This window comes from Platalea leucorodia (assembly GCF_965183815.1).
Source record: "Platalea leucorodia genome assembly, chromosome: 5".
In the NCBI taxonomy this organism is placed as follows: Eukaryota; Metazoa; Chordata; class Aves; order Pelecaniformes; family Threskiornithidae; genus Platalea; species Platalea leucorodia.
In genome coordinates, this window is record NC_138827.1 from 91,432,142 (window position 1) to 91,664,570 (window position 232,429).

General features: G+C 44.2%; 6 protein-coding genes across 6 annotated transcripts; 2 read left to right on the forward strand and 4 right to left on the reverse strand.

Annotated features, from left to right (window-relative positions):
* Window positions 1–11,467: 11,467 nt before the first annotated feature.
* Window positions 11,468–46,719, reverse strand: SNX4 (sorting nexin 4). The gene is given in 15 exon segments (XM_082314283.1): window positions 11,468–13,398; window positions 13,726–13,840; window positions 15,277–15,422; window positions 15,851–15,950; window positions 17,224–17,313; window positions 21,459–21,524; window positions 23,035–23,096; window positions 24,644–24,716; window positions 29,301–29,356; window positions 33,245–33,292; window positions 34,381–34,530; window positions 34,607–34,745; window positions 45,288–45,403; window positions 46,448–46,564; window positions 46,566–46,719. Coding segments are annotated over 15 exon segments (1,374 nt in total). The 5' UTR covers window positions 46,614–46,719; the 3' UTR covers window positions 11,468–13,350.
* A 9,828-nt stretch (window positions 46,720–56,547) lies between these two features.
* Window positions 56,548–91,386, forward strand: LOC309590775 (TGF-beta receptor type-2-like; the record flags this gene model as incomplete). Its single annotated transcript, XM_082312225.1, has 7 exons — window positions 56,548–56,628; window positions 76,196–76,346; window positions 80,340–80,542; window positions 84,519–85,327; window positions 85,441–85,582; window positions 86,810–86,937; window positions 91,174–91,386. The coding sequence occupies exons 1-7, from the start codon at window positions 56,577–56,579 to the stop codon at window positions 91,384–91,386; spliced, it is 1,698 nt and encodes a 565-aa protein (XP_082168351.1). The 5' UTR covers window positions 56,548–56,576.
* Window positions 91,387–94,962: 3,576 nt separating this feature from the next.
* On the reverse strand, window positions 94,963–139,035 carry OSBPL11 (oxysterol binding protein like 11). The gene is made up of 13 exons (XM_082313152.1): window positions 138,833–139,035; window positions 122,190–122,258; window positions 120,926–121,101; window positions 120,059–120,138; window positions 118,844–119,026; window positions 113,983–114,184; window positions 109,579–109,724; window positions 107,358–107,498; window positions 104,872–105,370; window positions 103,069–103,255; window positions 99,073–99,255; window positions 98,264–98,417; window positions 94,963–96,872 (listed from the first exon to the last, which is right to left on the reverse strand). The coding sequence occupies exons 1-13, from the start codon at window positions 138,961–138,963 to the stop codon at window positions 96,795–96,797; spliced, it is 2,229 nt and encodes a 742-aa protein (XP_082169278.1). The 5' UTR covers window positions 138,964–139,035; the 3' UTR covers window positions 94,963–96,794.
* An 11,812-nt stretch (window positions 139,036–150,847) lies between these two features.
* Window positions 150,848–165,387, forward strand: LOC309590379 (glycerol-3-phosphate dehydrogenase [NAD(+)], cytoplasmic-like). Its single transcript, XM_082311513.1, has 8 exons — window positions 150,848–150,951; window positions 155,746–155,923; window positions 157,841–157,981; window positions 159,224–159,362; window positions 161,063–161,175; window positions 162,743–162,976; window positions 163,127–163,233; window positions 164,576–165,387. Exons 1-8 carry the CDS (start codon window positions 150,911–150,913, stop codon window positions 164,670–164,672), a joined length of 1,050 nt encoding a protein of 349 aa, XP_082167639.1. The 5' UTR covers window positions 150,848–150,910; the 3' UTR covers window positions 164,673–165,387.
* A 1,586-nt stretch (window positions 165,388–166,973) lies between these two features.
* LMLN (leishmanolysin like peptidase) lies at window positions 166,974–185,751 on the reverse strand (the record flags this gene model as incomplete). Its single annotated transcript, XM_082312059.1, has 17 exons — window positions 166,974–171,000; window positions 172,915–173,125; window positions 173,872–174,002; window positions 174,784–174,943; window positions 175,578–175,710; window positions 176,440–176,550; window positions 177,177–177,253; window positions 178,954–179,061; window positions 180,554–180,671; window positions 181,496–181,590; window positions 181,846–181,951; window positions 182,603–182,781; window positions 183,634–183,751; window positions 184,230–184,312; window positions 185,028–185,058; window positions 185,161–185,258; window positions 185,584–185,751. 17 exons carry the CDS (start codon window positions 185,749–185,751, stop codon window positions 170,906–170,908), a joined length of 2,022 nt encoding a protein of 673 aa, XP_082168185.1. The 3' UTR covers window positions 166,974–170,905.
* Window positions 185,752–187,099: 1,348 nt separating this feature from the next.
* On the reverse strand, window positions 187,100–231,306 carry PARP14 (poly(ADP-ribose) polymerase family member 14). Its single transcript, XM_082311482.1, has 36 exons — window positions 231,093–231,306; window positions 230,874–230,980; window positions 230,761–230,794; window positions 229,778–229,852; window positions 228,806–229,003; window positions 227,477–227,737; window positions 225,265–225,501; window positions 222,141–224,383; window positions 220,536–220,769; window positions 220,033–220,254; window positions 218,915–219,005; window positions 217,798–217,947; window positions 217,214–217,276; window positions 215,994–216,161; window positions 214,908–215,114; window positions 214,215–214,808; window positions 212,922–213,067; window positions 212,195–212,369; window positions 211,684–211,970; window positions 209,396–209,609; window positions 208,194–208,333; window positions 208,069–208,102; window positions 205,597–205,857; window positions 204,748–204,984; window positions 201,363–203,674; window positions 199,007–199,243; window positions 198,524–198,745; window positions 198,003–198,066; window positions 196,898–197,047; window positions 196,152–196,214; window positions 194,586–194,753; window positions 193,105–193,311; window positions 192,408–193,016; window positions 191,690–191,835; window positions 190,191–190,365; window positions 187,100–188,563 (listed from the first exon to the last, which is right to left on the reverse strand). Exons 1-36 carry the CDS (start codon window positions 231,289–231,291, stop codon window positions 188,274–188,276), a joined length of 11,220 nt encoding a protein of 3,739 aa, XP_082167608.1. The 5' UTR covers window positions 231,292–231,306; the 3' UTR covers window positions 187,100–188,273.
* Between the last annotated feature and the right edge of the window lie 1,123 nt (window positions 231,307–232,429).

Sequence of the window (232,429 nt, forward strand, 5' to 3'; positions counted from 1 at the left end):
GCCATGGATGGGAGGGGGAAGGAGAAGCCCCCAGGGCCGTGGGCTGTGCTGGACCACGCTCCCAGGAAAGGAGGCTCCCATGGCAGCAGGCGTATTTTCCCATCAGTGGCACACTTACCCCAGGAATATCTGCTGCTAGAGAGCACTGGTTAAACTGCTGGAGGGTGCTGGGAGGAAGAGGTTACAAGTAGCTGCCATCTGCAGCAAGGCAGTTGCAGAGCAGGACAGTCCACACAGAGAACAAAATTCAAGTGATCTCAGCCCAAAAGAGCCTTACCTGCCATCTCATTAACTGCAAGCTAGTCACATGCTTCTTTGCACAACCTAAAGTAGCATCCCATGGCAGGTTTTTCCCTCCAGATTCACAGCACCGGGCACTAAGCTGGTACTAAATGCAAGTTTAGGGGACCATGGTACAAAGAGGGAACTTGCCTTCGGCTTATTTCCTAAAGCGGCGAGGCTGCAGCGGCCACGGCACCGGGCGGTTCGTCTCTCCATTTCCCCTTCCTCCTCCCATAACTTCTGCAGCCGCCTGGCAGGGACAGGCAGGTGTGCACCTCCCTGGCCCCGAGGGATGCTCCAGTGCATCCCCCACGGACAGGTGCCCAAGGAGCAGCCACCCCAACCTTTGGGGACCGTCCTTACCCTGCGGAGGAGGACTCTCCCCAAGGGGTGGAAAACTTGGAACAAGTCAATTTTGTTCGCAGTGCAGTGGGACACAAGTCTGAGCCCCTCTTAAAATAGTGTTTAAGGATGCCAGCAAGTCCCAGTGCATCTCATACTGGCACCACCTTGCAACCATGAATCACTCAGACGTGATCAAAAGACTGTGGAGGCTGCCAACGTCCCGTCCAGGGGACGGGCAGAGGAGACACAGCCCTGGGTCCACATGGGCGCAACGTGGCTGTGCGGCTCCACGGGCAGCACAGCCCCGATCGGTACCGCTCCTGCCCCTCGGCCTCGCCCCTGAGCACAGAGACCCCCAGGAACCGGGGACAGCCGTCAGTGCAGCCCCTCCAGCGCTTCATTAAGTGCACTGCCGGCAACTGAATCCATCTCTCTCCCTTTCCTGCTTTGTGCTGTAGACACCCAGCGTGGAGGATGGAGGTGGCTAACTAGCACGCCCTCATCTTTCTGCAGCGATTCCCGATTCATCTGCCCCTAACCTGCATCTTGGCAGCCCAGCCTAGCGATACATCACAAATTATTTGCATCGAGCAGACCCACGAGTGCGTGGCTGTCCCTAGATGGGCTCCTTCTGAATATCGGGGTTTGTGGCTGCATCCATGCCACCAGTGGCATGGCCAGGACAGCAGGGACTCACCAGCAGCCTAGCTCCTTTAGCTGCTCTGAAAAACAGCAGAAAGAGTAAGGATGAGGCAAAGAGCACATCCCAAGGAACAGGGAGATAAATTATCAAATAATTGGAGGGGAAAAAAAATACAAAAGCAGAGAAAATGAGGGCTTGACTGTAGCTGATGTTATGCAAGAAGAGGAGGGGAAAAAGCACCTCCCAGTAGGCTGGAAGAAGTTGGCACAGAAGAGGGCTGCAGGAGAGCGGAGCACCTTGACTGCACGCTCTCCGCCCTGGGGTGTTGTGTTTGTTTTTTTCTAAACAGAAGGTACAAGTCCAGGCTCTCCTCCCAAAGTTCCTGTGGGAGATGGTCCCCAGCCAAGCAGGACATCCAAAAAGCCTCTCAGAGCAGCTGGAACAAAGCTTTGCATCTGGAGCCATGTACGACAGAAAAGCTCAAATTTGTCTGCTCCAAATGTTGAGGAAGCTTGGATGGGGGTGGAAGCGTGATGGCCAAGATCTGCCTCTCCTTTGACAGGTTAGCCATAAGCAAAGAAGTTATTTCTCTCATTTTAACTCTCTGGGCCCAGAAATAGCAATGGTTTCTCTCACAGACACTGTCCAGTAGGAAAAACTTGAGCTGACGGATTTCGTTTTCATGATTATGGCAAATACAATATATCAGCTTGCAAGGCCAATAGTGCATGTGTATTAGATGGCTTTTCTTGGGTTTTAGATGACTTTTTATTTTTTTAGATGACTTTTTTGAAGTTTTTGTTGTTGTTGTTTTACATTTCTTTCACAAACCAGTCTGTCTAGCAAGCGTCACTTCCCTGTGAGTGCTGGTGAGTGGCAGAGGTGCCTTCTCCTCCCCTGCGTTCCCCACCGCACCGACTGCAACGGAGCAGCTGCCATTTGCAGATGCTTATCCCATAATAGCAACTGCTGTGCAGCGGGCAAAGGTCTCTGGATTTATTTCAATTCCTAAAATTCACGACAAATAGTCTGATTTTCAGAGAAAAGCTAAGGGCTAGCTAAGAAAGCCAAAGAAGAAGAAACCCAGAAACAACCATTCACCTTGTGAAAAGCACACCTTAAATCTTTCTCCTTTTTTTTTTTTTGGCTTTGTTTAGTCTAGTTTTGGATTTCTCTGCTGAAGCCTGCTAGATCAAAAGGCACTTGTTTGAACAAGGCGCGCAGCGTGGGTTTGCTTTGCGCGCTCCCTCGCCGTGCCACGTGCATCACCACCAAAGCCCCGCCGGCGGCTTGCCCACCGTGGGAGTGGCGCAGGTGCGTGACGGTGGCATCAGTAAGTGTTTGTGCTAAAATGCCGAGATTTGAGAGAATTCACAAATATGCTTGCAAACACCTGGGAGACAAACAAACGACGACGCGGCTGTGAATTACCTGTTTGCAAGGACAGCTGGAGAGCAGCGATTAGCAAACAGCGCTGCGGACACGATGGGGCAGGTAAGCGAGCGCCGACAAGCGCACGAGTAGAGGGAGGTCACATTGCAAAACGGTGTACGGGCTGTCGCTTTATCCTGGTGCCTTCACGCGCACGCACTGACCCCCCTGGCTGCACTCCGCTTGCACAAGACCCTCCGACCCAAGGAGCGACATTGACTTGGAGCCAGGCAAGAAACACGGCCGGCGCTGCCGGTGCCGGGAGCCCGCGAGCCAGCCCCGGGCCAGGCTGGCAGGCAGCGCTGCGATTTGGCTCTGGCAGGAGCAAAGGAGCACAGGTATGGACAAGATTTATTTTTCCTGTTGGAACACATTCATCTGCAGATTAGCAGCTGCTCTGTGCACACAGAGTCTAGATACTGCCAGTTAACTCTTCTCTGCCAGCCTGCAGCCGTCCCGCTAGGCAAAACTCCTATACAGCAACAGCACCCAGCTCTCCAGCCAGCGTCTGGTTCCTCTGGGAGCAGTGTCTTGTGCTTCAAGCACATAAACCCAGGTGCCAGAGGCACACTGACCTGCAAATTATTTTTGTTTTTTTAATTTTTGAGGGAGAGAGAAAGAAACATCTATAAGACAGGGCTTCCCTTTCCTAGAGAACAGCAAAGCTAGTGTTTCTGGACCAAATCCAAGAAGGCTCTGTAAAATTCCCAGTTTCTAATTTTGACAAACAAAAAGAGGCCAAAATCTTCAAAAGCAAACCCACAGCAATCCACTACAGCTTCTGTTCCTTATTTAGGGCAGACTACATCTGAAATCTAATTATCTCTCTGCAACTCCCTGTGCAGTCGAGGCAGACAGAGAGGGATCTCCAGGGAGCAATTCCTTCAGCCTGCCTTAAACACCTACCTGGGGATGGGACCGACTCCCTCTCACACCCAGCACCCAGGGATGCTACACAGAAATGACTCCAGATCCCGTCTTCTGTGACGTGTGAGTCAGGCTGCATCTTTACACTTGGCAGAGAAGCTTGTCCTTCCAAATATTAGCCTTCAAACACTTGGAGGTGCAGGAACATCTTTGGTGTATGTTTGACCTAAGGGACTAGCAGCAATGGTACGATCAGTCAGCAAGAGGAGGCAATTTCAGGGCTTGTGCTTTATTTTCCTTTCTTTCCCCAGACTATGGCAATCTAATAACTGGATTTAGAGTTCCCATACAGCCACGCAACAGGGTTTCTTTGCATTCGTTGGATCCAGAAAACGTCTCTTGTTCAGGAAAAGCTGCTGAGACATAAACAGAATATGACACGCTCTTACGGCCAGTCGGGGAAGCTCACCTCTTGCCTGCTGCAGCGTGCCACATCTCGACCTGCAGCAGGAGAGGTTCCCGAGAAGCGAACGCTGGTCACTGTGCTACAAGCAAATCAGTGGTTTGGAAGGCAAACGTTGACGCAGCACTTGGAGAACGCTCGGACAACCGAGCTGGAGAGGACTTGCCACTCACTCTGTAAGGAAGATGGGAAAAAAGAAAAGTGTCTGCTATGGACATGATTCATATCAAAGCTAAGCAGTTTTTAAACGTGAGACAAAAGGACAAAGTGCTGTTGGCTGGAGACAGAAGAGGAAAGGGCAGAAAGACAAAGGTGAGAGGAGAAGCACTGCTGAACACAGCTGCTCAACCCAACCTGAAAGGCAATCCATGCTTCACAGAGCTCTTCAATCACTGCAAAAAACCCACTTTTTTCCAGATTACAGAAGAACATCCTTCAAGGGACACAGTTTCTGCCTCTCTAGAGCCAATACATAAAGGGTAATTAAGCTTAAATTTCCAGAGACAGCTGGTTGTGGAGCCACCTGTAAAGAGGCAGTGCCATCCATGCCAGTACAACCCAGGAGACGGGGTGTGTTGGTGAAGACTTTAGAGGACTCTGCCCAACACGACGAAGCAGATATCTCAGCAACTTTTCTTGAGACACTTCCCATCCTTATATCAATGGATAGAAAGAACAGAAAGAAAGCAGGGATGCAATCGCGTTGTAATGTGAGAGATGAAGGTTTTGTGGCACATTCTTCCAGCAGGAGGGGAGGCTGTGTACTGTGGATACAGACTGAACAACCTGAAAGGGATTGAACTAGCACAAAGGGAGGATGAAGGGGAGCAGCCGTCGAGCCAGGACATTCAGGACAAAAGCAGTGAAGGAAACTGGCCGGTTGCCTGCACAGCAATGCCCCAGAGCGGGTAACACACAAAATCCACGGTTACAACACATTTGCAGGAACAAACTTGGCACAGCGGTGTTACCGACGCCTGGTGGAAAGATTCACATGCCAAAGCATTCAGCCCAATGGAAGGCAGAAGGTAGGTAGCAAGAGAGGAAGAGAAGGGGCACCCTTGGCAAAGACGGCAGGAACCACTCTTGAACCAACAACTGTATCTGCCCATGCAGGCAGCTCAGTCTGCCCAGGACACCAAAATGTGCCTTCTGTTGCTCAGGGCCAGGGCTCTTGCATCCCACATGTTGCTCCTTGGATGGAAAAAGTAACCCCAACTCAGCTCCCGAGCAGGGCCATCTCCTAACCACAGCAGGTTCACGTGAAAGTCAGTCCTGGAAGCCAAATTTATAAACAAACTCTTCCACCAGCTGAGCCCGTGTTTGCCAAACTCCACCTTACCCAAACCTCCAGAGGCAGAGCTCTGTGGTTTCTTTGCCTGTGCTTATCTCCAACCCTGCTGCTATTAACAGCTCATTTCCCCTCAATATCCTTATCTGCCTACTCAAAGTGGGATCTTCCAACGCAGAGGTTATCAGCTCCCGAAGGCGGGCTCCTACCGCAGCTCACCACCCTCCGCTCACGTCAGACCAGACGAATCCTGCCAGCACCCCCAAAGCAGGAGCCTGCTGCCCCGTGACCCTCCGGGACCATCTCCATTAGACCCAGCTCCCTGCTCCCTACGTGTTTTCTGGGGATCTCCAGTACCGCAGCGCAAAAGCCATCCCACTCTGGTAACGGGGCATAGGGAGGAAGGACAAACTTCACCTGAGTCGAGTCAAAAATTCTCCAGGACCATCTGCTGAGGACCTCCACCGAGGCGTCTGTCCTGCCGCTCACACGTTTGCTGGCAATACGGCCCCTTTCATTTAACTCCAGCAGAGGAGGCTCCATAGTGGACGTCAACATGAGAGAGAAAAAGGAAATGTTTTCAAATTTAAAAGTAATATGAAACCGAGCAACCACTAAATTGCCTTGTAATCGCAATCGTTATATTTGTTGGAAGGAAACAGAAAAAGACCCAGCTAAGCACTATGTATTTAGCATTTTAAAGCTAAAAATAGCAATAACTACATCAGCAGGGAGAAGGAGTTTGAACAGAAAGCGAATGATCACCAGCAATTATTTCTGTATATTTTAAGTAAGCACCCTGAAATTGGAAAAGGCAACACATGTTCAAATCCCTATGCTGGCTTAGAGGGGAAACAGAAACAGGTAAAATATTATGGAGAAGAATGGTATCATGGAGGAATGGTAAAGCCCATCATAAAGAGAAGTTAGAGGTTAGGCAAGATCAATTATCCATAAGGAAGCAAGATGTACTTAGGGAAGATTTAACACTGAGAAGGATTTTAGATTTTGAAGGGAGGATTCCTCACCTCCTCTAACAGTTCGGCTGCCCAGACGAAATGGTGTCTCCTGGTCCACAAACGAACCCCCTCCGCCAGTGAATATTCCTGACACTTTGCATGGTTCAAAGGTTAATTCAGCACTTCAGTTCTGAGATGTCAGAGAGTTTGGCCAAACTACAGCAATAGCATGGAGTTATAATGTAATAACATGTTAAACTACGTAAGGATATGCTTTTCCCTTCATTTAGGAGGATGCTAAAACCAAATCGTACTCTGTGCGCACTCTTCATCAACCACAGCTGTGCCTTAGCTCCATCACGAGGAGATAATTTCTCCTGAGTCACATCCAGGGTGCAGCTTTAGGCATCAGCTTCTTAAATTAATGCCCGTATCTGCAGGTCCATATAGCTTCTTCTCAAGCTTATAGAAGTCCCAACATAAGAGGTCTCTGAACCATGGACGCTGATTTTCAACAAGTCCTGAATTTCAGGAGAAATTCCACAAGGGTGGAAGGCGGCTAATATTTTGCCTGTTTATAAACATATATAGTTAGAGAGATTAGATTAGGCCCATCAGTCTGAAAGTTATCCCTAGGAAAAGAATAGTTGATGTAGAGTTAAAAAAGATTAATGCCAATCAACATGTTCATGGAAAACGGATCTTGTCAAATTAATTCTCATTTTAATAGATTACGGTTTCCTTGATAGAGCAATAGTATTAATGCAGCAATCCACCATACCACAGCTTTCCTCCCTCAGGTTGGGCCGGTCCTGCTCTGAATAAGAAAGTAGAGAGCCAGCCTAGTGTTCCTTAAAATAAATTAAAATCTGGCCAAAGGCTCCAGGACATAACTGGAAACGGGAACTCTTTGGGGTAGCGGGGTCCCGCCGGGATCTCGCATTGGCTCTGTGCTGGTTCGTGTCTTTACCCACAGCCTGGGCGGTAAGGGCATTAGTGAGACCATGGGTGATGGAGATGAAAAGATTAAGGAGCTGCTGGAAGAAGAGGAGGCTGGGCTGCTGAGCAGCAGTGACGAGAGTCACCCGATGGACGCAAGCGAGCAGCAGCTCGGTGCCAGACCCAGCACGGCTCCGTGCAGCCCCAGAGCGACCGGGCTCGGGGAAGAGCCGCTCTGAAAGACAGTGGGAGCACCAGACGTGGCTTGAAATGAGCAGTGATGGCCTCAGGGGCTGATGTGATCCATGGAGGAGAGCAGGGAACGTCACACAGGAGTGGGAACGGTGCTGTGGCTATCGCAATGCCCCCTCCAGTTTGGCAAACGCAGGATGAGAGGGATGTACGGCTCTGCCGCGTGGCCCAGGAGCTCGCTCGCTGCGGCACAAGGTGCCCGTGGCTCTTCCCTGCTGCCCCCTGAGCATCCAGCGTCTGCAGGGACATCAGGGGTGAGCAGGCAGGACCCTACCAACACTTGGCTTGGGAGATAAAGCAGGCAAACGAGACTGGAAATAAAGTCTATGCTTTTAGCCCCTGGAAGAACCATCATGAGATTTGGCCTCTCTCTCACTGGTGAGGTTCAAAGCTGGGATCAGAGAGCACACGCTTCAAAAAAAGCTAATTCAAAGCAGCACTGGGCAAGGGCGACTTTGCCATCTCTTATATGACAGTGCAGCTTACACAAACGATCTCAGGTCATTCCTTCTGACCAGGCAGCCGGCACCACTTCCAAGTAGTTATTTAACAAAATAAAAATACTGCTAGTTCAGAAACCTGTGTTTTAAGTCCAACTCCCAGCAGCACTTGCCCGGTGTGAAAGGCGCCTGAGAAACCTGCACACAAAGCTGCAAATCACAGCGTAATACACAGTATTATTGATAGCAACCTACAACAACACATGAATTCATGATTAAATCCTGCATAGATATCTGTTCTAGTATAACCATCCCTTCATATTTCGGCACTTATTACGCTACGGCTACTGCCATGGCCCTCGCACCTGCGAGCGGCAGGAGGGCAGCGGGTGGCATTTGCCTCCCTCCTGCCGCAGAGTTTTATTCCGACCCCTGCGAGCCCAAGCTGGAGACCCACAAGAGGGCGGTCGGGGTTGCGTTTTCCCTTCGACTACACCATTTTCCACCTTCGCATCCTGGGGAGGCTCACCACAAAGTCGCTTTTCATCTTCTGTGACCACTTACAGCTACTTTCTGAAGAGAATGTAATAGGTGTTATCATATGCCACGATATATACGGATAACAGAAAATGTTTACTGGAGATGAAGCAGCTGTTTATTAATTGTAGTCCCTGGGGTGTTTGCAGTACGTGGGGCAGCCTGTTTTAGAGCTGCATCAGCCAGCAGGCCTGGATCACATGGCTGACAGTGCTGGTGTTTGTAGGATACCGGTGTCCACAAAGTTTATGCTGGGTTTTTGAAGGCGGAAGCTTCTTCTCCTATTTTATTTATTCAGAAAATTCAAAGCGATCATATTAAAATTAGATACAAAATATTAGACAAAATTAAATCTCTCCTTCTGAGCTCAAGAGAAACATTACACCATTATTGGTGTTGAATTCAGCTTTAAGACCTCAGTCACCACCACAAGTCTCATTCAGACCTAGATACTATCATTATACTATCATCAGTATTATACACTTCTGTCTTTGACACCTCTTGAAATCTCCTTATCTCCTGTTTCCACCTCCCTCGCTTTCTTTACCCCTCCAAAACAAGGCCAACGCAGTGCTGCTTCCCCCTTCCCCTGCACAGCCCAGCCCGCAGGTGCAGCAGCTTTCCATCTGTTCTCCTCCCCAGTTCCTCCACCCATCCCATCTCTGCTCTCCCTCCTGCCTGTTCACCTTCTCTTCTCTCCTCCTCACCCTCTTGTGCATCTCTCCTCAAAACCCCATCTCCCCTCGCGTGCCTACAGCTTAACCCCCCCTTGCCTCTCCCAGCACACTGCCATCTCCCCTTACCTCCCAATACTCTGCACGTCCACTGTCTGGAGTTGGTTTCCTCCAAATCCACCCAAGATCCTTTCCAATTGGCTTTGTTTTGTGGTTTAGATACCTTCTATAAACAGTCAAAGCAAAAAGATTTTTTTTTTTGAAAGAAAATACAGCATTGGGAAGGCCAGTCTACATAAGCCACTCAAAAGCAACTAAAAGGCAGTGAAAAAAGGTTTCTCTGCTGCATTTGACCCTACGAAAGTCACAATTGAAAAATCCTTTTTGTAATGCTGTATCATACCAAGAAGCACCAGAAAACGGCAGCGGGAGAGTCGCAACCCTTTGCTTACGCAGGAACTCGAGGCTCTCCAGACCACCGGAGGCAGAAGGTGCTCACCGCGGAGGGGACATACATCAAACCTCCCTGTTCCAGCTGGGGCCCCGAAGCCTCTGCCATTTAACGAGAGACGTTCCCTGGGTACCACGGTGGCCATCCTGCCCTCCCCGGTGGCCACCCGCTAGAGGGAAGCGGCTCACACGAGTTACTCTCCTGAGGTGCCAAGGTCTCTACAGGAGCCGGATCAAAGTGCGCATCCTTCGCAGGACACCCCAGCCCGGAGAAACCCCGGCTCTGCCAGCTCCCCGCAGCAGCAAGGTGACCGCTTGCAAGGCTGGCTGCCTTCGCTGGGCTTACACAAGCGTGCCGGGCTTGGATTTGGCACCGAAGCCTGCGCTCGCATTTTACCACCTCTCACTCCGCTTGCTTAGTTTGCATTATTTCTATGGCAGCCCTGTACGAGGGTTTTCATTACGCAGATCGCACCTCCCCACTGAGCTCCAGGAGCAAATACAAGACAGGCGGACATAAGGAAACATGAATTAGAGCCCTGCCTTGCCATCGCACGGCCAGTGTAGGGGTGCAGGGAATTAAGGCAACTTCCTTCCCTGCAATCCTTTAGAGGACATGAGAAAGCGTTTCTTGTTTCTTCAACCAAAATGCACGAGAGAATTTCGGTGGTAGGGAGAGTCAGAGAGGAACATAAGGTCTCTGCTAGGACGCAGTGCTCGCAGCCCAGCCCGCCGCTCGGGGAGCTGGGCCTTGCTCCGCTGGCTCTGCCCCGCGCCTGGCTGCGGCCCCCGCTTTCCCCGGGCTCACCTGCACGAGGCAAGCGCCTCGGCCTGGACCCGAGCTCCAAGATCTGCTCTGCGCTTGCCAAGGCAGTCCCCGCACACAGCTGCTGGGTTAACTCTGCTTTGGCTGACATGCCAGATACTAAAATAATACAAGATTTAAAAAAAAAAAAAATAAGTTCATAAAAATACTTTCTCTTTCCATTTCAGCTGGCTCCCTTACCCTAGCTACATTTCAGGGGCAGACAACAGTAGCAACTAAAATGTAGTGACAAGTCCAGGTCCCGCTAGTAACGGGGAAGGTCAGGGATAGCACAAACAGCGATAATCCACCCAGCAAAGCCGCCTGGGACAGCAGTGACAGCTCCATCAGCAAATCAGATGATCCATGTAGGTAAACTCTTTCATATACAAGCATTTTGTGGAGATGAAGTTAAAATGGTCTGCCTCCCTGCTGTTGTTCTCAAGGCCTTCCACCAGTTTTTGATGTTTACTGGGTAATCGAAGGAAGCTTGTCAAGGCAAAGTGGATTGAGTTACAGCAGTTAAATCTGCACCATAACTGGAAAAATGCACGCTTCACAAGTGTACATTTGTCATGTGGACTCTATTAACCACACGGAAACAGCCATTAACGAGATGATTTCCCCTTAAAAAGTTAAAAAGCTAAGAGGGGGAGAAACCTTCACTGTTTGCTAAGATCCGCATGCAAAGCTTTTCTGCAAACAGCAGCAGTAAAAGAAATAAAGTTATTGCAAATTATCCTTAACCCGCCTTTCCCCCAATTTCTGTCAGACAACGCAAACCCTTTCCAAATGCATCTTCTCTTACCTAGATGAAGACACACATGAAATTCAGACAGCTAGTTCTGTGTGGGCAAAAACAAAGCAGGGATCAAAGCTGGCTTGTAACAAGCATCTAAGTTTGGCCTTAACACCATGTTCTTCACCTAAAAGGCAAATAAGCTAGTTGGGGGCAATTTACTTAAATTTTAAACCCAAGTTTAGAGGCCATTTGAGAGCTAAGATGGACCAGAACAGATTTCAAGACATTGAAGAGCAGTTGTCAGAATTGGGAAGACAGCATTTTTACAAAAAACAACATAACAAAAATATCAAAGAGCAATTTTATTTAGCTTATTTGGCACAAAACTTACAAGAACAGTTTTGTTCCCTTCTTAGATTTAGTACAACTAGCAAGGAAAAAAAGGCATACTAATACATTTAATAAGCTGTACAGCAAGTGAAATGTGGAAAGAGGCACCAGAAAGATCTACCAAAAATCAAAGTGCATGAAAAATACCTACTCTGCGCGCCTCACGGTATTGTATTAAGGCACCACTCCTTTAGAAGGTTTACTGAATACATCAAGTGTGCAACTTCTTGGTTTGGAATGTAAGAGTCCTTCAGCCTGTATCGGAACTGGATACCGCAGCCTCCGAACGGAACGACACTTCTCCTTGTAAATGTTATATGGAGATGTATGTTTCTGCCCAACATCATCTCTCCGCCAGGAGCGTCACTGTCATACGCTTTGAAAAAAGCCAACATAGGTTATCAGAGTGACCAGCGTTTTACTTCAGAGTTTTAAGCTGTAGTGTACACCGGGCCTACGAATTCTTTACAATGGTTTTATAGAAAAGTAATGCTGCAGAGACAAAGGAACATGGGACATATCAGTAACTACGTCATGGATAATTTATCAAAAGAACTTTTAAGGACTTCTTGGAATATCTCTTAAAAATCAAAATCCGAGTGGTGTTATAATCCAGAGTAATTAAAATACACTTTTCAACAGAATATTACAAAGCTTCCTTTAGGACTAGCAATCAAGTCTGACAAATTCCACAAGACTTCAGGAACTTTAAGTATGTAGAAAAAGCCCAATATTAGACAGTGGTAAGTGTTTTTCATAACTGGAAACATTTAATGCAAGTATCTGTAACTGCAAATCATGTTATACCGGTGTATATATATACACATATACACACACACACACACACACTGAAACATCATTACAAGAGCCAAACAGACACCTTGGTTCATTGTGGATTCTGCACAACTGCTCTTAAGTACTACAGAAGTTGCACCAGGTTTTTTATTTCAGCATCTTCATTACGAACTATTCTTTTAAGAACCAAACCGCTTCAGTTACAAGAAGAGGTACCACAGGCCAGATTCAGACCTAGTGTAAACAGGTTCCAAACAACCAAACAGAAGTTGCATCCGCTTCCTACCAGCTTTGACTTTGGTTTTGCTGCTCAGCTGGATCACCAGTCTCCTTTACTTGCAGGAAGAAGTTTGATAAGAAATCAATGCCCATATCAAAACATAAGTGGGAACAAGTAAATGCAGAATATTGTATCAAACCATTGTACAACACCTCTACTGTAGAGAGTTTCAAACATCTCAGGAGCTTGAGACTGCTTAACCTGAACTCTGGAAAAGCACATTTCTCTATGGACATGCAAAGGCATTTAAATACGAACCCCAGGCGTTACAATATTTCATTTTTTGTCCTCTTATGGTGTAGACCTCAAGAACACAACTGTGTGTCCCATTATAAAACCAAAGCACCCTTGAGCATTACGAAGTCTAAACAGCAATGGCTGAAAAGAAGGGCATCTGGAAGTGATCTACACATTATAGAGCATGGTGTTTCACAAGTCTCAGAACAGTTCAGTTCATACTTTCTGGAATAACTTTCCCTATACCTTTGCCCCAATACAGAGCTGTAGTTTTCAGTAACTCTTTTACCCCTGAATTATTTGCTACCACATATAAAACACGCCACGGAAGTGGCAGTCAGCGCTAAACATTGAATAACATGTCCTTTTTGTCCTTTATTAACAATTACAATCAGCAGAAAGAAAAACTATTCACTCAACTCATTTATTTCATGATTTATATGTAAGTCATGTAGCAACTTAAGATTGGTGTTATACATTTGTGCTTCCGTTCTCTGGCACTTGGAGGAGGAATTCATTTCCAGATAATCACATCTTGCTGAAGCATTCCTTTGCATTTGTCCAAACTTGAATTCCCTTTAAAAAAAAGTTAAAAATCAATAGGTGGAAACACACTTTGTTTGCAAACCTCATCAATAGACTTTCTTCCACAGAAGACTCTACAAAAGAGTCCCACAGAACTTCACACAAGAATAAGGCAGAGACCACACTGGAACCGGACCACACCGCCTAATATATATCAACATTAACATGTGACTGAGTGAGAGTCGGACAGAATATGTGGGAGGTGTTACGCTAGTGACTTCCAACCTTCTGTGACTGCAACATTCTAGTTACTGAAAGTTTGCATCCGATCCCCTGCTGGTACAATATATACACTAGCCTGGCCTTTCACAAACGTACCTTTTTGCACATGCTAATCTGCATAACAGCATAGCTTATAAGCGCCTCCTTCAAATCGTGATTCTTTTGTTCTTTAAACCGTTCGATGTCAGCCCAGGCACTTTTCACAAAGTCTCTGGAATTAAAAGCAATATTTCTGTTAGTAAGTGCTTTACGTGTTCATCCCCAGCTGATCTTCCTTCCGCTGAGCCCTCAGCAGAGAAGCTATGTATGACAAAGCGCTCCATCTTTCAGTCAGTAAACCAAGTTCTGTAGTTCTTGCACATCCCACAGTGTCCTCATTTTACAACTGGCACTACTACCTAATTCTCCATCTTCTTCTTAAGGTTTTTAATCTAGAGAATCAGTTTCACAGGATGTCTTGGGTCGTTTGTTTTGTTTCTGTTTTGTGTTTTGTTTTTGTTTTTGGTTTTGGTTTTTTTTTTTCCTCCTCCCCGAGTAAGCATCACTGCCATAGGACCAGCATAATTCAGAATATACTTTTCTCCTCAGATTCTGTTGAGTTAGCTAAGTATCTCTATGCTAACATTCAGCACACAACATTTCACATTGGAAAGACCAAGATTCTGACTTGACAATTGACAAAGAAATGTGCAAACTCACTTGTCATCAGGATTTGAGACACTCAAGTACAACAAATATTTACAATGCAAATTTGACTTGGACAATTCACTTCAGGAATTAATTTTGTTGGTTTGGTGACGCGTCTTCAGGTCTCCTTAACGAAAAGGGAGGTAAATTTCTGTAATTCATAGCTTTCATTTGTGCTGGACTATACATACGAGGCAAGTATTCACTTGAAAATTGCTTCCAGAGCTACAAAAGCAGATCTCCAGTACTTCTGTCAAAATGATTAAGAAATTGCATTTACAGAGCATCTTGTTGTTTTGAACTATTTATTAACTAGTCTTATCTTTCCAGCTCTAATCCTAACATATTAGGAGATACCACGTTTACCCCTTGTGTTATACAATGAACGTGTTCTGACACGATCACATTACTTTAGGAATGTTAGTTCCTATTTTTCATGTTTGCATTCCTGAAGAAAATTTCATTAGAGCACTGAGAAGCAGTTACTGAAACACAACTCACCAGAACTTCTAATCTCTTTCAAACAGGAGTCAGTTGACCCCCACATGAGAAGAGGAAGAATATGAGCTCAGGACCCATATGCATAAACCAAACTAAATACTATATTTGAAGCAAATCACCTTTTGAGTCTTAGGCTATTCAGCTGCAGACCTACAAGCCCACCTGCTAAACATATTACTAGCTGAACATAAAAGCATGCAAGTCAGCCATTAGAGTGGGCTCAGTAACTGGGAAAGTCATCAGGTTCTACATAAGCCATACACTCAGACCAGAAGCTAACTGCATGTACTGTACTTTATTTCGCAACTTGCAGCTGACAGGAGCTTTTATAGACAGCTCATAAACACCAAGAATATATTAAAAACACTTATAAAATGCAAACACCTTCAAGAGCAACCAGTCAAGGACTTTTGCTAAGACAAGCCCTGTGTTTTCTTTGAAAAAGTCAAGCCCATTTACCTGCCCTCCAGATTTTTAGACTTAAGTTGTTCTTCTCCTTCCTGTATCTGCTCTTCTAGAACCTTTATCTTGGCTTCCCTCTGCTCAGGGGTTTCCTGCCCGAAGAGCTTGCTGGTCATCCCTTTCAGAGAAAATGTTCTCACAGTCTACAAAAAAACAAAGACACTCTAGGTTGGGGATTCTTGAGCACAGCCACAAGTCTTTATGTGATTTTTACCAGCATTTGGGCTTATTCTTGTATCAGTAATATCCACCTTTCAAAAGGCAGAGGAAGCCTTTCAGAATTTTGATCTTTAAGATAGAGTTGTTTGTGTTATTCTGCTCAGGCCGTATTTCCTGCAACCCTTGACTTGCTCAGTATTCAGTAAAAGAAGTTTGGTACAAACAGCTTATGTCACCAAGAACCAAGTTACTTTAAACCTCAGATGCCTACAAGCTCATACGATAGCGCTTTTCATAAGCGGCAGCCAGCATGTTAGTGCCATTTAAATGTCATTCTAAGTAACTTGGCTCAAATAAAAAATAAGAAAAAAAAAAAGAGAGGCATCTTGGAGAAGAAAGTGGAAAGACTCACTCCTGTTGCCAGCTCCTCACACTGCTGTTTCTTAGATGTTAGGTCCTGTGCAGCCATTTCCAAGTCATATTGCATTAGTTCGTGTTTCCTGCAAACTGCCCTGAAAAGTAAGCAATGAAAGATCTGTCACGTAATGCTTTGCTTTGCTACGTTTCCCTCCATTTAAACTTTACAAATGGCATCATGGTTTTTTTTGGCAGGCAGAGCATTCAGTTATTTATCTAGCTCGAATTCAACAGCCTTATCACAGAATGCATAACTCTGCAAATGCTGGAGTTAAGCAAGCTTGGATCAAAGTATAAAGAAAGTTCTCAGTACAGCAGCATTCTGCTCTTCTGCTCCTCTTTTTAGACTCATTCCGAGATGCTGTCAGCAATACGAGCCCTACCACCTACTTAAGGACACCACTGTAAGATAGTTTTATTTAAATTACAGAAAAAACACAACTATGACAAAAGGTACCTGGAGATGGTACCTGTCACAACAGCAATGTATCAATCAAAATTCTCCACATTTTATTTTTTTAAAAAATGAATCAAGAAACTGTGCTCCTAGAGTCATATAGCACCTTTCATCTGGAAAAGAGGAGAGTTTCCTCTGACCACCTGCAGCAAGTCCCAGTCCTGTGTGGGCTGATGATGCTACATCCGTACTCCAAGGCCGGATGCATGCTCATCTCCCAGGAGAAGCTACTTGTGCTCGGGGTTCTCACACAGCAGCCATACACTCGCCAACACAATTCTCTACAGCACTACCAGACCTTTCCAAGAGGTCCAGAGCCAGCCTGTGGAGAGCACGATAGCTTTAGGTGCAATCTTACAGCATAAAGCAATTTGCTTTTGTATCCATGTATGTAAGGGAGGACTGCCCTATAAAGGCTGAGGTAAAAAATTAAAAAAAGAAAAATAAATTCAGTATTTAGCTGCATAACACTGCACAGCAGATGAAAGTTATATAAGGGCACTTTGAAACTTGCCGGAATTTGTAATGGCTGTAGCAGCTCTGTTTGGCCTATCACATCTGAAAGCTGAAGCCTTCAGCACATTGGGGCACTATTATACCAGAAGCTAAGGAAACACTGTAACCAGAGGAATAAACAGCATTACCTTCCACAGTACACCCATTTTAACATTCCTGTTGTTTCACTATTGATCAGCTCAGTTCCAATTTTTATTGCCACTCACATGGCAATCAAATATGAGTAAGCAAAATAAGAGGTGAGAACATGGAGATTCCACAACATGGAAATTTCTACTTTCTCAGGGAACAGAAAATGATACAGAGAACAGAAAATGATACTAATCTAAATTCAACATCAACACAATGTTAGAGGAAAGGACTATACACTTTGAGCTATACACTGTTGCACATACCGTAGTGCTTCTGCATAGAAGAGATATTCTTTCAGCTGATCTGCATAATGTTCCTCTTCTTCTAATATGTCATCAATAGAAGCTGCATATCTGGTGAAAAACAGCCATGGTTAAATATAAAGTTCCTTAATTCAACCTTTAAGGCCTACACACACAGTAACAAGGAAGGACACCTATTTTGACAGAAACACCAGTCACAACGTAAAAGAATGAAAAGCACTTCCAAAAAGGAAGTTCTTCCTTTGTTTTTAAACTCTGAATCAGCAAATATAAACACTCCTGCAAGCCTGTTTCTTTGGTTACTACGACAAGATCTGTCATAAGTTTCCTGCTGAAGATGAGGCAGTTTTTATTACAGGAAAGGAAAACAATTTATTCCTTTTCTTTGGTGGACTGTCAATACACAGCACCAAGGCAAAAAAAGACACGGTGCAGAAGAAATCCTGCAAGGCTTAAAGCACTAAGGCATAGGAACGTGAACATCATGCCTTCTGGAAAGCAAAGAGGCAGTATGTAAAAGGCTGCTTTCATTGCTCGTTATTCAGCCTGCGTACAACAGAACTCACAGCGGTGCTCTGAACACCGCAACATTAAGTCCTTCAGCTCCTTGAAAGTGTGTTGCTTTGTCTGCTATGTAAGTCAGGCATATCAATTCAGAGCAACAAGGAGTTTAAACCTGCCTTTTAGGGAGAAATGTGAAGTACAAGGGCTCGGACCAACTCCACAGCTCTTGCATTGAGTAAGAGTTTTGTCATTTAGGCTGATGTCTCCTAAAAGTGGCAAAAAGCACTTTCTTTTTCTAGTTTATGTTGCTTATTGGGACAGTATTTAATAGGTTCTCACTAACCAAGATGACTGTGCTTGGGCGCATTTGCAGGGACAGGCCTACAGCTAAGAGGTAACTGCACATCCCACCTGGCACAGTGACAGAAATAGGATGCCACTTGAGCCAGCAATGCAGGGTGTGTGCCACTGGAGAAGAACAGAATGAATGAGATCCCATCACAAATGCCTTCATCTATTCTGCCAACTCAGTCTGGATTCTCAAGTATGTGGCAAATCCCTTGCACAGCTGCAGGCTCTCTGAAGCCAGCATGTGTCCATGCTTGTCTACTGACCAGCACAATGCAACCCAAATGTTAATTACAGCACCTCTTGGCTTTAAAGATTTTGCAAAGTCTGAGTTTTCCCCCTTTCTTCCTATGCCTCTCCAGTAACTGGCTCTATGGAAGAAGAGGCAGAGTCTCAAGCTGAAAGGGAACTGGTAATGTGACTTGGGAGAGAACAAGAAATCCCTCCTGCAAGCTCTAAAAGAAACAACGCTATCGCTTAGACACCTGGGAATCTAAGGGAGACACTCCTGCTGAAAGCGATCTTCATCCTCTGGCCTGCTCAGTAGGGCGTGCAAACTAAGGCTCTTCAAAGAGGGAGCGGCTACTTGCAGAATAACTGGAAGAATGTGGAGCCTGAGGAAGAGCTGTAGACATGCCCATCTGTTCAAGTATGAATTTTTCTAAGTTCGCAAGCAAGATGAGTTGTTTTGATGCTCTGCAAAATCAAAGACACAGCACACCTAGGAAAAGCCCTAACAAGGCTATTAGTGATAAATATTAACATGTGAAGTGACCAGCAACAGCAGATCAGTTTAAGTGGAAGGGATAAAAGAGCAGGCAGAACAAGAATTCACATTATGAATCAAAGTAAGGAAGAAGTCCAAACTGTTGAAAAATACACTTGTTCTGAAAAAATCCTGCAGCCACACAGGTCATAAGTGGCTCACCCTCTCTATTTTTAAGTTCTGAAGTGCAATAATTTTAGTATAGTGGTTAGATTTCTCAGGGCAGCAGATGGACCACATTTCAGTTTCAAGTAAGTTCTAAGTTTAGAGCAGTGCTAGAGCTCATTTGTGGCAGAACAACCCTCCAAAAAACCAAAACAAACCCACCCAAAAAACCAAACAAAAACCCACCTTACCTAGACAGGATTTTCATAATGACACTTAAGTTTGATTGGGGGGGGGGGGGGGGGGGGGGGAAGTAAGAGAAGCTATATTTCTGACTGCCTAAGCTGAAGTTTAAATACTGATTTGTCCTAAGCAGGTAGACAAACCAGGGAAAATCTGAAGGAGAAACACTGCAGTAAGTTCTAAAGGTACCTAATATGTTCCCACTCTTCATGGGAATCATCCACTAAACCCCATTTTCAGTTTAGACTGCTTCCACCTGGAATGACAGTCTAGTTGATACAGAGAAAAAGGGTCACTCATTAATAGCATAAAGGATGGAAGTCAAAGGTCTGGCATTTTGTTCTTTCATCTTTTAAACAACAGAATTACAGCCATTCACTTGAGCTTTATCAGCATACTCTGTTGTTTTCTATCACTTTAGTGAGCCTCATCCTATTATACAACACACAGCCAGAGGTGCTTTGGGATGTCTTCTCCAAATATTAAGCAGTTTTAGATCACACCAAACAATAACAACTCAAGAGTTTAAATAAACATCTAGTAAAGACTACAGCATATGGGGTAGATAGAGAATAATTAAATTAGTCTTGAAGTTTAACATCTACATTAGGCAACCTTCTTGAAGTAGCTTTCTGTTGCAATAAACTCCGGTCTACTGTTATGGGAGTGGTAACTGGACGGGTAAGTCATACTTTCAAGAGATCATAGATATGATCCTTACTGGTAGGAGACCACATGGGTCACTGAATGAGTTCCTGAATCTCACAGCTGAGGCTTCTTGCTTGATTGTCACTAAGAGATTATTGTTGTACAAGAGTGCCAGAGCAGAAAAGATGACAGACAATGAAAGCTACCTCAGACTTCATACAGCGATTAAAGTTACCCAGGAACTCACTGCCATTTCTCTGGATCTTTAACCCTGTGTTACAGACAGAAACATTAAACATCTCAGATGTGGGGAGAGGGTTCAGCTTCCTGACTGAGAATGAGACCCACTTCTTTTAGTTGGTTATGCATTTCCAGGCATTCAACATCTTAGTGTGGTATATCTGAACCACTGAAAACCTACTTGTGCCTCCTGAACTCCTCTATATTATACCATGTTTTCATAATCTCTTCGATTTCTGCATACTGCAATAGGTGTTTAACACTGTATTCCACCTCTACTTCAATTATTTTCTTCTGAAAGCAGAATGCATTCTCCATTTCTTTATTCTCACCAGAACGCTCCGCCTAAAAAATATTATAGCTTTTTTTGGGTGCAAACCACCATGTTAGCCAAAACACAGACGTGTGAATAAATTATTCAGAGGCGTTCAAATTCTTAAAGATCTAATAAAACCAGAATTATTCTGAAGAAGCCGAGGGCAGAGCTTGGCATAGCTCTTCAAACCCTTCCACTTGACAAGGCATAACACCAATAACAACCAGGCGTAGTACATACGTAAATCCGCACTGTAAACTAAAATTGATAACTTTACTTCCACGCAAATTACACTTTATCAGTAAAAATATTGTACAAAGAAGAGTCAAACAGCTTCCATCTCTTGCTGGAGTTGTTACTTATCTGTACTGTGCGATTATAGAAGAGGAATCAGAGTGATGAGAAATTATCCTGTTTCACTTACTATATATGACTACCTGAAAGCAGAAAGCATGAGCCTAGAATACCCCTTCTGTGAGCACTCTGAAGTGCTAGACTCTTATTTTGAAGGCTGTGCTTCACGTACTCTGCCAACTGACTCTAAAGATGCAAAGACGGAGGATTCTCTACTTTATTACATCCAGCCAGTATTTGTTTCAAGAATCCACTGGAGTTTTGGTGCTGATTAATTAAATTTCTTAGCTTTCTGTAATTAAGTCCAAATCTGTGTACCATCTACTGCATGGTACAAAACACTGCTATCAAAACCAAACGGATCTCATCAGGTCTGCAGTACATTAAAGTTGTATTCCACCAGTTTCTCGCATAGTAGCTTAAAAGAAAAACTGGAAGAATTCCAAATACTTCTACAATTTCAACATAATAATAAAAAAAGAAACCCCTCTGGTTCTCCTGAGACCTTTTGAGCTACTTAATACAGTACATGGATGCTAAAATTGTGCCTGCATCCAAGTCACAGAAACACTGTATACCTAAAAACAACGCACCCCCAACTTTCTCAGTGCACTACTTGTATGTACTTTGGGGTTGAGGGAAAAGAGAGGAAAGAGGGAGAGTTCTACATCTGGCTTACATCAAACTATCAGATATTCAGTCAGTACTTACACATCCATGTGGTGGCCAGCACTCTGCAACCCATCCCCCATCTCCTTTTCTATCGCGCTCCACTCACTGTAGGAAAAACAAACGAGAAACAACATCACACATGAAGGGTAAGGGAAGTTAATAAGCTGCATCCTGTATATCGTTTCTTTCCAGGTGACACCTGAATGGAAACTGCCTCAAAGTTAGACTTGGCCAAACTGTTTTCTTCCTCTGAGCAGCAACACTGACAATGTGGCAAGGCTATTTACGGCACTCTGTTAAACAATTGTCCCTGCCACCTAAACTCATCCTCACAAATATACTTAGTTTGGGATTGGTTTTGAGCAGAAAGAGTCTCATTTAAATAGCTAAAACTCAATTTAAAAAAAAAAAAAAAATAAGAGGGAACTTTCTAAAACAGAATTTGGTCCAACATGCTCATCAAGAAGAAACTAAGCTTTCCAGACTTGCAACACATCAGATAGAAGCCTCTAATTCCAAAAACCAGAAGGTGGGATTTGACATTTGCAAGCATTTTACTGCTCCTGAAACCATTTGCTGGATGTTGTTTTCTGTTTTCATAGTAGACTGCTGTTTAGTTCTATTCATTAAAAAAAATATATCAACTTACAACTGTCTCATTACTGCCACTACCTATTCACATTAGGGCGATCATTCAGATAAAGAAGGAAACAGAGCTACGATAAAGATAGCAAGAGACTTGTTCTGGACACTCAAGTATGTACACTGCAATTTTAATTGTCTTCTCAGCTTTGTGAAACCTTATGAGATTTCTTACTCACAGGAATTACATCCACAACTCTTTTTACAAGAAAAAAGGAGGGGGTCCCCTTGTATTTCACATAATTTATGTCTAATGCATCTATTCTGTCCTTCACTTTTTCATAAACATTCCACTGTGCTCATGTTGACATTTGTTTGTCTTTGTGTTATTACAGAACTACACCTAATTTCACTTTAAAACCCCCAATGAGAAAGACATCTGCAATCCATTAACCCAGAGAATTAAATTTAGCACTTGAGCAGTGTGTAGAAGCAGGAGGTTTCCCTTAACCAGAAGTTTAGATTCTTTAATTCTCCAGTGAGATGGAAAACTTGAGCATGCAATTCACTCGTATAAATCAAAAAACGATTGGCAAATTCACTTTAAAAAGGTACTAAAATTGGATAGATACAGCAGTTGATTTTTAACCCTTAAAAGGGCCTAAAAGCTTTTCAGAGACAGCTGCATGAAAATAGGCAGTAAATTACTTTCTGAAGAAACAGAATGCCAACGCAACACCAAAAGCCCCAAGGGTCTGGAACACAAACAAGAAGCTAAAGTCTTCCACTTGAGGCTAAGCTCAGCAGATCCAGATTGCTATATCAAATGCAGAAATCTCATTAGCACTGCAATATGAAGTTTTTCAAGCCAGGCATTTAAATGTTTCGGATATACTTTTCAAACATACATAACCATAACATAACATAATACATAAGCATAACAACATAACCAACAAATTCCCTACTCTCTCTCTAGATATATATACACATCTCTCTTTCTATGTACATATTTAAAAAATGGATGAACTCTTACCTGAATACTCTTCCATAGTTGCCATGGACTTTATAGACACCATATAGCCGGTCTGCTACCCTCTAAAACATTATTTAGAGTCAATTTTTGGTCAACATTAAGTGCAATTGCTTTGTGAAAACCCATATACAAACTTCAAGATAAAGCCTTAATGTTTTTATACAGGTAAACAAGATTAGGCCTAAATCTAATCTAAGCCACTACTGAAGGAAAAATCAACAGCATTAAGTCTTTGAAGACTGAAGTCACAGTCAAGGCTGTATTGGAAAGGAACATTTCAAGTATTTCTTTGGAAGCGCCCATGTATAGGATATGCCTATGGAGACCACAAATAATCAAGTTACCTTCAGTTTTTGATAACCAGATGTAAGGCGTAGCCTCCTTTACCCGAATAATGCCAAATTTATACATGCAATTGCTTATTTAACATAAAGGCGGCAGGACAAAAGTCCATCCTGTCACCAAGACCGTAGGGAAAGCTTCAGTAAAATTTAACAAGTGACTAGATTTTTCCATCCAGCTCAGTGAAACAAAGGAAAGGAAATGAGCTATCCATTGCAGAACTCATTGCTCAAGCTAGGTATGTCATTTCAGCTGTTTGGAGAGTCAGTACCTGCTGCAGCCAGCACTACAATGCTGGCAACAACCTCAGAAGAAAAGACCACATGTACACTCTGAAGCGTGAGCTGTAATCCAGATAATGCCCTTGTAACTGTGATGTACCAATGAACAAGACTGAAGTTCGATAAGAGTTACCGTTATCGGTCTGTCGAAGCAGTAAAAAGGAAACATAAGCAAATTGCCCAACGGATCTCACGCGCACACAGCCCTGAGAAAAACGCACTGTCAGTAGAACACCAGTGATTAGTCCTCTTAAGAACCTCAGCTCAACAGGGCAATCAGTTACTGTCCTCTCTGCCGCACAGTTTCCATCAAAAAATCAAATCCCTGTTGAACATACTAAAAAGCAGTATCACGCTCCTTATTATTGGAATTGTAATTTCCTATTTCCTTTTTGTGACATTTAAAAAAAAATAGAATCTTCCATTCTCAACCCATAGAGTATCTTGATGCATGACATAATTGTTCTCATCATTAGAAAGAACATTATTCATTACAGATCAAAGAACAAGCCAAAAAAAGAACAAGTGTGCTGGGAAGCATACACGATTCATACTACAAGCTCTGGAAAACAAAGTATTATACGTCGGACCAGAAAACTGTGTTTTGGGGCCCTTCCCAGCCCAGACATCCAGCAAAAGCAACTTGTCTGCTAAGCAGAGAGAAGCAGACATCTCGATCCTCTTTAAAACACCTCCCTCTGATATGTGACCATCAGGGGAGAGGGCAGATTAGCAACACACATGTTTGCTCCTCCAATGACTGTCAAACTCAACCACCACGTTTGGAACTCTTTTCCCCCTCCCAATCTGTATAAAGTCAGCACACCCTCCCTTGCCATCTCCTGCCCCATGCACCAGAGCCAGACTCTCTCAGGCAAAACTGCCCCTATTCTAGACCACATATACCAGTTCTCTTGACAAAAGAAGAAATACTGCCTTAGAAATAAGTTATACTATTTGTCACGACACACATGGGAAATACTTACAGCTCTGACTCGCAGAAGGTGTGATATGACAGACTGCAGTTCATCGCTATAGTGTTTTAGCTCAGTAAATCTCCTGGGAGCAGGAAACAGATAGTACATCATTAGCCATCATGAAAGCAAGCTTTCACAGAATGCAAGATAGAGCTACAACGCTACAGCCAGCGAGACGGAGCCTGGATTATGTTGAGGTGGAATTAGCTGAAGACTCCTAAAGAAGCGATTGCAGGGTTTAATTTCCCTAAAGCAAACAACCCAACACTTGCATGACTGCTATTTTTTAAATTTTTTTAATGTAAATTATGAAGGTTCAGAACAATTTAAGAGAGAAATTTTTATGAAACGTAAGTAGTTAACTGAAATTACTACATCATTGTGCTGTGTGTGGTTTTTTTTTTTTTAAATGGGATTTATAAAAGCAAGCATGAGTGAATAGGAAAGCTTCAAGTACAAAGCCAAAATCTGCTGACGCATACATACTTCATAATAAAAATGCGTTCACATTTCTGACCCGAGAAAGATACTTGACTTTCAAGCTGCCATCTAGCCAGTTTTGAGTATAACCTCTCGAAGTTCAAGGAAACATTCACAATTATCACAATCCCTCTAAGGCTAAGCTGTACGGTAACTAGTTACGTATGAAACCTCATTGAGACCTGTACCAGGAGCCACGCAAAGCTAAAAGCAATCAAGTCACTACAGCTTCGCAAGGTACCAGTCAGGTAACCCATCGCAAGTGACCATGGGCACACTGCTGGCCTGCCGCTACTGAAGGAAAGAGGCGTTTTATCAGCCAGCCCAGTTAAGCCTTGGCGGTAGTTTAAGTTGATACATTTAGCTCATGCTAATCACGGAGCAGAGGAAACTGCCACAGCTTTGCTAGTGACAGGTAACCAACTAAGGCAGAGCAATAGCCACTTCTGTACACGTACACCCTCCCTATTACACACAAGTCTAACCCATGACCTGCTTTGGTACACAAGAATGTATTTCATCCAGATGGGAAGCCAGAAACAGCTTTACCTAAATTACTAAACAATGATCTGAACATAAGCAAACACACACAGAAGAACACAACCAGAATATAGGAATGGGAGACTAAGATTAGCCTTCCAGGTTGATGTTCAAGCACAAAAACACCTTCACCCCTCCTCCCACCGCACGCACACAGTCAGGCTTTGTATTTCAGAATAGTCTGTACCCAAGAGCTCTTACTGAAATGAGTCAGGTCACTTGTTCTGGGTGACCGAGTATGAAATTCCAGGGTTCTTCATTTAACACCTCCTCTTCCCCTAAAATACTCTCCTCCTTACATTCAGAAAGCAGGAGCTTTATTGCCATTTCTAATACTCGTGATCTCCAAGGAGCATCTTTTATAAGATCATGACACACATAGGGTTAAAGTACATAAAAAGGTTTAAAAGCCAGCAGAGAAACTGTATGGCAAAAATAAATATAGTCATTGATCTGCACAGTGGGGTTTAGAGAGCAATCTTTTCAGTTTACACTTTATAAAATATGCACCAGGGCTGCATGTCGGACAGCTGCAGACACGTACAGTGAAGATATTTGAAATAATTGAACTAAAAACAAAAGATTAAAAAGCATGCCTTCAGCTCAGGAAGACTCCCATTTCCACTCCAGAAATTTATAACAAAAAGTTTTATTTATCCTGATTTTGTGGCAAGAAAGCTTTTAGGAATGCCGTACTCCCTGAAGGCAAGAGTCAGGAACCTAAGAGAACTTTCAGTATCCTGGACTCCAGCAGCAATACATCTTCACCCATGCCAATTCCTCCTCCATTAAAAAATAAAATAATAATAATAATAATAATAATAATAAAAAAATCGCCACTTCAGAACCAAACCATCTTCTTTTTATTGTCTCAGAAAAACATAAATCAAAGTGATGCTATTTTTTGCCCAATCTTCTGTGAAGGCTGAAAATTTTACAAATATAATTTTTCAGGAAAAACTATTTTTAAGAGACTGGTCATGTTGCAGATCAAAGGTTTATCCCTCAAGTATTTGCTGAAGTCCGACTCATTGCTCATGTAAAAATATTACATAATTATAAAGTAATTTCCAAACTGACTTTGGCAAGGCACACACAGGGATGTTTACTTTCCAGTGCATCGTAACAGTAGAAGTGCGAAACAAGACATTGTTTTGGCACTCAGTAACTGAAGCAAGCCTAGCACTTTTCCCTTTGTTTTACTGGTTCTGCAACATTACCAACAGCCTAGATATTTAATTGATCTATTAAGTAGAACTTCAGACACAAAAGAAGAAAAGATCAGGTCACATTTCTGTAGGGGCACCACCAGGCTTCTTCTCAAAAATGTCTTTTGTGGTAATGGCAAAGAAGAAAATTTCATTTACAGTAGACAACATTTCAAAATAAGTTATTTACTTTGTGCGTTTTACTTGGCAGTTCTCCTCCCGACATCAGGGAGGGCAGTAACACTGTCCTGTTTTGTGAAGGAAGATATTACAAGAACAGAACTGTTCACTAAGGAACAAGCCACTTGTCCAACCAACCAGACAAAAAAAAAAAAAAAAAAAAAAAAAAAGAGTTACTTTAAAAAAAAAATCTGCTTTAGGAAAGGATTTAGTGTTTCCTAAAGAAAGCTTTCACCGAGAAAGCTATTGTTTTGATTGAATCACAGAAAGAGAACAAGAGGATGGGTGCCATGAGGCCAAATCAGAGAGATCTGCAGTAGATACAAATTTACCTTTGAGTACCAGAATACCACATTTTTATCACCATATAATTCCATCATTAAAGATATTTATTGCTTCCCACAGGAGGAGATTTAGTTTTCAATCTACATTTGAACTCCTAGAGCAGCATCGTTTCGGCTGTTTAAAGCTCCTGAGGTTGCTCCAAGCTGAAGGGTGCAGCTCCACTGCACCGTGAGGCAATCCGGACTGGGAGCTGCAGCTGTTCTTCACCTGAACCCGTCCTGCTCCAGGAGCCTGAAAGCCTACACTCCACACAGCAGTCAGATCTTTTGTTTCGGCAAGGTGAGCTTGCTGAACCCACCTTACCACCCAGTCACACAAGCACCAAAAGGTAACACAAGGGCAAGACATCAGATTCCAAGCAGCTCAAGCTAAATGTGCTAGGCAGAGCAGGGCACTATTCCTCCTGTTAGGGCCATGCGTGCTATGCTAAAAGGCTCTCCCTGAATAAAAAAAAGAAAAAGTTATGCTCATCAGTTATTTATTAAACAACTTGTTTCCAAAAGTTCAATTTGGAAGCTATGTAGCTGGCAGAATACAACAGAAAGCATGCGCCAGATCTCCTAAGAGCTGTGAAGTCTCTGTTGAGAGACAGATACTCATGGACTGGTTTTGTTACAGGCCCTTCCTCATGTTTTCCTTGTATTAACCCTTTTCCTGCTTTTTAGCAAGCAACTTCTCACAACAGCTTTGCTTTCTAAAACATTGAATTACCTCGAAAGATAAGAGTATATTCCTGATCTCAGCCTGAACCAGTCTTGCCCACCTATGCCTATAGGCAGACTACTGGCAAAGTTTCCCTGCTGTGAAAGCAGGAGAAGCTAACTCCTACTAGCCACAGATGAAGATGAAGGATGAAGCATTCAAACAAGGGGCCAATTTCACTTGTAGCTACTGAGAGAATTGCGGTCTTTTGATCTCATTCGTGAGTGCCATCTTTTATATAAAACCCTAGCTAAAAGCTTCCTTGCTGCCACAGAAGGCTGCAAAAGCAAACAGAATAAAGAAGAAGGGACTGCACCAATTCACAGATAAGTCTATAAAGAAGTTTAGAAAGGTATGTATCCTCTAACGTCCTTAATACAAACCCCATAGATGCTAGGGAAGTACAAAGGGAACAGACAACAGAAAGCAGTCAGGCACACGGGCTCTCCCTAAATAGCATCGCCTATTGCCACTACTGGACAGCAGGTGAACCCCGAAGGGCACTTCACACGCGTCTCCGTTGCTTATAGATGGCAAACGGCAACATCTCCTGACCCTACTGCTGCACGCTAGTGTTTCTAACTATTGCAGAAGTAGAAACTCTCATTCTACCCTCCTCACTTCACCTAGGGTGTAAGGAACCTCCTGCTACACACCCTTACGCTTCTGGCCAGTTTTTTTATCCAGCAGATTGCTCTAGTGCCTGTCCCAGAGCTTCCTGAACTGCAACAGAGCTGAACGGACCCCCGGACTTCCAAAAGCACCTGTGAAAATTGGCAGCTTGAAGAGATCTATGAACTGCAACACCAGCGTGCGTGCATCCAGAATTGTGCACTAGCAGATTTTTGGAAAGACCTACTATCAATCTGTATTCTGTTCACACTTGGAAAGATTTCTTTGCAAACAAATGCTAAGAGGTTCTTTTTCTGGATCTGTTTTTTTTTTTTATTCCTTCCTTTTAATCTAGCTAGAATGAAAGACTCATTTTGCATAAAGCCATGGCATTTTTCTGAATGTTTCCTGCTCCTAGAAACAGGATTTATCAAACCTTTTCACACTACCTCCTTACTGGGCTTCTGTTAAGATTTGAAGTGCAGAAAGATAATTTTTCTTTTCTGAATTTATTCTAAGGAGATAGAATATTCTGTCATCTGAAGCTACAGTTGTAACTGAAAAAGAGAAAGGGAGGGAGGAAGGATGTGGAATCTTACTTGTCTGGGTTTTTCACTCTGAATGTTGCATTAAGAGCTTTTAATCTGGAATCTGCCTGAAAAAAGGGGAAAAAAAGCTTTGTTAATTTAATGCAATTAAATTCCAGTGACAAAAAAAATCTCAGCCTTCTGGCAGCACCATTAGAAAAAAATCCTACCTTCCTGGCATATTTAAGTCTTCAAACATTGAACAAGTTGACACTAGCTGCCCTGCATGTCAGATTTTTTTTATTAAAAAGTCAAAAAACTAAGCTATTTTTGTGAACTAGGATGTAAACACTATCCTCTAAAATTAAGCTGGTATAATCCAAATCCCACAAAAATAGTCCCTTCTAACTCTGTGATTTGTGTAACATTTTAAGATACACAACCCTACATTCTTTTTAGATGAAGCGATTAGGTAACAGAAGACCATACGGACAAACTATTTTATATTTTTCAAACCAAATACAACCAGTGGCAGTGACCTCTATGTACTCTTTATTACTAGGAACAGTTCCCCAGTGAAATCAAAATCTTATATATGGTGTTCTCTTATTTTATGACTGGCTTCACAGAAAATATGTAATTTGTATATCAGAATAGAGCCATTTTAAATGCAATGTTCTTTTCTATAATAGAGCATATATAAAAATCTCTACAGAAGAAAGTTCAATACCTAATTAAAAAGGTGATTGGGTAGTTTACTTTTTGAAATGTTGGTTTACCAATGACTGCAACAGCAGTATGGAATCTCTCTAAGGAAGGTTTTCGGGGTTTTTTTTTCAGTTGAATTGAACATTAAACTACGCAATGGGTATTTACTCTTAATAAGACACCAATACAGATGAGCTACACCAGCCTCAGCAAAGAGGTCCCACATCACCACAACTTTTCCTTTCTATATGGCATTTTACATATAGCTCTCTCAGGGCTCATCTATACTGCATGAAAACTCCAACTCAGGTAAAGTAGCTCGAGTTTATTTTTGATGAAAATATCCCTCTCTTCATTGAAAGAACAATAAATAACATCTTGTGAGGTGTATAGATTTCCTACAGTGTACTCTTTCAGCTAATGGATTGTGCTACAACTGCTGGCACTAAGTTACTTCAGCAGTACTTGTTAGTGCCGGTACATGACACAGGAATATTTTGAGCTATGTTGAATTTGACAGTGAAAGGAACACAGTGTTTTCCAAAACCAAGAACGGTGTCCTTCCTCTAGGGCCCTTTCAGTAACTTCTACAAACGAGACATGCGCAGTTGGAGGTTGTTCCACCTCCCACTGCATTGGTGCACAGCAGAAGACACCCATATTTGAATATCACCGCAAGTTCCTTTCACCTGGAACCACCTGCATATCTGGAGGACACTTAGGACAGCATCCAAATTGAGGGAAAACCAGTTTCTTTCTTTGAACTAGGATGAGAGGTACTGATGGAAATCTTGCTAACTTTAGCTGTCCTTCTTGCAACCACCGAACAACCAATACATAGTCCACAAACCGAAAGGCAAGTGAATGAAACCTGCAAGACTATGACTGATACTGGGAGAAAACAGGTTCATTGTCACTGCTACATGCGTGCTCCTCTAAGAATATCTTGCAAAGGGACAACAAAGGCAGCACGGGGAAGCATGTCCAAGATAGCACAAGGAACACAAAACACTGCAGTAACTCCAAATCCCATCCCAGGCTTTATATTTATTCAGAGTGCTCCACGGGCTTGTATGGCCTTGGGCGTCCATTGCTCTATCCCCAAAAGTCATTACACATGCCAGTTAGATTTCAGGTCATTCAGACACACCTACGTGTACTCCTCACGCGTTCTCTAACAGTACAAACACCACCTAGGTACACTGACGTTAAATCAGAGTCCTTCCCTGTAAGTAGCTATTCCACAAAATACTGTATTTATGTTCAAACAGGAGGCACCAAAGCCATTCGAGTTTGTTGGAACAGCATGCACATTCAACAGGTTTACACTTGAAAAGGATCACTTCCCACGTTACAGTTACAGGGCACGTTTCTGCCTTTTGTTACAGACAAAAGTAGTGCTCTGAAGGAAGAGCTCAGCAAGCACACGAGCACTGCCAGGCAGGAACCAAGATCCTGCCAATGCTCAACCATCTACGTAGGCTTATTTCCTTCTTGCCGTTAACAGCACGGTAACTCCCACACACCACTTTTAAGCGTTGTCACCACACAGAGTTACGCTGTTAGAAAAATGTCTGTCCAGTCTTGAACTTGATTTAAGACTAATATGCACAAGCATTTTAGAGATTAATTCCTCATCAAATGAGATACAGTCGAGGAGTTTTCAGACAGTTAATTCCTACTATGACCCTATAATCATTTAAGTAAACTAAAGAGAGGGCGGTATTTTCTCCTTGCTAAAGGAAGGGTTAAAATCCCAAGTGACAAATCCCTTAAAGAATAAAATTAAGTGTTGGGGGTGGGCGGAAGGAAAGGCATGATTTAATGATACAGTTGGTAGAGTAAACAAAGTCTCCAACATCAACATTCAACTATAACATGCTACACTGCATTAATGCCTAATTTAAAGTTCAGTTAGCCTGTTTCAAACCCTTTGGGACAAAAGACACATCCTACTTTAATGCAGCAGCAGCACGTAAACCAGTGGCCTGATTCTAGTCTAAGACATGTAGCGAATAGAGGTTTGTCCTCCAGTGTAGTGCTAAATAACCTCCAATCTTGAGGGGTTTATACTTCAGATGTTGAATAAAGGAAAGATGCCTTTTCCCAGGCTTTTGCAAAAAGTTATTTTTCTTTCCTATGGAAACAGGAACTGTAAAGGGGAAACTATACACACAATCAAATCTAGAAGGAAAACAGGACTTGGTCATCTCTCATTTAATCTATACTATGGTTTCAGGTAGGCAAATATTCTCAGCATTCTGCTAGGAGTTTTCTTTCATGCACACACCCCGTGTGTACTCCTGAACATGCCCTACCAGTACAAACTTTCTGAACTCCTAGGAGCTGAAATAAAGATGTGTTGACTAGGAAAACACAGCTTGAGAACTTTACATTTTTTGCATCATGAATACTAGCAATATGCAAGCCCTACCATGATGGAAGAGAATTATTGTCAACTTAAGTTATCAACATTAAGCGTTGGTATAAAAGCCCCTTGGACATTGAGGATAAGAGCACCAGTGATTTTCTTTAGCTCTCACTATTCAGAATAATTCTTCATAATCCACCTAGTTTTCAGTTGTGATTTCTTGAGAGTTGATCACGTTACAACGAAACAAAAGCTCAGTATTTGTCCCCATGTAGTAACTTTTCCAGACACAGCCCAGCAATCTATCACCTTCTCACAGATTCTTGTCCTGTACAGACACATGACCTTTGATCATTTATTCCTACAAGTCTTCCACCAGTTTACCCAGCCATGAACTCACTGATGTCAATGGGGACAGTACTATTTCAAGACACATTCCGTTAAAGTTAAGGGGCACCAAATCCATCTCTCTTAGTCCCTTTCAGCAACTTATCCTTGTAGAGAAGTCCTACAATTCAGACCCCTTTGCTTGCCCTTTTTTTATTTTTTTTTTTTTTGACAGCTTACACATCTTACCAGGCTAAATCTGACACCCATCTTTAAAACAATGCTAAACTAAATTGACAACTACAAAAGCACTGCTATGGGCTCAAGTTCATTACTTTTAAAGCCTACAAGGATCATAATTCTACATTACTAGCAGAATTACAAGGTTGAGCATCAAACACAGGAACATATTAACAGGTCTGCTAGAGAACTTAACTGAAGTTTTACTATTACATGCTAAGAACATCACTGTTTTTGCAGTTACATGTACACATAAAGCAATGCCTTTAACTCATTCTAACAGCAAACAGTGTTTCATAAATGGCCTAAAACATGTTTGCTGGAGTATTTCTGTGTCACAGCAGTCATGAGAAACAATTATAGTGATTACCTTTAACTGAAATCCAGTCTCATTCACCATTTCTTTCCATCCACCTTCCTAAAAATACAGGAAAAGGACGTTCAGTTAGAGTGATTTAAGAGCAACGCAGCTTTTGCTAGTCCTTAGACCAGTCCCTACATCAGAAGAGCTTCTCCAGTAAGGCTGGGTTTTGCCTCAGCTACCCTCCCCATGTCTTTTCAAGAATCTGGGTTAAGAATAACATGTCATTATGTTATGCTTACATACTAACCTCCCCCCAAAAAGTCTCTCCTCTTCACTATTCATTTACCTCATTCTATCAACCGGGAGCAGGAACCACAAAGCTTTGTCTAAAGAAGTAGCTCAGTTCTTCAGAAAGAGGGGTACTTATCATCTATTGCCTATTAGGTTATCAGCAGCAGCAAGTACCTTTGCGGCTTGAGGCAGAGAGCATACAGAGAACATGCAGTCACCTCGCTCATGTGTAGTGGTTGGTTGTCCACCGTTCTCAGTTTCCATACACTGGTTCATCTACACACTGTACTGTGCTGCGGTAAACATATCTGCTCAGTCTGCTATTTGGGAATCTCTCATCAAAGCACAGAAAAAAGAAACATCCAACATCTCCTAAAGTTGAAAACTGCAGAAGGCAATGCTTTAGCTGACAACTGGATCACAACTTTTGTGACAACATACTGTACTGGTTTTGGACCACAACACATATGAATGGATCATGATTCAAACTGCAAAGCCAAAGAAACTGTTGATATCCAAAAAGCGAATTGGAAGCCAGTACTGTCTCTGCAGCCAGCAGTATAGCATGCTAACTATTTCAGCTTTAGTCCTAGGGAAGCTTTCCCAACCAACACACATTAAGTTCCCAATATGCTGTTCCAAAGAGGTGGAAATTCTCTCTTAGGAGCCTTAAAACTAGACTGGAAAAAAGTCATAAGGTACATTAGAAGGCCAATTGTACAACTGCTGTGGGGTGTTAAGCTTTTAGATGGACAAGCCTTTTCCACGTTCAAGTTTATTCACATTGTCTATCCTTCTTCTAGACACAAAACAAGCTACAGGTCAGCGGGAGGGAAGGTGAGCAAAAGGACGTTATCTTAAATAAATAATCACTACAGAATGTATTTAGAAAGCACATCACTTTACTATACCTGTGTTAAAAACGAATAGAAGATTTTGTCTTGGCAAAGAACAGCATGTGAAGCCACACGTAACAAGAAGTTTTCCAAACCGATTCTTCTTCTTTCCACAAAATCTGGATCCATATTATCTGCTGATAGCTTATGCCAAACAAAGTCAGCCTGTTTAAACAGAAGAGTGTTAATAGTAAATAAGTAATAAACAACACAAAGCAAGCTGCAGCCTCAGCTTCCTTACCCTTTTTTCTGGCAGAGGCGGAACAACAATATGTGGATAGGTAACAGACAAATAATTCCTCAACAACTCAAATTCACTGTAACGTCGCCACAGGGAGTCCACTGGGGCGCACTGTCCCTCACTCTGGGACTCAACAGCTCTGAAAGATAAAACAGCAAATTTGAGCATTAGTAAGCTATTGCCTTCTCCCTCATACCATCAGTACAATTACAGCAAAGGCCCTAAAAATAGTTACCCAGTAATGATTACTGCATAACTTGCCCATAATCTGAAGTAACATTAATTAATTTCATGTCTACATACTTCATTTTAAAATATTTATAATTTCTGCCTGATAGCACTCAAATTTTTTAAGAACACAGGAAAAGTCCAGGCAGTTTCATCACACCACAAACAAACAGGTAAGTCACAGTCAAGTAAACAGTCGCACAAGTGACTTAGTTCACATCACTACAGAGTTAGACATATTTCTTTTGGAACAATGTTAGGCTCCAAGCCAGCACAATTTCACGAGCAGCTGAAGGACACAGAGTATTACAAGAAGGAATTTACTATTCAATGGGAAAGTCTTCACTTCAGAGGATGAAAATTGTCTTGCCTGCAACAGCTAGAATAGTTAAAAATACAACTTTAAAAATATTAAGACATTTCAAAGGATATTTTTAGAAAAACATAGCAAATTTCAAAGCACTTCCAATTTTTTTTTTTTGTTCAAAGTGACATCTTTTTATATTTAAGGACTAAGGACAATTAGTCTAACAAACTAGCTAAAGATAGGGTAAGCAGGTACAAAATTGATGCATCTGCAAAATTTGTTGAAAACTTAAAGCCAACATCACCTAGCAAGGCCTTAAAGGATTTTATGTTACTATAAAAGGAGAAACCATGGAATATTATAGGATTGAAAAGTAACATAAAAACTTGAAGAAAAAAATTATCCTTCATACAAGACATTTAAAGCAACAGAAATACTTTGCAATATCATAAAATAAGCATCAGGTCAGTAAGACTTCTTGGCAGTTAGCATATGCCAGAATAAACAGAGAGAGAGAGAATTCAGACAAGGCACTTAACAGAAACCAGTGATGTCTATGTCTACCTCAGTTCTTATATTAAGTGACTAATTAGCATACAAAGCACTGGCATAAAGCTACATGAAACAGTATTAACTATGTTATGAGACTACCACAGATTAGTTGAGGTTGGAAGGGACCTCTTCACATTTGTAGTCCAACTCCCTTGCTCAAAGCAGGTTGCTCAAGCCACGGCCAGTTGGGTTTTGAGTATCTCCAAGGACAGAGATACTACAACTACACTGGGCAACCCATTCCTATGTTTGACCACCCTCAGAGTAAAGACGTTTTCTTACATTTAAATGGAATTTCCTATATTTGAGTTTGCGGCCACTGCCTCTTGTCCTCTCTCTGTGCATCACAGAAAGAGTCTGGCTCTATCTTCTTTGCCTCCCCCACCGGGTATTGATACACACTGCTAAGATCCCCTGAGCCGTCTCTTTCAGAAGCTGAACAACCCCATCTCTCTCAGCCTCTCCCTGCACGTCAGACACTCCAAGCCCGTGATCATCTTCACGGCCCTGCACTGGACTTGCTTCAGTATGTCCACATCCTTCTTGCACTGGGGAGCCCAGAACTGAGCACAGTAAGATATGAACTACAAGTACTTACTCATGTGATACTCAGTATAATAGGGTACTACATTATTTCTTCCAGCAGAATTCAGGCTATACTGTTCTTGAATTCTTAAGAACTTTCTGGAGTGAAGTTTTAAAAACACCTACATAGCACACAAATTACTGATTTTTTTTTTTTTTTAAGCTATTCTTAACCTACAAGGTTGGATTTCTAATGACCTTACTAAAAAAATAAACAATCCCACTCCAGAGCATCCCCAATTGTTTGGTACACTTAGAATACAAGAAGCCTTTGTCATCCATTTCTGAGCTCTCATTAGAGAGGAACAGCCTTGCTATATCCTCTTGTTTAAAAAAAATGAACAACAAAACAACAACAAAACACGCATAGTTACATCTTGAGGTTGAAGTAATGTAACACAGAATTATGCAAAAGCAGTTTTTTTAAATGAGTAAGGTAGAGCATTTTCTGTATATCTATCCTTGCCTTGTGGAAAGGACATTTATTCCAGGTGACTGACTTCATAGAAAAAATTCACAAGGAGGAAGAAAAAAGGATGTATTCACAAGCATTCAACACAAACTGCTGCAGATTAAAACCAAGACTGACAAGAAAAAAAGGTGAGCACACTGCTGACAGCCACTAAATCGCACTGCCAATATCCCACAGAATTCTGCCCTCTTAGAGTATTTCAATTCAACGAAGTTGCAACTGCAGCCACAGAGTTTTGAAGAGGGTAAGCTCAGCTCAGCGCTGGGCTGACAGGCTGTGCAGCATTCCTCCCTACACAAACGCTGAACAATTCAAACATTTCAAGAACACTTCAGCTAAAAGCAGGTAACTAGTGATTGTACCACTGCCGAGTTGGGGATAAATTTAAATACACAAAGAATTAAGCTACTATGCCCTGGAAGATCAGTTGTTTAGTTGAAAGCTGAAGGCACAAACCTCACTTTCCTAGCAGAGAAACTCCCAGCAGGGTTTAGTAAACAATCTGGCCATTCAAGACACTCATATAAAAGTACTTCAGAATTAGGGATCCTTTTAATCTCCAGCTTCAGCAGCTATCAACCAGTTGCACTGACTTACAACATGGGTTTCAAGAGCACTACTTCTGCATGGGTTATTATCAACCCCTAAGCAAGACTGCCACCATCAATACATCGTAGGATTATGTGGACTCTGAGAACATACTGCATAAGTAAACATGAACAGGGAGACGAGAAAAACACAGGCCAGGACTGCCCTGAGAACCCAGCCACATCGCAGGACAACCCATCTGTGCTGCAGATATAGATGCTGCTGTGCCAGCAGAAGACAACGGAGACTCACCTAGAGCTAGGCAAACACACTGCACACAGAGTGAAGCAGGCTGTGGCCACCCTTACTCTAAAGGCAGGAAGATTACAGATCCAGATCTTAGATCTGGAACGAGGAGTTCTCCATAATATAATGAATGTTCTATCAGACAAGAATGAGAAGAAGGGAAAAAAAAAAAACCAACTCAAAACTGCAGAATGCATTTGGTCCATTGCTATGAAATGTCTCTGTCACTCCTATGTATAACCATTTCCTGGCCACAGCAAATGCAACCCTGGGCTTGGCACAGGAGTTGTGTTTAACCAGCTCTTCTTTCCAGTTCTGATTTTTCTGTAATAGGAGAGTTTAATTATTCATCTTTTTTTAAAATTTAACTGAAGTTTAAGACTGACTGCATCACCTCGTAACTCGAGGCAGGCTAGGTGTGCACACCCTACTGACAGTTTATGGCAGCCTAACACATTTCAGGCATACAGTAGAGTTACAGAGGCTTAAGAAGTTACCACTAAAGGTAAACTGCAAGAAGAACAGTTCACTTTATTTTTTAAATATCATTCTTATTTTTCTTGTCAATATGAGCCCCTAAGGAAAAGTACTGCTAGCCACAATTATTTTTCATCTCCACTCAACTTATTCTATGGGCTTACACTGCCATGGGCAACCTCAAATATAAAGTTTTCCACCTCCTGAATATGAAGTACTTAGCACTGAGTTCATTTGGCTGTTTCATGTCAACACAGCGTGTACTTAAGCACAGTCTTCTGCCTCTAACCCAATCAATTCCCAATGCAGCGCAAGTCTGATCTTACATTTATCACTTTCTGCGTAACCTATAACACCAATGAGGTCAGCACAGAGGAGAACAAAAAGGAGTTTATCTTTCAAGGAAGTTTCTGGTCCAGACATTCCTACTCCATTTTCCAGTGCACTTCTGTAGAAATACAACTTCACAAGATGTTAGAAAAGAACTATCCCGAACTTGGGCAGTAGGCATTTGTAAGCAGCCTCCATATAGCACTCTCATATCAAATACAATTACAGTAATATGCATTAGCAGTATAAAGTTAGGTAGCTTGTCCTCCATAGCTGATCTGCCTTAACTCATCCTGCTGTGCCTTACCATTCCTCCACACACCCATTTTTGCCAAGTCAGCTTTATCATGTAAAAGTTGATCTGTATTTTTCTTCGAACTCCCAATCCCTGCAGTCAAGAGAGTCACATTATCATTTTACAAGTTTCAATAGTTTTAACACCACAAGTGTGAGAAAAGAACTAAAGAGTAGTGCTCTGCTACAAACTAACAGGAGAAAAAGAATGAAATCAAGAATGTCTTTAGAAATTTAAAAGTGACTTCACAGATTCAAGTCTGTTTGGGGAACTACATTACTTCCATAGTACGGGTTACAGGTTAGAAGTGAATGGACTTACATTTCACATTCCTATCCTACAAATATTGAAGGAAGGTAAATACACCAATAGGATCATCACATATTTTATTAGTGTAGCAGTCTATTTATCATTCATAAGGGTTCAGGTCAACACACCATCAGTAAGCTGTCATTGTAAGAGATCGCAGCCTTCTGATGAGAGAATGTTCCAGTGTAAATTATGCTCTTAATGCTTCATGACTGTTTTGCAGAGTTGATTGTAAACTAGAAGCAGCAAAGACCATGTGGAGCCTTAACTGTGCAAAAAATTTCTCAACATGCCTGCTATATCAGGTTTGTATTTGTCAGAATTAACAAGAAAACATCAGTTATTTTAAAAAAATCCAAACCCACAATAATCGGGGTAGTAACATCCCAGTCCACACACACACACAAATATCAAGCACAAAATTAAATAGGAACCAAAATTTTTAAAAGGTCATCTAGGAGTACAGCACTTCAGCAGGGAAGGACCACAGCTTTATAGAGAAGCCTAGTCCTACGCCAGAACAAACCACGACTACCCAACAAGGGAGACGCAGGCACCCTGTTACTTGAAGTTTTATGCCCACAAGGGGCCTCAAGAACTCAAGGAGGAAGGGAGCAGACTGCCAGACCAGATCATGCCACTCACCACATCTTCCCTGCCCACGCTGAAGAAACCAAGGAAGTTTACTAGATCGAAAGCTTACTGTCCATTTATTCTGACAGAGCAGATCTGTGGATAGCAGGCTAGGCTTCCTAAGCCTAAGTTAATCAAGCTTTACAACCCTTACGAGGGACACACAAGCCTCACATTATACCCTGAAGAGAAAGATTAAATTACTACTGGAAACCTCGAAGGTCAAACCTGCCTGCGCAGTTTGTTCTTTTTTAAATAGACGGCATCTGATACAACCTCCTCAACGCAGTCTGTGTTAAGCAGCCTGATGTTATTTCTCTTCTCAGATCATACTTCCTTCCTTTATTCTAACATGCATTTATTCTCACTGTCTCAGAAGTGTGAATGCTGCCTTTTTTGGTTGTAGCTGTTGCTTTTATCTTTATATAATACAGTTCTTGTTTTGGGTGAAAAGCACTTAATAGACAACAGGTGAAGGGAGCGAATGTGACAGCAAAACAGGCAGACAGACACTTGTCCAGAGAAGTGTCGGGATGTTCTTCTTTGCCCGACGAAGTGCCACTTGCCCAAGTGACTTTTAGAGCCCAGAGGAGGAAGACAACATTTCAGGAAGGCAGCTGTGTAGCGCCCAACAAAGCCGCCGTGCTTTCTAAATTAACCCACTTGAATAAATTTAATACACAATTTGAAATTATTAATACTAGTTTAAGATTCCCTCTTACACCTAGGCTTTGATAAAGCAAAAGCAGCCAGATTCTGCTCAGAATCGCAGAGCGCGGAAGGCAGCAGAGTTAGGTAAAGGAGGGGAGCAGCAAAGTTCTTTGCAAACCTGTGGTGGGAAAGTACTGTACAGCCCTCAATTATGAGCCTGCGTCCACACCACAACCTTTTCAACGAGGTAGTAAGAGTTTGAAACTGCACGGATTGATTTGGGACAGGCAAGCAAGATGAGAGAAATCTTTTTTTTTTTTTTAATCACACCAAAAATTTCTCCACCTGGTTACATATGAGACCATAAAATATCACCAATTACAAGAGCGTTTCTCCCCAGGAACCCCGTTCCAGAAAGGAAGTAGAAATCCACAAAGGTACTCATTACATTTAATACCTTCATTACCATCTAATTTTTTAGACCACATTATGAACTCCACCATTAAATGCAAGTACTGCAGACCAATTTCAATTAAGATTATAATCACTTGTTGACATTCAGTCAAACTTCTCAATTTGTTTTGGTTTTAAGAACACAATATAATACTTGTACAGTCTTCGGGCAAGAAAACCATATGTTTCCCCTCTAAGTACAGTTTTAACAATGCAAGTTATTCATTGAATGAACCAACCTGCCTGAAAAAAAATTAAAAGACAAAATTGAAACCTTCAGCTTTCACGTTCATAACTGATGTTATCATAAGCGATTAGAAGATTGCATTACTCCAAAAGTCACGTTCATTTGCCTTAATTCAAAGTGCCAATGTGAAAACTTTAGTCCATCTAATTAACCTCTTCCCATTTCCCATTTAAAACTAATTATCTTAAATGAGCCATTAAACAATTCTGAATGCAATAAAAAGAGAAATGGTTGCAAAATATTAAATCAGACGAGAAGGAAATACATCGGTTTATTTCCTTGTAAAAGCAATCACCTCTTCAATCGCAGAAGCAGTAACTTTGCTTTCAGCCTTTGACCTTCCAGCATACGAGAAGCGACACTTCCACTCCCCTACGGCGGACAAGGTTCACTCTCCGTGTAGAGGAACACCATTTTAGAGGGCTGGGCAACTGTTTCCATTAGCTATTTAGAAATGATCTCTGTATTTAGGCCTCTCAACAGACACAAGAGCAATCATTACAGACCAACTACATGCTTTGTAAACCACCAAAAGTTACCTGGCAAGCTGTATGACAAAGAGGCAGTTCTCTTGTCAGAAGATTTTCACAGCCAGGCAACTTTTTTTTTTTTTTAACAGTGTCACCTAAACAGTTTGCTGTATTTAACTAAAATATACATCCACTAGGCAGGTTAATGATTCATAGTACCAATTAAGCACAAATCAGCAGCAAAGTTTTCAACTCCTCCATCTTCTTTCATCTCCTGACTCTCCCCTGTTTAAAGCTCATCCTCAATTCAGACTTTCTTCCTTTTTTCCTAATACCTCCTTTGGAGGGAGCAGACAAGTCTTCCTGAGTCTCAATGACCAAAATCTGCATTTTGTTGTTTTATCGGAAGACAGCATACCTCTGCGGGCATTCATTCTGTGCCTCTCCCCCGGAAACGCATGCCTGGGCTCTTCGCCTAGCCCAAGGTGGAATGGGAGGCTTTGGGAAAGGAATGCAAACAAAGCGTAACAAAGGAAAGACTCCTGAAGTCCCATGGTGCGGCACTGCTACCACTGAACTGTGACCTGGCTGCCTACTGATTGCCAAGTTCATTTCTCCCACAGAAACTTTCTTTACAAATCCTTACACTTTGGATGGGCAATCCAAGGTTTTAAGGGAGAAGCAGGTATCACTCATGGCACAATTTAACTAATGGAAGACTTTCAAAATACTGAAAGCAGAAATAAGATTAGTAACTTCCCCAGCCATACTGGGGGGATAACAAGGAAACACAGTGAGCTACCCTGTGAAATTACTTCAAAAGGAAGTAAAGCCTAGCAGGGCTGGAAACCACAGATCCTGCTATTAAGTAGTCAGCTACCAGGCTGCACAAAGCTGTGTTACTGTTTCCTAAAGCCACACTTGAAAAAAAAAAAAAAAAAAACCAAAACCAAAAAAAAACCCCAACCAAACAAAAACACCCCCACCACACTGTCGACATCCTATTGTGTGACCAGGAGGACCAGGCTAGAGTTCTGAAAGTCAGCAGGGATGGAAGCAAAGTTAACTAAATGAGTGTGTCCTACTACTACAGAAGAATTTGTTTACTTTGAAGGAGAACAGGGAAAAAAGGCACCCCTGTATGTACTGTAATTAAAGATCCATCAACTCGGAGCACTTAGAGGTGCTCTCCTTTCTGATTAACTTTCAGCTCTGTCATGGAAAACAAAGGGTACAAGACCAGGAGTCAAATCTGGGTTTTGTACTCTCTCAGTTCTCATAGTTTCATGCAGACTCTGGTATAAGACACAGCTGCCTAAATTTCTGAAAAGCAAGAAAATCTGAATTTAAGCGAGGTCCTGGATATCTGCAATTTCCCTTATAGAAAGCAAGTGATATGCTGAGCACCAACATCTCAGGAAGGAATATTTAGTTACACATCTTAATTATAAGAATTTTTATTTGCCTTAATGCCATTCTCTCACAAAGAGGTGGAAGTGTTCGTCTGTTCTCACAGGGAGAATATAGAAACTAAGTTATTTTTAAATAACTGTAGAGTTTAATGGAAGCTGTGAAACAAACTGACTTCAAGACTAATTGAACGGAAATAGCTCACCACAAAAATCTACTTAGCTAATGCAGAAAGGTGTAAACCAAGAATAAAGGAGATGCTTTCAGGAAGCACAACCCTTGGAATTTGCTGAGGCTCCGCAGCCTACAGCAGCGGAGTTTGTTCTGTCTCAAAGAAAGAGATCTACCTGGAGGTGTAATATCACTTAAAAAAAAACAAAACAAACAAAAACCAAAAACATGCTTTCAAGAGTCACATGAAAGTGTGAGAGTAGTAATAAATCTTTTCATTTTGAAATGAAAATGCATCTCTTGCATTTTGAAAACAGTTTCATCAGCACTAGTGAAACTAACATGTTAAAAGTTTAGGTACTCAGCTCCTGTTCTGTAACAAATATACAGTGGTTGTAATTGCATCCATCTTGTGTCTCTTATTCACCCAGATGCATGCAATTCCTCAATTCAAATTGAAATTAAATACTAGATAGCAGTAACAGCAGAACCCCAGTTCACATAAACGTAATGCAACTATTATTAAGTGGTCTTCCTTTTATATTACTATAAACTGAGTTTTATTCTTCAGCTATAAAATATCCTATTACCCACAGACAAATTGCTGTGAAGCCCACCTACAGCTACAGGCTCAGCAGGAAGCACATTTAATAGCCAGCAATTATATTTATGCAAGAAATTTTGCCTTCTCAGCAAAAGGAATAGAGAACCTATTTTATTAGGGATGTGACAAACCCACATTTTCAATAGTTCTGTGACAAACATGTAATTGGTCTTGGTATCTGCTGACCACAGAATAAAATAAATCTTAATGAAAGAAAGCAATCTGGGCAGCAAAATACAGTTTTGCCAATATGAAGGAACCACTGGGAAAGACCAGCAGGAGCGAGTCTAAAGCACTGTAAGGATGACTGGGAAAGGAGATGCAGTCAGCATGTTCTGGGGCTGCATAAAGATGCCCCCAGAGTACACTTCACATCACAGTTAGACACCAATGATTCCAGTTTTCTTCTCTTTTCCTTCAGAAGTATCATTAAAAGAAAAATAACACTACTTATGTGAGATGTGATCTTTAACATCAATACACTGTAAAAGTATTTTTTTAAACATCTGAGCAACTGCCAAAGAGCTACAATATTTGAAAAATATAACATACATCTATTTTGGATTTTATTCTCAAAGTTTAGCAAAATACAGTAAGTGTACCCCAGTAGGTCCACAGTTAGCGTGACTGGAGTGTCCCTTCATCAGTTAAAAAAGCTAAGAAGCCTTTTAACTAGTAACTAGAAGACTTATGTGATAATATTACAATTTGAACTCTTCAGAGCCTTTGCAAAATACAACTGCTTTGTTTCAGAAGGTTTTATCTGTACAGCAGATCATTCCTGAGGCAAGGCCCAAAGGTTAAAAATGTTAATATAGAGAAGAGAGAGAGAAAACTCCTAATAAAGTCTAATTTTGAAATTCTTGCTTCAGCTGAGTAACATGATCCTGCATAATGGGAGTCATCTGTGACTGTCTGGGAAGTAACTGTAATTTAGAAGAGATTTTAAAGCTTTGTTTGCTACTCAATACTTAAAATTGCAAGTTCTCTTTGTAGTACCAAACGTGTTTACCATACTCGTATTATTAATCTTGCCAACACAAGAAGATTGAAAGCAGTAAGTTCTCCAGTAAAAGTTCATATTAGTATGAAGGAAGGAAACAGTTAATTAACCCTAACCCTTAGAGCATCTACAAGGAGTATGTGGTGATCAAGCAAAACACTTCAAAATTTACTGTTCCACGAATATTTGACCACATGACATAAGTCATGAGACTTCTTTATTTTCTTGTGATCCTAAACAAGCCTAATCATTACTTCAGACCACAAAGCACCACCTCTCTCACATACAAGCTGCACACGCAACCTAATATAAACGTATATACATTTATCCAACCCATGTCTAAGAAATAACCAAGCAGTTGTTGACACCATATTAAAGCAACATCTTCAAAGCACACATTTTTCCACCTAGCTCCAAATGAAGAATTACAGTACACAGTTACACGCCACCAGCATTAATACTGAAATGGAGCTCAGATGCCAAGTTTTCATGGGAAAAGATCCTCCAGAGTCGGCTGATAATCACGTAACAAGTCATAAACAAATTAAATCCTCTCATCAACTGTACCTCAATATTTTTTGGGGGAAGGAGAGAGAACCCATTCAGAATGGCACATCCACGTACTCTGAGAGCGAGCTCTCATCACCCACCTTGTCTCAATGAGGTAAGCAGTGTACGTTTCTTGCATGTTCATGGCATTCCTCCCAGTCCGTTTTTCGGCTTCCGAAACAGTGATTTCCATTTTTTTTGCCAAACAGTCTTCCATCTTTTTATAGGAGGAAAATAAAGATTCATGTAACATTAGCCACGCAAGGCAAAGGCTACTAACCCTGCCTCTCCTTCTCTCACACCACATTTGTTCAAATAAGACAGGTCTCTATAGGATAAAGGCTTTAAGCAGGGCTTTGTTTTATACCCATGTTCTGTAACGCATTTGCAAGTGAAAACAGAAAACCTGCTTTAGGGGAAGAAAGACCAAAGTCAACAAATAGACAACTTTGGATACAAAAAGCCATCATGAGCCAGGAAGATACAGAAAGGAGAAATATTTTTCCTTACAGGTAACAAAGTAACCTTTTCTAAAAACAAACAAACCAAGCCCTGCACTTTCTACCCAAACACTTCCCAACTACCGGTGAATTCCTCCTCCGGGCACCTGGGACACACATAACCACCTCTCCCCTTCCACAGGAAACAGAACGCATTTGGACCGAGGTGTTTTTCTTTTAATCTATCAGAGGAGTTTCGTTATCTTTTACACACTGGCGGGCAGAAGTCAGTCAGGACCACACACCCAGCCTGGAAAGGCAGAGCTGAATTGAGCAGGGAGGGGGGATTTATTTGTGAAATTAAGGGGGAAGGGGAGACGAATTGAGAAGATAATTAATAACAATAATAAATAAAAATAATAATCTGGCCCTAGGGATGAGGGCAGACGGTGCACAAAGCCCTCCGACACCGGTGGGGCTGGAAAGAGAACCCCGCAGCTCAGAGGGCCGGGCTGCACAGCTCTGCCCCGGGCTCTCCCGGGCAGGAGCTCGGCCCCAGGCAGGCAGAGAGAGGGCTCGTCCCACCTGTAGCCCCTTCCCGCCGCGGCGGGCAGCGCTGAGCAACGGCCCGGCCCCGGCCTCCCCGCGCCGGCCCAGCCCCGCACCCCTCCCCGCCCGCCCCGGGCCGGCGGCGCGGCGGCCGGGCAGCAGGCTCAGGAAAGCCCGGTGCTCGGCCCCGGCGGAGTAGGCCGTGCCGAGGCCGGCGGCCCGCGGGGAGGACGCCACGCCGCCCCACCGCCGCCGCCCCCCCGCACCCTCACCGTGGCTACGGGCTGCTCCGGAGACGGGAGGCCGCTGCAGGGCGCGGCGCCGTCCTCCTCCGGGCGGCTATCGCTCGGCTCGGCCTCAGCGCTCTCCATGGGGATAAGGGGCTCGGCCGCCTCCCTCCGCGCAGGCGCTGAGGCCGGCTCCGGCGGGCAAACTCATCGCAGGTCCTAGAGAGAGCGGCCGGGGCGGGGGCGTGTGTCCGCCCGGGGCCGGGGGAGGCGGCCCGCCGAGGGGCTGAGGCGAGGCGGACTGCGCCGGCCCTCGGCCTTCCCCGGCCCTGCGCTGCCGCCCGCCTGGGCCCAGGCTCATCGACTGACCCGGCCGTCCTGCCCGCCTTCCTGCAAACATGGCCCCGCCGGGTGCCCGGCGGTGGGCACCTCTGGGGGAGCACGGCGGGTAAAGACAGCCCTCCTTGTTAGGATGCTCCGCTCGCCCCAAGCCAGGCAGCGTGAGCCTCCTGCCCGGGAGAGGGACAGACCTCCCGCCGTCCCCCGGGCGCTCGTCCTGCCTCATCCACTTGTCAGTGTTTATTTCGAAGATTTATTTTTGTTGTTGTTCCTCTCTCAGCTCTCAGGTCACCGAAGAGTTTCTGATGCACCCATGCTGTGCCTTATCTTCCCTCCATAGCAGGACAACTTGTGGTTTTGCTTTATAGGCTCTCCCTCAGCAGCTATTAACTTTCCCATAGGATGTTTAACATTAGGCAGCTCGGGTGATTATTTTAAAGCCCACCAGCCCGTTATTTCCCTACTCTCACTCCTTCACAGGCAGCGAAGGACTTGGTCGTGCTGTGTTCGCTTTTACTTACCCTCCCATCCGCCCTGCCTTCTCCATCAGCTCCCTCCCGACAGTGGTACGACATCCAGAACGGTGTTCTCCTGCCCGCCACCTCTGCCGGCTGACACCGGCGTGTGTCCCGTCCCGCCACGCTTCCCCAGGAGGTACCTGAGGAGTTAAAATCCCCAGAGCTGGGCTCTATCGTTTATTTAATAAAAGTCCCAGCTGTCTCTTTTCTTCCCATTGAGCAGGAACAAACCCTTCTGTCTTTTTGGAGAGATGTTCATCAAGTCTGCCCCGCAGCTCATACTGAACATCAGTTAATGTATCTCACTACATATATATGTATATATATACACATATATATACACCACCATTATTGCAGCCTCTGGGTTTATTCCCTCATGACCCCGTGGTGCCCACGCAGTCCTTGTGGGGCCAGCAAACGGGACGGAGAGGTTCTTCCTATTTATTCCTCATGCTCCAAACAGCATTTCAGACACTCAGGAGCAGTCCCATCGTTCTCTGGCTTACATGTCACGTCACTCCCTTGAGATTTCCCGGTTTTGGACCAGATTCATGCCCTTTGGTTCAAGCTTTTTTTTCTTTTCCTGCCCTTTTCAAACCCAGGTTAAAGGCCACCTCAAGGGACTGAGAAGTTGATACTATGGGTTTCTTCGCTTTGCTTTTTTCTGCTTTGAATAGGAAACTTTTTTTTTTAGTGTTGACCAGAGCTGAATTTGCATACATTTTTCATCCAAAAATTAATCTTTTTCTTTCAACAACAATTAAAATAAATCTCAAAATCCCCTCTGAAGACCCCATGAATGAATATTTGGCGTCTGGTTTCTATTCTGTTGTCTTCAATGTTTATTCAACTTTTTCCTCAGATTGTTTGAACTGATACCTCAAGCCTTCCTTTCCCACCCCTCCACCACTGTAGCTGGATGGAGTTTCCCAAGCTTTTCCACAAAAGGCTTTCCTAGAACAAAAGTTTTTTTACAAGTATGTGAACTGTGATTTGTCCTCTGAATAGGACTGATTTAAGATTTGTTTTCTAAACCCAAAGTCCAGTTTAGATGTAAAAGCATGATTGCACGTTGTAAGACAAAGTCTGTTTTCCATTAGGATATGGTTTTCTTATGTTTACTCAAGATGTACATTAAGATACATACCTTGTATCAATTACACTTGCATTTGCAGGATGTGCATACTGAATTTTTTCTGATACAGATCAGTGATATAATGGAAATATTTATGCGAAGCTCATACAGGATATCATACTTTGTGTTAAATATTTTTATTATGGAAACAACATTGTCAATAAAGTACCATAATATTTTGCAGGTCTAACATGCAGTCATTTCAAAAACTATTTTCAACTTTGAATTTTCTTGATACTACTAAGAGATGTAGAGAAGACTTAAAACACTATGTATATAAGAGGAGGATAAAGATAGAAGTGCCCAAATCAAGATGACCAAGAGCCTGGGTAGCCCTCACGTACATTATAGCCTGGGGAGCTTTAGAGGAGAGTGTAAAACATACTGACAAACTAGCGTGTAATGAAGAGGTCTTCAGTAAGCAGCAAAGACTCCCACAAAGTGCTCTGCCTGAGCCACGTTTCCCCACCTCAGCCTGCAAAGTGAGCTGACAGTATTTTCTCACAGAAAAATGGTCCCAGCACAGTACTGCTTTCAGGAGTACTTCCAGGACTTGCACTGCTTTGGTCAAAATAGGTGTTAGTGTTTTCCCCCTCACTAGACACAACCGCTAGCGTGGTCAGGCTCTCTTTGAACCCCCTCTTCTCAGGACATCTGATTCCTACAGGTTACTCTAACCAGGACACCCTCCTGCTCTTCGGCATCTTCACTAGGCTGCACGTCTTGTTCTTCAACCATAAGACCATAAGCTCAACTCAACTTTCTAACTACCAGTCCCTTCAGACTCTGAAACTGTCATCAGAGAAGTAGATTTTCTCAAAAACAACCTTTTCCCATCAAAGCACTATTGACTTCCTTACCAGAGAGTTACACATCTTACAGGAGGGAAAGCAATACCCCAAGTTCACCAAACACGGATGCTCTTTTTTGCAAGTTTTTGTATGCCTTCTCTAAGCCGTATGGGTAGAAGCAGACTGCCCCATTGCCCTCCTCTCAGGAGCTCCTGACTCCCTGCACAGTCTCTGGCAAACAGGGACGCCATCTTTTTCTAGGCTGTAAGTCCATTCTTTTTAATCCTACTCTTACTCTGGACAAACTGTTTTTGGTTTGTTTCTTTTTACTGAAGAAGCTAAGTCAAGGTATACACCTTACAACTGGTTCTCTGATGCTTTTTGTAAGGTTATGTGTGTTACCTTTCCTGCTTTGTTCTTTTGACAGCCTCTTTTGTTTTAGCAAATAACTCACCTTAAACAAAAAATATATGCCATATTAATGGGAAATATTTCAGATAATTCCCCCTTTGTCACAACACTAATTTTCGGTAACTTCATGTAGAGTTCCTCATCCCTTCAACTTCTCAGAAGTAGTTAGAATTAAATGATAATACAACCACCACCACCAACCATCGCTTTGCTGCTGAGAACTTAAATGAAAACAGCTAAACCAGTGGCTGTGCCTTGCACCTATCCCCCAACACCCGTGGCCTGTCAATAGCCTCAGGAAGGGCGAGTTAACCGGCCGATATTCCTGCTGACGAGAGGCGCGTAGACAGGCGCCTGTGCAGCGTCTGGCTCTGCTGGTGCTCGCAAGCAGCGAGGTACAGTACGAGTAGATTCATGGAGCAGCACAGCTGGAGCTGAGGACCCACCATCCACACCACACGTATTTTAGGGGATATTTTTTTGGGTGCCTCTAGCCCGCTCCTGGGGACTGACAACCCTTCACACCTTCCAGTTTAGCTGCTGCTAAAAAGAAATCTACTGTGTGCCTGCCATAAGACTGCCTCGCAGTGCAAGCCAAAGCGGGATGGCCGGGAGCTTCCCTTCAAAAGCACATTCCTGATCCGTGGTTCAGGCTCCTGGATCCTATCATGATTTCACTACCAGTAATAAAAATACAAAGTCAGGCTGTCAAACTGCTCATGCCTCCCTCTACAGGCTAATTCCCTCAGACCCAAAGGTGCCTGCTAACCGGAGGCGTCCGGCAGCCCAAGCGATGCCAGCTTGTGCATTTGGTCTTCAAAGGCTGATCCTCACTGAAGGCCCTGGCGTCTGTCTGCACGTAATGTCATTGGTATGACGGCTGGAGCAGAAAGCAGCGCTTGCTGAGGTTCCCTAAGAAAACACAGCAGAGGAGCGAATGTCAAGGAACCGTCAGTAAAATGCATGAGTAGCTGCTTCAGAGTGGAAGAGTGCAGGGGGGGAAATAGGTTCAAAAAGAATAAACGGGAAATCCTCTCCTCACATAAGTCTAGGCTCCTCATAGATATATTTTTATCATCTAAATGGCTGTGTGAATTGGCCATTAAACAGTAGAAAAGCAATGTTTTGTTAATTTTTCAGGGAAAGAAAAACTCATAGAAAGATAAGTGGAGAGTGGCAAAGAGACCTGGGTGTCTTTCAGTCCCACTCCGACTGAAATTGGTAGCAGTGGTTTCCATCCATTTCAGCAATGGCAGAACTGGATCTATGCATACAAACTAGAAAGCCAAAACTAATCCACATTTTTGAAAGAATCTGTACAAACACATCAATACTATGAATGAAAGTTTACTGAAAGTGGCTTCAAATGCAGGAAAAAGAGAACAATGAGAAAAACTCAAAACTTCATCGGGACAAAGCAAGAAGATTCAGGACAGAACTGAACAGGAAAAAAACCCGACTCAATAACATTGTAAATGGTAGAGGTGTGCAAATTAGGCCTTTGCTTAATCTTGATGCAGCTTTGGTCAAGGACCCTGTTGCACGCAGTCTGAGAGAAATTAGAAGTTAGGCCAGTGTTTCTGGACTATGGAAAGACTCCAGTAAAAGTCAGGCATCACTTGGAAAATGCATTTATCCTGCGTGGCTACCAAAATGAGCATTGGCCAAGATGCAGGAACATGGGGAAGTTGGCAGGGCTAAGGAGAAGTGGTTGTGGCAATGCAGACAAGGCTACCTGTGCCCGAAGGAGGTATAGCTGTGTCCCTCAGGATGCATTGCTGGCTTTGATTGCAATCCCCATGCTATCTGATCGTCAAAGGTTACCACACCATCACTGGGACAAGCTGCAGCAAGAGAGTGAAAAATGGCAAAAGTCAAGTCATGGTATCTTCCTTTAGGTGACAGCAGGGAGCACAAACCATAGTACCAAAACAAAGGCTGTGCTTATAAGATGCAGAAGTGATGACGCTAAAATTCTTGGTGTTTAATTAACTGCCAGGACAACCTGGGAGTAGTTCAATACAACCACACAATATGCACACATAAATTAAGAGCATGGATTTGTGCTCACTAATAGAACCTAAGTTTGTGATCCTATCAGGTAGCCGTTCTCCTTAGGCCTGCCTTTTAAAACTTTGAAGTATAAGACAAATCCTCTTCACAACAGAAACACTCATGGACCTTATCTGAAGCCCAGCATCACTGCTGATATCAGCAGATTAAAAGGAACGAACCAGATGCAACAGATATTAGTCCAGTCACATAACATGCCAGCAATCCAGAGGGCCAAGGGAACATCTGATGCAGAAGAGAACGCCACACCTTTTGTTGTAGTCAGTCATTTCAAACCCAATGCCCCTGCTGTGTTCTCTGGGGTCTAGCGGGTGTGGAGGAGGTCCAGGGAAGCTCAGGAGCTTTGGCCCTTGTGTTAGCACTACCCAGGGCATGGCTACATGGTTCCCTTATTCCTCTTCTCTCCCTTCGTGTCCCCTGCCACACAAAGGTGGTCTTTGCCCCTGGGAAGAATAAGACATTTGACTCACCTCCTCTGGCACATGTCTATCGTGATGGTACCCTGCACAAGGGTGGTTAGTTCATATGTTGGGAGCTTCAAATCTATTGATTGATTGCAGAGCCTTGTCTCTCACAGTGGAAACCCAGGCTGTTTGAAACCTTCTTCTAAATATACGCTATATTGTTTCAGGTGGCCAAAGTTTTATTTTACTTCTCTAGCAAATATCTTCCAGCTCCTAAATGAGAACTTTGGGAAAACTGCTCCCACAATGCAACTTAAAACTCACCCTGCAGAGACCTTACGTTCCTCAGCCTAAATCCAGCCTTCAGTGCGTCTTGAGTTATGAGGTTGTCCAGACCACTAATAGAGGAGCAGGGGAATTTACACCAAAAGGCATAAACAAGCCAACAATAAAAATAACCATTTATCTCTTCTTCCTCCCCAGTGTCTTACTCCAAAGGTCACTGTGTTCTCTTGTGGAAGCAAAGCTCTATAATGTGAGTTTAGACACTTGAGGCTAAATCCCAGAGTTCTTACTCACTTTTCCCTGAGTAACTTTGATGGATTTTTAGTTTGCATTTTTTTCTTGGATAAGGTCTAAGAATTAAGCAGGGGCTCCAGAACAGAGCTGTTGGTCAGAGAAAAGCCCAGGTCAGTGGGGCACATGCTGCATGGCTCCCTGCTCAGCCCAGGGTGACACGCCACAGCGTTAGGAAAGAAACAAGCTCCCAGCCTCACATTCTTCCTATTTTGCAGATGAGGTTTGCTTACAATAGTCTCAGCTCAGTGGACCAGAAATGCAGGTTACGGGAGGGTACACAGAATCACAGAACCACGGAATGGTTTGGGTTCGAAGGGACCTTCAAGATCATCTGGTTCCACCCTCCCTGCCATGGGCAGGAACACCTTCCACTAGACCAGGTTGCTCAAAGCCCCATCCAGCCTGGCCTTGAACGCTTCCAGGCATCCACAGCTTCTCTGGGCAACCTGTTCCAGTGCCTCACCTCCCTCATAGTGAAGAATTTCTTCTTTATATCAAATCTAAATCTACCCTCTTCCAGTTTAAAGCCATTACCCCTTGTCCTATCACTATGCTCCCTTGTAAAGAGTCCCTCACCAGTTTTCTTCTAGGCCCCCTTCAGGTACTGGAAGGCTGCTATAAGGTCTCCCTGGAGCCTTCTCTTCTCCAGGCTGAACAACCCCAACTCTCCCAGCCTGTCTTCATAGGAGAGGTGCTCCAGCCCTCTGATCATCCTCGTGGCCCTCCTCTGGACCCGCTCCAACAGGTCCATGTCATCCTTCTGTTGCAGGCCCCAGAGCTGAAGGCAGTGCTCCAGGTGGGGTCTCATGAGAGCGGAGTAGAGGGGCAGAATCACCTCCCTTGACCTGCTGGCCACGCTTCTTTTGATGCAGCCCAGGATATGGTTGGCTTTCTGGGCTGCAAGTGCACATTGCCGGGTCATGTTGGGCTTCACATCAACCAACACCCCCAAGTCCTTCTCCTCAGGGCTGCTCTCAGTCCATTCTCCGCCCAGCCTGTATTTGTACTTGGGATTGCCCCAACTCATGTGCCGGAACTTTGCACTTGGCCTTGTTGAACTTCATGAACTTCACGGGCCCACCCTTCCAGCCTGTCAAGGTCCCTCTGGATGGCATCCCTTCCGTCCAGCATGTCGATCGCACCACACAGCTTGGTGTCGTGAGCAAACTTGCTGAGGGTGCACTCAATCCCACTGTCCATGTCGCCGACAAAGATGTTAAACATCTCGATCTGTGCAATCTTAGATGCAGCAAGGGCTGAACAGACAGGTTCCCTCTGTGCAGAAAGCAGCCTGCAGAGCCCAGCGGCCAATTTGTGAAAGCAAACCCTCACCCATGTCACCACGACACCATGGTTTATGAAGCAGCAGGTCTAACACCATCTAGAAATAAGTACAGCTGTTTAGGAAGAGCAGGACAAACATCGCTCCCCAAGCTTCCCCTTGCAGAGCTTCCTGTAGAAACCCAACTACCTTGTAAAGATGCCATCGCATGGGACAGCTACTGCCTCTCCTCTCATTTCAGTGAGCTCTGGCCCCAGATCTCTCCCTAAGATTATTCTGCAGACAGGATGAAGCATTTTACAGGGTTCGGTTTGTCCCAGAAGTTGTTTGGGATTGCCTGGGTTTTTGGAAAACTCAGCTCCCGCGGCTCGGGGTCCCTGGCTGCAGGGAACCTGTGCAGGCTTCCTGCTGCCTTCCCAGGTTCTACTGCTAAAAAAATAATATCCCTTGCTTCCCTTGCACTTCCAAATCATACAGCGTGTTTTGTCAATGTCCACCATTGTTTAAAGCCCCTCCGGGCTCCTGCTGGGGACATTATTTCTCTCCGAGTTTCATAGGCAGCAGGGGATTCTTCCTGATTTTAAAGAGGGCTCCCATGGATCGTGAATAATCTGTGGCGTTCCTAACACAAGCCTTATCCAGCTGTCTTGTATCACGCAGAAGGGCTCACGTCTGAAAATCCAGCCAGCAGTCTGAGCGATCTGCGGGCATTTTGAAATGCTCTGAATCAGAAAAAGGAGAGTTGGCAGGTCACCCAAAGAAACCACTGTGCACACAGCAGTTTCGATACGCTTATCAGAAAATAATGTCTTTCTGAAAGTTCGCTAAACATTTGCTTGTCATTAGCCATCAAAGGCCATACCTCAGCTGTTGTAACTCAGGCCAGCCCATCTCTTCCAAATTATTACTACATAGCACACAGAAAGATGCCCGGTTTGATGTAAAGATGGCCAAGCGAGGGAGAGCAATGTTGCACCTTGCCTAGGACTCAAGCTGATGTCCTCCAGCGCTGGGAGCAAGAGGCAGCTCTCCTGGTCAGGCAAATGTTTCTAGACTCCTTCTTCCAGACAGATGTTCTCTGTGTACCCCAGGCGGTATCTTTCCTTAGGGCATCCACATAGCTTTCTGCTCTGTTATCCCAGGGACATACGACCATTTCTCTGTGGAGGACAGGCTAAGCTGGCTTGCATCTGGGCACCCTGAAGCAAGTGGGAGCAGACCAAGCAACTCTCTGCAGAGGCTTGCTGGTGTAGCCATGGCATAGGAGAGATGCTTTGTATTCATCAGCTGTGTCTGTACCTCATCTAACACCTCCCCTTTTTCCTTTTTGAATACAGAAGAATACCATTATTTAACTCCCTAACAGAATAATTTCTATAAATAGTTTACAAAACAAGCGGGTGCAGTTTATCAGAAAGATTAATACAAAGAAAGGGTCTTCAAGTCCAACGGAGCAAGATGCTCACCGGTAATGATCACACGTACACACAAGCATATACAGATACACCGCGTATCCACCGCATACTGATTAATGAAGTAAAAGATGAGCAGTAAAATGGGTAAATAAAAAGCTGGAGACTCAAAGAATTAGAATGCTGCGTATGCATTAAAAAGTGATTGATATATTTATTAATAACTATAAAAAATTAGCCTCATCTTAGGGCAGGCATTTTGGCTGCAAAAAAACTTAATAACGACATCTCTTTCTCTGCCACCGTCGCTTACATTGATCATTATTTTAACACATTCTGAAGGACTGGGGTAGATCATAGGGCAAGAGTTTGAGGATTTTACTCCTCCTTTTGCCACTGATTGATTGCGTTAACAACCAAGGCAAGTCAGATCTCTGCTACGTTTCACAGTTTCCCTTTTGTAAGTGGGGATAATATTTCTTACAAGTTTTTGTAAAGCAGTTTGAGATCTTGGGGAGAAAGCTGCTATTTAAATGCTCTATATTATTATTTTAGGCCCTGATTCAGGAAAACATATATGTTTAAAACCTGCTGCTTTAATGGGTCGAAAGCGCCTACTTTAGGCTAAGCTGATATTGATGTGGTCTTTCTGAAAAAGCTGCCCTAAACCTTCCAATTATGCCTATTAAAAATATAGCCCATTGAAACTTACTTAAAAGATAGATAGAGTTAATTTCTAAAAGGGGGGAAAAAAGTAGCAAATTAATGGTAGCTCAGCATATCGAAGCATTACCTTCCGTGTTTTATTCAGATGAGAGAGGCATGCAGGGTTACCCATGCCTTTTTGATTAGATGCATGCAGTAGACATTAGGTCGCCTCCAAAGATCCTTGGGCCGTACGGAGCCGGGAGCAGCTCCGCGTTGTCATCGGAAAAAAAAAAAATCAAACTCTCTTTCTCGGAGCCAGGCTTCTCCCCCCTCCCATATTTGTATATATTGCGAGAGGAGAGTCAGGCTTAGTTTGTTCATAAACTGCAGTTCCTGGGCGGACCCCACACACAGCTGGGCTTTAGCGGCTGGATCCGCCTTCCCGGCAAGCCTAGCTGGGAGCCTCGCAAACTCGGGGCTCCAGGCTTGACAGCAGAAACGCAGGAGACTGGCTGCACCGAGGGAAGATGAATTGGTCAACGCCGTGAAGCCGGGCTTCTGGTCGCTGGCGGGATCCAGAAAATGGGTTACTGGAGGAGACCGGGTCTGCTTTCCCTACTGCTGCTCTCCTTCTGTGAGTAGAAAAATGTTTCTGGTTAGACAACGTTAAGCAACATACTCCGAGAGGTCGTTTATTTTTCCTTCCTCCAGCAAAATAGCTTATCTTTGATTTCTCCCCTGACAGCAATTAGCCGGAGGATTGGAAATAGCTGAGAATTTAGTAGAATACGCCGCTACGACTGCATCAGCTGTGCATTTCTCTTACGACGAAGGGCGAGCGTTTGCCTTGGTGGAAAGCGCTGCGTGCTCGCTTGGAGCAGCTCGCAGATGTCAGTGTTTACAGTGCAAAAATATATATAGGTCAGCATTACTTGTTGGAAGTTTTTATTTTATTGAGGGAGATTAAAAGCAACTGAAGTGCACCGCTGAACGATCTGGCTTCGACAGTGTCCAGATGTGGTGAAGTTTGCAGCTTAGAACTTTTATCTGCCCCGGTTTATGCGCAGAATTAATCGAACTATTAAAGAAGGAAAGAAATGGGGAGAGGGGGGAGGAGAAGTGTCTTTGCAACAACATCTGGTTATTCGGCAAACCTTTCCAGCACTTACGTAAAGATTTCTTTGTAATAAGTGCCCTGTTTAGGTTTTGATAGCACTTCTTCAATACTGTAGATAAAACCCTCCAGCAGCACTTGAAAATGTACCCAGCCATGGTTTAACTTCTCTTGTTTATATCTTGATGATTGTTTCATAACAGGGAATAGATTTGTATATAAATGAGTGTTATGTACGCATCTCCTAAGTACGTGTGTGTGTCTTTCTGTATATACAGTGCCTATGTATGTGTATACACACATGTATCCCTATATAGTATATATTTATATATTTGCACAGACAATGGCACTTTTTGCAGTGAACTCTTTTACAAACACAGACCTGTTCCCCTCGCTATAGAAATTTCGATGCAACTAAAATTGCTTTTTGCTGAAAGCGATGAAGTAGGAGGATTATTATTCCAGTATTTTTGCATCCAAATGAAATAGCTGGGGGCAGGGATCTGTATCTGCATTCACTTTACATGGTTCCCCCTATCTACAGGAATAGGGAATGAAAGAATATGATCAGTCGGTAATTTGTGAGTAGGCAAATACAACCCTTGGTGCAACTGTTGAAGCAAAGCGACCCAGATGGGGGGATTTAGGACATAAGGTCTAGTTGATTTTTCAAAAAGTTGCGGAGATATATAGTATTCATTATTGTAGATAATACCCTAAAGTGTGGTTTGAAATGTAGGATGCTATACCGACAACATCCTGCTAAATTAATCCCATTTGGAGCAGAACTGAAGGAATTACTACAAGGTATTATTTAAAGCACAGTCTTGGGTTGTTTTTGGTAAGAAAGAAGACCACTAATTATCCTTCAGAAATACCTAATTTTGGAGTTATTTAACTTATGGTTTCCTTTTTCTGAAAGGCAGGGGTTTAATCTGAAAGAAGCCAAACCAAAACATATCATGATTACTAAGTTCATCTGAAAGGTTACGTGAGTGATATGATGACAAAATTTGCCTCTGTATGGGGAAAAAAAAAATAAGCCAAGGCTTGCTCTCTGTGATTCAGCTCAACAATGATATACATTTTCTGGGGCTATATTCACTTCCCTTGTGTATCATGTTGAGACCGACCATACAGCCATTCTGAGACAGTAAAAGTACCCCAGGAGCCCGCTTTGCATTGACATTAAGAGAGAAGGGAACAGCAAGCACCCCAAAATAACAGAAAACACACGTTCAGTTATTCTTCAAGCAACAAGTCCCACCTCTCATCCAGCCTCTCTTTAAAGAGTGACAGCACTGGCTTGATGATAGCAGCAAAGTCACTCCTCTCAGCACAGAGATTTAAGACTTGCCATAGAGAACATGGCCCGGATTGCATCTCGGGTATCCCAGAATAACTCACTTGAGGCCAGCTGAGCGTCTTTAGGGATTTTGCTGCTCTCCCTAAGAGTTTACACCAGGGCAGCAGAGACCCCAGTTTGTGCTCCACGCTGCCCGTCTCTATCCCTTTAATCACCAGCATGGCTGAGCGGTCATCAGACAGCACATCTGACCGCTTTCATCCATGCGCAATGGAAAAAAGGACTGTAGTCTGACAGACCGCTGAAATTTCAGCTACTGGATTTCCCTAATTCTCCCTGGCCAGCCCTAGCAAGGCATCAAAATATCGACCCTTAAACTTCTCCCCAGTGGCAGCGGCTGCTGGAGGGCAGCATTTTCACATGGCTTTCTCAGCAGAAGGTGCAGACAGGAGCTGTAGTTGCACCACTGCTAACGCAAACCCTCGCGCAGGGGAGTGGGGAATCCTTCCAGAGCAGAGAGCTGGCACGGTTCTGGATACCTAGCCCAGGACAAAAAAATACAAGGACCATTCAGGATTGGAAAACCTGTCTTCCAGTGCAGGGGCTGAAGGCTTTCAGTGTCTTTAGTTTGGTCAGGAGAGAGCTGGGAGGTGAGCTAGTCATCATCTATAACCAGGTCCCGCAGAGATGCTTTCTGGCAGAGGGCTTCCTCTTCTATGGGACAGAGGAAAAACAAGATTTACACACTGGAAGCTGAAACTGGGCGCTTTTGTGTTAGAGCACAACACAGTAAAGTTGTTCCAGCAGGTAATTACTCAGGCTCAGAAGGTGGTGGATTTTAGTTGTTCAAAAGCCTTCAATGACTGGAAGACTATCTGCTTGGTAGGCTATTACCGAGAAGTTACGGACACAATATAGGGATTACTGTATTGTGCACATGGAAACACTACAGCCTTAAAGTTAGTAATTAGGAGTTTTCCTGCCCTCTTCTGCGTCAGAATTGGGAAAGTTTCCCTCGTGCTGTGTCTGTCAGGAATAGGGCTCGGGTCAGGCCATGCAAGCATGGGGCTGAGCAAAATCTCTTCTCACAGAGAGGGAAGAAAAGCACCACAGCTCTCTGAGCTCTTGAGACAACCTCAGGAACGTGAGCTAAGTGTCACTGGTTTGACAACAGCTCTCGGGGCATGAGGAGCCCCAGGAGCCCAGCAGAGTGTCTCTGGGCATCCAGCCTCCAAAAGAGGACATGAAACTCAAAATCTGCCAGGGCACATAGCACTTACCAAGGGAGAGCTGTACCCCATGGGAACTGCTGAAGCTCTAAAGAAAGAGAAAGAGGATTGGTGAAATGAGGGAAGGTTGCAGGTCTGCTGCCCCAAGTCCAGAGCTCCCAGCCTCTGGGGTCTGGGTCTGCTTCCCAGATTCGGTCTCCCATTAAAATGCTGCCCCGCTAAAATACCCTGATATTTTTTGCTGTGAGTCTCCTGGGCTCACTTTGCCACGGTCCCTCAAGGCACTGTGACGGCTCTGCAGAGTGCGCATTCGAGGGGGTATCTCTTGGTAGATGGTGGCTCTCTGAAGCCACATGCTCTTTCCTGCTTGCACAAACCCTGTTCCCCCAGTGAGCCTCTTCAGCTAAACATATAGAGCGTATATAATTCATAAATCATGACAGGGAGCTCCGGGGCTGTCAGAAAAACATCTCTGGCTTTTGATCTGCTCAAGAAATCTCTGACCTATCCCAGGCTCCTCAGGCAGCTCGTTCAAGAAGTCAGCCTCTTATTTCTAAGGTCACCAGAGCTAAAACCAGGGATCGTACCGCCACCAACACACCAGCCCGCTCCTCGGGCAGGGGAGCTATCGGGATTGCACCCCAAGACCAACACACATGCAATTCAGGAACACGGGGTGAAACCTGAGCTGGTGAGAGGACGAGGGAAGGAAGAGGACAAAGGAAGCGTCACCCTCCGTTTCACAGGCAAACACATCCATTTGCAGAAAGGGGCTTTGCAGGCCCAAGGCTGAGCCCGAGCAGTGGAGCAGACCCCTTCTCCCAGGCTACACAGCTCATGGAGGTGGGTGCTGCCCGCCCCAGGACACAGGGCTGCAGGGTTGGTTATGACAATCCTCAAGTAGCACCATATTTTGCTTTGATGTTATTTTAAGATGGCCAAAACACCAAGGAAGAAATTATCAACCTCAAAACAAACCAAGAGGCCGCAAGGGCCCCACGTTGGCTGGGTGCAGGTAGCTGGGTTGGGAGCAGGTGCAGCATCCCACTGCCTGAAGGAGAAACTTCTGCATCCTACCATGAGGCTAAATAAGAACAACGTTGCAACAGATTCTCCCGTTAGGAAATAAAAGAGGAAAGCACAAGAAAAACCCTGACAATGAAAAACCGGAGTCCTCTGGAGTGTGGCGAGTGGCATGAGACTCAGCCAGGCAAGTGATGGATTATTTTGAATTCACCTTTACACTTCTCCAAACCTGATACTACAGTTTCAGCCCTTGGTGTAAGAGTAACTGAAGGCTAGGAAAGCTGGCAGTGTACAGCTATGTCAGATTTATGAAAGCGAGCATTTCGTCTCCCCTTGCATCCCCAGCTTTGCTCAGACTGGAGACAGGCTGGCCATCATTAAAGCTGCTCCAATCTGTATTTTAGTGGGGAGCTTTGTGGAGGAAAGTCCTTTTTGAAATATAATTCCATGGAACTTGAAATAAAGACACACCATTTTTGAGAAAAACAAACAAACAAACAAAAAACCCAAACCAAAAAACAAGCTGGTTTTTACTGGTGTTTTACTAGTATTATCACTATTTAATGAGGGTCACAAAGACATTTTTGTGTACTAGTAGTAAAAAAGTTCAGCCAGCTGCAATCATGATACTTGTTACTCCCATTAGAGATGGAGTCCTGAACAGATGTATCCCACATATTCACTGAATACGCAGAAAGCAAACATTGGCATTAAAAAGAGGTGACTGGGGGCTTTTATTCTGAGAAAGTATTCAACTCTACTGCCTGTCCTCCACAGCTTTATACTGTTCCATGTTTTGCTCCGTTGAGTTTATTTCCTCAGGACATTATTTTCCTCTCCCTTTAGTGATAACTCTTTGCAATAACATTTGCTTTCAGCCGGGTTCCACAGTGTTGCAACTTGCCATAAACTAATGAACTCTCCCATAGATTGTCATGTTTTCAAGGAAGCGCAACATCTGATCTTTTTATTAAAAAAAACCAGTCCCACCAAGGAGACAAAATCAGCAGCTCCCACACACTTTGCTCTTTTCACATCCAGTGTTTAGCGCTGCGTGCCAAGTGAAAGCCTCGTGCTGGAAGGGGCCTCCATGTAAAGGGGAGATAACACCGCTGATGGCTGCCTGCCTTATCAAACCTGTGGATTACAGCTACATTATCTCCGTTCTGGACCCCAACTGCGGGATAACGTTGCCTTAGGGACCTTCAGGGGGAAATGAAGGGGTGGCTGAAAGCTGTCTTGGCCCTGCTCGCATGCACATCCCCAAATTCAGAGATGACCATTGTGACCCTGCCTCCGGAAAGGATCTGTAAGGTCCATCAGAGTCGTATTTCTTGTTTGTCAGTTGGTTCATCTTTTTGTTATAGCCCATGTAGGGCTAAAACTCTCCTGCCAGCTGCTGGTAGCTGTCAAGCTTTTAGGAGAAGTGGGAGACCCTGCTTATCGTGCAACCCCCTTTGCAGCCCATGCTCCCACCAATTACGCCGTTTCAGGACTTACCCTTTCATGGAGCTGTTCCTCTGCAGTGTTTTGCTTCCCATTGATAAGCCAGGAACACGCCTGACAGACAGCAGCTGATTTATACTACAGCAAATGCATTTCGGCGTTGGGGCAATTGATGTGTCCAGCTGTACACCGCAGCCTGCCAGTCTGCACTGGACAGAGGGCTATCACCCACGTGGATTCTAGCAGCTCCGAGGATATACCTCGACCCAAGTGTTACCCTTGACTAGACAGGATTAGTTGCAGCTGGACTCAAGATTAAAATAAAAATAAAATAATAATAATGATAATGATAATAATAATAAATTTTCAACATTTCCGCTGTGCAATTTGCAGCTATCAGCAGGAACAAGCTGTAATGGGGACCTGATGTGTGGCTCCACTGGCGGCAGCTGCTGGACGCCACTTTGCAGTGTCCCGCACTCCAGTTCAACCCGCGCCTTGGCCATGACTCTGGAAGTGATTGAAGCAGCTTCATACTGGACACCTGGGCCTCTGGCAAGACCTCTCACCTTGCCATGCTGTCGATGGAGATGTTCCCTTTAGCGCCATGTTGTTTACTCTCCACCAGGTCCAAAACTTCAGCTCTTCTGGGTAAGCAGAGGTCCAAAGAAAGCCATCCCCAGCAGCTTCCACCCTGGCTCCAGAGTCAGTGCTGATGAGACCTGAAGGTGTCTGAAGGAAACGCCTGCCCGCTTTCACTCAGCCTGCAAAGAGCTGTTGTCCTCCCCTTGCAACGTATGATGGCAAGTCATAGAATCATAGAATTGTTTAGGTTGGAAAAGACCTTTAACATCATCAAGTCCAACCGTTAACCATGCCTGGGAGCTGGAGAGTCCATGCCTCCAGGACTATCACACCCTAATGCATGCTCTGCGTGCAAAGCAATGCTGATGAGCTTGTGCCAGCAAGCATGGCAGTCAGCAAACAGGGCTGGCTTATTGCCCTGGTCCAGGCAGGGCTAGGCCCTGAAGCAGTCACCTGAAGTGACACCGACTGATGTGATCCGATCATTGATAAGGCATCTCCTTGCCCTAATATCTGAGCATTTCCTAGTCTTTTCAGTTCCCCCAACACCCCTGTGAGGATATTCTCTCTGGGAACAACACATTTTTCTTATATCTTTGTTTCTGGGAGACTCAGAGACATCTGCTGAAGTTCCGGGCCTGCTGGTTGTTACACCACTAAGAGGGGCCTTTTCCTTAGATCAACAATGCAAAACCCTGAGGTTTTGATAGGGACCCCTTCTCACTTCAGCCATCCCAAAACAGCTTGACTGTGTCTTGCATTGCCTTGGCGCACCGCGCACCCCATCAGAAAAATGATACTGCCAATGTGAATTCATACCGTGCCTGGCACTGGAAAACCAGAGAAGAATTTCTTCTGTTTTCCTGCAAAATCAGGAACTCAGACCCCTTCCCGGGAACGCTTCTTGGGAGTGCCATGACTACAAGTCCTTCTCAGGTCTTTACAACTATTACAGGTATAGATATTTCTTTAAGAAGATCCATTGCTGTTTTCAGGTCGATCATTTAATAAAATGCCACCCGTGCAGAATGAATGCCCATGTCCCCTGAGAAGTGTTTGACAGAGCAGGTCACCAGCCAACGCAGCTGGGACACGATGAGGAACATCTGTCTGATGTTGCTTGATAAAACTTCCTGCCTGGGAGACTCTGAACACCAGCATCCACCGTGGAAGAAACTGAATCAGCTGCTGTCTTGCTGTGTAAAGCATTTTTTCCATGCTAGATCTATCCCAAAATTAGCCCCAACCAGTCCACGATAGCAAACAAGACCCCTCTTCTTACAATAGGAAGTGACACACAGAGCCATAAGCAACGAGCAGTTGAATGAATCATCTGTCTTCAAATAGACCCAGGGTACAAGAATCCACAGAAATAAGACCAATGGATCCCCTGGGAGCTCAGTTCCTGCCATGTCTTTAATATGTCAAAAGGCATTCGGTGGTGGTAGAAAATGGTCGCAGACATTCCCACCAGAGGCACAGGGTATTTGCTTGGGGGTTAGATCTCCCCGGCACACGTTTACTCTCATTTTGTATATTTGCTCTGTGCTCACCTGTTTGTAAAAGAGCATCACAAGCATCACAAGCTTTTTTTTCACCCTCGCCAGGGCTATTACCTGTGCAACAGGCTGTGTCTTGGGAGGCAGCTCTTGGGCAGAAGTACTGCTCAGCAATGTTCAGGCCATGGCATGTTTCAGGAGGTATCCTGGGGCAGGACGCTGAGTTGAAAAGGCAGTGCGCCACTGCAAAACGATGAGATCTCAGAGCCGGAGATGGTGAATGAAGAACATTTCCCTCTTTGGCCATTCCTCCATGCTGGAGGAGCGGCTTCACCCCCTGCAGCTTGTCCCCTCCAGCCGCCAAGGCTCCCTGGAGCTGTGCTGCAGCTCTGCCGAGGGGCTGGGACTTGTGGGAACCCTCTCCTTCTCCTGCAAGAGAGGTCTCTGGAGAGGCATCGCGCAGACGCGCAAGCTCCCGTGACTTTCATGTGCGGAGAAAAAGCACTTCAGTCCTGCCAACAGGACTCTTGGTCCCATTCCTGCAAAAATTCCTTTCCAAAAACCTGCTCCCTCTGCCCTCCTGCCATAGCTCTCCTCTGCTTTAGAAAAATGGAAAATATTCAAGTTGAATTCAACCTTATTGGGCAGTGCTTTTTGGTAGGTTACAAGACAAGCTCCTTAAAATATATTTTTTTAAGAGATCAAGGAAGAAATGAAAGAGAAGAACACACCATCTATTTACACACTAAATGTGGGACGCTTTAAGAAAAGCGAGAAAGTTTTTAGCGCCTGTAATCCAGGCTAGCCTCAAGTTCAAGTTCCCTCTGACAGCACAAATTACTTAATTACTGTTAGATCCGGTCTAAATGAGGGCAAAACTCGACTCTATGTAATAATTTTAACAGACATAAAGAACAGACAGTGCTGGAACAACTTGATGACAGCACATTGATGGAGAATTAACAGAGCATCTCTGTCCCGGCAGCTCATCGCACAGCCCCTTGCAAGCCTTGCTTCTCTTCGGGAATCAAAATCATACAAATGCAAAAAAATACAAACTAGTCAATCATGAAAAGTCCACCCAAGATATGAAGAGCAGCTCTAGTCTAACGTCTCTTTGTGGGCTCATCAAAGTCCTTCTAGCAGATGGTAAATCGAACATGTGCCAGGAATTTCAAACACTCCTCAGGAAGTTCATCTAAATCATCAGTAAACCATTTGCACTTAAAACAGAGCGAACCCTGTTGCCCAAATGTGACCCAGATAATGTTTCTGACATGTTTACCTCTTTGGACGATATCTTTAAATTTTACTTCCATCTATTCACAGAGATCCAGGATTCCTGCAGAGCCTGAAAAATACACACAAAACTGAATTCCAGAGTATAATATGATGATAATAGTAAAAAAAAAACTGCTGTGCAGTAATTTTACTTGGATTGCAGTAGTCAAGACATAGCAACGTCTGCAACCGACTTGCAGCTCACTTGCTTTTGCTGTTATGTTGATTGGTGCTACTTTTTCTATGTGGAGAGAAGGACTCATCTCTGCTGGGTCTTCCTGAAAATGAGATGCAGAAGCTGCAGTTAAATAAACCAGGTATAGGATACACTGTTGATGGCTCTGGAGAAACAAGACCAGCAAAAACGATGGCAACAGCATTATGGAGTCAGTTGACTCTTACCTTCTGCCGTTCAGCTCCCAGACTTGCAAGTGCTGTTAAATCCTCAGCAATTTCTGCAACGACTTGCGACAAGATGAGCTCAAACCACCCGTGCGTGGCCAGGCTGTGACTCCTTCTCCCAAGCTATGTGGGAGGTGGGAAAAAGGGACTCATTTTTAAGACCAAGATTTAGTCAAAACCGGCTCACTGCAAAGCGCTCTTCAAAGGGCTGAAATGTCAAAGCCCCCTGAAAACATGGCGTGCAAATCCCCACTCATCAGAAGGCACTTTCTACGGGGGACATGCTAGCGTAGCCCTCTGCAAATCCCACCAGCAGCCTACGCACACCACGCCATGGCATACACTAATGCATGGCTGTACCCTGCAAAGCCCCAGATAAGCAGAGGTGCCAGCAGAGCTGCTAAAATTGCTTATGAACATTGTCCTCAGCAGTTTTCTCCCTCCTCAGACCTTTAATAAATTGCTGAGCTTTCCACCTGCCGGGAGAAACAGCATGTTCCCCTCACGCGCCGTCTGGGCTGGTGGGATTTGCTGTGGCGGTGGGGCCGCGATGGTGCTGATGGAGGTCACCGCACGGGACTGGGTGTATATATGTTTTTTCCTTGGGCTGACCCCCAGCTGTGGGGGGGTTCCCCTCCCAGACCCCAAACACTTTGTTCAGGCTTCACTGCCGGCTTCGCTTGCTCTCTCAGGGCTTTTCCAATGCCACGTGCGAGTGGGAAGGCCAGCAAAAGATACGAAAGAGAAAGGAATAGGGGTGATAGGTGCAATAAAAGGGACTTGTTGCCAGCTGAGATCGTGTTGCACCTTCAGACACAGGACGGGGAGCCTTCGTTTGCATCGTAGCTCCTCGCGTTTGACTTTCATAGCCCAGTACTTAACCAGCAGCTGCCAAATGCTTAATGGGATAAGTACAGTTATTACTGGGCAACCTTACAACTGCTTTTGTCTGCCAGGGCAGTTTTTGCCTGGCATGGTAGCGGCTCTGGAGGTACCGGCCATAATTACACAGCAACCCACAACAGCCAGCACGCACTTGGCACTTAGGGAGTGAAAAAACCCTGTGTTAAGCTGCTGTCCTGTGCGGCTTGAGGGACTCCTGCGCTAACCCTCAACCCTGCCTCGGGCCACCTTTTCAATGAGGGCTGTGGGGCATCAAGTGCTCCTGCAGACCTCGTCTCTACTCATCTCCTGAAGGGATAAGCGAGCCTCCAGAATGGTGGACAAACCCCTAACTTGTGGGTTCCCTCCTGGTCTTAGGATGACTTTGCTCACCTAGTGAGTCGGCACAAGGCCGGGTGCAGTGGTGACACCCACATGGAGCTGTGAACTCGCCCACCAGCCTTCAGGCCTGTCCCGTCCTGCCCCTTCACAGCCCATCGTCTTCCCCTGGGATCATGGCTTGGTGCCACCTTGATGTTCAGATTGCAGCCCAGTGGCAAACACTGTTACACGATCCATCAGCCCAGCCAGGCCTAATTCAGCAATTCAGCTTCACGTAGACTTAGCTCCTCGCCCGGGTGAAGCAGGTGCGTGGGTGCCTTAGGGGCTTACTGCAAAATAATGCAAATAACACGTAACCAGGCATCCCCCAGCCACCGACTTTACCGATGTTTCAGTGAAGGTTAAGTGTATTGGTGAAATGGATTCAGAAATACACACAACATTTTCAGACATTGCTGAATGTTTCAAAGACACTGAGAAAACCAAACAAAATGGTACAAAGCCACTAGGTCTGTGTTTTATCTAGTCAGTGTTCCCCCACCCTCAGCTCAATGTCTCAGGGTGCAAACTGGTGTTAATGGGAAGGACGTTGTCTGTAACACCAGAAAGAAGAATGCTCCTGAAAGAGCTTGAGTTCAGAGTCTAATGGGGATATAGTTTTTGCCTCACCTGGTACTTACAGTCCTTCCAAAGCTGCGCAAGGGCAGAGCATCCTCCCCCTCACATTGGGTCCTGCTGGGCTTCGGGACCTCCGGGCTGCAGGGCTGGCTTGCTTTGTTTTTTCAATCTTTAATGCCAAACTTTCTTTGGCAAGAAATTTTCACATTTGAAGGAATTCTCCAGCTAAAAGAGAAACAATATGCCAGCATAATATGTTTCAAGGAGCAGCAGAAATTCGCAAAGATACTTAAAAATAATTAAGTAAAATAAACTTTACCTTAATCATTTCATGCAGAGAGTAAAGAGAGAGGACTTGCTTATAACGCTCAGTCATGTACAACATGCAATTTTGCCGTAACTCTTTTCTAATGGATTGCATGAGAGCCTGGATGCAAAGTAGCTGCCTGGAGATGGGGAAGATCCTCCAGGAATTGCTTTGCATGTGGAAATGAATTTCAGTTCAGCCACTTCAGAACATTTTTTTTGTTTACTTTCCACTGACATGAAATCAGCCGCGATTGCGTTGCATGCGGGATTGGTTAGCTGGTTACATAATGCTTAATAAATCCAAGAGAAATAATATAAAACACATCACCCAGTCTGAGAAAAGTAACAGTATCGCAGCCGGTGTCACTAACCCGCCCGGGCCAGGCATTGGCGAAGCATCTGAACCGATGCTGGGGGGATGCAGGGCTGTGCGGCTGCGTGATAGATGCGATTAGGAAAAATACTTGTGGCATGTTTATAAGCCTTGAAGATAGACAGATTGCCCGGGCAGACCATGTGTAATGGTAAGGGTATATCGAAAAGCGGAGCTCACACTCTCCGCGGGGAGGGCAGCTCACCCCGTCCCGCAGGGCAAGGCAGGCACGTGCTCGCGCACCCAGCTCCAGCTGTATCTGCTGCTCGTGTAAGGTATTACTTCACCCTATTAATTTTCCTCTGGGTACTTTGTAAAATCATAATGGCCCTGTAAACAGAAAGAGCAAGATTTGGTGATTAAGTTATTTACTGCAGATTGTTTCTGCAGTGGTGGTGTGGAGGGGAGAGGACGTTGCGCTGAGATGTCAGCGCTGGTGGTCCCTGGGGAGCGAGAAGGAAGGGAGACGACCCAGGACGGGGCTGCCAGGCTAAACACAGAACAGTGGTGCTGAATTGCACCCAAAAAAAGCGGGGTGCAGGAAGAGTGCAGGTACCTCCGGCTCTGCAGTGCCAGCACCCCAGCTCTCCCAGGAAAGCTGTCCAACCCATGGCTGCATCGCCCCAAGCACCCTCCACTGCTTTGCACGGACCAGCTCTTCTCCTCCTTTCCCACATTTCCCTGCTTGCTCTGCTTCCCCGCTTTGCTTCTAGTCCCAGGGGAGACCTGCTGCTGCCTTTGCCCACGCTGTGGTTAAATACCAACAGAGAAAAAGCTGGGGACGAAGGGGTTAATTACTACAGGCTCAGCGCAAGCCAAGTCTGTAAGTGACTCCCTATTGCTATTTCGAAAAGAGGCTGCCTGGAAAGGGAAAGGAAAGAAAAAAAAAAGAGAGGTTTACTTTACAACCATCATTATTTCATCTGCAGAGTTTATACAATGGAAAATAAAAGCCAGGGTACGCGAAGTCAAATCATTTCTGTTTCATTAATGGTATGGAAATCGTTTTGTTTTTATAGGGGAAAAACAAATGTGAACTTGATGTGTGTGCGCGCGCGCACATGCAACTCCCTTCATTGCAAAGGGCAGAGCAGTGAAATCCAGAAATAAAAAATGACTCAGAGGCCGTAGGATCTATGAGTCAGTTGAGCTGTTGTTGTTTTTAAACACAAGCAAAAGCACAATATGGCAGATAATTGCCCGTGCAGCCCTCCCGTCGCAGGCGTCCCCGCCAGCCCAGCCATCCTGCGGCAGCACGCCTGCTCCCTGCCAGCCCGCGCCGGCCACGGGCACCAGCAGGACCCTGCACCAGCACCCAGACCGGACAAACAAGGGCCCGGAGGGATGGAGCGCGGATTGTCCCAGCAAGAAGCAGCTTTTGGGGACAGAAAGTGAAATCTGGGGCAGGAAACTTGAGATCTCCTGGAAGGGAAGCATCTTGCTGCGGGTGGAGGAGAAGGGTCCCTGGTGTTGCCTAATTTCAGTGCCTTGGGCATGAGCAAGATGGGATGTCGCGGTGGATGGAGGAGATAAGCAGCTCCAAGGGCAGACAGAGGAGCGTGGGGTCAGGGGCGCTCCCCCTGTCCTTGCCCACAGGCACGGACATCAACTGACCGAAATCAAGGAGAAACCGCTCCGGCCAAATCCTCCCCAGCGAGCACCGGCCATCCCGCTTGCCCAGCCAGCTGTTTTGGGGCACGACCCTGGGGTACCTCTGTACGAAATGTCCCAACGCCCCAAAAACAGAGTCAGTGCGCCAACACGTAGACAACTTGCGAAAGGTACCCAAGAAATACCGGAGATTACCAAAGCAGAAGGACGGACAATATTCTGCAGAGCTCGTCTCTCCCTGGGGTGAAGTTAGATCATGATGTAATTTAAGCATCTGAAAGAGATTGGAGAAGTCTGTTGGTACGATCCATACCCAATTTACTTTGTAATGGGACTAAGCAGTATTTGCTAAACACTTAATTTAAAGGGATATTTTCACAAAGGAAAAATAAGTGGTGGAATAAGTCAGTTACCAGCCTGTTTGAAGAAGGTCCAAGCAAACCAGAAATGTATACTGCATGTCTTTCTGGCACCAGGAAACACTGATGTCTAACGCAATCAAAATCAGTCCCTTTTTATTCACCAGGAAACTTTACTGGCTCATTCCTTGCTCCATACTGTACTCTGCCAAGTACAGTATTTATTATGCAGGACGATGTGGGACTACATACCTGCGGGCAGAGCCTGGTCCTCTGAACCGAATGCAGCATGAGCGCTGCTGGGTTTCCTGCGGGAGCAGGGGGCTTGTGCCTCCCAGGGACACAAAATAGGATAATAAGTTTTTTCAGCTCCATTTGGTCTGCCCTACCTCTTCTACGAAGATGAAGATACAGTGTTTGTAAAACACATGGATGGAGAACAGCAGCCCGATAGTAAAAAGCTCTTTGGTTCAGCAGTGGAAAGTAGCACCAGATCCCATCACTGGAGAACAGAACTGAGGTGAAGGAAGCCGAGCTGCATCTGAAATAAAACTACAACAGCTTGAGGTCTAGTCCTGGGGAGATCCTGCAGCACCGCGGGATGCCGCAGCAAGACTGGGCACTTCCCGACAGATCAAATCTAGCTCAGGCCGGAGCTGACTGCGGGAAATCTGGGACCTCTGTAACACAGGTCACGCTGGACAGTTGCAATGGGGACTTCTGACCCTGCATGGGATCTCCTGGAACTCAGGGACATAAGAATTACCCTGACGTAGCCCACCCATGGCACTGATGGTTGCTTCGTGGAGGAGGCAGCTCAGGAGTAACCTGCCAATGGAGAACACCAAGGTCCTAGTGTTCTCACAGAGAATCATGGAATGGTTTGTGTTGGAGGAGACCTTACAGACCATCTGGTTCCAACCCCCCTACCATGGGCAGGGACACCTTCCACTAGACCAGGTTGCTCAAAGCCCCATCCAGCCTGGCCTTGAACACTTCCAGGGATGGGGCATCCACAACTTCTCTGGGCAACCTGTTCCAGTGCCTCACCACCCTCATAGCAAAGAAATGTCTTCATAGTGAAGACATGGGTCAGCAAGACAGCAGAGCCCATCAGCCCTGCTGTTGTTTTAACCTTAAAAACAAGTACTGTATATAATAGGAAAGGAATTTGTTTGTTCTCATAATAATTTTATGAGAGGCTCTGTTATTGTGCAGTCATGTCATTAGCCGTGGATGAAAGCCCAAGGCAAAGCCTAATCCCGAACTCGGTGGTGGACGAAGGACTCGCCGCTGAGCCCGGGCTCACCCAGGTGGGAAAGTGGGTCTCGGCGCAGGTTGGGTTTCCATCAGGGCACCTACCCCGGGATTTCCAGGAGCGATGTGGCTGCAGGGTTGAGATACAGGTGCTCCCAAATCCTACATTTAAGCGTGCTGCTGGTTAGAGAAAGCCGCACAGCACGGCAGCTAATCTCCCAGTCCTTAGTCTCTCCGAGTGCAAAGCCTGAGGATTATAGGTTGACTGACCTGCATGGAAAAGATGATGCAGAGAGCTCCCAGAGCTGCTGCAGTAACGGCAAGCTGGGAAGCCCTCTGCAATTGCTGAGTTAGCATCAGCTCCACCCCGAGGTGCTTAAAGATACACAGAAAAGAGGGGGTAGACCTCACTGTAAAGCATTTATGACCTCAAAATTATCCGGTTTTGTCCTTCAAAAATAAAAGCAATTTAAGGGCGAATTGCCCTTAAATTGTGGAAGGTCCCCTTCCACCTTGGGAGGGAGAGAGCTGGAGGGGTGCAAGTGCCTTAGCATCTCACACCAAGCGCTTTTCCTTGAGCCCATCTGGTGTTTAGTTGTCGCAAGACAGCACGCCAGGGAGAATATTTGAGAACTAAAACTGTTCTTTCTGCCCCGCAGCGAAAATACATTGCATGCAGATGCCATTGCTTTGGCTACAAAGCGCCTTCTCCTTCCCTGTAACAAATGCACCGTGCCCCCACCTCTGTGCACCCCAGGCTTGCTCCTTAGTGATTCACCCTCCTTGGGGACCGCAGTGAGCAGAAAGCTGGAGTCAAAGTTAGGTGGTGGATGACCTACCTGCTATCTGGGGCTGCACTGGTAGAAATGAGCTAATTAGAGCCCTATTTATCCTGCTGGGTTCTTACAGCTGCAGTCACCGTTGGCAGCTGAGCACCTGGCAAGTGAGCAAAAAGCTCATCTGTTGGGAGCTGAGTGCTTCCGCGGCTGCAGTGACAGAACTGGTACGAAATTCTCTTGGAGAGCTGTTTTAGATGACTCTTTTATGGGAGAAGAGGGTGGGTTATTGACTACGGTGGTGTTGCTTCAATGGGCCTTGCAGGTGGCCAAGCAGGGAGCGTGGATGCCCTGTGGGCAACGAGAGGCTGGAGGGCTGCCCCAACACACATGAATAAATATCCTGATGTCCTTGGGTGGTGGTATCACTCCTGCTGCTCTTGCAGGAGACACTCAGGCACTTTTGGTGTAGTTTTTTACTTTATTCCTCTACTTGAAAATCAGCTCGTATTCTCTCAGTAACCTCTCTGGGGTCCCAGTTATAGATACTAGAAGACCTGATCCTGTTCTTGTGCACAAGAGAACAAGCCTTCCTATTGATAGGAAGCCAAGCTCACTGTGAGCCCACCTATCGGTGACTTCAAACCATCTTTCCAACTGTCATTCCACAATAACTTTGACTAACTGTACTATTTATTGGCTCACATCACATCCTTATGGCTTCAATTTATTTTTGGAAAACTCAACCCACATTTAATTAGTTTATAGTTTGTTCCAAGTTTTGCTTATCCAGCTTTTTTTTTGGTCTTTTTTTTTTTTTTTTTTTTTGAAGTTTGTATTTTGATGTTTAGCATTTGCCTTGGCAACATCTGGAACCCCTTTATGGAAGTGTATTGTTACTTTTACTGCTTGTGCAGCTTTATTAAATCATCCGAGTATTAATATTGAAAGTGTTCATCTGGGTCTAATCAGGGCCAAGATGAGTGATGTGGCAGTTAAATTGTACCTACGAGCTAATGGTTCAAGGACACAAAGTCCTGAATAAACTTGCAGTGGGCTTTGTGCTCTTCTTTTTAGCTTCCTAGGAGAAGAAGGAGGGGGAAAAAAAGAGATATTCCTGCTCTGACCTTTCTTGCAGAGCAGATAACAGAATCGCAGCCTGAGCTAGTTTAGAACAATTTGTCTCCAAAGAATTTTGTCCGGTTACTGCTATATTTCTGGATCTCGTTTCCATATTTAACTCTTTCATCTGCCCTGGCTTCTCCACTCCGCAGTGCAAACGACTGCCAAGTCAAGATCCCCACCATGCGCGCCGGTACAAAACTGCCAGGGCTGACGTTTTGCTTTGAGACCTCAAGCAAACCCGTGATATAAATAAGTAAATAACATGCTCGGTGGGTATAAATACATAAATAACAAACCCCACCGCTCTTCTGCATCAGCAACATCTACAAGCTGAATTTGTCCATTTGCTTCTCCTCCGCAGGGCCCCCAAATATCCCTGGGATGAATGATGGTGCTGAGCCCGCGGTCCTGCACGAGCATGCTGTGAGCACAGCACGAGTCAGGGCATGGAGGGGTTGAGCTGAGGGGGTGAAAGCACAAATATGGGATTGACACCACCAGAGCACAGCCCTGGGTGTGGTGGGGCTGGGTTTTGGGGGGAGAAACCAATTTACCTTCAATTCTCTGTTCCCACGTAATAACGCCAATGGAGTTTGTAGAACATGGTGGCTGTCACTGTAGATCAAGAGCCCCACAGAAATGCTTTTTTCTCATCCACCCCCAAAACTCTTGTCCTCAAGAGGAGTTTTGTCCAGGATCCTGTGAGTCCTGCCCCAGCAGAGCAAGGCGGGGAGGTGAGGGTGGCTCGCACTGGCTGCAAGTGCTTCAAATCCCAGCTGAAGTCACGATTTTGGTAGCTAACCCTTGGATGGGTGCGGGGCGTTGGGTCTGTTGAGGTCACCCACAAAATCCCTGGGTGCCTCAGCAGGGCCAGAGCAGCCCCATGGATGGGGGGATGCTGAGCGAGAGGTTGTGGGCAGCATCCTCACCCGCTCCACTGCCGGCTTCCCTGCTGCCTCGCTCGACACCATCCCTGCTGAGCCGCGTTTTAAGCCTCGCATGGGTCATTTAAAGAAAAATTTCCTCCTTCCAGCCTTCAGATGCAACAGGTTTCTCTTCTGCAGCCAGGTTTCCTCTCCACTGTTAACCTTGGCCCTACGTACGAGGCCACGGGAGCTTGTAAATGGTTTATTTCTGTGTGGGAGCTTTCCAGCAGCTCTTTTACAGCCATCTCATGGAGGGGGGGTCTGGGCCGGCGAGGAAAGTGGAGCAGGCATGCAAGATGCTGTCGGAGCCGGCTGCGCACCCCAGATTTGGGAAGCAGAGTAGTTAAAAATCCCTTTTTGCTGTTGGGACAGTATATGCGTTAAAAAGGAAAGGGACCATAGGCTCAGCTGTTGGCTATGGGCAGGTTGCAGATGTGGCCACCAAGAATGCAAGAGGTCCTGCAGGTTGCCCGCAGACCCAGGGTGCCCGCAGGTATGCTCCTGTATCAGCAGGGCCTTGCTTGCAGGGGCTGAGGCTTTCCAAGCCACAGCTGGGGATTTTGCAGTTTATTTCTTGTTCGAACTAAGGGCTGGTGATGGCAAACCCCTGCGATGGCTGTGGCAGCACAGTGAGCCACGACCGCCCTTTTCGTAGGGGCTGGGAGCACCCAGTGCTGCCGGGCAGCTCGGGGAAGCGGCAGCTGGAGAACCATGGATGACCCAAACCTTCAAAAAATTAGCTGCTGTAGTTCAGGTTCCTACCTGTGCACTCTTGAGCGTATTATTTAAGTAAAAATTTATAAATACCTATTTGTACATAAGCCACTTAGTGTCTTTTTTTAAAATAAAATAAAAAAAGACGTTTAGCAGCCTTAAAACAGGAAGTTTAAATTTAGCTGGGATTTATCCCTTAACTGAGCATAGTTCATTCACCCTTTGTATAAAAATAGAGATAATTTTATGCCTGTGAGATACACGCAGAGCAGCTCCACATGGGCACCAGTTATTCCTGCCGCTGCGGCCGGATCCGACGCTCCAGGGGCAGGAGAGCATCTCATGCTGGGCCGGGGCAGAGCGGGCAGCGGAGCCAGGGAAGGAGCAGCAGAGCTCGGGAAGTCTCAACCCATCGTTTATTGCCAAAAACACAGATGCTCAGAGAGCCGGTGGCAAACACATTCCCCAGCTTGGGCTTGTTGAACAGGCAGAGGGAGGATGAGGAGGCAGCAGGAGAGGAGGGAGCTGCCCCAGCCTGGCCCTGCATCCCTCCCCAGCACCTCTCTCCCTCCAGGGAGGGGAATAAATAAAGTCTTCAGGCACACAGACCTGGAGATCTCCCTTTTCAAACACTGCGTGCACTCAGGGTGAGGGGAGACACTGCTTTGAGCCCAAGTTGTAGAGGAAGAAGTAAACTTCCCCTTGACGATAAACGGTATGGGAAATGCGGAGGGAAAACGCAGTTCTTTGCGGCTTCCCAGCCTCTGCAAAGCTCTTGTCTGGCTGGACCTGCCTCCATACTGCCGGCATCGCTCCCTGTCCTCTAGGCTTTGGCATGATCTGAAGCACATTTGACCAAGCAATGGAGGAAAATGAAAGCTATAAACAAATGCATGTAGAAATAGGGACAGTTCAGGCTCCTTCTCCACTGGTTGTGTGAATCGCTGAAATCAGTGGTGATTTTTCCCCGCTCCGGGCAAGCATGGCCACGCTCACCCTCCACCCCCTCTCTGCCCCACAGCCTGCAGTGCCGGCGCCCGCCGCAGCCTGAAGACCAACCTGTGCAAGTGGTGCGACTCCACGCTGCCGGCCTGCGAGGAGAAGGTGTGCTACAGCAACTGCAACCTCAACTCCTACTGCGAGGACCCCTACGAGATCTGCGTGGCCATATGGTAAGCGGCAATCCCCTTGTCAAGGGGGGACGCAAGGGAAAAAGGGGTTCGTGGGGTGGCAGCTCATGGGAACGCACATGTATCTACCCCTGCACTTGAATTATTATCCATTAAAATAATTCAGGACTTTCTCTTCCTCTCCTTTTGACTCCATTATAATCAAAATTACAATTCACAGTAAAAAATTATTTGGTCTGCCCTATAATTAGTACCAGTTTATTTTCTAAATAAAGCATTTAAGTGCCCGACACAAAGTGTGGCAAGTTTTTGCTGGGGGACCTCTAAACCCCGCTAAACCCCTGAATTTAGCTTTACAGGCTGAACCCACTGGGCAACACCAGCAGCCCTGAGCCCAAACCCATGATGTCCTCCTGCATCAGGCTGGTGAAACCCTGGTTCACGTGCAGGGGCGCAGCCGACGTCTGTCCCCATCCGGCACATGGATGTCTGACCTGGTACTGAACTGGGGTTTAACCCACCGGGTTTAACCCACCTCCTTCTCATCCCCTGGGGAAAAGCCCTTTTCTGCTTCTCCTGGAGATGCCTGGAAGGGAACCGTAATCTTGCACTTCAGGCCAAGCATATGCCGCATCATTTGCCCGGAAGAGTGCCTCCCCCAGCTTTTTTGGTCCCCATGAGCAAAACTAAAAAAAAACATCCATTTGGGGTCTGCCCAGAGTGATTTTCTCCTCTTTCCCTTTTAATTTGGCTGCCAAAGTGAAAGCCAGCCAAGCACTTATCACTAGGCTTTATCTCAACCTGCTAATTAGCGTGAATGCTGTACGCATTTCAGTAGGAGTTTGCCTCAACATAATTGTTGCATTATGGACTTAAAAAAAGCAAAACACAAAACCAACAAGAAACCCAAACAAACAAACAAAATCAACCCCCTGCCTCAAATTCCCCTACATGCACATGGAGAAGCTGCCTTAAATCCTGGGTAGGCAATCCAGCATCTCGCTGGGTTTTCCCAATGGCAGCCTGCATGTCATAGGAAAAAGCAAGACCCCTGCAGCATAAATCCCCATACCAGGAAAGCAATCCCACAGCATGGGATGGGGCTGCACCTCGCACCATGTGTCGGATGGGGTGAGGCAGCTGCGGGGTCACAAATAACCTGCCAGCCCCGCAGCCTCCTCCCAGCATCTCTCCACCCCAACTAAGACCCATCCTGAGACTGAGATCCTTGCAGGCAGGGCTCACCTCCAAGCCAGCCTCGGTGGCCGTTGCTTGCTTGCAAAGGCGTATTTGGATCATCTGAACTCGTCCTGCGTGGGTATCACAGTCACAGCAGCAGCTTTGGCCCCATGCTCATGAGCAATGTGCTCACGTCCTCCGGCGTGCCCAGCCTGGGTGGCCCACGGAGGAGGAATCGCGCCCTCCTGGGACTCTTCTGCTGGAAGCTCCTCTGACAAGCTACCTGGGAACACCAAGAAAACAGAGGGAGCACTGAGGCCGGGGGACTTTCCATGCCCTGTGCCAGGAAGAAGATAACAAATTTGGGTTCTTCCCCCCACTTTTATTTCTGACTTCCCAGCAGACTCTGAAGGCATCGTGAAACGTCTCCATACCTTCACCCTCCCGCTTTGCACCGCTAGGTCGGGACGCAGAGACTGTCCCTGCAAAAGTTGTTAATGGTTGTAATTTCCTTCAACATGCCCAGGAGTGGCTGCAATGCTCGCCAGCCCCCGCCGCTCGTCCTTGCCCTGGGGCTGCCCTGCAAACCCAACCGGTGCTGGGTTGTCCTGCCTCCTCTGGGGAAGGCTCCAGAAACAAGGGTCGAACCCTCGTGCTCTGCTTTTAGCTCTTAATTAGCTCTTAATGACCCACTGGCTCTAGAAGGGCAGGCACTGACCCTCCCCAGAGGAGAAGGGCCACATCCCAGGTTGCATTTCCCCAGTAGTGCTGGCAGGGCAGGAGCTGTCTGGCCCCAAGCTGCCCAGCATGTCTTGCGAGCCGTGCCAGCAGCCTGTGTTAGCTCCACTTCAGCTCTCCAAGGGCAAGAGGGTCCATCCCAACACCAACAGCTGCCTTCTAATCCCATCTCCAGCTCTTTTCATCTGCCACCAACTGCCCCACAAAAGGACAAACCCAGTTCATGCTTGCCCATTCCTAAATCCACCTGGACACCCCAGTTTCTGAGGATCTCCACTGTTTGGTCTCCAAATCTCTTCCCTCACCCAACCTGGCAAGCAGGAGGTGGAGATGAAGGCATGGGTCCAACAAGGACAACTCCACCGTGCACCAAAAGAAGGGAGCTCCCACGTGCCGGGATGCCACTGTGCTGGACCCTCTTCCCAAGCTCCCTCGTGCTGAGCCAACGCTGCTTGGATCCGCTGGGAGAGCTGGAGTTTTCCGGAAAAAACAGCACCCTGTGCTTGAGGAGTCGCACAACAACCAGAACCAAACCTATCCTGTTGCTCTACGTGTGACACATTTCCACGGCTTTAACAGGAGCCTGATCTGGGTGCTGCTGAACAAAAAACGTGGCACATGAGAAGGACCTAACCCGGCTACTGAGCACTGGTGTTAAAAAAGGCTCTAAGGACATCGGCACTATGGAGCTAGAGCTGGTACTACGAGCCACGTTTCAGTGAGTAACTGGAGTTTCATGAATGAGCCCTTTTGGTAATAGGCCTCGAAATATTTCACCCATTCTCTCTGCACTTGCTGAACACTTGTGCGCAGCTAAACACAACAGGGGCACTGGGATATTTTGCATCTTCACTCCAGAAAGAGGAAAAATCTCTTGGGAAGTCTTCATCCCTGCAGCTCCTGTCTCTCAGCTGGCGGTAGGGACGTCTCGGTCTCCCCTGGCTGATGTTATGACCATCTCTGACACAGCAGTTGTTACATGGAGATGAAGAAATATGCAGTGATTTAAAAAAGAGAAAAAAAAAAAACCAAAACAGGTCTGTCCTTTCTTTTTGAAACAAAGAACAAATCCTGTAGAAATGCCAAGAAATTACGCTTTTACCTCCCTCTTAATTATCTAAATGGAAATAAGGAAGAGCTAAGGCTTATTTGCCATCGCATCCCTGGCTGTGCCGAGCCCCAGTGCTCCTCTGCCCCAGACCCAGTGAGGTCCAGGACTTCATGAGGCGACACAGCAGGCTTTATTCGTAGTTGCTCGGTGTCTGAAGCCATGGTATAAATGCAGACACAGCCCCATGGTCCAGGAGTCGCATCACCTTCACGTTATAATTTGGCAGCTCCAAAGGTCAAGCCATTACTAGAAATAGCCCCGACCAGCGACTGAAGGGCTCTGCTCCTGCAGGTCACCGGAGGCAGGAGCAAATGGTTCTGCAAGGGCAGGGCGCAACAACCAGCAATTAGCCCAGAGAGCGCCCGGGGATGAGATGGCGCTTACGGGCTCCACCTGCACGCATGGGCCGAGAGGAGCAGGAGGGAAGCGCGAGCCAAGCGGTGAGCGGGCGTTTCGGCCCCCACGTCCCCCGCCTCTCTCCTGCACAGGTGAAATTTGGGCAGCAGAGACCCCAGCCCTCCTGAGACAGAGATGTTATGACTTGTATTGCAGCAGAGGCGACATACGAGGTGGGACCCTCCTTTTGGAGGGTTTCCTTAGGACATACAGCCCCGTAACCCGCTGACCTAGCAGCTGGTATTGGTAAAGGAGGGATTTTGCTCCAAATTCCATGCACGGCGCTCAGCCTTAGGGTTGGCACTACCTGATCCAAGGAGTGATTATGAACTCGTGAATTATCTACTGGAAACAAGCGGAGTCTCTGGCTCACATCCTACTATTGGCACGTGGTAAACATTTCTCTTTTTACCATTTGGAAGAAATAAAGGGCTTTAACAAAGCCCCTGCAAAGCACGTATAATAAGAATTATACCAGAGCCACTGCAAACAAGTAATTCACTACATGGCTTAAAACAAATGATCTGAAAAACAAGTTAAAGATGACACGCAAGTGACACGAAGGCTGAGCCGCTAGACTAACGCTTTGTCGGTTCATTTGGCACGTGCAGGAGACAGGACAACGAGAGCATCAGGATCAGCACGCTCTGCCACAACCCCCACCGCCCCATCGAAAACCTCATGGTCCCCAACTACAACACCTCGCGCTGCATCATGACCCACCAGCCCAGCGAGGACGGGATCATCTACATCTGCGGCTGCGTGGACGAGCAGGAGTGCAATGATAAACTTATCTTTGAAAATCACACCAATGGTGAGTACTTTTGTTGATGTTATTTATGGGGGGAGAAGCACCCAACGCTAACGACAAATAACTTGTATTTCCAATAAGGTAGGAGATGCAATGCCAGAAGGAGCTCTTTCAGCATCTTAGAATCATAGAAACATTAAGGTTGGAAAGGACCTCCGAGATCACCGAATCCAGCCGTTAACCTAACTGCCAGGTCCACCTCTAAACCATGTCCCTAAGCACCACATCCACACGTTCTTTGAATACTTCCAGGGACCGTGATTGCACCACTTCCCTGGGCAGCCTGTTCCAATGCCTGACTACCCTTTTGGGGAAGAAGTTTTTCCTAATATCCAGCCTAAACTTCCCCTGGTGCAGCTTGAGGCCGTTTCTTCTCATCTTATCCCTTGTTATTTGGGAGAAGAGATCGACCCCCACCTCACTACAACCTCCTTTCAGGCAGTTATAGAGAGCAATAAGGTCTCCCCCCAGCCTCCTCGTCTCCAGGCTAAACAACCCCAGCTCCCTCAGCCACTCCCCATAAGACTTGTGCTCCAGACCCTTCACCAGCTTCGTTGCCCTTCTCTGGCCACGCTCCAGCACCTCCCTGTCCTTCTTGGAGTGAGGGGCCCAAAACGGAACACAGGACTCGAGGTGCGGCCTCACCAGTGCCGAGTCCAGGGGCACTATCACCTCCCTGGTCCTGCTGGCCACACTATTCCTGATACAAGCCAGGATGCCATGGGCCTTCTTGGCCACCTGAGCACACTGCTGGCTCACGTTCAGGCGGCTGTTGACCAACACCCCCAGGTCCTTTTCCACCAGGCAGCTCTCCAGCCACTCCTCCCCAAGCCTGTAGCGTTGCATGGGGTTGTTGTGACCCAAGTGCAGGACCCGGCACTGAGCCTTGTTGAACCTCACACAGTTGGCCCCGGCCCAATGATCCAGCCTGTCCAGGTCCCTCTGTAGGGCCTTCCTACCCTCCAGCAGATCGACACTTCCACCCAACTTGGTGTCTGTCTTCTTTGACCTCGCTATATAAAAGAAAGGTAAAATTTGTACCCCATTACTGAGCCCAGTATTTTGTCTGTGGCTAAACCATCCCTCCCAGAAATGCCTCCAGCCTTGGTCTGGAAACATCAGGCGATGGAAAATCCACTGTACCTCTCGGTAGGCTGTGCCCTTCAGTGCGGGGCGAATCAACCGGGGAACCCAGAAGCTGACGTAACCCAGCGTGAGTCAATGCTCTGAAAGCTTTAAATAAATCGCGCCGGAGCAAATCCTGCCCCGGCACACCCACGGGAACCGCTGGCGTCCGCCATGGCTGCAACCCAAAAAGGTGGCGGTGCCGGGGCACGGGGCTCGGCACGCAGCGGTGCCTCCCCTGCCGCTCCCCTGGGGATTTCTGCAGCAGCCTTTCCCCCGGGCCGGGACGGCCGGAGCCGCCCCGGTGCTGGACACATACGTGAGCGCGGCTTGGCATGCCTGTAGGTGCTTCTGCAGATGGCTGGAGATCCAGCAGGAGCTGTAAATCCACAGGAGGGAAAACCAAGAGGCAGCTCGTTTTTGTACCTCGGGAGGGTCGTATACTTTGGAAACGCTTCCAGCTAGATGCCGAGCCTTTGGGGGCTTGTCCAAACCTCCCTAACTCCAAATGGATCAGGTTTATCCAAGTGCCCATCAAGAATCTGACCTGTAACAAAAGCAAAGTGAAACCTCTCTGATTTTCCATAATTACAGAGCAACAAAACGCTGGAAATGAGCCTAAGCATAACCTGCAAGTCAGTGGTATAGCTTCTCCCGCAACGCAATGAAAAAAAGAAAAAAATCTCATAAAATGCAAATTCGCACAGCAAACAAGCCACTTTTAATGAAGGCAAATGATGCTAAATTTGTCAGTTCTTTGCTGCTTCTTGAGCCAAACATAACAGGTACACACGCTTCTAGGGAGAGATCTCTAAAAAATCCCAAAGCCGATGCTGGGATATATAATTTCACCCAAAAATGACAACTGGCTCATTGGAAATGCCACCCCCACCGAAGGCTTCCACAAACAGCCTCCTCCTGCCAGCCAGCACGGAAAGTGCCGAAACTCGGAGCGAGAGCAGTGCGGGCCTTAAACACTTACCTCCTCTTTGGTTTGGTTTGTAGGACCAGCTCGGCAAGCCCCAGAGTCAGAGACCCCATTGTTTACATCCTTTTCTTCTGCTTTAAGGGGTCATTTGCATTGTGAATATTACCTTATGGCCATCTTCAAGGGTATAGACAACTGCTGAGCAGAGAAATATCTAATACAGATGAGCACTTCTCCCGTGGCTGAAGCAGGCAGATTTTTTTTCCCACTTCTTGATTTCTGAAGCCCTGTTTTTGGGTCTGGGCTGCCATGTGGCACTGCCCTCGCACCGGGGCTGCAGGGGACCCCATCAGAGCTCAGAGACCCCCCTAATGAACACGCAGAGGCGTCATTTCCTAAAGCCGTGCAAGCAGGAGCCCGGTGGACACCTTGGGAAGATGGTGGGTAGGGTTGAGCACGCAGAGTCCTCTCCACCCCTGCGCCGGCTGAGCCTGGCCCTCAAGGTCCATCTCCCCTCAGCAGGGATGGAAGGACCCACGCAGCGATGCTCAACAAGGCGTGGGTTTACAGACGCGCGGTTATCGCCAGAGCAGCTCCATTTGCTCTCCGTGGACGGGGTCTAAGCCATGCTGCAACCCCTCCGTAGCAAAGGGCTTGCATCAGGAAGGGGCATCCTCGCGAAGGAATTTGCTGAAGTTGTGTTAACCTCCCCTTTTCAGGACTCGTGCACGCAACTCCCTTAAAAACATCTCCTCTTTCTTCCGAGTTTCAAAGATGGGTTCTTAAGCATCGGGTAAATCCATTAAAGCAGTAGGTGATATCCAGGCCTAACGCTTTCCAAAATAAACATATTCCTGAGTTAGTTATTGATTTATATCAGTTTAGGTTGATCTTGTGGTTTGAACCTGATGCCTATTTTAGAAACGCTTTCACAGCCCTGCAGAAATTAGCTGCAGCACATTTTTTTGAAATTTGCCAAGGAAAATAGCTAAACGCTCTGTTTTTCCAGAACCTGAATTATGATCTGCACACACTGAGGTCAAGCAGCGAGAGTTTTGCTTATGGAATGATTCTTATCCCTCTTCCCCTGGGTTATTATACTTGGCAGAAAAACCTCTGAGTAAGATTTTACTTGAATATCTCTACTGAAGTCAGCATGTTTATTCCAGGAATCGCGAACATCAAAGCATCAGACAATTATATGTTGTGCGAGGGTTAGGGCTTTTGCGTGCTCCCCCCCCCCCCCGATGATCTGAAGGCTGACAGGGGTTTAAAAGAAATAAAACAAAAGCAGCCATGCCTGCTCAGTTGACAGGGGTCGGTGTTGTAACGTGGCGAGGAAGGAGATGCCAACGCTGGCAGACAGCACTGAAACGATGTTCCTTCACGCTAATTATTGTGCAAAGCATGCCGGTGCTCCCCCGGGCCCGGTGGCCCGGCATGCTGCCCACCCCTCCTGCCTCTCCGTGCGCTGCTGGGGTCCGGCAAAGCCCCAGCCCCAAGACTCCTCAGAGACTTGCTCTGTTCGAGCCTTGCCTCAGCTTTATCACCGGTATTTCCACCCCGGCTCCCCTCGCCGTGAGTGCAACAGGCGCTTGGGAGCCGCCGAAGGGCAGCCGAGCCGTTTTGGTGGCAGCGGCAGGGTCTCACACGCCGCACCGCCCGGCACAATTAACACAGGCCGGCCTCCTGCACCCTCACTTGATAAATGGAGCTAAATTTGAGACCTAAACCGAGCAGCTCCCTGCATAACTGCCTACATCTGGGTTCTTTGCCGGGATGGGGTTTGCGTGGAGCGTGCATTGCGGCCCCGCACAGGGCTGCGCTTCATTAACAGCTTCACATATTTTCCTCCTTCACGTGATGAAAACGAGCTGTTGCAGACCCACGGCGGCAGCGCCCTCGCCTTTGCTTTCCTCCCCGCAGGCTACTCCATGCTGCAGAGCAAAGAGGTCATCCCGGTGGCCGCCATCAGCCTCCTGCCCCCGCTGCTGGTAGCGGTGATGATCACGGTGATATTTTACCTCTGCCGCACGCAGAAGCGGCGCAAAAGGGCCAAGGCGTGGGGCGGGAAGACGGGGCAGCCCCCGGCGCTGCCAGAGCCAGGGAGGTCCGCCGAGCGGGAGGAGAAGTTGTCCGTGCTGATGGACGAGAGCCCGGCCGGTACCAGCCCCACCTGCGCCAGCAGCCGCCCCGCCGAGCTGCTCCCCATCGAGCTGGACGAGATGGTGGGCAAAGGGCAGTTCGCAGAGGTGTGGAGGGCCAAGCTGAGCCACAGCCGCTCGGGGCAGTACGAGACGGTGGCCGTGAAGATCTTCCCCTGCGAGGAGTACTCCTCCTGGAAGAACGAGAGCCAGATCTTCACCGACGCCAGCCTCAAGCACGACAGCGTCCTGCGGTTCCTCACCGCCGAGGACCGGGGTGCGGGGCCCCGCCGGGAGTACTGGCTCATCACCGCCTACCACAGCCGCGGCAACCTCAAGGACTACCTCTCCCGCCACATCCTGAGCTGGATGGACCTGCAGAAGATGGCGGGCTCCCTGGTGAGCGGCGTGGCCCACCTCCACAGCGACTACACCGCCTGCGGCAGGCCAAAAATCCCCATCGCCCACCGGGACATCAAAAGCACCAACGTCCTAGTGAAGAACGAGCAGGAGTGCGTGCTCTGTGACTTCGGCATTGCCATACGCCTCGACCCTTCCCTGACGGCGGATGACTTTGCCAACAGCGGGCAGGCAAGTATGACCCGCCGGCTATCCCCGCAGGGGACCCTTCACAAGCCACCCCTGGTCCCCCGTGGCCAAAGTCCTCGCCCACCCCTGCTAACACCTCTCTCCTCTGCGTGCAGGTGGGCACCGCCAGGTACATGGCCCCAGAGGTCCTGGAGTCCAGGGTGAACCTGGAAGACCTGGAGTCTTTCAAGCAGATGGATGTCTACTCCATGGCCCTCGTTTTGTGGGAAATGGCCTCCAGATGTGAAGTGGTAGGAGGTAGGAGCACCACACGGGGGTTGCCACACACCTTTTTGCTCCCTTCCTCCCCGTACGGGACTGTGGCTCACTCCCACATCCCCGCCAGTGGCGTGGGACCTGATTTGGGGTGGCTCAGGTCTCTGTAGGACTGCTGAGAGCTGGCGGCAGATTGTCCCCCATGGCTGCCTGCCCTGTGTGCTGCGGCTCGAGGGGGCTGGCTCAGTGGCTGAGGAGCAGGACGGGACCCCAGGGGGTCATCTGGTCCAGCCCCCGCTCACAGCCGGCCAGCCGCCACGTCACATCCGAGTCAGTGCCGGCAATGCAAAACAAACCAAGCAGGAAGAGCCAAAGCTGCCTCCCCCTCCCCGGCCACAAGCACTTTTTTTTCCAGACAACACCAGAGAGTTTATGTTGCAACGGGGACTCGCAAACTCCAGCCTCCGACAGAGCCACGTCCCCCCTCACTTCCCAGAGCCACATCCTGGCATCCGAAATGGCGCGTAGCAAAACATTTAATTAACTGCCCTGCTGTTAGCCCCTGCCTGCTCCCCTCTCTTCCCTTTTTAGCTCTCTCCGGTTCCTTCCCTGTCCCACCTACTTGCAATACAAGCCCATGGAGCTGCAAGAAGCTCCAACCTCAGCAAGAAAGCTGCCCTGACCACTCGGCGGCAGTCGAGCCTTGCCTGGCTCAGATGCCCCGTGCATCCTTTGCTCCCAAGCCAGCGTCCCAGGCCATCCTTCCCCACTCATATTTCACCTGCGTTTGTGTCTGGGCAGGAACTGGCAGAAACCAGGATGGCCTCTCACCTCTGCAGCAGGGAATTTCTTCTTGGCCTCCCACAACGTGGGGTTGCTCTTCTGGAAGGGCCATTTCTCCTCTATCCCGATCCCTGCCCACAGCAGGAATCCGGGTGCTGGTGGCATAGTTGCCTCTCCCATCTTTCACCAGCACAACACATTTTACCTGCTCAAAATATGGCTCACCCAAAGACAGACCAAGTCCTTTGTAGTGCATCTCTTGGGTTCAGGAAGGTGGTCAGATGGTTCCTCGGTCCTGTCTCTGAAAACAGCCTCTGCATGAAAACCCAGCACTATGTTTCTGTGTTCAACTTCTAAATTGTTTCCAGATCCGTTTGTTTTTGCAGACTGATAAAACCAAATTTGTTCTCGTCCGGTGGACCATGCCAAGGCAAAGCAGCGAATGCATGAAAAACATCCTGTAATGCTGCTGTTGCTTCCTTGCAGAGGTAAAGAATTATGAGCTGCCTTTTGGGTCAAAAGTCCAGGAGCAGCCCTGCGTGGATACCATGAGGGACATCGTGCTGCATGGCAGAGGACGCCCCGAGATCCCGAGCAGCTGGCTGGTACATCAGGTAAGCTGGGAGTCGCTGACTGAGAAAAGAGCCACCCACATTGTCCCACCTCACTAACCTACTGAACAACTATTAAAGCTGTAATCAAAGCAAAAGCGGGCAGAACTCCTGGGCCCTACGTGCAGCTCCTCCTTGGCTGGCTGAGCCCACATAAGCCCCCCTAGACCCATTTCCTTGGGGTATAAAAGCCACCAGCCAGGGGTACAGCAAAATTTATTGATCAATAGCCGTGGCTGGGAAGCATTATGAATGCCAAGTGATGGTATCGGTTATCCTGCAGATAGCAGCAAAATGGAGTTTTAGTGCAAGCTATTCTCATGAAACAGTAAGTTATTTGAGTCTACCCCATTTCTCCCATAACCACCACACCCAGAAACCTCTAGCTCAGGAAACACAGAGTCCCTCGCACACAGCCATCTCACAGCAGGGACAGAGGGGAGGAAGGTGCATCCAGCCTCCTGCCCACATGGTTGTGGAGCTTTCAAGCTCAAAATTACCTCTAACATGAGAGGCCAGGACTTGGCATGTAAGAAGGACTTCTGCAAGGAAAGCCAAAACGGGAAGCATCTCCCTCGAGTGAAACAATTGGGGAACACGCGTGAAACGGAGAGCGGGGAACCTGCTAGGCTCAAGTCTTGCCAGTGGAAAGTCTTTCACCAGCCTTCAGCTCAGAGGGTGTGAAAGCACAGCGTTTTCAGCACAGAAAGCATAGCCCAGCACTCTAGAATAGAAATGCTTCAGCAATGATGAGATGGGCTCCGTTGAAACCATCCCCAAGCACACCCAGACCAACCAGCTCCAGAACCACAGCTACCTCCTGGCCCTGACATGGTCCTCTCTCCTCCAGGTCCAGCACTTTCCTCCATGCACTGAGGACACAAGGGGTAACAGGCATGCTGACCGAGATTTTCAAATCTTGCCTGACTTTGGTACTTCTTAAATTTCACGTGTCTTGTGGAAAAACACCCTCTGCTGATCAACAATTCAGGTCATCTGAAAAGCAAGCTGAAACACTGAGCCCGCTGGCTGACAGAGCCTTGCAGTGTTCAGTGCATCATTTTGCAGTATCCACCCATAAAACACACTGCTACTGCTTCCACTCTGCCTGGATGGCATATAAAGCCAGGCTTTTCAAGAGGAAAGATATAATTTCACGATCCTAGAAGGCCGTGTGTTCCCTACAATATCTCCTCTCAAAACCATGTTTGCCCAAAGACACAACCGACCTGACCGACCAAAGCTGCAAACAGCATCAAATGAATCTGTGGTTTCTGTGGGACCATCAGCGAGTTTATCAGTCGTTGAGTCCACTTCTGAAGTTCACCCAGCCTTTTTCCTTGACGAAGGCAAACACTGGAACTTCAATCAGCACTGCCACATATTTGAAGCCTTTGAGTATTCATCACAGACATTCACCTCCCAGGGTCTCTGATAAACTTTGAAACCACAGGAAAAATAGAGAGGCTCAGGCTGTCAAAAATCACACTCTGATAGAGCTTGACCATAACTGTGCTGTTTGCTGAGCTGAAGAAGGGCTGACTGCAATCACCTCCGAGAAATAATGTTGCTGTAGTTGGGCTGGTCTAGCACGTAAACAGAGCAAAGCTTATAGGTAGCAACTTTTATTAGACCACCTGATATCCACTGGGGAAGAGGAACAGAAAAGCCACGTTGTGTTCCTGAAAGTTTGCCTCCGACTAATCTTAGCTGATCTAATAAACATCTCCTTACAAGCCTGGCTTTACACGATTTTCCGGGCATTTTCCAAGCGGCCTCCCCAGGATGCAGAATAGGGCAGCACCATCTGCTGGGAAGCAGCAGAAAGCCACCGGTTTGTGCCGCTCCTGGGGTCAAGGGCTTCCTGCGGGAAGCGTTGGGTGACACCAAGGAAGGGTGACAAATTCCTCACCTGAACGGGAAGCACCCATAGATGTTCCCACCGACGACAATAACTTTCATGCGGAGCTCCAAATGCTACTTCCACGTTTCAACCATCAGGCTCACTCTCAGTCAAGCGAGGACCTACATTGTTGGCCACGGTTTAAGATTTTCAGCAGAAATAAGCATTAATTTCCCTGACAGAGCTGACTCACCCAGCGTGCTGCCCATCAGCAGCTCCAGGGCAACTGTTTGCAAGGCTGCACAAGAAAACCCACTGAAGCAATGTATCCCCAAAGTTTCCCAGATAACTTACAAACACCTTAAGCCCATGCTTCTACCTCGCTTCACACCCCACCACATTTAAAAAAAAAAAAAAAAAAGTAGTTACTTATAGAATCATAGAATTGTTAAAGCTGGAAAAGACCCTTAAGATCATCGAGTCCAACCGTTAACCCAGCACTGCCAACTCCACCACTAAACCATGTCCTCAAGCACCACGTCTACCCTTCTTTTAAATACCTCCAGGGATGGAGACTCAACCACTTCCCTGGGCAGCCTGTGCCACTGCCTGACTGCCCTTTTGGTGAAGAAGTTTTTCCTAATATCCAACCTAAACCTCCCCTGGCGCAGCTTGAGGCCGTTTCCTCTCATCCTATCGCTTGTTACTTGGCAGAAGAGACCGACCCCCACCTCGCTACAGCCTCCTTTCAGGCAGTTATAGGGAGCGATAAGGTCTCCCCTCAGCCTCCTCTTCTCCAGGCTGAACAGCCCCAGCTCCCTCAGCCGCTCCCCATAAGACTTGTGCTCCAGACCCTTCACCAGGCTCGTTGCCCTTCTCTGGACACGCTCCAGCGATTATTTATCAAATATAAAACCCAAACTAAGTCCATTTTGTGAGCGTAACAAGATGTTCCAGTTGTACCATTCAAAAGAGCATCATCGCTACTTACAAGGCAAACTGCAAATAAATGTCATGATTTCAGGGCAAAATAAGCACAGAAAATCTGATGACTAAACCATATGACGGGGCCATGTTCTGTTTGAGAAAAGGCTTATTTTAAAAGCTTCAGCTAAGCTAGCTCATTTTTGCATGTTAATCAATTATCTCAAATCCTTTCAACTAAGCTAATAAATGAGTGATGTAAGAGGTACGGAAACACACCATCTGTCAGTTTTGCTGCACAATCCTGTTCTCTAATCTGTGTCCATTATGGAAGATCTAGTACGATGAACCTTAGCGGAGAGCAGCGAGTTCAGAGAAAGGTGCAGAAGGAGAGCTGACACTGACGGTACATCTCTGTAGGACTTGCATTTTCCTCTTGTGTTGGTCCATATAAAAGATTTTTGGGTTCTCTTAATTGCAAATTAAGAAATACACAAAAACCACTGAAAAAGATGAAGCTTTATTTAGAATAATGATTTTTGCCACTGTGTTGCAACCTTGGTTGACAGCAATGCAAAAAGTAATAGTACATGATAGGAATTATATAGGCAAAGGAAAGTTCAACGTAGCTTCTGGTGCTAGCTGTGTTACTAGCTTAAAAGTGGGAAAAATACCAGCTGAATATTGCCATTTTGTTGCTAAGCCCAAAATATTGGGACTTTTTTCGGAGCACTACGCAACTGGAAAAAAAAAATATATTACTGGGAGACATAACCATTGTAACTGAGAGGAACTGAACGTGCTCTGGAGCACGCTGAGACGTACCCAATCCCACCTAAACCAAGGCGCTATTTTGTGGTGAGAAAACAAAGTTCAGCTGCACGCTGCAATGACGATTTGGCAGGGTGCGCCCCTTCAGAAAGCTGCGAGAACAAGACGTCATATTTCAGAAGTTTCACTCCGAACTTGCCTTTCAACCCCCCCACCCCTCCGTCCAGGCCTAACAGCCAGGGCACAGGCGCGAAACCCAGAGACGCGGGCTCAGCTGCCAGCCACGCAGCCAGCCTGCGGGTCACCAGCTGCACCTCTCCTGCCCCTCCCAAATTTAGGATGCTCCGATCTGAACGGGCAAGGCTGAGACAGGAGATGGAGGGCCTAACTCCCTTGGGCCCCTATTTAAGTCTCACAGTCAATGCAAACCAATTTCCAGGGAGGATTTCCAGGGAGCGTGGAAAATGGGACCAGATCCCAGGTGAGCTGAGGCTGCTGCTCTAACACAAGCGGTGCCAGCAATGGTGCAGGCATTGGCATTTGCCACGACTTACCAAGGCTGGTTCCTCCTGTGCTTGGCCAAAAAAAGCGTTTCTGCAGGAAGCTGTGAAAAATATGGTAAAACACTGATTGCTTTAGATCAGCTTCTAGCTCCTCGTCCTCCTGCCTTCAGATCCTAACTTCAGCCCTTCTCACTGCAGGGAATGCGTTTTCTGTGCGACACCATCACGGAGTGCTGGGACCACGACCCCGAGGCTCGCCTCACCGCCCACTGCGTGGCCGAGCGCTTCAACCTGATGGCACAGATGGATTGCGACGACATCCTCAACAACAACACGGACAACGAGGCCAGCAAAACAGCTTCTCCAGGCGGGGAGTGCCAGGACAGTGATGGGAGCAGAAATATGCAGTGACAGAGCAGGCAAAATGTCTCATCACGAGAAACGAGAGGATAAGTGGGAAGCATTTAGCTCACGGGAAAAAAAAAACAAACAACTCACTTCGTTTTTTGAAATGGAACTAAGATCTATGCATAACTTATTTATAAGATCTGTTTCCTCCCACAGATACAGTGAACTGTGGAATCAATACTTTGGTTAAAGTGCAACATTATATATGAACTGATTTTGTACTTACTTTAAATGTATAATGATGCAAAGCATTCCTTTTATTATTTTTTAAAATAATAATGTTTAATCTTTTATTAATAACCACCTGAATTCCATGTCTATCTTTTGAAGTCCTTCTATATTGCCATCACAAGTTTATCTTCTAACTGCTTATTCTGCAGAGATCAAGACAATTTTCATTTTTTAATGGCCTCCACACACACACACAAAAAAAATCTGTTGTAGCAGCAGAAAAAAAAAAAAAAAATCTTGAGATGTAACACGCCCTCAGTGGCAGAAATGCTGGCAGCCAAGAAAATTATTCACTGATCAGACAGTCCTTAGTACAGTGTAAAGACACCCGATAATCCAGTTTGCAAAAGGCTGATTGGCTGCAACTCCAACACCCCGTTTTTCACCGGGGAATTCCTGAGGGTACGTGATAGTTCAGGTAGGTGCGTGAAGTTTCTTCTATAGAAAAAAAAAAAGCTGCCAATACAGACACTGCTGTTTCACTCTACAAGTCTCCATAGAGGGTATCTAGACAAGTCTTTCCCCGTATCGGTCCAGTTTCCAAGCACCTCTCGCCAACAGATTTGTGCCACGCTAACACCGGCAACACAAACTTGTGTTGGCTAATTCTTCTTGCGACTCTTTCACACCCCTGTGCTGTGTTACTCAGCCTGAAGAAACATGATCAGATAAAACCAGGACCTTTACTCCTGTAACCACCAGACCAAGCCGGGCTGGCTCCGTAGTGGAAAGGCAATTAAGGAAAGGTAAGTCATACCTCGCTCTGAACCCTGGCACCGTGCAAATCCTAATCCCTCCACCCTTGGGAGCAACAGGTAATAAAAACCTCAGCTGCTACCAAGAAGCCCTGCAAGCCCATACCTGACACTCACCTACACAGAGGTATATCTTTCAGGAGAGCATCCGAGAGGAATACTTTGCTTGCCGGCACACAGCCACATGGATCAACCCCTACAAGAGAGGGGAAGGGAGAAAACCATACAACAGCCACGAGCTTTCTACAGCCAAGGCTCCCCGATGTGGAGCAGGGAAGCAGATCTGCAGGGCTGTTTCGGTTTTCTGAAATGCGCAGCTATGACAGCACCAGCCCATACAAAAAGCTTTTCTTCTCTCGCTATTGTTTCCAGCTCTCTGGACCATTTCCACAGCTAAAAGTTAAAAGCCTAGAACAAAATTGTCTCTAATCCCTTCAAAGAAGGTTGGAAGGGGAGTGAATTAGGTTGCATCAAATCTAAATAATAAAAACTCAACTTCAGCTACCATGTATAAGTCTCCATCTGCAACTGTGACCATACCTTTCATTTTAGGGACATGGTTTAGTGGTGGACTTGGCAGTGTTCGGTTTACAGTTGGACTCGGTGATCTTGAAGGTCTTTTCCAACCTCAATGATTCTATGATTCTCACCAATTCCCCATCTGGCTGCTATCTCCTGTCATCTTATGATTTTTTTTCAAGCTAGCCCCCTTCTCTTGAAGCATATCCTCCCCAGGTCACCATAAACACACCCTTTCCACCCACCTGACCTCAGTCTCATTTCTTTAATATATTAACCACTGCTCTACTGTATGTAGGCCCAAGAGAAACAGAGCATGGGGCAGCTTTTCTGACACAGAGATAAGAAACTACGGGAACACAGCGAACTGCCCCCAGGCTGTCCAATCTTTCCTTCCCATAATATTCAGTGCAGAATTTTCCCTACCCAGTTTTGCACCGAGTTGTTTGGATATAACACTGATGAATATGTTTACTACTTCTTCCAAGTTCAGTTCAAGAGGCTTTAAAAGACACTCTGACCTGTTCTTCCACAGATGACTGGGACCGAGGGGGATCAGCCTGTGCAAACCAGACGTTGAAGGCTGCATCTCTGATTCTGATGGCTGAAATCCAAATTCTCCTGGGGAGACAGAGACTTAATCCTAGGCTTGACAGTTTCTGTTGTAAATATGCTGAAAAACTTCTCAATCTGTTGCCCTCTCCATGCCTAAAATCTTGAACGCTCCGATTTACATACTGCATTTTTTTCCATGAAAACCAAGTCCAGAACCAAGCTTTCAGGATTATACGCCTGAACGCCTGCGTTAAACAGGGGTGACTTGTCACACTCTGTTTTCCATGAGCAGCAGGGTACGCAGCACCTCAGAAGAGAGCCACTTATTTAAGCTCCAACATCTGTTTATAACTCAGGGAGCCTAAAACCACTGAGATCAATAAGAACATCGCTCTTAACTTCAGTGAAGCCCAATCAAGCCAAAAAGACAGAAGGGAACATAAGCCAAAATCCTACATTTTGCCATGCCCCCCGTTGAACGCACTGTGGTTCTAGCAAGTACCTACATAGGAAGCAGCAGTGAGCCCTTCCCTTCGCTCCAGAAGGTACAAGATGAAATCAACAGCAGTTACGCAAGAGAATCAAATCTGGTCAGAGTTAAAAATATATCCATTAGTAGGGTGCTTGCAGCTCGCAGAAGAATCACATAAATGTCTTACAATTTAAGCTGGATATTCAGTGGCTAGATTTTTTTTTAAACTGTTTTCAGCTATGTCCTTTGTTTCTTGAAGTAACTAGAAATTTGCATCGTAACTAAATCCACATCAGGAAGCGATTCCAGTTCTTCTGGTCATCGGAGCAAAGGAAGGCTTTACCTTTTTTTTTTTTTTCCTAGCAGCACCCCCATGTTAAAAGAAATCGTTTCATGTATTTTAAAAAACTACTTCTTCAGCATGGGGTCTATTTTTACACAGCAAAATTAGTAACGGCTTTCTTAGTGTGAAACCACAAGCATACCAGATGAGGGTGGAAAAGAAATAACTTGACTAATAATATTATATAAGGAACACAAATGGGTTTATGGTCAACATGGGAGCTTTTCAGCCTGTTTTACAGCCATCACCTTGACAAATTCCCAAATCAAAATTTTAAGCAGAGCTCAGTGACTGAGTCATAAGTCTATATTTTATGAAGCACAAGTTTGATCCCTGGAGCATGCTCAACTGATAAAGATTTGTTTTCTACTCTGATCACTGCAATATTAAAAGCCAGACCTTGCACCACAGCCCTTGCTGTTTGTTTAAAGCAAATCTGCCATGTGGCACAGATAACACAGCTATGAAACATCTACAGTGTTGTCAATTTATTTTCTGTCCCTCTACCACCCCCAGTTTGGTGCAGGTACCGATGAACTAGGGAAGTTCACGTGTTGCCACCATGATTCCTACCCCCAAATCCTGCAATTGGCCACGGAGCACACCCCAAACGTGCCGCAAACCCAGAAACAAGGAGGAACTAATCCCACTGTTTTCATTTTTATTTTTATTCCTGGTTAAACATGAAAATGCCCAATGGATATCCAAAACTAACACAACAGGATGGCTGTATAGGATATAGACAGCAGGCCCTAAAACATTCTTCTGCTGGGGAATATAGTTACTACTCAAGTGCACAGTGCCAAAACATCCCACTTCAAGGGCCAAGGAAAGCCCAGACAGACAGATCTCCAGCATAAAAGATAATAACAACCTACTCTTCCTGGTCACCTCATCTCTAGGAAAGCAGACAGAACAAATGAATCATTTTGTAGTTTTATTATCCCCACCCCCACTTCTCACAAACGGACTATGACTCGCATTGAGATCTCAGTGCATTTCACAGCAAAAAAATGTACAAGAGGATCAAAATAGTTGTGCATAAACCCAACTCTTTTTTTTTTTTTTTTTTTTGCACAATTTACAGTTTGTGTTGAAAGTTAACATGGTTATTTAAACCTTCTGATGCATTCTTACACTTGTACCTTCTCCATGGAAAACATCTTACCAGATCACACAGTTGTGAGTTCTCATGATGCTGGATCAGGTGCAGCCATTGCCATGGCTGGGAAGTGGCAGATAATGTTATGTACACTGATTGGAAGACTACATCAGAAGAAAAAACAGATTAAGGCACCACTGTTGGAAAAATTAAGGTAGCTTGTAGTTACAACAATAACGAAAGCCATAATAAGTACTATTCTTAATTGCCAGCAATTCTTAGACTTCAATAAAATAGTTATTAAAAAAAAAACAAACAAACAAACAAAGGATGTTTGTACCTGAATACAGTTTCCTGATATCTGATTGTGTTTCAAATCAATACCCAGTCCTCAGCATAATCAGCTTTTTTTTTTTTTTATGGTAAGATGAAAAACCAGGACCTACAGTCCATGTATTCACAGGTCACATTTCACGGCTTTGTTCTGAATAACACCACAGGAGAAAAAACCAAAACAATCCAAAGGACAGTTTGTAACACTGATACTTCACCTCTGAGATGATTAGATGGGCAGAGAAATTTAAATACAAAATTGTACGTTTTCTGTTCATTTTGAAAGCCTTAGTCCTCGGGAAGGGAAGGTGGAGGAGAAAAAAAGGCCAAACCTCATTACATTATAACATGAGAAAAATCAAAGTCACTCAAAGAGATTTAATAAAATTAGAAGTTGAAAAGTGTTCAAATTACTTTTCCAATTCAAGTCAATTATTTCAAGTATATTAAAACGTTTCAGAGGAAAAATTTCTCCATGGTTACAATTCTAATTGCTTTTATAAATCCATAAAAAAGAAAGGTAGTCTCTACATATATCCCATATTCCTCCGATGCATGCACGCGTTCTCTCTGAAGAAAAAAGTCGTCACGATCCAATTGTTTCTTAACACTGATTTCAGGCACATCTTCCAAACACCCCTCCAGTTTTCCCCAAAAAGGTTAATCACTGGGCATAAAAGCAGCAGTTTTTTGTTGCTGTCATCTACATGGGTACTGCAGGTTTCAGTTATTAAAGAGCTTGATGCAGATTCTGAAAAAAGTTCCCATGTCACTCCAAAATCCAACAGTTCCTTCTTCTCTTAGGCAGCTTTTGCAATCAGATCTACTTAGAAGAGTCTTACACAATTCAGATAAAATCTCTTGGATCATACAAAAACAAGTTGGTTGAATGTACCTGGCAAGTTTGTCTCTACAACTTTGATGGGTTTTTTTAAGCTTTTTTTTTTTAATAGCTTTAAAGTGCCCTAGTATATTTATTCCTTTATGCTCATTTAAACTTTCACAACTACATAAAAAGGGGACACTCAGTGTGATTACTGTGTTTTGAGAGACAGAGGAAAAGGAGAGGAAAATTGGAAAACTCATCTTAAAGCAGCTTTTCTAGTTAGTGTCCGTTTGCTGAGTTTGTGCAGCAGAGACTGTTTTCCAGAGGGGGTTATGATAAACCCAGCCATCTCCCTGCAATTTAGAGAGAAAACATGGTTATAATAAAGACACTGCCCCGTGAGAATTCAGACAACTATTAGACTGATATCTGTGAAAGCCAGAGGGACATAGCTTGTACCTTTAACTCCCACAGATTAAGACACAGAGACCAGCGCTGCAGGCTTCTGAGACTACTTCAGAACATGCACGGACTCTTGCTGAGCCAAAGCACTCCCTGGGACTCGACTGCACTTGTAATTAACCCAGATGGAAAGCCACTCTTCTCAACTCCATGATCCAGATTACTTTAAAAAGCCAAATAAGAAGCCAGCAGAGAGGCAGCTATCCAGGATTATCAGCTCTAACACAGCCCAACTGCTTACCTGGCAACGAAGTAGCTCAGGATTACGTTTAAACATTTTCTGAGTAGATCTGTCTCTCAGATTAGCAAGAGAATTTCACCTCTTCTAAATCTAGATACTAACAATACAAATATCTAAATCTGAGCTAATCATACTAAAATAGCTGTAGAGAACAAAAAACTTCGTTGTATCTAACAGATAGTCCTGAACTTTAACACACAAAACCGGAAAAAGAACCCAAGAAAAAAACCTTTTCAGCCTGTGTTTTAAACCCTTCCTAGACCACAGATATGGGAAGAAGAAGAAGGGGGAGTTACATTACTGCAGTTTAACAGATAAAGCTTTCACTACAAGGAAAATCTAAACTACTACAGCATAAATTTTAGTTGAGTCCTCCCCTCTTGCATGGGGCTTAGCAAAGCTCTCTACACAAGCAGGGTCTCATCATCTGGATCACAATGAAAGCCTATTTCAAAGTTATCATACCAGCAGCCCCCAGGCGTCCTGGGCAGTCTGCAGTTCACCTTGTTAAAAGTCTTACTATATTATTATTACTACCATTACTGAAATACAGGTTAAGCCATTGAATAAATAAGCTCCATCCAAAACATAACATACAAGAACACAAAAAGATCCAAGCTGAGAATGAACTCATGTTCCTTCTTGCTACCAGTAATATCTTGGGTTCACATGCACACAACATAAGCAAGATTAGTACTACTGATTTTTTTCTTTGGGTATTTACTGTTACAGCCTACTTACACATGTACATGTAAAGCTGTTTTCCATGTGCCACGAGGAAGTGCGTGGTAAAAGAAACCAAACCACAAACCAAGCATTTTGTTGCAAGGGAATCGCAAAACCAAAGCGTCTGGGAAGCAAAGGGTAAAGTCATACCTTTACATGTTTGGGAGTGCTTATGTCACCTTACTCCTATGGATCCTGTGGAGCTAAACTGTAAGATCTAAGGCCAAATACTCTATTCTGACAGGACACAGACCCGTATGTGCACCTGCTTTCATTGCACTGCCTTCATCAACAGCTAACTGCCTGGGAACCTACTTCTTTAAGGAAGTATTTAGTACACCAAGGTGTTTCTGTTTCAGCACGAAGCCTCTCTTCATTCCTCTGTCTTTCTTCAAGGGCTCGCTTGTGCTCCGTAGCCTTATCGATGTCTCCATCCCGCAGAGACTCCGTTACATGCTGCCACAGCCTCCTACAAAACAAATTGTCAACTTCAGTTCTCAAAAGTTTTCTCAGCCTGCCACCTGGAACTACGGGATCACTGCAGGCAGCTCTTTCCGAACAGTACTCCCACCACTTTTGCATGACAAACCAACGCCGATCGGAGCACAGTGGTGCAGCACAGGTGGAAGAGCTCATGGCAGAGTCTTATAGCTACGCTAGCACTTAGGAGCAGATAGGAACGGCTCTGAGGTTTTGCCTGTGCCAATCTAACGTCTGTTCGTACACCCTTTAAACTTGCTATGGAAGTGTTATTCAACAAGCAGTTTCTTGCTAGGACCTCCCTTGTCAGGGGCTGCCCCGCTGGGTAGCTGATGGATAGAAACAAAACAAATAAGGAGGCTCTGCCTAGCAAGCACTTTATGAACTCAGAAGAAAACTGTCCATGAATAAAAGAGACAAGACAAACAACCATGTGCCTGCACTTGTTTTTTTCACTTTTTATTATGCACTTGTTTTTTGTTTTTTGTTTTTTGTTTTTTTTTTTTTTTTTTTTTTTTTTTAAATTTAGATCACTGCTGCTAAGCACTATCTGCAAATACTATCTACATTTGCAGATTTTCCTAAGGCATTCACCAGACTGCTTAGGACAAAAAGGGTCAGACAACAGTAAACACATACTCTACCTAGATTCAAACGGTCCTTGTTTCTCAAGGGGCCGGACTCGTTTTCTTGTCACAGACAGCTTTGTCAAGTCCACATATTTCGTCTCCCCGTTGCTGTAGGTGAACTCAAGCATGCTGTTCCACTCTCCTTGCACTCTGCACACCACTGTGTTCGTTGTGTTCTGCTTCACTTCGCCCGTGACTCTAGGAAAGCAATTTTTATTTTTAAAAGGCCATGGGTGAAGACACCTGAGGACTATTCCTTGCAGAATCACTCAACTTCCCTCGGAAGGAGTTTGCGAACTTGTCACAGTGTCTTGAAAAGTGTTAGTTACTTGAATTGTATTTGCATATTGAAGCTCAAAGAGCAAAGTGACTTTCACTCGTTGCTCTAGTTCTCTTCACGTTACCCGGGAAACTCCAGTTTTGGCTGCAGCTTAAAACTTGTTTCAAACCTTTTAATGGAATTGAAAATGAAAAAGAAACTAACACAGGATGGTTCACATGTAATAAGCAGTTGATCATTTCCACTTGAAACACCACATCAGATGCGTAGTTCAGACTGCAAAAATAAAAATTAAACTTTCTACCAAGAATGTATCTCACTACCTGCTGGCCCTTTATGTCGCATCTTTACATCTCAATGTTCTCCATATGTAGGTGGTCTCATTTTTATGTTGCTCACATAAGCAGCAGACACACAAAGGCAGAAAGCAAGGTAGGAAACCAGGAATCAGGAGAACTGCTCCTCTTTCCTGTCTCTTCCACAGAAACCTCTGCCAATAACAAGATATTAAAAATGTCTTTCTAATATGCACTATTTCATTCAAAGTGTTGCACAGATGCTCAAGTATCACCATAATTGCACACACTGATGCATATTTTTCTTCTCAACAGCAAGACCTGTCCAAAGACCTCCTGACACTCACTTCATCTTGAATCAAGGAGCGGAAGCTTACTGAGCACAGCTAGGCAAACAAGTTACCACCCTCAAACAGAAGTTTTCTCCCAGAAAGAAGAAACATTCTCACTTGTAAGGTGCTGCAGAATTCACAAAGGACACTACCTCCAGCTCTAATTAAACTGCAATTACCTGTACAATCGCTCTGTACAACACACCACTCTCCGGTTCCCCTTCCCGCGCCTCACCAGCACTCACACAAAGCACGCGTTACATCTCCTTTCACGCTTACGTTGTGTGCGGCTAATAATAGCACGCCGCTGGTTTGCTGTTACTTCCTTTGAACAACTGCATACAGAGGAGCAGAAAGCAGCTCTTCCATGCTCCCACCTGGCCCACGCTGGCTGCGTGGTGCCACGCTCAGAGGGAGAAGGGAGCGCAGGACACGTAGATGCCACGTCCCCTCTTCCACATGCACCGGGCACTTCCAGCTGCATCTACCTGTCCCCCCCAAGCCCTGCATCAAAACAGAAAAATTAATTTCTCGGGCAAGGAAATTAGTATCACAGGCCAGACCTTCCAGCACAGAGATACTGGATGCCAGTCAGATCACACCTGCGGGAATCCCCAGGGCCAGCGGGGAAAGCTTGCAGCCGGCTCTGAGCAGGAGGCAGCAGCCAGGGCTTCTGCCACATCTTGCACAGGCAGGAGGAGCCACATCACAGTCCAGCAGCTCAAACCTAATTTAACTTTATAAGAAAGACCTTCCAAAAAAACCAGACTGATAAGTATGTGCTGCTCAGGCACAGTTTTCTATTACAAAAAATTCAAGATTCGTTCAAGAAAACAGGCCAAAGTTGGAGCAGTATGAACAATAAGAACACATTTACATTAAACTATTAAGCTTTTTTTCTGTGGAAGTTAGCAAGCTCTAATGGTTTCTGAAAACAACTGAAAGAGTCGGCAACAAGCAAGCAGCCTTATTTTATGCTGCTTTTTCATCCTGTGCCTTCCACATCTCACCAAAGCTATGACACGTGGTGGAGTCCCTGTCCTCCTCCCAAGGGATCTCTGAACAGACTGAATCCACAGGACGCCAGAGACCAGCCTGTTCAGACTTTGCAGTTACATCTTCGCAAGCTTAAGAGCTTAATTTTTCCAAGCACTGTGTGGTTACAATACAATACTGACAATCCAGTATTTTAATATCAATCACAAAATTACTGTCTCTGCTCAGCTTCAAGTAAAGTTATATCGCTCACTACTAAGGTGCAGCACCAAGCTGCTACATTAAATTCTCATTGCAACCTGTATTTCTTCAGGTTGCATTGCTCTGTGACACACAACCATTCCCAGCATTGCAGATTGTAATATCTGCCTGAACTAATATTAGTGATAAAAATCTGCTAGCATTTATTCATAAGCTCGGCATGATTGATATATGTCTAGCTGTTCGTTATCATCATCCTCCATTTCATCAGGCTAAAGAGGTACAGGACCAAGGAGCCAATACGCAGCTGAGGTCTAACAACAAGGGTCACTTTACAAAAAAAAAATCTATAACGTTGCCATAGAAACTCACTTGCGCTCTGCGTAACCATGACAACACTGCTTCTTCCTCATCAAGAGACTCTTTTGGCAACGTCCAATCATCACCATGTCAAATTTTCAATAGTTACAGTACCTTGAGCAGATAACGTCTTTAAAAAGCCTCTACATCTGTGACTAATTTCAGAGAGAGAAATAACAAAACCGTTTCCAAAATTAAGTCACTGAAGTAAAATTGCATCCTATCGCTTATTTTTTATGGCACAACAGGAGCTATTGCAAGGTGGAAGACAGACTGTAAGCAATGGAAGCAAAAATCCCGAACGATGCAGCGCTTTAAAATTCTGTCAAGTGAAACGGAGCTACATGTAAGCTTCAGTTCTCGAGATGCCACTGGGACAGAGGAGCTATGGTTGCAAGTTAAATTCAAAGCACGTATAGGAATTTATGGGCAAAGCGCTTCAAGATGGAGGTTTTGATGGGGGTTTTTTTTGTTTTCCTTTAAAAAATAAATATGGCCTTACCCTACTGTTTCAGGAAGAGTGATTTAGAGAAGACTGCTGATTTTTTGCAACCTGCAAGAGCAACCCATGTTTAAAAAGTTCTGATGTTCTAGGCTGTTACATATTTCATTATTCTCTCTCACACATTTAATCTAAGAAAGGTTTAAACAAGCACGGTCCTGTAAATGGCTGAGAGCAAAATGCTTTGGAATCAGATAATTCTTTGCGCGACTACTACTTAATTTTCTCCTTCCTTAATTAATTGCCTCTATATTAGCACAAGGCTAATCTGCAGCAGTCTTACTACACAATCTCTAAAAACATCAATGTTAATGAGTTCTAAAAGCTTTTGCGCCAAGCGTGCAGACGCTTCCTAGAATCTGCTTGGAAGTAACCCCAAGCAAACTTTCCCTGGATCTTCTTTTTTCTGTTGATTTTTAACCATGCATACACATGAAGAATTACCACTACAACAATTACCATTTTTGTCTTAAAAAAAAAAAAGAGAAAAATATTTTTACCTAGAGATTTTCTAGGTGCTTAAACCTGATAGTCTTATGTTTCTTATACAGAAATCCTAAGACCAATGAGTAACAGAAGACTATTTACTAATGTTCCCTACAGCACAACTACAATGCATGTTGCAAACAACACTCAACCCTTTAAGACAGCGAGATCAACCTCATTTCAAGCAAGGAGCCAACCAAAAAACCAAGAAAAACTAACCAACTTCTCTCAATAGTAAGAGAATCTGTGGCAGCCAGGAATAAAAGCCAGGAGCTCCGTTTTCCCGGTGGTTTGAACACAGAATCAGACAAACACGGAATTTCCTCACTGTCTTTAAAGTCAACCTGATTTTTCCTTGAGGATCACATGAGATGCAGTTGTCTAGCTAGGATACTATTTAAGAGCACAGTAATACCTTCAAGTCTTTATGAACAGGAAAAACTATGTTTTCTCACACTATCAAATGAGTATTGTTCAGCACACAAAACAGGGGAGTTACCCAGCTACTGCAGTTCTAGAGTGTGGATTACATGGAAAAATAGAAAAAAGCATTCTCACCGATGCAATTTGCCACCGTAGAAGGGCTTGGTGTGAAAGTTAATACTGGCAGAATACCCAGTCTTCGCACAGTTAATGTTGACTTTTCCTCCCAGTTCTACCCAGGGAACAGTTAAAATTGACCGAGCGTATGCACAGGGCAGAGAGAACGTGTATTCTTCCCCATGTTCCAAGAGACTTAAGAGACCTGTGTGAAGAAATACAAGAATCCCTAAATCAACACCACTTTAGAAAAGACTAAACAAGTTATTGAAACAGATAGTCAATACTACATCTGACTACTTTTCCTCATAGCCCCTCACACACACAAAAAAAAACACCCCCCAAAAAAACAACCATGAAATCGAAATTTATTACAGATTCTAGATACAAACATTTTCCTGAAATTACTAACCTGAGTAACATGCATTTATGTTTCTTTTGGGAAAAGACATTAATCCTAATAATATTGCTCCATAAAGTACGACACCGTGCTGTGCAACATACTTTTCAGTAGTATGTAAAAGGGCTGGTCGCTCTCTTATTGATGGTTCTGGAGCATGGCAACACAAGACTTATGCAAGGGAAATAACGAATGAATACCCTGAACTGGAGATCCTGAGGAAGACTAATACTCCTGTCCTGTTTTCCCTCCCTATAATGCATCCTACCCTATCTGAAGGCAGGTAGCAGAGACAATCCTCCCTACTGCACCTCTCTGCCAAGATAAACCCAACTCTCTCCTGACAGCAGCTTTTGCAATAAATGTCAAGAATCTCATAAAACCCAAGAATTTGCTTTGGCTTTTAAGATGTGTGAGTTTGTTTTATTCCTATTAAAAAAACCCCAACCAACCAAACACAAGATCCACCTCTTGCCGTTACACGAACATAGCATGACAACTGATTGCTGCCTACATTGACCCGTGCCTCTCTGGCCTGTTACCGCTCTGCATCTGACTTAACTTTTCAGAATTTCTCATGTTTTTCCTACTTATGACATGAGTTGAGAAATGCCCTTGAGGAGATATTAACTTCAGAAATTACCTGGTTCAGCCAAAGCATTGAGATGTGCCTTCCACATCCCCTGCCATGCTCATTCCCCTGTCACGTAGGCAGCTGACATGCAAGTGCCTGGAATCCCCAGTTACTGGGCAATACACACAGGGGACACAGCATGGGAGGTGCTGTCGCATCTCTTGCGGTAAATACTAGTGCTAACGGGAAATTACAGTTTAAGGGCAGTTACCCTTCTCTGTCCCTAAAGGATCCAATTTCTGTAGTTAAAATTAAAACCTGCATAGTAAGATACATAAGTGCAATATATGCAAATTGAACACTTCTATTTAACAAATGTCTGGTGCAAAGTAGTTTGTCCAATGCTTGTAAACTGATATTTATGAATGTTTCCAATTACAGTAACTGCCCTCTGGTTTAAAAGTCAAAATTTTATTTCCAAATATAATCCTGATTTTTGGCAAAGCATAAACCTATGAAAACTCGCTGTTTATAACGAGGACTTGTAATATCTTCTGTATTTTGTAATACAGTACAAAACGGTAAAGTAAGAAATCACTGAACATTACACATTAAGGTTTACAGATCACAGAGATTAGAGGAAAAACAAAAGTATGTAAAAAAAATCTGAAAACCCAAAATAGCAGCTGACAACTATGCAAGCTAATTTTTTTGAAAAGTCTTTGAAAGAAAACTACTGAGCAGTATTCATCTGTATTTCTGCCAGAGGCGTACAACATCAAATTTCCTCTCAAACTAATATTTTAACAACTTTCTAAAATGAATAAAGGACAGAAGTTACACTTACCCTCACCAACCATTGTCACTCCTATTGACATTCCTAAGAATTTACTTTTTGTCCAGACATGGGCATTGACACACATCTTTCTCTCTACACATTCAGCGTAAAACCCTGAGACAGGAGGATGGTGGGACACTTGCTCGGCTACAAATTTTACTGTATAGTAGTCCAGCTCTGTTTGACCTTCCAGATCTTTAGACAAAGTTACTTGCTCTGAGGGGGAGTGAGCAGAGAAGTTACTGCCAGCATCGGTGGCTACGTTGCTCTTCGGCATCCTCCAGGAGCAGTGAAACGTTTCCCCAATGATTGGATTGTATGGTTTCTTTGCAATAGCTCCTTTGCGACCTTCATGAAATGAAGTGAGATAATACTCAACAAAGCGAATCATCCTCTCCTCAGGGGTGGTGCCATTTGTGATTGCAATGAAGAGATCTGGGTGGGACATGAAGTCCGCATACATCTCCAACAACGATCGCTTCTCTAAAATAAAAGTGGGAAGAACCACCTGAAATAAAAGAAAACCCAGAAAGCTCTAGTAAGTAAAACAAAGAGACAGGCATTTTTATAAGGGAAGTTTTCAGGTGGAAGATTCTGTCCTGTTTTGGACACCACACCTTCAGACTGAACTTTCTTGTCCCTCTTCTAAGATGTGAGCAAAATACAGAGATCAGAGGTCCCAGAAAAGCAATTTGCACGGATAGAAAAAAGCCCAGTTACTCTTATTAGGACTAAAGAGGTTGAAAGGGACTGAGCATCCCTCAAAAACTATAAAAGAGCTGCAAAGAGATAACGTGTTCCACATGTCTGTGGAGGAGAAAACAAGCAGGAAGGAGTTCAAACTATAGCAAGGAAGGTTCAGAGCAGAGGTTAGGAAAGGTTTTGTCTAACAGAGAGAAAAGCAGGCAAGCTATGCCAGTGCTTGACAGCCTGCAGCGTCTCTCTCACCACAGTGATTAGGACAAGCATCCATGAGAAATAACATAGTACAGGTTGATCCTGTACCTCTGAGCAAAGGACCTTATACTTTCCCAGTTACGTTCACCACTATAAAAAACAGCAGTCCTGTCCTTTGCTGGGCCAAGAGCAATACTGTAGAGTAAGAGGCTGCAGCTATCATCAGCCTTTTCCTTCCCTGTAGGGGCAGCTAACCTCATGTAACTAATTCTGTTGTAAAGAGCAACACAGCGTGTGTCAACCAAGAGATCAAGACAGTCCATTTAAATCAGCTGCATTCAAAGAGGTAGAGCACAGACATAAGACTCTTAACAGATATACAAGTTAAGCTGAATACACTTGCCATGTTGTTGCAACACTAACCTGGAATATTAACGTTGCTTTTCACTTCAGTACCCTGATATTTAAGTTAAATGTGATTCTAACAACTTCATTACTTGTTCTGAAGTCAGGCTTGTCACATTTCAATGTTTTAGCTGCTCTGAACTACAGACAGTTCTACACACACAGCCAAAAATCACTACTGGGAGACAGAGCTGGCAATTTGTTCCAACTAAGAGAAACAGATAGACCAAATCCAATCTTCAATATAAGTAAAATAATTACTTAATGAATTCCTGATTAAGCAGCAGGGGTTTAAGTTTGGCCCACAGGCAGCAGGGCCTGTTCATACCACCTTTTTTTTCGCTTGAATTGTGACATGTAAGCTCCACAATACAAGTGTTTCTAGTGGCCAAGTAGCTAGTGCTCAAAAAAGACAGCTTGAAAAAAAAAAAATTATAATCTATAACTCCATGAAAAACAGTGTTTTCCTCATTCCATGGCACTGTAAAATTGATTTTTTCTTTAAAAGTGTCTAGCACTTATGGTAAGAAGTCTTCGCAGGAGTGAACGGAACATAAGCTGGTAGCAGCCCAGTTTCCCCAGAGCTGCTGCCCAAGTTGTCTAGTAGCAACTGAGCATTAATTTTTCAAAGCTGCTTGCTTTTGAGATCTGCACTGAAGTGTCAAACCCACTTCTCTCCAGTATAACTTTGTTCCTGCTTACTATAACTGTGAGCAAACACAGAAATGAGAATAGGACAGAGAGGCGTAAATAGACATCTAAGGGGATAATGGGGAACCAGAACAAAAAACTTTTTTTCAGAAGCAGCATGAATACAGCTGTAGGGTTATGCAAGTTGTGTGTAAAAGCATTATCAAGTGAGAAAAGAGATTATGGAAGGACAGCAGAAAGACAAAAATATGACAAGGCTGTAGAAAACAGCATGGAAAGAGTAAGGTGCAAACACAGAAAAGCCAACAAAACCACAGTAGAAAACACAAAGAAAATGTAATAGAAAAGATATGGCCAGTTGCATTAAAGAAAACCCACTCCCTCGGTATGTTTCACTTAAAACCTGCGACAGCAGGTCTTGGGACCTGAAGTTGCTACAGGCTGCAATTTCATATTAAACTCAATATTGTTCAATACGGGAGTTGAGTTTAAAATGGCACTTCACTTTTACTGCAGCCAGTCTTCACACTTCAATTACTTACTCTTGTTAAGTCCATGCCAAGTTTCAGCTGAGACAAGAGATGCAAGATAACACTGCGCTGTTCTTCTACCGCTCCTAGATCATCTTCTTTGTCGTCACAGATATCCTCCAGCTCCTCATCTGGATTTATTTCTTCAGGTTCCTGGGTTAAGAGCCATAAACATCAGCTCAAAGATGGCCAGGCAATATCCAAAAAGGACTTTATGTTGTATTTAACTGTCCACATATGAAAAAAAGACTGAACAAACCCCTGCAGAGAGCTACACAACGGAATCTACCCCCAAGATAAACAACAATTGAAGAATTTAAAGGGATGTTAAGATAACTCAGTGCAGATTTCATCTAGAGGATTCAGGCTAAGATTTCTCACCATCTCTCACACAGGTCAGGGGAGAAAAAAAAAAAAAGCTTAAAAGCAAATATGACCTATTTTCCTGTAAGTTTTGTGAGCTAACAGAATGGCAACCATCTAACGCATATACAAAAACAGTGAAGCAAATGCTAGCAGAAATTCCAACCACCTCAGTAACACCCCTCCACCTCCACACTACTTCAGGCTTCCCAGCGTTGCCATCATTACTCCAAAGGCTGTAGCAAATGGTAGTCACTTGCTTACCGTCATGCTGGATGACAAGCAATTAACATATCTACAGGCTAGTCTTCACAAGCACTGTCAATGTTCCTGCTAGTGCCCATACATAACAGTAAAGGAAAAAGGAACTTGGAGTAGTTTTATAAAAACGACAACAAAAAAAAAAAAAAAAAAAGCCACACACACACACACTACACACGCTGGTTGCCCCTTAGTATAACTAAAGCACCCAGGCAGACTAGCAGGAATTATATTAACACCGTTTTAACAAACACCACCCCGCAATCACCATTTTAACAACCACCACCCCGCAAGCAGAAAGTCAAACGCTTCAGGCGGAAGGGACGGTGGTATTCCTAGGGCTCGGAGCAGCATCCTCCAGGGGCAAACAGCTGGAGGGAGGCAGATGCAGAGGGCAGAGGCACTGAATGCCACAGGAGGGCAGCAATATGCGCCTGCCTAAGCAAAGCCCCTTGTCCTGGACCAGCTGCCCTAGCTCAAGACAAGTTTGTGAACACTCAACCGCCAAACACAGGGGGCCAAGCCCTCACACAGAGCTCAAACCCTGATGAAAACTGCAGTACCACACAGGTGACTCCTTTCCAAGGATGCTATGCTGTTCTGCTGTCATAAATAAGGGAGCTGAAAAAATCTAAGGGGCGTGATAAGACTAGTCATATCCCAAATACAGATAGTGATATACATTAGCACTTGAACTGTAACTCGCTTAATTCCTTCCTTCTTCTAATAATTAAGCAATTTATTTGAAAGCTTCTGGTTTCTTTCATTTTTTTTTCTTTTTTTAACTTAGAAACTGAGCAACTACTCAGATCCATTTAAAAAAAAAAATCTATAAACTGTAGCAACTGAAAAAAATCTTTTCCATTTCAATTTTGCTGTAAGATAGCACAGTGCTGTTGCAGAGACATACAACAGCACATTATCTTTTCACAATGATACAGTCTCATCCAAACAAATGTGTGAAACCAACTAGTATAAAAAGAATGTAATTATGATTTTCCAGCTTAGTTAGGAAAACATGTTCTTTATCATAATCCCTGCTGGTTTTTTACTTTAGTATTTCGCACTTTGAATCAATTTTGACAGTTATAATGATACAGATTGCAGCTGCATTTCAAATACATTAAGCCATCCTGAAGTCAAGTGATGAGAGTTGCTCAGATTAAGAAAAACGGACACAGCAAGAGCTAGAAAAGAAAGACGGGGAGATTTAATAGCTGGAGACCGGCAATTTTATGTCTCATCTACTTAGGCAGCACTTCTTGGGCCCATTTTGCAAGTGTCATGAATTCCAGTTAGGTTTTTTGCACTTCAATTTCCAGACGTTTTAGATCAAAATTCAAGGGAATACTGCAACAACACTTTGCATTACCGTCCCAGTTGGTTCCCTCCACTTGACAGCTACTTACAGAAAGCATCAAAAATTTATTGAAAAAGCAAGGTAGAAAGTTTCATTTACTGCAAGTGCACTCACTCATTCTCCAACACAGCTAACCAAAAAGTGTGAGAAGAATTGTCATGAAATCATTTTCACCTAATACAATTGAAACATTTACAGATATTCCTCAAAATAATTCCCCACAGAAATGGGATGTTCACATTACCTTACCCTTGTTAGCTGGCAGGGCTCTGCAATGGACTGCTCTTCTCTGACAGATGCTGGCTTGTTTATCTCTGCTGGGAAATTCTGAGCCGCTCCATTTTTGAAGTGGTTTGCCAGAGAGATCTTCGGTTCCAACCAACTGATCGTCGTTCCTGAAGCAAAAGAAAGTTTGCGCTGAAACTTGCTCATCCTCTGGAAGGTCAGTGAATAGCAGTTTTTACAAAAGAGCTATTTTTTAAGGAATAAGCTGAAAGCAGCCAATTCCTCCTGCAGCCAATCTCTTCAGCAGCCACTAAACAAAGGTGGTGCAATGAGACACCACCTTCAGTGATCATTAGCACAAACACTGCGATTGGCGAGCTGTAATACATGCAACTTGGACTGGAGAAACTAGTTGGTGTCATGAAAGGCGTAATCAGACACTACAGGAAGAAACCAGTATCGCAGGAATGTTAAGTAACCCTTACAATTTTCTTTAACCTGTACCAAAAAAAAAAAAAAAAAAAGCCCACCACTTATCAGCTTCTCAAACCCAGGTAAAGCAGAAAAAGTTTTGTTGCCAGTGTTTTCTGTGGAGAGGGTACTTGTCTTTTCTCCACTGCAAAGGCGGCAAACACACACTGCTGAATAAATAATAATTGCTCAAAGAAAAAAAACGCTGCAGGGCTTGGAAAGCTATTACCCACTCAATGATTCCAGCATCTCTAGTTACTCCAAGCTAATTTATCAGAACGGATCGGGTTCCTCATTAATAATACAAATGTTCCATTCTTTTTCAAAGGCTAGTAAATGTACAGGTGACGCCAATCAGTTTTTACTGAAGAATACACAAACTGACAAACCATCTTGGCTGGGTTGCAAACACAGAAATTATTAGGGAGTGAATTTCTACCACCACACAGTGGTTTCCTACACCGAGGCGGCTCTTGTCTCTTCCTATATGATACACAATCCTTTATTTCCAGACATCTGTCACCTGGAACTAGGTCACATCCTCAGCCGCAACAGGCAGAGTAAGCTTAATTCAGATAAACAGCAGCATTTCCACCGGGAAAATACTGGGGCAGGAAAAAAGTCCAGCCTTACTAATGGGACCAGACAATTTTTTCCCCAGCAAGATACTTTATTTTCATCAAGTCTATTACTCATTAATCCATCACATAGCGAGAAATGAGAATCCCTCAGCAGTTTAAGCTATTTAAACAGAAGTTTCAAAGAAGTCAAAAAATAAGACGCTCAGAATGTCACTGTCACGCTTACCTTTTTGAAAAGGTCTTACTCATCTTTAAAACCTCTTCAGGAACAGTACCTGCTTTCTGAGCTGTAACTTTCAACACAATAATCTCTAACTGCATGTTCTAGGCTGCTTTTAATCCACACTCACTGCCTCTATATTAGCTTGAATTTAACAAGTAGTCTCCCTCTTATACTTCCTATCAGCTACTTCTAAAACAACCTTATTTATTATTAAATTCTGTTTAATTTTTGCTGTTAAATTCTAGGAGGTTTTTTAAAGTGATTTGAGCTACCGGTTGTGCTTTAACAGTCGTGAGTGGACAGGCTACCACATCAATACTTCTCTTCAGCTGGAAGATCATATCCAAATCTGCTCTCAACTATTTCAGGTAGCACAAACTATTCTCTTTACTTGTGATCTCCTCCTCCCCTAAAAGTCTTCACCCATTTTTTTTAAACAGTTACCAGCACTTCCCCTCCGCTACAACACAGACCTCTCAGTCTATAGTCTTCACTTTCAACATTTTTCCTCCAGAGTTGCAAATTGTTGTTGCAGTTCACCTTTACGATAATGAAATACTTTTTTTTTTTTAATTCCGTACATTATTTCACCACTTTTAGCTTTTCCTAAATTCAAGTCAATAGCTACAACTTTCCTGTTCATCTTTAAGTCTGTGATTTATAGTATACCTTGATGCAGTTGGGGCAGTATTTTCACTCTTCTGGGTTTTTTTTCTTTAAACAATTTATAGCAAACTGGCACTCTTACATAATTTCTAATCCTTGTTTTTTAAACCTGACAAGCACTTGCTCAACACATTCTTTGCAGTCAAGTGCCACTTTACCAGGCCTGAAAATACTTTTTTCCACTTCATGTTTAAATTTATGTTCTGTTAGACAAGTCTCCTCTTCATCATCACTTCTTGTGGCATCTCACTCGTACCTAGCTGAAGTATGCTGACCTGCCTTTGTGATCCTAAGAAGATTAAATAGTCCTTGTATATATTTTATTAGATAGAACAGCCTGCGTTCAAGATTTTTTTCCCCGAATCTTTTTCTATTTTCCTACACATAAATATAGAAGCATCTCCTGTAGCATTTGAATTAAGCCACAACCCTTTTCCTTTCTATATCAACTTCTGAAGCCTACCAAAAAGACTCCACCAGTTGAACCATAAGAGTAAGTATCCCTCCTGAGCGTGGGGGAGAAATCTAAGCTAAATAGACTTAAAAGAATTCTTCACAATCCTCGAAAGGAACAAATGTATTACGATGTCTCTAGAAAGGCCATGCCGGTGGCAGAGGGAAAGGCTGCAGAAAGGCGCACGCATTCTTTTAATGGTCTGTTTTTAACTTGGGCCCCAGTAACGCATCATCCAATCTGCTGCTCCTCCCCTCTCCATCCTTCTTTCGATGATATCACCAGAAATCTTCAATATTTGGACATCTCCAAGCAATATTTTTAGATTTGGCCGTTAACAGGCAGATACCAACTGAATAGCAGCCAGATGAATTGAGCTTATTCCCCATATAGTTTAAAAAAAAAAAAAAAAAAAAAAAAGGCAAAAACACTCATCAAAAAACCCCCAGTCTTCTTCATAAGTTATTACAGTGGTGGTCATTGGACCCTACTTATTTCCCCAGGTACAGTAATGGGTCAAAAAAAACCTCATCTCAGCAGCAAAAGTGCCAAAACAAAAAGATTTCTGATGCGCACCTCCCCCAGTTAGGCATCAACAGTTAAAAAAATTCACAGGGAGTAGGAAGAGTTCTTTCAGTGTGAGTAACTTTGGAGTTCAGACAAAGGTTTGGAGAGGTGCCATGCAGTTTTTCATTTTAGAAAGAAATTTTTAACTGAAATACAGCAAAACAGTTAATTCATCCTATTCACATATTCTCTTTTAATGCCTGTGGTGATTTAAAAATCACAAACTATTTTTATATAGTTTTAATACAACACCTTTTTTTATCTTAGAAGCTGCACTGCAGCTCCAAAATAATATGCACTGGCAAAGCAAGTACCACAAATATGATAGGAACATGGGGAAGATAAGGTAAGAGACAACTTATGAGTGTACTTGGTTACATACTCACCATACCTACCATATCTGTTGTATAAGAGAAGCATTTGAGAATCCTCAAAAGCTTTTTGCTCACAAAAAGCCACTAAGTAAATACATGAAAAAAAATTAAAATAAGATGCAAAAGAATTTACAAACGGGAAAGCACACATTCAGTGCCATACGCTGCACACAGATTACGTGGAACGATTCTGGTAAGCACCTACTTGCATCACAGCAACCAATTGTGCAGACATAGCGACATGTTTGTCTGCTGTCTGTCAATGTACGTTATTCCACACCCAGTAGCATTGGGGTTTGGGGTTTTTTTGTTTGTTGGGGGGGGTTGGTTGTTTATGAAAAGAAAGTTATGTTTGTTTGTTTACCTTTAACTTTGCATTTGCTTACAAGTCTGTTCTGGCCTCAGAATGGAACACAACACTTAGCCCACGTTTTAGTCTAAGATGTTAACTCAGAATAAAATACTGATATATAAACAGTATTAATAACCACCTGTGCAAACGTAAAGCTTTGTATTTTAATGCTTAACTAGAAATGAAAGCTACACACATGTAAGTGCTTATAATAGGTAATTAGGGTGTAAAAAAAGCATGACATTTGACAGAGCTGTACTGGACTCCACATATCCTAGAATCTGCAATCCCATAAAAGTCCCCTTCCACTGTTACTGTTCCTGAGCAGCCAGGTATACCCCAAAGGCAGCCTTCTTGTTGTGGTGCCTCATGTACTTTATTCTGCTGCGAGATGCTCCTGACAATTAAATGTTACATTTATACAGCTGCTGCCAGAGACTTCTTGATAAGACTAGAGAAAACAATAAAAATAAAATTAAAAAAACCTCAATATGCATGGCAGTTCTACCAAACACCAGCAAGTCAGACTCTAGAAAAACTCACAAGAAACCAAGCAGACAGCAGTTTTCTCTACTGTCCTGGTTTTGGGTGCTGCGGCTGCGTGGTGCTCAGTTGCCTACTTGGGTTAAACCACAACACTACCCATGTGAAACTGGATTTACTGCAACAAGTATTTTTGCAAGAAAGAAAGGATTCATATTTGTTACGGGGTTCTGCTCTTTTTGAGCATCTATACCCACCTGCTGGTAAGGAACCCTTTTGTTGCGAAGCATGTTGTAACTGGAGAATATGGAAACAGTCATTTAAGCAGTTCATGGTTGCCATGGAAGTTGCTTTCAGCATTAATAGGTCTTGATCCAAGGATGTAAGGTGACCGGAGACAGGAAGGCATTCTATGCTCCTGATCAAGTCTCTCTGCTGGCCCTCAGCCTGAGACATCATCTGTCAAACAAAACAGTCATTTATCAGGTAAGGGAAGTGTGTTGCGTGGTACGGGTTTAGCTGTGCACACAGAGGATCCCAAATGATTTTATGACCATAATAAAACTAAAAGGTAATAGATTATGTACAGATTACGTACAGTTAACTGTACTTTTTTTCCTTGATGCAACTACTGAAGAGTCACTGCATGCATGATGAAATTCCCACAGCAATACATGGCACCTTATTAACGAGCAAAACAACAAAGTGACTTCAAAAAAAAAGCAAAGAGGAATTTGAACATGATACTTGCTATAGTAAATATCAAACGCTTTCACACTTGGTTGATAGGGACAGCAGGGAAAACACCCCACACACTCTGTGTGAGGCGTAATTAAGCTCTGTGCTCTGCACAGCCTGGAAGAGGATCTATGAGGTACTATCTGTGGGTATCAAGATCTTTTCACTTCCTACAAGAAGAATCATAGAATGATAGAATCATCAAGGTTGGAAAAGACCCTTAAGATCATCAAGTCCAACCATTAACCCAGCACTGCCAACTCCACCACTAAACCATGTCCCTAAGCACCACATCCACACGTCTTTTAAATACCTCCAGGGATGGAGACTCAACCACTGCCCTGGGCAGCCTGTGCCAGTGCCTGACTGCCCTTTGGGGGAAGAAGTTTTTCCTAATATCCAACCTAAACCTCCCCTGGCGCAGCTTGAGGCCGTTTCCTCTCATCCTATCCCTTGTTACTTGCCAGAAGAGACCGACCCCCACCTCGCTACAGCCTCCTTTCAGGCAGCTGTAGAGAGCGATAAGGTCTCCCCTCAGCCTCCTCTTCTCCAGGCTAAACAACCCCAGCTCCCTCAGCCGCTCCCCATAAGACTTGTGCTCCAGACCCTTCACCAGCTTCGTTGCCCTTCTCTGGCCACGCTCCAGCACCTCCCTGTCCTTCTTGGAGTGAGGGGCCCAAAACTGAAGAGATCCAGCACCTTAAAGGAAACAACCTGCATCGCTCAGTTTGGCTCAAACCATACAGGATTCTCATTTATTGTCCGCCCTGCCACCATGCTTAGGATCACTATCTCACCTTGTGGCAGGGGAGAATAAGCAGCAGGATTTTCCCCTTCATTCTGTGTTCAAACTACAGCTTTCCTGGTGGCGTTGTCCCCCTTCTCCCCCAAGCTCCCTTCCGCCGCCCTTCTGACACAGAGCACCCCTACCTCACAGAACCTGCAACAGCACGTTCGCCCGCAAGAGGTACAGCGGCAAAGCACACCAGCCATCAAGCAGCACGCTGTGGTCTTCCAAAAACCCACGTACTTTCCTCCTTGTACTCACAGAAGCAAAATATTGTCTGATTGTGAACCACAGGGATGAAGGCGAACTTCTACACATGCTAGTCCCTTTTCTGGGGAGGCATAACAAAAGGCATCAATGTAACTGGATAGCGCTGCTCTGCGATCATTACGTGTTCTGGCAGTTAAGTTAAACGTAAGAACAGATGGATTTAGCAGAGCAGAAGAAGAATTTCTTTAAAGAATCTGAGATGCATTCATGCGTTTAACTGCTATGGCACTCCTTAGATTTTTAATTCACCAATCCTAGCAGTATCTTACTGATTTTTTTTTTTTTTTTAAAGCACCTTTGCCTGCAAACACTTCCAGGAACTGCTTTTAAGGTTTTATGCAATAAATACTTAAGCAATATGTATTCATCCAAGTTCACGGTATGTGGTATTTGGAACATTTTAGGGCTTGGCTACATAGCATGATATGGTGTGAATTTACAGAGCATTGGCTCTTTGCAAGTGGAGTTAACTGTGCACAGTCAACCTTAGCATGTCCCAAGAGTGACAGGGCAGAAAGTTAGCAAAACACTTAGTTATATAGCCTTGCCCGTGCAAACACATCAGTTGCTATCAGAACATGTGTCTTATTTTCTTTCAGTCATGAACGTGATATAAGCCTTTGTGTGCAAGTTTTTTTCCAATACTTTGAAAAACTCTGCTGGATTAAAAAAAAGACCTAGATAATTAGTTGACAAATCACCACAACCCTTCTGGTGATCTTCACTCTCATTAATTTACTATGTGGTAGCACCCAAGCACCTTGTTCCAGGATCAGGCCAGACAACAACAAGTCACGTTATACTGAGCACTGAAGTTCAAATAGACACATCTCCCCTTTCAAAGAACACACTTTGAACAGTCCTAAGTTTTTTCTGCTTACATACTCAGATCTCTTAAAAAAAAAAAAAATAGTACCAGGGGAGGAAAAAGCACTGTGATTAAAAACTCAAAATCTATCAGAAGTACGCAGGCTATAGTTCTCACTTTGCAAACACACAGGCACCTGCACTTAGTGCAAGAGTCAGCATTAAGATCCTCTTAGATCTCCTGTTTTGCAAGGTATCCAAGTCAGCAGCGTGACATGTATTCGGCCAAGAACAAGGGGAAGTAGAAGGGAAAGGGACTGACAGAAGAACCAGCTACAGTGCCATTCACAGGAAAATTCAAAAAGATCACCATGCAGCAGATCTTTTGAAAGAGAAGCTGTTCTTCCCACAGCTTCTCAAACTGAATTTACAACTATTCAAGCTGTATTATGCTCAAGTGTAACAGGCATGCACCTGCCCTTTAAGTATTTTAAATATATATAAAAAGAAAAACAAACACACAAAACCGTAGACATTGTATCTAACAAGCATTTTAGCTTCAAAAAGGTAAGCAAACTAACTTTGACATTCAGAAAAGCTACCATTACTGAGGATTCTTCATTTGAACAGGTCAAAAATTTTTAAGTTGATAAATAATCATCCCCTGTTACCAAACTCAACAACCAAAAGAGAACATGAATTGTTCTCTGTGCTCTTTGCAATGCTAAGAAAAACTGTTCCACTTCATTTCCCACAAAGTGAGAATCCCAATGAGAGGATGCAAGCCACTGCTTCAGTGCTCCAGCTCACATGCTCTCTGCTTTCCTCCCTCAAATTTTGAAGGCCACATTGCCATTTGAAAAGTCAAAAAGTTAAAAAGCCATTTCTGAAACATTACCTCACATAAACAGGATAGCTTCTCAAACATCAAAATACAACAACAGATAAAAGAAAGAAAAACTGCTAAGAGACCTGTAAGCATGAATTCTGTAAATATTAATGCCATGTTCTGTACTGTTGCTGTTGTCATGCAATAGGTAGGAAAGTGCAAATACCATTTAAGTATACCATATGCTGTAATTGTTGTACCACACTAGTAAGAAGTTTATCACAAGTAAGTGGTAATCTGATTAATCAAACTGAAAGGCAACTACCTGTATAGCCTCAGTTTAAAAATTTATTTGGAAGAAAAACTTCCCTTTCAGATGATAAAGCAGATGAACCAGCGCATAAAAAACAGAGGCCACAGGATGCCAGCTGAAGTTTTCCTGGGTACCTGACAGGGCTTCACATGTCTTTGCATTAGCACTATAGGAGACTTTACTGTTTATTAGAGGATATAAACAGGATGGCAGCAGTTACCCTTTTGCAAGACATCCGCAAGAACAGTCTGCTGTGGACAGAGAGATTCACAGATTCTAAGGTCTAAAGAGGCAGTCACCTCGTCTAGCTTAGTGAATAATTATGCCACAGCACTTGACTTAAATCAAGGAACAATGACGATGGCAGCATACCATACCAGGGAAAGTATTTTCAATACCCATTTACAGCTTCCCACCAATGAACTTACCACAATGCTCAGCCACATATTTTGAGGTTAATGACGCTCACAATACAGAGCACTCTTCTGTCCCACTTTGTCCAAGTTCAATTTCTAACTATGCATGCTTTCTAGATCCTTATTTGCTAAATTAAAAAGCCCTCCACTAGAAACTTATCTTTGCCAAGAAATGTATCACACTACGCTAATTACACTGCTAACATTAAAATATTCCTTAATAATATCAACACTACTACTAAGTAACACAGGTTTGTAATTCAGCAACAAATTTTGTTTTAATATTAGCTTTAGATTTGCACGATCTACCCTGTAAATATTGACAAGTTAAATCAATCAGTAGTCAGTGCATTCCGACAGTCAAGATGGAAAGGTAATTACTTCTGTTTTTTTCCAAAACACTATACCTGAACATGTAGTGAAAAAAGCATACTTCTGAATTGCTCATTTTATTTTACTCTTTTCAATCACATCCATCCCCAGACAATTCGTACACATGAATTAGCATACCAGAAAGCAGTATTAGTATTCTTAAACATCAATCATGGCCAATTCTCCTTAGTCCTAGGAGATACGAGTACAGCTTAGTCGATTCTTCTATAGCTTGACACGGGAAGAAAACAGTGTATGATATAATAGTATCATAGTATGGGATGTTATACGTCCTTTAGGATATTCCCTTGTCACCTGTAGGGCTAGGACTTGCACGGATGAGAACATGTAAAATTCTACGTTGAGCATCAGGATGTTATTGCAGAGTACAAAAGTCACAGAATATACACCACATACTTCTACAATTAGCCAAGGCAAGTTACTTATCCTCAAGCAGCTATGCAATAATAGCTTCGGACATGGTATTAACAATATATCCAACTAAGAATAGCAGATTTCTTCACAATCCTACAAATAATAGGACAACTCTTTCAACAGATTATAAGATAATTTAAGGCATACAAACCTCTCTAACATCTACAAGGTGATCTGGCTGCATAATAGGAACTCTTTTTCCAGTTGGCAATCTGTGATGTCCAACATTGAAAAAGGAAACTGCATTTTGACTGGGTCTTCTTTGCACACCAGGAGAGTTGGCACTTCCTTGGGATGCAAGAGAGAAGCTGCGAGATTTCAGAGGAGGGTTGTTCTAGTGAATAAATAAGCATATTGAGAAACATTTACAATTAATTCTTAATAACCTGGAAATATTCTGATTTGAAAGATACAGCAGAACAGTTTAATCCTTGATTTTTTAATAGAGCAAGGACAGATGACAAAGCCCTAATAATGCATTAGTAGCAACTGCTAAATAAATATTTTGCACTATCTGCTGACAGTTGCCCTGTTTTATAGTCTAACTATGAGCAATCTGTGAAATGAGCTGATCAATATGCATCATTTCTCTCACTTCACAATTAGTCCTTGATCTGCAACAGTACTAGAAACTGACTCCTCACAGATCCTGCAAGGATAGACCTCACATTTAAGAGAATGGGATTTCTTTTAGAACTATTCATTGAACTTCCCTCTTACAACAAAGCCAGCTACAATATGTTGATCTTATCTTAAAAGCAAGGTTTTATTCAGGTAACAGCATAGGTGTTATGGTAATCAGGAGGTTCTATAAAGTACACTATATTTGCAATCACCACACGGTTAGCAAATGGAAGCAACAACCCTCAGATATAGTGTTGAGGACTTGCTTCTCAAACATGGGAATTCATCCTAAATTATTTGTGGGCTTTGAGTGGTTTTTTTTTTAAAAAAAAAAAAAAAAAAAGTTTAATTTAAAGGAAAGCTCCCAAAATGGAAGGGCTTCAATAACACTGAAGACCTGTTTCCTTATCCATTAAAAAAAAAATGCAAAACCACTGGAAAATACTGGGCTAATACTCTGATCTTTCAGCTCTGCCTCCTGTTCAAACATCAGCTCACCAATACCTGCTCAGGGAGGAGCATTCAGCTCTTCAGAGGCAAACTGACTTCACTTTGTGTCATTCCTAAGGCATATTTCTATTACAAGTCAGCTATTACTCAGAAAATTATTTCTTGATGTGTCAAGCCCAACCACAGGCCCCTTTGTAGTATTTGTCTTCGATAACAGGACAGTTGTATTTGGAACTACTACTACCACCAGCCTACATTATTTTTGCCCACAAAAATGTCAGTCATACGATACCTTTCCAATAGCTTCCGTGTGATGCTGCGTGCATATCTGTAGCCTGCTAACCCAGTGTTGCCGTTCTTTCGCATCAGTAGCTAATAAAAGCAAACCAAAATGATTATGTATATGAAGACATTTTGAAGTATCAGCAAAAGGCTGCTTAATTCTTTAAAACAGACAGAAGACCTTAACAGTACAAAGTATTTTTTTCCTAAAGCTTGCTCAGCTGACCAGTAATTAGCAATAACATTACATAAAGTTCAACATAAATGGCATGTGCTTTTTTTTTTGTTTTGTTTTGTAACACAGAAATAACTGCAACAAACAATAACTCCCCTCATACGCATTTTAATCTAACAACATGACACATTTTTGTGGAATTAGAGTAAGGTACCCTGAATTAAATAACGACAGTAAGTCTTCAACGGAAGAAATACTATATTAGCCCAGATTTCCATAGCCTGCAAAATCAGAGAATGGGCTTCCATAACCATCACAAGAAGGCTAACGTATTGAACATTAGGAATAATGTAGTTCTGTGCAAGCATGAACACAGTACTGTTACCTGCAATGATTTAGGAAAAAAATAAATCAGTGCAGTTTAAGGACACTATACGTGAAGGTTAAACCCCATTCTACACATCTTAAGTTCATGGTCTTCTGAAAGTCATCAAACCCAAAGAGTAGGAACCGTCCTTCTTTATGGATGGTTCCATAACTGAAGAGCAGGATGAAAGTTTCACATGTAACTCTCATTGCAGCAGTCTGCTGAACAAGTTCTCTCGCTTTGGCCACACAGTCAAGCCCAGCAGAGCAGCCACAGGTGAGGGCCAGGAGTGTCCTCTAGTGGAAGAAACCCCTGCCCAAGAACCTAGGTCCTACCTCTTAGTTTATACTGTTCCCCGCTGGCAGCATTGACTGTAAAGGTGTGAGAGTCTTCATCACTGGGTGAAATTACAGCTCCAGCTAGCTGCAGGGTACCCCTGGGCTTTAGATGTCTTGACTGCTCATTCACAAAGTACTCCAGCAGGCCAGCATCATTGTTTAAAACAAAAAATCTGCAACGATAACAAAGCAAATACACCAAATAAAACCAGCTCATTCTTTTCCTTTTTTTAGGGGGTGGGGAGGCTGGGGGGTAGGGGTGGTATTACTGGGAGAAGTCAAGACTTTCATTACAAGTTGGCACAGATGGTGTTGGGACTTAAAAGACCTGAGTCAGTACAACCCTAAACATATGAATTACGTCCCAAGAAGACTGCACAAAAATTAAGTTCTCACCATTTTTTTCTCAGAGACCAGGGATTGCACAACAGAATAGCGTGCCCACAGAAGAGTGCTATTGCAAGATTTTGGGAATCAAAAGAATATCCTGAATCTCTAAGGTTTAATAAATCCTTAAACTACATAAATTAAGGGTAAAACAGCCCCAGATACAAAACAGTGAAACTGAAGCAATTCCAGGTTTAAAAAAGATTAAAGTGGACATTATGCTTCAACTATTCAATTGAGTTTAACGATAAGTGTATTGACACAAGTCACTGCAAGCCAGCGGTAGCACAGGAATTTGGCCACTGCGGTATGCTAAGGCCTTGTCTCTCCAACAATAATTTGGTTGCACTGTGCTGCTCTAGGAACAGCATCAAGCAGGAAGCCTGACCACAGAGTTTCACTTGTCAAAGAAAAGCAAGTTTTTCCAGGGGAGACAGACATCCTGGGGAACTAAAGGGAAAAGCTTGCTTGAGTTTGAATTTCAGTAAAGGAGTCTTAATTTTTAAAAAAAAAACAATGGCATGATTTGGCACAAAGCTGAAGACTCAGCAGAAAAAACAAAGACAATATTTTTAAAGGAAAAGAAGAAAAAAATTAATGCTGTACATGCTTTTTTACACATACAAGCATAGTTATAAGCCACCAAATGAGTTAACTGCTTCATACTTCCTATGCATTTTTTTCTTATTCATGCCTTAATACAAATGTTATTCATCTACACGTTAGCTTAATCTATATTGAGAAAAGCATAAGACTCCTCCATAAAGTTTGCCTAATAGAAAAAGGGAAATCCAAGTAGTATTAAAAAAACCTGAAACATTCATTTAGATGCTGCAAAGACCAACATTACTAAAAAGCACCATAAAAGACTTACCGATATTGCCAGCCAGTGACGAGATTAGTATATTTCATTAAGTAGCCACAAATATTTTCCATGTGATCACTATTAAAAAAACAAACAACAAGAGAGAAAAGCAATCAGACAATACCAAACAAATTTTAGATCTTCCCAGCTTTTGATCATCATTATCTATTCTCAGAAAACAAATTTTTACCTTCATTTTTAGAATGGCACTACCATTTTAATAAAACTACCAACACTTAACAGATTTTCCAGCCTCGTTTCTAAAATAACTTCATAAGACAGTTTAACCAGGTTTACTAAACTCCAAATAATTTCAAGGCATAATTAGTTTCACCGATACTTGAGTTTTATTCAGCAGACACTTCTGGACACATTTGTACTAGTTTCAGGTAACTAAAGACTTAGTACCCATGCTTCTGTTTCCTGCTCCCTCTTCTAAGCAAGCTTTGTATTTTTGGACTCCTGAACAAAATTAACTTTCACTAGCTTATTAGCAGAAACTTGATCATGGTGACTAACTAAAAACAGTCCCTAGGTACTCCTGCACCAATGTAGTTTTATTCGTCTTTAATGTCCAGAGCCCTTCCCGACTACACGAACAATCACGCTCATGAATAGATGTTCTACAGAACACAACATGCGGCTGCAGGTCACATCAAGATATTCTGAAATGTAAAGCAAGAGCCGAAACCTCTCCTCCTCCAGCCTGGCAGGAAAATCAGGTAGTTTCTCTTTTGAAGCCTCAACTTGCAACATCCACCAAAAATGAAAACCCATCAAGAGCATTCGGCATAGAGGCTTAATATCACTGCAGGCAAAATACATTGCCACTTCTGAAAATCAGTTGTCCTAAATAAGGCTTACAAGTCTTATGGCTATGAACTAATAATCTGTAAACCACAGTTTGAAAGACTTATTTTATACTGTACATTCCTGTAATTCCAGAAATGCCACCTCAATGCCCTCACCCCTTACAGCAGGACACAATCTTACATTGAAGAACACACTCTTGATAGACAATTCAGGTCCAGCATGAGAATCATTCCTATTATTCCAACGAAGAATTGAAACAATGACCCAAGTATCAGATACTGACTACTTGCTTTTTAAAAGAAGCTTATATTTAAGCCATCTTATTTAGACTTTAAATTAAAATTTCTGTAGCTTGTAGTATGTTGAAGATTAAATGAAAATTTTTTAGAGTCTGTTGGAGCAGCAACCTGTCTTGGTCATTAAGAGGCTGAAGTACCCCCATATCAGCAAAAGTGGAAACGAGAGGAAAAACGGGACTACTAGAGCCAAGGGATCACCTTCATGGTTGGATTTTGGTTGCAAACATAGTCAAACCAAGTATTGGGGTAAATTTAAAATAATAGCTGAAGCTGCTGTCTACGCTTCATTAATAAACAGTGTCAGTATCATCAGATTAGTTAGATACCTGACAATTCAATAAATATAACATAAATAAGTTTCATCCTAAAGGAAGTTAGTTAGGATGCCACTAATGAAGATATCCTCAGAGTAAATCACTGCCATGTGAATCACTGCCATTCAGTAATACTATCCAAAGAAGAGATGCAGGAATGTACATTTTTTAAGAAAAAACAAGTTGCTGATTTTTAATGTTACATTTAAAAACAAAAATATGTGTTCTAGCTATTACTGCAGTAATATCCTGCAATGGAGAGCAGCCAGCAGGACTATCTAGGAATTCAATTTCTAATAGCTCATTAAGTGGTACTACAGATAAAAATATAACCAAGGAGAGCAGAGGGTATTCAGGCTGTCATACATTTTAAATGTACAAAAATGCTAAAGGAGACATAACCAAGCTCATCCTCTGCAGACGCCTCTCATTTGGTATTATTGGCATACAAGGGAAGTACAGTTTAGACTTGCTCACTGTCTTAATTTAGCTGAAAATTATGAGATTGCATAGTAATAAAAATGTATGAGCTTGGTTTTTAATCATCTGAAAAATGTCCCTAGTCACAGCTAATTGTTTTTCAGTTTTAGGGAATGCAAGCTTCACCCTTGCTTTTCAGTTAGACATCACACAGAGCCCTGCACGCTCAGGCTAGAGCTGCTGTATTCTCCCATTAACTAACGTGCCTAAATCACAGGTATGTTTAACAGAACCCAAGAAAAATGAGAAAACTAACTTCAGACTGCAATGAATACAGCAGGACTATTATGTACGGCCTTGGAAGTCCATTCATCTGACAAGGGGAAATTAAACAGTCTTTGATTAAAATCATTTGACAACTTTTTTTGAGTGTGACAGATGAAAGCGCCGATTTTGACAGTCTTTAGAAAAAGGAAAAAGTCACTGTAGAAGGGAATGCAGCCCTTTCAGTGAGGTACTTCCACATCGATGAGCACTTGACTACATTTTGCCTTCATCTTCATGTTCCTCTCCGCTTGGATTTTCACTTTGACTAGACCCAAACTTCTCCAAATGCCTCCTCTTCAATAATTCCTACCTCTAGCCTCAGCAGTCCCAAAAGTTGATGGTTTAACTGAAAAATTTTGAAAACGGCCCCCCCAAGAAGTCTGAGAAGGTGACTGAGGACAAGCAAGCCAGTCCCCTCCAGCACTGCGGACGCTGCCGGTCTGGAAGGAGCATGCTGGAGCAAACGCATGTGAGCGCAAGCGCGTGATGTTAAACACGCTGACCAGCTGTGTTTCGGAACCCCTAACTTTACAAACAGGGGGTCTCCAAACCCCATCTCTCACATAAGAGAGCTATAGCTCAACGCACAAGGTGAAGTTCAGAAGTACATTTAGCAGCTATCTCCCATTCACAAGCAAAAAGACCTCATCCGCCCGCACAAGATCACGGAAACGTAGTAAGCACCGATGGCCAAACCTCAGCACAGCAGAGCCCAACAAGCAGCGGCGGTGGCTGGTGCGGATCCCAAGACAGAAAACAGTCCGCTGCGGGGGGGGATTCCTTACGGACTAACCTCTGCAGCAGGGGAGGAATATAACATGCCGACTGCCAGGGATGAGAGACCGAGCTGCGGCTTGTTTTTTGGTAGATCGGAGAACATTAGAGGAGCCAAAGTCCAAAGAGACGGAGCATGAACAGAGGTCCCTGCTAAATGAGCTGCCTCTTGGACAATATTGATTATTTTCCTTCTTAATTGTGCTCACGCATCTGCACTAGAACTGCACAAACCCAAAAGACTATATTTAGTTTTCACCCCGCCGAAGGCTGGGCAAACTTTTAGCACCCATGCAAGTAAAGGATTAGCCTGCCTGAAGGGTATGCAAAGCTTGGCTGATATTTAAAACATTTCCCTTCACAGTATAAGGGCCTAGAGGCAAACAAACACGCAAATAAAGGAGTAAAAGCACAGACCTTACAGGCACTAATCATATTCTCCCAGCACAAATTCCCACACCATGTGGGCCAGGGAATTTTCAACATTTGAACTAAGGCTTATCTTTAAGTAAGTAACAATTTTATACACTTTAAAGGGGGGGGGGGGGGGGGGGGGGGAAGAGAGAGAGATTTAAATCCAGTCTGCAAATCGCAATTCACAAAAGGTAGGTCTTATAACATACACAAACCCGTTACAGAACTATAGTTAACCTCCTAATCTTCTTCTGGGTAAGCACCAGTACTTTCCTATGAATAGAGAAAAACATTCTCAGTATTATTTATGAACAATAAGGCCATGGAATTGTAACTACAGCATTTCTTAAATGATTTTAAGATTAGTGCCTTCACACACTTCAGTAAGAGTTAAACTAAAATATTGGTTGTTGCTAAAGCAGTGTTGTAAGGCAGTTAACATTGTAAAAAACCCACAAAACCCCAGTAATATTTCACTAGTATGGATTTAACAGCAAAGCTCTTCAGAGTGCTACAGAAAGCTTTTGAGATGGTAGACTTTGAGAACAGGAGGTTGAGGTTCAGGCACTGGCTCTGCTCACAGATAATGTAAAATGTGAGTAAGATCTTCCTTAAGGCCCTTACCAGCATTGTTTCTAATGAAACAACAGTAAAACCTGTTTCAAAGTCACCTGTGCACTTCAGAAACCTCTGCAATTCCCCACATTGGGGTTTTTGACTTCTAGAAAACAGATTTCAGAAGTAAATTTGACACAAAGCACTGAGCAACTTATCTCAACATTGACAGTGAGGCCTGGCTGCACTGGGATCCTTCCCAACTTTAAGAATACCTTTGCATTCACGCTGCTGCCTACGTGCATGTACATGTACCTATACATACGTGTATCTTTTCATAGCCAAGATGCTGTTGTTGCTATTCAAAATGCTCACGGCAGTCTCAGATTGTCAAAGGAACAGCAACAACTCAGCAATGAGTCAACAACCCCTAAAGCCCGTATTTCTGTAGAAATTCACATGTCCTTCTGTGAAAGAATGACAAAAAAATGTTTAAGTGTAGCAACAGACCTGTCACAGCCTTAAAGATGTAAAAAAATTTAATTTTAACTTTTGCTGGACTACTTTAAGTGAGGATACCGTGCAAATCACAATCCAGGAAAAAATTACGCAGGAACTTGTGCTACAACATCTGAATTCCAGCCCAGCACATTTACCACCCCCCAAAATCTGGGTTTTTTTCCCAAAGGCTGAACACCACTGAACTTGGCTGCCCATTTATCACACTTTTGTAGTTTATAAATATCGTGAGATAGACTGAAACTGTCCCTGTAAGCAAATGACTGAAGTCTATGAAAAATTACAAATCAGTTCATATTCCTTCCAGAAAACTATCCCTCCCCAACTTCAAAGATGTTTACCACAAGCCAGATTTCTACGTATCTAAGTGTTACTAAAATACAACAGGAATAAAACAGTCATAAAGGATTATTGTTAGTTTATTTAGCCTTTTCTGGTTCTATTTGTCCTTTTCTAGTATGTCACTTAAGTTGCAGCAGCTGTCAGTGCCTTGTGGGCTGGTCTCCTGTCCTGGGGGAGGAATTAGTGATAGTCAGGCCAAATTCCCCCTGTATCCTGTTTACGTGCAGCACCCGACTCTTGCACGCAGATGCTGAGGAACAGCAGTCCCAGAATGACGTCTTTCAGGAGCTTCAGCCAAGACACCCAGGTTCACACCTGAGAAGCGCTGGGCCAACACTTTCTCCAAGAAGAAACACTGATGCAGAAGGCCTCCCCACTCTTTTTTCATACCCCTCACACCGCAGGTCTCCCCGAAAGCCCCACACAAACAAATCACCCCTAGCAGTGGCACAATATTACACTCATCCGGAAAGCGATTACAGAAAACTTCCAAGACTGCCCTTCTGATGAATTTAATTTTACTGGGACCCAGACAGCACTGCGTGGGATACTTTGAGCAGCCAGGTCTCTGAAGACCCAACAGCTGTTTGAAGAGCAAACGCAGCGGCCAAAGGCTTCCCCACGGACTTGCGTAAGGCCTGGCTTCAAGCGGTAGCTGAGTATGTGTGGATTTGCTTCCAGCAGGAAGGACGACGAGGAGCCCGGAGCCCGTGCAGATGTCGGGGAGGGCTCCTGAAGGGGGATCCAGCCTCCATAGCTGCCACCACCACCGTTACGACATCGCCTTCGGGCCCTGGCCAAGGGAAGAGGCTCCTTTCTACTGAGCTCACAGCAAGATGCAAAAACGTGGTGAAAGAGCCTGTCTTCAGATTAAAAACTAGCAAAGCATAAAGGAAAGAAATAAATCAGTATCGTAACAGTGCAAACCAATGAGTGATTTTGACTACGCAGTTTGAAAAAAGCAGCAACCATTTTCACTGAACTTGTTCATCTCTATCCGCCCACAGGCTCGCTGTCTGTAATAGCTTGCTTTTTCACCACTGACCACTGCAAAGTGCTTATCTACAACGCACTGATTCCCCTTTTTGTTACATCGAGGGGAAGGGCAGGGGAGAAGAGAAAGGAAAAAAAAAAAAAAAAACACCTATGTCAGCAACAGAAACTTTGGGCTTATCTTCTGCAACTAGAAAGATCACTTGCTCCCAAGAAACCACCACCATGTTAAGCACGCTCCAGTCCCACGGCTTGTTGGTGCAAGCGTGGATTCCCCAGTACACCCAGCAAGCGTGGAGAAGCTTCCGTGTTGCTTACGGAGTACCTACCTCAATAAATTAGCTCTGCTTCTCCAAACGGCTTTTGGAAGAAAGAAAAAGCTAACCTTGCTGTGCGATTCACCAGCAGTGCCCTACAGTCAACTGTAAAGAGGCAGCAAAGCTCCTGCTCTCCAGCTCACGTGTTTGACTATGCAATTGTAAGTTTAGAACCAACAAGTGCAAGGAAAAAAGGTCCAAAAATATGACAAGAACACTGACAGTAGACCCTGGGGACGCTTCAGAATACCACTTGGCCGCAAGCGTGCTAGCAACACACACATCCTCATCAGACATTAAAACTGCTCTTAATGTGTACTCCGTTAAACCCTTGAGAGCACAGACATGCACTGGAAGAGGAGTGCAGGCTTGCCACGAAGGAAGGGTGCGGCGGCACCGAAATGAGCTGTCAGCTGTCCGTGAGCCTGGCATGATGCAGCCCAGGGGTCCTGTCCCGGGGGCGAGGGGCTCTCCCACCGCCCAGCCTCCCCAGCCCCCTGCAATCAACACGGCAGCTGGGTTGGCACCTAAAGTTTCTATTCATACAAGTTCTCAAGGGGAATGATAAATCAACCTTACAGGGTGTTTTTAAAACCATCCTAATTAAACTTGCGTTCCATTCTCCTCTTTTGTGCATTAATGCCACAGGTCAATTATACAAAAATGAAACTGCATTGTAACGCTTTTGCAGGATAGCAACAGAAAAAAAGGAAAGAGATAATATTTAATTAATAAGTAGCAAAACACTCCTCTCACTGGACCACTGTAAAGCTGATTATTTAACTACTTTATCATTTAGAGAGTTCTTTAGCTCTCAAAATACATCTGCCTGGAAGAAAACTGCAGCGAGTTTCAGCTAAGCAATTTCTCTTGCACGTACATGAACACCTCAAGTCAGCAAGAACTCCACTCACGTACAATTTATTTGTGGATTTGCGTCAGCGTAGCACAACTGAAGCTGGACCCCAGAGTCAGTAGCCAACGCTGCAGGTTTTTCTGCAATGATAACTACTACTCGAGCTATCCCTGGAAAAATAACTGTAGATTTAGCCAACAACATGTTAGAGCTGGAGCATACAAATATTAGGCACCTCAAACAGTCTGAACTCCACTTGATACCTCTGGAGGACGATTGCTGCCTGCAGCTTTGCCACCATTTATGTTACCAGTTTACATTAGTACACCATAATGCACGTTTTCACATATTATTGTTACCAAAACCCAGAACTTTCCCTTGAAGTCTAGTTTCAGAAAGCTCAAACAGTCGAATTAAAGCTACTCTGCTCAGCAAACAGTACTGGCATAACATAAGCAAGGCAAAGACGCTGATGGATGAGCATCTTTGCAATTTTGGACTATCTGCTACCTACACCACCTCAGAAAGCAGCAGACCTGGGTAAGTACTATTCACAGAAGCTGGTGGAGCAAACCTCTGCATTGCTTAGTTACTCTAAGCACAGTCCGACATGGTTTAGCTTACTACACATTCCATCCCACGGCATTTTGGTCTGCTTCTAGTCTAGTAGCTCTTATCCTATCAGCAATATAAAGGTATGTCCTTCCAGTTTTAAGATGTATTTGTGATTATGACTTTAAAAAGATTATATTGACAATTACACATGGCCATCCCAGACTTTGCAGCAGTAAAACACTGGCTGTTAAAATGGAAGGTAAATACACTGATCAGCTACTCCAGAGAAGCCTCTTGCCTTCTTAATTATTTTTGAGACATTTCAGATTAAACACAGAGGATAACAGTTATTACCACATTCCAGCCAAGCAAGAACACACTTAATTGACCATGTTATCTAAATATTCAGAAAGACCATAAGCATGGAGTACAACACAAGCAAAAAACTGTGTGGACCACCAGACTCAAGAAGCAATGGCCAATAGTTTGAAGTCTAACTAGCAAACAGTTACAAGTGGTGCACTTTAGGGGTCAATGTCGCTAAATGCCTCTCTCTGCAACCCCTCAGGTGAGACCAAAGCTAGGGGATGCAGTAGGGTGGGCTGCCTTTCCAGGGGATCGTGACTGTCCGGAGGAAGAGGTTGAACAAGACCACCCGAACTTCGACAAAAGCAATGCAAAGCCTTGCGCCTGGGGTGGACTAACCCATGGTTCGCTGCAAGCTAAGTATGCTGTGCCAGACAAGAAAAGGCTGAGGGACCTGGGTCTGTTCAGCCCACTTCAGAAGCATGGAAGGCTTCATGGGCATCTCACCGCTGTCTCCCCTACATATGGAGATAGACTCTTTTCAGAGATGCACAGCAGAAGGGCAAGCAGCAGTGATCTCAAGTTGCAGCAAAAAAAAATTCCTTGTTTGACACAAGGAAAAATTCTTCACAATGAGGGGGGCTAAGCCCTGGGCCAGGAGCCCAGAGAGGCTGTGGCACCTCCAATCTTGGAGATGCCCAAAAGTCAACCAGCGGCCCTGAACGACCTCTACTAACTTCAAAGCTGGCCCTGCTTTGAGCAGGAGGCTGGACTAGAGATTTCCCAGAAGTCCCTCCCAACCCAAATTATTCTATAATTCTTGGATATAGAGAAATTAAACAAAAATATTCCTACATTAAAATTGAGGCATAAGGTGCTCAGAAGGTTTAAATTCTAATTAAGAAAGCACATGTGTTAACTTAACCACCTATGATTATGACATTATATAAAAAGAGCAGGACTACTTTCTTGTTCAGTGCTTTAAGTGCACAGTGATTCCCAGACAAGGAACTATTCAAAACTGATTCTCTTCATTGTGCAATGAGCATCAGGTATTATTCATTTGGCACTCATGCCCTAATAAAGAGTTTCCTTATGGTTTTCTTCTCTTGTGCTTGTCATTGACATTTATGAAGGAGTCGTGTACCGAACAATAAAAGGACGAGGACGTTACCATCCCATTTTACATAGAGGGAACTGAGGCGCAATGAATTTTCAGCCTCTCTAACTTTGAGATGGTTGTGGCCCAATTTTTATTTTATTTTATTCATATGTTCAAATCACAGCTTCTGCTGATTTCAGCTGCAGCTGTGACCCTGCAAAAGTTTTGCAAAATCAGAGCCAACTGTTCCAAACTAGGCCTCTGAGAAAAAGAGGAACACACAGTGAGTGATTACAGGGGAAAACCAGTTTAAACAGTATGACTATTACCACAGAGGAAGCTGGAGCCAGGGTCAGAAACCAGCTCCTTAATATAGCATCCTGCAGTTCTGCCCAGCAGATCTCATGCTTTCTGTTACATCTCCACTGCAATGAATGAAACCAGTTTCCCAGCGCAAACTGGGCTCTTCAAGAAACTGATCTGTCAGTGCCTAAACATCAATCAAGATTTTAAAGATTTCCAGTCTCATTGAAAACTCAGGAATTTACACCTGGAAAGAAAAAGAAAAAAATGCATACCCGTAACAAAAAGCCTTCCCCCCGAGACTGACATTCCTGCTCCCAAGCAGGCTGTCAAATATAAGAATGTCAGCTTAACACACACAAAGAAACAGCATTTCTCCTCCCCCACTTCAGCCTGCCCTCCCCTCCCATTTCAGCATTAGACACACAGTACAGAAAATCTGAAATGGTACAAGCCTTGCATGCACCCTAAAAAGAAAATTGCCTGGCAGCATCGCCAGCAGGCAGTGATCCCCTACCAGAAGAATTCATCAGCACTGGCAGGTGATCAGAGTGCATGTCAAGGCAACGTCCGTGAGTAAACAGGGATCCTTGCACATATACCTTAATTTTCATGGTATGACGAGTACAGCACAAGAACCTACCTAGGATAACCCAACAGCGGCAGCTGGCACTTTCTGCTTCTGCATTAGGCAATGTGATTAGGTCAGCCCCACGCAGTTTGTTTTTCATCTTCTCTCTCGGGAGAGAATGTGTGTGGCAGAGCAGGATGTTAATGTTGTAGGCAACGTTAATTAACCTGCTGCTACCTAATTACATTAGAAAAGGTGAAGTTGAAAAATACCCTTTGCACTTAGTGAAGGATATACATTTGTAATGGCCATTAACTCCCGCAGAAATCTATTCCATGAAAAGTACAAATTATTTGTTATTTAGAACCTATTGAAAAGTTTGTGCTTCTCCAGTTTCGCTTCATTTGAACTCTCAATGAATATCCCGGTATTAACACACGTATCCTGCGATGCCAGAACCAACTCCCACATTTGTCACCGCTGCCCCAGCGAGTTTTGCAGCCTGCCCGTTCAACACATGGATGCTCCGGGAAGCAAGAGAGGGACGGTGCTCTTGATAGCCGCTCATGGAGGAGCCACAGGGCTGGAGAAGGGAACGCAGACCTTGCTGACCTGGTTCGGGAACTGGATTCAGGTTCCATACTAGAACATCAGCCATCACGAAGCTCCTGTTTAAATTACCCAAACCTGTTTCCCCAACTCTACCCACTTACTACCCCACACAGAGATTTACTTCTCAATTTACAGCGCATCTGAGCTTCCACCCGCTTCCAACCCCATTCTTCCAGGTCATAAATACATGTGTGAACATGAATGGCTCACCTGCCCTTTGAGAAGTGCTTGGGGCTTCAGTAACTAGTAAAATCAGCTTGATAAAAGATGACCTTAACATTTTAATAACACAGAAGGGACCCTGAGGTGGATATAACCAGCTGACCATTTTAAATACGGGCTTCTTGTCTATTCTGATGAGCAAATTATGTGAAGTGCAGCATTCCTAAATTAGTGTAATGAATACGGCATACTCTTTAAGCAAAGACTCAAATGCGAATAAAGAAATTCAGGCACCAGGTTTTTCAGCCATTTCCCTCCAGCATATCAAAGAAATGTGACAGCCATCCTCATCTGATTTTTAATAGTAAAAAGGAATACAACACACAAAATTGCAAAAATAAATTCTGAATTTGACAGCAACCACTTGAGAAACTCTTCAGCATGCAGTCCATCACACCTCAGAAGGCCAGCAACAAGTCAGAGAGCGAGCAGCTAGGGCTTTCTGAAGGCGAGGTATCTCCACAGATCGCCAGAAAGAGAAGCAAGGAAGATCAGGGCTCACTTTGACACAAGCTTGACATCAGAGCCGCCAGCCAACCCGAAAGCTGCCAGCAGAAGCATAAGAGCAGGGGCAGCGGAAACCTCATCCCATTGGCGGCCGGTGCCTCGATGTCACAATGCCGGCAGGTTCTGACGACAGCCAGCGGGAAACCAAGGGAGTGGGGTGGGCTGTAAGGGCAGGGGGAAGTCGAAGCAGGAGCAGCCCTCGCCAGACCTCCCAGGTAACACCACAAAATTACAGCCTCTCTCTCCCTCTGCGACTGTGCACAACAAGGAAGGGGTTTACAGTTATCGATTACAGCCAAGATACAGCAATTCCACGTAGGATCCCAAAGAATTTTGCTCTAAGCAGTGCAGAAAGAAAACCCAGAACAAGGGAGATGAGTAATAAAAAGGAAGTACCAGGAGTACCAGCATTAGAGAGAACTGTCCTAGGATGACACTAACATTTACATGAAGGTTTGGGAGGTTTCTTTTCTTCTGCTTATCAAGTGACAGGGACTTTAACTTAAATTCTGGCCTGCTCTCAGGAGTCCAGAGTTAATTAGGTCAGCTAACACACTCCATTGCAGCCTAAGCAAGAATTCGATGCTTACATTAATACTATGATGAGAAATGTTACGTTCAGAGACAAGAACAATGGAGAGGTTTGCAGCATGAAGCGTTGTTGAACACTGTGCTGCTGTTAGCTCCTGTTATCTGTTTCTACCAAGCTGGTTTCAGCTTTAAAGGCCAAAGAGATGAAATTTATCCTCCCGAGATCAAACGTTCTTGGAACGCGACTAGAAATGCATAGAAACTAGAAAAATTCTATATGTTTCTTGCAACTAAGACTGACATCAACGCCACCCTCAATAAAAAGGATTGTTATAAACATCCACTCAAGAAGATTGTATCAGTTTTGAGACATTTCCCTTTATATTACTACTAATTAGATCCTTTTTGCAAGATAGGATCAATAAAAATCATAAACACTTCACAGTCTAGCTCAGTCCTACATGTTTTGCTTCTACGTGTTTGAAATGCCAAGGATTGTCAGTCACCCTCCAGGTTACCTGGGATCAAACTCAGAAATAAGAATTTCCTTTAAAACATATTTCCTATGGGATCACTTTATGAAGAAGAGTTCATGATCATCTTGAAATGAAGAATTAAAATATATTCATGTGTTTCAGCTACCAGTTCTTCTGTTATGTTACCACATGCCGACCTGCTCAAACACAGAAGACTGAATTAAGGTCAGTAACTGTTTACTCCCTTTTTTTTTAGTATTTATGAAAAGTGCTTGCACAGTGTCAACTGCAAAGTAACCAAAGCCCTTAAAAGACTGGCAACCATTTCACTTGCCTTAAATTTGTTATCCTTTTGCATTTGATACCAAAAAATGTACAATGTTACTCTTTTTGCCAAAACCCTCTCTCTGCTGTTAGTTTGCATTTCTGTTCGCTCACTCAGCCTCTCTTAATCCAGCGCAAAGCCACACAGAGTAATTCTGCAAGAGAATCTCCCTTAAGTTGATAACCTAATGACAAGCAGAAGCCACCCAGCATGAGGAACCCTCTTACCTGCCATTGTCAACCCTAGCAAAAAAAAAAAAAAAAAAAAAATTAAAAAGAAATATTAGTCTAGCAAGTTGACTCTTTTCCTTAGAACCTACTTTCATCCAAACGTTTTTCTATACTAATTCACAACTGTGAACAACCCTGCAGCACTTTAGTTAGCTATTCCTGAAAGTTTACTTAACTTGCTTCCTTAAAAAAAGAGCAAAAGACACATAATCTGTAGCATTTAATAAATATATATGGCTAAATCCATAGTGAGCAGATGCTAAAACCATTTCAGAAATAAGGAACAAAGGCAGCTATCTACAAAAATACACACAGAACTGAAAAGCAAGCAGGTTTTGAAATATAACTTGCAAGCTTGAAAACTAGCAATCATTTGGGAAATTTATGAACATTTTACATGTATTTCTACCGGCAGGGGAAGAAATGCTGGGAATCCTTTTAATAGCAGCTGAATTACGTATTTGAGAGCAGAACCACTCAAAAAACGTATAAGGATGGCACATTAGCATGTCTCCAACTGGGAAAGACAATCTTCTTTCTCTAGTCAACCCCAGTGCTTTGAACCTTTAATTTTGTAGATAAATGAGAACCAGTAACTTCAAGTCACTTCTCTCAAAATTATCCGCAAGCCCCTCAAGCCAAGCTGAAAGGGCTTGTTACACTTCTCTGGCACATATTCTGACCAGCTCTCTATCTAGCTTATAGACAGAGATTCTGGTTTCCAGTGGTGAAATTTTTATGTCATGACAACAATTCACATGTCACAGACGTACCTGCCAAAGCTGTCTCCTTTCTCTCACTGCTTTGAAACTACTCTGTTCGTTTAACCTAGAGCAAGGCAAAACCCAAATGAACATGATCAAGAGCAAAAGCAGAATTACTGAATGCAAATAATTGTTTAGATGGGCAACGCTTCACTTACTTCCTAGCTTGGTTACTGCTGAAAATAAAGCAGCTGTTTAGAAAACGTTATAATCTTAAATTATTTTATCAAGTAATCTTAATAATTTGAAGTTATTCAGAAGACTCATCTCATTGTAACTGTTCTCTAAATGAAAACAGGAATGGAGTTCAGCATGCAGCACAGCCTCTCAGGCTCTCTTTATCTATCTACTTAATTGCAAGTTAACATTCACACTACTTCTGACCCCAGTTCGGAAAATGCAGCCAAGAGTTGGTTGCTTTCAGATGCACTCTGACCCTGATCATATATTCATAAGTAAACGAGATCATTTCCTGTCAGATGTCTAGAAGAGCAGTTTCTCAAGAATTCTTAACTTCTATTAAGTCAAAAAAAAATATCTTCCTGCCCTCCGAAGAAACTGAGCCCTTACAGATTTCAAAGGAGGCATTGCTGCCTAAACTCATCATACCCAGGCTACAAGCAGAAAGTCTGCAAAGAGATTCAGCTGTATCGCCACATCATCTGAAGTGTCTGGCAGCCACTGGTTGTCTCTTCTTCTCCACTGTGATAAATGTTTGGTCCAACTCTATCAGAGCTGTTTAAAAATCTCCCTATTATTCCCCTACAAAAATATAAAGTTAGACCTTCTGCTTCATTTTTTATTTTCTAGACATGCATTTTACCCCAAGGATGTGCGACTTTCCACCTCTTTGAGAGATTCAGTTTTCATTACTTCAGGTTCCAGCAGCACTGGAGATATATTTTTTTTCCCATAGTCATAATTCCCCATTTGGAGCATTAAAGTATCAAGTACCTTTTGTCCCGTTTGTCTGACAACTATGCTACAGCTGTTTTGACAAGATGCTTCACCAAATACAGAGCTACGCTTCTGCACCAGATGCAGTCTATGCTGAGTGAGTACTTCAGGGCCCCACTTCTCCCAAGCTGCGTGACCAAGCATTGCTCACACTCCATGCTGTAAAAGTTAAAGATCAAACTTCCACTAGAAGCTCCCAGCAAATCTGTTTCTAAACCTCACATTTTAGACACTGATTTATTATTAGAGGGGCTTTTCTTTTGTCAAATGCATTTTAGAATAAAAGCAATCCACAAAGTGAAAACTATGCTACAGCATCCCGTCCAGGAGAACTTCCTAGGGAGGCAGGGGGAGAAAGGTGATATTTTGTGAGTAATTAGATATAGAGACAAACGTAGGAGTAAATAATTGATTCTCAACAGAGAGCAGAGATTAACAGTGGGGTACCTCAAGTGTTCACAATAATACAATTAGTACATTAAACTTGTCCCAACGATCTTGAAAGAAAAAAAAAAAAAAAGAATAGTTTACACTGGAGTATTAGAGCAAATTAAACCAGATATTGATAGCTGCAAGGAATAACATGGACAGGTCCCACTTACAGCTGTCAAGCCACCAAACCAGCTGTCACTCAGACAGCCAGTTCAACTTTTGCCCTACAAGCCACAGCACTGAAAGAAGAAACACCACACTTGGACGGATAATTTTAAAAAGTGGAATTTCACTGCATAGCACTGACCTGTGACCACCATCTCAAACGTACTATAGCAAAAAGGGGTTCATGCAAATCAAGTATCTTGTCCCTTCCACCACCTCCAATTCTATCTAAAAATACAAAATACTTCCATTTTGATTGCATAAACTAACTCCTGTGTTTCACGTGTGAAACACGTGGACAGTAAGTGCTTGGTCACAGTAATAGCAATTTTCATAAGAAAATTCATAGTTATACTTGAATCCAGAGTCTTAAAAAAAGTTTAGAAGCAACTGGAAACAACAGATAAGACAACCAATAACTGAATCTGACAAGAAGCTTTCCCTCTTCAGCAGCCTGAAATATTGGCCTCGAAACCACCACTTTTCTTTCTGGCACTAGTCATCAGAAAAGTAAATTACTCGTGACCCAGATTCTCAGCGATGACCGAGCTGTTCGCTCCCTATTAAAACGGCCAGGCACTGGGTGCCTGCACAGCCTGGGCCTGGGTGCTCGTTTGTCGAAGCCATCTGATGGCCCTCCATCCCGCGCAGCGCGCACAGATGTACCGCGCTCCGGTTTTGCTGTCTCCACACGTTGGAAACAGAAAGCCAGTCCATCTGGGCTGGCAGATGACGGCTTTGGAGAGTCTCCATTTGAAGGAGAAGTGTTCAAACTTCATATAACAGCAGTATTTTCAACAGCAACATGGCAGAACTCCAGTCAAGGATGAGAGACCTAAAAGCAGAGATTCGGAAGTCTTTCAAGCGATGCCTTAAGAGAGCCCGCCACCAGTGTGTGAGTGGAAACTCTCTCAACCAGAAAGCATATCAGAAAAAAGTACATGAAAACCCCCAAACCCCTCAAACACACGGGCAGGTCATTCAAAGGAAGGATTTTAGTTTTAATCCATTTCAAACTAACGCTGTGTGCTCAGCTTCTCCCACTTTCTCCGCTCTCTTCTGCTGTATTTGCTGTACCTGAGTAATCACCCTGGTTTCTGCTAAGCGCAGCCGTTCTTAAAATAAGTCGGATGAGACAGAAACTCCGTGCATACTCAGAGTTTTGCTATCAGCAACAAATACAAAGCATCAATAAAAAAAAAAAAAAAAAAAAAAAAAGACTGCCCTTAAGTTCTTAAAGAAGACACACCGAGCTGAAACTTGGCACAAAGTTCAGCTTTTTGGAAAGGCTGTAAAGCGACGGAGCGTCTCCAGCAACTTTTAAACCGGTCTCCACGTTCTGCGAGGGATAAAACCCAGACCTAAGAGGAGGGAGCCCAGGCGCAGCCCCCGGCAGCGCCCGCCGCCCGGCCGCGGGCTTTGTGCGAACGCACCGGCACACGGCAACCGGAGCCGACGGACAGCCAGCCCCGGCGCCGACCGGAGAGCGGGCGGCCGGCTTCAGCCCGGGGCCGGAGGAGGTGTCCGTCCGTCCGTCCGTCCGTCCCCCGCTCAGGGCGGGCAGGGCGCGGGCAGCCCCCTGAGGGGATCCCGGGCGCCTCCAGCGCCCCACGCCGGGCCCCGCCGCCGCCCCTCGCCGCGCCGCGCCCACCTGTACTGCCAGCCCTTGGCGCCGCGGCCGCCGCTGCTCTTGCCGCCGCTCTGTCCCGCCGCCGGCGGCTGCTCCGGCTTGCCCTCGCCCTCCGGTCCCTTCATGGCCGCCGCGGGGTCCGCGCACTGCATGGCGCCGCCGTTCCTCGCCCCCTCGGGGGAGCCCCCGGCCCAAGGCGGGCCGCCCGCCGGGGAGGGAGCCCGCCCCAGCGGCCCGCCGGCCCCCCCCCCGCTCAGGCCGCGCCGGGGCCCGGCCGCGCCCGCCCCATGCGGGCTGCGATGGCGGCGGCTGCCGGCACCCCCCGCGCCCCGCTCGGCTGGGCTGGGCTGGGCTCCCCGCACGGCCGCGGCGGGCTGGGGAAACCCGCCCTCCCGCTCCCTCACCCCGCGGCCCGGCCCGGCCGCCCCTTCCGGGTCAGCGCCGCCGCCATCTTTAGCGCGGGCAGCAGTGCCCACGCTAGGCCGCTCCCCGCTACTGCCGCGCTTAAAGCAATCGCAAACCTTTGCAGTAATTTTAAACTCACGGCTGCAAGCATTCTCCCCCCCCCAGAAAAAGAGGAATAAGAAGAGTGAGGGATCCAAGCTGTGTAGTGTACAGGTTGTTATGAGCAGGGACGTGAAAGCCCTTGGCTGGATCTCGCTGACTGTTGTCACAGAGACCCGCAAGGCAGGGCCGAACTTCACCAAGCAAAGCCACGGCACGTCTGGCCTCGAGAGGAAATACATTTTTCCTTCTCTTTTTCCTCCAATTACTGCATATGGGCAACAGCTAAGCAGGTTTTTTCCCTTCACAGAATGACAGCAGAGCTAACTGGGAGAGATTGGCTTGGTTGTCCGTAGTCTTTCAGGCCAGCCACGGCTTTTGGACAGACAAAACTGTAACTGCGTTATTTCTTAGACTCAGTGGCAGAGGATCCTTATTCTGGCTTTAATCGAGCAGCACATGGAGAAGAGGAGGGCAGAATCAGACACGGCCGTGGTTAGCGAGGTTGCAGTTCTGCTCCGCATCCCATCTTATCCAAACTCTCTCCTCCTCTCTCCAGCTCTTTTATTATACGCCCATAATATTGTGAGCAACCATTATACGAAAGATGCTAAAAATGCCCTATGTGGGAATCTACGTAGAAGCAAAAACATCAAGGAGAACATATTTGAGACAAATAGTTTATTTACCCAGAGCATCCCCCCCGCTAGCAGCTTTGCCCCCCAGGAAGGCTGCCCTGGCTTTCCCATCTCGTACCAGCACACTCCCACTTTCCCAGTGACATTCAAAACATCTTTGCCTTTGGCCATCAAATGAGGATAGGATGTTATGAGCATCATGTCTTTAAAATGTACTTAGAAGCTTTAATCTGGCTCTGAATTAGCCATCCCTCCTTGCCAAGTGCACACACATGTCATCTTAGCTAACAGATCCCAGGTGAGAACTGCCTGTTGCACCTACACTGATAATCTCTCTTCCAGAGACATAATATATTACCACTGCACAGGCATAAAATCCCCCAATTCAGGATTTTTAGAATGATGCTTGTCACTGCAGGGAAAATAGGGCTTTTTCAGTTGCATTTTTCTCCTGTGGAACCACAAGAGAACAGATGAGCAGAGCCAAGGTTGTTCACTGAAGAAAATTTTGGCCAGAACTGCACTCCTCTTGCCCTCCAAACACGTTAGTTCCTCCTCTGCCTATCACTTGACATTTTAATTGAAAATATAATATAATTGCATTGTGTTGTAAGGCATGCCAACATCACTGAAATTTTCCTGGGAAAATTTGAAGGAAAAGCAGCTCGGGCAAGAATCCCGCTTCTGTGTTTTATTTCCCTTCTGCTTGAGGACAACCGGTCCCAAGAGAGACATAGCTTCACCAATGCTAGACCTTTCGTAACCATCACAGATGGGCGGAAGGACATTCCCCCACCTAGGACTTCTCCAATACCCGAGACAAGACAGCGGTCCTTACTGCATGTTTCTGCAGCCCCTCAGCATCTGGTCCCTGAGCACAAGCCGGTAAATTCAGATTTGCTGCCCCCATGCATTTGATTTTTTCTCTTAAAGAGAGGTGTTGCACTCGCAGTACCAGAGGCTGTCGTAAGGTGGCATTGGGAAAATGCTTAACAGCATAGAAAAGCTAACAGAACATACCACATTTGCTAAGGACTTACAGTTCAAGCTGCCTTTTATCTTTACTTTATAGTTTCTACTAATTATAACTTGTGTTCAAGTTCACTGCTCTCAGTCTCCTTCCCCAGTTATAATTTAGTTGCTCAAAACGACCGAAATGCCACCCTGGCCCTTGCAAGCGAGCACTGAAGTCCCACAGCAGGGCCCTGCCTGCAGCCTGCCTGAGCCTTGCCACTTGCTGCGATTCCTGGGTCCGCAGGAAGAACTCAGGAAAAGCTGCAGATCAGGAGCAGGAAAGCGTGAACAGGATAACATACGTTTATTGACATTTGTCAGATCAAATCCTTGCAGGCCCGATTATGGCTACAAACTGAAGTGGACCATATTTTATTATAACTGATGTCAAAGCAAATTTGCCAAATTAGCCATAATTTATACTTCTGTTAATTTTAGAAAATTTTCAAGGATCCGATCAAAACCATGTAACGCTCTTGCTGATTTCTTCCGAAGCTTATAGTCTGGCTATACATGCTCAGCATTTCTTCAGATCAGTAGCATTTCTTCAGAGCAGCAAGATCTATCCATGTTCAAAGAGTAAATCTCTAAAATCCAGCAAATTTTTCATCACCTGTGTGCTTAAAAAAATTGGGGTTTTTTAATAGAAATTATGATACAAATTTTCTACCACTGCCTTGTCGGTTGGACAGGTTTTTCTTCCTGACCTAAGAAGTATCTTTGGATGAAACCAAGTTTAACACAGTTTTAAACCTGTGTCCTCCTCTGGTAGCTGGTCCACAGAAGATAAGCAATTTCTGCTCCGCTCTGCTAAGGGAACTACATCCTCTACAGGCATGCGGAGGAATGACATTAATCCTGGGAAAGAAGAGACAGATGTGCAGCCTGCCGTTATTGCACAAGGAGTGCGATTTTTCATCAGCATTGCTGAACTGGGGGAGCTGCTGGCTCATGAGAAAATCACCAGCAAAATAACGTTGCTAATAGTGCTTCACATCTGCATTTTTTAATTGTACAATCAACAGTTCTTGGGGTTAGATTCTTTCTCAAGGCAACTGATACTTGAGTTTATTAATAGTCTGGGAAACATTTTATGTTTTGTGGGCTCTTCTTGATAATTAACATGAAAGAACTTCCTCTTCTTACTAAGAATAAAAGATACCTGCCTACTAAAACTGTAGATGCCATGACACAAGAACAAGAAAGGAAATTTGGTTAAAAGAGCAGCCTTTCTCCTTCAACATACAAAGCACACAGCTGTTTTCTCCTGACCAGAAAATGGCCAGTAAGGTCAGGTAAATGTACTACAAATTATTTCAGCCTCCAGAGTGTCTTACACTGTAGGGATCATTTGAAAGAATGTCTTGATTTTGGAGCTTTCCAGATATCACTGAGTTACTAGGTCTGTGGCTTTGCTGTAACTTAACATGCATACGAAACACGGTTCTGTTTGACATGCAGCATCTCTGGTGCTTGCCTTTAGCAGTTACTCATCATTCCTTCTGTAGTCTTAATGAGTCAAAACCTTTTTTCGTTTGGGCTTTTCAGTCACTGTCAGTCGTCTCCTAATTTTCTTGCTCTTCTTTATCAGTCCCTATGCATCATATTCTGCTGTAACACAGGTCCAGCTGAAGGCACCAGACTCACAGACGGCAGCAGCTCGTATTGCCTACAAAGTTCCCCTCCCCGTCCACAGCCCATTCGCATCCTTCACAGTCACATTTGGCACCATTTCCAGTTGCATTCAGTGTGACTTTGCATTGAGTCATGCTCTGGGCTCCAGCATTACGTCACCCCAACATGATCCAGATGTGGAAATGTAAATTGGGGCAGCAGCGAAGGCTCGGGCTGGCTGGAAGCCAGGAGCGTAATCCCAGTAGCTTTCCCCCTGTGAGGCACCCTCTGAGGAAAGGACTGTGCTCTGGGAGCTCGGTGAAGAACAGGACTGAAGGACCTTGTGTCTGCCTCCGGAGCAGCGTTGTTCGAGTTGCTGCCTGTGCACAGCTATTTTTCTTTAATGCTTCTGTGTGGAGAGAGGCTCGCCACACCCTGGAGCTGTCGTCCTCATCACGCAGCCATGGGGCTGCAAAAGTAGCAGAAGTGACGCTGCTCTGCGGTCATTGCACGAGAGCGAAGACCACAGCAGCTCCATCCCTCTCCACACCGGCATATTGCGGTCAGCACGCTCACATTGCCTTATATCTTTTACACCTCGACAGCCTACAGTTCTGCACACCACCCAGCCCCAGGTTAAAGTGCTTACACCCGGTCTTGGCAGGGACTTCCAAGTCCCTGCACAGACTAAGGCTTGTCCTAGAGAGGCAGCTCACCAGCAGCAGCAGCAAATAACCCGTGTTATGACCAGAGTTTGAGACATTTCCGTAGCCGCAGCACTGATGAGCACTTTGTCTCAATCCCTTTGCCTCAATCCCTTTGCCTGCCCTTGCGCAGCTGCCCAGCACGCACGGTTTTAATCTGGCAGCCTGCTGGAGCTGCTGCTGACATCTGGATGTGCGTCCTGGGTCTCCCCGAGCGCCAACCCTCTGCTTGCTGGAGTCACGCGGGGACGCCTCCCTGCCCTTTTCTCTCCAACTCAGCAGGCAGAGAGCTCAGGGTATTGCCTCACCGCCCACGGCGGCAGAGTGCAGGCTGTTCTAGCCCAAAGGGCGACGGCTGGAGCCCATCTCCTCTGGCTGGTCCTTCTGCGCCATGGGAGGGCTCGCCTTCTGCCTTGCCTCAGCAGCCCCCGGCTGATTCCCCTCCCTGAGCTCAAGGGGATCTTTTCCAACGTGTTACTCGCCCCAACAGAGAGTGAAACCGAAACTTTTTGCAGATAGCCCCCTACTCAAGCCCTTCGTGTGGGGGATTCAAAAACACACGTTCGTCTGCTTAGGGCCTGACTTCTTCTTCAATAAATGTAGCCCCACGTGAGCCAGCCCTGTAGCACTGTGGGACCACCCAGCGGGTTCTCCGCGTGGGGAAAGTGCGCAGGTACCGACGGAGCCGGGCCGGGTCACCTCCCGAGCACGTACAGGGGGAGGAGAGGAGGCCAAGGAGAGCGCGTCCCCTGGCCACCAGCCTGGGCCTGGTGCGTGCTCAGCAAACGCACGGGGAGCATGCACTGTGGTTGAGGAGCTTCCCAGCTTTTCCATCCGTCTCACGGCCATCTCCAGCCTTTCTCTAAAGACTTCTTCTGCCCTAGCCTATGGCACAACATGGCATTGCTGCCTTCAGCTGTTCTGCAGCTCAGTGTTAGGACTCCCTCCCTCCATGATTCTCAATTTCCTGAAAAGCTAATGTGTTTTTATTAATGTCTCAACTAACCTTAACAGCTGCTGAGTGAATTCAGTTCTTCAGTCGCTAGCCCCTTCTCCTAGAAGCTTTTCTGTGCCATGCTTTACTCCTACACACTTTTCCTGTATGGTTTCTATGGCAACATGAGTATCTCTCCATCTGCTGTAGATCCCCGTTATCATGTTTAGCTGCTTGTTATCTCAGTCAAATGCCATTTCCAGGTGTATCATGATAACAAGATCAGTTTGGAAACTAAGCCAAAGCGCTTGGTAATTTTTGCAGGCAAACCTGTCCTTCATAATTTGACTGCTGTGTTTCTACATATGCTCTGCTTGTGGGATACTGATACTGAGCTCGTCTCATGACCAGATCTCCTGCTTGTATCTGCACACTCTAACCGATTCTGCATCCACTTCATAATTTCCAAATGACATCCTTCCTTCTCGTTGCAGCCTGTGCTGCCTACAGAGTAGGTATATTTGGATTCTGGAAAGTCTTTGTAGGTCTGTTGCTTGGGGTTTGACATCTATTTTATAGAAAACTAACTCTAAGTTACCAGTACTGGTTTTCTTCTGGCAAATGCATTTTTCAGTTCTGCTATAGTCCTGTTGCTTCTCCTGAAAACCTTCTCCGTTGGATTACAGAAAGCCCTAAAGAGTACAGATGGTTTACAACTGGTCTCTCAGTCTGTTCTGCTTGAATTCTTTAAATTACTTGGAATTACATACATTTCTATAGGGCTAAAATCCAGTCTCATTTTCTGCTATGTACTTTTTTTGAGAACTAATTTAAGCATGAAAAAAAGGTCCTTCCTATATGATCCGATCAGAACCTGCAGCAGAGAACTCAACTAAATAAAATGAGTGGAGTAAAAACTTCACTGTTGATTTGTTTTCTAGATCCCGTGAGTCAGTAAAAGCAGACTGCAAGAAGTCCACGTGGAAGCTGTAGAGCTGTAAATAATTTGGACTGTCAGCTCTTAGAGACATAAACTGACATTATTTATTTTGTACCTAAGATCCTGGAAGCGCTGCTTTGAGATATTACATGCTACCTCAGTATAAATGGTTATTATTTACTACCTATAATTAAAAGTAGTTAAGCATACAATAATTTAGTGCTTATATATATACACATCTAAAGCCATGCAAATCTTCCATTTAGAATATAATTCAGGGAAAGCTAATGTGCAAAAATATTCCAGTGGATAACAAAGAGGCCCGTGATACACGAGTAATTCTGACGCTAATGCTGCCCACCAGGCTGTCCGGCGTAAGGTGAGGGTCGGGTGTGGCGCTTGCAGGTTGGGTGGAGTTGAAGTGGTAGGTTTGTAATGGCCTGCAGACCTCGGCCAGGGGAAGGTTTCTGTGGACACTCACACCAGACGGGCTCCTCTCGCACACCCAAGCTGAACTTGGAAACCCTCGTTCTAAACTCCAGACCTACCCCAGCCTCAACTCAACCCCTGGCTCCACGGGTGAGAAAACTCAGCGTTTGCTGTTGAGTCCTGCTGGCATCAGCCCACAAGGTTCGGCCAAAAAAGCTCGATTTTCAGCTCCTCTTTCCCTAAACTCCACAGCCTGCATTCCTAGAGATGCTGAGGAGCGATGCTGCCTGGTCACCAGCCCAGGGAGTGCAACATTCATATTCTGCTTTGCTTCCAAGTAGTCACAAGACAGAAGAGGCTCCCTGAATCTTACTTGTCTCCAAAGAGATCAGACAACATAAGGCAGAATATTACCCATAGCTCCATATGCCCGCACAGGATGTGAACTGTGATGCAGGCAGTGCAGGACATCTTAGGAATATGAAAAAAACTAGTGAGAAAAGGAGAAGGGAGTGATACGCAGAGAAAACTATCCTTCAAACATCCAAAATTAAATGTACAGCTCAAAATCAAAACAAATCAGACCTACACAAGGAAGGAAAACAAGAACAAAAGGTTTTTAGCTGCGTGATTACAAAGAAAACAAAGGAAAGGATCCTTAACAATAACAGCAGGCTGGATACATAAAAGCTAAAGGAATATGTTGCTGCACTTTCCATAAGGAAGAAAATGTAAGCCCAGAGAGCAGAGGTGGCACACTTAATGGGCCAAAGGCATGGGTGTGGAAATGACCGCATGCAACACAGCCACAAAACTCAAGAGCTCTTTACTCTTCACTTCTGAAGTGAATAATCTGGATAATATTCACTTCACTTCTGAAGTGAGTAATTCTGAATAATAAATAATCTCCATCACTGAAATCTATAGGCTTTTTAATACAAAATCTATAGGCTTTTTAGAGCAAACGTTAGCCATGAGTAACAAAAGACATGGAGGGAAGCAGAAAACGGGTTAAGTGCAAGCTAGGCATATTATATGTAGACTAACCCAATATCTTTCTTTGATAAGGCAATTGCATTTGTGGACAAAGGAAAACTAATAAATCTTATCAACCTGGACTTTGGTAAAGTATTTGATTTGGTATTACCTAGATAATCATTAGTTACGCTCGAGAAGATGAGGATTAACATAAGCACTATACAATGCCAAAGGTATCTAGTATTGGGGGTGAAAACTGCTGATGGGGCTGAGAGCAAAATTATAGGACTGAAGGAATCGGTCTTACTGAATAATTTCATTAGTTAGCTTGGCACAAAAAATGACGAGTGGGGTAATGAAATTTGCTAACGACAAAGTTGGGAGACATTTTCAATACCTAGGAAATCCTACAGGAAGAATTATATGATCGTTATGCCCTAGTAACAGACACGGGATGAAATGTAACAGCGTAAAATGCAAGGACGTGCACTGGGAGATTGATAAAATTTCTGCTGTAAATTAAAATTCATCCACTATGAACAACAGAAGAGGAAGAGTTACATGCCTGATGTAGTTCTTAAAAAGGTAAATGCAGTCTTGCATGTAGCAAGCCGCGTATTTCCAGGAACAATGAGTAAATATATACAAGGCACCGGGTAAAATTCCACTGAGATTTTAGGGCATCATTCAGGTTATCAGCGTTCAGCAAGCCTGAATTCATGCTGGAACAGGTAGAAGTGCCATCCGGATAATCAGAGGAAGAGAAAAGAGCAGATAAGACAGCGTGTCTTGCTGAGCTTGGCAAAATGAAGGGATCTGATTCCTCTCTGTAACACGTTTGGGGTTTAAGGCAGGCAGAGGGGGAGAATAAGCACCAGGAGAGAAGAATAATTCACATTTATAGACGGTGCTTGTGCTAGAGCAGATAGATAGCCGTAAGTTGGATATGGGCATAAATTGGATATGAAATGAGGAGAAGGGCTCTCACTGTGAGAGGAGTAACGGTCTCAAGCAGCTTCTCAGTAGGAGAAGAGGGGAAAAAAACCTAACCAATTTAAGATGGAGTATGATAAGGCTGTGAGCTGGCAGCAAGAACTGGGCAGAGAGTGTCCTTCCAGGCCCAGCTCCGGCTCGCCCGGGGAAGGAGAATGGAGGACTGGCCCTACCCCACGCACCCAATGGTATAGGGTACCCAAACACCACCAGCCAGTGGCCAAGGAAGCAAAGTATGGCTATATCTATACCATAGGGTAGAGCATACTGCCCTTGACCTTGCCCTCTGGTCCCTCTCTACAGAGCAGCCAGCCCCACCTCTCCTCTCTGCCCATCCTCTGCCTGCCGAGTTTGGCACTGCTCAGTCACATTTTTCGCGGTGTTCAAAGCCCGTATTGCCACCATAGAAAGAGCCACACCTGGCTTAGAAAAAAAAAATGCCCGTTGGCTGCCTTGGCTTTGCAGCACTGACAGTGAGGTTTTTCTGTTTGCAGCAGCTGCTGGGCAGAGGAAACCTGTTGGGCTGCGTGGTCTCCGGCTGCTGACACGTGCATGAGCCATTAGGTGCGGAGGATCAGGTGAGCTGGGCTGGGGGCGGCCTTGAGAGGGTTGCCTTCATCCTCCCTATTAAGCAGACTGAGCTTTTATGTCTCTTATGTACTAATGACTCACGCTTGAGAGGTAGCACTCGTGGGCTTATGTGAAAAACAAACATTGTGCCTTTGTGGGAAAGAACAGATCCTTCTCCTTGCCTGATAAAACAACGGTTGTCAGCATCTGCCAGTGTGTGCTATATGGCTCCGGGGCCCTGGAATCTGCCAAAGGACCCATTTCTCAGGGCCGTTCTGTGTCCCCACACAACACTGCCACTGAGACGGCCTTGGCATCCAAACCTGCTGTGAGAAACAGGCTGCAAACCAGCTGGTACGGTCCTTTGTGCATGAGCGCTCTCCTGTCCATCTGCATGGAGCAGTGCCTGCACAGATCCAGAGGACAGTTCAGCAGCAGCACAAGTCATCTACTTCCAAAGCCAATTAGTGTCACAGATGTATAAGCTAATGTGTGTACTCAGTCCCAGGCTGCGTCCTCTGCTCTTCACGAGTCCTGCCGTATCCATCTGCCCGCTCGTTCCCTGCCAGTCTTCCCCCTGCCAGCTTCTGTGCACCGACCAAATGGTCAGTGCAGCCTGAATGTGGAGGGCACATAAATCCATCAGTCCCGAGGCCACCGAGCTGATACAGTTCCCCTTTGTAATTAAAAGCTTCCATATTAATTTAGATGAAACCATTACAGTTTGCAATACTTGTGTACTGTATAGACTAGGGACAGCTTCTGTTGCATGCATTAGTTGCAGAAGCCAGTGCTTCAGTCTGTGTCCTCCCCTTGGGGCCTGGGGACTCACCAGGACGGAAGAGCTTGCGGCAAGCAGAGAAGTCTCGGGAGCCAAACAGGGCAAGAAGGATGATGGCTCCTCCTCACCTCCACAGTAGCTCTTCTTCACGGCCGGGGGGAATAAATTAAAGGGAGCAGAGAGCTAAGAGGCACAGAGGAGCTATACAGCCAGGGAAAGAGCAAATCATGGTGCACAGAGAAGAGACTGGAGGAAATCCACCTGGAACTGGAGAAAGAGGAGCAGCTGAGGGAGCTGGGGCTGTTTAGCCTGGAGAAGAGGAGGCTGAGGGGAGACCTTATCGCTCTCTACAGCTGCCTGAAAGGAGGCTGTAGCCAGGTGGGGGTCGGTCTCTTCTCCCCAGTAACAAGCGATAGGACGAGAGGAAATGGCCTCAAGCTGCGCCAGGGCAGGTTTAGGTTGGATATTAGGAAAAACTTCTTCACCGAAACGGTAGTCAGGCAGTGGCACAGGCTGCCCAGGGAAGTGGTTGAGTCCCCATCCCTGGAGGTATTTAAAAGAAGGGTAGATGTGGTGCTCGAGGACATGGTTTAGTGGTGGGCTTGGCAGTGCTGGGTTAATGGTTGGACTCGATGATCTTAAGGGTCTTTTCCAACCTTAACGATTCTATCATTCTATGAAAGGCTCTTGTGCTTTGGCTGCACTCAAACTGCGCACGTGGGTAACGCCTCTTCTCGCAGAGCTCCCCATCAGGCTTCACACGTGCCCAGGGTCCCAGCTATGCCTTCCTTTTCAGGAACCTGTCCCAGTCATTTTCCCAAGATACTGTTTTGCAGGATTTTGCCCTAGTTTGTTTATTATGTCCCCCAAACTCTCACCGCCATCAGGATGCACTAAATAGCTGAGCCGATGAAGATGACGAGCTGAACATATGGGTACCTCCAGAAACACCCACGGGCTCCTGAGAGGCTGGCGGCCGGCCTCCCGCTGTGAGTCACGGAGCCAGGCCCCCTCCTCACGCGGAGCCAGAAACCCACTGGGCCCGGCCCCGGCCCCGCTGAGCCTGCGGCCCCCGGCGGGGAAGGGAGCCCGGGCACAGCAGGACGAGGGGACGCAGGAGCGCGAGCGCGGGGAGGGTAGCAAAGGCAGCTCTTTGGCTCCAAAACGAGAGAGAAGGCTGCCTTGGAAGGGAGACAGGGTGTAGTGGAGGGCTGGGAGGTGAAATGCAGGAATCTGTGGGGCGCCATGCATGATGACACCATGTAGGGAAAAAGAACGACACTCCGTTTTGTCCTTCCTTGCAGGTAACTTTGATGTCCCGTATTAGGAGCTGTGATCTAGTCCGTCACTGATGATTTATCAGCTGAATTTGGCTCTGGAAATGCACTCATACCCTTTCTCTGGGGTGCTCCTCACCTGTCGGACGAATTTAAGCCATCATGCACCCGCCTGGCAGGGCAGGGGGGACCTCGAGACGTTTCCCGCGGCCCCGGAGGGCCGAGCTCACCCCCCGCACCCTGCAGAAGCCCCGGCGCTGCCGGCGGGCAGGGGGGTCCCGCACCCGGGCAGCGCCGGGCCCCCCGCCCGCCCCACGCAGCTCCTCAGCCCCGTCCGTTTCGGAGAAGGCACCATTTTCCCCGTTCCCCCTCCAGGGCACTGATTCCCCCCCCCCCCCCGCAGGGCAGCCCCGCGGGGCACGGACCCACCCGGGCGGAGCAGCCGCCGGGGCCCGGCGCTGCCCCGGGGCCGCCGCCCGCTCACGCCCGTCCCTCCCGCAGGCGGCGGGGGCCGGGCCGGGAGGGGCGGTGCTGCCCGGCGGGCCGCGACGAACCGAACCGAGCCGCGCCGCGCCCAGCCGCGCCGAGCCCAGCCGCGCCGAGCCGAGGCGAGCCGAGCCACGCCGAGCCGAGGCGAGCCGCGCCGAGCCGCTCCGAGGCGATCCGGTCGGCGGCGATCCGCGGCGGCGGCGGCGGCGGCGGCGGCGGCGGGCGGCCCGCAGGATGTCGCCGCTCCGCGTCTGCATCGTCGGCTCGGGGAACTGGTGAGTGCCGCAGCGCGGGGGGGGCACCCTCCGTCCCCCCGCCTGCCCCCTGCCCTCCTCCTTCCCCACCCCTCCCTTTTTCTTCCCATTTCTGTCCTTTTTTTCTCCCCTTTTTTCCCTTCCTTGTTTTCTTCCTCCCCCGACACCGGCACCGCCGGGCCGGCTCCCCCCCCCGCCGGGGGCTCCGCAACAGGTCCGGGGCGGCGGAGGGTCTCCATGGTCCTGAAGCCGCCGCCCCGGCCCCCGTCTCGTCCCGCCTCAGCCGGGTGGGCCCCTGGGCAGGGACCCTCCTCCCCCAGAGCTGCACCCGCCGCCGGCAGTGGAAGGGCGTCGGGCTCCTGCGGCGTGCGGTCCGGCAGGCACCGGGAGCCTGGTGACGGGGGAGCCCAGCCTCCCCGCGGTGCCGGCCTGGGCAGGGCCCGGGCAGCTCGGATGTAAGCGCCGAGGGGTGAGGAGAGCAGGGATGCTCTTTGTCTCCCTTTGAAGAACCCAGGCTTCATTTAAAGCCACGACTTACTGGCACCTTTCGCTTCCATCCTGCTCCGCGTGTTGTTTTACATCTTGGTGCAGACACAGCCTTGCGTTCCTGTCCCCCGTTTATCCTTATCGCCATTCATAAGAATATGTTTGCTGCGGCTCAGTCCTTTCTAGCCCGGACAAAAGCACGGCTCTCCAGAGCTCCTTGGGTCTGCCAGACCCCACCGAAGTCAGTAAACCTTATCTCACTGGACTTCGCATTTACTTTTCTTACGGTTTCTGTAAGCTGAGCGCAAACAAACAGACCAACATGTGTGTGCATGCGCTTGGGATTAGCAAACCTGGCCTCCAGGTGGTTCTGTGGGTTTCTTTTGTACAAGGAGGGCAAGCTCCTTAAGATTTTTAAAATATCTGACAGCTAAGTGGAAGCAAATGCCAAAAAAAATCAATAGGTGAGGGAGTGGTTGCTTGCGAGCTGCTGAGAGCACAGCGTAGTTAAAGCACGGCTGGTTGCCTTCCTGCCTTGCAAAACCAGTCCACTGCTTTCTGAGCCCCGCATGCATGCTCCTTCCAGCTCGCAGGCTCGTTGTGCATGGCCTCGCTCAGGTACAGCCTTTCACATGTAACTGCACAGCTACGTCTTCTTTGGGAACTCATCGTCACGCCTCTGGCTTTCTCTGGCCCTGACCGAGGCAGTCCTGCCCCATCATTTCTGCACCAGCGTTTCCCCGACTGCTGCTTCCACTCTGTCGCTCCAGCGCTTGCACCCCTCCCCTGCCACCCTCTTCTCCCTCACCTTAACCACAGGCGCCCAAGCCCGTGCAGGCAGCTCGTTGTCACTTCCAAGCCCCTCAGCAGCCGTGGCTGCGGGTCTGGGAGTCAGCCCCCAGCGACAGCCTTCATCACGCCCTTGCTGCACCCTCAGGCAAGCACCTCCTGCCTTTCCCAGGCTGTCCCCTTGCCGTAAGACATTCTCCAAAGCCACTTAGTTGTCTTCCTTCAGATCCGTACTCGAGAAAGTTCGCTTTTTTTCACATGTACCTACGAACTTTGAAAGAGTTACGCCACAGATGCAGAGACCCCAGCTTATCCGATACTGCCCACCTCCCCGTACCGCCTGGGTCCATCTGTTGCTTCCTACCATATACATAGACTGGAAAATCTTTGGGGAGGAGGTGAACATTGTGCTCTGATGTTTAAATCACACCTACTCGTAGCCTCTGTGGCAGAACAGGTTGTCTTAGCACAACATAGAAATATAATGTTTATCTTTGGCAGACGTTTTTTTCTTGTGTTCCTCCTGAATATTTGGGTGACAGTTCAGATCGCCGCGCTTGAGTCTTTCCTGCTGCTCAGAAATGTGGTTGGCACGTGACGCAGCGTGTTGCAATAGCCCACATCAGCTGCAGAAGTTCAGCAGGTCACAGGGACCTACTAAGTCAACACTGTCAGGAGACTCATGAGTGATGTGGTTAAGCGAAGTAAGTGCTGCGCCGCATTTTGCCGTTGCCAGCCAGGTGCAGGAGGGTATGTGTTTACGTTAATCATGGTTCAGTTATATGATTTTAAAAATAGAGGTTTCGTTCACTGCCTGGCCCTTCAGAATCCAAAAGCTCTCCGGGTTGTCTTAGATTCATTTGGACTGCAATGTCCTCGGCGAAGATCCAGCTTGAGCTAGGTTCTTGTCTTCAATGTGGACAGACGGCCAGGCTTTTTATGGAGGTGCATGGAAGGAAAACAAGAGCCAGTGGTCATAAATTGAACTAGAGGAGGTTCCGACTCAATATATGAGGAGAGGAGAAAAAAAAAACCCTGTGAGAATAATAGAGCATTGGGGCAGGTTGCCCAGAGAGGAGGTGGTCCTTGGAGAGTTTTCAAGACTTGACTGAACAAAGCCCTGAGCAACCCATCTGAACGCAGTGTTGTTCCCACTTCGGAGACCTCTCCTGGTCCCTTCCAACCTGAGCAATACTATAATTTAAAAAATTTGAGGTGGTTGGCTAGGAAAGAGACTGGAGGAAGACATGATCATCTTCAAGCATCTAAAGGAGAAAAACAGTATTCCACCCTTCTAGAATAGAAGTGGGCTTAAACTGCAGTAAGAAAGACTTAGGTTAAACGTGAGGATGATCTTTCTAAATCTAAGGGTAGCAAAGTCCTGGGATGCGCTGGTTGGGGAAGGGGAGAGCCCTGCAGCCGCTGAGGTCTCCTCAGAAAAACTGTTAGGAACGGCATGAGTGTATTTGGCTGCCCTTTGTGCAGGGAAGGGCCTGGCTGCTTCACGGGGTCCGCGAAGCTCTATTTTTCACCAGATCTGGTGTATGCCACAAACACTTTCATATTCACATATGTAAATAATGGGTCTTGCTTGAGTTATTCCACATCAAAGCTTTCTCGTTATACTGATAGGAAATCTCCAGATAAAAGCTTTCTTTTTCTTAGCAATATATAAATCACTTTCAACATTAATTAACATAATTGGAGAAAAAACCTGATTGGCAGTTTTCACTTACTTTTAAAAATTATCTAAGTGGAGCTCTCTGCCTTCTTTTAATCTTCCCTAGATTGAGTTGTGAAGAAAATAAAACCATGGCAAAGTCTTTATATGTGAGCGGCCTTGGTTTTGTTTGCCTAAGCAGTCCTCTTCTGCCAAGCCTGTGTAGGCTACCAAGCACCGCCTTCACAGACAAAGCAGTTCTTCTTCCCAAGGCTGATCAGCACTGACCGAGTTTTAAATGGACCAAGTAAAACAGAGCATCAGGTCGTGCCTCCGATCGGAGTCTCCAGCACAACCTGGACAATGAATTTAGACCTCAGGTTTATCCATAAAAATAACTTCTCTTCTTCATCCACATTTCTTGTGCTGAGCCACAGTTCACCCTCAGCTCAGGCCTTGGTTGTGCCCTCCGTTGATAGCAGGGCAAGAGAACCAGACTGTAAGTCATTTTAAAGATAATACTTCTCTTACAGTAAAGGTTCACCCCTAAAACATTCCCCTACGTATTTTAAAGGACCAAACCCAATCATCCCTTTTTAGAAAGAAAGCATTACAGCAGCTCGGGATACAGTATATAGTCAACACTGGGCAAAGTGAAACCTGCTCTCAGTAGGATTTCTTTATCATTAAAGATTAAGATGAAGCCCTTATTCTTTTATTACTTATTGAGCAATTCAGCCTTGTGCAAACCTGTTACATCAAAAATATGGTTGAGCCAAGGAGAGCCAGTTACAGCGTGGTTTCCCTTTGAACCATCGACAGCAGAGACCTACCTGGACTTCGCCTTGGATGTGCTTGAGAACTTTATCAGTTCCAGAAACCATACCAGGGCTCAGTCCTCCTCATGCTCCTCCCTGCAGGTCTGTTACAAGTGGGTCAGAGGACAAGAGCGTTGCAACGGGAGCTCCTCTTTCAGTTGTGTCAGTAAAATAGCCAGTACTTGAAAGATTAAAGTAGCATTAAAATGGAAAGAGGGGAGAGAGGAGTAAAAAGAGTCACCCCTCCTCCCCGTGTAATTGAAAGGGCATTAAGCAATGCTTTCAATATTTTCTGCAGGGTTTTTTTAATTCCCTCTTGCCAAGCAAATAAGTGGATGTTTGCAAGGCTGCAGTGGTGGATGAGGAAATAAAATTATTGTTTAAACCGAGATTAAAAAATGCTGAGCATGACTGAAGAAGAGTAAACCGAATAGTTAAAATATCCTCGGCTGCAACTATTACAGATCCTGTTACAGTGATAATTAGAACAATAAATAAAGAGAAACCATCAGGTTGAAGATTTGTTTGTTTTTGTTTTTTTTTAAGAAAAGAACAATTTCTGAGGATTTAGCTCTTACATAAAATCTTTATTGCAACTGTTTAGTTATTGGTAGGAAAGATGGGATGCATCTGTTTTAGATGAGGTGCACAAAGACTGTGACAGCAAGATCACTCAGCGGTGCTTTGCTACCTGGATTGTTTTACATTTGTTGTCTTGAGAAAAAAAAACAATTATCTGAGGAGCAAGAGAGATTTTAATTCCAGATACTGTATTTTTAGTGCTGTTGATGGTACATCACATTCCCACTCTGTAGTCCTTGATATGACTTCAGATCCCTTATTACAGTTATGTTTTCTCTGGTTCTGCTTTCTGTGTTTTTAAACTGAGGGGGTTTTGATGGAAGGTAGTGGATAAAGCTTTCTGATAAATGTAGCAGGCACCCGAACAGCTTTGTAGCACAGGCCTTTTATGAGTTATTACATTCAAAGTAATTTGTGTTTCCAATTCACAATAAAACTATCTGTTTCCTATTAGTTATCTCAATTTTTTTCTTTTTAAAGGGGATCAGCCATAGCAAGAATCGTTGGCCAAAATGTCCAGAAGTCCAACAGATTTGATCCTACTGTCAAGATGTGGGTATTTGAAGAGATCATCAATGGAAGAAAACTCTCAGAAATAATCAACCAGGAACATGAAAATGTTAAATATCTGCCTGGATACAAGATACCCAAAAATGTGGTAAGTTGGAAAAAAAAAGATCACTGAAATATTGTTATTTTTTATAAGGGAGGCAACACCTGGCAAAATTAAAATTAGGAAGTATTTCACTGCTTCATTCTGGTTTTCCACCTAACTCACTCCAATATTTTAAGTACGCTGGAATATAACTCACTTCTGTGACTTCTGCGTGTCTCGTATGTCACACGCACCTTCAAACAGCCAGCCGTGCCGGGTGCTGGTAACGCGCCCTCCTCCGCTCCGGCAGAAATCAGCATAACTCTAGAAATGGCAGGCAGGGATCTGTCTACACGGAGCTGAGATATTTCAAACCCACAGCATCTTCTGGAAAAAAGGGAAAGCTACTGCTCTCCCTTCTTCTAAAACAGAAATCAACAGCACAGCTAACAGCTGTGGCTTACAAGAAGATGAATGAGCTATCGGCTCATGGGCGCTTTCAGGATAGCAACACACTGCTATAATTAATAATGCTGTAAATTCCACCAAAAATATAAATTTCATGGACATTTACAATACCAAATTTGCATCTCTACTTAAACTAATCAGCTTAGATAATTTATTGCTACTGGAGCAAGCCAGGTGAGGGTTTCTGGCTGTTCAAGATTTTGCCAAATGCCACTGTTGTGTGAATTAAAGAAAGTAGCACCGCATTTCTGGAACAGTTGCAGTTGTAAAAGGAAGTTACAATGCTGCACATGGTGGGTCTCCTTGCTTGGAGAGTGGTTATATTTAGTACTCCATTTAGTGCTGCGATTGCATATTTGCACTCCCGTGGTTTGAACTTGGCACACAGTTCTCCTGGGTTAGAATTGACTTGTCACTGTTGTTTTTACGACTCTCTAGCAGATCAACAGGCTTGTCACCAGCACTTGAGATCAGCCTCATCCTGTCTGTAGCAAAGTCTGAGGCTTTACCAGCAGAAATCAGCTGGTTGCAGTAAAGCCTTGGGGGACCCTCACATCTTCATCTCCGACTGAGGAAAAAAATAAAAAAAACCAAAAAAACCTTCATTTTTTCCTTGCGTTGCTCTGCAACATTTTGGAGAGACGGGAGCACTGTCTGTATGGCGCTGCCAGCCACTGCCCCGCTCCCGCTTTGCCGTTTTCCCGGAGAAGCAGCCTTGCTGGCAGCCGTTCTGGTTCTCCCGCCAGGAATCCCGCTTGCTCTAAGGCCGTGTGCTCCAAGGCTGCATCCAAGGGCAGCGTTCGCTCTGACTGTAGACTGCTTGTGATGGCAGGTTCAACTTCACCTGCCGTTGCCTCTGTAGCCGGGCTTGAATTGGTGTTCTGAGTAATGCCAGCATTTGGAGGAAGATACACCGGGGTAGTTATTAAGCATGTTGTATAGGTTTTTGTAACTATTGGTCAAGTTACTATATATTTAAAACAAAGACACGTACCCCCCAAAGGTGATGGTAATCTCTGGCTTTTGATATAGTTTATTCCTGAGTAACTCTCAGCTGGTGACCTATGGAAACTAAAGACTGCCAGAAGAGGCTCTGTCTCGCCACCCTGGTTTGCCCCATGCTCCCCGGTGCTACCGCTCATTCCAGAAGAACCATATAGGGTTGCTCAATATCTTCAGGAACCACCTGAAGAAGCTGAACCAGCAAAGGGGCTTCCCCGGACAGTGCAAGTTTAGAAAGAATATCATGTTCCCCACGTTATTCACACAGGGCTGGGATGGGAGGCAAGTTAAAAATAAAATAAAAAATCCAAACGTAAAAAAAGTTAGGCTGCTTTGGGTATTTCAGAAGAGAGCTGCAGTTGCCCCCATGAAGAGCTAGCAGCCACACAACAGTGCCAGTTAAAATTAAGGACATTTGCAACACATCTGCAATGGCTTCGGCAGGTTGGTATCTTGCAAGGTGTGAGGATTCCTGCCCGGGGCTCATTTCAGTTGTCACTCGTGTCCCAGGTGGCTGTACCGGACGTGGTCGAAGCAACAAACGGGGCAGATATTTTAATGTTTGTTCTGCCACATCAATTCGTTGGACGAATCTGCGAGCAGATCGCAGGCCAGATAAAACCCGGGACATTCGGGATTTCACTGATCAAGGTAAGCTGTCATCTCCACACGACTCAATCTGTAGGGAGTAAATAAATATCTTTAACGTAAGGGTAGGAGCTTCAGTCCTCAGCTGCATGCTCTGCATAAACACAGACATTTCTTTCTGCACGAGTTAAAACTTAGCCAGCCTCTGCCAGCCCTTCTGCTGCTCACGTGGCCACAGAGAGGAAAGGATGGGGCAACCCAGCTGGGCTAAGAGTAACTGTCTTTGCCAGCCATCTTTAGCCTGGATCGGTTCCCACTTGGACCAGCACGGGGGTGAAAATGGGCAGAGAGAGAGAGGGCTGCATAAGCTGGTGCTGCTGCCAGAAAAAATACTCATCAGGCTGCAGCCTCAATTAACACTTAACTGGAAAGAGCTCTGGGTCGAAGTACCTCTTCCAAGTACATGCTAAAGCTGTACTTGGCAGCATTAAAACGGCACAATAACACTAACAATTTTGCAGAACTGAAGCAATTTCAATCTGGCATGAACTGAGGAATCTCCTTTTAAGGTTAGAGGTACCAGATTATCAGAATCTTAAAAGGAATTAATACTATAAGAGAATCTCAAACTAAAAGCCAGAGGCAAAGCATAGGAATATAGTCTGCTGCTTCTTCTATTGCTTCCATTACAGGAAATATCCAATTTAAAATTGTAATGAAAGAAATGTAATTCAACTTTTCAGACTGCAATACCAGCTATTCCCCTTTTTTTTTTTTTCCCTGTAGAAATTACCTCACAAGCAGCAGTACATAGAGAAGAGGAGGGTGGGAGAGGAGGGAAATTCCTGCAAATTTACCTCTTTCTTTAGCTTAAAAAACCCCCGAGACAGTTCAGTACACTCCTTAATACCAGCGAAGCACTCAGATTAATACTTAGATCTTGAAAAAAAGCCACTGCTTGTCAGCTTAATTTAAAAGTCTGGTTCTGTACTACAGGAGTTTAACACAAAGGAAAAACACAGCACCAAAGAAGGCCTCAGGACAGCAGCACTGGATGCGAGGCCTCTTGCAGGGTTACCTTGATGGTCGCTACCTTCTCCCTGAACTTGCCTTGAATTTGCAGTTATCAAAGCACAAACCCAGAGCATTTTTATTAATGGCTAATGCTAGTGACTATAAGACCCAAATCCTTCCAATTAAAACGGGAGGGCTGCAGGCAATAGGGCACCTTCTGCTTTACCGGTGCTCTGCTGCTGTCATTTTCCTAGTCCAATAACCTGGCTTTGACCATTGTCTTTTATTCAGGGGATCGATGGGAGTCCTGACGGCCTGAAGCTCATATCTGACCTCATTCGAGAGAAACTGAAAATAGAAATCAGTGTGCTTATGGGGGCCAACATAGCCAAAGAAGTGGCTGACGAGCAGTTCTGTGAAACCACCATTGGTAACTATTGCAAAGAGCAAATCGGAGCCGCTGGCTGTGGTTTGATGTCGCCTGTGGCTGGGCAACAGGGTCGCCTCTGGGGGTGGCGGGGGGGCGATGGGTCCGGTGTGGTTCCCGAGTGGCGCGGCGGGTGCGGTGCCTGCTGAGCTCCTTCAGGGAGGCAGCGTGGATTCCAGGGAGTTCGGTGCTGGCAGGATCAGATCCAAACTGACAGCGAGTTTCGGTGCTGAGGGCTAATTTAATCCATTAAAAAGTTGCAGCTTAATCCTGTTTCTGTAGGAGCTGGCAAGAGCCACCTTCTGTGTCCGTACAGCTCAACACTGAGTACATCGGCAGCTGATACGCTATACAGTCTAGATAGAGAAGTGCAATCAGAAGCTCATATGTGCTCATGCTCCCTGAGGGGTATTTCTCCATCTTCAAATGTCTTTGTTTAAAAAAAAAAAACACCAAAACCCAGGGTACAACAAAAAAATCCCCAGTAACATTCTGTTCCTCCCATTCAGACTGCTTGCCAAGATGTAGCCTCAGATCCTCCCAGAACGGGGTCTGACCTGACTTGGAAAGTTCATCTGTTAGTTTTTAAAACCCATTGGTTTTTAAAGTCAGCAAAAATTAAAGTTACAGCCTTCCATAGCTAGGGAAGTCAAAAAATAACTTATCATGGCACTACTGTTCCTTTGCCTTGCAAAGTTTACAGTCATAGTGCAAACCATACCAGCTGGGCATTTGTTGCTGGCAGGGTGAGTAGGCACAACTAGGGACTAGACATGATAAGGAGACTTGAGCAATATTCATTTTCGGGGGGGCGAGTTTAACTTCTGCTGGCCCAGTTTGAAGCCACGCTGTGATGATGACTGTGCAAAGACCTTTGTCCTCGCTTTTGTCCTTGTGGAAAGCCAGATAGCCCAGAAACTGCCACCTCAAGGAGACTGGGTATCACCCAACATCAATTATTGCAAAGGACGAGAAGCAAACCCAAAGTTTCTCGTGAGATGGGGCAGAAACCCCACAGCTACCAGAGTGCTATTGCCCAGGCTCTTTAATACTCAAAAACACCGAGTGCCCAGAACTCCTCCAGGAGCAACAGCTGGAAAATGCTACAGCTCCTCACTGCTGAGCTCTCCCTGAAGGAAACCGCATTGCCTGATATAAAAATGAAGTGAAACTCCATTCAGAAGTCTTTGCCCAGTGGCTACCCTTCCTCTCAATACCTGGGGCGAGCGCTGTAACGACACGATACAGGACCTCTGTAGAATTGGTAGCAAAAATGTTCAAGCAGTGCCAACGTTCGGCTTCATCATCTGTGGATCTTCCTGTACCTGGGAATTAATTGGGCATTAATCATTTGCACCCCATAATAATACTTAGCAATTATGCCAGTTTACATTTTCAAAGCAGCAGTTACACCGTTGTGCTGTACAAAGCGATTTGCAAATATTATTTTTTGCAAGGTTTATGGTTATACAAGCAGCTCTTTAAAGTGTTATTAAGCGATGCTTGGTCAATGTCCGGGGACTTGCATACATTTAACGCTGGCTTCCAGCAGCCGGAACTGCTGTCACACAAATCTCTCGTTTAGCAACGCCCAGTTATTGGGACCACAAAACCTAAAGTGCTCCCTGGGACCTTATTTCAGGTTTCAGTTATACTCTGAACCGTTGCAAAAACGCTCTAACTTTCATCCTTCCTTCCCACAGGGTGCAAAAATGAAAAGCAAGGGGAGATCTTTAAAGAATTAATGCAGACCCCCAATTTCAGGATTACCGTGGTGCTTGACTCTGATACAGTGGAGATTTGTGGAGCCTTAAAAGTGAGTGATTTCAAACCAAAATGTTTTTATTAGGGCCAAATTCTACCCTCACCTGAGTCTTCTGTAAGCCCCAGGGTCTAATGTGAGTCCTGCCACCGTAGAATGAGTGAGCGCAGACAAGATGTTCCTGTGCCAATTTTCCAATCTGTTAAAAAGGGACAATTTACCTAAAAATGTAACTGCTGGCAAAGCATTTCAAAATAGTTGTATTTTTATCTTTATTTAACCATATGCACCTCTGCTTCTGAGGGCAGACTTTAGTCCACTGTATTTTCTTGTCTGCATGTTATAAGCACAGAGAACAAAGACTTTTACTACACATAGTAGCTCCCACTAATAACTTATTTCCGTGGTTCAAGTAGTAACCCGCTAGAAAGTTTGCGTCAGAAGCGATGCTCTGTGTCGGCAGCACGTCTGCGCAGCGTTCAGCGATGCCCACGGCGAGATCCCAGGCTGGATCAGAAGCGATACCAAAATCACCAAGTTTCCAGTGAGAGGGCACTTGAGTGAGATTCGGAGTTTGCTTCTAAATGTGCTGAAAGCGACCCCAGCCTGTGATCCTTTGTACTTTTTTATACATTCAATCATTTGTACGTCAATAGTTCACCTTTCCTTGGAAGAGTGCGGATTACTGGCTAGGAAAGAATTGGTCCTGTTTACCCTTACATACAAAAAGAAAAGTTTCTTTACATAGAAAACCAAGTGCTCCCAAATTTTGCTTTCAGCCACAGACTGGAACCGCGGGCAGGCACAGAGGGGAGGGAGGTTGCTTCTGCTTTGTGGGAAATCTTTGCTGTTCTTGAAATCATTGCTTTGGCATTGCCTTTGCTAAAAAAAAAAAAAAAGAAAATCTGCACTGGGGCGCGTGCGTGTCTGGAGCAAACACTTCAACAGCAGTAGTAGGTGGCATATTACTCAAATACAGTGAACTACGCTTATTTGGGGACTTATTTAGGGGCTGGGAATTGGGAGGTGGGAAGGGAGGTGTGCAGGACAATGGTGAGGATTTGTGAAGATATTTATGATCCTGAGAGGTTTGTTTAGAGGTGTAGAAAAGGGCAATTCTACTGACCGTTTTTGCAGGGGAAACCAAAATTTGATCTGCTGTGGGATCAGTACATAGAACCCATGTCTGTTTAAATTTGAGACCCACAGAGAAAACCTGGAAAGGCACGATGCCGTGTGGGATATTTTAAATAGTTAAACCAGAAAGGTCAGCGAGTCCCAACTTGGAACTAGCAGAAAACCAAAACATTAATTGCGTACACACTACATGATTGCAATATTACCATATTAAATAAGCTGCTTTAGGTTTTGCCCATGGGAATAACAGAGGATACTTTATAATAATCTTCTAGAAGCCCAGCTACTTTTGTTCAACAGTAATTAGCTGTCTGCCTTCTTCATAACATAAACTCATGGCCATGGGAAATTGAACCTTCTTCTGGTGAACGGGGTGAAGACAGATTTGTAGGATTCTCTTAAAGCTGAGCGCAGGCTGATGAACCGGAGGCCTTGCCTGACCGTTTCCTTTCCTCCTCTGCATTTCACATTAAACTGTTTTTAGAACATCGTAGCAGTGGGAGCTGGGTTCTGCGATGGACTGGATTTCGGCGATAATACGAAGGCAGCAGTTATACGCTTGGGCCTTATGGAAATGGTGGCCTTTGCCAAGATGTTCTGCAGGGGACCGGTATCAATAGCCACTTTTCTGGAAAGCTGCGGGGTCGCTGATCTCATCACTACCTGCTACGGGGGACGCAACAGGAAAGTAGCAGAAGCCTTTGCTCGCACAGGAAAAGTAAGGAGGGTTTTGAAATATTTTACACTAATGCATGAAGAAATCCTTCTGTGTTTTAGAAAGGCATCATTAGCTGTTTACCTTCTTGATAACCGCTGGTATCGCAGCGGTATCCCCTCTGATCCAAGTAATCAGTCTCCTCTCTTCTAGTCCATTGAGGAACTGGAACACGAGATGCTGAACGGACAAAAGCTGCAAGGTCCTCAGACCTCAGCCGAAGTCTACAAGATTCTGAAACAGAAAAATATGCTTGATAAGTAAGTGCTTTGATTTAAAAAAAACAACTGAATCAACAACCAATTAGGAGTGATTCATAGCCTCCTTAACAGCACTTGTGTTTAATTATCTTGTTCGTTTCTGCAACAACTCCTTTCTCCATCTTGGGCCACCCTTAGAGCTCAGCTTCGCCTGACTCCTCATTGCCGTGGTCAGTAGAACGGGATGAAGGCTGAACAGCGTTAGAAGAAACAAGCCACAGACATATAGAAAACAAAAAAACAACAAATAATCCAAAGGAGCTACCCAGACATCCCCGTCCCCCTGAATAGGACTGAAAGCCATACACAAGTCAGCTTGCAAACACGGCCTATGGGTCAAAGGGTTTCTTGTTCTCAGCCTATCACCGTGACGGCTTGCAGCAATACTGCTCTCGGTGCAAACGTTAACGAGGTTATCTCAGTATAGAATTCAGGAGCGTACTCCTGAACAAAAATTTTTTACACACGTTGAATCGGTAACATGCACTGATATCCATGCTTTAGTGCCACAGATAATGCTGAGCTAAAAAGTACTTCTAATTGTTCGGGACAATGTAAGATTATTTATAATTTGAAACCTTTGTCTCCGCTTACACAATAGAAAAGCTAACTCCCCTCCGTCCCGTTCCCTCTTGAACACTAGCAGTACTGAGAGGTCAAACATCCCTAAATGAATACTTTGAAAAAAATCCTATTAAAATTAGAGCAGATATGGAAGATTCAAGCGGCATTATCTTTCGAAAATGAGAAAGATAAAAGAAAAGCTCATTTTGACAGGACGTGAACTTTAAATCAAAACTTGATCTAATAAGTATCCTATAATTGCACTTACTTATACGCTCAGCTCCAAGTCATGCAGTGGACTCATTTTTTACCACGTAATGGCTAAGACAACAGCTTCCAGAAGGAAAAGAACCCTTTAAGCCAGGAAAAGAAAATCATTAGACATTTGCATTCATTTTAAGTCTTTTATGTACCAGTAATGAAAGCAAACAATATATGCATTTTGCACACAGGAGGAAAAAGAGGATATGCAATTCAAGATTTTTTGTAAATAAAAAATATGGGACGGGACTTTTGTCTCCAAAACAGCTCTTCTCTGCTGCCACCCCCACGAATTGCCCCTGGCTCCTCTTAATTGCCCTATGTAGTCTTCCAGTAAAGGCACCTCCAAGTTAGAATTATATTGTAAAGAGAGAGAAAAATTTTCCACTTTCCTTTGAATGTAACAAAAAAAAAAAAAAAAAAGAGAGATGATTGTTTGTTGTTTCCCATTATAAATGGAATGGAAATGTTTATATAAACTTTAAAAACTATTTTCATTGCTACGCGCTTCTTTTAGGTTTCCATTATTTACAACCATCTACAAGATCTGCTACGAGGGTCAGTCGATCCAGGATTTCATCGCGTGCCTGCAGAACCACCCAGAGCACATTTAGAGATCCGCTCTCCTCGCCTGGTCACGTTCCCATCTTCCAGGACTCCGGGCCACTCCGCGGCAAATAAAGCAGAGAAACGGGTTGTGTGACAACGCTTGCTGTAAAAGCGACAAAGAATGTATTTCAGTATCCTCATTCCGGGGGTAAAAAATCTGCCTTTAATTTCAACATTATACCCAAACGAATGTAGAATTTAACAGCATTTGATTGGAGTTAGTAACGTGGGCATTTCCCTGGAGTTACTTTCTTGCTGACTGAAAACAGTTCCCCTTGTCATTTCCATAACAAGAGCTCAATCTAGCTCACGGGAACCTCAACAGTTTGCCTTTACTAGGCAATTACTAGGCAATTACTATTTACTATTACTTACAGAACAGCCCAAGATGCAGGAAAACTGAAGAACTCATCCAAACAGAAAAATTATAGTTTAAAAAAAAAAAAAAAAAAAAAAAAAAAGGTCTGACAGCAATAAGATGCAATCACATGGGCAAATGTTGGGTTTCCGTAATTCCCCTCAAACACAAATAACCTGTTGTATTTTGTGACGCTTAGTCCTTCCTTGATTTTGTTTCCCAGTGTAAGCCTCTTTGGAAAAATAGGTATGTTTAGTGTGCTCAGACAGACCTGGATGTTCGGCAGATGGATCACGAAAACAGCTTTAGGGGCGGGGGGAAGGAGAAAGAAGGGGTTTGGGGAGCGGGGCTGTTTGTTTCGAATTCGGGACCCTAGGAATCCTCAGCAGCGGTCTGACCTTCGTTAAACTTACTGTATTCCGTTGGAATACGGAAAAAAAAAAATTGGAATAACCAAATACATTTGTTAGTGTCAGGATTTGTCAGCAAGGCAAAGTCATTCATTGGTAGAAGCGGAGAGGGGAGAACGGGAGGTTGGCAAGGGGAGGTGTGCGCAACTCGGCTTGCCGCTTGTGCAACCCTCTTGTTCTGAGGACGTAACCAGTAACAGCGAAAAACCCTCCGGGATACTCGACTTTTTCTACGTGCATGAAAATGACCGCTACAGACGCACAGAAATCCTATAAAATCGCATTTGAAACCGGGCTGCGTTTTAACTCCCCGGGGGAACTCCACGGGCCTGACCCCGGCGCAGCTCCCGCCTCCGTCCAGGCTGCGTGCGGACAAACGCCCCGCGCCTGCTGTCGCTTAAGCAACGCATCTTACGCTCCGGAAGAGAGAGATCTCGATCTACTTCTGAATTTTAAACACAAACTGGTTCATTTACCAGTTGTTTTTTTTTATTTTGCTACCAATGGCGTTAATTTTAGAAACAAAAGTTTTTAAACCTTAGAGCTGTACCTGGGTAACTTTACATACCTGATGTTTTTCAGAGCGAAAGCCATTATGAAATGAAGAGTGGCACATTTTATAAGCTTTCATACCCTTTTGAGAGGCTCCTGCTTAGAGACAAGGCAAACAAAAAGAAAGAGTAACCTACTTTCGCTTTGCTTTATCCGATTTTTCCAAAATAGCAGAGAGGAAGGCAAGTGGGTTTTTTTAATCTCTTTATGTATCTGCTGACATACTGCTTAGGGGGGAAAAAAAAAAAAGTGCTAGATTATAAAGTCATCTCTACTCTGCATTTTAGAAGAATGTTGTTATGTCTTACACATTTATCAGAGTAATATATCTATATAAAAATAAATGTATTGTAATTATAAATAAATTGTAAAAATCTCAGTCTCACAGCTGGCAGAGCCGGCCCGGGTGCCCGAGGGAGCGGCCGCAGCGCCGCCGCCGGCGCAGCTCCTCCAGCGCCGAGTCCGGTCGCAGCCCGCGGCTCCGCAGGGCACCGCCAACGTTCCTCCAGCCGCAACGGGAATCACGGGGCCAAACCCTTTTCACAAAACAGGGAATTGCAATCTTCCATTTCCAGAGGAAAAAGACTTAAATATCGCATCATTTCTTAAGTATCAAATACATGAGGATGGGCTAGAGAATTCAGGAACCTCCTTACTTCACCGGCAGGCTGAACTTCTGAGAAGTCACGTATGAGCTAATAATGACCTAGAACATTTCACATTCAAAGTGAATCAAATAACGGTTTAATAAAGTGATCAATACGCAGACTTGGTGTAATTTCATTTTTCAAAATTCTCACAAAATAAATGACTCCTGTACCAGTGGTCCCTTATTGTGCTTATTCTTGCAGTTAATTGTCAGCTCTCAAAGACAAGGACAAGAAGAGTCAATTTTCTACAGACGTTTTATTGATGAACAATTTTTTCTTCTTTTGTATGACATACTTTCTTTACACAGTAAAATAAGGAAATTTTTTACTCCATAAATAACAAAAATTAGCCCTTATATCTCAATCCAGTCAAAATCTATGTAAAATAGTTTTTTCTATATTTACATTCGGTACCAAAATAGGAAACGCCTGTTCAAGGTCAGCCAGTTCTCCCCGAAACGGTTCTTTTATCTCCAAGGTAAGCTTCACATTAACAAGGCAACATTTGCACTTTGGAAGTCGGTAGCGTAAGATCACGTTATTTAACACGAAGAGACCCAAACCCCGAAGAGCGATACGTGCGAGCAGGCGCCCCGGTGTTCAGCCACGCAAATCTTGCCGGGGAAAGACGCCTCCCTCTCTACCCAAATGTATTCAAGCAGAAACATTTGCGGGACAGGAAGATTTAAAAAATGACCGGCCCTTGTGAGGGATTGTGGGCACGTCTGCTCTTAAATGACAGCGGTCTTCCTCATTGACTAGCGCTCAGCAGAAAGAATGAGCTGCGTAGGACTGACAATTAACGGGGGGCAAAATTCTCTTTCGGTAATTAACCTGCACCCGAGGCCGTGAGTCTCCCGAGACCTCAGCTCATTTCGAGAGGAACGAATCGCCTGCTTTGCGATGTCATTTCGCTGGCTGCATGCTCCAGCCGAGAGCCAGCCTTCCTCCTTCTGTCTGAAACACCAGAAAAACGCGTTTCTGAAGAACGACTTGCCTCGACTTCTAATTGAAATGTTACGGATTTGAACTGCTGCGGTAAAAAAAAGCCCGCAAGGCTAATTTATGTCCATAAGCAAACAGGGAATGTGTCTAAAAATGTAAAACTGTGGACTTTAGCTACTGAAAACGTTTCTGCTACAGACAAGCGACCTCCTTTATCCCTTCGCGCTGCTTCCAGGGCTCCTGCTGCCCCGTCTCCTCCGGTGACAACACAGAGGCTGATCTGGGCTACATTTCAAAGCGCTCACAGGTCAGAGAGGCAATAGGACGGACGCGCCGCAACGCGGGCAGGACGCCTACAGCACCTGCCTGCAAACTCCCTATTTACTGAAAACCAATACCGACTTTTACGGGGCAAACTACACGTCAGGCTACATAACTGGTTTAAGCTACAACTTAGCTGCGTTCTACACTCAAAAATGGCTTATGCTTCCTACCGTGTTTATTTTGCTCTTAAAAACCTGAGACATGTTTTTACTTAATTCATCTTAAGATGTGGAAGTTCACAGCAGGCCAGAAGCTTAACTCAAACAGAGCTGAGGTAGTCAGTTGTACTCAACTATTCTTTTTGACAGTCACCAATTCATTCTCCCTTTAAACTGAACCCGACACGTTTCTTGGCAGGTCCAACGCGGCTACAGCTGCTAACGCGCTGACGGGACAGAAGGTGTTGGATTTTGCCCGCTAAAGTACCTCCCCCCTGCCGCGACTCCCCAGAGTCAGGTCCAGTTCTGCAGTTCACAGCCAGCTGAAGGGCTGCACGTCAAAGAAATGACGACTGAAATCTCAGATGATTAAGGCAGTCACAGTTTTACTTCACTGGGTTCACTGATGCAGCTACTCAGCAGGTACTGGCGAATCTGAGCGCAAGAGCTCCGACAGGCAGACAGATTTGTCCCTCTGGGTACAACGCACTACAGCCGCTTTCTTTAATGAACGCACACAATTCAGAAGTAGGTAAGCATCGACTTTTTAAGCCATCTTTCAGTTAATTCTCAGGAAGAGAGAATAAAAGAAGAAAAGCCCTCAAGGTAAACAACTGTGTAGAAGATAAAAATATTCCATTAAATACGACAGATTTCACACTTACACAGACAGGAGACTAGCATATCAAATACCGAGCACAATAAATTAACACCAGTAAAAAAGTTTAACAGTTATAAAGTTAACCAGAAAGTTCAGACAGTGCAAATATTTCACAGTAAGAAAAAATAACCAATAATTTGTTTTCAAGTATCAAAAGCACTGTTGTTGAGTGATACCATTTAAACTGTATTATTGCACAACAGACAAAAAAATACAATATCAACCTCCGGGACCTACGATGTATTCTCAAACCTTTATGTCTTCAAGGAATCAATTTACACCCACTGTTGATTGTGCATATATTAAAAGAATCAGTGTTCACTTATTAATCCGAGTGTTTCTTAATTCGAACTTGTACGCATTTAAAGCATTTGATTCCTAATTTGTATTGCTTCTCAGAAACACCTATTTAAGGCTAGCCTAGGCCTTGTATAATTCAAAGCAAGCTTCACCTGCAGTTAGGAAGGGGAACGAGCCCAGTGCAAGGTACTCTCTCAACTCTGACGCCTTCAGACAGTTGTAGGTTGCAGCTTACTCACCTCAGCAGTCGCAAGAGTTTCTTTAAATAAAAAAAAAGTCCAGTAGGCACAAAGATTTTCTTATGATTACAATGGAAGTTCTATTATTAAACAAGTTTAATTGTAGCTAAATAAATTTTGCTCCCTACCTCTTCCATCCCCCTACCTTTCATTTTAGAAAGGGACCTAGTCACTGACAATTCTAACATCACAGCACATCTAAGAAGCAGAGTAAAACATCATCTTTCTCCCTATATTTGCATTTTTTAGTGCACTGGGCACATCTGCTCCCGCAAGTTTAACACTTTTCCAAGAATGAAAACTATCCTAACAGGACAGACAGTGGACTGGATCGTGTAAGAGTTTCTTTTACTCCGAACAGGATTATCTGTTACACATTATAGAGTCAGAAACAAATAAAAACAGCCTTGCAAGTGTCCTATAGAGCGGCTGTCCTTAGCTAGACAGATTTTGCTCATTTCCTTCCTCTTATGCATGTTGTCCATCAAGCGATTGATTTTGTACCAAGGTGTGCCCTCGTGTGGTTCAAAGTGTCTTATTCTCAACTTATTACAAATACTCAAATAATCCATAGTATTTATATGCCCAAGAAAAGGGGGGGAGAGAAAAAAGACGGATCAGACTTTTCGTTACACATTCAATACAGTTTTTGGTCTAGAGAAGTCAATACGGTCCTGTAAGATTATAGCTGCCATCGCTACTGGCTTGCCCTTCAACAAAAAGCGAGAATAGCTGCATTTATGTTCATACTATTGAAAAAATAATAATGCCATTATTTAAGAAATAAACCAACAAAATTAAAAATAATCAGAAATCCTATCCCAATTTTACAGACTGGGTGTCAGTACTGAAATGCATTTGCCTAGCAAATTACTCTGAGAATATTCAAGCATTTGATGTATTAAATTTCACAGTAGAACTGGCACATGCTGAATGAGAATGGGATTTCTAGACAGTTGTCTTGGTTACCAGTCTGAAATTCCACTTTGTGCATGTAGGAAGGTTTAAGTGAACCCCAAGAATTAGCCGCTTTACTGCGAACTAGGATGAATTCTGAGAAGCCTCAAAGCTGCAGAATCCAGTCGTGGAGACAATTGCCAACCACTGGTCTATCCCATTAAATGAGTTCTTCCCCCCATAAATTGTAAGAATTGACAAAACAAAAAAAATTCCCGCACCTGTTTAAGCCTGGGTTATTAGCAGTGATGACAACTGGTTTTTGCATGGCTTTTGACTAAACCACTGAGGTATATTTCCAGTTCGAGGATGCTTTGCTACCAGTTACACAGAGGACATAACAAAAAACTAACCCTCAGTTCTATTACAGAAGAGTTCTCGTTTCAAATCTTGACCGAGTTGCCAGGTAGTCTAACACAGTTGGCACAGCGGATCTTGTTACTGTGTCAAAAAATCAAAGGTTGCAATTCAGGAAAATACTGGCACTTATTGAGATGACATGGTAAATTTTCCTCCTCTCAAACTCTGGCTGCTTTTGTCAGTACCTCCCTGACCACTGCCTGCACCGATACTTGCCAGGAGAGATGAGGCTCAGCAGAAGACAGCTGCCTGCAGAGGCAAAAAACTCCATGTTCCGCACGATGGTATATCATCTTGGAACATCTCCTTGCCCCATGCTTAACTCTACGCGCAGAGAAATAATCCTGTTAGCAGGGGAATTAAGTTAGCCATCAATAGCCAAAGGGTTACAACCAGGCTAGACGAGCAGGAGCATAAGTCTAAAATGAAAAACAAAACACCATAAAGCTTATAAATTTTATATTTAACGAGAAGATAAAATAACAAAGAGAACACTAAAAAAACCACTAAAAAACACCAAAGAGCAAAAACATATTTGCAGTAATCTGCACTGATTTATTCTAGCTTTCAAGGCTAGGAATTCAAACCAACCAGATAACATGATTATTCCCTTCACAGTGAAATACATTTCTGCATTCCTTCGTTAATAGCAATTAGGAGAACAAATGAGAAAAATTTATCAGTGTTGCAAGAAAAGAGCAGGAAGTTCCCTATGGCATGACTGGAGAGAAGCAGCATTGCAAAACCATAGACCCTCCAAAGACCGTTTTATTAACACTTTTGATCTGTATGGCTGTAAGTCATATGCAAACCCAAGCCACAAAACACCAAGCTGAAGAGGGGCAAAAAAAAAAAAAAAGGGGGGAGGGGAGAACCCAATACATGAACAGGGAGTTTGTCCGTATGGGAGGTCATCTCACAGCCATGAGGCCTAAGAAAACCACAGACACAAATGTAAACTTGCACAGATAAAAACCTTTTTGTGTGTGTGTCTGCGTGTGCGTGTCAGAGAGAGAGAGAGAGAGAGAGACACCAAGCATGACTTCAAATAGATGTTAGAAGACATGAAACTCCTAGGTTACAGCTTTCTCATTCTAAAATCTAACCTATAGGACGCATTCCACCAACCACTGAAACGTTGCCATCTCTGAGACAAAACAAAACAATTTGAAATGGTACACACAAATCCAAGTGCACCACTCTAAAAAAAGAATTGAGTGTGCAAGTAAACTAATCAGGTTTATTTTTTTCCTTGAAAACTGCAGTAGAGACAACACATCCAACAATTAAAGAATTGGTTAAAGGCTTAAAAATAAGCCACTAGTGCAAAATACTGTAAAGACTGTTCTCTTTCATCAGCTGGCTTTTTAGAAAGCCACCTGTTCTTGACAAAACATTAACTCGTAGTCAGCAAATTAAGCTTTTTTTCCTCACTCAAAAAGCAAACTGACACCTATCTTTCATGTTCTGGATTACAGCATTAACATTGTCCATGGGAAATTACACAAGTGAGAACTCACTTTCCACCAAGGTGATCGTTTTGAAGGTTATAATAATGATACGGCCTTCAAAACACAGATCAGATTTTCTGCTCAGTTGCTAGGCTAAAGCTAGATTTCTGGGACGATTACCAGGAGGAGACATGACATGATGTAGTTACGATGCAGACACATTTCTCCTATGTTAGCCACTATCCCGCACGACTGCCCAGCAAAGAGCAGGGCACCTTTGCCATCTTCCTTTAACTCCTGTGCCTAGGATCTTAGAATAGCCAGGCCATGGCTCCCCTTTCCTGTTCCCTGACGGGCAGAGCTGACACAAACCTCAAGAGTTTTCAGACGTTGAATATTAAGTTTCCTTCGGCTGGGGCTGCACGGCTGGAAGGCGCGTCCCCTGGGTGGTGGATAGGGGATCCCTCTCTGGAGGGTGCACCGGATAAAATTGAACAAGGTGCCGCGAACTAACGCAGCCTAAGGGAAGGCCACCCTGACAGAAAAACCACTGGCCCTCCAAGTCATGGGGGTTGGGCAGGAGGCCAACTACCTCCTCCCGGAAAAAAAAAATAAAAAGTTGCAGAAACGACGAGCATCAACTCGGAGATGGAGAAAATCAGTAATGAAGTGAGGAGGAGGAGATGGAACTGGATCGGTCATGTCTTGAGGAAAAAACCAACAGAAGACTGCGCTGTGGCCCTTGGGACTCCAGAGCACGCAGCCGCAGACCGATCAAAGTGGAAGAACGATGTTCGCGCCTTGTGTGCCTCCTGGCACTGAGAGAATTCAGATTCAGAGATCAGAATATTAAGTTTCACTTCAGCAAATAAGGCAACCTACCAATTGGTGCAGCTCTTGTTAAGTTAGAAGCTGGAGGATCTCGCTCTGGGGGACAGGAGTCACAGAAGTCCAAACAGGCTGGGCAAATCAGATTCCCAACATGTATCCAGCCATTCATCTGAATGCTCACAGTTAACACCTGACCTGAGCGGCTGCACAAGTACGCAGTGTCCTTGACCCAAACATGCAGCCCTTGTGGAGAACAAGAAACCTTAAAAGAAAAGAATAAAAGTCAAGTCTCTATTGTGATTTATCAGAAACATATTTCGGGGGTCGGAGGCTCTTCCAGTAAGTGAATACTACATTCAGCAAACACCTGGTATTAGAGCATAGATTAATTGCAAGAATTTTAATACACTCAGAGCAACTATTTGGTTCAAGAATGCTTTAAAGCACTGACTGTACTCTTTTCGTGCAATTATGCAGATCATCAACTGAGAACAAGTAAAATTCGGCTTCTGCTAACGACTACTTTTTTAGAGTTGTGCTGTTGTTGAAAGTGACACTTTTAGTTAAATAGTCCTGAAGAGACGGAGGAGAATGAAAAATAAGTGACATGGGCACAGTGCTTTCCACCTTTGAAAAAAAAAAAAAAAAAAAAATCAGAGTGACTAATTAACATTAAGCTTCAACAACAGAAGAATCCAATATAAGGACTCCTACTTTGCTGCGGAGAAAGTGTCACAGGGGTAAGACAGATGAAGCCCCTAGCAAGACTGGAAGTAACAGACAACCCACCCCAGTCACACGCTTAACTCTCCGCATGATCTAAACTACAGGCTTATGGCTGGAAGATACTTATTTTCTAAGCATGTCATATAATCTAGTGATTTAAGGCAGAGAAGATCATGTACAGAGTCCAGGTGCGAAGTTCTAACAGTCATAGCCTTCATTTTATGCCTGACTTTTCCCTCTGGTGTTATTTAAAAAAAATAAAGATAAAAACTGAACACATACTTGGTAACATCCACTGCCCCAGTCAGGGTAACTGAGTTTCCTCCTGCACTGTTCCATGACAAAAGCAGATTTCTGAATAAGACATACAGAGTTCGGTCCATACTTCTCTGCACCATAGTTTTTGGTAGGATCTAAGGTAGAAAGAACATACTGAATTGCAAGTTACTAGGGGAACAGAAAGTCCACATCCACTTAACATGCGATAAGTAGTCAATGTCTCCACACACAATTCAAGGTTTACTTTTGGAATCTTTCGGACTGTTAATCATTATCAATTTGGGAATTACACTGTCTTGAATATGAAGTGGGAAGAAACACAAGATTTTTTTTTAATTTTTAATTTAATTTTTTTTACTTTCGATCAGAACTATGTGGATACGTTTGCCCCCAGGGAGTGCCAGCTGTGATTGCTGGCTTGAGGGCAGAGGGTGTTTATTTGTTTTGTTTTTGAGACAACTGCACATACAGGTAATATCCTACAGCATCCTGGAGCTCCGCAATATTGAGCATGCATGCACTACCGTAGGAGACAAGCCCTGTTCTTGTTACGGTAGTTTGCAAAGCTCCTTGCCTTGAACAAAAAAAAAAAACCTAGAAAGGTGGAAAGCGGAATTATTTTTCAGAGACTCAAAAAACAACCAACCAACCAACCCACCCCTACCCTTTGTCTTGTATTTGGATCATTTGCGGTTAATTTCTGTTCAGCTCTTGTGCAATTCTTGTATTAGACATGAGTGTTTGCCTCCTAGGTGTACAAGGTAGTTGTGCTGTGCTTCTCACCCCAGCACAGCTTTTACACAGCTAGTAGCGTAAAACTAATTTCACATCCAATTAGTTTGGATATATAGCAAGTCCATTCCAGATTAATGAGTGTAATCTCTTAAATACCATACTGAGGTCCTGAAAACTGACCTGGTTGGTTTTCAATTATTCTACAGTCTGAGCTGCGTTGAAATTCACCACTTAAATGCCAACTGAATTCTTGACTAAAGGGACAATAGTCAGCAATTTCTACTGAGCCACCATAATAAGGCAATTCTTCTGCTGGTACTCCAGTCAGATTGTCAAAATACTGCAAAACAAAATAGGTAGTGAAGCTGTTTGTGCAAAGAGAAGTGTACAACTGTTTTTTAAAATAGAACCGATCACTAGAGCTGTAAGAACATCAGCTATTACTACTCAGAAATGCCATTAACAGCAACTTACAAGACCCATGAACCAGATGAGCCGAAGTATTTAAGAATACTTAAATAATGCAGAGAGATTCACATTTGCATATATCACCCCCCACTCCTTCCCCTGCTCCCCCTTTGCAATCATAGCATTCTCTGGGATGAGACAGAACAAATTTCTTAGCGTGCAGTGACACAAGGCAGCAGACTGGGTGAAGAAATACCTCAAACAAAACATTGTGGGGGACTTCTGTTATACAGCAACCTTTCCATCTGATATTTGGTTAGATGGCCAAGCGACATCCTTATTGTTTTATTAAGATCACAAGGCTTTTTTCCAGCCTCCAGACTATAAACTAAGCAGACATTTTCCACAATATCTACTCTTGTCTACCAGTTCAGAAGAAAAAAAAAAAAAACAAAAAAAACAAAACAAAACAAAAAAACCAAAAAACGAAACAAATATAATCACCTGGCTGCAAAGCACAAGAATGAAAACACTTAAGTTACTTGGTAAAGTAAGATCCATTATACCTGATATTCCTGAGGTAACTGCTTTGGAAACTTCTGCAAGTTGCACACTGCTACTGCTCTTTGGTCCTGTCTACAGGTTAACTGCAAAGGATTACTCCTCAAAGTGTCGCAGTATGGACTGATTAATTGCCTCCTCAAAAAAAAAGGAAAAAAAAAAAAGAATAAAAATGACATTAGGTCACTTTAACCGCTTTTCATGATTTAACTAAGCAGTCTGTCAAGACTGTCTGTTCCCATGCTCCCCCACATTAACTCAATCACACAAAGAAGCACCGACTTCTTCTCTGGAGGCTAATTATTGCTATTTGTCTGGTTATGACCTTTCTAATTTAATGAATATCAAGCCAGCAAACAAAGTTACAATGCACTCACCTATTTAGTTTTAATGACATTGCTTTGCAAACGTTAAAGAAAGAAAAAAAAACAACATACAAGCAAAATGGGCCCACTATGCAGCTGTGTCCTAGAAATTTATGAGTATTGTAATGAACAAACAAGGAAGACTTTGTTTTGAAGATGGCTATCATCTCCTCTGCTTTAAGTACAATCCAGTGCATTTCCATTAAAAGGGACACAATAAGAAAGCAAACACTTTTAGCTTGAGTCCCTCCCCCCCTCTCTAAAGCATAGCCCTCTTATAGTGTAAATGCATTCCACACCCTAAGATGTTTGGCTCTGTTTATTGGGTGGGATGCTTCTGCTCTTAATACATTGGGTGTGCTCCTTCTTGGTTGCATTCTGAAGGTACTTCAGACAGCATTCCTTGTTAATCTGTATCTACCTCTACTTCTTTTTACTGAGTTGCATTTGAAGGACAAATATAAACAAGCATCATTATTTTTTAAAAAGATTGAATTCTTACTTTTGTCTCTTTTGGTCGATCCAGAATTTACAGCTCTTCATTACAAAGTCACAGCCTTTATTGCGTCCCCAATCTAATTTCTCTGCCATGCTGTAATTTGCTTTATACCAGCTGTAAAGGCATTTTGAAATGAGAATACAGTTACTTCCAAAATTAGTGTTCTGATTAATACAACAGCAGTTCAAAGAACTTCATACTATGCCTTAAGGTCTTCAAATGAAGAAAAAGGGAAACTGCATCCCTTTCTGCCTATAACAAAATATATTGCAATTTCACTATTTTTCAAGTCACAATGAACTAAAAAGAAAATTGTATTGCTTATTTGTCCAACAGCAATGCATCGTGATCTGCAAAGGAACAATGGATACAGAAAGATGGAATTTTAGACGATTTATGCTGTCTATCTGTAATAAGAGCTGAAAAAATAATCAATATGTACTGCATGCAACTGCTAGAAGACTTGTTAAGAAAAAAGTAAACAGACACTACAAACAGTACTATGCACTGCAATGTGTGTTTTTTAAGGCTAGATTAATAATGGATGGGTTTTGAAACGCATGAAGAAAAATTAACATAGTAGGTATAACTCCTTGTCTAATGTAATGCTAATTATGCCAATTATCTACTGTGTTGCAGATGGAAAGCACAAGTGCATCAATTCCAAATAAAATCAAGTACAATGAAAACCAAACAGAAATGAACCAAAAAAACCCCCACCCATTCTTATTAATTCTTACCCTGTGTCTTCCATTAATGCTAAGGTGATCCTGGAAAAGACTCGATTCTGTGTATGGGATCCAGTCATTGCTTCATTCTGAAAGTAACCAGTTACTATTAGCAAGCCACTGAAAATCATTATTGTGAGAAAATGCTTCCTACGAAAAAGCATTTTATTTCCAGTCCCTTCCTCCTATTGACAATCAAATCCCAACCTCTTTCATAAAAGGCATCAAAAGTGCAACTCCTCCCTTCCCCACTCCACCCTACAAAGCTTCAGAATTCTAGAAATCAGAAACCCCATTCCAAATTCCAGCTAAACCTAATTCATGACCAACATGTACTTGTTTTTCTCTAGGTAAAATAAAACTCTTCCTTCTTCTAGCATATTTATGAGTAGCAATCACACCCCCCTCTTCTGTTTCCTTTTGGTAAGCTGAAAGCCAAGCTGATTTAATTGTCTTGTGTAAGGCTGATTTTTAATTTTTTCTAGAATTTCTAGTAGTCCTTTTCAGGAGCCAGGTGCACAGGACACATGACTAAAGGAACAGAGCACTCCAAAGGAAGCTTTAGTAGTGTGGCAGTGGAATTTTCCATCTCATTTAAAAATAAGCAAGTTCACAGTGTCCTCAAAGAGCAGCTCCAGTCACCTTGGAGTTTTCTGATCATCTTATAACTGGCAATTGTAACACCCGTGTCTTTTTCCTGCTCAGTCATTTCCAACTGATCGACTTCAGGCTTGCAGCAAAAGTCACTCATCCTTACTCAGACAACTCAGATTTCTATTAATTACTGAACTTCATCTCATTTACTCAAAACATACTTTTCCAGCCTTCCCTCTCCACTAGTGTGGTTAGGAGGAGTTACCACCAGCGGGCTTACTAGCGCCAAATTTGCTACAATATTTAATGAGAGTTGGATCAAGACCAAAACCAAACTATATGGGTTACTTTCCAGATACAAACTTTCTCTGGAAAGGTGTAAAGGAGACAAGTAATTATCTCCTTTTTGCTAGTCCTGTTCAATTCTCAGAATTATCCTCATTCTAATGGCAGTCTTTCCAGTTGGCTTTAAACTGCTGTTCCACACCAAAGGTTACTGAAAAGCAGGAAAAGCTAACAATTTTGGTCTCAAGAAATACGCATTTTTCAAGATTACTTCCACAAAAAGGTCTGTCCTGAAGCATTTCCCTTCTTGTTTACCTCACTGCATACAACAATAACTACAAAGTGTATCTCTGCCCAAAAGTTACAAATAAAACAGTTATAAATAACAACGCAAAGTTATAAATAAAATAAGCTTAAATGTCAGGAGGGAAATAAGTGTTTCCTTGAGCAGATGAGGTTCTACAGCAGAGATGGCAAAAGCTAACCCCAGAGCACATGAATAAAGATGAAGTCAAGATAATGAATAGACAGAATGATCAAATATTTGATGTGGAAGAGGCAGAGGGTGACAAAGTTGAATTGACTCAAAGGAATACCCCCTTTCCCCTAAAAAGGGAACGTACCTTCTCAAAAGGGTAAGTGACAGACAAAAGTAAGAGACATTTAGTTTTTTGGTCATCAGCTTATCTCAAACTCGTACTCTGAGACTTAGCAATAAGATAAAAAGATAGATTTACCTGGAAATTGGACATTTAAGTGTTTCTAGTTTAGCACAGTTTGTGATATATTTCAGTGAGGTTTGACACACCTGCATTTTCAAGGCTCCAGTAGGTACCACTATAAACCTAAAAATAAAGGTGGGGGGAGCAGACATTCCCCCATCCCCCCCATTCCTAATATCAGCACTAACCTCCAACAATCTCTTCTCCCAGTGATTGAGCTCAGTACCCATGCCACCTTGATTTTCAAGCTCCATTCCCTCTAGAATTGGACAATTAAAATGTTTTCGAGCTTCCTCCTAGAAAGAAAACATTTCAACACAACTCTCAAAATATTCAGATGGATACCCATATGAAGTCCTAATCTTCTAGAATTCTCTTTTAAAAGTATTTCAGATTTCTTTTTCTACAATCTTGTTTTCCTCCAAATGTAAACCACTTCTACTCAGAGGCCAACTAAGCCAGCAAGCACCCCAACACCAAGCCTAACATCTGTCTACTTATCTCCTGGAAATAAATGATGGAAGTTTACAAGAATAAAACAGCAACAGAATTAGCTGAGACTAGCATGCACACGCTAAAGACCATATGAAAAAAACAACAACAAAAACCACCAAACAATTGTCCTGGTTTCAGCTGGGATAGAGTTAATTTTCTTCCTAGTAGCTGGCATAGTGCTGTGTTTTGGATTTAGCGTGAGAATAATGTTGATAACACACTGATGTTTTAGTTGTTGCTAAGTAGTGCTTACACCAGGCAAGGACCCTTCAGCTTCCCATGCTCTGCCAGGTGCACAAGAAGCTGGGAGGGGTTCCACAACGGAAGGAGTGTTCCACAATGTAGGAACGCTACAACCCTGCTTCTGCCAAACGTTTCAGAGAAAAAAAAACAACTTTTCTCTTAGGAAGCTGTATGCGTCAACTAGTTTTGCATGGGGAAGGGTTTTCTGCAAAATATTTGAAAATCTGAAGAGGCATGACAACAATGCTGGGTTCTTACGGTCAGGAGCCCAGCCTTTGCCAGTGCGGCACTACCCAGAGCACCTTTAATGCTATGCACAGTTTGACCAGCACGGCCAATTTTCAAAACAGGGGTAATTAAACCAAGTTCGCTCTATATACCATGTTAGATTTAAAACAAACAAAAAGATTATTTGTGGCCAAATATAATTAACACTGTAACTTATTTCCAATACCAATTTATTACACTCAAGCATATGTTCTGTTGGGGGTAGGAGGGAGAGTCAGAGGCGTGGGAAGCAAGAAAGATTTCCAAGAATACATGAGGAATTTCTTTTTAAACACGACAAAATGTTAACTGCATTACCTTGTAATCAATAAAATTAGAAAAAGATCAAAACAATGCTTTTAAAGAGAAAAGTAGAAAAAAGGATGAACTTATAAATAAGAAAAGCACTGACAACACTATCTGTGAAGGCAACGGGAATACTAGGTGCCTAAGTCCATATGAAAACACCTAAAGAGTAGGATTAAGGAATCTATTCAACACCAGTTTTGCTTAACCTTTTATAATTTACTTCCCAGTCCCTTCATTGTCTCTTACTATGTCAATTTATTTATTTCATACTCTCTGTCAACCATTTTCCACTCTACTTTGGGTACACCCTCTCAACTAATTATACAGTCTTAATCGCGTAGTCTTTGGGCCATACTTTCAGGAAAAGGGTATTCAATGTTAGGTTATTTCTTCTTAAAGAAATATTTACGACTCAAGAATGTGATAGTAACCTTGGCATACAAAGTGTAAAAGTTTAAGTTAATCCACACTTACAACTACACGAGGTGTTATCAGAAGATAAACAGCATGGCGCAGCATTTTGCCACCACGTACATCCCATAATCTCACTGCTTTATGAACGACTTTATTGCTCCACTGATACAAACCTAGACTGTAAGAAGAACATTTTGGTTACAAATCTTGCCCACAAATACATGCTACTGTGCTAAGATTTATCTCCGTAAGAAACAGAATCATGAATAATCTCTATACTTGCTCATGCTTTCTGAAGTTTAAAGTTGTTATGCAACATTTCTCCTTTTTAAGATGTGTTCATTATATACACAACTCTGATTTAATAAGCCAAAGTAAAATTATTAAAAAGATGCCTGTAGACTCAAGACGTATTTTCTACAGTTACCAAAAGTGTAAGAAATTAAATAAAAATCCTCAGAATTGCTATTATAAAAAGGTGAACAAAACCAAAAGCTCTCCACCCTTCCACCTCCAAAAAAAACCCTAGAACATTCCTACAATAGCAACTAAATGAAGAAAAAAAATGCAAACTGTTCATTCAGTCACGCAGCAGACTACACATTGTCAGTTCTGCACAGCTATAAACATTGAATGATGTATGGCTTCAAAATGAACTGCACTGACATTAGACAGACTACAGAAAATAGAAGTCTCTATTTAGCTAGGTGTTCAGCGAGCATCAGAATTTAAGCATGAGTAATTTTAATGCTTAACTTCAAGCCTCCTGATAAATGAAATCCTGCCTTGGTTTGCAATATATGCGGATAATATAAAAGTGCTTAATGCCAATGTAAAGAAAGACTAAAAAAACACCCCACACCAATATTTGAACATAATAAAGACAAAGCATTCTAATACTGGAATCAAGTTGGATTTTCAACAGGCAAGAATACATCCTAAAAAGGCAACATGAAAACGTCCTTCAATGCGAGTACTGAGAGGTCCAAAAAAATAAAATACCTTTCATTAAAAGGAGGGAGTCCATCTGCGTATCTTGCTGTCAAAGGTTTTCCATCATCATCGCGATAAAATGCAAACAGTCCAGCGGAGAAACCCTTCAAGTTAAAAACCAAGCACACGGAAACCTTTGGTAAGACATTCACATACGAGGTCAAATGCGATGAAAGAGTTTTCACTCGCACAGCAGATACACTAGAAGTACCACACCTCAAGGCAATTAACACACAAATTGAAGGAGGCAAAGCAAGAGCTTTCCTCCACCAAACATCCTTCTCTTGCAACAAGCTGGAGGTATGCAAGGAAGCAGGCACAAATTTCAGGGAAACACATTTTATAACATCAACCCTTACCAGTGCATGGATAATCTCATGTTTCACTGTAGACAACATGCCGATGAATTCCTGAGCTTGTGTTGAAATCATATTTGGACACAAGTTAGCATATCCTGCTATTGGCCTGGAAGACAGTTTTAAAATTAAATTGTTTTCAGTAAAATACTAGCAAATTCAAATCATATTCTCTTCAAGAGGCAGAAAATTTAAAAGAAAATGGATAATAATGTAAAAATAAGTCCTTCCAAACAACTTCCCCGATCATTAATAAATAGTCCATTAACAATACAGTGACCAGTTTACTGTTGAAATGGGGAGGGATGGGACAGGATCAATCTCTATATTCCGTATTCTGCACAGGTGTTAGTGACAACAGTAGAGCAGATCTGAATTTTAGGTAAGGCCTACCGAGGTACAAAGTGTCTGTTACAGTGACTACAACCGAACTAGAAATAGAAGGCAAATAAGCAGGGACCATTTGCATCCTCCTTTAAATTTCTGAAAGTATGACACTCCCTTCAACAGAAGCAGGATCTTGAAAGTTTAGGCAATAACAGTGGAGGATTAGCTTTGCATTAAGTGCCTCATCTTTGCAAGTCAAACACTATTTGGTTGGTTTGTCGGTTTACATAAATATAGTGCTTGTCTATTTCAATAATGAATTCTACTTTGCTATACTATGCAAGACATGCAAGCAATTAAACTCCACATCTAAACAATTAAAAAACTCGGAAGCTTAATTAAAAAAAGAGTTTGTACCAGCGGGAATACTTGCCTGTCCATTTCAGCTTCCAGTTGGCAGTAGGCTGCATATGCAATTATATTTTCATGGCCACACCTTTCAGTAGTGAGAGCGCTAACATAAAGTACAAAGTCAGCATCTCGAACCCCTTCTTGGTCAGGTAAGCCAGTGGGTCCCCAGTGCCATTCCGTCTCATTGTACACCCTGCATTGCTTTGACAGTATTCAAATGGAACAATACTTTAGCTATGACCAAAATTTTGCATGACAAAATTCTATTAGCTTGAAGCCAAGAATAAATCCCATGGTAAAACAGCAGATTAGAAAACTCCCTATGAAGATAGTAAACAAAAGCAGAGCCAATGAATAACTTCCGAATTACTAGCTCTTTTGATTTATTAGACACCAGGAAGGTGCCAGCTTTTGAAAAAAAGGGCCTGCCAAGCTAGATATCCCAAAATTAGCACCCTTTATTTCCTACATATTAGGAAAAAAAAAATTGGCTCACAGAAATAGAATGCATAAGTAGCAACTGCGTTTCACATGTAATCTGGTACATTTTTAACACTGTAGTTGAAACTTCAGGCTAAGAGAAAGAAAGAAACCTACTGATCACATACTGTAGTTTAATCAAAAATTCATGCAAGAAAACAAGTTAGAAGCATTTCCTGCGCTGTGCTCCTGGTTCTGTGGATAACCTCTTCAAAAAAGGTCTTCAAAAATCAAAACTTATTATTAATTCTGTGAAAATCTGACTCACTGACCAAGGTGAATAATGAAGTGACTAGTGGCAATTTAACAAGCTTTGAATCTCAGCCCCTCTGTACAGTTCGTTATAACACAGGCTTAGAGAACAGTAAACAGTCCAGTTTTACTTGACTTTTGGTTCAACAGCATAAACTAAAGAACCTCCCGCTAACTAAAGTTGTTCTGTTCTGTCACTCAAACTTAGTGTTCTCCTGCAAACAGGTCAGTTCTGCACAGTTAGCGATATTAACTTTTTTATTCATTTCCACAAACAATAATATTTCAAAGGTTAAGAAGCACTTGGACGGCTTAGCTTACCTGGAGGTGTTTCTCAGGAACTATAACTGGCCCACATCTTGTATGGTCTGCGCAGGGTCCTAGGCAGTATCTGTGAGGGTCAGCTTTCCTCCGTAAATATTGGTTTGTCGCACACTGCCTTCAATCAAACATGAAAGACAGTCAGCACTGTTTTGTAATTAAAAAGAAACCGTAGAACAGTCTTAGAGCACCCAACAACACTGTAATACAGGTATTTAATGTAACTTCCACGGAGAGAATTGTTAGTTACCCTGCTCTGGAAGACATAACGCTTCCAGTGGTTAATGGAGTATCCACAGGTGCAAAGAAAGATTACGAACAGGTTCATACATGGGGGGTACATGTAAAAGGAAACAGGCAGCATGTACACCCTTTAAAATCTCAGGTACAACAAATGTAGATGTTGATCACGGAAGGCTGGCGGATTTGTGTATACTCCCTAAATAGCATCTGCTACCACCATCCGGTCAGATGGGTCACTGGTCCGATTCAGAAGGGCACTTCTCTGGCTCTTATTCTATTCTTATTTTAAAGGCTATACAACACAGTGTTAAATATCAAATACAGCGAGTGATTTTCAACAAACTTTCACATACCTGCTTAGTAATATAGTACCCGTGGATTTGCGCACTTGAAATGTCTTCTCCAAATAAGATATAGCTTGTGGAAAAAGTTTGTTCTAAATAAAACAAAAATAAAAGTCGCTCAGTAGCAGTGCAGACATAAGTCACCTTACAAGCATTAACTACCAAGTTACATGAAACTTACTACGTGCTGCGGTATAGCAGAATAGCAGAAATCCAGACTTCCTAAGAAGTTCAATTGTTATCAATATATTTAGGAAATATTTTGTTTCAGTATTCCCATATTTTGTTATTGGAATGACAAAATGAAAAGGGAGCCAGTATTAATTTGAATGTACAGCTTCAAAGAGGCTGAATTTATTTCAGCCCTGACCTTACCAGTCCCTGGGAACTCTCCATCACAAAGTTCCCTGGAACTCCCATCTCTCTGCAATCCGCAAGCCTAACTGCTGCACTCTTTTTTTACTCCTTACTTGCACAGTATCTCAAAAGAAGCCAGGAGAGATATTTAAAACACTCTTAATAAGGCCAAAATAAGCTTTAAAAACTATATGCATATGGCTCACTGAATCTTTGGACATTGGGATGTAGCAAGCACCAAACAACATTCAGTGGAACATCAGAAGTATCTGAAACCAAGGCATAATCTGGACACAAAGCCTTGGTTTCCCTGACTAGAGGATATGAAATTGCTGGTATTCAAAGCCTTTAATTAAAGGCTTTAATTAAAGGCTTTGAATTGGCAAAGCCTTAACTTCATCCACATAATAAAATACGTACAAACAAAAGAAGGAAGCAAATATGACATACCTTTATAAGGTGTCTTTTCTCAGGTAGCAAGCTATATTTAAAAAACAAAACAAAACAAACAAGCTTTACTTAACAGGATTTCCATTCTCAGACATGAGGGGAAAAAAAAAAGTCACCACAACATTAGACTTACTCCTCAACACTTCTGTCATATATAGTCTTAATTCTCAGCTGCTGATCCACATTTCTCTTCGAAACATGATTTTCCTTTAGAGGAACTTGATAGACAACCTGGCAGGGAGAGGAACACGCCGCTGGATGAGGCAGCTCACCTGGACAGCCACACCAAGGAGTGCTCCCAGGCCCTTCACTCCTCGTCTGCGAGAGCCTCTTTTTGTCTATTTTTAAGCAAAGCCCCTTCCCGCCCTTCTCCTCACACACCGCCCCGCAGCCGCCCGCCGCCACGGACCGCACCCCGGGGGGCGGCGGGGTCGGACCCTGCCCAGCTCGGCCACGGCTCAGCCGTGAGGGGACAAGACCGACGCTCCCCCCATAACGGGAGCGGGAAACGGGGGGATCCCTCGCACCCCACCCCCCCTCCCCGCGGCGGCCCCACCTCCTCTCCGCTGGGCACGCGGTGGTGACAGGATAAGGAGGAGGAGGAGGCGGAAAGGGCGGCGGCGCGGCCGCAGCCCAGCAGCAGCAAGGCGGCGGTAAAAGCGGCGAGCAGCGGCCGGTACCGCCGGTACAAGCCGGGCCGCCCGCCGCCCGGCTCGGCGGCCATCTTCGACTGCCCCTCCGCCGCGTCGCCATGGAGGCAGCGCCCTTGGTAGCGCTCCCCGCCAATAGGCGAGCGGGGAGCGCGGGAGAGGGTGGGGCGGAGGCGACGGAGGCTCCTGATTGGGCGCGGCTCCCGGAGGAGCGAGGGGTGGGGCAGGGGGCGGGAAGGTGAGGTGAAGGTGGCGGCGGGCGCGCGCGCGGCGCAGGGCAATGCAGCGCCGTGCAGCGCAGCATTCTGCAGGGCAGCAATGCAGCGTAATGCAGTGCTTACGGGGGCAACGCAGCGCTGTGCAGTTGAGTCTTCTGTGCAGTGGTGCAGGGCAATAGTGTGGGGCAAGGCAGCACTGGGCAACGCGGTGCAGGGCGATGCAGCGCCGCCTGGGAGCAATGCAGTGTATATGGGTCAGTGCAGCGCCCTGCCAAGAATATAGTGCACGTACTGCAGCGCAGCCCTGTGCAGAGCAAGGCAGGGCAGTGCAGTGCTGCGTGGTGCCATGCAGCGCAGTTAGGTGCAGCGCAGCGTGGTGCGATCGACTTAGGTCCATGCAGTGCAGCGGGGAGCTGTGCATCGCATCCCTGCCTGAGATTCAGCGCACCCCACAGGGCTCTGGTTGCCTTGCCGCTATTAAAACCAGTTTTGGGTTGGGGTACCAGGTCTCCAGCTCAGCAAGGCCCCTCATTCTCTCCCTGAGACAGAGCTCCTTGTCCCTGGGAGTCCTGTGCCTTGAGGAGTTTGCTCCAGGCCATGAGTCTGGAATCCTTCTGCCTGGAAGCAAAGGTCCTGCTGTGGCCAACCCATCCCAGCACGCGAGTCTGGGGCTGGGATTTCATTTTTCGTGCGCAACACGGCCTTTTTCCAGCTTCTCAGTCCACAAATACTGTACAACAGAGTTATCCCCAAGTTTCTAGTACAGAAACTAGTAAAGAAACTTCTACCACCGCCACTGGGGATAAAAATTCATCTGAAGTGTTGCATGGGCAGCTGCTGTGAAGAGCAGCAACTTTTTATATTGCCACCTACAGATGTCGTAAGCACTTTTCCCCTCTGCAGGCAGTGGGAACATCGCGGCAGGGTTTTCAGACATCCTGGCAGCTGTTGGCAGCACAGGTCTCCTTTGGACTATGGCAGAACAATTTCACAAATCTGTCACACAGACAATACACAAAAACAATTTTGTCTTCTGTCTTTTCAGCTTCTCACTATTTATAGCATCACTGTAATATAAAGATATTCAAATGTATAGCGACACTTCTGCTTGAAGTGTGTTCCTTTGTGTAAACAACAACGCAGAAATACAACATAGCTGTCTGAAACTACTTTTATTAAAGCCCATGTGTATGGCTTTTGATTGGCAGTTGTAAGATTATCACTGTAATTAAGTATACAGCTTGCAAAGATGTGCAAATACCATTATTTACTTGCTTCACAGAACTTTAAACCAGAAACAATGACTTTGTACATGGAAGTTGGATGTATGCAATGCAGAGGACCATAGAAAATGCCCGTAAGCAACAGGTATGAATATAGGAATTTATACCTAGGGAATAACAAAGTAAGCCACAACAGCATAAGGGGGGGTGAAACAATGAATGCAAAGTATATGTTCAATATTGGATTTTTTTTCTTCAGGACTCTTAGCACCAACAAGGGTCAGTGGATGTCTGAGAATGACTGAAAGCTCCGCTGGCGAGAGAAGTTATTCCTCCAACACAGAGTGGTTTAAATAAATCCTCAAAGGCAGCCAGCCGCTTGGTGCTTTAAGGTTGTTGTGGTTTAACCCAGCAGGCTACTAAACACCACACCGCCGTTCACTCGCTCCCCCACAGCGGCTGCACTCCCTCCCCCAGCCAGCTCCCCCCAGTTTTTTGTTCAGCATGACGTCATATGGTGTGGAATATCCCTTTGGTCAGTTTGGGCCAGCTGTCCTGGTTGTGTCCCCTCCCAGCTTCTTGTGCACCTCCAGGCTCCTCGCTGGCCGGGCAGTATGAGATGCTGAAAAGTCCTTGCCTAGTGTAAGCACTGCTCAGCAACAACCAAAATGTCAGTGTGTTACCGACATTATTCTCATCCTAAATCCAAAACACAGCACTATACCAGCTACTAGGAAGAAAATTAACCATATCCCAGCCGAAACCAGGACAACGGTGAATACTGGAACTAGGAATATGCATAGATGCAATGGCCTACCTTACCCCTTTTACTTCAGGCCACAGGTAAGGCAGAGCAGCTCCCTCTCGTACCAGTCCCCTCTGCCTTGCGTAGGAAGATGTCAGGGCTACTTCTCACAGTTCTTCCCTATACCTCCGCAGACCTGAATTTGAAATGTGAGTATTGAAATAGCATGTTCTAAAATATTTGTTCATCCTGGCCTCATTGTGTTGATAATTTGAAGACATATGTAAACACATGGATAGGTAAACGAACACTTAATTTAAGAAACCTAGATGTAAACAAGAATCAAGAATTGCCCTGCTAATTCCCCACATGTAAAAGGCACTAAATTTTTCCAGACTATTAAGAATATTCTATCTTTTGAAAGTAATAAGGTATTCAGGATATGCCTGAATGTCATTAAATATGACGAACACTGTTGGACAAGCCACATTATCAACCACGCTGTCATACAGGTCAGTAGGATCTGCTGGGTTTTTGGATGGTGGAGTGATTAGTCCTCCGCTCCCAGCACAGTACTGCCCAGTTAGGACCCGAGCCAAGTACATGTATTTTCTGCCGTTCTTATCTGGTGTGGAATAAGTATCCTGAGCAGAATAACTTGCATCAACAGCAAAGTAGGTTCCATTTCCAATGACCGCAGCTGTTTGGAAAGACAATATTTTCAAATATAGTTAGTGTTCATATTCCCGTAAGAATCTCTAAAGCTCCCCTTTTTTTTTTAACTCTGCTGAAGTTATAAATTTGGTTAGAGTTTAAACAGCAAATTGTAGTAATAATCTTTTGTATCGGAATTCAACACGAATCCACTTAGATGTTGGGTAAGTATCAACACCCAGGTTTCGACTGCCCTTTCCTATGGGGAAAAGGGTTCCTCTCTGTTTAGCTTTGTTGTTTAGCTTGGAATCCATCAAATTGCAAATCTTCAGAGCCTTTTGAACTTAAAGTGACTATATAATTGTAATTACAGTTTTCTAGTTACACTTCACAGCACAAAGTCAGAGGAATCGCATTTCTTTGAGACAGATTTCTTTTTTCTGACATTGGTAGAAAGCTGTTCAGGCCAGACAGGTCCTTCCTATCTGGCTGCTCTGATCTTTGCATATTTTTGCATGGCTACCCAGCCTGACAGAAGGGAAGCATGCCTTTCCTATCATAAATCATGACTGATACGGAGAGATGCATTTCAATATTCACAGGCAGAGAGGACATGGGGATCTAGGGCTCTTGCTTCCCAAGTAAATCCAACCTCCTGGCACTACCAAAGAGCAGAAAAGCAAAACTACATCTCCTCTGGTCACGTTTTAAAAAGAAATGGTGGCTGCCATTTCTATCTGTGCACAGCCTGATATACTTTGTGTATGTTGGGCTTCATTTTCTCAAGAAAACACCAGCATAAGTACCTCTAGAGGATCCAGACAGAGAAATGTCTACTTTTGGATCCAGACCACACTGAAGTGTCAATTAGATCTGAGTTAAGCTGTCCAGTTCTCTCAAAATCAAGTCAGCTGTAGGCATGTACAATTATGTCTTAAGGAAGAAAACACTAAGAACAGAAAGTAAGGACTTTTGAAGTAAGGTTGCAAGACCTCTAAGAGTGACTGGCACCTCAATTCAGCCCAAGTTCCACTTCTTTGGATCCTGTCCTTCATCTTTGAATGCTACCAAATAATAAACATAACATGACTGTACTAGAGGAACTGGACAAAACAATCTTTGAACTAATGCAGAAAGTCTTTTTGCAAATACTTAATAGTTATCCATAACAACTATTAAAGGGAAAGAATTAATTAATGAATTTCAACTGATTTCATTTGCATAAAAATGGTAGGGGAGTGGGATCTTCTGATTGCTTGTGCTGTCTTTATCTTTGGAGGCAACAGGAAAAGTATCTACTTTGCTACCTGCCTTTGTCTAAGAAGGGAGGAGATACCAGCAGCTAGTGGTTGGTATCTCAGCTGAGGATGTTGAACATCAGTCCTTGGTCCTTTCTTTAGGCAGATCATACAAAACATTTCTCAAAAGCTGCCCAGGCTTCATTTCAGAGTAGGCAAGCTTTTTCTGATACCCTCTAGATGGTGGCACTCATCAACAGGGATTAACAGAACGGGTTAATTCCTCTGTCTATATAGATTATGCTCCAGAGTTGTTTATTATTTTGTTCTCCAACTCTATTCAGTCTTCATGTTGTGCCAACAGCACTATAACATTGACATTCCCTAGCACCTCATACATGTTTAGGAAATGAACTGGTTTGGATAATGACTCACCATTCTTTCCAGCAAACCCACGATCAAATCCATTGTAGTTGATCATGCTCAATGAGGATGGAGCTGTCCCATGAAATAGCAGCTTCTCATTAATTTGATTTTTGTTCTTTGCACAGAGAGAGATTTTCTTGATTTGGTATGTCTGCCAGAGGAAGGGATTTTGTATTCTTTCAATCTGCAAAATTACAAAACAAAACTATACTTATACTGGTATGGACCAATATTTATCATGGCAGGAAAGCATTAAAACCAAACCAAACTGGAAGAATGACAGTAGTTTTCACTATGCCCTGTTAGTGTGTGGTTTGGGTCGGCGAACTGAATACATGAGCTCCCTGAAAAATCAGAAACCAAAGTAGCTTACAAGAGATTTTCAAGCTTGGTAATTTTTGGCATACATTTGTCTTGCCTAGTATACCAGGTACACAGGCAATCATGGTAGCTGTGCATTGTCATTTTTAGAAGTAGGCTGTTGTACCACTGCTAGAGGCAATGATGTAAGATGCCTTCCATACATCCTAATCATCTTTACTGATGATTTTCTCACTAAAGGGTAGACTGTAGCAATAGCATTACGTTGAATTTAAGTTTCTCTTCTAGATCTCAGCCTGGAAGTCGAAATTACTTCCTTTACTGTGTAGCTTAGCAACCCGTAAGAAACTCCTATATAAAAATAAATTGGTGGGAGGATAGGTGTTGCTGGCTCCCTATGCCAACAATGTGAATATAGCTCAGGGGAAACAGTGCGTCTGTGTCAAAGCATAATCCTAAAGGCATTGCTGTAACAGCTTTCCATTTTCAATGGAAAAAGACTTCATGTCATCACCTGATTTTTTCCATTGTACACTAATATTTTGTTCTATTTGTGTCTTAGTGACCATGCTCATAGAATCTCATGATGGAAGAAAATTTTTCAAACACATATTCTCACTCTTAATTTCATTGTATTTTCTCCTATTTATCACTCCTCCTGATTCTGAATAATTCCGTCTTCTCCCTGGCACTTAAATCTCTGTACACTGTGTTGCAGCCTTTTCAATAAGCAGAATCAAATCTTGGCACTTTGGTTAAAACCAACGCTCTAGCCTGAAAACCTCTAGGACTGACAGGGAAGAAGTAGTAAAATAGTAAAAAGCTTTATGGCCAGTCTGCAAGGACTTTGTGTTTTCCTTTGTATTCTGAATGCGTTTGCTCATGCTTCCATTTCAATATAGAATTTCCTAATTGGAAATACCACATTAACTACTGAGTACCACGTTAGTTGAACATAGAGTCAGCCTGAAGACTGATGGTCACTGGTTTTGCATTATTAGAAGGCAGAAACAGCAGGGCAACCCTTAGGAAATTTGATTTCATTTATATCCACCCTGTACAGTGCTGGGGAGACTGACATATGAAAGGTGTATTAGGTTGCAGACACCTTACAAACAAATATTTAGAAAGTGTATTAATGTTTTTAGCCCAAGAATTCATTTTTTCCGCCCCCCACAGGATTTCACCTTCTCTATGACAAGGCTGGGACAGGTTTTCCTAAATTTGTTCTGAACATCCAGATATTCCTGATGTGATGGCTTGAGATTCACCAGTTTCACCCGTTCCTCTCGCATGTCTTCCCACTGCACAGGGAGCTTTATTGACTGCTTATCTGCAAAACAGAGATTGCATTATTATCACAGATATCTAGCTCAGTTTTGTAGGCACGTCTTACAAACCAGCTGTAGGGCTGCGAGGACAGTACCTTACGCAATACTTTATTCCAAGAATACTCTCTCTCTTCAATATATCACTGGCTCTGTAATGCAGTGTTAAGACTTTCCATTTTCTCTAGTCTAATTATCCCCATACCAATACCTAACTACAACAAGTTTGAAAACCACAGAAGAATTTTACACATTCTTCATACACCACTTCCTTTGTCGGACTTAAATCTATGAAATGAGCATGAAATCTATGCTCACTAGTCACATACGTACGGATAATATTTGTATTTAAAACATATGTTCTGATTTCAGTCGTACCTGCCACTAGTTATGAAATTAAAACTGCTGGCGATGGCATACCCGGGGCAGGGGGGGGTGGGGAGAAAAAGGAAAAAAAAGGAAAAAAGCCACGGAATAGCTTACTTCTTTAGAATACCTGAGTGTGCATTTATCAAAATTATCATTCAATAATGACTATATTAAAGTTTTATTTTTATTAAACAAAGCTGTATTTTACCTTCATTCTTCGGCACACGTTGAATGTTTATAGTTTTTCCTTGGTCATCAGTAGCCTGTAGAGTATTCAGATCCACCGTGTAGTAGTTCTTCTTAATTTTGACAGGAAGATGTGTTTTTTTAGTTATTTTGGCATCCTCCAGCTGCATATTTGTCAGTTTATCAAAAGCAACAAAGTTATCATTGCTTCCTTGATACCTCCATTCTACCAGGTTATAAACAAGTTCTGCCTTGGATTGTTCTTCTTCAAAATCCTTAATTTTTTGGATCATTTTTTGAACTTCCGTAGAAACAAACCAGACATCCCTGCTAATACCAGAAATTTTAATGCAAGGCGAGGAAAGTTTATTTTCAAGCTGAATGGTAACATGTTTTCTTCTCTGGAGATCTGCCAAAGCGTCAATTTGCCTCTCATCAAATTTTTCAATTAGCTCATCTGAAATACTGTTTTCAAGCTGTTCCTTTAAAATTAAATTCTTTATCCAGGACTCAGTTGCATCCACATCTTTTTGGCTTTCTCCACAAATTTGAAATGTGGCTAAATCAACTTTCTTCTCCAAAACCACAGGCTTTTTCGTCTCAGTGGGTTGTTTTCTGCCCCAAAAAAGTGCTGTGAAGAAATATATGTTAATTATTAGTTTTAAATAAAAGAGCTTTAGTTTTATGTGCCCATGCACATGGAAAACCCACCCACTTACATTTAAACAGAGACATCCATGAATCTGTTGTGGATGAATCTGAATTTTTTCTTTTCTTCATGCTTTCATAAAAGTCTCTGAGCATATGTGTCTGGAAGATGACAATTTTAATTTTTTTCAAATGCTGCACTGATCTTCTGCTTGCAAATTCCACTATAGCATCCAACATGTTATCAGCTACCTTTGCTGGACTCTGTCCTGCCTGACCTAAACAAAAATTAAAGGCATGCATCAGTGAACAGTACTTAAATCAAGGCAGCATCCAGAAAACAGAGACCATGTCCCCAGCTCATACAGACTGGTGTCCCTCTCTCCTCCCCCATTACACTTTCTGGCCAAAGCCCCAGGCTTAACCTCAGCTTTACACCTAAGCCTGTGAGCTCCAGGAGTTGACACCCTACACAGACCCAGGAAGCCCTTCTGGGATTCTCCCCCTGTTTACTTTGAGGCTCCAACAAGCACTTCAGCCTTAGCATCCCCCTGATATTTTTAAATCCACACATCACTAACTCTATCCCCATCTTTAAACCGGCTACCTAAGTCAAACCAAATCAAAATCAGCAGAGGATTTTGGCACAAGCCTACAGTGTATTTCAACATACAAACAGGAACATCAAGCTCAAAACAACTGCTCTCATTCCCCTACAACAAGCCTGAAGTGCAACCTAAAGCTTATCCCAAAACATTGGTGGGAGCCCTGCCAATTTCAGTCATGGCATCCCTTGGACAGCCCTCGTGACACCAGCATGCAGATGATGTTGGCAGTCCAGGGGACCTGCCGTAACTATTACTGTGGAGTCCAAACACTGACCCACGCACCAGCTCCTACCCTAATCTAGCACGCTGAGCAAAGACCAACTCGCAATTTCTTTTTCCAGTCAAGGGGAGCCTTGGTCTGAGAAGGATACCCTGCTTTCTTCAAGCCCCACTCCCCAAACTAACCAGAAGCTTAAGCCAAATAAGCTAGCCTGCCTCTAGCCCTACGCTGGAGCAGGTAGGCTGAAACAAGACCTATAAAAGGTGTAAACTGCAGGTATTCTGTACCCAGCCCACAATTTCCATAGTCAGCCAGCCAAGGTTTTGGTCTCAGGACAACTCCAGCTTTTTTCACCTACAAACCCTAACCCCAGCCCTTCTGTGGAGCTAAAATCCCAAAGCAGGGTCGATGGGAAGTCTGAAGAAAGGTACAGGGTGGCCAGCTGAGATACACAGTCTGTTTTGGGGCAGAATGTCTTTTATGGAGCAATACCTTTTCTTTAGGTGTTCTTGCTCAATCAATATTGACTGTAATATTTATACTTTTAAAAAAAGCAGCATTTTTGAAGTGGGTGGGTGGTATCTGAACTGACCACAATGAACTTTCACAAATCACAGTTTACTTGTACAAGTCTACTGTTATCCATATCAGAGGTCTTAACTTTGTCCCAGTTTCTGAACTACCCCCATCACAGCCCTCATCGCTTTCCCAAGAAAAAGCAAACCTGTTCCAATTGCTGGGAAGGCGACAGATTTGTACATCCTTAGCTCACACTCGTGAAGGACTTTGGAGACCTGACTCTTTATGTTGCTATTGTGAATCAAGTGGATGATTTTACTGCACAACAGGTTTCCACCTTCTGTAGTGATAAAGCCACTTTGACACTGCCCAGCTGGAAGAGAGAAGATAAAGGAGACATAACATTTTCAAAGTGGCTATCTCTTCTCATAAGACAGCTGGTTGTATTGATGCTAGTGTACACTGGAGTAATACACACTAGAAGGGAATTGGAAAAAGTGGAAAGAAATCCACTGTGAGCTATATTATCCTGGTTTTAGTTGATTCCAGTTTTCTCCATAAATATTCTGATTGCAGAATTTCTTTGAGAAAGCAATTCAAGTAATTGGATGTTTTCTAATTTCTCAAGATCTCTCCTACAAAGTAGTTTGCTATTAAGTACAACTTAGGAATTTATGTTGAATTTAAATACAGCTCACTTTTATTTAAAAGCATGCCAATAGAATGTGCACAATTCAGTTATATGAGAAATCCTGTCTTAGGCCCCTTATTCCTTGAAACTTCAAACTCTTATTCTGCAGAAGAGCTGAATGGTTAAAATAATATCATTAAGATAATGACCAACTGATCTTAGAACTGTGGTAATGAATCTTTAAAAAGATGTTTGTGCTTTTTCAGAGCACTCACATTTGATTACAAACACCTCAAAATGGATTACAAACACCTCATATGGTGAGGATGAATGGACTGATGAACACAGAGTTACATACCACTTCACTGGTCACAAAGGTAACGACTGATTTTAAGATGCTCTGCATGTGCTGAGATCAGGATGATAAACAGGGAGAGCCTGCAGAGCCAAAAGCTGGGAAAAATATCCAGGAAACTCCATCTTGAAAGTTAACTTCTGGACTCGGAGCAGGAACGTTTTATTTTTGCAACCAGAATGCGTTCCTTCCTGTGCTCGTAGGAATCAACCACAGTGAGCTGGGATTTTACTGCTTTACTGGTCTGGCAGAATGCAGTCTACAGATGAACTCATGATCAGGGTGATAAGCAGAGTTACATTATTTCAATAAAAATAATTACGTCTTTGTGAATATAAGCCCAGATTTGCTATTAGCTTTTAAAAGCCAGTCCTCCACATGCTTACACCAAAAGACAGTCTTCCACCACTTTGTTCAGTTTCAAAACTCTAGCTCTCCTGTAGCTGACAATAGGTGAGCTTAAAAATTATGCTCAGGTCAATGGGACTGTTTCTGTTCTGAAGTCAGGAACGTGAGTAATTTCAGGGGTAAAGAACTTAAATTACATTCATTTCCAAGCATTTATTAGCATCAGAAAACTGTATCCATCGTCTGTTCAGTTGTGAAAAGAAAAATTCTCAAAGCAGATGTCACAACAACAGGACTTTTCAGAACTCCTAAAAGTGAAAGCTATTTTTTCAGGTAAAATAATTATACCATCAGAGTAGAGAATTATAAAACAACTTTAAGTTTTCAGAGAGAACAAAAAAAAAATTATTCAAACAAAATAGTATGCTTTCACATACCGTATTGAGTACATTCTCCTTCTATCTGGGAACCAGCAGCATCCATGATTGCTCTGAAGACCCCTTAAATTATACAAGAAAAGCATATGCGTTCATTAAGTCAATTTAGCTATTTCTACTCAAAACTATGCCCAACAAACACCCCAAATTCTCATTGGGCAAGATCCCACAAAGTGCAAAACCTTGCCAGTTCCCCTAAGTGGCCTCTGTGACTCACTGTACTGGCTGCAAAGAGAACATTGCCTTCATTATTGATTAGAAATCATTAAGAATAACTCCTATTTCATCATTTCACCAGCCAGTAGTATGCCCCTCACCAAAATCTGATTGCGTCAAATTATATTTGATGTTCTTCATGCTTGCAGTTCACAATGTCACCAAAGAATCCTCTGCTTCTTACTGGTCAATTTACTTAACCAGGGCTTTGGCTTACAGTGGAACATACTAGGACAAGAGCAGTTTTGCAGAATTATATTTGATCTAAAAATTCCCTTTGATTCAAGAATTTTTGTTTTTAAACAAGAAATATCTGGTCAGAGGCCTTCTGTTTGAGTAGTTTAGAAACTAAATGGAATATTCAGGACATCTAAAAACCCTGCTTAAGATCTATTTCCTGACTAATCACAACTCACTCTCATCTGAAAAATACTTCATAAAAGTTTCACATATGGACAATTCTTTCCCTTCCCCCCTTCTAAAAACTAGCACAAATTCATCACTGACGAGCTACCTATTCAATACAATACCTGATGTGGAATTAAATGTTGAATTTGATATGTTTACAATAACTTCTGTATCCTCTTTGGTAATGTCTCCACTAATTACTTGGAGCGTAATGGAACCAATCTGCATTTCATAAACTCCCAATACTTCAGTTGAAACAGGACTAATGAAACCTGCAAGGGAAAGAAAACCACCTTAAAACATTTCTCCTCTAGTTTGGGGTATTATTCTCTTCCATTGATGGAAACTTCAACTCATCCTTTTGAGGAATACGCTCTAGATCAGTTTGATGGACCTAGGGAGTCTCTGCCTTTCTCTTTATTCCACTTCTGAAAGCAGGAAGGTGCAGTATTCTTCCCGTTTAAATATTGTGAAAGTGAAACCATTTCTATTCCTGTAAATTCATGCAATATAAATTCAGAAAGTACTCTTGGGGTTATGTGATCTGACCAGCTCTGTAACAGAGCTTCCTGAATTAACTCTAAGAAATGGAGTATCCAGCTTAAGCATTGCCAGTAATGGAGATCACACCACTTGTGTAAGTTATTTCATCGTTACCCTCACAGAACTGTTCCTTACCTCTAGTCTAAACTTACCTAATTCATATTTTACCTGCACACTCTTAACTTCATCGCACTGATACTCACAGCAACTGAGAAGAAAGAGCTATATATTCTTATGAATAAGCCTCTGCCATTGATGCCGTTCACTCATATGTTTTTGCTATTGTGTCACACTACCATCAATTAATAAATGGAAAGGCAATTATCCATTCTGTATATCTCTATATAGGAGATTAAAGGTACAGAAATACATGTTATTTATGGCTTGTTTGGCAAAGTGATACCAAGTCCTTATACCCTTTGAGTAGGACAAACTAACAGTTTTCCCACCAGGATATCCTCTTCCACGGGACAAGACTGGCCTCACTAAGAGATCAGCACGCCCTCAACAAAAGAAGTTCCTCTTTAAGATTTTTACAAATGGAGTTTAGGAATGGCAGTTCATTAGGAGGAAGAAAAATGCTCTGTCTTGATGACATTTCGCCTGTTTCCTAATACGTATAGAACCACGTTACAGTATTTACATTCTCCCCCGTGTCCCACCTCCTGCCCCTACACAACTTACTGGACTGTGGTGCTGCAGCACTGCAACTTCCAGCTATCCTACGTTCCAGTTCAGTGGTAAAAGCCTAAGAAGAGAAAAAAGGTACCAAAGATAGTGTTTCAGAGTTTATATACTGAATATTTCTATAATTAACATTAACAGTCATGTAGCTCTTGCTGTGCCATCTGACACATTTTACAGTCGTGTTTAGGTATCATTAATAACAGTGGAAGCCTCAGTGTGATAAAAGATACTGCCTTAACATTGCCAGAACTCCTCTGTCAAAGGATGAGTGAGCATCTACAGGTGTTTACAGTGCCAGCAGCGAGGCCAATTTTGTCTGCAGCTTGTGCTTGCTGAGAGTTTATATTTCAGAGACACTGAATGAGACACTGGAGAGACATCCCACTGTCACCGGGCCCACAGCAGTAAGAAAGTGCTAAATTATTCCCTTAAGAAAGCAATATAACTAAAATATATTGTTAAGGCATAACTAGACCAGTATATAACATAGATGCCTTTGTCCTGAGAAGAACAACTACCTGAATGTTTTCCTTATCTCTTGGATGCAAGAGAAAATGAACTTCCTGAAGAGTCTTCTGAGTGTGACTACTACTGAACTTGAATACCACATCAAACATTAACTTAGAAACAACGGTTTTAGGAAATCCAAATCCTCCAGTTCCAATAGCTGGGAAAGTGATCGAATTCAGTCCAAGTTCTTCAGTTTTCCTCAAGCAGTAATTGATTATATCTTCTAGGGTCTGTAAAACACAGCAAAGATACTTTTTTTTTTTTTTTTTTTTAAAAAAAAGGCATCATTTATTATTAGTTCCATAGAGACTATGCTGATATGAGAAAAAGCTCTCTACGCACCAAGGCATCTTTAAGGTCACTCAAACAGAAGTAAATGGAGTTGAGTTATCTCAGCTAACTATTTTAAATCCTGAAACTTCAGGATAGGATCCCAAATAAATCTGTTTTCAAAATCAATTTTTTTTTTTTTTTAAATAATTAAAATGTACCTTCAGGGTCTGTCCTTTATCTCCATCGCACAAGGGCATTATGGCATGAAGCACAGACTTGCAGGACAAACCACATCCACTGGTGCAGAGCACACTCCCTTGACCAGCAACCTGTCTTTGTTTTTCTTTGTCAAACTCTACTTGGAGCGCTGGTCCAGCCTTTTCCAGCAAGGCTTTGCAAAGAGGCCCCACGCCAAATTTCAGATCTGTGCCAACGCTGTTGACGATAACATCCGTCTGCAACAAAATTACAACAAAAATATCTATAGCCAGACTTCAAGTAAAAATATGCATCGAGAGTAATAGCACTACCAAAGCAACGCACAGCACAAAAAACAAGATACCAACGGAGAAATAACCTGGTTTTCAGCACAGCTTCTGCATACTGAGTATTCCTGGACTTGTAGGAAACCTACGGTAGGCAGCATCAGACCCACTGTGAGTACCAACACCACAGGTGTCTATCTATGTGCGAGCAGGTCATCCAACCGTCCATCGCTGTCAAGCCCTCAGTGGAGGTAAGGCTGTGACTCACCTCGTCCCAAGCAGACGCCAATGTCTGGGCAGGTGAAATAAACCCAGCCTCTGCAGTCTGCCTCATCCCCTCTCCCCAGACCCAGCCTTTCCTACATTTCCCTGTGAAGCGTCATAGAATCGCAGAATACCAGGTTGGAAGGGACCTCAAGGATCATCTGGTCCAACCTTTCTAGGCAAGAGCACAGTCTAGACGAGATGGCCCAGCACCCTGTCCAGCTGAGTCTTAAATGTGTCCAGTGTAGCGGAGTCAACCGCTTCCCTGGGGAGATTATTCCAATGATTGACTGTTCTCATCGTGAAAAATTTTCCTCTCATGTCCAATCAGAATCTCCCTGGGAGTAACTTGTACCCGTTACCCCTTGTCCTCACCATGTGACTCCTTGTAAAAAGGGAGTCTCCATCTTCTTTGTCTCTCCCCTTTAAGTACTGGTACATGGTGATGAGATCACCTCTAAGCCTCCTTTTCTCAAGGCTGAACAAGCCCAGCTCTCAGCCTATCCTCATACGGCAGGCTTCCCAGACCCTTGAGCATCTTGGTGGCCCTTCTCTGGACCCTCTCCAGCCTGTGCACACCTTTTTTGTATAACGGGGACCAGAACTGTACACAGTATTCCAGGTGTGGCCTGACGAGCGCTGAGTAGAGTGGGAAGAACTGCTGCAGTATTGCTCCTTCTTCTCTAGCATCATCACAGGATGCAAAATATATGTATCATATAAGGTACACGTAATGTAGAAAGCTTAATGCCCTTTTTCTCCTTTTCACTGGCGTGGGATTGTCTACACCTTGTCAGAAAAGCAGCACCTCATGCACCAAAACGAGGTGAAGGGAGGTTGTTGTGCTCTCATGAAGTAAAACAGAGCCCCAAAGTCTGGTGTTTGCTTTGCTTCTTTCCACTGGAGACATTTTAATTACAAAGTATTTTAAATCTGTGTCATATTGAGGTTCTTTTACATCTAGTATTGCTCTTCTATTGGAATAGGCTTTTACAGGCACCAAAATGACAACTGAAGCAACTAATATTGAAACAACAATAATAATTATAATTTAGGGAGATTTTAAACTTCCAAAATATAAAAATCAGGGGGTGTTAAAAAAGAGAGATTTATCAAGATGCAGTTTGCATCACTGAAGAAAAAGACATAAGAGAAAGAAACTACGCCAGAAGTGTAACTTGAGTCTTGATGGTCTAGATGAGCAGTAGTTAAACTCTGTTAGCAAAAAGAATGAAAAAAGAAAATGGGGGAAAAGTAAGTGGAATCGGGTCTAGACTTTGGCAAAACAATCTAAGCATGCACTCTTCTGTGGGTTCGCTTTTTTAGAGCCCAGTAACTTCTTCATTGACTGTGTCTTTAATCCATACAAAGAGAAGGGAACTAAAAAAAATAAGCTATATCCTTCCTGTTAGCATGACTCACAACAGCAGCCCAGGCAGGTGCTGATTTCCCGTAATATCCAACCAAGATAGCTACAGATCATATAAATGCTTTTAGAAAGTATTTTAATATTTCCCTTTTAGGAAAAAAGCAAACTGTTTTACATGTTGACCTTAGATCTGGAGAACAAATAAAACCTAGGTGGGGACAAAACATCCTGAAATTCACAGCTGCCCACTAGAAATGGCTGCAGAGTGACAGATCCCAACCTGAAATCCATCGATTTTGCAAGCTTGCATCCTTGTTTAGCTAGCACATCATAGCCATTGTTTCCTTACATAGCAATTGCCTTGTAAAACAATATAACTTACTGTCCTTCCTTTTCTATTTAAATTTAAAGATCTTCACATCAAGTCAGAGAGGAAGTGAAAAATTAAAGACCTACCGTGGCTTCCTGAATGCTTTTCTCCTCTACTCGGATGCGAAGTCCTTCATTTGTTGTAACCGTTTGCAGATCATCTCTAGTCATCTGCAGAACCTCTCTTCTCTTCTCCTTCTGGCTTTCTCTCAGCTTAAGGTTTTCCAATTGTGGCATAGGCAGCATCGGGGAGGATGATTTGGCTGTAAACACTTTTTTTACTGTCTCAGTCAGAACCTGAACTGTTTCTTCCACATCACCCACAAGATGAACCTCCTTCAAGCTGCTGTCCCCCATGGATTCTTCCAAGGTCTCCTTAATGGAGGATACAATCGAATTCATACACAGTTCCAGTGGGAAGCCAAAAATCCCTCCGCTTGTAGCGTGCAGAGCTATAGAACGAAGATTGTATGTTTCGGCTAGTTGTAGGCTTTTCTTCACTGTCTTTCTTAACAAGTACACGCACTTTCCTGCTTCATCCTTCCTCCACCTGGGCCCGACAGCATGAATGACATTCTTGCAGGGGAGCTTCCCAGCGCCCGTGATGACTGCGCACCCAGGCTGCAAACTCCCGTTCTTCCTCACCAGCTCATCGCACTCCTGTTGCAGCTCTGGACCAGCCGCTTTTAACAGTGCCTCAGCAAGGCCACCGCTGTGTTTTAACTCTTCATTAGTAGCATTTAGCATAACGTCAACAGGACGAGTGCACAAGTTACCTTTATACACTGCTACTACAACTCCACCTGGCAGCATTTTCTTGTAGTAGAGCTTTCCTTTCTCTTTATCACCAACCTTTTCACTCTTCTGTTGCTGTTGTTGTTGTTCTTCTTCTTCTTCTTTCAGCCTAACCAAACAGTTAAATTTCTGCTTTGCCTCAAAAACACAAGAATCTTTCCTCTCAGTGAAGAACTCTTTGGCTCCTGGTTTATCAATTGGCACATTTTTCAAGTAAAGGGATGAGAGAATTTTTTCAAATGTGGTGACTGCTTTTGGCACTTCTGCTCTTGGGCCACTCAGGGAAATACACGGCGTCTTGGTGTCAAAACATACTGTCACACCTTTCTTCCTCAATTCAAGACAAACACCAGATTTTTCCTTTTCTACAAACTGCACTACCACCACCGACTTAGCTGGGATTACTTTTTCCATGTGTGTGTTTCTATCTATAAAATCATTAAGTTTCTGATAAACTTCTGTTACGGCCTTTAAAAAGCCAGCAATAATCACTTTATTTTCTTTTCCAACAGGTTCATCAATGACTACGGTTTCCTGGGCAGAATTGTACTTCTTATGCAAGGAGGCAAGAAGACACCTCCACTGCTCCTTTTTAATGACCTCACCATCCTCAACGTTGATGCACTCATATTCTAAGTCTGTCTTTATTTGCTTTTCTGCTTCTAAAAGATCTTTGGGACCATCTCCAAATAGCAACACAGCATCATCATCAAGCTCATAAAAAGCATTAATTTTTTTCCTAGTGAATAACATCTCTGACACTGTTTTATTATCTACACGCTGTAGATAGTGGAAAACATGGGGATCAATGGTAAGTGATGTACATGGCATGTTCAATACCTTTTCCAGTAAGTCAGCTTTGATTTTATATACTTCTGTGGGTAACCCACACAACTGAACAGTTTTTTTTGTGTCATCATAAAAGATCTTTAAGCACGGATATTCTTTGCGAATATTCTCTTCTAGCCCAGCATTGTGCAGAATGGCATACTTCCCTGGGATCACCGACACAGAAATTTCTATGCTTTGTTTTTCCCTTTCACTTTGCTTCATGGCTTTTTCCATGCATTCCCTCACTTCTTTCTCTGCACTGTCCACTGCTGCTCTGTTGCCTGCAATCACCACCATCTCCTCAGAAATATCAGTTATGATCAAAGAAACATCTTTCACCAATCTGTTTTTCACATCTTCCCAATCCACCGAATTTACTTTACATTTTATAGCTATGTAACGGGACATGATACGCGAGAACTCAGTAGAAGCATCTTGCTTCCATGTCTTGATCAACTTAATCATTGGCTTTTTCTGCTCGAAGAGAGATGGTGACGGGCACAACATAATTTCTGGGTGTGCACAGTCTGTCTGTGGCCATTTTAGCTCACAATGGCAAACTGCCATTTCCTGGTTTATGTCTTGGATCAGTTTAGCCTGCCTTTGTAAAAACTGCCAGATGTACGAATCTAGTGGTACCCCAATGGGGTCTGGCATCTTGATAGCGGGTCTTTCTTCGCCATAGAGAGCTGTTCCCAGGGAGCGGTAATACGGATGCACAGAAATTGGTGTCTGTTCCAGTAAATGCTGCTTTTCCAAAACAGTGTTGAGATCTAAGAGTTAGCACACATACATACAAACACACATATGTCATTAACTTCAAATCAAGCAAATGACTCTGTTCTTAGAACTATTACATTGAATAAAATTTTTTTTTTTCCCATTTGAAAGATCTATTTTTATGTCTTTCTGATTTCCAAACCACTCTGTAGGAGACAAGATAAGAGGTTTGGGTCCAGCCAGTTTGGTAAATATGCTTGTGCCTGTATTTGCCTGTACAGCTACACCTTGCTCTCATTTCCTAAGGAAACCTCACCACAGAGCAGGGCCATATCAAGGTGCTACTATGAAATGCTCCTTACTCTCAACTTAAAATAAAACTCTTTGTGCCAGTGCATTTTTAGTTTTGGTTTTGGTTTTTTTGTTTGTTTGTTTGTTTGTTTGTTTTTTTACACCATTTCAGTTGGAACAGACAAAGGAAAGGAATTATAACGTTGACAGGGACTTAAAATCACATTACAATGATCCAAATTACATACTAACTTAATGTACAAAATATTCTCAAGCAAATTGTGAGAGTCAGAAGAAAAACAATCACCTGACAGATATCTTTAATTAATAATTTACTAAGCCAGGAGACTCCTGACACAGATATATTTACTAGAGGTTGCACTAGCACAAAAACGGGACAGTGATTCAACACAAGGGATAGTAACAAGATTGCTCTTCAGCTCTGTTCTTCCCTGATGATGAAGATATTTGACCTTAATTAGTTTCTGAAAGCTAACCGTGAAAGCTGAAGTCATTGATAGATCCTGCTTCCTGTAAGTACAATTAATGTTGTATTGCAGATAAAAACCTCTGTAAATGGGGAGAAAACATCAGTGGGAAAAACCCATGCACAAAGCAGGTATTCAACTGAACCTCTGGCAACATAAAAAAAGCAGAGGTTGTGAAACCCTAGACATGCAGCAGTATTTCTAAATCCAGATCACTTCCCAGGAACAGGACAGTGCACACTGGCTTTAGCAACAGCAAGTCAGGCTTCTCTAGTGCCCAGATTGCAGTAATTTTCTTTCAGACCCTCTGCCTGAGAGCACTTTGGTCAGGCGAAGGACAGCGTTACCTTTGCGATCACAGAAAGTAATGATGGCCGAGTTCTCCTCAGGGAAGAGCTGGACGTCTGACACCGGCCCGCCCCCGTTCCGTGCGCTCTCAAAGTAAACGGTGATGTAGTCTGTGGAAACGCTGGCCGGTATGTTTTCAGCCTTGATGCTCTGGGTCAATTCAAGAAGCCTGGCAGTGACTTTGAATTTTTTAATTCTCTTGTTTTGTGAACATTTTTTGACAAATTCTTCAGTATCTGTAAAGAGAAGAGCAGTATGAACTGACCGTGTTTTCCTGGGTCATTATCAGCCCTGGCTATCACTTCTGGCAGAGAAATGAGCTGAGTCTACTGCTCTTTGCATTTGGAGCAAAACTGTCTTTGGTGCCAAATAACTCTGTGTTGTAATAAATATGGGGAAATGCACACAGCCATGTTACTCTCTGCTATTCACTACCACCACGTCTCTGTTCCCCTCTTATTCATCTCTTGTATAAACTAAGCACTTCTCACTGTGTCGCTTTCTTCTCAAATGGAGACTTTATATACTTCATCAATTTGCAGAACTCATCTCCACACTCGGTCCGCTTCTAATTCTTCTCTAACCAACCCAAAATAAGATAGAGGCAACGAAACATTCTCATCCAATTTCAATTAATGAAGATGCCACAATTTTCTTTTTTCCATGTAACATTTGCATCACAGGCATTTTCATGGAGCTGTATATAAGACTTGCATCTTTCTCGAGAGACTACAGTCCAGGTACTTTTTTAAAACTGTCTGAATCTCTAACGGGAGAGAAATCAAGCTCTAAAAGCTGTTATTCATGCACATACATGGCAATGAATGATGATGTTCATCCTGTCTTACCGATACTTTTTATAAAGGTAGCTACGGCAACATTTATTTCGGGTATCACTTCCACGGTGAAGTCATCATCTACTGTCAGGCCACTGATGTTCTCCAACAGCATACGTAAGCATTTTGGACTGCATTCTTGTATGTTTTCAAACACCACCGAAGGTGAGGTCTCTGCGGACTTTTCTGTGATGTTCTCTGCAGAGCCGGCTTCCTCCTGGAGTTCACTGTTTGGAACAAAACTCTCTGCTTTCTGCAAGGCTTCTGCATCATCTTCAACAGAAAGAGAAATAAGCCGCATGATATATTGGTACACGTTTTCTGGAATAAGCAGATTTTCCTTACCCTTTCTCTCCTTTCCTTTCCCCAGAAAAGAGATCATCTAACCAATCAAATTCTGCAGGGTACCTGGGGACATTTTGGGATCCAGAACAGCCCAGATGTGATATTCTGCAGGGCTGCAGGCAGCTTCTTCGGTGGCACAAAAACAGTCATAAGTAAACAAGTCCAAGGCCTCCGGGTCAGAGACATAAATAAAATAAAATAAAATCCATTGAGATAATTGGCCACAGCTGCTCAGGCGTTGGTAAGGGTTGTGAGAGACCCTGCAGCCTCTGCATCTGTTTCTTAGCCTGGGTGCAGGCGTAACAAGCCCGAACAGAGCTCGGGACATCCACAGGCACCATAGGCCACCAGTAGCTCTGCACTACTCGATGCAATGCCTCCTGATGACCACTGTGCCATGCCATCAGCGCGGCATGACAGCACCGAAGGACCCACGTGCAAAGGCGGCTGGTGGGCATGCAACAAAATTTTGTGGATAGAAAATATAACGGGGGTGCCACCAAGTACCCCAGAAGTTCAGTGGCACATCCCCAGCTTTGCAGACAGATGAGGGTGGAGGCAGGAGAGAACCTCCTAACAGGAACAACATGCTCCTCCGCATGCCTGAGCAAACTGAAAGTGTCAGGTATGTGGAGACACAACTGTCCAACAAGTCATGGAAAATGGCGGCCACAGAGAACTGCAACGTGGCAGGGGACTGGCACAGGCCAACGGGCACCCCAGGGTGCTCAAGATGGCCACACTCAAACAAAGGCAGCTCTCCCCACCTTGCCCCAAAAAACACAAGCATAAGCCCCTCTCAGTTTGGTAAACCAGTACATCCCTGCACCATGGCGGGGAGACGAGCACTGAATGAAACCCTGGTGCTCACCGCCCTCAGTGTAAACCTCCAGGGCCACCATCTCTGGCCACGGCAGAGGACAGGTACGACTGAGGGGAGAGGAGCTCGGCGGAGCAGTTGTACACCTGAGGCGGGGTGTGGGGGTAAGGTCTCTGCTTGCTTTTCCTCAAGAACACCCCAAAATCCCCAAATCCTGGGGCAGCGCCCAACAGGCCGGCTGTGGGGGCAGCCCCAAGGAGAGAGACAGAGGCGCGGGGCGGGAAGGCTGGAGCAGGCGGCAGCACGAACAGGCTGGCTCTGCCCGCTCGCCGGGCTTACGAGCTCTCCTGAGGTACAACAACTGATACCAAACCCATAACGTTTACAGAAGACAGCTGCTTTTCAAGGCCTACCAGCGTAAGCCTGGCAAGAAGAAAACAAAAGAAATCACGGCAGAAGCCATAGCTCTACAGACGCTAGTTGTTAATTTCTAGATCGCCGACTTGAATCATCTGCTCCGCTATGTCTAATGAAGAAAGTACGAAAAAGCGAAAACCAAAAGCTAGGCTGACCCAATAAAGCAATTAAAAGCAGCATCTGGAGATTTTCAGGGTCCTCTCCAGTATAACTAAAAAATAGTAGATGACAACTTTGAGTACCCACTTTTGAAAGGAGGAAAACCACACAAAACGGCACTGAACAAGACTTCACACAGCAAGGAAAAGATATGGCGGTAATCACTGAAGGACTTCCTGATTAATGGGTCTGTCTTGGGGGTGAGAATTTACTCTTCACGGATATGGGTATATTTGGCTGTGCAGTAATGTTTTCTAGATCGCTTTTTGAATCATGAAGCTTAGCAGAATATTGTCGAAAGAGGCCCTAACCAAAGTCACTGAGGTACTGGGGAGATGCACCACTTGCCTTTACCGACCCTCCTAACTGTAGGGAGCACAGAGGCACCAGGCCTGGGATTAAGACCTTCAATCTAGGTGTTTCTATACAGATCTTATCTTAGAGCAGTTATGCAAGATAAGGGAACTAAATCCCTCTCTGGAGATGCGCCTCTGATTAAAAACGATATTTCAGAAGCTAAAACCAGGCACGCGGTCTAAGTCTGGCAAGGTGAACTCCATTCTTGGTGATCAAGTCTACGGTGTTGCTGGCCAGACATCTTTCCCTGTATCACCCGAGTCAGGCTGCCAAACTCAGAAACTTCCAGCACAGCTCCCCACAGAACTGGAGCTGTGTGGGGAGAAAAGCACCAACATTTTTGTTTTATGAAAAATCAGCACACAGAGCGATGGATAACATTTTACCTTCTGTTTGAAGATTGCTTGTGGCATCCAGAGCCTAAAATAAAATGAAAGCAAAACATCAGTGACTGATTTGACACTCTCACCACTACTTCAAGGCTCTGGTTAGGATTAACATTTTTATTCACCTTTGTGGGAACTAATTTTTCTTTATATTCCTCCTCTTCAGCAGCTAGTGCCGTTTCAGGTTCTGTGACAATCAACTTCAGTTCTCTTTTTTCTCCCAAAAGCAGCTTATGAGACTCTCTCTCAAGAACTCGCTTCTTCACTAAAGAAAACCAAAAAACCTCAGTGACAATCTGAATAGAAATACAACTTTAGATTACACAGCACTTTTCCACCATTACACTATACCGTCCCATAAAACGAAAGAGCTTTAAACTTGTAACGCTAACACAGCACACACGAGGCTTTCCTCTGGAAAAGAAATGGAAGAACAGCAGAGGATATTATTTCCACAAAAAAAAACCCACTAGAGATGCAAAGCGAAGCTCCACCACACGTTTGCTGGCTGGTGTCCAGCGGGCAGCCCCGCGCTGGGGCTGCAGCACGAGGGTCCCGGTACCGGCCCCCTGCCTTGCACACCCTCTTCCAGCCAGGAGAATGGCTTGAGGCCGAACTTACCCGCTGGGCGAGTCAGCAGCTGGGAAGCATGATAAGGCAAAAAAGAGAAGTATATATATGTATGTCTTTATGCACACACATGTACATGCATGTATATGTATACATTTAACGCAACTGCCGCTAAATGCTTTCCACCTTGCTGCAAGTTTATACAAATACATGCACGTTATATGTGTCATATTTTAATATATATCTGTAACTACAATATATAATAAGTTACAGTAACATAAGCTTTATTATTCCAGGTGCAATCTAGAGCATACTACCGTGCATCAAAATTAATATATGTCTATATCCCTGGTAGGATATATGTATTAAATTATAGCCCAGAGTTATTCAAAATGCAATCTAGAGGCTAGTACTAAGCACCGAATTTAAGCATATACGTTAAGCAAACACGCATTATCTATTCCATATTGCATATTACGGGATGTATATGACACATTACATACTATAGATTTGTATATTACATACTAGGCAGTATATATGACATCACGTGCAACAATTAGGTCAGTGTATACATTTTAACCGGCAGAAGGTTACGACTTGTGCGTTAACTCACCGCAGGCTCGCTCCGCAGGACTCACCTGCCTGCGGGCCCTCCGCCCGCGGGACGGCGGGCAGCCCTCGGCCGCGGCGACCCCCGGACCCAGCGGCCCGGCCCCCGCCGGACCCCCTCACCCCGGCCCCCGCCCCGGCCGCTCACCCTCGGGCTGGGCGAAGCAGACGAGGAGGCTCCCGCCGCCGGGGCCGGGGCCGGCCCGCAGCTCGCACTCGCCGCCGCCCGAGCGCTTCTGGCTCTGGAAGTAGCAGAGCAGCTTCTTCCTCAGGGCGGGCGGCGGCTCGGCGGCGCCCCAGTCGCCGCGCACCAGCAGCGGGAAGGCGGCCGGCCGCTGCCCCGCCATGGCCGCCCGGCTCCTCTCCCAGCTCCCGTCCCCGCTGCCTTTCGCTTTCGTTTCCCGGCGCGGCGGGGCGGGGCGGGGCGGCCGCGGCCTTTCCCGGCAGCCGGCGGGGCCCGGGACTGGCGGAGGAGCGAGGAGCGAGGGCCGAGGCGGGCGCTGCGCCAGGACGGGACCCCCGCCTCTCCCGCCTCCTCCGCTGCCGTCTGTCGCGACGCAGCTGCCCCAAGCCGGCTTCTCCTCACCCGCCCCAGGCGGCCGGCTGCCCGGACCCCCCGGTCCCAGCTTCACACCTACGCCCTTACGCTCCTTTTCCCACCAGAATTTCCTAAAACACCCAAAGCCGCCTCAGGCGCTCCCTCCACGTTACAAAATGTCCTCTCCCTCCCCGTGCTGGGAGCTGGAAGCCCATCGCGCTGCTGGAGGAATGAAGTCCCCTTGTACTCTTCCAGCTCCTCCCTTGTCTTTCAATTATAATAAACTCGTCTGGAGAAGCAGCGTCTTTCCCTCATCGCCTGCACAGAGCCCAGTGCTACAGGTTTCTGCCCCGTGCTCGATGCCCGTGGCACCTGAAATGCAAGCACCGGTGAAAAAAACACCTCGGTCTCCACAGCTTCTTGTGGCGACGGAGAAGCTGAGAAGCGGCGCGTTGCTGTCTCCCGGAGAGACCGCTTGGAGCGGTACCAGCGGCCCGCCGGCCACTGTGAACCACCCCGTGCCGTCACCTGCGGCTCCCGTCACGCCGGTGACCACGTGTATGTGTTACAGGGATCGATTAAGTCTAGTTATTTTAAAAGCAAAACTTAAGACTTCTGACCCCCACGCCCCTATCTTGATTTCAAGCACTAGGAATTCGACAGTCAGCATTTTTCAGCAGTTAGAAAACTGACAGAATTGAAAGCAAAAAAGCCAAAGCGAGCGGTTCCAGCCCTGTTGCAGAGGGAGCGATGGGGTGGGGTGCGAATGAACCGCTGCCAAGGTGCTTGCAGGTTCGCGTTATCTCACACCACCTTCCCTAGAAAACACGTCCCTCGGCAATGTTTACCCTGCAGTGATTATTGCTCATATGGACTTACCAACCCACGGTAAAACTTTAAAGTATTGGGAGATTTTTCTCTTAATCATCCAACCAAATAAGAAGGTTGAGGGGTCAAGGATTTTTAGAATGTGGAGGTGCTGCCCCACTCTGCTTTTTCACTGGAAGATCTTACGATATCTAAGGCTGGGAGAGGCACATTTTTTAATTCTGTCAGCATGCTACAAAGATGTTGCTTTGCTTCCCCCCTCCAACATGGAGCTCTGAACTTTGACTTGTTAATGATCATCCCTTTGAGATAATCTGTTTATTTAAGCCTTGGCAACCCCCCAAACCCCTCTCTGCTTTTCTTTGCTCTATTCATTTCTCCTTAAGATCGCAGGAAGGTTGCTGCAGCTGGTATATGACAACACAAACACATCCTCAAAATTTACTTTCCTGTCTCGTATAAATAACTCAGGCAACTTCTATAACCTTCCGTACAACCTCTTATTAACCTGCTAGGGACGGTTATTGTATTAAAACCGAGCAAATCTGTATTTGAGACACCAAGTTCATTGAAGGTCAGTGATTGAAAACCAATGCTGAGCGTCCGGAGAGGTTTAAACAAACACAAACCATTAACTACAATTAGTTCATTTATTGAAAGCCACTGTATTCATGATGCAGACTGTCATTTACAGAAGCCATCAGAAATGTAACATTGATCTTCAACAAAGAAGATCCCTTCCAACCGCCCGCCAGCACTCCCCGCTTCCTAGTGCGACTGGGATGGCCATAAGGCTGGGGAGAAAGGCTAAGCGGAGTAAAGGCTTGACACGGAATCTAACAGCGGTTTTCAGTACAATATTGAGCTCAAGTGTTAAATATGCGAGTGTAAACAAGCAGTCTGTTTCTGCGCTACCAGAAATTGCCAGAGGTTGCTTAAATATAAACAAGCTTTCAGAAATTAAATTTGATAAAACTATTTATTGTTTTTGTTGTGTATTTTGTTATAAGCGTTTCTGTCCTACACAAAGACTGAAAGATGTACAATCTTGGCTGCAATCAAAATGCTTATTTAGTGAAAGTGATAAGGTATTCTGGGTAAGCTTGAATGTCATTAAATATGACAAACATGGATGGCTGGTTCACGTTGTCAGTTGAACTATCAAACAGATCTATAGAGTTACTAGCGTTTTTTGCTGCTGGAGTAATTGATCCTTTTGTCCCCTGACCATACTCTCCAACGAGGACTCGAGCCAAGTACATGTACTTCTTCCCATACGCATCTGGTTTAGAGTAGATGTCGCTGGCAGAATAGCTGGCGTTAACAGCAAAGTATGTTCCATTTCCAAAGTTTGCAGCTGTAGTCAGAAAAACAAATGGTCGTGAGCATTTCAGTAGCAGCAATCACTTATCTGCCATCTTCAGAGCCTGTGAATCTCTTGACAATTTTTCTTTTTATTTGCAATAGGGAGATTTAACAAAACAAATAATTTTGAATACAAGGCAGGACTACACAGGTGGCATGGCAGATCAGCCCCAGCCCTATTCAGGAAAACAAGAGTTGTTTTGAAATGTACGTTACCGTGCATTCCAGCATAGCTCCGGTTAAATCCTTGGTTGTTAATTAAGGTTAATGACTCCTTACTTGTCCCATGAAACAGAAGCCTCTCATTATTTCTGTTGCCATTTTTGTTATCCATGTCACGCTTTTTTATTTGGTAGGCCTTCCAAAAAAATGGGTTCTGTACCCTTTCAATCTTCAAAATTTGAAAGTAAGACAGAAAGAAAGAAAGTAGGTAGGTTGCTGTCATGAAAAACATTAGTGTATCAACAATTCAATCTGCTTCCACGATTCTCCCCCTAGCTCCAATGCATGGATACCAGATTATGAAATAAGTTAGTCAAATCACTCCAAACTTTGGCATGATGGACAGCAGAACCCAGCCCAAAACATGACAGAAACGCTCCATGGGAGACAACACAGGCCAGTTTCACAGGTTTCTGAGGCACAGATGACATGCCTGCCTGCGAAGCACGCATGGCTTAAGTGAGCACATGCTGCGCTCTACTACAGCACAAAAGATTTAAAGAAAAAACACTCTCCCTTGGTGCTGAAGAAGTGACTGCTTCAGAGTTGTTCCAAATACTTCAATTGCAACATTAAACTGATGCTGATTAAAGTTAGTGACAGCCATAAAGACTTGTCCAACTTCAGAAACCCCAGTGGAATTTATTTTTCCATTGTTATTAATATTCTTCATCACTTGCTATCAAAGTATTTATGCTCAGAAATGATGACGTGCTTTTACCTTTACGATTTTTAATGAGTTACAGGTCTTCAGAAACCTTTCCTGCACATCTCTATATTCTCTTGTTTCTGGTTTTAGTTCCACTAATTTGAGTCGCTGGTTTTGCATATCGTCCCACGTTGCAGGGAGCACTGTTGACTCTTGATCTGCAGAAGAAACGTAATCGTATTTCCCCAAATCCTCTGCTTAAAATGAAATATGCCCAGCTACAAACCTTTCTAAAAGCCCTACATCTAGCTTATCACTAGTGCTTACTGGTCTTTGTCAGCCAGGAGCATTCCATGGGTCTTTTACCAGAGGATTAGGGCGTTGTAGTTTCTAGTTTTCCACTGCACTGGAAATTGATGTGCCTAAATTGGTAGTTCTAGACAAATCTGTTCTTCACAGCTGAAGAGGGATCCTTTGCAACATCTTTTACCAGTAGCTTTCCCTGCAAATCAAGTTTTCAAGGACATGGAGCAAATGCAGATTTACCCGAGTAGTTAATTCTCATCAACTAGGAGACTAGGAGCAAAGCATCTGAACAACGAAGGTTTTTAATTAAAAAGTTCGAGAATATACTCTCCATCTGAAAAGCAGAAGTCTTCCCTTTCTTCCCTTCTCATTTCATGCGAGGCCTAGTATCTAGCTGCATTGTCAAACAGTAACACTGACTGATGAATATGCTACAGACATCCAGCATTATAGGTTCCCTCAATTAGAGGTGACTTTTTTGGTAAGAGAACAAAAAATAAAAATCTGAAAATATGTGCAGGAGGAATTACTAAGGCACTGGGAGCTGCACAGTTACTTAAACCTGTCTACATTCACTTTCAGGTGTTAAGTGGACAAAAAAAAAGTTGTTCCCAATAAGATATAAAACGTGCCCCTGTAAAACAGAGTCACAGCAGGACAAAGAAAAGTAATACACTGGGCAAAGTCCTGTATGGATAAATAAGAAAAACGTAGCTCCTTATATTGTAAAGGACCAGAAGCAAATGGAAGAGGGTGCATTTCAAGAACAGAAATGAGCTGAGACCTAGCATGACAATTGCTACAAACACCTAATTATTGTTAGTAAGTCTGTTAAGAACCTCAGAATGCACTACCTACATTTAAAAAAAAAATTAAATAACTGAAGGATTCTTTTATTTTTGTTTCCCAATTCAGTTCCTTTCTACATTCTCCAGAAATGGACCTGCACAAAGCTCCTAACACTATTTTGCATATTCTTACCATTTCTTACTCTTAAGAGGCTGGATATAACCTGGTTTTAACGTGGGAACGTCAGTCTGTCAAGACGCTTTTACCTACCTTCAGATTTATCAACACGTATAACGGCTGTACGGTTTCCTTGGTCATCCACAGCATACCTAGCTTCTGTATTCACTGTGTATTTTTTCTCATCAATGATGACTGAAATATCTTTCTGCCTTGCCATGAAAGCATTTTCCAAGTGCATATTTGTGAGACTGTCAAAGGCCACATAGGAATCCTTTTCAAAATATTTCCACTCAATTAAGTTTCGTAAAAGTTCTGCCCTGATCTCTTCCTGTTTAGCAGCTTTTACCCTGTGGATCATTTTTTGAACAGTTGAATAAGCAATCCAGACATCTTTCTCAACACCTGAAATTCGAATAGAGGTACTATTCCAATAAAGAGAGATTTTTAATTTCTTTTGTAGGTCACGCAATTCCTCACTCTCCGCTTCACCGAAATGAGAGATAGACTCATCCATGATTTCTGTTTGAAACTGTTCCTTTAAAATTGCACTTTTCAACCAGTTTTCGGCTTCTTCCACTTTCTTTTTGTTTTCACCACAAATCTGCACAACAGCCTCCTCAATTTTCTTTTCCATAATGGCTTTGGTTTTTTCCTTTGGCGAACATTTCTCAGAGCTCCAGTATGCTACATTGAAATACACAAATGTTGTAATTAATATTAACCATTATCAGCTGGTACTAAACAGATTGATCTATAACCTGTATTTAAGTGACATCTACTTACACATGAACTTGGAAATCAATGATTTGGGTTTTCTTTTAATACGACTTTCTCTTTTCTGCATGCTTGTATGGAACACACTTATGAGATGTGGCTGAAAGATGACAACTTTAATGGTTTTCACAGATGGAGCAGAGTTACTTTTTGCAAAGTCAGTTACTGCATCTATCATGTCGTCAGCTACTACAGCTGGATCACGGCCTGCCTCACCTGAAACAAGTTATAAACATTTTTCCTTTAAAAAGCATTAATAACTGTTACAAATGGTTAAAACATCTTTAAAAGAACAGCTATGAACATACCCACAATCACTTGGATCATAAGCCGGTCAGAAATAACTTCAGGCTGGCAATTAGGAAAGGTTTCTATTTATCAGGAAAAGGAGGTTCGAGAGCACCTTTCCAGCAAGGGAAAAATGGAAGTTTACTTCTGTTGACATGGTGACTGATCAGGTTATGATGTAGATGATATGGCTTGGTTACCTAATAGGCCACAGTCCTGACACTCAATGGCCCAGTAGCCAACTCTTTCCTCAAAAAGCAAGTCCAGTTTTATTCATGCAAGAGGTCCCTGCATGCACAGGGCCCACTTCTGGACTCTCTGACTCTAGGGATTTCTACTGAACTAACTGAAAATAGCAAGAGAAGAAAAAGGGACAGTCTGGCCTTTTTGACAGGTTCACATTCCATCCGTATCAGCCCTATTTGTGCGGCTGCTAGCCAGAACTGCATCATCTACTGATTTCAGCAATGTAAAGTAGCTCCCTGGATATTCTCCGATGAGCTGCCCACACCTATCAGACTGCTATAACAAATATTTATGGTTCTCCAGGAAATATAGACATACCTTTGAATTCCTGTTAGCAAGGAAGTGTCAGCTCTAGAGCACTCATACTCTATATACTAGCTGACTGCAAGGACTGAAGCTTTCTAGGCCTTCATAAACTTCTAAGAACAGTTTTAAAGTCTGCAGCTTCTGACTACATTTTTACCAAAGAATAAACCCTCCAGATAAATCAAACTCATCGTTTGAACCCTGAGATCTGCAGAATCACATGCACTGAACTCATTTCAAAAGGGAGACACAAACCTGTTCCAATTGCTGGGAAGGTGACAGAGGTGTACTGCTGTAATTCACACTCCTGAAGCACTTTGGAGACTATCATCTTGATATCATCTTGGGCAACAAAATGAATTATTTTTTTGCATGGCAGGTTTCCTGCTTGGGTGGTGATATAGCTCTTGTTAGGTTGTGAGGCTGAAATGTAAGTAGGAGAACGTAATCAATCAACAATTATCCACAATATAGATGTGTACTAATCCTCATTAGGAGATAAGAAATGATGACAAATATGCCCCAGGATAAGCTTCAAGTCTCCTTCCACAAACTGTGCAACCTCCTCTCTCTATTTTCACTTTCAAGTCACAAGGATTCATTTTATGTTTGTAAAGTATTTGCCTCGTTTGGCAAATAAATTTTGTGTGTGCCTTTATTTGTCAAGTTTGCTCTGCAGACTTGGAGAACTTCATGCAGACTAGTACTACACTCTGTCTTCACGCACACACGAGCATGCCATCTACCCTCAGGCTGCCGAGCCTGAATTACCCTCTTGGCCTGCGCAAGAGAGGTTTACCTCTTATCTCCTCCACATAATTCTTTTCCTTTGGTTGGTCTTCCAAGCTGACCTCCACACCAGCGTCTTTCCCACTTCCCTTATTTTGTGGGGTTTTAAGCCACATACTCGTCCATCCTTACTCCCCATTCATTATATTTGCTGTTCACTAGCTGGATTTGGTATACAAATAAATGCCTCTTCTGAGGCAGGAACCCAGCTTCACTAGTTTTCCCTCTTGGTCACACAGAGGATGTGGTAGTGGGTTGCTAGTTAAGCCAACAGCAAACGTTTTCTCATTCAGAAACAACAAAAGGAGTTGCAGGTAGACAGTTGCTTCCAGTGAGGTATGGCTTCTCTATTAACATTTCTGCCAACATCATCCCTTGCTCGTGGCTCTGTTCAATGTAGACTCAATTTGTTTTTGTCATGGAAGGCTTTATTGGAATAAGAGGATGCAATAATGAATAGATTTAGTTCTTTACATATGCTTAGAAGCCCTCTCTTCTTGAAGATTTTTCTTTTCCTTCCCTCATTAGACGTTTTACAAATACCACATTAACTGATTAAAAACTAGCTGATGTAATACAGTGCGTAATACAGATGGATGTACAGTAGGCACTGAGGAAGTATTCCAACAGATTTCCTGCCATGCATGAACACCTTCAGAAAGGAAGTCAGAAACCTTGTACCATACCTAGTTGAGCACATTCATCTTCAACTGCTTTTCCAGCACCGGTCAGAATTGCTCTAGAGACACCTTAAATGAGAAGGGGCATACGAATCCACTGTTATTACTGTTAATACCGTTAAAGTCCCATCTGAGGCAGAACTGCATACCACATAATATCTAACATATCTCAATCCTGATAACAGTAAAGGCTATAACTGAAAAGCACCGTTGCCTAAATTTTAGGCTTATGCTTTTCAATTCAAAGTGATGTCTAAAATACCGAATAAGTTTCACTGAGGTCAAAACCACATTGAGGTTTGTCTTCTCCTTTAGTCCAAGAGATGTTCTATAAAAAGATTCTACAAAAAATTTGAAATTATTAGTTTCCTTTTCTGCAAGTCTTAAACATGCCATCCTGTAACATAGATTATCAAGAAAAAGAAAGTTTCAGACATTTCCTAATTGAGCTTTTGCACCCTAAGAAGCAAAACAGAAACCACAGTGTGAAACAAAAGGGTTTGAAACACTGAAAAAAATACTTCCTATTCTTCTTATCCAGCTCTTCCAACCACACATACTGTTTTCACACATAATACCACATAAAATACCTGTTTTGAGGTTGAACGTTTGGTTTGTTATGTTTACAATGACATCTCCCACTTCCTTGGTAATATCGCCTTCCGCCACCCGGAACACGATGGAGCCAATCGTCATTTCATGTACATTCTGTGCTGGGCTTGAAGAGGCACCAGAGGAAGCTGCAGGAAAGAAATACAGACCCTGAGCAGAAGGGAGCAATGAGGTAAGAGATGAGGGACTTGCTCATGGGTGCAATGCCTACAGAGACCACAGTTTGCCTCCAGACTCAGCCAGTGAAGAGGACTCCTGCCGCCTTAACTGAAAATCATTCCTTCTCACAGGAGTCTCTGATCAACCTTCACCTATTCCCATCATTGCTATTCATGCTGAGATGGCAGAAAAAACTTGTTTTGCTGCACACCAGGTATACGGACACTACTTTGTGACATTTTACTATATAAGCCTTTGTGAAACTCCAAGGTAAGAGAGCAGTGAACTTTCCAAGTGACACTCCCTTGCTCCTCTGTCTCACAGAGCTTTCAGGCAGGTTCTCTACTGCATGACAGGAACTTTTTACCTATGCGTTATTTGTAAAAACATGGTGAAGTTTTCACCATATAACTCATTTTCTACACACTGCAGTTCCATTAGGCTGGATAACACCAAAGCTATTTCAGTTTGGTTTTGCTATTCATCTGAACGTGTAAAAGATTTAAGAGTATTCCAAAGAGGTCACTTTAAGACATATAACCAGGAACTCACCTGCCTTCCCAGGACATAGGAAGACACGGACCTGTTCACGATCTAATCAAGTACTGTAGCAATAAAAGAAAAAGCCCTGCTTGTGTGCTTGGCACATGATAGCTTCTGCTGTCCTGATTTGCAGGGGCACTATCCAGATAATGAATCACAGGTCCATTTTTTTTCTTAGCATCTCCAACGCTGTTTCAGACATTACAGACACTCAGCTTGGAAATACAATATATGCTGCCTTTTCAGCAGCCATTTCAACTGTTACTTTGACTTTGGGAATGACAGTGCTCACCAAACAAATATCTAAACATCCATAATGAATGCATTGCCTGGAATATTTAAAAGAATAAAAAAAAATCCACTAGGCACACAACTCCTGTGAAACAAGCTTACCTGTGCCTTGGCTAGCCTTATTTGAAGAAGTCTTCTGCACTTTAGTATCTACAGTATTTCCACATCTGTTCTCAAGTTCATCTGAAAATTCCTAGAGAAGGAAATTACAGTCAACCCCTGTAGACGTCTTCAGATTACACAGTAGAAATAAAGGCTTAAAAATTAAAGTTAAAAAACATTTAGAAAGAGCTTAACGCAAATTACTTCATACCATCTGCCATAATGCTGATGGCAAGCCTGACACGCTGCTGCTCTCAGAAAGCAAGGTCGTTCAGTGTGAGCAACAGACAGAACTGATAAATATCAGACAGAATTGATAAATAACTAAGTCAAAGCCCTAGTTACCATTCCAGAGGGATGCATTAACAGACGGCACCCTTACACGGAGCGGGTAGTTTACGCTCTAACTCAAGTCTTGCAGCTAATGCCACCCTTCTCTCTGTACAATAGCTCAAGCTTTAGCGCAGCAGCCTTCAAGTTTAGCCTTTCAAAATGTATTACCTACTGCACAAAATAACAGAAGTCACCAGAGGCAGAAACACTTATTTGGACATTGATTCACAGCATGACTGCTCTCTTTTGAGAGACTCGCGTGAAATGAGTAACTTGAGCACAGATATAGAAAATTTGTGCTAATGTGATACTGAAGAAAGGGGGATGCAGGGTACTGATATGTTTCTACGGGAGAAGTTTACCAGCACAGCAATCCTAGCATAATTATTCTTCCTAAAAAGACACTAGCACTCCCTTGAAAGGACTCCTTTTTCCAAGAGCGAAGGCATCCATGCAGGAGTTGCAGCAAATTTATCTGTAGGCAAGTCCTATGTACTGAAGAATTAGGTGAGTTGATGAGGTAAAGAGTAATTACACTTTCATCTGTAATTATTGCCAGTGAACAGAGAAGGACAGGAAGGTCCCAGGGCTGTACAGGACAGGCAGATCACCATGAGGGGTAGAACCAAAAAGAGAACTTTCAGTACAGGTAAGTAGCAAACTACTTCATTAGTATAAGAACAAGCACCCTGCAGATTCTTTAGAGATCACCAGATAGCCAAGTATCATGAGACAGACCCAAATAAACCAGCATATAGCAGAGACAGAAAAACATGGTAACTCACCTGAATATTAGCTGTGTCTTTTGGATGCAACAGAAAGTGAACTTCCTCAAGAGAATTTACTCCATTTTTACTACTGAATTCAAACACTTTGTCAAACAGTAATTTAGCGACAACAGACCTTGGGAATCCTAAATTCCCTGTCCCAATGGCTGGGAAAGTAATTGACTTTAAAGATAGTTCCTCAGCAATCTGCAGGCATTTTGTGATGATGTCACCCAAGACCTGTAAAGCACAATTATTTTTTCGATTACCGAAAGTAATTTCTTCCGGTATGCGCAATATAGCACTTTCCCTTTTAGCTATCTCTTGGTATTAAAAAACAATAATTGCATACATCACATGGAATATATTAGGCAACAAGGGATTAGCCACACCGCTAAAAAAGAACAGCCCAAACTCTCTCATCTCCTATGAAACTGTCCCTCATTTCAAAGGGGAAGTTGCATTCAACCCACTATAAAGCCCAGCCAAATTAGAGTTCAGGCAAATAAAAACCCTTATACCTTTTGAGATGCGCGTGTCTGGGACCACGCAGGCACGACAGCGTGAAGCACAAAACTGCAACCTAGATTGTAACTTTTTGTTTTCAACACAGATCCTTCCTCAGGTGTTTTCGCTAGGCCTTCTTCTTTTAAGCCTGTCTGAAGCATTGGTCCTGCCTTGGTTAGCAAAGCTTTAGAGAGTGGCCCTTTATCAAGCTGGAGATCCTTGGCAACACTGATGACAATAATGTCTGTCTGAAAAACACGCAAGCAAAAACTTTAGCTTTTAAGTATCAAGTCTTTTAAGTATCAAGTTTAAATTTCGCTCCGATTAATCAAATACAGCCTGCCTGCTAATTTACAAAGTAAATGTTGGCGACAGCAATCTGAGAGCGAACAAAATTTTGGAATAAACCAGAAAAGTTATGCTCAGTTCTAATACCATGAGCCTGCCCGTGGCAACACAACAGCTGAGTTAACAGTGAAATTAATTTCAAGCCGACAGGAGAAAGTTAAAACTCTGCATTCCTGGTCTACTCATTCTACCTCCATTTGAAAAACGTTTATGAAGTTTGTTCTCTAAGAGAAGCTCGCAGACCAAAAATCTGTGTTCACTGAGGTAAGGAAGACCTTCCATACATGAGTGGTCCTGAGAAAAAGGAGAAGCTGAAAACAAACAAGACTGGAAGAAAGCTATGGAGAAAGAAGTGAGAAAGGCAGTAAGTTATAAGGGAGGGAAACACAAAGGGCTATGAACGTTGTGTCAAGCAGCTCCTCAGGAAGGACCTCTATACGTATTTTAACGTATATTCTGCCCTGACCAACTGGAGGAGCTGTGGGAGGCATCCACTCCTGAAAGGATTTGCTGGCCGCTATGGCAAGGGTTCTGAAAGGAGTTGCTTCCAGTATCAGTGATCCCAGTAAAGCAGCTATCAGCCAGCTAACAGCAATTCAATACTGGAGGCAACTGGAAATCGATTAGTGAAGGTGGTTCTCCACAGGAAATGCAATAGCGACTGCATGTTGTGTGCATCATCAGTTGCATAATGGGTAATAGTTCCCCAGTCCAATATCCTACAGAGGCGGGGAGAACCAGACTGGCTGCGGGCCCAGGGCTCAGACCTGCACGTCTGTGCTGCCTCAGGACCACAGTGAATCTGGAAGCAGCCCAGCCACTCTCACACAGCAGGGTACTCGCGTTAACCGACTCTGAGCACCCTCTTTTGCTTTTGTGCTAGTACCACACTCTTATAATTAGGATTTCTGGGAAGGTCAGTGCTGCATGCATGTGATTCCTGCCCAGCAAGGTGGGGGCGGAGCCCAGAACCATTCCTGCTGACCCCAGTTGCTTTTGCTAAATTGTAATGCACTGTGCACCACAGGGATCTGTGTGCCTCTCTGTCAGCAGATGACAAAATACAGTGCTGCACAGCCATCTGCAGCTATCACGGACGACAGTCATCTCATAGCAATTCTTATTATCGGCAGCGATAGCCAATTTCGTAACATACCAAACATGTTACATTGCTAATTACAGATGATGGTCTAATGTTGGTTGGTTTTTGTTTTTGCAAACAAAAAAAAACCCACTTGATATCTTAAAAGCAGATAATTTAAAACACTTACTGTAGCATCTTCAATGCTTCCTTTTTTCAGCACGATGTCAAGACCTTCCTCAGTTGTTACCAATGGGAACTTCTCGCTATTCTGAGTAATTTTGCTTTTCTTAGGCTGTTGAACTGTACTGGTCTGATGCAGTGACCTGAAGGAAGGTGAAGAATCTGAAAACACTTCTCCCAGTGCCTTGGTGAAAGCCTGAACGTTATTCTGTGCAATATCCACGAGATGAACCTCCTTCAAGCTGCTGTCCCCCATGGATTCTTCCAAGGTCTCCTTAATGGAGGATACAATTGAATATGTACACAGTTCCAGTGGGAAGCCAAAAATCCCTCCACTTATAGCAGGTAGAGCTATGGAACAATGATTAAAAGTTTCGGCTAGTTGCAGACTTTTCTTCACTGTCTTTCTTAACAAGTACACGCACTTTTCTGCTTCATCCTTCCTCCACCTGGGCCCGACAGCATGAATGACATTCTTGCAGGGGAGCTTCCCAGCGCCCGTGATGACTGCGCACCCAGGCTGCAAACTCCCGTTCTTCCTCACCAGCTCATCGCACTCCTGTTGCAGCTCTGGACCAGCCGCTTTTAACAGTGCCTCAGCAAGGCCACCGCTGTGTTTTAACTCTTCATTAGATGCATTTACCATAACATCAACAGGATGAGTGCTCATGTCAGCTTTATAAACCGCTATTACAATTCCATCTATAGTCACTTGCTTATAGGGCTGGTCTATATTACTGTGTTCTTGCTGTTCCTCTGACTGCTCTTCCAGCCTGACTAGGCACTTAAAGTCCTGTTTCACAGTGGCAGCAAAAAAGTGTTCTCGTTCTTCGAAATATGACTTGGCTCCTGGCTCGCTAATTACCACGCGCTTATAATGCAGGCCAGACAGAATTTGCTCAACTAAGGTGACTCCCTTCATCACTTCACTTCTCGGCCCACTCAAGGATATAACTCTACGTTTCTGCTGTGTGCTAAAGTCAACTTTCACACCTTTATTCTGTAAGTCACCCCAAACATTGGTCTTCTCTTTCTCAAAAAAGATTACGACTGCCATGGGCTTTCCTCCGATGACTTTTTGTACTTGCGTGTTTTCCTCTACAAAGTTAAAAAGTTCCTCAAAGGCTTTTGCTACTGCTTGAGAACAACCAGCCACGATGACCTGACTCTCTGCCTGAGTGACTCTTACAGCTTCATTAGAGCAGTTTCGCTTGGTGAGCATACTCCATTCCTTCTTCTGGAGGACTGACTCATCCTCCAAAGTAATGATTTTGTACTCCAGTTCCTTCTTTATTTCTTCTTCTGCTTTTAGGAGATCTTCGGGAGCGCTCCCTTTCAAGATGATAGCTTCTGTGCCAAGCTCATAAAAGGCACTAATTTGTTTTGACATAAACAGGCTCTGTGACAGGGTTTCATTATCAATATGCTCTAAAAACTGGAAAATATAAGGGTGGATATTCACTGTTTTCTTTGCCATTTTGCGTATATTATCTAACATTTCCCCTTTTACTTTATAAACTTCCTCAGGCACTCCACATAGGTTAATTATCTTCTGCAAATGATCATAAGTTATCTGCAGGGCTGGGAACTCCGTACGAATTTTTTCTTCAAGACCAGTACTCTGTACAAGTGCGTATTCCCCTGGACTCATTACCACTACTTGTTCAGTTCTTTGCTTTTCTCTTTCAATTTCTCTGGTGGCCTTTTCTATCAGAAACTTCAGTTCTTGTTCAACATTCTCCACAACTTCTTTTTCACCTACTAGAACAAGTAAATCCTTGGAAATACATGGGATTATCAGAACTTCATCATGGGTAAAACTGTTTCTAATGGCTTCCCACACCTCTGAGCTTACTTGACATTTAATTGCCTTGTACTTCGATATGCTATGTGAAAATGCTGTGGAAGCATTTTTATTCCATGTCTTGATCAATCGAGATACTAATCTCTTCTGCTCAGACAAAATAGCTGAAGGACACAAAGTAACTTTCGGGTCTGTGCAGCGGGGTTCAGGCCACGTTAGCTCACAATTACACTTCGCCATTTCACAACTTATTGCCTCAGTTAGCCTATTATTTCTCTGCAAGTAATACCAGATGTATGGATCCAGGGGCACTGTAATTGGATCTGGCTTCTTTATTTGTGGCCCTTCCTTTCCATATAGAGCCGTTCCCAGTGAGATGTAGTAAGGATAGACAGAGATCGGTGTTTTGTTGAGTGAATGCTGCTTTGCCAAGATATTGATTACATCTAAAAAGAACAAACAAAAACCCAAACAATTAATGCTAGCACTTAAAGACAAAGATCATCGGAGGGGGGGTGTAATTTGTTTTCTACATAATAATCTTTGTTATGTCTAAGAATAATTTTACATTAATTTTCCCCCCTTCCCAGAGAGAAATAATTTCAAATTATTCAATAGTTACTGGTTTTAAATGCCAAAAATCTAAGGTAGAGACAGTTACGAACCAACACCGTCCACCTCCAGGAGGAGGCATGCACAGCACTGTCTCTGCCCCCACTTCTGTTATATGCTGTACTTGAAGTGCCCAACTCAGTAGCTGCCTGGGCTGTTACACAGCAGTATCAAATCACACCTCCTCCATTTCCCCCAAAAAGAGCATCTATTTTCTTCAGCTTCCCTTCAGCTCTGCCCTTCACCGCAATGCCTCCAGCTTCCCCCTTGCCCTCCACCTTTCACAGACACTCATGTTTCTGTCACTGGCTGGACAAGCCACAGCACCTGTTCTCCGGCCAAAAAGCTGTCCAAGAAATTGTCCTCAGATGAGCCAGACAGCACACATTGCCACGGGGCAGCTGGTGGCGGGCGGTGGGGAAGAAGCCTCCTGCACTGCGTGGGGCTGCGCTTTCTCTATGGAACTCAAACTGTAACTTGAACTCTATAATGATCAAGGCCTGGGTGAAATAAACTGTGCATAAAAAGGAAAAAATTCTATGCCTCATTCCCAGCTGGTCCAAAACAAGCTTGCACTCCAGTCAGCAGAGAGCTGTTGACCAAGCACCAGATCTGCTCTTTTACGAGGGCAAAGCAGGCATTTCTCTAGAAACCATGCTTTGGTCTTTAAGTGAAAGGATCTCAAAGAAATAAGGGGTTTGCATTTCTGCATTACCTTTATGGTCACTGAATGTAACGATAGCTGCATCTTCATCAGGCAGCTGCTGAACATCCACCACTTGTGCACCTCCGTTCTTCTTATTTTCAAAGTAGACGGTGATATAGTCACTGGATGTGTTAGGTGGTATATTTTCAGCCCTAATGCTTTTTGTTACCTCAAGGCACCGTGCAGTAATATTTTGTTGCTTTGCTCTGTGGTTTTGATTAAGCTTTTTAGCAAATTCCCCTGTAGCTAGAAAGAGAAGGGAGAAGAAAAAAGAAGGAGGAAAAAAAAAAAAAAAAAAAAAGATCAAACTAGTAGCTCGCTTTTCTACTATGATGTTAGCAGCCTGTCGCTGTGTGCATTGACCAAAAGCACTGAATTACAAAGCATCTGTCAACTCAGAGGTGCCTGCAAAGCTACTTCTTTCCGCATGTTCAGTATCTGTCACCTAGTATTCACCACATGGTTGATCACAATTGTTGACTACAACTACCGTAGCCAGAATTTGTCACTGGTTTTCCCACTGAGTAGCACTGGGTCTCTTTAACCCCAAAAGAAAATAAGATCAGGTTCATCTTTGGGCTATGGCTTTACACAAAACTAATTAGACATAAGTCAACAGTTCAAATTTGGATTCTTTGAGTTTTACGATAAACACATTCTGGTTTTGGCTATCTTTCCCCCCATTATCATCACAGTAAAAGACGGTCAAGTCACTTTTACGTCTGTCAGGCAAACACACAATGAAGTTTTTAAAGGATCTACTTATTTCCTAAAGGCTACACCAAAAATTTGGGACTGGACCACGACATGAGGCGCAAATAATTTCTGACTTCTAAAGCAGAAAACCCTACGCCTTCTCAGAGACTAAACACTTCTTAGGTTTAGTTATATCATGGACAAATCCCTTCACAACTTTAAGATTGCTGAGCAACTTCATTCTTGCGTGTTACTGGTAATACAACTATGCCCATGATGCCGATTCAAAGTGGCACATAACTTGTTTTCACCGCATTCTTCCTTCTAAAGATGGTTAGAATTTTTCCACACAAAAGACAGAATTCTCTCTTCTTTCCTGTCCCGCCTCCTCACCCAGAACCAAGCACATGTAAAATCACCTTGTCCCTAAAAGGACTCAAGCGCAGCAGCACTCAAAGAATCCTGGGACCAGTTCACCGCTGTCAGTTTAATTCAGTTCTGGTAACAGGGTGCTGTTATCTCTACAACATCAGCTATGGCATTGGCTTACACGGTTTCTAAATCTGGTCTTATCATGCCACTGACTGTTGCCCATGTCCTGGGATGGCACTTGTTAATAATATCAACCGTAAATCTTGGCAGGAACCAGGAAGTCCCCCCAGCCTCTCACTGGTGAGAAGCAGGAGCAGACATTTCTCCATCACCCAGAAGATGCTTTTGTCATCAATCACTAATGAGGCAGAAGAGAAAGTGTATGGTATCAAACACACTAAAAAAAAACCCCAAAAAAATAAACCAGTGGGCGCACAGTAGCTTAACAGCTAGTTGGTACTGCAGCGTCAAGCAAACCATACGGTGTTAATTCCATGCTTCACGTAGCTGCCACTCTGCATACGGACAGCTGGACTTGCCTCAGCATCCCACCGTCCAGCCAGCCCACTGTCCTGTCTCCAGCAATGGCCGCGGCAGCTATCTGGAGAACAGCTGTAAGAAGATGCTCCTTCCCTAATGCTCTGCCAGCCTTCAGTCTGTTACAGTAGATTTCCCAAGCCTGATGCTTGCTATTTAATAGCTTTAAAATGCTTGCTATTTAATAACCTTAAAATGCTTGCTATTTAATAACCTTAAAAAGCTCTGTTCCACATACTTGTTCAATTTTCCCTCAAATCCATATGAACTTTCTCCATATGTAACACCTTTTGGCAAGGAGAGCCTTTATCATCGATCTGTTCTAAGACTGAGTACGTCCTTTTGCTGCTTGTATAAAGTTATAGTGTGTTTTTAGTCCTGCCTGTTCTGTTTACTATCCAAATCAGAGCTAGCCCTCTTCTGACTCGCACTGGCCTCTATACCTTACAGATAAAAGGTATGTCATTAACTTTAGCAGAGTAAATCGTCGTTTAAAATGATGCAATATCAGATTAGACCTTAAACCTATGACAGAAAACATACATTTCCTGCTTAGTCTCCCTCACGCACACAAGTAGCTAATAGAAAAAGATCCACAACTCTGACGCCTTCTTACCAATATTTCCAGTAAAAGTAACTACAGCAGCACGTATTTCAGGTATCATTTCCACACTGAAGTCACCGTCATCCTCTGACAAGCCACTGATGTTCTCTACCAGCATAATTATCATGCAGTCTTTTACTGTCTCCTGCACATTTTCAAGCACAACTATGGTGGAAGGCAGGGATCCTTGGGAGTCCTCTGCTTGCCATGGCTTCACGAACAGATCAATTTTCTTCAGAGAGTGATGCTTCCTTCGCAAAACTTCTTGGGCATCTAGTTCCACAGGAAAACAAACAAAGATGTCATCTCTCCTTCCCCTCCTGCCACAGCAGAGCAACATGTTAAATTACACTCTACTTTAAAAATCTGGCCATCCATATTTTCTCGTATCACAGAAGAAATGGAAATAAGGCAAAACTACACCAAAAGTTAGAGTCGGGATATAAAAGCTACTCTATGATCTACATGTCCCCAGTCTCCCCAAAGGGGAAAGAAAAAAAAAAAAAAAAAAAAAGTTATTTTGAGGTAAGTGCTACCTCCTTTCTACTGCTCTCAAGTGAAAGAAACTGTCCTCCAGATTAGTAACACCTAATAAACAGCAAATAAAGAAAGGGTTTTCCATCCTCTTTATCTTGTGTATTTAACAAATATTTAACTATTAACTATTTAGCTATATTTGACTGTTAAATATTTAAATACATTTAACTACTTCTCCTGTATAAACAGCTTCCTCTTTTTGCATACATCCTTCACACGCTAACAGGTACCCAACAGCACTTGAGTGTAGAGGAAAACATAGGAAAAGTACGGATAAATTGAGGCTACTTTAAAATCATTTTCTCCACAGAGGTAAGCATTCACCTCTCCGTCTTACAAATACATAATATTTACTACCTCTTTTCCTCCCAATCTCCAAAACCCTGGCAATTGAAATTAATATGAAAGAAAATACAACAAAATAATATTTACTTATGATCTGCAGTTAATACTGTACTATGCTTTATCCAGTCTCCTGAACTAGAATTAAAGCTTACTTATTCTGCGGTGCTCCCGACATCATTTCTCCTGCACTATTCTCTGTGAGCCTCGATCAAGCATTTGGGACAGGTCTAGAGAACCACTTCTTTCCCTGTGCGTTATTATAAACGCTGTCAGAAACCCACATCTGCATTGGGCAGACAGGCACATTTGCTCCTTTTACATCCTGTCACTCTTTGGGAATAATACGCCATTTCTGCTGAAGCAACGCCCACAAAGAGATCCGGCACCAGCAAAGGCCTATTTTTAAAAGGGAGCTTTAGTAATATAAATATTAGTACATATAGTACGATATGACCGTACCTTCCTCATCCTGAAAGGTGATGATTATTTCCTGATCCTTTTTGATGCAGGACTCGATGGGTCCCCCCCCGGACTTCTTTTTATTTTCAAAGTACATTTCCACAATCTCCTCTTCTATTTCCTCCCCAGAGGCAGTGGTTACTACTATGACAGATTTTGTAGCAGTTGCTTTTTCTGCTTCCAATTTCTCACATGATTCTGTAATGAAAGATCACACCCTGATGCCTTAAGCAAAAGTTAAGAAAAAAACCAAGCTTATTATCTTCCAAGCTTTCACACCACTTTTTGTTCAGATCACAGATAAGATCAGGGAAAAGAACAGGCAAATAAACAGTAATCCAGGTAGGGTTTTTTTTTTTCCACAACAGCCTTTAAATCCCAAACAAGCTGAGCATATCACTAGCGTGAGTTGTCGTATCAACAGGTGAGGAGAAAAGGCTTCCATTCATCACCAGGCAAGGACAGCAGAAGTAACGGCTATGAAAGCTTCTTCACAAACCCGCGATGAGGGGAATCGTCACTCTTCCGTCTATGCGCTCTCTCCATTTACAGTTCCAGCCATTGCCGTGGGTCACCGTGGGCCTACACGTGCTGGCTGCCCCAGGAGCCGAGGTGTACCCGGGGCACGCGGCTACGGATGTTCTACCACAGGTCACCCTGGCAGGGCTGGTGGTAGCTGGGAAGGCCCGGGAAGGGACAGCCTCACCCGGAACAAAGGCCAGCATCCCCTGCATACTCTCCCTAAGGGACTGACCTGTCTGAGGCACCAGTCAAGTGAGGAGTTTCCTAAAGGGACTCATACAAAGAAAGAAATATATTTATTTGTTTTAGCCCGAGATCATGATTTCTACACTATATTAGCCAAACACCACAAACCACCCAGGTGACCAGGGCACTATTGCAGCATAAAGGTCAATGAAAACCAGTGAAGCAAGAATACACTGCTCTGTGCTTGATAAGCAGCACGCTTACCTGTCTTTTCCTGCTGAGTGCACACAGAAGCCTCCTTATTCTGGCAGGTGGGAAGAGACGCCTGGGGTTCGTTAACTAGAAATAAATGATAATGCTTTCTCAGTTACTGCGCACTTCAAGAAGAAAGAGGTCACACTCTTGTAGACCCAGGACCTAACACAGCTTGAATTTAGTTTCATTTGACACTGCCAGAATCACAGACTTCCATATACTCCTTTTTTCAAACCGTATGTTGAATGTGGTTACAGAAACATCCTTTAAGCTCAAAAAAGCCTCAGGCATAATGTCCAAAACCAAACACAGTCATGCTGCGTGAACCGCTGTGACCAGGTCCTCCCAGCACTATCCTCACACAAAAACCGTGCCGTCGAGCGAGAGGTCTGTCGAGGACACCCCTCCTCTGGAGGGAAGCGCCTTTAGAAACCAGGCACCTCTGTAAAAGCACCTGTTGTGATGTATTCTGACTCTGCACGACCTCTCTACCTCCTAGTTTAAAACAATAAGGAATATGGCTAAATTGGAAATCAAAAGATAACAGTAATAGCCGTCAGCCTGCTTTTCCAGCCTGCGCCCTCAGTCTTCACCTGCGTGCCGCCCGCAGCAGCACAAATAGGTAGCTGGCGCGTGGAGACGAGCGTGCTATGTGTGATTAGCAAAATCTGGCCACAAAACCTGCACAGAAAGTTGGTTCGTTCAGTTTTTACACGTGCTTTGCAGTTTACTTTACGAATTAAGTGAATTTTGTGGTTTAAAAGATGAAGGCGAGTGCTGGAGGGGGAAGGAAAAAGAAAGGGCACAGCTGAAGCACCCGACGAGCCGGCGGCTGGGTGACCGGTCTCCGCCGCCTCCCCGCGGCCCCCCGCTCCCCCCGCCCGGCCTCCCCGGGCAGCGCCCAGCTGCGGGGTGCGCCAGGCCCGGAGCCCCGGCCCCGCAGGGCTGAGGCCGGCGTTGAAGCCCCGCACCGCGCCTCACGCAGACCCTACCTGGCTCCTGGGCCCCGCCGGCCCGGCCCGGCTCCTGGAAGGGCAACGAGAGGAGAGCGGTTACCCACGGCCCCGCTCGCCCGCCGCTCCCCGCCCGGCGCCGCCCGCCTCACCTGTGCCGGGTCGCCGTCCGCGGGCAGCTCGGTGACCAGCAGCGACAGCCGCCCTCGGGGCCCCCAGTCGAGCTCATGGACCCGTCGGTCGAGCACCCGCCGCCTCACTGCCAACACGACAGGCACCGGTCAGGGGGCGGCGGCGGCGGCGGCCGCCCCCCCCCAAAACGCGGGCAGCGGCCAATACCTCCCCCCTCCCCGCCCGCCCCGGCCGCTCACCCTCGGGCTGGGCGAAGCAGACGAGGAGGCTCCCGCCGCCGGGGCCGGGGCCGGCCCGCAGCTCGCACTCGCCGCCGCCCGAGCGCTTCTGGCTCTGGAAGTAGCAGAGCAGCTTCTTCCTCAGGGCGGGCGGCGGCTCGGCGGCGCCCCAGTCGCCGCGCACCAGCAGCGGGAAGGCGGCCGGCCGCTGCCCCGCCATGGCCGCCTCGACGTCTCCCCCCGCCGCCGCTTTCGGTTTCATTTCTCCAGCGAGGAAAACCGCGGCCCCAGGCTCCGCCCTGCGCCGGGGCCGGGCGGGACCGGCCGAGGCCCCGCTCCGCCGCCGCGCCCCCGCCGCGGGACGCGGCCTCCCGGGTGCGGGTTCCGCAGCCCGCTTCGCTCAGGAGATGGCAAACGCGGCGTTGTGCTTCCACAGAGCTGTGCGAGGGGCCGGTTTTACAAATACAGCTGCTCCCAAGGCCCGAGGTGACGACGGTTCGGCGCTGGGTGGCACAGACCTCGCTCTCCCGAGCGAGGTGACGCCAAGCAAAATTACCCGTTGCCATCGCTCTCCGTCGGAAACGCTCCTACAACTGCGCAAGATGGCAACGAGAGAGAGCTTTCCTCAGACCAAGGCTGGCTGAGACATCTTCAACCGGGCGCTCAGGGCTTCCCCTCGCCAAGGTTACAGTTTTCAGCTATTTCTTGCTGCGTGTTTTACTAATGTGCCCAAATATGAGACACTAAAGTAGCAGATAAATGGAAATTTTCCCCCTGACTTCACTGAAAGTTCACAGAAGAAATGGATAATAGCCAAATGTCATTAAACACCATCAGCACGGGTGGGTGTCGGGTAAATACAGGTGTCACCAGCCACGTTGCCGAGTGGACCCATGGGGATGCCCGTGTTTGTCGGCGGGCAATTAATCCTTTGTTTCCTAACGCGCTGTTCTCTCAACAATTAGCCCAGGTGCATGCTCTCCTCCCTTGCTGTAACCCAGGCCAAATACCTGGCTTTGACCGCAGATCGGGTAGATTTATTCCTAAACTGTCCAGCTACAATTAGAAAGTAAAGGTCTGCAGGGCCGGTGACAGGATGAAGGCTTGGGAGCTTGCAGTGACAGTCAGTAGGACTCCGCTGCAAAACTCAGCCTGCAAAACTTTGCCGCAGATAAAATGGGAGCCGGTGAATTGTCAGCTAGGGGCCTGGCATCGGTGAACGGGCTCATTGGGACAGAAGGTGAAACAAGAAGCCAAAAGCTCTTTGCGGCTTGTTTCAGCGTGCAGAACAGCACAGTCATCTAGAAACAACTGGAATGCCGGTATCTTACTGCGCAGAAAAGGGAGGGGAACTTGAA

What these genes read in the sequence shown, in the direction of transcription:
- OSBPL11 (XM_082313152.1), bottom strand. Translation starts at nt 138,963, where the DNA reads ATGCAGTGCGCGGACCCCGCGGCGGCCATGAAGGGACCGGAGGGCGAG. An exon ending in GGAACAGTATAAACTAAGAG is followed by an intron (nt 120,139 to 120,925) that starts GTAGGACCTAGG and finishes TGCTTTTATTAG; the next exon opens with CTACTGATGCGAAAGAACGG. An exon ending in CAAGGACCGTTTGAATCTAG is followed by an intron (nt 98,418 to 99,072) that starts GTAGAGTATGTG and finishes TTTGTTTTGTAG; the next exon opens with GAGGCTGTGGCAGCATGTAA.
- LOC309590379 (XM_082311513.1), top strand. Translation starts at nt 150,911, where the DNA reads ATGTCGCCGCTCCGCGTCTGCATCGTCGGCTCGGGGAACTG. An exon ending in CCTTTGCTCGCACAGGAAAA is followed by an intron (nt 162,977 to 163,126) that starts GTAAGGAGGGTT and finishes CCTCTCTTCTAG; the next exon opens with TCCATTGAGGAACTGGAACA. An exon ending in CAGAAAAATATGCTTGATAA is followed by an intron (nt 163,234 to 164,575) that starts GTAAGTGCTTTG and finishes CGCTTCTTTTAG; the next exon opens with GTTTCCATTATTTACAACCA.
- PARP14 (XM_082311482.1), bottom strand. Translation starts at nt 231,291, where the DNA reads ATGGCGGGGCAGCGGCCGGCCGCCTTCCCGCTGCTGGTGCGCGGCGAC. An exon ending in AAGACACAGCTAATATTCAG is followed by an intron (nt 219,006 to 220,032) that starts GTGAGTTACCAT and finishes TTCCTTCTCTAG; the next exon opens with GAATTTTCAGATGAACTTGA. An exon ending in ATAAAGGACAGACCCTGAAG is followed by an intron (nt 198,746 to 199,006) that starts GTACATTTTAAT and finishes TGTGTTTTACAG; the next exon opens with ACCCTAGAAGATATAATCAA.